We start from the raw sequence: 288,358 nt of genomic DNA, 5'->3' as shown, positions 1-288,358 counted from the left end.
TCCGAAATTAACTTTTTGACTCACCTGCCAAAGGGACTGATGAAAAACTCCACCGGTCAAGCATATTTTTTATTGGCCAAAATAATAAATTGACTTTTTGTGTCACATATACATTTGCTTCAGTTACATTTCAGTGAGATAATAAGGTATTATGCTGCATACTGCAACAAGCAGCAGACCGGCGGCAAGTGACAGTTTAGTGGAGTAGCTGATGTGCTGCAAAACAAGGAGCACTCGAGACAGTCTGTGGCTGGTGCCGAATGCCGAATTTTCACCGAACGGAAAATCTTCCCCATAATTGGCACTTAGTGGGTGTTAATTTTGGACCCTGCATAGAAACTAATTACATGTCTGAGCACAGTTGACTACTTTTCATAAAGAAACAAAATATAAGCAAAATGTTCAATGAGGAGAAACAGACTGCACACTGAAAGTAAGAAATTAGATTAAATATTATGTGCTGATCTCAAGGACCAATAAATCATATCCTTGATTTATTGGCCTTCATATCATCAAATCATTGAGGCATAAAACCAACAGAAGATGGTTTTGTAGAAAACAGAAAGAAGAAAAGGGTAATTTGTTTTAATTTGGGAACATATAGAGTTGTAACTTCTTTAAAAGATTTTTTTTTTTAATTAATCCACCCTAGACCGCCACCTGATGGCCTCCTGTAGAAAAATCTGTATCCTCCTGGATTCTGTGTCGTGTGACTTCTGCAGATTAATGAGCGGTTGTGTTGTCGGTATATTATTCCTCAACTGGCAGACCAGCTGGCATCCAGAGGAGAATGTCAATATTTGCTGACGTTGAGCTTGTACCAGTGTGTGTGTGTGTGTGTGTGTATGATCATGCAAACATGCAAGTGTTCTTCCAGAAACGCAGTGCTGCATGGGAACAAGGGATAAATGGTGCAGAAGTCAAACAAAAAAAAAAAAAGACAGACCCAGTTTGAGCAACAAACATACAACCTAACAGCTGTCTTGGTGCAACGAGATGTGAAATTAGGTGACACAATTGAGGTTGGATGTAGGACACCGGTGTTGTTGATGCTGAGTTTCACCTGTGTTGGTCCTTGGTTAGCAATATTAGCTGCTAAAAAAGTAGCTTCTGTTGCACATGGACTCTCAATTCCTCCTACAAAACAGTACACACAACAAAATCATCTTTGTAGTTTGTTTCAAAGTTAGCTTGTATCCATGTGGTCAAAGTGTAATGGCGGTCTTTATCTTCCATAATATGACACAATTCAAAGTGAAATGGAAAACAGGCTAGTTATAGTTAAAGAAATCACCACCTTCTTCACTCACATTGTTAAGAAAAGAACAACTTAGACCACATTCTTTGGAAATGTGATCTAAGTTTTTGCCAACAAAAATAGTTTTGGAGATCCAAACACAACCTTTTTTACTCTGGTATCATTTTGCTAGTTAGTACAACCCACAAGCTCAGACAGTCAAAAACGTGGTTTTGTTTTATAAGACTGGTGAGGTTAGCTGGTTGCCCCAAATCACATTTAATTGGAAACATTTATGTAAACTGCCCCCAAGTTCAAGATGAGTCATCTAAGATATTTTAACTTTTTACAGGAAGAGAAAGTATTGATTTTGACTGGATTTAACTGAACATTTCCACAGGGACACAGGATTAGAATTTGGAAAAAGTATTTTCTATTTCACTGTGACATGGGTCAAATCCTGTTCTTAGTCACTTTTTGAGTATATTTTGGTACCAAAAGGACGTGGTTTGCTGCACGGGATACTACAAAAAAGTTTAGACAATTTCAGGAAAGAATTTAAGTAAACTTTCCATCCCATTAGCATTGTGCCAACACAGGATAACCCTGTTACAACATGTGACACAAAGAATTCATTATACAATGTTTGGTCAAAGACTTTGGAGTGATTTTTACATCCTATTGACAAATTCCTCTTTCTTTTTAAGAGATATGCTATAGGCCACATTAGAGGTGGTGAGTAGTCTACACAGATGTCACATTTGTGGGAAATGCCCCTAAAAATCCCTCTGTGTGTGCCTCTCTGTGTGTTGGGAGGGTGGGGTGTGTGTACATGCAGTCTTGTGAAATGTTGCAGTTCCATGTTTGACATTCGACAACAGACAGGTATTTGTCCTGGAAGCTATTCCAAACCCATTCTTCCTGTAGCCTATGTATGAAAGACGCCCCGAGGCCCTGCTGTTTGTAGTGACTCCTGAATGAAGGAGGCGTGTGTGTACATGTGAATGCCAAAAGCGGAACACACAGCTATTCTGTTCTTCCGCAACACCGTGTTTCATGCCCACTTGAAAGCCGCACTGCATGTCCTATGCCAAAGAGATTACATATTTCCTCACCTTGTGCAACGGGGTTAAGAAGCTTTGCTCTTGTGTGGATGACTGCTGTTGTGAGTTGGAGGGTTCAGAAACATTAACACACACATTTAACTTTTTCTACGTAATTTAGGACAGAAATAATCTGCAGGAACTTCCTTTTTAAGGAGTTATTTGGAAAATTACCCAACTCAATGTTTCAAAATTTGCAGAACTTGATAAAAACCACATCTGTGTCTGAAATAATCCACTTATTCAAAGTTCCTTCTTGACCTTGGCAACAGTGTTTTGACAAAAAAAAATCTAAACTCAAGGCACACTTACTAACTTTTTCTGTTGCTTTCAACTGCATATTACTTCCATACTTATGTCACGTGATGACAATAGCTATCTCCATGACATGCTAAGGAAAACCATAATGTGTGAGAAAGATCTGGGAAAAAACAACTAGTGAGAAATTAACTATACAGGGAAGATGGCAAGATGGCAAAATGGTTTGGGGCTGTATATGAAACTAATTTGACTTGAAAATCAAAAATAATTTCTGCCATGACTCACATCCATGCAAGTCATCTGGCAATTTCAATCGTTTTTGTTGTGCAATGCATGATGGTAATCAGTCCTTGGTTTTCAACCATAGTGCACTATGACAGTCATAAATTACCTTTTCTTTATCATTGTGTCAGTCCATGATCAAAGCTCAAAGACAAAATCATCTCGTCATGGAAAAAAATAGCAAGTTCCTGTATGTGGCTTGACAAGGCTGATGCACTGACACTTGATAAACGATGGTGTATGATTAGATCATATTCAGTGAGGATGTTGGGCTATATTTATTCATTCGCACAGCATGTGTAAACCAACAAATTATCAGACAGAATTTATGGAAATGAGTTTGGTGTGCCTGTAAATACATTGTTTCTGTTATTAATATACTGTTATGATGTTGGATATATGTGTTAAACGTTTGCGATGGTTTTTTCTACCATGCCCACAAATGGCCATCCATTCCATAGCATTAGTTGTTAAAGTTGTTGCTAAGGTTTTTCCATGCATTGTTCACGTTGTCCACACTCATATTTCAGATCGGATTCTGGCTCGAACATGTACGGATGTACTTCAGAAGTTAACATTTCAAGTAAAGAACAAGAAAAAGTAGTGAAATCCTACTACTATAGTTTGTTTCATGGTTTGTTGACGTGGCCACAGCCGGTACATGTCTGCCGAGGGGCAGCGTCACAGAGCTGGCCAATCAGAACAGAGTGGGCTCATCAGGGGGGACTTAAAGAGACAGGAGCTGTAACAGCCTGTTTCAGAAAGAGTCTGAACTGAGGGGCTGCATTAAGGGCTAGTATAAGATAAATAAAGAGGTTTTTGAACTGTAAATCATACAAAGATATTCCAGTAGATCCCCAGATTAAAAATATAGACCTGAAAATGTGCATGACATGTCCCCTTTAATGTGATTGATCACTGTATTATTAGCACCCTGGTAAAATACCAGCTAAAACATCATGTTTTTTGGCTCAGGCAAGCTGTTGGCTATCAGTAGAGGCACCCACACACCAGAAAGCTGCTGGGTGAGCACAGTGAAGTAGACACACACTTCACAGGTTGGTCTGAAGCGCACACACACTCTCAGCTGTAGCCAGGCAGCCGAGGCCCTCAGATATACTGTTGACAGAGATTGTCAGCACAGTTCTCTGGCTGCCTTTCTCTCTCTGCATACGACAGTTTACTTTGAGCTGGGGACTAGGCCCTGACCAGCCTCCACCTGGTCAGAACGAGGGCGAGAAACTTGCATATAGAGAAACGGAGAGCGAGAAAGGATGAGGAGAATGAGTTCAGAGGGAGGAGAGGGCCTCATAAAGGGAAACATTTGCAAACCGGAAGGGAGTTATGTAAATGGGTTAGTCATTAAGGCCTTCTAAAAGAGAGGAGGCCAGATTGGGGCCAGGGGCAGGCGGGTAGGCAAGTAGGGAACATAAACCCATTATGTGAATAGGCCTCTCTGTTTAACATAAGCTCCCCTTTCTTTTTCCTTTTTTTTTTTTTCTAAGTTCAGATTTGTTTTCGAGAGGATACAGTCCTTACTGAAAGGCTAATATCAGCAATTGGTGTACACTTTCCAGAATATCTAAGGAAAGGTTCAAGCAGTCATTATTCAGCAATGAGGCTTTTACTGGACTCATCCTTTCATTGTAACTTCCCCCGGTGGATGCTGATTGTTATTCACAGTGTGCTCCTGTGATACTGAGGTTTTCAGCTGTATCAACACCGCAGGCCTTTACAGTTAATTCAGAATATTTACTCAGAGATTTTTTTTAAATGATAATTCACATATATTCCATGAAGCCACCATTTGAACTAACAATGTCAAATATTTCTGTTTCTGTAGTTTTGACTGAATTGAGGCACTATTTCCACACATCAAATCAGGTTTTTGGCTTTCTTCTTCCAATCCTAGATTGCTAAAGACATCTGTCTAAGGCTTATAAGATTTTACTTATTGTACTATTTTTTACCAAATATCCACATCCAAACTGGAAATGAATGGAATTTTTGTCATTTTACATTGACTGAAAGATCATCCAATCTGATTTATGTGGGAAGAAAAAAATTCTACACAGCAACAGAGATGCATCTTCCTAAAAGAAATGTTTGGTTTCTATTATGATGAAACGAATAATCTGTGACGTACTTCAGCCAAGTTTCAACCTTTAGGTAGGCAGATGTTGAACACTTTGACATTTGCTGTTTTGCAATGAGAGTCAAAAACACATGATCTCTAGGAAGTGCAGTGTTAAAGTCTGAATCACATAGTAACATGTGGTTATAGAACTACTGGTTTCTGTTAGTTTTGACAGTCTGGTCATTTGCTTTCCTCACAAACAGACCCATGGAAAAGAGTCAGCTAACACTAGCTCGACCCCTTCCTTTGTATAATGTGGGACAAAAACAACACTGAGTGTGCAGGAACTGGCAAATATTTAGAAAGTGTTGAAATAACATTGTCATATATTGTGTTATACTACTGGAGTTGCCAATAGGTGGTGCTGTAACATTGCCTATACTGTTCTGTATATACTGCAGCAGCTCAGTCTGCTACAAGCCGTCTCTTCCTTTGGTACCATACAGTACAAACATGAGCAAAAAGTAACATCTAGTGGGAATCAGTGCTATGTTAGCAAGCAAAATAGCTTAAACTTTCTGAGTGGGAGCTAGGTAGCTTAGCTTGCTAACTCCATCTTCTGAGTGAAATACAAACTTCACAGCACAATCCTTCCAAATGTTGAATATTAATATTCACTAAAAAGTGGGAAAATGTCTTGTATTAACACTTGGAAGCTGTACGGGTTATGACATGCTCCAGTCAGTAGTGTACTATGGAAGTTGACAGCATGTCCCCTAGCAATGCCATCTCTCAAACATCAGTCAACTGCTGTCATAGAAAACACCCTCCTAGACGCTTGAAGCTTTGATGCTGTTTCCACTAATGTCCAAAAAAATGTTATACTCTTTCAAAAAATGGAAAATGGTTCAGTATCACTATAGTTTATATTTCCTTACACAAAGAGTGAGGATAATTAAAACTTCAGTTTAACTGAATGAGACAATAAAGACATGTCAGGAGGTGGCTATGATGGCAGATTTGAGTGTGGTCATTTGGAATAAAAGCTTTTGCCTTTGTTGTGTTACAATATGTTGTACAAACTAGTTCATTTCAAGCATATCGAACCCTTTAAAATTCACAGTACAACAGGAGACAGAATACCAAATAAAACAGGTTTTATAAATTGCTACTTGCAGATGTTAAAAGTCATGTTAAATCACTACAAAATACATGGCTTTTTGCATTCAAACATTGCAAGCTGCTGTAATAGTGCCAGTTCTGGCAGTTGGAGCTCACATACCTGTTGTGAGCGACACAAAAAAGACAGAAGAGACAGACAGAGAGGGAACGACATCCTGTGTTTAATGTGACACCTATCAAAACCTGATGTGTAATTTTCACAGGAAGGGGAAGAGCAACACCTGAGCCCCATCTGTCAGGAGGCAGGAGACAGATTGTAGCTTCAAGGATGTCACAGTGAGGAGGTAAATGTGGTCTGGCATACATGAGCTCAGGCTCTTCTCAAGTCTAGTCTTGGCTTTGAGTAAGGTAATGAGGCCAGATTCCTACACTGGGTTTGATGTAATTTTTCAAACTGAATTTCAACTTTTTATCAGTCTTTTTTTTTCCTGATACAGAAAAAGCGTATGTTTTACTGGCTAAAAATTATTGGGCTCCACTTAAATGAAACTGCCAGAAGATGTCAGTGTCATCCATTACTCTCAGGTTCAGAGGGCAATGGGGTGAAACAATTCAGGATCCCATTCTTCCCATCCCATTCTACTATAAAGATTGGATGCTGCAGGAGCATGAAGATCACAGGAACCTCATGTTACTCATACTGCAAGGCACTTAACCTGGAACTGCTCCAGTGGAGCCAAACATCAATATAAAATCTGCAGGTTTTACTTACCAGCTTCAATAAGCGAGGAGAATGTGTGAAGCCAGTGCCTCCTTGTGGCAGAATAAGGTATTACAGCATTCCAACCCTGAAGATTTTTAACATTACCTACTCATCACAACCAACATGACTTCATGAGGCTTTCTAGGTTTGGGAACAGGATGTATGTTTATTAAACATCATATTTCATTTGTATTTATTGACAAGTTTTATCTCTAGAAAGCAGAAAGGATCTTTTTTTTCAAATTCTTTAATAATTTTGTAAATAAATGCATTTTACTAGGTTTTTTTAATTGAAATGGTAGATAAAATACAATAGCATGAATCCACCCACAAACATCTTTACTTTGCAGCTTTGGGAGAATAAATTAGGCTGCACATAGTTTCAATTTTGAGCTGATGAAAGACACTCTGAAGGCCAAGTTTCGGTCTTGCAACCTTCATCAGACACTTGTTTGATGCTTTACCACCAGACCTTTGATGAAAGACCAAAAGCTCACGTCTTTTAGTTTCAAAGAAAGTTTCTACTTTCGGCCTTGAGAGCATGTCTTTCTATCAGATCATCTGTTTTATATTTTGGGCTGCAAACCAAATGTTATTTCGAGTCCTGTTTTTTAAGGTTTTATTCAATTTTGAACTGACAGTGAGCCACATAATGACATACTGATTTTTCTGCCTCTTGACCAGTGGTGTCTTTTCACATAAAACCGAGCTTTAAGATCTTAACACGGGCAGCTGTGTAAGGAGAGAGGGGCTAGTTAATAGCCTGAGGCACTGGGGTGTGAGGACACATTGATCTAGCAGGGAGCAAAAAGCACTCCCAGAGCAGTGCTAAAGAGCCTCTGGCTTATATTTATCAAGCCTCTCCGTGCGGGGCCACTGCGCTCGGATCAGTGGTTGGGTCACACCACTATTTAAACTTCAATATAGCAACAAGAGTAAAATGGGTCACAAATCACCACTGTGACTTCTAGAGAAACGAAACCATAAAAACAAGATATCAGATCATCAGTGAAACAGGAGTCATTTAATAAAATGGGCAAAGACATGTTAAATCAATATTTTAGGACACTTTGACTTTTAGATTTTATAGATAATAAAGATGTCTGCTCATCAGAGACGCAAGAGCCATTCAACTTTAATGGTCCCACTCTGATCCCGCCCTCGCATAGCAACATTAATGCTGCCTCATGCACACAGCTGAGAAGTCTCTTTGCCTCCAAACTCATGAAACTTAAACTTAAAGAACTTCATTTTTCAGATGACAAAAGTAAATTAACCTTTTATATCTGCTACAAAATCTGGATCTTTAATGAGAGAGAGGCTGAAGATGGCCTTCGAGTGTCTGTAACTGTTGTAAGTATTGTCAAAGATTGTGAAAAATGGATTAGCAGCGAAGCTCACAGGAACCCAAATACACACATACACATACCTCCTATAGTAAAGAAGGACATGTTTGGGTTGTGGTGAGCGTTTTGACACTGATTAGAGCTTTGACCCATATAAGGAGAGTGCACCTGATGACACTATTATGGCAGATTCTTAGAGGCAATAATTGGCTCCATCTAGTGGACTTAATGAACACAAACAGCAGCAATGTAGCCACAACTAACCTCACTTTCAATCTTGCTGCCAATGCCATCAGCTGTTGAGATGGTATATGAGAAATAAAATCAATTTTTCAAAGCAAATTTACTATAGAAAGTACAGTACAGCAAGTATAAAAGTTGACAAAAAGCTGATAAGGAACAAAATAAACAAAACGGAAGCGAAATGTTATGCTGAGAACGGTTTTTTTTTTAGGTTTTGTCCAATCTTGAACTGACAGAGTTATCAGTTGAGTCTGTACATTCAAGAGACTTCTTTCTAAGGAAACACGAAGGCTCATAATGGCTAAAAAGCTCTGACGTATGAGGAGCCAAGAAGTGCTCCAAAGGTTAATGCTAAAAAATGCCTAAAAAAATAAAGCTGCTCTTCTAAATATATTAACAACGGATCAAATTGGTATGTGTGATGTGAAAGGGGTCACTCATAGTGATGAACCCACACAGAATTATAATCTAACTCTGGAACGATTTAACGTCTTTCAGCTTGTTTTGGTTGTATTGCTTTGGTTTTATGGGGCACAACTTTACTGTTTTAGTTCAGTCTAACTGCTTTCATCAGTGTCATTTCCAGCAGCAGCAGGCAACTGTTTTTTTAAAAGACACTGTACACTCCTTAATAACTGTACAGCACTGAACAGCAAAAAGACAAAGTTAGCCGCTAGCCAAATTAGATAAAGCTATTTCCTCAATTACTTTTTTAGTGGCGTTGAAGCAATCCTGACACATGGTATTTACAGCTTCTCCGTTTCCGTGGGTGAGGTTTTCTTTGTCCTTTGTGGCGCCGGTCTCATAAATGTGTACCCAAGTGCTCTAGAGATTATGTGCCAAGTAATAGCTGGATTTTTGACACATTTGTTACTTCAAGTATCCTTTAAAACATTATATTTCCAGTTCATTTATTCTTTATTGAACCACAAAATGAAGGTCAGGAAGATAATACAACTAAGAATGGCAAGCACAGCTGGTTGAAGGACAGCTCCAGTATGAGAGCATTCAGGAATGAGCCTGATGACTGACTGGATGACAGTAAGTGTTCAGTCGTCAGACTTAAATATGGGCACTGATAATTTAACACTGCAGGAGCTGCCAGAAATACAAGCTTGCCTGAGAGTTATAAAACAAGGAAAGTCTTTATCGTACTTTTTGATGTTTATCAAACTAATAAATTACTTGTGGCCAGCAGATAAAACTGTCATATTTAAAGAGATCATTCCAATTGGACCACAAGTCTTATCTTATCTTGGAGGACGAAAGTAAATTCCAGTGTTTATAAGGAAGTCAAGCAGGACATAATAATCGGTGCAATTTCGAAGAAACACAGACCTCTTTCATTCCCCAATTGCCTTGTTTGGATGATATTTGCTGACAAAGAGCAAACTAGACAACTTTTTCTGCTCTAAAGGATCAGTTTTATCACCCGATCCTTTAGAGCAGTGGTTCCCAACCTTTCTGCCTCCCTCAAAGTCTACATATTTCTTTTAGTTGTGAACTTTATAGTGTTTTTTTAATCTAGATTGTTTAATAAATATTAAAATTAAAGATTAAAACTATCCCAAAAAGTAAACCAATTTTACTGAGATGAGAAATGTTCTTTCCAAACTTGCAGATCTGTTGACCCCTAAGTCAGTCGAGAGTTGTCACCCCCTCAGAGTTGGGAACCGCTGCTTTAGGCAGTTAATTTCCTGAAATCATACTGTCACTGAGTCCAACTGTGCAAAAGTCAATCTTTCTGATTTTGAAACACTGACTTCCAGCAGAAGAAGAAGAAGAAAAACTGAATCAAGCAAATCTTTACTGGCAGGCTTTTGAACTTTATTGGCATTTTTTGCAAGACATCATCTGTCAATTTAATTCCAGTTACAATAAATGCATAACAACTGTTCAAGAGGATGTTACAAGGATTATCTCGGACAAAAATAGTTTTGGCTGCCATCTCCTTTTTTTTTTCTTCATTTATTTACAAACAAAGAAATGTATTTGTACTCGTTTAATCCTAATATTACCCCACTTATTCAAGGTGGATAAATCATGCAGCAGAGCTTTAATTTATTGAGATCTTGATATTGCTGAAAGAGGCTTTAGTGGGATATGACCACAGTCCAAAAAAAAAAAAAAAAAAAAAAAGAATTAAAAAAAAAAAAGAAGAGTTTGGCAATACTTAAGCTGTCACAGTTTAGGCTAAACGCAATGAAAGAAGACACACAATAACAATATCATCAATTTGAAAAGTAAAAAGTGCAAAAAAGGCAAATTATCCATTTGGGATGATTAAGAATTCCAGTTGAAAAACTTGGATGGCTAAGATAACTTTTTTTTTTTTTTTTTTTTTTTTTTTGTATCTACCCACCACATCAAGTTAAGCAGATTCACAAATCATACTGTACAGAAGTTCTTCAAAGTGCAAATATTATGAATTGGCATAAGCTGGTATTTACATTTCATTTTCTGGATGACAAAAATGATCAAAAAAGCATGTTTTCTTTGTCCAGTCAGGCTCCGTTTCCATGGTGCGCGCGATTCCATAGTCGTGCTCCGTTCCCACCGGACGATATCCCCTGACGTCTTTTTTTTTTTTTTTTCCTGTTACGCTCACGAGAAAAAAAACGACAATATCAGCTGATATTGTCCTGAGTTCGTTACATAATAAAAACGTGTGTTTAATCGCACGCAAAAATGTAGCCCTCACTGTGCCGCCACCTTCCTGAGGGGAGCTATGTAAATGTTACGCCGCTGCGACCGAAAGCTTCCACGAAAAAAGGAAAAAAAAAAAAAAAAAAAAAAAAGGAAGTCAATTTAAATCTAATCTAATAATAAAATCCCAGAGAGAGATCCGCGTGTCGGGTTTCTCTAAATCATGCAGAACATGCAGAACCAGTCACATTTTAATTGGTTGTATTGCTAAACTTAAACTGCAGTTACCTCGGATTTACCGGTAACTTTAAAGAATTTTGTTGGCATGTGTGTACCGTACTTTATCCTCAGCTTTTATCTAAAAAATGTACAACCTCTTCACTCTGGACCGAACCTGATGTCTCAATCTCTAAAACTATTCAACTACAGCTATTTTTTTATTATTACAGGACTTTACATCCACAATTATTGTAATTACAAGTAACTAAATTGCATAAGACTCTAAGAGTTTTTTACTCACGCCTGGCACGTAACAGTTACTGCACTGTATGTTTTAAAATGCTTCATTCCACTTCCACAGCACCGAAGCAGGAGATGCATACAAGGCCGACACAGTCCTGCCTTTAGGCCACTTTTCCGCTGATCCTACTGGAGCAGGGCCGTGTGACCGAAAAAAAAATAAACAAAACAAAAAAACACTGTTTCATCCAATGAGGCTCCGCCGATTAGCTGTGGTAGCTTACAGATACTGTTTTAGCCAGACATATTTGGCAATCAGTGCGGAGCTGGAGAGGAGAAAAAAAAAAAAAAAAACCTCATAGATCATGTTTTACAGCTGAATGTTGTAATGAAGTGACCCCCAGAAACGTGGCATGGGAGTTTTCTACCATACGCTGTAAAAATATGGTCGGAACAGATGATTAAGTTTTGGTTTTTCGGGAGCCATATTGGAAACATTCTTTTCATTTTTCTTTGATTCAAACCAAGAGAATGCCAACGGAGAGAACGGTGCTGGTAAATGGATATAAAATTGCTACTGCATAGGTCAGGTCAGCATGAAATTTATCTTTAAAAGGCAAGGAATGAAGAAAAAAAAAAAAAAAGCTATTTCTGGGACTCCTTTTGTTTTTTCACTGTCTAAGAATTTCCTGCATCTAATGTTATTTTCTGGTTTGCTCATTTGTTCAACGGCTCAGAGATGATTAAAAATGTTGTATTGGTGAAAACACTACAAGCATCAGGGTCTATGATATGTAAACTGATGGATGCATATCTCTGGTTTTCCTCACACATGCACATTTGAGCACCCTTAACATCAAGATCTTCCATCTTGCCTTTCTGCTTCTACAGCGGGGTTAATTTGAGCTGAGCCACACGTGTTAATGAGGGTGTAAAAATGCTACATCATGGTTAAAAGTAAGACTTGTTAAAAACACCCTGAATGTAAAAAAAAAAAAAAGCTGGAATGGCAAAACCGTCGAATGTGGAGAGAGAAATATGTGGAACTACAAACAGGCCGCACTCGAGTTTAGAAATCTTTGCTTGATCTTTTTTGTCGCCGGAGTCGGAGACAAAAAGAGGCAAAGTTTGGAGGGGAGATTTGAATATCAAACGCTCAGAATAGATTTCCACTTCCTACACAGTTTCTATTTTAAAATTCCAAACGCTACTTCATAGACAGAGAAGCTTTCTCATTCAGTCATACGCTAATAAAACTGCTGTCACTGTGTTTTTTTTGTTTTTTTTACATTACACGGGGCGCGTGATGTCATAGAAAATTAGTTTCTTTATAAATTTTATAATTGTCAAAATGATTGAGTTTATACTATTGGTATTTTTGTTTCATTGTGCTTTAATTGAATGTGTGAATATTGGTAACTGAGGTCATGTATCTCAACACAGCTCCTCTGCTCTTGAGGAGACAAGACATGTTTCTCACGATCCGAGAGCAGATTGTGTAAAGATATTTAATCGAAAAAAGAAGAAAAAAAAAAAAAGATCTTTTTGAATCAAAGGAAAATGAAAAAAAAAAAACAACAAAAGCCAGGAAGAGATCTGATCATCGGAGACTTGTTTTCGGCTGGGTTCAGAAGTAGAGACTTGAGTCATGTTATGCTTGCAATGAGACCGGTAACACTTTCTCCCTACTTCTTTCCTTCATTCCTTCCCCGTCTCCTCTCTTCACTGCAAGGCTCTCTCAGGTCATTCGAGGGGGGAAGGGAAGGAACTTCACATTGGAAAGGAATGGTGATTGGTGTGGAAACCTGCGGGGGAGATTAAATAAACTCATGAGGGCCGAGTGAAAATATCCTCTTTTTGCAGATTTTTTTTTTTTTTTTTTAACGGATTTGTCTTTTACCTTTTTTTTAATAGAGGAAGAAGAGGCGTGTTCTATGAGAGGTGGCCATGTTTTCTGACATGTTGCGGACTTTTAGGTAGTTGACGAAACCCCTGAAGAAGAGCAGGAGACCTGGGGAGGACGAGGGTGGTTATTTTTTTTACCTCCGCTTGAGCGTACACATGAACTGTGAGTCAGCAAAATAGTGTTTGCCGTTGATCATGTACTCACCAAGCAACAGGAAGATCCACCAGAGCCAGTACTGACCGTTGAAGTAGCCAGTGAAGTAATCAGAAAACTGGAGACAGAAATAAAGACATTTAGCACTTGGGCTAGAAACTGCTGGTGAAAACTCACTTTTAGTGCAGCGAAAATACAAGAAAACATACCCTGACGATGAGAATCCACTTGATGAGGGAGAGGCCGAAGCCGCAGATGGCGCCGTAGCGTCCTGCGATGGTATTGGTCAGACAGAAGGACAGGCAGAACCCGATCCAGTTGAACAGGAAGGCCACTAGAGAGACAAATGTTAAGATGTTTTATGCGTATGTACACATGTTTTCTGCATAACTATAAAGTTGGTCAGCTGGTAAACACAAGTAGCTTTCAATAAGTGTCCCCGTCGTAATTACTGCATCTTAAATGTTGAAAAAAAATGATTTGACAAACAGTTTTCCAATCTTTCTTTCTTTTATTATGTTTCTATTTTTTCTTTATGTACAGTAATTAATTTGATATTTGTTTATTTATTTCTGATTAGTATATCCATCATATTTTATTGTAAGTATTTAAAGGCCCAGCGTGACGGACTTGGCAGAAATGATACATTCACGACAACACTGGGAGATATATGTAGAATGTGATGAGCTTCAGAGACGGAAAAAGAAGATGTGAATTAAAGTAGATGTGTCATGAATTAACTTGATACTGAAACTAAATGTCACATGTCGATAGATTCGAGGTTATGACTTCAGTTATCAAAGACCGACATGTCAGGAAATGATGATTATGATCCAGCCCCGCTGTGTTCTGAATATTACGTACTGAAAAAGGCCAACATGAAGATTCCATCGTTCCCAACTCGCAGCTGATCGGCATCACTGAAATCATCTCTGGGAGGGAATTCATCATCCTAATGATAAAAAATGAAAAAAAACGTGAACATTACACTGAGTAACAAACACACCTGCTTCACAAAGTCAACGGATGAGCTGCAAAACATGTTTGACCTCCCTCCTCCTGACAGACAGCTAGTGGATTCTCAGGCGTTGCCATTGATCAACACTCTGTCTAATCTAATTACTCACACAAACAAAGAGAGAAAACATCCCCAAGAAAAAGCCTTCAGCAAATAATGTTGTTGTCTTCTCATTGAAATAATAAAAAAATACAACTTCTTCGTATCATGAAGCCCTTTTTAACCCCTCTTGGACTAATTGCTACCATTTGTTTTGGTCATGTCAAGACGTAAAAGAATGTTAAATAATGGAAGGACTTTTGTGATCGTGTCTCCTTACCCGTGGCATCACCTCCACAGTGGATGCAGCCATGGCGGCAGCTTTGGCCTTTTCCGCTTCATCGTACGTGGGCAGCGAGGTGGCGACGCTGTAGGGCGGAGGCACCGGGAAGTCTCCTCGGAAACTGGTCTCTGCGGGAGAAGACTCGGTTAACAAAGGGGATAGAGAGGAAACCGCGTACAGTATCTAGCTGAGTAGAGACTTTTTTTTAGCTGCCAGTAATGTGGTGATGCAGTCATGGAAATCGACGGTGACTCATGAGGAAGGACGATCCGCAGAGATGTAATCCGTTTGCCATTTTTGGAAGCATGAAACCACACTTTGGAAAAATAAAGTTGCTGCTAAGACTGTAAGAAAAAGGATAAGTCTGAGCTAGAGTGAGGAACTTCCTTGTTATACAGACCAGGTGCAGCTGCGGTCGCTCCCAGGTCGATGGAGGCGTACGGAGGAGGAGGTGCCTCCGCCTCCCCCTGAGTCCTTGATCCCGAAGCTTCTCCTGACGTGGAGGCAGCAGCGGGCGCCGCCACCGCCGCGCTGGCCTGACACTGGCTCTGGTCCTGAGACGTGCTGGCCTGGGCTGTGGCGGAGGTGGATGGCTGCTGCTCGCTGGCGGAGGCCTCGGAAGAGTCGTCCTCATTGTGCAGCTGGAGGAGAGGAGGAGGAGGAGACGAGGGGGGGGGGTTAGAGGAATCAGCGCGAGCCGATCAGCTGATCGCGACGGCAGCTCAAGGGAACATTCACGCTGTTCCAAATTTATAAAAGTGGCATCAATTGAGTATTTTCTTCCGAGGCAGAATGGATCACTTTCTAAAGCTGACAAGTACTGACTGAGAGTGTTTTACAGTAGCACAGGATCAGTACTGTTTTATGATAGCAGCTGCACACAATCTGTTTTTGTTTGTTGGCCAAAAACGTGGTTATAGACTATTTCCACATTTTGCAATTTAATTATATTGACATGAGACAAAACAGAGAATTCAGGGTGTTTTAATGACATACAGTATGTAATAGGTTACATCTCATAGGCACATTTTACACATTATTCATAATGTAGTGTTGGGATGAAGGTCAGTTTATAAAATATGCTAGATTTATCATATCTGTAACGATTAATCAGTCTTAGAACATGCATGTAACTGCTGTTTTATTGGTCTATACTGGAGGGGAAACTGCTGGTAGTAGCAGAACTGTTTGCCCTCAACAGAATGTTGTAAACTGCGGGCACAGAGACAAGAGGCTACATCAGTATGTCAACACAGGAAGGTCTCTGGAAAAGTGATACACATGTAATCAGTTAATAAGCGGCTCCCGCTACAGCTGACAGAGTCGATTACAGACTTAAGTATGTTCGTTTTCATCAGACCGGAGAGCCTTCTGAAATTACAGAGGGGGGGGGCAACGGGGACGTGAAGGTTACGGAGCGGCTGGCGGGAAATCCGGGTTGGGCCTCCGACTTCCATCTGGGTGCCCTTGAGAAAGCGAACTTGAACCCTTTCGCAGATTGGATGACACTTGTTGCCGCTGCGGATATATCAGTGTGCTGGATGGAGATGATGTGTGGGTGCAACTGGCAGTTGAGTAAAATCATGTGGCTAATAAACAAGATAAAGTTATATGTGGCATTCGGGGACTAAACCCAATATACTCCTCAACAAGGGCAGAGGCGCTTTTCTTTATTATTAGTCCTGTATGGTTATCCCCAACCACTCACAGCATCTCCGTATCAGTTTAATAGAGAGAGAAGTGTTTTGACAGTATTGAAAATCACAACTTCAGGATTTCTAAACACCCTGGTACATCGAAGCACCCTGATACCACCCAAGTCTAGCCACAACAACAATTCAATGTGCAATCTTGAGTTCCAAAAAGATAATAAAGCTGACACTGACCTTGACAGAATAGTTTTATCTTTTAATGCTATAATGTCAGGTCGAAATAAGCAACACCCTCACATTTAAAGTTGTCGTTTTACTCCATGGCATTTGAACAATTCCCTCCTGACAACAACCATACTACATAACAACCACAGACAGTCAGATTAAGATTAAGATTAACCAAAGCTGTCTCTGAACAACGTCGCACAGCGAGTTCAACTCGTTCCCCAAGTTTCTGAGCGACCTAGAAGCGACCGACAGCTGTGAGAACTGATGTCTGTAACAATGGAACAAAGGGAAGGAAACAAAGATGGCAACCGCTAATGTTTGGTTGAAAAAAAAAAAAAAAACCTTCATCAAAGTTGCAGTTTGCAAGATAAGAACTAAAAGGATGTATCTGAGAAAGGAAGGTGTGGTAGGCGATTTTTTTCTCAAGATATTTCTGAATTATTTCTGAATAATCAGCGTGATCATTTTTATTCGAGGGAAATTCATCTATTGAGACATTTTCCATGAAGTAATGGCAAGTTTCTTGCTGTGGCGCAACCTCCGCAGATTGGGAAACACCCTCTGTAATAACGTCAGACTGATAACTAATATGCAGCAGGTGACTAATAGCAGGAGAGCTAACCATTTCTTAGAGAAATGCTGTTTTATCGTTAAAATGGAGATAAACTTCTCAAAATCCTGAGATATCAAAAGCACCCATTGAACCTACACCAGCGCGGGGTCGATGTGCAAGTGAATGAGTGGCTGGCGACTGGCTCGGAATCAAGGACAAAGCATAGCGCACCCCCGCGCACAGGGGATTACATAAGATCTTAACAACATAGCCACAAGCCTCCTCGTGTGTCCAAATATACCCAAAACTCATGCAGGCCTGCTCAGATCCTTGCAAGAAATCTGAGTATTATTCAGAGAAGAAACGGAGAGATGGAGAGCAAAATTGTGGGAAGGAATGAAAAGAGTGTGATTGTGATTGTGTTTAGTGGTGCATTTTTTTCCCCGAGGGTTTTTTTTTTTTCGAGAGACTTCAAACACTACTCGAGAATCGTGACTTCACTTAACCGACTAACACAATAAGTGAAAATTCAGAGGATGTGCTGACGTGAAACTATTCAGTCACTTGCATCTGCAACAAGTAGGAAGATAAAGTGTTACTCACCTAATTTGATGCTGTGAAAAATGAAGTTGAGGCTGACTAAAAACCACAACATCTTTATCAGTCTGACCTGAATGTGTTTAACTGTTCAGTGACTGAATAACACTTGAAATAATCCAGAAGCACCGTGTTGAATATTACTTCACAAATTAAAAAGGGATTGTTGTTGAAATGTTACGCTTTATTCGTGGTTAAAGAGTCGAAGCAAAACTTTGCTTTGGCTCGTTCTGACTCCTGTGGGATTATCACTCATGCAACCAGAACCACAGGCATCTGAGCACAAAGCAGACTTTATTTCAAAGTGGCCTGAACATCCACATCCACAATGCTATGACTAGGACTGAGAACACCGATGTTACAGCCATAACTCTTCATTTCGCTTTTAAATTTTCAAATATGTTTGGGTACTATTTTGTGTTTTATATGACGTCAACTCTGTCATTAAGAAGTCACCTCCGTTAGATGGATTTTTTCTGTTATATTCATTAAAAGTATGTTCATAATGATTTATGAAATTAGTTTATGTCAATAAAAAGTTTCTATGGTACACTAATGTGTGTTCTTTGTATTATAAATGATATATTGTTTATTACAAAGACAAACTACATTCAATAGAAATTGTGCAACATTATAATGGTAATAATTACTTTAACAAGAAGATATCAAACTTTATGGTTATATGTGTGCCTGACAGAGTTGACTAAATTTAAGCCCTCAGCTGCAAAAACTGCTATTTAAGAAATAATTAAATCACTGGGGAAAACCCAAAATAAGGTTCTGCCCCAATTCTCAAGAATGAGTGATTTCTAAATAACAACTGCTGCCTAGAGATACATCCGTAGTTATACATGTGGTTAAGTTATTAGTAACTTTGTTATTAATGTCAATCCCCTCAAAGGACTCCTGGTAGTCCTTTGTGTTGGAATTCTTAACCTGGTGTTATAATTTACTGATTTTAAAAAATGTCCCTAAATGCAACATTAGCTATATACTAAAATAATAAATTCCCCTGCAAACACTAACTGACAGCTAAGCTTGTCAACAGCCATGTAACTTCACATACGTTTAATGTTTGGTAAATATAATTGATAGCAGGTAATTTAAGAGGCTCACACAGTTTAATAGGAAGCTAACTTTCAAGGCCTACAAGACTAATCTTGGCTGGCTAACGTTAGCTTAGTCGATGCGGAAGTGCTTGACGAAAGGCTCAAAACAAAACAATTCCCGAAGGAAAATGAAGCCAAAATAAAATATATTTTTTCCATCTTTTACAGGAGACATTTAACAGGTTTGACTGTCATTACTACGTAATAAGAATGCTTGTGAATTAATGATATAATTTTAGTAAGGCCTTGTTTCCTGTGACAGGCCAGCCGAGCTATCAAACGGCTGTTTTGATCGCATCTGTCACACTCACCACTTGATATCTGCTTGCTGGGTCCATCCCGACGAGATTCAGCTGGCGAGCGAGCCAGCCGAGAAAACCGGAGGAAAATGTAACTTCTCTGTGTTCCCAAGTTTGTGTGACGGACGAAGAGAGACTCCTCTCAAACAACGCTGAAAGCAGGACACGGTGCGATCAAAGAAATGGCTGCACTCCTCTATGCACTCGCTTAGAAAAATACCGTTGTTGGTAAAACGTTGAGCAACGGTCAAGTTGGTCTCAACATTTGATACTTCCGGTTTCATGGTTCCAAATAAAATACATAACACTGTAATGCGTCTCATTTTCGTTTGGAATAACACAAATACAATAATACCAAAGTCATAACTAATTAAGTACTAATACATTAATCATTAATAATATTATTGGTAGCCTAGTAGTAGTAGTAGTAGTAGTAGCAGTAGTACAAGTGGTGGTGTTAGTAATGGTAGTAGTAGTAGTGTCTACTTATTATTAGTAGTAACTGGTATCTACTTTAAATGGGCCTACCAAATAAATTGATGCACTTTCAAACTGTGGTGGAAGTTTTTATTATTACTGATTTGTTAAGCATTTACTGTTGTCAATATAGAGTCAGTTATAACAAATTTATATTCTCTCTGTTTAATCTTTAACATTGCATTATATTTAATGAGCTGGTCATATGTTTTGTATGTAAAATCTAAATTTGCAAAGCAAACATTCCCTCAAAACGTAGTAAATTAAGAAAAAAAAAGTGAGTTATTAAAGCTTGAGTACCTTAAACCTATGGTCTCAATCGCTAGTTTCAAGTCTTCTCAATAAAACACAATAAACATTTTCATTTTGTAATTATGGTCCCATTTAATTTAAATTTGATGATAAAGCAGCGTATGCTTTAGGGCGTGGCTACATTGAGATTGACAAATTGCTACCACCGTGACAACGTTCGTTAGGTAATGTAAACATGGCGTAACCCCAGATTCAGAGAGCACAGGCGTAGCGTAACCTCGCTATATCAGTGTGTTTTCAGTTCATGAAATTTAATTGTAATATTTTGGTCACTTAAAAAAGTCTTCAGCGTTTGGTTGTACTAAAAGACCCTCTAAGGAGTTGCATGTTCAGTTTCTCTGTTAAATTCATTTTGTTTTAATGGTTTTAAACTGTTTGCTAGCAATAATTACCATTAGCATTAGCATTATCACTGTTAACCATAAACTACAAATGCACCGAGCTAACCAAGCTAGCAGCTAGCGTTATGGTCAGCTTCACCCTTTCATTCAAATATGGTTACTTCTCATCAGTTCTGGCTCCAAAAATCGAAAATGTCACTGTCAAAATGCCAAACTCGAGGCTTCAAAACGCGAGTCCACAAACCAATGAGTGACGTCACGGTGGCTCTGTCCATTATTTTATTAAGTCTATGATTCTGCTAAAATCATTTTTGACGCTTGTGAATGTTTTATTTTGAAAGCAGAATCCCTCATTTCCGGTCTTAGTCTGCCTACCTTGACGCAGGGGATTGAACACGGATTTCCACGGGTTGAGTAAACGTGATGACGCACATGCACACCAAAATGGTGAATAAATAAACCACTAGGTCGCGCCAAAGCCCACTTATATCACTGAACCAGCACAACCACCTCTCCATGATGTTTGAAATCTTGAAAAGGATGTCTCAGTGCCCCAGTTTTTCAAAGACACATGGGTTGCATTTCACTAAAATGTAAATAATCCCATAATTACTGAAAGTGAATTACATGTTAAAGCAGTCCTTTTTCTTTAATTGTTAATTATTAAAGGTAACAATAGAAATAGGCCAAGGAGAAGAGTTTGGCAGTCGGCATCTTTTGCAAGCTTTCCAAACTCATGGCCATAACTCATGTTGTAGCACAGAGAAAAACTGGCCTTGAGTGAAAGATTAATGCCCCTTGGACACATCTCTGCACTCTACAGGCTATATGACATGTATAATGTTATTGTTAGCCTCACTGATGATGATTGGAAGTCTCTAATTTAATTAATCAAATAAATCCTTTTGTATTTAACAGTAATTCTAATTATGCTGGCCAACGTTCAAAACTGTTCATCTCCAAATAAACTTCTATTTAGTGCTTTCTGGGTATAATATCACCTTTGGAGCAGATTATATATGTTTGACACAACAATCCCCACTCAAGGTCCACTTGCTAGCATCCTCTGGAGTTTTCAGCCATATCAGAAGGTTTTCATCACTGTTAACTTGATAAAAACACGGACAAGAAGTGTTAAAAGTGCTGTGGATAAAATAATAACAGCTATTGAGCTTGCATTTCAACATTTCTATGACAACTGAACAAACTCCATCACTGATGAAGACTCTGGTGGGGGGGGGCATTGAGTAGGGATTGTTTTGTCTCCTGACAAAAATCACTCTTTCTTCCTTATATCTATGCTTTTGAAAAACTGTTTCATGCAACATCATTTAGAAATCGAACATGTTTTAGGCTACTAGTTGTAGTTTTCCATTTTCAATTTTGTGCACATTAGTTCAGGACTTTATAAGATCTAATAGACCAGCAATGTAACTCTACTTCATACCATAGCAAGTGTACAAATTCAAGTTTTCCTGTGCTTTTGCTCACTGTCTTTCAATTTTAGGTCTTCTTAGGAGAAACAATACAGTAAGGCTTTTGGCGATGCCTCCTTTAGCTACCAAGAGATTTGTCCTTTTGCATGTGTAACACTCATCAAGAAAATAAGCAGGGCCTGGACCTCCTGAGCTCATAAAAACACCCCCCTGCTGCAGAGAATAACCTGAGATGGATTTCATGCTCTTTGCTTGGCTGTGAGTTGATCTTGCCTGTGTGTGTGTGTGTGTGTGTGTGTTTCTAAGTGCCAAAGCATTCATGTCCTTGAGCAACAGGCTGACCCACACACAGAAAAAAAGTTTTTACTAAGTTGCAGCACACTCTGAGGACTTTGCTTCATCATTCTGCACTGATTTGATAAACTGCTTATGCATGTGATATTTACTTTCCTCCTTGGCCCATACTGCTGACAGTATGCATAATACACCATGCGTGCATTTGTTCATTACTTTTTATATTACCCTTTGTGACCACGCAGCCATGATTATTCAGGGGAATCTCACATCAGCAGAGTTGAAGCAGGTTTGTGTCTTTACCTCATTCTGAAGTTTACTCTGTCATGTGTTCCTGCCTTTGGGCTAATCCTGGATCAGCATTGCAGTGGATCAGTGCATAATGGGCTCTTGGTACCTTTTTATGAATGCAAGTACTAGAGTTTCAAGGACGACTCAGAAACCATTACGAATTGGCTTTAAAGGGATAGTTTGAGTTTTTTATGTGACGTCTAAAAAAAACCTAAAGATACTTTTTGGATGGATTTGAAAGAACTCCACGGTGTTCTTACGTTCCTATCTGCCAAATCTATCGCATTAATGCACTTACCATTCCTTCAATTTGCAAAAAAAAGCTGGGTAAAGCCACCCTAAACAGAGTGAACAATGAATGCACGGCGAAGTATTGATAAAAGGCTCTTCTTGAATTAAATATTAATCCCGTTCGCTAAGAAGGGATTACTGTAGTACATGTATCAGTTAAGCAGCTCATACTGAGAGGGAGAGGGAAGGAGAGAGGTTAGAAAAAGACATGAGGTGTGGTGCAAAAAGAAAAAAAATATCCTGCATCACTGCATCATGAAGTGTTTTGCCCTTTGCGAGGCAGCGGGCATTAGCAGCATTAAGGATTAATGTGTAGTAGTGATACATGAGTTCCTGTCTGCACCTTTCTAAACAGCAGACCTGTATGAGAGTAAAGAGGACCTGAAGTGCCCAGCTGCTGTTACAAACCCACTTCTAAAGCCTATAATGGCACTTTAGAACATCCATCACTGACACACACACACCTGCAAGCACACGGCCACCCACTCATGCACACCTAACACCCACACACACACATATACACAATCAGGATGTTGTTACTTGGCAACATCATTTCAAGGTAAATAGGCGCTATAAAAAAAAAGAAAAGGTGTTATATAAAGAAACGGTGGGTGTCTCTGTCAGATGCTGCAGCTTTTCAGCCAGGTTGACTCATTTTTATGCTGTGAAAGCGTCGCTATTTGACTGGAGGTGAGTGTTTTGTTAGAGGCTGATGGAATCGTGTATTACAGGGAGACATCTGTTAGTTTTGCAAGGATACAAGCTGCAATTTAATTGCCTATCTGCAGAGTATTTTTGGGTGAAATTGCATTTCATGTGAGGGCATGAGAGGAAAATTGCATTAGAGGGAGGCTATGTAATATATTTTCCCCCATACATGTTTGTACAAATAGGATCACGATTCAGTCTAAACAATGAAATGTTGTGTGTAAGTAAATGTTAGCGGTTAGCGGTGAAGGAACAAGCACGAATTTGACAGTATATGAATATCAGCACAACATACAATAGTTTTTAGCTCCTGGATAGCAAAACTTGTTGAGAGTGAAGTTTGTTTTTATCGATTAATGTAACAGTCTCCCTAAATGTTAATTCCACGTGAATGAATTTGTTGAAAAAAGTAGGCGCTCTCTACTTCACTCTCTGTGCTCTAATGCACAAAACCAATGAATGAATTACTGAAGGGAGTTATGATATAAGATATTTGGCTGCAGACAACAATTTAGCCACATTCTTTTCTTTAAATTTAGACACATTTTCACTGATTATACAGTTGATAAAGTTTCAGTGTAATTCAAAGCAATGACAAAAGTTTCTCTACTAATTTGTTGATGTTTTGTCTCACTGACTTAATGATAATAACATGAATTGGTAGCTAATGGTGAATATGAGCTTCATGTTCAAACAAGTTTTAAAAAATAACTCTCTTCTTAGTTAGTATTTGTAACAGTTTCATTCATCATGTTTTCAATAAAAAGTAGTCTGGTGACCTCACATAATTCCAACATAGCTCCGCCAAACATCAACTTGAGCAGAATTAGCCAGACGCAGTGAAAAAAACTGGGAGTTTTAGGGTTGAGCAATATTTCATGAGCTTTTCCCCTCCTTTAATCTTAGTCACAGAGCAGAAAAGTGACACAGTAAAGAAGCAGAACTCAAGAAATGACCTTTTGTTTTTATTTTAATTTGACAAAAAAGCCTGATTGAACCTTATCATTCTAATGTCATACAACCTTGTAACTTGTTCGTTGCTCTGCATGTAAACAGACCTGCTGCAGTACACTTGTGTTGTTGTGACCTCTGCTCAACTGGTTCCAAAGTGCAATTCTCAGGAGCTTTTGGATGACAATCAGATCAACAGATACACATTTCATACTTATAAATACATCTTTGCTACTAAATTGAAAATTGAAAAGCACAGTTTAAACACAAATTCATTCATTAGTCATTTATAATTGGAAACCTAATTTTCCTTATGTTCTTAATTGTGTACTTGCCTGATACATTTCACACTTTTGCATGTTCAGCTGATCTACTGTGGACTAACGGTTCCATATTAATAGTACCAAATTACATTGTGTTATGTGTTTACTTTTAATAAATTCTGCCATGAATACAATTGCCTTTCATGGGTTTGCTGTAAATGTAATACTCTTTGTGTATGAGAGGGTTTTTAAAGGAAAAGACTGGTCATGGAGTGTTAAGAATGACAAATTACTTTTTTATGAAATGGTATGACTTGAATTATCAGTGTATTACATTCGGAGGTTGAGGTTGAGTAGCACTACAGAGAAGTAGTTATCTGAAAAGATATACTGTAAGTATTGAGTTTATGTTGGTACATTACTCTCTGAAGAAGACCACAACACATCCAAAAGCTTTTTTCTTTCTTTTTAAGTAGTTTTCTGATATTTAAATGTATTAAATTTGAATAATTAAAATCATAGAATAAGACTTTGATATGGTGAGAATTCACAGTTTTGTCCATTATAGCAAAATAACGTAAGACAATCAAAAGGCAATATTGATAAATGCATACACTTGTCTCATTATGATATACACAGCGCCAGCAAATATTAAAAATTAAAGAACATCGAATACACCACAGATCTGAGTTCACGTTCAATGAGCCACAAACACTGACTGCATTGTATATGAGAGCTGTAATTGAAAAGTGTAAATAAACAGAAACTCTGTCCATGAAATTGGCCCCTGTACAGTACAAACTACAAACATGGGGTAATTAAACGTGTAATTATGGTGTATCTCTATCGACACAGGCTAAATAAAATGTCTTCTAAATAACTGTCAGTATGAGCTACAAGCAGCTGCTAATTAGCAAGAAATGTGAAAATGGAGAACATTAATCACACATACACGCCTCTCTCTGTGTCTGCAGATGAGTGTGTGGGCATTTGAATGTGTGTTTGGTTGGGGGTGGGGGTGGGGGGGACTGGGGTAGCATGCATGTGTACTGTATGTACTTGAAGCATCCAGCAGAGGGCAGAAAACACAAGGTTATTCTTTAAGGCAGCACTTTTTTTTTAATATCACCATCCTGTAAAAGGACATTGAATGTCACTTCTCCTTTAAAATAATGCTAATTTTATTTTTCACTTACACTTATGAAATCCAAATATGCAAATTCTTTTTGGTGTGATGGTTAAAATTGTGTTTAATTTGAGCAAATTGAGTGCTCAGTCAAAAATGTGCATTGAATTAATCAGAAAAATCAAATCTTTGTCAAAAAATGCTTGTATTCTCTGTTGTGATAATGGATAATATTATTAATCTTTGCACCCACATTGTTCTCAATAAAAGACCATGTTGACACCGTGCAAAATGGAGTTTAATAAATCTGATTCAACTCCTTTGTCTCGTGCAGAGACACTGCAACAAAACCAGAATGATAAAAACAGACTTGTTAACCTTTTTGGAGATATATGGTGACATTTAAAACAAAGATACTTTTGTGTCCACGTTCACCCTCTCCCTGGCAGCCACCGCTCACTTTGTTCTGATCATAATGAGCCCAGGGAACAGGAGTGCTCCTGTCGTGGGGAGAACAAAATGGGAGGACAGGCTGACCATGTCTGAACACACGCTCCAAAAACTGGCTGTGTAACAGAGTCATTTCATCTTGTATTCTGTCTCAAAAAATGAAGCTCAGTGGAGTCATCCATTCAAAATATTTCATGAAACATGTAACATTATTTTGGCACAAGAGGGTTTAACAACTAGTTTGAAGATTTAAATTACTCCACAGCATCTGGCGGAGCTGAATATAAGAGTGAATGACTTTTTAGACGGTCATTTTTGGCAGCGCGAGGTTCGTATAATGACTGAGTGTGAGTCTGAAACTCAAGAAACTGTGGTAAAGTGCACTAATTAAGTTTAGTGCTGAAGAACTTGAGTTGGTTCAAAGTTACACTTTAATATTTGGAATAAATGAAGCTGCCTGGATCATAAGATCAAGTGTTTTTAATCTGAAACAGAAGGGAATTTCACCAGGCCATCATGCAGCACGCATTTGTCATAATGTCTGACAACACCCTCATTTTCTCTGGGGATGATCTTAATTGGACAGGCTTCAACAATTAATAAGTCGCAGGCTATTTATCATTAGGTGTCAGATTTAATTGCCTTATTGAAACAGACAACAGTGTCTTCACGTTGTTTGCGTGAAAAAGTCATGTGCATCTGCTCCATTTATGTACTGCGGCACCATGTTCTCATATTAGGTTTCAATTTAAACTCCTGTCAACTCAGAATCTGCTATTCCTCACCTGCTCTCAGTGTGTTTCCCGCCCAAACCATCACCTGACCAGTCACATGGCTGCACAGCTGCTCCTCATCAGTCATCAGCCCCAGTATATACTGACCTCTCAGGCAGCTTTCATCCTTTTGCCAGATTGTCTGTGTCACCTCAATATGCTAGTCCTCTGATTGTTGTGTGCGTGTGTGTGTGTGCGCGCATGCATCTTTAACCTTTTTTGAAACCTATCTCATCAGCCTTTTGGTTTTGTCTGCCTATATCTTCCTAACAATAAAGTTAAGACTGTTTTTGCCCTAATCCCTGCCTCATGAGTGTGTCACCTTTTGATCAAGTCCAGTCTTAATTCATGACAACTGTGAAACATTTTTTTATAAACCAATTTTGATTCTCTCACACTATGTAACAAACTCTATAGACACTTCATCTCAAGAAATTATGAAACAATCATTAATATCTGAGAAGTATTGAAGATTTTAAAAATACACTCTGCATCACAGTTAAACTTTAAACCTGCTTTTTTTTGCCACTTTGGCGGCAGTGCACCAAGCTGAACAAAACATTAGCATGCTTCTACCTTGTGAAGTTGATATGGCAAATGTACTAACATTGGTTTATTTACACGTAAAGTAGATACGGAGCAACATTAGCATTCATTTGGAGTCATGTGCCACCAGTTGCAAGTCCAATGCTAACGACTCTGTCAGGCTGTACATAGGCACAGTGGTGCTTTGAGCTAAATGCTAACATAAGCATGCTAACGTGCTCACAATGACAATACTAACATGCAGGTATCATGTTGACCAAGTTCACCATTTTATGTTAGCGCATTATCATGCTAACATTTGCAAATTAGCACAAAACACAAAGCACAGATGAGACTGTATTTGGTCGTAAACTGAAGTATTGGCCACGGATATTTGACCTGATGATGCGTTAGATGAACAGTCAGAGAATCATCAAAGTTATAATAATTAATTCCGAGGGGGGCTTGAATGTGTGTCCATCCAATAGTTGTCAAGTTGTTTCACTAAAAGCAAAAAAGCTGCTTGTGGCACTAGAGGTAAAGTAAGAGAGTCACCAAAGTCGATAGTATTCATCCTCTGGGGACCATGAATGACTGTACATAATTTCATGGTAATCCATCCACTAGCTGGATAAGGTGGGCCGACTGAAAGACCAACATTGCCAGCCCTAGAACCAAAGCCATGGTTAAATACAATATGGTGTACTTAACCTAAGCTTATAAGAAATCTAAAAGTAGAAATGGTTAATACTTTGAAATGCAAACCAAAATACAAACATGGTGATAAAAAAACGCGTCTTTCAGATAGGTATCTATGAGACGTGGATTATTGTGCAGCCTCATGACAATAATAATTTGCCAGTTTAACACATTCATATGAATCTTCCCTGACAGACAGCTGTTGTAGTGCTTGTACGTGTTATTTTACACGCTATGTTGGTTCATTTTCATCTGTTGATGTCGTCCAAAGAGACGATGACAGCTGAACATCTACAGACATAGAGATGTGATCATGTTCAAAAACATACCATTAATCAAGTTTATATGTTGCTGCTGATGTGTTACTCTACAAAACCTTCCAATTTGACAAAGCAAAAGAGTGGTCAGTATTCTCTTTTATGTCTCTCCAAAGAGTCTGTTTTTTTTTCTTAATAATTATTGCAGTGAGCAGATGTGACTTGAGATATGAGTGAGTTTTTTCTGGGTCATACATAATAGGCCATGTTATTCTCTGTAGTATTGAATGCTTGGGGAATAGCCCTTTAAATGTTTAATGATTTAGGGATGTGCAGTCACTTCTTCTTCAAGAAAAGTTTATTATCTAGGGACTCGCAAGGATTCATTGATGGAAGGAACCATTAGATGAGCCATCAAATTATTGTCTCGTACAGGAGTCTATGACCGTGCCCGTCAGCTGATGACAGGAAGTATGTCTTACAAAATAAAAGACTTAATAATGAGACATGAGAGGAAGGTGTATGCGAGAGAGGGAATAATGAGTGTATTAAGATGATGGAAAGAGACAGAGAGCAAGCAAGACAGAGGGTGTGAACAGTAAAGGAAGAAGTAGGCTAATACACTGCTGCGGCTGTTGTGTATCATTGAGTTCATAAAACAGAAAGGCATCATCAAAAAGCACATCGAAGAGTCAGTGTATTCCCCCTAGTCTCCAAGACAGTCTTTTGATGCTGAAACAGACTTTTCTTTCTCTCTCCATCCTTCCCTTCTCCCTCCTACTCTCTCCCACGCTCCCTCCATTGCTCGCCATGCTGCTGATGAATTAAAAGAAAGTATGTCAGCTGGCAGGCAGGGAGGGGAGAAAGAAAGAAAAGAAAGACATCAGAAAGAATTCATTCAGTGAGTTTCTCAACAAGAAATACAGACTGTATCTTCACCGCCTCGTGTTTTTTTTTTTTTTTCAGGGCTTGAAGGCGGTTATTTGGGTCAGTCGTTAGGGTTGAGCGGCTTTGTCCACTCAGCACTTTCAACTTAGGTCAACAGAAACACAACAAAAATGGAACAAACGTATTGATAAGCCAGCCGCTTCATATTCCCATCAGGACAACTTGGCGTTAGCGTCCATGGAGTGCCTCGTTTTTAACAAGCAGCTCTAAACACTTCTACTGTATGTAGGAAGCCCAAGCTGTGGAAGCTGCTGTTGCTATGCGACTGTTGAAGGCTTGTTTTGAGCATAATGTAGCACCGCCATGCTAAAAGTTGAAATGTGTTCTTATCTGGCAGCAATTGGTTCTCTGAGTGCTACAACACCACAAGCTCTCAGCACGGCACAATGAGAGCAAGTGTTATGTTTCAATTGAAAAAGGAGGAGAAAAGAAGTGGATGGTGTGAACTAGGTTAATGTTCCCAGCACGGATGGATTGTGTGTCAAGAATCTTGATAAAACATCTGCTAAAACTTTATCAGAATAATTTTGTTTAAAAGTGAGACAATGTAACTTTCACTGAACAGGAAAACAGTTACAGGATAATGCTAAAATGCTAAAATGTAATGTAACAGTAGCACGAGTAAAGAGTCTGTAAGTCACTAAATCAGCATTAGCTAACCTTAGCTGCCATAAGCTACTGGTCATAACAGACCAAGTAATACAGCTGTATTTTATTGAACTGAGTAAGGGTGCATTTTATTGCATATGAAACCAACTTTTTAAGAGGAAAAATATGTTTCTTTTTGTCAATAGTCTCATTTTAAATGACCAAAAATCATTTTGGCAAATTTCAATCTCTTCTGTCTCCAACAGAAGGATGATATTGTTTTGTTGGGAGTGAAATGTCTCGATAAGGATAGCCAATTCAATGATTCAGTCTCATAAATGATTCGCATCATGAATTTTGGCATCATAATTGATAATGAAAATGATTCAAACAGAGGGGGAGATTTAGTTAAATGATTAGTGCCTAAATCCAGTTATAACCTTGTTACAACTAGGTTTGAAATAACAATACACTGAAGGCAATTGGGATTACTTTGTATGGCAGAGGATGGCTTCAAGAAATATCCAGGCAAAAACCACCAATGATGACTTCTTGTCATAATATAACAGGGTTTATTGCACTTAACAGCAGTAACTATACAGTCCATACTATTTAAATATAACAAAGACATAAATTGTAAAATGTTTATAATTGTAAATGTCTAGAGGTGTAACTATATATCTGTGTGTGTATTTTTGTATGTGTGATAAAGGGGGACAAAAGGAAAATGGTGGGCTTAGAACCAAAATGGGAGCTTGGACCCAAGATGGCAGGGGTGACACTGCATGTGTGTGTGGAAGTGAGGAGACAAAAGGAAATGGCAACAAGGCAGGAGAATTTGAAATTGGCCTGAGTCTAAAATGAAACCTTTTGTGCTACTCACTCCCTCCTCCCTTCTGTGATCCCGTTGTCCTGGCTGGTCAGCTGGGTCTGGATCACATCTCTGTCTGAGTCCAACGTGTGCAGTGATGAAAGAGGTCCAGAGAGTTGTCCATGTCAGAATAAAAGGAAATTGATCCTGTGTGTCTTGTGGTAAAAATGAACTGGTTGCAAACTAGTAATAACTCAAATACTGAACAAAGCTAAGTTAATCTTACACTACAGCGTGGCCAATGGTAAGGCAAGAAAAACATAGTCCATTTTTGTTCTTTTGTTCTGATCAGAAGCTTATCTCCTTTAGCCGAGGCATAGCACAGCAGCAGAAAGCTAACCCTACAGAGCACAGCAACAAAGAGAGGGAAAGCAGTGAGGTCACGGCATTTATTAATAAGATGACATTATGGGTCATAGGCCACAATGACCACTGATGACCATAGGCGGAGGGTCCATGGGCAGAGTCCAAGTATAGGTGTGAAAGCTGCAGAGGCCCTACAAAAGTGTAATGGTTTTGTTGTTCCCCGGACATTTTAGCTAACGCCCATCATCAGGTCAAAATGTCAAATTATTCAATATTTTGTTTTATGACCAAATGCCAGCAAAACTGACATCATCACCAGCCTCAGCAAAAGCCTACTTTGTGGTAATGGTAATTGGCAATTGCTGGCGTGGTAATACGTTAAACTAAGATGGCAAACATGGTAAACATTATAGCTGCTAAACATTAGCATGCTAACATTGTCATTGTGAGCATGTTAGCTGGCTGACATTAACTTTCAAAGCACCACTGTGCTTTGCCAAAGACTAATGTCAGAATCACAGAACTACTAAGTACAGCCTCACAGAGCTGCTATCTGGCTGCAGACTTGTTTAATGGCTATTCAAAGCCTATACTAAAATAATTCTCATAATAAAAATATTTCTGTCCTGTATTTCTTTGTCATTTTTCTTTGTTGTATTCTTTCTTTGTAGCTGTTGTTGTAACCCCATTTCCTTATTAATAGCAATAAAAATTGTATCTAATCCCTATCTAATTCTTGACAGGAAATAAAAAAATAATTATTCATTTTCTTTTCACTGCTCTTTTATGAAAGCACTAAGTCACTCACCAAAATGCTTCAGAGCAGCTCATGGAGCTCCACTCTCCTTCAGGTCATGTCTAACAATATAACCATTATTGTCTAAATGAAGGACTATGTCTCCCGTATAGTTTTGACAGTATTCAACAACACATCCCCTGAGTATCTTCATTATAATTCTTTGAGCAATTATTCAGACCCAGAGCCGTTGCATTGCCTGTTAATGATGTCAAACCCAGAGGCTATCCCTTTGTCCATCTAGTAATCACTTGTCATATTCTTTTAGTTTTCTATATGTGAACAGCTTTTAAAGCTTCAGCATCAGACAAAGTGAGGTTAATAAAATCTAAATGAATGATATCAAGGCAGAGCAAGAGGACGCTGGTTGTGAAAAAACTGGGTTTTTTTTTGTTCCAATAACCTTTGGATGACTTTTGTTTTATGGCTCCCAGGAGTGCTTTTTATTAGTGACTTGGCATCTTGTTTGTCCGCAGTCATCTATCACAATATCTCTGTCATCCCCTCAACGACCACCTTTTTCCTGAAAAACACCAGACATGACTGTAAGCTCTGCTATGAACTGAAATCTTTTTATTTATATCTTTCTAAAATAAGGACTGGGGGACAGTTGTTTCATACACAGAAAAAGAAACTGACAAAGTTGAAGAGTAGGAGTATGTGTGGGGTTTTTTCCCTCTCAAAAGTGAGTGCAGAGATGATCTGGGGACCTGATGTGCTAGAAACAGTTTGACAGCAGAAGTAGTCTCTCACAAATCTGTACTTTGGTTTCTTTGAATGTGATGATACAGAGGCAAGATCTGTGTGTACTGTGAGTAGGATGTTAGGCAGGTAGGTACTGCTAGATAAACAAACATATTGACTGGATATGCTATATTAAACCTTATTCAAAGCTGCTAACACCTTACTGCAACACATAGTGAGAAGCTCTTCCCTTTTTTGTGCCTAGAATGTCTGAGCCATCGTCATGATCTAACCCTCCAACTAGCCTCATTTTCAATCTTTGGCCTTATGTTCCCCTTTAACCCTAATGATTGGCAAGGGCTCATTATGGGATATTCTAACTGCCATAAGGGTTGCTTCTCTTATGTGTCCTGGAGACAAAATATGTGCCTTATTATCAACAACAGCTCCACGCACATGCCTCCCTCAAACTGCTGAACAATGATATTCTTTAATGATTAGTTTAATGATAAACTGTGCAATATACCTTGGGGTTAGAACCCCTATATAAATTATAAAGGTTCAGAAGGAAAGGGAGATTAAAAATCTATCACTTATACCCCAAGGGACTCGCATAGTATGAAGAAGCAGGGGAGAACTGGAAAGCCAAGCTCAGCATTTTCTTAAGTCATTATGCATAAATAGTGTGTGATAGAGCCTATATATATATATATTCTCTCTACCTGAGATGGAGGGAAGGTGATCATACTCCTAAAGGGATTCCATTAGGCGGTTTCCTGCAGGGAGGCGGTGCTGAAGACTTCTCATATTAATGCCTCAAGTGTATTTTACTGAATTACATCCATTCCTTCCCTGAAACTGACAAAATGTTTTGAAATATGATATTGTACCTATGTCAAATGGGATTTGAAATTTGTTACATCCTGTTATAAAGGAAACAGACATTTCTTCCAAAAAAACACACAAAAAAAACCAGGGAACCCTACTCTTCCCGTAATGCAACTTCTGAACATTTTTCATTAGAGCCTCCACAACTGGTGAAATGCCCATGTCTTTCAAAATGCATGTGCCTAGTTTATAAGGTAGGTTAATGTCATGATCACGTCATCAATATGGTTGTGCGATTACAGGTTGGAATCTCTTAATTACAATAACTTCGATGCATAGAACAATGCAGAGCTGTTCAGTTGGTGTTGAATTAGTTTAATTACTTGGTTGAAGATTTTTAAAGATGCTTCGCCACTCATTCAAGGGGCTTCTTCAGAAATTTCAACATGTTTCATTACTATAACCTACATTTAAGGCAAAACCCACCACAGTTGTTCCCAGTTGTTCTGTACGACCGGACCCATAAAGACTACATTTATGAGAGACAAAATCATCATTAATGAATTGCATTGCTTGGATAACCTATACCCAGCTAGCACTCAAAGTTTATTAAATGCTATGTATTATTAACAGTTATGAGTTAACCTAGGTATGTGGTGTCTGTATAGTCATGCTGTATCAGCAAGGTTGGCTGCACCATTAGCGTGTTATAGAAGGACTTATGATTGATCTGCGCTGTGATGGAGTGGGTTCAGAAAAAGGCCAATAATCTATCTTGGACAGATTATTGGCAGGAGGTTCAAACATTTTTCCTCCCTTTTTAATTAAAGACACAGCTGATCAAAAATGTGGCAGATGTAACACTTTGCTTTTGAGCATCCTGCAAGACTTGTGGTGCCCAAACATCAAAGTAAGCTGAAGCACAGCCATCCCAAATGACATTAGAACACCTTATTTTTTTCCACATTCTGTGCAAATGTACTGTTGTGTGTTGAAGATTTCAGAAATAGTTCTGTGTAGGTCCCCTTGGTGACTCTGACCTCCTTCTAATGGCCTAATTACAATCATTAGCTGTTAAGCAGGAAACTCTCTTTGTAAACATGCATTACACTCTACAATAGTAGGGTCCTAGCATGGTTTCCTCTCATTGATCCACCTCATGAAAAAGTGGGTTTCTTTGGTGATCTTTCAAGGGTTCTTACAGTAGGAATGTCCAAACTTTCTGCTTTAGCCAGGGAGGAAGAATTTCATGAAACCGCATGCTACATTGATCGGTTTGAATAGCACATGATTGTACTCGACTGATTAAGAGGTTCATCAGTTGAACTTTCTCATCCAGATGAAGGTTGCTGGGAAGTGATACCTTTTATGAGGTATACTGTAGAGCTCTTTTGAGAGCCTTTTCAAGTACTATATCTGTATCTATTGTAGTTTCCTTTGCACAAAGTGAATACAGTGAAGCATAGGAGCTAAATTGATTTTTTTTTTTTTTTTTTTTTTTTACCTCATAGCTGCCAGAAACATGAACATTTATATAAAGCCTACAAACTGGGCAAAGGCTATGGGCTGAATCGATTGGGTTATCAGTCGAAACAACCATCTCATCTCAACCAAACTACCGCCAACCAAGTGAAATCAATACCAAAGCAGAAAAAAATCAAGATTGAGTATGTTTCACCAAACATACTTCTATTACTCTCTGAAACCACTGAGGGGTAAAAACCTTCAGGGAACTGATGGAGGACACCAAGACAGTTAAAAATAGGAATGGACACAGTTAACATTGCTATTATTTTAATATGATCCACACCACAGACTAAAACTGTAACCTTTTATAACAGAATTCTAAGACAAAATGTATTGCATTTTGTATTGCAGTGATGCTGCCCCAAAAAATGATCTCTTCTTCAGAAGTAGATTTAGCTGCTTTACTAGCTATAGTAATAAGCAGTATCTCACATTTCAGTAATGTTATGTCTCTAACAATGATGTTAGCTAATGATACGTGTTCTTGGAAGGAAAATAGTAACAGATTTATGGATTAAATGCATCTTCAATCACAGTGAAAATCAGACAAGAAGTAGCAACTAAACAGCTGGGACAAATGATGAAAACAGGCAGGCTAGCACACCAACATTTATGAAAATGTAAGCCAATTGATGTACCATTAGCCATAGAGTCTGTGGGTCTTGTGTTACTTTCAGTTGGCAGTTTTTACTGGCAGGAATATAGGCACAGTGTGTGAACTATTGTCTGCCATAAAAAGGTAAATGGCGCCTTTCCTGCTAACATTGTGATAGATGTAATGACACCTGTAACTGTGGTCCATGTAAACATCAAAGATGGTGACTGCAGAATGCAAAACACAACTGACAAAAATCCCTTCAGTTTATGTTGGCTAAAACTTGACAAAAACTAACAGTCAAATAACAGTCAAATGTGACGATGTATTTTTGTCAAAACACTAACACAAAATCAGGTGCCCAAATCAACACTGATACAGCAATATCTCAAATATGGCTAATAATCAGGTTGAATGTAACTTGAATGGAGTCAAAGAGCCTCAAGACAAAAATAACACATTTTTTTCTCAAAAAACTTTAATAATATTTTTTTTTCTTACCACATATATAAAGACAAATTGCTAAGGGAGTCATGAACTTTGTGGCAATTGAGTAGGCTGGAAAATTGACAGGTTATGGCGCCCAATAATAACCTCCACCTCCAGTGTCCTTTTTTTCCAGTCTTTATTTATCCAGGGAACTAACTGTACTCTTATTCACCAATACTCTGGCACACATTCATAAAGTTCACTTCATACACATAAGATACTGTATCCAACTGGGAGTTGCCAAGTGAAATAAAGTCTTCTACTGTCAGCTACTGAGTAGCTACACTGGAACAGATAGATTAAGTGCCTTGCTCAAGGGCACATGGGTTTTTTAACATGAGAGAAAAAAATGTGTTTTCAGGATATATTAAACTTTGTCTAGTCATTGTATTATTTTGCCATAAATGTACATATGCAGATTGTATGGAGTGTCATGCGTGCTCACAATACCAAATACACAGGTACAATGTATATCATTTATTTGATGGTTTAACATGATAATCTATTGAAAAAGGAAGAGAAACATACAGAGATATACAGTATAAATCTAAGCCTAAATACATTTTGTGGCAGCACAGAACATTTCACATTCCATTATGGGACCAAGGCCATACAACACCTGAAAGTCTTTGATGACTTTTTTTTTTTTGTTACTTTTTTCTTTTTAATGTAGGCTCACATGGCATAGTGTTGTCTCTAAAATGAGCAGTTGGCAGCTCTCATAAGTGAGTTTGCAAAATATCTTCTTTTTAAAAATCTTCCCAAGTTACGAATTGTAGTTGCATGCATGATAAACAAGTATCTAGAGTTTGTAACAGTTGCCTTTTCTTTGACGTTTCAGTTTGGTAATAAATAAAAAAAAGACTCACAGTACAATACCGCAGTACAATGACCGCAAAACTGCAAAAACTTGTTTTAAATCTCACCACATGACCCCAAAGTAATTGTTTAAATCCAAGTGAACCAGTAAGCCAGGAAGATCTATTTTTGACTTGCACTGTAAAACAGTTATTTTCTAGCTTCAGTGTTCCAGAGATCTGTCTTATAATATCTTATTTACACAACACAGAAGCTACATCAACTGTTTCAGCATTTCATAGGTACGAATTTGATCCCCCAAAACTACACAAAGCAACTTGACACATCTTTGGACAAAGTGGTTCTTTGTCCACGACTTTTAACTCTCTACCTTTTTAAATGCATTAGATCATGAAACATTGCTTTGTGCCCAAGAACAAAGACAAGACATCCCCTCCTAGCAAGATGTTTTGGCTTATTAGTTATAGGTATTATTTCATCTGTAACTGTCAGCTTTCTTATATCTTGGACCCAGGTCACATGTCCATTTAGCCCCGTCTACACAGTAGAAAACAGGACAAGAAACCAGCAAAGGACTTGGGGTCACTTGAATCAACTAGAGCCCTATGTAAATCAGGGTTGAGGTCAATTCTGAAAGTAAATTGCAGCTGTGCAGCAACAATCCAAGTACAATACATTCAGTTCTTAGTCTTATATCAGACTGTACACATAAAACTTTACAATTTTTACTTCAAAGTTCAATTGATCCCAACTCTGAGTATCAGTGACTCTCAATCACAACAGAACTCCCTGTTATAGTTTTTCCTACATGTATTCTTGTACATGCACAAACAGTGGGTGAATCTCATGTATCCATGGTTGAACAGAAGAATGCTTCAAATTTACATCATCGTCCGTGAGCTGTATCTGGTTGATTGCTCTGCGACCTTAGGTGGAATGGCACAGTTTATCATAAGAGTCGAACGGGAGAGCTATTTTTATCCACAAAACTATTATATGTTGAGATTTGTCCGTAGTCGAGCAAGCAGCATGGAAAATAAATGGTCTACCCACGCCCTTTCTCTCTCAAGCTCTCCCTATCCATTTCCCATCTCTCTCACATACACACATGCACATGCACACACTCTTTTAACGCCACCCCCTTCCCTTTCTTTTATCGTCACTCGCAACGTAAGAATGGGCGTGTTACATTCTGATGGAGAAATGATGACCATGGCTCATTATCCTCTCCCTGAAAGAATGGATCTGATACATTCAATGCTAGTATGTGCTTATTAGTCGACAGACCAGTTATCATGGTCTGCCTGCGGAATCAATGAAATCCATTTGCATCACCGGCTGCTGTTTGGCATACAGTAGCTCTAAAATGCAGACGTACAGTGTCTAGAGTGGAACTTCAAGATGGTCACATGTTTGAGAAGAAATGTATTCAGTGTGCCTCACAAATGCTCAAAAACTAAACTGATGCTTGAACTGACCCGTTAATTTGTTTAATCCGTGTCTTTCTTTCTTCTTTTTTTTGCTCTAAATAGTCTGACATTTAACAGACAGCATGACAATCACAAAATGCTCAATATTTGATCATTTTCATTTTGGGTTGTACACACAGTAGATATATATACATTTATGTATATACACACAAAAAAATGGGTTTCATTACTCCAGTGTACCACTCTATCACCAGACAGAGTTCGTGTTGAGCAAAAGAAAATGTTTCAACAAGACGAGTAAGGAAATCAAATGAATACCTGAAGACATAGAGTACAAAAATATTATAATATTTCGTGGGTTGAGTAACTGTAACGCCCAAAAAGGCCCTTGGCAGTTGTTTGAAACTAAAGTTGTTTTTTTAAGAGGAAGTTTGATCAATTTAAGTGCAATTCTGTCATGCTATCACTTGAAGCGTTGTTGCTAGAAGGTAGAAGTGAAAAAAATGGCAGTTTTATTCATATTTGTGCTTGTTAACGTTTTTTTTTCACTATCAAATGACCTAAAAGGATATTCCCGTGACACTAGCAAAAATTCAGAACCTGAGTCACAATCATCCTGAACAGAGGACAAAATCCTCAACTTTAAATTATTGTGTTTGGGTAAAAGTTTACCAGATCAATGCATCATATAGTTAATAGCAAGTATACTGTATATTATCAACGCTATAAACAAATACACATCAACAGAGTCTTTGTTTCTGTAAAGTTGTGATATAACCCAAGGCAAAAAGGAGTCATTATTTTTCCACTATGGCTGATCATTACATGCATTAGTAGTGCATAGGGTACCAGTCAAACATACATATGTTTGTTTAATGGATTTTTAGGAATTGCCTGCACTTATCTGATCACCTGTGTAGTATAAAGTTTTCTTAATGATTTTTTTGGATTAGAAAAATCTTTGCGTTAACTGCTTTCATGTTTGTTTGTTTTTTTGCAAATACTGTATTATTTATTCAATTGCTGGCTTTATATCTCTCTATTTACACATTACTGAGAGGGCAAATGTTGGGAAATGACTGTCACATGTCCCAATTACAGTACATACTTTAGAAAATAAAAAGACCTTGGTACTAAGGACTCAAAGACTGCAAATATAAAAACAATTTTGAGGAGAACTTGGTCCAAAACTCAGTAGTCTTTCTCAGTCTTTTTTTTTTTATCATGTATTGTTGCAGTCTTTAACTCGACAGATTCCATCATGTATAAAAGCAACAGAAAAAAAGGAAAGAAAAAGAAACAAAATGAAAAAAAAATCAACAAACAACAACAAACACCTCAACAAAACAGTCCATTCAGACATAGTAGAGCCAGTAGACGAGGTTGAACAGTGAGAAAACGGAGGGGAAGATGATCCGTGACCAGCGGTCGATGGCGTTCACATCCGTCAGGTCGGGGATTTTGATTTTGAGCTGCGAGGACCGCCTCCGCAGGCGGCTGCGTTTCATCTGGGCAGCCCGGTCCAGGGAGTGGCGGCTGGAGGAGCGCGGGCCGATCCCGCCGCTCTGCTTGCGGTACTGGATGTGCGATGAGGCCGTGCTGTCCAACTGCACCATGGACTGAGAGTTCCTAATGTCCGCCACGCTGGTGGTGATCTCACCTCCCGCCACCTCGTTATGGATCTCCAGTGTGGTTAGCAGAATGTTCCCGTGGCCATGTGGTTCTGCCTGAATGGACAAAGAAATGGGAAAAGTAATTAATGACATTATGTGCACACAAGTGGAACAGCTAGAGAGGACACTAGCTGAAGTTTTAAGGCACTCTCCCTCAGTGCACTCAAGACCATGAAATGTGGATGTCAGGTCATGCTTTTGCCATGGCAACAAGTCAGAAGTGAACATTCCTACAATGCAATGAAAAGTGCTGTCTCCATGACACATACTCATTTTTCTAAAAGAGTCCTAAATGCTGTGCTTTGCTTTGAGTAAGTTACTGTAAGTTATAGTAATGTGAAACTTCACCTGTCTGTAGTGAACAGTCCCTTGCCAATTATCATTTTGTGTCACTACAGAGAAACCTTTTTTGAGCAAAAGTAATTGAGTGGACGAGGGAGCAGTTTCAGGCATAGCTTAAGTCTCCTGTCACTCAGTTCCATAACAGCAATATGTCAATGGCATTTTTTAAATGGCAGCCATTCTTGGCACACCATCTGAACAACCGTTCAAGATGGGCTACGATTTAAAATGACTAAGCACAACCACTGGAGCCACTGCTAGTAAAACAGTAAAACATTTTCAATTGATTCCATTGAAGGATCAATGACATATCAAAGAAATTATTTTTTACTTGCTTATGAGGTCCACAGGATATAACAGAAGGCATGGCACCGCAGTCCAGTCTATAGATATTTTGATTTCCCTGGCTCTCATTTTTTACTTGCTAAAGCAATATAAGGACACATCATCAGTCAACCATTTTATTAAAATCATAGGAGATACAACACACTCCATGCCTATGATTTATGTGCCATAAAACAAATCCACAGTAATGGACAATGGAGATTGTTCATGCAAATGTAGCAACTGGGGAAGTCCCACATTTCGCTTTTTCAATTGGCGGTGTTTGCACAGGTCACAAGATTTTTAACCTTGAAGAACACTTACAGCGTGTTCAGACAGAAAGCAAAACAAACTGTCACCTTAGTTTTTCATGCAAATTTGACTGCTGGACCATTCCTACAATCTGTGTTTATTTGCCCCATATAGCCAATGTACCAATGGTAAGGACTAGAGCTGCATTGATTGATTAGATAATCAAATAATCATTTTAGTCTTTCTTTTAAGCAAAAATGCCAAATATTCAATGGTTGCAGCTTTTCAAATATAAAAATTTGAAGCTTTTCTGTGTCATACATGATAAACTGAATATCTTTTGGATTTGGGACTGTTCTGATCTGACAAAAGTTATTTGAAGGCATCGCCTCGAGCTTTAAGAAATTACAACAAGCATTTCTCTTTATTTTCTGACATTTTATAGACAAAACGATTAATCTATAAAATAATTGTCAAATTAATCAATAATGAAAATAATTGTTAGTTGCAGCTCTAGTACGGGCATTAGCTGTGAGCTAGTTAGCATACTGACTGTGTGCGTCTATAGCATATTCTACAATTCATATCTTATGTATTCTAAGTATTTTCAGATTACACTTTCCAAGTGAAATCTTTCATTTCAGTATAGATGCATGATGGGGGACCTCTGCAGTGGCTAACCACTTAAAGATACATAGATTTGCTGCATCCTGACATGCGTTATGTCACTTTATGAAAACTGTGTGGCTTTTAATGATGATTTCTATGACAAAACTGTAAAAAAAAGATACACAGACAGCATGCATTCAGAATGAGCTCTGAAGGGAGAAACAGGTTCGTATCTGAAACACAAATTTTACAAAGTAAGACCGAGCATGAGCATCATTTCAATGTAGAAAAAACTGCAATGAAAAAGTCAAAATGAATACTCATGTCATGATGAAAATGTCTGTTGTCACTTAATTCATTCCATGGATGGAGAAATATTTTGTATTAAGGCAAAAAAAAAAGCATCCATGTCAGCTGATGGCGATGGCGGAGTTGACTCGAGGAACAAACAACTCACCGAGCGTGAGTGGCGAAGACCTTTAACCTGATTGGACCGTTTTAGGGATGCGGTTCTACTACCTGCCTCCTGAGAAGATGAAAATATTCAGCCACATGTGGGAAAGAAAATACCTGAAAATTGAGGGTTTTTATTTTTTTAACTAACACATTTCTACAACAGAAGCCTCCACGAGGAATACAGATACCTATGAATAATGTGATGTGATAATGTAAGTTTAATTAGGCAAAACGCTGCTTCTGCTGTCAAGAGCTGACCAAAAAAGTTCATTTTAGAGGAAGTGCAATGCCTAGGTTGATTTATCATTCATATCCTGTTGGTGGGAGAAAAAATTAAAGAAAATTAGACTTTGTCCAGTCAGACTGCTGTCCTGCTTTCCTGTGGAAACAACACCAAATATTAATACTAGATTCATACAAACTTCTATCCCACTGGCATCTTTCAGTCAAAAAAAATGAATGACAAATGTTTCAGCAACAAGAAATATAACATCTTAAACCCACATAATTACTTATTTATCATAATTTGAGTCAGTTGCATACCGAAGTCAAAGTCTTAACATTTACGTCAAACATCCCATCAGCCAATTCCAACCTACCCTTGCAGCGTCATACTTGGCTGCCCTCTCGTTGTTGGCTTTCTCTGCCTTCTCCGCTAGCTTCTTTTGCATCTGAGGGCCCCTCCCGAAAAAGATGTAGTTGACGAAGGCGTACTCCAGCAGGGCCAGGAAGACCATGACGAAGCAGCCCATCAGGTACATGTCAATAGCCTTGACGTAGGGGATCTTGGGCAGCGTCTCTCGCAAGTGGGTGTTGATAGTGGTCATGGTCAGCACAGTGGTGATCCCTATGAGGAGGATAGAGAAATCATGGTGTTTTTAATCAATATAAGTATCATTATTACTAAAGCGCACAAAATAACCACAGAGCCTAGAACTGTCATGAGACAAAAGGCAGTTCGTAAAAGAGGATTTAATTTTAAAAAATATTAATGGAATCATCAGTAGCAGAAGTAAGTAATACTACTGTTGGTGTCAGTATTGATCTTGGTAGTCCTGAAATGCTTGGACAATAAATCAGTTAATCCATCAACAGGAAATGAATCAATGATTACTGTGATAATAGGTTATATCATTTGTTTAAAGCTGCACCAATCAATATTTTTTTAGTAACAATGAAAACAATTACACCTTTTTACTACAATTACTACTAACAAATACTACTATGAAAATAATTACTACTGAAAGAGGTCAGGAACCCACAGAGAATAATCATCAACTCTGCAGTTCCCCTCAGCTCTGCAGAGCATTTGTAGCGTCTTTCAGCTCATTGTTTTGGTTTTACAGCCCACAACTGTACTGTTTTGATTCATTCTCATGGCTCTCATCAACAGTTTCCAGCGGCAGGTAGCTGTTTCAAGCAAACAGTATTGATAAACCCACTGTACGTTACAACGTGCAAATGCAGTGGTGATTGTGTTTGAAGCTTGTTATGGGCACTCAAGTGGCCTAAAAAAATATAATATGTTTGGGTTTATGACTGGTAGTCAGATACATTAAGGCTTTGGTAACTTCTGTTGGACATTTGCTATTATTTTACAACTTATCAATAACACCAAAAATAGTTGAATTGTTAGAGTAACTGACAATAAAAATAATAATTAGTTCATACTTAGACATTAGGCTCAGGATCAATATGCTATCCTGGTATCCATCACAGCACTAGAATTAGAATCAGGATTAGGTAAATATGCAACGCATATATGCCTTGCAATATGCAAAAGTTTAAGTTTGACAAAAAATATCCTTAAGTATTATTAAAGAGTTTATTGGTCAAACACTCAGCAGCTCCATCAGGACTGTGTGGGTGCGGTTTGATCAGATTTGATTGACAGTAGCCTGGCAACAAACTAACAACCCCCAACTGCTATTGCTAAATCCTGATTGGTGCTCTCTCTTTGAATAGTTTTGTTTATTTCAAACTTTGACATACAATTTTGAATTCATGTAGAAATAAATAGCTGATTGAGAAAATAGGTTTTCTTGACCTTTTGAAGTTAAATTACTATAAGCATCTGCACAAGTAATAAGATAAATATAGTCTATATAGTATATTCTTACTAATTAGTTGTTGCGTTCATGTTTTGCTTGGGCAAATATGTTATGGTTAATACATATCATCATATCTCAGACTCTTCCATCCTCTGTCTGATATTTCCTGTCTTTCAACAGAGGCTGAAACCTCAAATCCTACCTTATTTAGATCTTTCAGCATTCATTTAAAGGATAAAATGTGAAACTCACTTTACTTTTTTTTCAATTCTCCAAGGCTTCCTTATTACCAGTCTTGTTAAATTTGATGCTTAATTAGTCCGAACCTGTCATAGCATAAGCCTGTCTTAAAGGAGCCTCGCGCCGTTCTAAGCAGGTGCTGCTATCTCGTCAGTAACCTTAAGGTCACGTTGGAGAAAACTCCAACAGATGTCTTAGGTGTTACTATAGAAACAAGGATATTTTTATACAAAACGTGTTTGTTCTGTGGCTATTTCCTCTCCTACTTAAAAGGAGGATTGATCCAGTGGAAAAATACAAATAATTACATTGCTTGTGGATTGCCTTGTTGAAGTAGAGTGTGTCAAAAGAAACAGTGAGAGAAGGGATGCGGGTGGGGGGCAAAACATGTATTTCGCTTGAGCACTCTTATAAAACAATTACAGACGCCTTTCTTGTTTGTGATCTTATTTTACTTGCATGAACACACACGGACTGGTAGGTGAGCACATACTGTAACCTCTGCTTCATTGAAATTCAAAGGTCTGCCTTCAAACCTCCAACTGCCCCTTGGTCATCAAGCAGAAATAACTCATTAGAATAGTGCCGCATGTATCTAGCCCCCCAGCTCTTAGTAACCTTAACCACGAGGGGTAACGAATGGCGTGATTGCTTGCTATCTCCCAGTAAAGGCACCTTGTGTGTTCCAGTGTGACAGAGAGAGATAGAGGGACTCTGATGACGTTGCAAATAAATAGATGAGGGGTAATTGAACTGGCAGAGGGTTTGATACATTTCACATGTCAGCTTACAGCAAATAAACACACGCCTCACCTATTTTCATGCAAACCTTGACCTCCTGCAATACAATAACGCTATATCTTATCTCATTACATATATATGGCAGATATAGCTCCCCTACTTTATCTATCTGTGCTCGAAATAAATGGAGCCTATAAGTAGCCAGGCCACTCATATAACACACACAGGCTTGAGGAGGATTGAGGAGTGTGCGTGCGTGCGTGTGTGTGTGTGTGTGTGTGTGTGTGTGTGTGTGTGTGTATAAAGTACAGTGAGGAGACATGGAACAGTCATGGGGTTGGGAGGAGGGAGTGGGATAGCTAAGGTCAATCTAGCCCTTAGTGTGATTTATTGGCACATTACAAGGCTAACGCCGCTCATGTGTGTGCATGTGTGTGGTGCCGTCAGACAGTGTGAGAAGCGGGTGTGAACGTGCGCAGGCTTGCCTTCACGTGCACACGCTCCGTGTCATTGCACCTTTGGCTTGCTATTGGACGGTGCAATCTCTGGGTTTTTTCTTTTTTTTTTTTTTTTGCTTAACGACAGCCTTGTTCTTTATAGGTGTTCTCTCAGCTGTGCCATTACTCTCTGTCCTTCACTCCCTCCATTCCCTCCATTCCCTCCTGGCCCCCCACCCCCCCCAGCTCCTCACTCCCTGTTTGGACAATTTAATCAAGGGGCCATGCGCCCATGGGCCTCCCTCCTTTTTCATCATGCTGTTACACTCTCTGGGGAGAAATATAGTTTTATAGGGTTTCTCTCACTCTCTGTCTCTTCCCGTCTCTCCCATCCCCTTTCTCTGTCTCGTCCCACTGTTCTCCCCCCTCCTTATCTCTCCCTCTGCCTCTGGCCCCCCCACCCAGATCTCACCATCATTTACTGGTGGTTTCCCTCTTTGCTCACACTGCACCTCTCTTTGTCCCCTCCCCCCGCTTTCTCTTGTTACATGTCCCCGAGTCTCTTTTCCACCTTAACAGCTGGAACAAAGGCACACGGCAATCAAATCTCTTCTAATCACGAGCCAATGGGCCATTAGCAACACAGCTCCACATTATAAAAAGGAAAAGGTACCATGTAGGATGCAATAAAACACTGTACAACAGCGATGAATGTTAACTGTGAGAATAGAGGCATGGGCGGTAAATCAAAGCAGTGCTAATTGAACATTTCCATTCATCACTTGCAGACAGCATAAATTGTCAGCTGTCTAGGAGTTGTCATTTTGGGAGTCTGCGGTTCAGAAAAAAAGAGGTTTTAAAGTACCTGGAGGACCATGGAAGCTGCTGAACAGTGAGTTCAAACTTGTGTCTACCATTACACTAAAAGTGCTCCCATACCAATTACAGCTAATGCCAACACCTTGACTGTTCATATAACATGATTATGAACAGAGGGTATGACTGCGGGAAATGGGTTTCAACCAGATTAGGGTGCGAGCAGGTCATTTGTAACTTTGCAATCCTTCGAAATTGCTCAAGAAAATGAGATTCTCCTTCAAACAATTCAATTGTTTGCCTGCTGCTTTCTTGAATTGATTTCTCCCTGCTCATTATGCTGCTCTTACCGGCAGGTTTGCACACACGAAAGGAGCAGACACTTTTCCACCATCACAGGACCTGCTGAAAGCTCGTAACGATCCATCAGGAGTAGTGAGTGGACCTCCAGTTGCCTCTCAGCTGAGGAGGCACACACCGGATATTGCAGCTAGCAGGATTTCACACGTACACATCCCCTCACAAACACACACACACAAACAGACGCACACTCAGTGGCACAAGGTAATGACCGGATATTGCACACGTGCCTTAACGAAACAAAGCCAACCAGTTCAAGCAGGCATAAACAAATAAAAGTGTGTTTGCATGTGCGTGATGGTGCTCTCCAGGTATCCATTCCAGTCTCTAACAAGCTGTGTGGATAACAGGGGAAGAGATGGGTGTTGGATCAAAGCACGTTTGCCAAAAAGCATTATGATGTGTTAAGGTCATTACTGTTCCATTATCTCATATAAAGATGATATAAAGCAGCAATCAATTGGCAGGGCCAGATTAAACTGTTAGGGGGGCCCGTGGCAAATATTTGCTGCTTGGCCCCTTCTGACCCACCCACCTCCGAGCCTCTGTGTATTGTGTATGTGCCCCGCTGCCTACAAGTTTCCATTAGTGTAGCCCACACACTGCACCCTACATGGTAGTAGAGCTACACCGATTAGTTGATCAGTTTATTGACTAATGCCTAACAAAAATGCAAAACATGGTTCCAGCTTCTCACATGTGAAAATGTACTGCTTTACCTTGTCTTAGAAATATACTGAATTTCTTTGGTTTTTGGGCAGTTGGTCAAACAACAAAAGCAATTTGAAGATATCAACTTAGTCTCTATGGAACTGTGTTGGGTATTTTTCACTATTTCATTTTAATTTTTCTAATATTTTATAGACCAAATGGCCACTTAACCACGTGAGAAAAGACAAGGTACATTTGTTACATGCCAGCCTTTTAAATTACCACAAACCAACTGACACACAGTGATTCTGGGGCCTGTAAGGCTCTTGGGGGTCCTGGTCCCCTTGGGCAATTTGCCTGGTTGGTAATTCAACCTTGTCAACTGGTGAGCCACTTTTGCTTTGACAGTCAAACTCTCTAAGGAAATCTGGGCATATAGAGAGACCAACTTTGATTTTTCCTCAGACACTGGGGATAACATTTACCACTGGGTTTTTCAAGATTGATGTCTCCACATTCGAGACTAATTTTGAAATCATAGTTTGGTATGCAAAGCTGTTTCAAGTATCCATTTCTGTGCCATCGCTAATTAAGGGGAATCTGGTGTTTTTGGAAAAGTTTGCCAACTGTGGGGGCTTTGCTGCATGAATGATTGGATTGTTGCCAGTTCAGAAAGAGCCTTCTCTTTTCAGTGCAAAACTACTCTGAATTAGTGCCTGAAAGAAATCTGATCATGTTAGTATGAACGAAACTCCTACGGACAAATATTACTGAAGCAAAGCTCACTTTAGGCACAGGAATCTCAACATGTTGTCTGGCTTGATTTCTAATATTGCCAAAACGTCTGAGTGGACGGCTACTTCCCCACTGTGAGGAAATACTGCTTGGTGGATTTACTAGTCATGAATGGCGCTTTTTTTTAGCTAGGTATTTAATGAGATGCCTCTTGGCTGTGGAAGTGACGCTTGGTTCCAACTATAGGTAGTAAGCTAGTTAGCTGGCAGTTAGCTTACATTAAAGCAGATAAACACTTTTGCTCATGCGTTTGTGTTTTGGAAACTCTAAGAAATGCTATATATTGCTCTAACTACGGGAGAACAAGTTACATTTGCTACATATCCCATGTATATTTTCCCCTGCCTGATCCCTCATATGCCATTCAGAACTACCAGCTTCAATATTAAACAAAGACAAAACTGTGCTTCAGCCTCCTGTGAGGAATCACAATAATTACAAACCAGTGACCTGCTGCTTCCATCTCTGCCTTGTTTACTGCTTGCAGGAGCCCCACAGTGAGTGGGCCTTTTGCACCCACACTAGCACTCCTCAATAACAAGTGAAATTTTTCTCATTAGAGACATGATGTATTTATAGCTCCTGAAGGCCTGTTGGTGACCACAGCAACTACAGACCCAAGGTATGACCTAGTTTGGTCCATGTCAAGGTCATGTATTCATGCTTTTGCCCAACGGAAAGACAAATCAAAGTCAAACACAGCCGTAAAAATATACAAAAATAGAGAGTACTGTATGTTTACATGCACACCAGGACACCTAATGATTTCAAACAGATACTGTGAGTCATAAGATATACTGAAACCACAATATTCACACATTTGAAGTACCATTGATTAGCCTATTTTCATTGAAGACAGAGACCTAATTTATTTTTTCCCCTTCAAAAAACAGCAGATATAATAGAAATGTTCATCAGATCCATTTCCATGTTGGCCACCAATTTCTGAGCCATTCCCTGAAGCTACTGCTAATCCCATGACAGAGAAGGTCAGTTTCATGAAAAACACATATCGCTTTTGGGAATCCATCAGGAGGGAAAGGAGGCTGTGGCTCGTCCTGGTGCCTGACCTCATCTGAGAAAGCCAAATAGCTGTTCTTTAACAGCTACTGCTCCTTACCTAGAGCCACTCTGGCTGCCGATGCATCGTAGTTTATCCAGAAGGAGACCCAGGAGAGGATGGTAATCAGGATCGATGGCATGTACGTCTGCAGGATGAAGTAGCCAATGTTCCTCTTCAGCTTGAAGCTCAGAGACAGTCGAGGGTAGGCACCTAAGCGAAAGAGGAGACAGAGATGCAAGCAGTGCAGAAATTTATATCTAATAGAAAATTTTAAAGTGGTATTAAGGGTCACGGTGCATAAAATAAAACGTCAGGTTCAGCTAATTTTTAAAAAAATCACTTAAAATATCAAACGTGCCTGTAAAAACACCTAACTTATATTATTCCAAGGAGCATGCAGGGACACCTTGTGTTTTTGTTTCAGTTTCCATGACAACCCAGACAGCATGGGCTGGATTTATTGCCATGGTAACAAGTATCCCCTTCACCAGCTCAAAAACACACACCAACTCTTTCACACACACGCACACACAAAACTGTAACCCTATTTCGTGATGATGTGACACAATATTCAGGATGGTGATAAAAATTTTAGCACATTTTGATTGATCAATTCTCCACATCTCATCCACCTCCATAATTCATGATGATTCTGTGGGATTCAGTATTACTGCAAGAATAGTTTTATAAATGCATGTAGCAGCGCCTCTGATGCTTCATAAGTAAGGAATTAAAAATCATATTCCTCACTAGGATGTGAGCGTTTCTGTCATTACTATTCCCATGACCTGGAATGTAAACAGTATGTGTGCCTGTGTGCACATGAGACTCTGACACGACGAGCGATGCACGATTTCTCATCAATCTCCCAGCATATGTCTCTATATGGACTGAATCTGTGGCTTGTTACTCCCGCTATTCTTAGCTATTTTCCATTTTCGTCTTATATTGGAGGAGAAGTGAGGGCCATTACGCTGATATTTCCAATCCGTGGGTTTCAGCCAAAGCTACTTGTGGTGAGCGTGGGTCCAATCAAGTTGGATAGAGAGTCACGCTGAAAAAACACTCATAAAGATTCAGTGCCTACTGTGTGTCTGATTGCAATAAAAATCATGTTATTTTAAAGCTGGGCTGGGCAATTTTGTTCATTAAATGTTATTTCCCACTATATAACTGACAGACTGCTATAATTGACATTGGGTGACCCAATGGATGCAGTTTATAACCTGAGCTTATATGTGGTTCTACAGTATATGGGAATCATGTTAAAGAAATGCTGTTGCAAAGGTGAAACATTTGTCAGACAAGAACATGTAAGGATGCAACTAATGATTATTTTCATTATTGATTCAACTGCTGATTATTTTCTTGAGTATTCCATTAATCAGACCATCCAACCATCATCCAACCAGAAAAAGTCATTAGAAATGAAAGACATTTCTCTAAAAGTGTAGATCTTAAAAAATAATTTAATTAGTAATTACACATGAAATGGAGCTCAGTCTCACCTGAATCACATTACAAACAGATTATCTTAAGGGAGATAATTAAACCTACCTGTTTCTATAGATAATGGTATAGAAACAGGCACACACAAATGTTTGACTTTGTTTAAATTCTGTTTTTACATAAAGCATATCCAGCAGCAGCATGGGTTTGTTTGGAATAAAAAGAGCCGAGTATGAGCAGCAAATACAAAGTAGCACTCAAAATACTCAAAAATAAAACAAAATAAAACAAAACACTCAAAACAAATTAATGACTCAGAGAAAGACATGAGTGGTAGAAAGCAAAGAGAGACAGTGTCTGGCCTTCAGGAATAAAATGACGAAGGATGATGACAACAGATGCAGCTCTTTTTTCAGGGATTATTGGAAATTTCTGGCAGATGATTGCTTTTGGTTTCCGTGAAGGCTGCAACTAAGAGCTATTTTCATATTTGGTGAAGATGTTGATTATTGTTTTTGAGTAAATTTTAAATTATCTTTTTAAATTGACCAAATAACATGAAAGCTATCCCTTAATTTATGCAATTTAAAGACATTAATTTCTCAACCAAGGTAACAATTTAGAGATGGCTTTGAAGCTATTTGGTCAATTTTAAGGGGTTTAAGGAATCCCTTAATGTATTATAATCCATTAAATTTGGAGTTTTCCCTGCTTCTGTGCCTTAATTTTTCAATTAAGTTCATTTTCAAGGTACAAATTAAGCATTCTTTTTTTTTTTTTTTACCTCCTTTAGTTTTGTCCAACCAACAGCCTGAACCCCAAATTGATTCAATTGACAATGACATAAACAGAGAAAATCAATATCTCCTCACATTTGAAAAGCTGGAGCTTGCAAATGCTTTGCATTTTTGCTTCATATATAAAAATCAAGACACCTCAAATGTATAAAACCAGAGTAAAAAGATGAGCTCATTGTTAACCATATTATAAAGCTGGTTGGTGGTAAAACACAGACTATGCTGTATTTATCACATTGGATGATCCTCCTATATTTGGCTCATGGTTAACAGTTCTGGCAGTGAACAAACCAAACACAGGCTGAACATACACTCCATTACAGTGAGAATATGGGAACAGACTGTCACAGGTCTTAAAATATCCCATTCACTTCTTTTAATACATCCTGAAAGGCTGCTCCTCCAGCCTGAATCGGAACCGAGCATCTTTGCAGCAGCAGATGTAGAAGTGGTTTAAGAGAAGGTGGGAGGCTGAGGTTCTGTTGCGTGTGGGTGTAAAACTGTACTGGCTGTAACTGCTACAACAAACAACATCAGCGAGTGGGAAGAACACCATGTGTGAGGCCAAGGAGGAGACGGCGAAAGAAGAGTCGACAGGATGCAGGGATGATTATAAAAGTTGAGTTGGGGATGACGGTACAACAATAGCGTCTGGGAGGGTGGCTGGGGAGAGGAGGAGGTCTGCTGTCTGTCCTTTTTGTCTCTTTTGTCACCCTCGTAGCAGGGGTGTTGCAGTCAAGTTTAACATGCAGTGAGAGACTGTTGTCAGCACTCTGGTTCAGTAAGGTTTTTCGATAGCGGCGAGGCTCTAGGGAGGTCAATGTCTATCTGTCTATGTCAGTCAGTCCACCACTTTAGTCCAAAAACTACACTATCTCAAAATATAAAAATATCTCAACAACTATTGGATGGATTCCCATGACATTTTTTTTCATGGTTCCCAGACAATGTATCCTAAAAATGTTGGTAATTCCACTACTCAGCCTCTTTTTTTTTTGTTTTTTCTCTTTCTTTTCCTCTTTTTGTTTTGTTTTATTTGTATTTACTTCTTTTGTTTTTAATATTTCTTTGAGGTTAGTTCTCATTAGCAAATGTTAGTAACCTGCTAACACGTTAATGTTAATATGCTACAACAAAAACAGTGAACCTGGTAGGTATCGCACCAGCTAAACGTCAGCATGTTTACTTTGTCACTGCAAGCACATTACCATGCTGACATTAGCATTAAATAGTACTCCACCAACCAGAGATATCATCTTTTTAATTTCACAAGTTTTTCTTTCTTGTCAAAACTAGGCACATACGTTGAAGCTCGACTAAATTCATAGTATTCAACTGATTCAACTATACAGATTCCTGCATGTTATGCTAGTAGTGGCTAATGTGGTCTGGAGCTGCTAGCCTAAAGCAAAAATGAGGAGTGAGCTACAGAGGTCTGGTCAGATTTTTTTCATTTTCAAACTTGTAGTCTTCGCACAGCTCCCTCTGGAGCCACAAAAGGCTTAATACAACTTATTCCACACATGCAGTAGTACTCCCCAAGACCTGTAAACAGCCCTTGATGTGTAAAATCGGTGGAGTGCCCCCTTTAAGTCAAAGACCTTGAGCACAGCCTCACAGAGCTGCTAGCTGCTAGACTCTTTTTCAAGGTCTTGTTTGGTGGAAGTGATGAATAAAATAGCGTTTTGCTTTGTAACACATTACTTCAGATTGTAGAACTTCTTCAGAAAAAACACATTTGCTGTAGCACTTTCAAAAAACAATTGCTTTCTCCGACTTCAACCATGATACCACGTGTTTATCGGTATACAGCTGTGACAGGCTTTCCCTGGTGTTCATTGTTCCTTTAGCAAGATCATTTTTAAAGTCATACTGATAACCATGAGGTCAAGAAGTCCTGGCGAAATTGCTCTTTTTAATGCTGTTGCTGTTTTACCGCCATTTAAATATCACTGGGATTTCCTTTAGAAAGTCAAGTATTCATTCTTGTGTGCAGAGGGGACAGGAGTGCTAAGGCATATTGATGAATTTCAGTACTATTTTCATTAAAAAATGTCCACTTTCAAGGCCATTTTTTAAAAAATTAATGAAGCACTTTGAAACCAACCTCAAACTTGAAGGAATATTCAAGGCCTTTAGTGTCAGATTACAGCAAAAACATAAAATATAGATGTTACTGAATATTTCAAGCTGTTGTTATGACAGGTCTCTTGACAGAACAAAGATGACAGAGCGAATGAAGACAGTAAAGGTGATGATAGCTTTGACATTGATGAATGCGCTCTATGTGACAACGACACACACTTAAATGTCACACAGCAACGTTGACTGGTCACGCGTACATTTGCATACTGTACGTACACACACAAACAGGCAGTGTTTGTCTGTGTGCTTAGAGGAGAATAATTGATGCTGCGGGCCTCATTCCACATGAATATATGATGCTCTGAATCCTGGGCTGTTTTTCTATCAGAAAGCAGAGTAATTGGCACCCAACCACACCTCTTACAAGTGAGAGGAAAAGATATACTAAAGGGAGGGAGAAGAGAAATGTGGGATAAGCTCCAAAAAGATAGGAAGAAAGTTGAAAAAAAAAAGAAACGACATAGGCTGAGAAAGATACCAAGACTGGACTGAAAAGAGGGATAGGAAAAGAAAAAAAAGAAGGGAATTAAAGGCTGGCTAGTGGCACGTGTAATGGAGGAAACCTGGTCATTAGCCAGCTTGGTGGGGAGCCTTTGATGTGCTTCACACATCCTGCCAAGAGCATGGGAGCAGACCACTGGACACTAAACTTTAATAGTCGCCACCCACAGGGGACATGCCGCTTCTCGCAAACAAGCGCACTATGCTGTGCTCGCCTCAACACATTCACACATGAAGGCTGAGACACACATGTACTGTACGCAGTCAGGAATGATGGTGAACGCAATGCAGCACGTGTGCAACACTGTTAGGCACAGAGATAAATATATACACACACAGAGAGAAAATGAGGGTGAAAGGAAAGGAGAGCGAGTCAGAGTGAAGCACTTGTGTGTAAAACAGCAAACAAAAGAATGATTTACTGTCCATGTCCTTTAACAGACTGGGTGTGACTCTTCCTCATGAGTCAAACCTCGGTGAGAAATTATGTTAATACTTTGTCACATAGCTTTTATTTCCCCCCCATGGCTGTGGAGAAGCTTTCTGACTGTGTCTCCGCTGACAAGATTATATGGCAGTTGGTTAGGGAGCGTCAATAAAGTTCTGTATCTAGGCCTAAATGTCCATATAAAAATCTGATTAATTTGGGACACCAGACACATAAAAAACAAAGTTCACAGAATATATCAGAATACCCCTGCAGGCAGTGAGTGTTGCTGAGTTACCCCTCCCTGAGTTAGCAACACAAACTAATTACAACATGAGATACAATACTGCAAATGTTTTTCATGTAACTTGACAAATTGCCTTGAAGTGTCACCCTGTCTTCTAATTAATTGCCCTGAGAGATGAAATGCTCTAAAGAAAATGGCCATTGTGAACCTATAAATAACACTTGATTGATGTGTTTCACAACACCAGTTAATGACGGCACGACGTCCTGAGATTTACAAGCCGTGCACACCTCTTGTGTCTGCATTTATTTTTTCCTGAGCAACCATGCTTCATGTTTAATCAATAAATATTCATTAGAGGTTTGGAGGATAATTTGAGCTAGCTGCAGGCCATTGAAAGTCTTTTACATTACTGATGGCTTTGTATTCAAGAACTTTATGACATTTCATTTATTTCTTTTACTGTGTGTCTGAGTTTTTTATACAACATACCTTTTTTCATTTTGAGGCTGTAAAGGCTTTTCCTGCATTGCCTTTGTAAAAGTAAATAAAGATGTGAAATTTAATAGAAATGATTGAAAAAACAGATTTTCCATTTAAGAATCAAACTCTTTAAATAATACATGTGAATGCAAACTTAAGATTAAATTGCTTCTGACACACTGATAGATTTTATTGACAGACTGAATTGATTGGGGTCTTCAGCCACATTTTATTAATGTCAGAATGATGAGTGCCAGAGAACCCAAACCATTAATTCCAACGTTGCCTCTCAGGGTCAAGAACCACCTGACACGGACATCATTTGCTCTGTAAATCACAGCGTTTACGGCATGTTTTGGTTAAGTACCATTCCAGCATCCTTGCATCAGCCACTGTTACTTGAGGGATACTTCAAAGGCAGCACATTTCCTCACTTCAACCCAATTAGAAGCACTGACAAATACAGCTTCGGCTCTGAGGATTTAAGATCAACAGATCAAGCTTTGGCATGGATTTGTTTGCTACAGAAATTGATTAAATAATCAGCTTGAAAATAGGCCAACGCTTGATATGAACAATATCATCTAAAATGTAACACTCACTTGTCAGGCTTGTCATGTATTATTCCCAAAGGACAGTCTGTTGGGAAGGCCCAAGCCTGCTGTAGAACACACATACAGTACAGATCACATTGCACTATAGAGTTAACATATTTACCTGTGGAAAAGACTACATTTCTGGAAACCAGCTTGTAATCGACAATGGAGAACTGAGGCAACTCGATCCGTGTCACCCCCGTTACAGCCGTCTCGCCTCCTTTCCAGTAGAACTCAATGTCATCTGTGGTGTAGCCATCTGCACAAGAAGACACACACATATACGCCAAGGTGTAACCATCTGTCTAAGCATCACTGGAGACCAAGATATGCAGTGTTGCTGATCGTCCAACTGGGCTGTCATTTGGTAAGGAAAAAAAAATGTTTGAAGTTGTTTCCAAGAACCAGACGTTGATTTGAGGAGAAGTCAGTCAGTTAATAGGTTCACTTGAGTTCACAAAAATCTTGACATTTCTTCTGTCCTTGATAGCACTTTTTGGATCTCTCACTTTTCTATATATAATTAATAGTCTGCTCTGGAGGTGTCTTGAGAACCAGCTCTGACTTTCACTTCAGTAATTTGAGAGATATTAGGGCATTAGAATCACCCAAAGTTAGCTCAGTAACATCAATGCTAAACTGGAAATCTCATAAATTTAAAGATGAAATTTTTTTTAATATAATGGATGGATCAAATCACATTGTGTATTGTGCAGGCATTGCCTGTACTGGCAAATTAACAGAGAATTATCACCCAACTCTTCAGTTTCCCACAGTTCTACAGGGCATCTTAGTATCTTTTTTGGTTTTATGGCCTGCAATTTTAATCTACTGGTTCCCCATCACCATTATTGTCCACCTCATTACCAGTCACAGCATGCAGCTGTTTTCAGCAAAAAAAAGCTCTCATCCTGTAAAACCACTGTACGCAACCTGCACTGCACCAAACAACGGACAAAGTTAGCATAAAACTTGTGAACATGGTGGATAATTCAGCAGCTAAACAGCTAAATATTGGACTTACATTTGTCAGGTGGCCACAAACATGACTGCAAATGAATGCTAATGTTGCTCCATATCTGCTGGATGTGTAAATAGACAGCTGTATGCTAACAAGTTCGCTAGGCTATATATCAACTTTACAAGGTGATACAGTATATCAATGTCTACTGTTGGTGCAGCCACTGTTTATTTTCTGACTGATAAATATGGAGTTGTTGCACTGAAATAGTTCTAAAAAATAAATAAAAAATAAATTTTGCATTATTCTGTGTAAGTTTTACCTACAAAATATTTGGATGTGGGCCAGTAACATTAACGCCTACTTATCATTTTGCTTTAGCACTGCACTGTTCTCCTGCTATTGCTCAAGACAGTATATGCTACATGGTTGGCATTGAAAACCAGAATCACAGATTTACCAGGGACATATAGAGGATCACTTGTAAATTTATGAATGGGCCAATCTACTATAAACTTGCTCAGAATACAGTTGTACAATGTCTTCAGGTTTTGTTTATTTCTTGGAGCCCACAAATTTATGGCAGAAAAACTGTTATAAACTGGACTCCTTTAAAAGATGTGGACATTTATTATAACCTGATGCACCAGATGGTTTGTTACACAGAACCATCTGAGAAGTCGTCCTTGGAAACTGTTTGGAAAAGTGCAGGCACTTTCAAAAAATACTTGGCACGTGATTGGATAAACCATCTGTCTATCACTGTCTATCAAAGTCTATCTTGTGAGGCAGTTGGATTTGCGAGATCATGAGAGAATCCTCATAGGACGCTGATTGGTCTAAACCACGGGTGGTTCAGACACAAGCACATAACTTGAAGCCTAACAAGATGGATTCTTGAGTGATCTCATGATGTTGTGATCTTGCGAATCAAGCTGCCCTACAAGGTAACATTTATTAGGCAGAGAGGGTCTACAAAAGATTCTATTGAGTTATGTGAAGTGTAGTATCCAGCATTTTTTAGCTTAACCAATACTAAAAACTAAAAGTCAGAATACCTCCTTTGACTATTCTTTCAGTAGTCGTATAGGCTATGTATTGTACAGTATTGTCATATAAGGTAAACCCCATTCTTCTACAGATCTAAAACAAATGCTACAGACCTCAAAAAAACTCAGATTGATATTGTTTCACTCAAACTAATATATTCTACACATGAGACTGTGCTGGTTTTCTTCTAAGCCTGTGCAGTGTGCTGAATGTCGGCCCGAAAGGCATTTTGGCCTCTCTACTCACAGCTCTCTATCTCCAGAGTGCAGTTCTGTTCATCCAGGGGATACCTCCTGAGATCCATCATACACGCAGCTGTCGTAGTTATCCTGCAATAGAAGACACAGATGGGGGAAGGAGAAGAATATATTTTAGATACTGTATGTGATTTACACAGACTGCATGAAAGGAAGATGGATAGGAAGCAAGTAAGAAGGATGACTATCATTTTTCTGGCCTATTTGATTGTTATTATAAAAACAGCAATGCGAGTAAGTGTAATTACTGAAGAAGGAAGCATACGAGAGTGTGGGATTACAGTTAGATTAAAGCATAAAGGTGATAGAACTTGACTTTGTCAAGTGTTCGTTTGTTTTTACACTAAATTCCTCGGTTGGCATCATATCACTGAAGACTATTGGCATTGTCATCGTAAAATTAGATTATGACACCACCTCCGGGGTAAAATGCTGACTGGGTAACTGTATACATAATTATACTATAGATCCCAGGCAGACAAGCAGCCCTCACTTATTTGTTTCAGTCCATGTCCCATTCAATAAAACTGGCAAACCTCCATCTAGTGATTAAGTGAAAATTTGTGAAAATAAAATTCATATCACGGCAACACAGCTTGGCAGAGTTTAGTGCCTGCTCATCTATACTGGGTCATGAGGAGGTATCCCTTTGTGTATCAGATGTATGAGCTCAAACGGCTGATGATCAGACAGTTAAAATAAGCAGCAAAGTGAAATGCAAATTCAAAATGATTTAGGCTAAGTCTGCCCTGATTAAAAGCCGGCTGCTTGGCAGGGAGCCACTGGATGTCTTCATTCAGTTAAGACTCAGATGAGACTATGGAAACCCATTAGGTGATAATATTATACAGCTAAAATTACAATAACATAACATCAGGTCTGCAAGATATAGACATGTTGTCATTACTCTGACATACTACCCTTTACATATAGATTTCTAACTTGACATAACTTGTCATATAAGATAAATTATCTATGAACTTGAAAGCCTGTCTGCTTCCTCACTTTTTCATTCTGAGTATATGAGTATACAAATAAGATTAAAACTGTACATATTTCAGACTTGAAATAATAAAAGTAGAGCTGAAACATATTCACACATTCATTGATCAGTAGATTGACAGAAAATTAAGCAACAATTTTTTTTAAGGCAAAAATCCAACTTTCCAAATATGAATATCTGCTTTTCTTAATCTTGTGTGACAGTAAATAGAATATCTTTGGGTTATGGAGTCCCGAAGTGGTCAATATTAGTTAAATAACTAAATAAGACATTTGTGTAAAATTTATAAATGAACCTATAAATTCAGAATTCAGAAATTATTTATTATGGAATGTTGTTTTTATTTCATAATGGCATTTTCCCAACGACACATTTATTTAATGTCAATCTTCATAATGTCACTTTTTATTTCATAATGTCACTTTTTATGACAGTGGTGTCCGCCCCCTCGCCTTTCAGCCCATCAGCCCACCTGCTTCTCTTAAGCATGCAAGCTCAACCACTGCTACAAAATCTAGCCAGCTAGCTCATGTTAACTAGAGCAACAACAATGTCAAAGTAATTCTGAATCAAACAACTGGAGGCTACTATTGTAAATAAACACAATACATGCAGTACAGTGACATTATACAATAAAACAGGGCTCCATAGTGGGTTGGATAAAACCTGCAAATATAGAGTGTCTTTAATACCATGATAGGAATCTGTATTCAGCATGTTACTCAGCCCTACCTGACATACATTTATGTAACGGCTCATATCACAAACACCACGTCACACATCTCCCTCTCGCTTTGATCTCTTGAAAGCATTGAGAGGTCTATAAGTAGCCCACAAGCCTAAGTGCTATGAACTCCACTTGCATAATCAAGCATGGCTGTATGACTGTAAAGTATGAACACTGACAGACACAAACATACACACAAACATGCAAGTATGCATGCAAATACACACGCACGCACTTTTCCTTTTGCACTCTAATAATTCAAAGCATGCATCCATATTCATAGGTCACACCAACTCTTCTGAACCTGCCTGTCGAAAAGATCAATGGAAATTCAAAACAAGGGCTTTATGAAACAAATATCAAACAGCAGCTGCAAGCTTAACATTGCATTAATGCACCTTCTAACCTGTTCACAGTTCTTTTCATGGATGATCTCTGACTGTGCACTCTTTTCCTAAAAAAAAATCAAATGCCAGGGTGCCCTTGAGCATGACACATAATCCTGTGGTTGCACAGCGGCCAGCAGCAGAGAACTGCTAAGTTCTCAGTTTGGGACACTGTGGTGCCGTAATAGGGTTTTTAACACATAGAGTTAACTTGACACTGGGAAACATCTGAGAACATTTTTGACCGAGATTCAGTTTTTTGCACATTGTGGGGAGTGTTAGTCATTTGGATGTCCCAGAACTTGCACATTATCACTCTCACAGCATAAATAACCTCACTTTTTACACTGTGGTATGAAACACAGTGAATAATTACACCTGGAATTAATTTAGAGGGCATTTAAAACTGAAATTCTCTGTATCTTTCTTATTAACAAACATGTTGCGTTATGCTGGCATCGTGGATGAAAGCAAGGACAGAGAAGCTACAGACATATGACAATATGTTTTCAGTGCAAGGCAGAACCTACCTGAGGCCGTAGAGAACGGTTCCATCTGGATGCAGTCGGATCATTCGGTTTTTGACGGTGACTCCGTGGACAAAAGACTTCTTGTCGTTGAGGAAGTACGTGTCTGGGACCCAGAGCTGGTCAGCAACCCTGTTATCCAGGGTTAAGTTGAGGGGGATTCCTACGTAGGCTAGACGCTTGTCCCTCCAGTACTGTTGGAAATACATGGTCAACGTGTAGTCCTACAAAGACAGACAGAGGAAAAGAGACTTTTTATTACCTACTCTATTTCAACAGTTAAGTAGATTCTTAAATTACAGATACATACATGTATACTGCACAAATACACACAATTTAAATCTCAAATTTAGCAAGTTTTACACCAGCTTTACTGCACAGATGAAGCAAGCTGCTGCAGACCTCAAAAGCAAACATTAACAGCTTTGAAATATTTGCTCTGCCCATTCCCCTACTGTTGATGCTCCTAATATTTATGTGACATGACACAGCATCCTACAAGCTGGAAGGAGTGTGAGCCAACTGGTTCACACGCTGCAGCCAAAATTCTCAGATGTGCCTTTGCCCTCCCTTCTGGAATACAGTAACGGATACAGCAATGTGCCATTGTAAAACAGCGAGTGGGCAGGCTGACTCATGTAGCTGCAGCTTTAGTGGAAAAGTTCATAGAAAATTTTCGCCTAATATGTCAACATTTTTCTCTCCCTTAGTAGTGTAAGCACAGTGAGGCTCAGAGTTGAACTTTAATGGCACCCAAAAGCTTTTTAAACATATGTTTCCTTTCATTTAATTCAAGTAGGCTGACTCTTGAGCATTAGAGGACATTATTTTTCCTCTAAAATAGAGTAAATTAATGGCTGCTTTTTTTATGCTGTTTCATTGTATGCCAAACTACTTTTATTTTGTCTCCATCGAGGACCAAAAATGGAAATATGTGCCTTAAGCAACACTTTATTGTACTATCCTCTGAGATCTTATGTATTTTGATAGTCTAATATGTATTTTCCCATTTCACAAATGCGATCAAAATCAAAGACTGTATCTCTAAGGAGCCATTGCTGTATGCAAGAGATTTAGCACTTCCTGTATGTAGTCTAAGCTCCGTAAACTGCTGAAGCTGGTTGTTAAAGCGGGAATATAACTTTTGAAAGAAGAAATAAAACATTCTTCATCTTGCAAATGGAATACTGAATAGATAAGCATTAAAACACACTCGTGCCCAATCAAATAGACTCTCAGGTTTTGTCATTACAGATTTACTTGGCATGACCAGTAGCTTTTGCCAAGTCAATTCTCTGACTTAATGAATCTTTTTTACTTGTGTTGCTGTGACCCCATGTTTTAGCATTTACCAATATCCCACAACAGCGACTTGCTGCCAAAGACGACTCTGCTCAAAAGACAGTTACACAAGCTCACTTTAAACTGAACTGGTGGATCCTTTGCTATTTGGGTATTGCTGACCACGACTGAACCTTAGTGTTTATTTTCATTTTATGTTTGATTTATTTTTCATGCCAATTTCTGATTTGTTGTGGTAACCTAATGTTGTGGGTTTTGAGTAATGATCATTGATTAATCTATCTATAGATTTTTAGCCAAGCTAGTGGCATGGCTCTAGGGATGCAAATGTCTATCTGTCCATCCTGGAAAACTAATGACATTCCCATCAACCTCAGCTGTGTTGTGTTTGGTGATAAGCAGCAAATGTTAGCTATGCTAACAGACTAAACTAAGATAGAGAACCTGGTAAATATTACCTGCTAAGCACCAGCATGTTAGCATTTAGCTCAAAGTGTCACTGTACAACCTCAGAGAGCCACAAGCATGGCTCTTAGTCTTGCTTGGATGAGCTCATGTTGTTTATTTGGTAAAACTGAAATGTCGAAAAAAATGATTGAACTTAATGTGCAAGAATAAAGAACAAGCTTATAGACTGTCATTATCAAAAGGTTCAACCATGTAGAGCACAAACATCTGTTTTAGTTATCAGTTTTACCACAGATAGAGCAAAAAGGTTCAAACACTAATTCTGCTTATGCTATTTGTGTTTCTTGACAGTAGCCTGATATCAGACAGCTGGCTAGCTAATGTTAGCTACACAGCTAATTAGAATCCCCACATTCTCAGGGCTTCTCTTGCTAACAGTTAATCCCTCGACAGCAGGAAACCCACAGTGCATTAAGTGTGCAGTCTTTTTTCAGTCTGTCTCTCTTGTACATTAGATGTGACCATTAAATTCACTACGAGGTAGCCAGAGCCAGCTAATCTCCAGGAGTCGGAGACGCCTGGAGTCAAAGTTTACAGTCATGACTTAAGACGGCTAATGTAGCTTGATTTTGACTATGTAGACATTTGACACACTGTGGAAAGACAAAAAAATCATCAAATTAATTCAATATATCACCCAACAAGAATTGCTTAAAGATCCCCTCCAGACATGTATTAAGATATAGGCTGTATGAATACTCTGCTTGGGACAATAATATTTCTGATAGGCTATACTTTTCTGTGGAAAAACCATAATTACTACTTTAAATTCCTTATAATTGCCTCTATTCCTTCTCCATTAACAATCCAGAATCTATCAATATGTAAGTATTTTTCATTTCAGAGGTTTAACTGCTGAACACAAAATATCTCCTACTTCACTGTAAAGTCCATTCTCAGTGTTTGTGCATTGGAGGCTTCAAGTTTCCACGTCACACTTGTGTAAGTTGAATATTGGCTCCAAACTAGTTGTGATGTCATAAATCCTGCTCATAGGCCCACCCCCAAAAATCTGATTTTCAGTGAGCACAGAGAAAATGTCCACTTTTGGCAGATTAATGTGAAAACAGCCTTCTAGTGTCAAACACTGCACATACATCATCCTGTACAGTGAAGCTCAAACATTCAACCGTAGGAACAAGAACAAAAACATATTTTTGAGTGGAGGAGGACTTTGAAGTCCAGCCATAAGGATACTATTAGTCTTGAGGAATAAAACATTTTTAGGACAGTTGTGTAAGAAAATAGGACGCTAAGCAAGTAAATCTTTTTGTTTTGTCTTTATTCAAGTAGTATTTGACCAGAGCAGAGCTGGCTGCGGCGATAGAGGACAGAGCCCCTCCCTCCTTCCATCCACATCACATAACCCACTTACCCAAGCTAACATCTCTCCCTCTCTCTCCTCTGTTTCTGTTTTTCTCTCAGTCTGCCTGCACCCCTCTCTTTCTCTCTCTCTCTCTCTCTCTCGCTCTCTCTCCGGGCAATGCCATGATCTCCCCTCTGCCCGCTGTGGCGTTGAAATGAAACCAGCCCGCACCAAGCTGGCACTGGCAAAGCACACATGTCTTTTTGGTGCCGCAGTTTTCCGGTTCACAACGAACGGATATAAAAATGTATTTCAGCAATACTGTAATGACTCTCTATAACCTTCATGTGTGTTACAGTTGTTACATAACCAAAATAGTTATTTGTCTTTTTGCCCCTCATGCACAATCTCAAGACTGTGTTACTAAATGCTTACAAAACACTCTGAGGTTTTGAATTTTCATGAGAGGACTTAAAAATAGAATGAAATGAAATTATGCGAGGCTCATAATAGAGTCATGGGTATAGGTCTGATCCTGTGCCGCTGTATGGTAATTATTCATTCCTTTCTTTTTTTACTGATACTTCATATTAAACGAATGTGTTTTCCAGGTTTGGTTAGGACACAGAGATATGAACAGGGAAGATCTTAGTCAGCACAGGATACAGATTGGTCACACAGCATGAGGAGGAAAGCTCATTGGCACTGAGCCATAAATGTATAGTGGTGGAACCATGGCCCGTTTGGTAGCCTGCAGCCGCCAAACGAGGAAGCAAGTCTGGTTGTGGGGCTCGATATTACTACCAATGATGTGAAAGGAAAGGAAATTATATCTAAAATAGTAACAATAATGTCTAAGCAGTCTTTAAACCATGACATAGCAGGGGACTACTTTCTCTGACTCCACAGGATACACAGCTATGGTGGAAGAATACACTGTAGCTCATAAAAAAACACTAAGAATGTATTGCCAAGCTTAATCCTCTTGTCTATAACAGAGCATTGCATCTGATAATCCAGTGATAGCATGAGGTTGACTACTCTTCTGCTCCTGTAAGTGATAGCAAAATAAATCCTTGTCAGTTTCTAGGGTTTTGTGACATACAGGGTGATAAGCGTTATCAGTCATAGTTCTATTAAAGTGGTCAATGTGGATTGATCACAGCATGTGGTGGGAATTAAATTTCGCTGTATGAATAAGTACCGTAGACTTGCCTTCCCCCTCTCCTCCATTATCACTGTAACTTTACCCTCCATCAAACCCGACGAATGACTAATGTCTCTTTCACACTGCCTTGTTTTGACCCTTATCACATCACTTCTCCTCCTCCCGCTCTCTGCTGGAGCTCTACCCCCCCCCCCACCAACCACCCCTCCCTCCTTCCTTCTTCCGTCTCTCCCCGAGTGGTATCGCACTTTAGGTATGTATTTCCATCTCCCGCCAGAGAGTCAGCAGGTGGGCAGCCCAGCGTGTGCGCACACGCCTCGTAACACATAAATGATTTAAATTAACCATACAGCCTGTACAAACACACGGCCAAGGAATCCTCATCAATGTTTCATACAGACAATCAAAATGAATTTCAGATGAGTGAGGAGCTTTCTAGCTTTGCATTACCTGCCCTGAAACTTTTTTTTTTTTTTTTTAAGAGAGAGGTGGGCTCAGATTTTCTATGAACTAGGACTGTATGGATTATGAATTATTGACAACTCCCCCATTCCCCACCACACATCAATTCCCAATTCACACAGCTTTATCACTGCTGTTTGGTTATTAGCATATGTTTTCAGCAGAGATAATGACAGTGACCAGTGGAAATGATTTCAAGCAAGCCTCAATTATTCAATAAACTCGACTGGATAATCACTTTCATTCAGGGTGTGTGAGAATTCAGATAAGCAGAGTTTTGGCTGTGAACTGACCCATATTCAATTTAATCTCTCTCTCTCTCTCTCTCTCTCTCTCTCTCTCTCTCTCTCTCTCCCTCTCTCTCTCTCTCTGCAGCACTACCACACTGACTGCTATGTCGTGATACCACTAGTATCTAGGAAATATCCTGCTAACATTGTTTGTCACATGGCATATGTTCTCTGTCCCCGGCATATGCTGCTGTTTTATCAACAACTAGCTCTGCCTCGTTATCATCATCATCATCATCATACACTACAGCGCAACAGAACAGAAGAGGAAATGTGTTAATAAACCGAAGAAGAAAAAAAAAAATTACATCTGACACGTATCAAAGGCGCTCTGCTCAACAGCAACATGAAAAATAAATGATCGCAGCTCTGCAAGTTTCCCCCGACTTAACTTCCCCATTTTTGCGCGGGAGAGAAAAACGGTGATATGATATGTAATCACCGTGTACTCCATATGAACCCCTGTTCACTAAAGCAATTTGAGTCACTTCAATGTAATTTCAGAACGTTCCCTCGGGATGGCCCTGAGGCGGTATACCACCGCAGTGCGGGGGAATCCCTAACCGAGTGCCTGTCCCCCTCCCCTTCTGCTGCTATAGAATGGTAAAAATAGCACTGTCCCTTATTGAGAGCAAACAACAGGGAGGTGATTGAATTGGGCTTTTCCTCCTAAATGACAGCAATTGCCTTCAATATATAGGATAATTTCCTCACTGTCTAATATTTCATGATGTATTGCCTCATAACAAGGGAAGAGAAGGCGAGAAAAAAAGAGACACAAGGAGCCAACACTTGTAAATGTACACCATTTTTCTCTTAAATGAACAAAGCTACAGTGACAAACCGTACACAATCTTTACTTTTTTTTTATAGGCGTATATCATATTCTTTTTCCTCAAAGTCATCCTCCACTCAAAAATGTATTTTGCTTTTTGTCTCTTGAATGCTTGACCTTCACTGTGCAGAATGATGTATGTGCAGAGTTTGACACTAGAAGGCTGTTTTCACATTCATCTGCTGAAAGTGGAAAGTTTCTCTTTGCTCACTGAAGAGCTCAGTTTAAGGTGAGTACCTACGAGCACCATTTGTGTTCATCACAGCTAGTCTGGAGCCAATCGTGGGCCAGTATTCGACTTAAACGATGTGGAAACTTGAAGCCTCCAGTGCACATACACTGAGAATGGACTTTTCAGTTAAGTAGGAAACATCTTACAACAAAGAGTTTAACTTCTGAAATGAAAAATATGTGAATGAGGTCCCAAAAGTTTGTCATATGCTTAAATAATAGATGCACTTAAAGAAGACAGAGCTCGAGATTTCACAGATCTTTTGTTTAGGGAGAAATATCCAAAATCGGGCCTCAAAGGAAGAAGCAGTAGATGATTATCTGCTGCTCCAATCAGTGACTCACGGTGTCTACCCAAACCAAAGAAACAGACCTTAGGCCTTAAGAACCACTCATACAAACAGATTTGCTCTTAAGAGGCACTTACAAGTGATTTAAGAGAACTTTTTCTCACATTTAGAATTTTCTTTCAGGTTCGAACGAAATTGACAAGTGCCCCAGTCCTGTTGTAGGAGTCATGTATAGATAGTCTGACTTTATCTAAAGAGGGGAAAAAATGTTTGACTTCAGAATAATGAGGCTTTAGTCTGAATGGGTTTGGAGTTTTTATATGTTATAAAAATTAAATGACATTAAAGTTCTGGCACAGAAACTTCTACAGTTCAGTAGCTGTCAGAGAAAGTTCTCTCAGTCTGACAGCAGTCTCAGGGTCTTTACGCAAGTGGCTGTCAGGGGGAAGATGCTCTGTTTTAACACCGCAGTTAGCCTAATGTTCTTCCTTATAGTATCTGCATGATTTTGTCAGCACTTCCTCTCAGCACGGACCAATTTGCCTTCTAAAGATGACTTTTAGCATCCTTCTTTATTCTTGTCAGAGTACGATGCTGCTCTGATGACACGTCGTTGGCCGCCATATTGAAATTTTCTAATTTTCTAATTCATTATGTTTTCTTTTGCTGATTTCGGCAGTGTGAAGTTCCTCATTTTACTCATGCGTAATGTTTTTTGTGAATGATACTTTCCCACAAACGGAACAAAACAGGTCACCTTAGAATAATACAAAAATATTCTTGCACGAAACCCAGCGTGGATCTCACTTATATGATGCTCCTGACTATGAATCTCACTATTCCAATCATTCTGATTATCTTATAATACAACAATCAACAATAATCAAGAGTGGCTTTTCTTTCATTTCATTCCAGCGGGGCTCTTTATTCTCCTTCTTAAACCTCATATATCTGCTGTCTCCATTACAGTAAGTGGAATCAGACTTATGACCTTTTCAGTAACACCCATCATAAATCAAGTTCATAGTTTACCTGCCCCTTTTTATTTGCTACAACATAACGGCTGCTTGAGTGGCACCGAGAAAGGAAAGGAGGCCGGCGCCTGTCAATTTTAGATCCCCCCAGGCCAACACATGCAGTGTCTTAAAGGTGTATGCAGCTCGGAGCGAGGCTATTATCATGCAGACGTGAAGAGCAATAAGATCGCTGTAGAGTTAGGATCAGTAGAACGGGGTAAAAATCATGAGTCCTTTCATTGGGTTGACACTGCAAACCAGGAAGTGCCCGCTCTGCTCATTCTAAATCTTAGTGATCATCACTTCATCCTACAGCGCGCTCTCTCCTGAGGCCAATTACATTCCATCAGGCAGGAAGCCGGATGCCGGATAAAAGACATGCGGGTATATTAAGCCACACTCAGAGCACAAAGAAAAGACATGCTCTTTTTGCATTGCTGGAAGACCTATATAAGATAATTAGGGTGACATAGTTAGTGCATTGGCAATGTCTGATTCCAAGATGTATTTTATGCAGGAGGGCATGTGGTTACCAGGTTGTGTACTTGAAACCGAATGAACCTTAACGTCTAATAAAATCATCCTGATGTCATTCAGCAGAAATCCACATGCATACATGTATCTCAGTTACACTCATCAAGGCGAACGAATCAAAGAGAAGCTAGTTCATGAGCTTGTTGTGCTGTCTTTTGGGAGCCACTGCAAAAAAATCTAAAAAAAAAAACAAAAAAAAAAACAAACAAACCCAGCAGCAGGAACATTTGGAGAAAGAGAGCGATCTTTTCACCTCTCCATAATGACAGATTTTTTTTTTTCCTCTTTGACACCCACACACAGCCGTGGGTGTATGGATGACTAGCTTGTTCAGCCTGTTACTGCAACTATATCCACAGTGCAAACTCTGACCATTTTCCCCTGTGTGAGGAGCTCTACCTTCATTGTGCTGTAATTTAATTTCCCCAAATTATGATGACTTTCACGTGGCACAGATAATGGACTGGAAGGCCTCGATAGCTCTTACGGCAGCAGAGAATCACGCCTGTTTGTCCATTTCGGCAAGAGACGCTCACGGTAATGAAAACACACCTACACAAAGTGCCCTTATTTTGCACTTAAACTTTCTTAATAATAGTATTTTTCAAAACACATTACAGTGCAGACAACACTATGCTGTGATGCTTTCATTTCCACCTCCAAACCTTCCATTAAACCAATTGTCCAATATCAAAAAAAACCTTTTAAAAACCCTGATAGGACTGCAAAACAGCACTAACAAGTGACACCTTCTCAGGTGATCCATTCTTAAGTGTACAGCTAGTTTCCAAGTAAGCACTGCCTCAGCACACACATAATCTATTTTGCCTTGCTCTGATCTTGTCCTAGTATGTGTTTCTCATCAGCAGAGGCCCCCGGCACACCACAAACAAACCTCAGAGGTAATTAGTGCCTTTCTCAGACGCTTTAGCATCTGCTAGTGCAGGAGCTCTCGCACCACGAAGACGTCGGGAGTAGCAGAAGCTGACTTTGTCGACCTGCCCCGCCAGGTGGATTCTTGGACGAGCCAGATGCTTTATTCACTTGCTAGGGTATTTCGATCAGCTACCACCTCCTCTCTCTCTCTCTCTGCGTCTCTCGTTTCACTGGATTTCTCAGATCTTTGATCCTTTGCTTTCTCTGCTCTTTTCTGTATCACTCGGTCACTCAATAAATCTTTAGATCTAATAGTTCTCCACTTCTCTTTATTCCTCACTCTCTTGATCTACTGATTGCACTAGTGCAATGTCCAGTAAAATTCCCAGGGCTCATAGTGCTGCAAGAACCACCTTCTACTGGCTTGGGTTGATGAAATGAACTCCCACTACACATCAAATAAATCCAGAGTATAGATGTGTATAGGAGTCAGGGGAATATATAATGTGAGGCAGCAAACAGAGATCCACTTAGGAATTAATCATCAATAGTGAGTATGAAGGGACTGTACACAAATTATTGGGGTGAGGAAGGGGGTGAAGACACACCCCAGTGTTATTAATATTTTCTTTGGACTTCCCTCTCAATATTAGAAAACTAAAATACTGATTGCTACAACTAGTTTCACCATTCATTATTTAATAATTATAATACAGACAAACTTAATATAGCACATTTAAGTTATTATACTGTCTCATGATGCAGACTAAAGTGAAGGAGAATACGACTGTTGGTAGAGAGAACATTTAATCAGTAATATCCATGAAGATTTACATGTTGGTCCTGTTAGGTGGTTGAAACGGAGACAGGATTGTGCACACTAAAGCCATCACTGGTAACTATTTTGTTTAAATTTTATTAATCCTGCATGGGAAGGCTAAAATATAAATTTGGGGTGAGAAAAAACTTCAAGGATGCTTTTCTACTTTCAAAAAAGTCAACCATTCCTTCAGCAAAAAGAAAAGAACATAATCTTCCCCATTTTCTCACCTCCTCTCCTCACTAATAATTTTTGTACAGTCCCTAATAAAGCACTTAACCCATTACAAGAACCAATCAGTCTTTTACATTCCCTTCAATACAGACTGCACATTCATATGCATGCACATATATTACCTTGTAATACCTGTGATTATTGACTCACACTCATTTGCTACACCTCAACCTTAAACCCCACATTCGATGCCTAACCTTTACCCTTTGTACTGATTTATCTGTCACTTTGTTAACCTAATGCTCTTTGACTTAACCTTAACCTCACCCCAGCTCCCAAAATTAACCACCCTTCTCTTAACAAGGTCATCAGGTGCTTCAATTTTGTCTTGGTTTTCTACAACAGTGAGAAGATTTTGGATTTCTCACACCTTTTACTCACAAATTACACTTTATATGCTTGTGTTGTGTTGCATTCTTTCTTTTTCTCTTTGTATAATAGAGAGCGTCACATCAAGCCTGGAATTTAGCGGCATTGTTTCTTCATCTGCAAATCTGTGTTCCTTGTAGAAAAAAAAAACATTGAGCAGGATTTCATCATAGCAAGCAGTACTTGTCTCAACAAACCCTCAACTTTTAAAACTGGTTTGCAGATTATGCCCGTGGGTCGCTCCGCTAGACTGATGAAGTGGGTTTAGTAGCTGAAGTTTTATTGAAATGAATGCATGATGGAGCCTATAGCAACTTATTTATGAAAGAAATGGAGAGAGCAGCGTTTGTCGAGGCTCTGCTGTTTAGTGCTGCTCGGTGGATAAAGCATGGCACTGTCATTGTCGGGACAAAAGCACTCATTATCCATTTCCCTCCGGTAACCTCCCCCCCCCCAAAACTGCAGACAGCCGCAGCATTGTAGCTTGCACAAGATGAAAAGCATCCACCAAATGTCAAACACTGGTGCAAAAATAACAAACAGCTTGACCGGTCTTGTTTTGGCTTCAACACTGGATAACAGCCAGAAATTGTTCGTTTAATGAGCGCAGATGCACATGTGCAGTCCCTCGGTGCTTTGGTGGCAATGAGAAATAGACCTAATTAATCATCACTTTAAGTGTGATCTCAGCTGTCTGGCTCCCTGGTTGATCAGCTGCCTTCATACGCTCTGTGGAGAATAGCCTTGTTGGCTTGCTGGTTAATATTAGCAACTGAACTCTTGGCAAACAAAGCTTTTAGCATGGATCATGAAGGCTTGGCTAAAACAATATGCTACAATATGTTACATCACTGCATGATAGCATCCCATGCAACCAAGGGTATATATACTACAAATTCACAACAGCAAATACATTTTGAGAGATGTAATGCCACTTGGAATATGTTTTTATCAACACGATGAGGAAATATTTTATAATGAATGATGAGTGGCTGACAAATGAATGTTTTGGTTAAGTTTAGGGAAAGATTGTGGTCTTGGTTTAATACTGAAAAATTAAAAAGCAGGGCTACAACTAAGAATTATTTTCTTTGTCAATTAAACTGCTGATTATGTGTTATGGTATATTATTCAACCTGGAAGGTGCCTCATTGAGATTAAAAATCTTTTTTTACGGGCCAAGATAGCAACATAGAATAAAACAGAGGTTACAAAACAGGATAAAATATGATGAGAATCATCGAAGGATTACAAAATGCATAAGTTCAAAAAGATTCAGCAAGATGGTGAAACAAAAGCAATATGTATACCATTAAATATACCATAGTAACATCAGAAAACAGTGAAAAAAAAGTCCAAATAGCTTGCTTTGCCCATTCAACAGTTCAAAACCCCCAAAAGTATCACTTTACTAGACAAAGAAAAGACAAATCCTCACAAGTGAGAAGCTGGAAGCTCGACTACTCTAAATGTTTCAGCTCTAATTAAAAGTGATCTGAAGCAGGAGACAGTTTACTTTACTAATATCTGACCGAAACTTCAACCTTTCCCCAAAGCCAAAGTTTGTGCATCCAACACTTTGTGCACCCACCATCCACCCTGACCACCTCCTTGTGACTTGTGTGTGGCATAACACTTCCTTAATGTGAAAAATCATTGCCACTAAACATAAACCGGGCAATAACCCAGCAATTACTTGTACATTACCCTTAAACCATCTTTGTCAAAAGAAATTAGTGGTATAAAAGAATTTGTAGGAGGCAGAGGGCAAAGTACAGGGGTGCTTCAACCCAGAGCACTAGCTGGAAAATCAAAGCTAGAAATCACCTGGTGAAGTAATCGTTGAGTCATTAGCATTGATCAACACCCGCCCACACACACACACACATCCCACCAGACACATAATGATGATTTTCTAATATGGCGCAGGAAAAATCTAGCCTTTTTCCTCTTTTAGTAGATCTGGTCAATAAGGATCAGACATTACATGTGTGGAAAGATTTTCTGTACATTTTTATGTCATGATGCTTGAGTTGATAGTGTATATATAGGAGAGGTTGAGGAGTAAACTTCTGCATCCCTGACTGATCTAAATTTGACTCCTCATGACTGCAGTGCTTTAGTGACTGTATTGTCGTAAAAGCGCACAAGCTCACCAGCCATCATCTCTAATAAAAGTCATAATGGTTACACCTACACAGGCACACGAAACGTGTCAGCATAGAGGTGTTGATCTGGAATCGGTGTTTGCTGCTTGTGGGTTTTAAAAGCCTGGATCCAAAACCAATTACAACGTCTGCACCTGAGCAGGTCATTCAATCTGCTGCTGGGAGACTTAAAACATCATATTTTCCTGCAAAAAGAAAGGAAATCCAGCTAATGGGGTGAGGCGGTGTCACTCGTTTCCGATGCAATTTGGGTCATCGTCAGCTGATATTTTAAGAACAGCCTGAAAAACAATAGCCTGAAGTTACTTCACTGCATGTGGGTACACGTGTCAACACAGCGTCCGGCTCGCAAATTAGCAAATCCAATCAGAGTTCCCTGATAGCTGTCTGCTCTGTGGGCCTCCTGGGAGGACACTCCTGCACTCCTGAACACTGTTAACTGTGGCTCAAGAGGTTAACAAGCACAGCAAAGTGAGGCTTCCTCCGGCTGTCGGTTATGAAGGTTAAAAAGATTTAAATGTTCTTCAGTGCATGACTTGGAGAGTCTACTATGCGCTCAGTGCATATTTTCCACGCTCTGTGCTTTGCATATGCATCGTATTGATTGTGAAAACACAGTTACAGCTTTCCATCCCTTCTCTCAGTCAGTCGATGCAACTGTCTGAGGATCAGCACTGTTGGAAGCAGGACCAGGAAGCTGCAGTATTATCTTTTATTTTTACACCCAGGCTGAGCTCTCTGTGTATGTAAGGTAACACTGTGCTGCCAGTCTGTGAGATAAATATGTTTTATTGCTTACAGGAAACCCAACCCATCCATCTCACCATCACATAATGGTCTGAAAGGAAAAAAAAAAAAAAAGAAAAACTGGATTCACGTCAGCACTTCCTACTACAGTCAGCCAGCCAGCATACTGTACAGCTAAGGAATCATGTTGTGTGAGTGCCAATACATTTCTGTATCAGCTCAGACAGACATGGGGAGAGGGGCTGCGTGCATTATGCGCTTGAGTAAACACAGAAAAACAGCAATTGTGTGATGGAGATTCACTCACCATGTTGACTTCTGACACCATGTCTATGCTCGCCACGTCTATGCTCATCCCGACTGCAACAGGGGCCCCTGGAAGAGGTTAAACAGCAGAATATGTATATAGGCCTACACCTCTACACCTGACCACAACACTGTGAATGGCGCCAAAAATAAAGCTGCCTACGGCGTGAAGGAGGATTAACGGGGAGGGGGGTAAACACAGCACATACCTCCAAAGTCCGGTCTCAGTCGGATATCATATCCCTTCAGCAGTTTATCCACCGTCTCCTTGACGAAAGACATGTTGCCCGGTTCATTGACGCTGGAATGACATCAAAAACAAGAGCAAAACATCACCTTGACTCCTGTATCAATCAGCCAGGGCAATAACCTTGACTTCACTAAATGACAAAAGCACTCACCTTTTCGCGCAACACACAATCGAACCGACAACCAGCGCGGAAAAGACGCGAAATTGACGAACCCTGTGCAAAGCCAACATCACCTCTTTCTTTTTCTTTTCTTTTCTTTCTTTTTTTTTTTCTTAATTTGTTTCCTTGTTTACAACCACAACAAGAGCGAAGAGCCCTCCCGCCTCAATCAACAGTCGAGACGGTTCCGGACGCTCTTCAAAAATCAGAGTAAATCCATTGATTGCCCAAGAGGAGAAAGTCGGGCTGAGAGGAGGAGGGGGGTGAAAAGTCAGCGGCTTGCTATGGATGGAGTCAGATATGAAATATGGGCTGACATCGCCTCCCTGTCATAAATACTGGCTCTGCTTTTTCCTTTGCCGTCTCTGCCTGTGCAAGAGCATTCAGGAGCTGAAGCGCATATTGATGAGGAGGGTGCGCAGGGATGCTGCTGCTGGTGGCGGTGAAGGCACTCGGCTTGTTCAAATGAGAGATGAAGCCCAACACTTATACACTGTAAAAAATGCCCTCCAGTAGCTGCAGTACGGTCTGTGAAGTGAGATTTTTTTTTTTAGCTTATTTTGGAGTGTGTGTTGCCAACAGGGAAAGTAACACACTTTCAATCAACTACTATCAACTTTTCCCATGGTGGTCTTAAATTATAAATATATGTATTTTTCTTAAACTGTCCATTTACAGTGTCAAAAACTGTTTAAAAGGACATTTTCAGGAGTTGCAGGATCCTACAATTCCCATAATGCAGCTCAGTAGCATCTTTTCATTAGACCCTCCATGGCTGGTAAATGTCTTTCAAACTGCACATCCCAAATTATTAATTAAGATTTTCTGTTAAAAGAATGGAAGTCTAATTAATCAAAATAATCCTGATGACATCATCAGGGTTATTTCTCATGACATCATTATAAAAGCTCCCTTCAGAGCCACAGAGGACATTATACAAATGTATGTGTGAAAACAGTGAAGTTCTTCTTCCAATTCTTCTTCTTTTCTTTTCTTTCTTTTTTTTTTTTAGATGAACTCATTACTCCATGTTGCTTGATAATTGGACTTTTTTTAGGCTATAAATCTGAAACTGGCAAAAATTAATTGGAATCTAGTCTAATCAAATCACTTTCCCTCCACTAACATTCAACATTTTAGTTCTCACTCCTAGACCAAATTGGCTTGTTAAAATGGACATTTTTTACAGTGCTCCTCACGCCATCTGCGCCAATCCCCTTCCCCTGTGTTTCCTGTAAAAATGGCGGGACCCGAAATATCGAAGAGGGACAGGCTGCATTTATCAACCCATTAATCGATGGTTGTGATTGATCAGCCTGTTAATCGTCTATAATGGCTCCTTTTCCTTATCTAAAATGTGGGGCTCTGCCATCAATTATTTAGGTTGAGAAATATGGGAGTCGATGTTGGAAATTCCGTGGATAATTGGGACCGTGCGTGCACGCGCGCGCACGAGCGAAGGCGCTCGTTAATAAGTAATGTGTGTGTGTGTGTGTGTGTGTGTGTGTGTGTGTGTGTGTGTGTGTGTGTGTGTGTGTGTTGTGACATTTCCTACCTGGTGTCATAGATGGCGAACAACTTCTTGTTTCCGTCAACAGCATTCCTGAAAGAAAAGGGCGATAACATCATTAATTATTAAAAAAGAAAAAAACTGGAAACACTGATCAATTAAAAGGCAGGTGAGCGGGCTTATGAACTGCAGTTTTGTTAGGTTTAGTTAATTGATCTGTGTGGTCTGTATAGCTTCTGTTTCTACCCAGTTTTGTAGCCTGCGGTAAACCAGAAATCTGAAACAGTGAGATGCCTGCAGGGCAAATATTGAAAGTCAATTTCCTCTGGGAGACCCCCCCACTAATCCCCCCCATCCTCTCATCATCACCACACACACGCACACAGACACACACTTGTGCAGCTTTTTTTTCTGTCTTTCCTTTTCTCACACACTTGTCCAACCGGTCTGCAGGAGCTGTCCGCACCAGGCGTGGTGCTGAAATCAAGCTCCCGAGGGGACATTACATTTCCCGCAGCTTCCATCCACACACACACACACACACTGCATCTCCAGACTGTTTCAAGAAAGTAGAGGGAGGTTAAAAATCAGACACTAATTACCGTCTACGAAACATGGAACTCGGCTACCCTCTTATGGCAACCGTCAGGACGATAACGAGACTTTATTGAAGAGGACTTGTTTACTGGGAACTTTTGCAGACACTCATATTCAAACACTGAACTGGCTAAACCAAATAAATGCAGCTTCTCGTTATTTTTTGTATTATTTCACACACTAACCCTTCGGAGTAAAAGATCTCCATGGGGAGCGGACCACTAACCCCCGTCCACACACACACACACACACACACACACACACACACACACACACACACACACACACACACAGTTATCTCTTTAACAGAAAAAACAACCAGCAGCTCGGCATTATTGTATCTGATTTTTTTATTGTATCTAAGTTTTTTTTCGGCGCCAGGCTGTTAAAGCTCACATTTTATTGTTATATGTATTGTATGCCAGTGATTCCCAACCGGGGTTTGGCAGGTGCCAGGGAATACATGGAAAATTGCAGAGTAGCTCCAAAACTAACACCTGAAAGTGAGGTAGTAAGGGAATAACAAGTGAAATTATGATGTAAACGTAATGTATAAATGGTTGAAATGGCTATGTCTTATAATATATATAATATGAACACATTTGGAACAAACAAGTGGTGTTAATACTTGAATTCATCTGACAGGGACGTGGGGGTACGTCAGGCAAACAAGGTTGGGGGCCACTGGTGGCCTCACTTACAGAAAAAAACGTCATCTTTGCTGTTGGATTCAGCAATAGGGTTTAAAAAACCCACACCTGATTTTGTTAACATCTGCCTTCCCCCCTAGTTGCACCGCCAGTGCGCCTCCTCCTCCCAACCCACCAATGGGGAGCACCTATAATAAAATGATTAACCTCCATTGCAGCACTTCATTCTCTCGCACCGGCAGTAGGCGGTATACTGTAGCAAAAGAGACCGAAAAAATGTGGAGTGACTCCAGTCTCCTCCGAGGCTGGCGGACAAGACCGCGGAAGCAGCCCGTGTGATGCTGCTGCAACACCTCTGGAGGCGATGCAGGAGACGCGGTGCAGCAGGCAGTAAAGAAGGGAGGCGGTGTAGCCAGACAGACTACTACAACACCGCCTGATGGGGATCCGCTGATTGAGAAAGAGAGAGAGAGAGAGAGAGAAAGAGAGAGAGAGAGAGAAACAGCCCATGGTGGAGAGGCTAAAGAGAAGAAGGAGGGGAGACAACCGACACGAACGGGGATTAGGTGATTGAACCCAGTTTCTACACCGCCGACGGAGACCCCCAGCCTCCAGTCGCTGCTGCTTGGGGGGGAAAAAAGCCAAAAAAAAATAAACCCTGGTGGTGAGGTGATGGATCTGCATTCAGGTACCCCCCTTTTTTTTTTTATCCCCTTGGCTAATTAAACACAGCATGGCAAAATGGCCATAATAGGAAAGAGATTCAATTTCATGTTTTTGGTTGGTGATGGAGAGAGTGGAAAAAGGTGATGGTGGAAGAGAGGGGAGAAGAGGGGAGAGGAGGGGAGGGGGGCTTAGGGGTTGGGGGGGGGTTGGCCCGTGTGAATTGTAATGCGTTGGATGCGAATTGAAACGCAGTAGAAGCTTTACACAATAGGGACATACTGCAGGAAACAATTGAAGTCTTGTCTTTATGTTTGCCTTTAAAGTGTGTGTGAAGACTGTGAGTTGGAGATTTGTAAGAGTTGCAGATTGCAGCCTCATTGAGCAGAGATTGTCCCGCCGCTTGATTTACTGATTCCTATAATGGTCTGCCTCTGTATGCAGCGGGGTGAAGAGTTTCTTTGTGTGAGTTGGGGTGCCTTTCTAGGATGTTTTCTAGTTTATTTTGTTTAAAACAGAAGGTTAGTTCAACATCAATATTTTTCTGCATGATGGTGATGATTTTAGTGATGCAGTTTTGTTCTTTGTTTGTTTCTCTCTGTATGTGGATGTGTGTTACAGCTCTAAACAACAAAGTGAGCAGGATTTCAGCCATGGCACGGCTCGTCCTCTCCCTCCTGTTCCTGTGTGGATGCCAAAATAGGTAAACTAAAAGCTAAACATACAGTATGTGAAGATGTTTTTGAACATATAGGAAAGAAATGTCAAGCTTTAAAGTGGTTCTTTCATTTAAACATGCAACATACCCGCTAAATAAACAACTTAAAGACGCAGCTTTGCATTTTTTTAAAAGCAAAATGTATTAAAGTTGCTATTTGTGAAAACCTATTCAGTCATAAGTGTAAGTTGCAATCAGTGATCTGCACTATTGTAAATGAAATGCTTGGATATTCTTATACTTTTTTTGCTGAGGATTCCTGCCAGCTCTGCCTCCTCTTTGTGATTGATCGCATATCCGAGCTGCACTCTGCTCCACCACTGCTTAAGTGGCTGTCCTGCACTCAGGAAAAGCAAAGAGATCTTTGGCAATGCTGTCAGTAAATCATAGGAATAGTCCACTCTCATCTGAGTAAATCAATGTCTTTTAGGATCACACACTATGTTCTAATCCAGCTCTTAACCTGTTTTGGATGTATATCTTTAATACCTGAGCATGAGCACAGTGTTTTGTGCCATAGAGGCTGTGTTCATCCTCAAGACATAATGCTTCTTGCCATATTTGGTGGAGAAGCTCATTTATTTAGATCACATGTCAAAGCCTTAATTATCTCTACTGGTGGTTGTAAGCTGTATTTATGTTCAATAATTAATTGCAACAAGTCTGTCCTTAATGCAGTAAGCTAATTAATCACAGCAACCATGTCATGTTTGATGTCCTGCAGAGAATGGTCTACTGTTGTTTCTCCTCATAGTCTCTTTACTCTTGTTTCCTTTCTTTGTCTCCTCTCCTGTCCTCTCCTAGTCTCTGTCAGTCCACCTCAGAGGCTCAGAAGGAGGCAGCCGCCAACGACAACAGCACCGTTTTCACCAGGATCCTGGACGGGCTGCTTGACGGTTATGACAACAGGCTCCGGCCGGGTCTTGGAGGTTTGCTGGGGACAATTTCTTTCCCCTTATTTTACCATTTTAGCATTGCAGATGCAACATTCAGAGCGCTCTACTACAGGAGGCCCATATTCCCGTTGCGATTTCATGCACTGATTCATGGGAAATGCTGGGCGACCGTGCGAGCAGATGTGGAATTTGCTCCCGTGTCAGCTAAGGTGAACACACACACATGTTGATCACGTCCGATGTCGTGTTTCCTTCTGAGGATCATGAATTTCGGTCTGTGCTTTGTACGCCACCATGCCAGAGAGAGTAAAATCAATCAAGCCATCTTCTGCACAGCCTGATTTCAGTGTGCTGTGTGTGTTTTATACATGCTCTTCACCCTGGCAACAGGAGATAACCTTGAGAGCTGAGAAATTGCCATTCAAAGATGGAGATTTCTTTTTCTGAGAGGCTATTGAAATGAAAGCTTTTCATTTTTTCCTTTTTCGCTATCCCTGACTCCATCCCTACCTCGATCGCTAATGGTGTGACTCTTACAGCATTCATTCCCCTGATTTCTAACCAGCTCTTTATTTTGGCTTAATAACATTGGTCCTCATTCCACTTTGTTTCCTACATTCGTACAGAGCAGTACTTGTCCCGTAATAGGAGGAACTGAGGCTTTTTTCATACCAAATGCCTGATGTGTCATGGCAAAAGCCTGCTCTCACATCCTGGTAACGGTTGCTATCCTTGACAAGAGGGGCCTATAAATACATACCAGAAAAACATTCAGGCCTTCATTCAGCATTCAACAAGCTGCTCTCCACAGCACGGCCAATTCTGGTTTGCCAGGACTAAATTTATATGCATGGCGGAGATTTTGTCGGCTTTGTTGGTACAAATGACAGAAATAACGTCCTACCTTTTTCACATCATGCTCTCAAGAAATGCATTGTGAAGAAATGATGCAAGTACATGGATTCGTGTGAATATTGAGTTTAGTCTTTGCTGGAAACACGATGTGGGGTTTTGAATGCCAATATTGATGCTGAACACTGATTTCATTGATCAGTATCTTTAAACTTGACCATTTGCATGCTGTCAAGTTATAAGCAACCAGTATTTCCTTCCTAATTTTACATTGCCAAAGTGTAAAAGCCTCTGCAACTACAAGTAGTCGATTAATAGATTAGTGGATTAACAGAAAATGAATCTGCAACTATTCTGATAATTAATTGTCATTCTTTATGCAAAAAACTCTAAACATTCTCTAGTTCCAGCTTCTCCAATGTAAAGATTTCTTGCTTTTCTCTCTTTTGATGGTTGTAAATTGAATATCTTCTAAACAAGACATTTGAAGACATTATTGGACTCTGGGAAACTGAGGGGGATATTTTTCACTATTTTACAGACTAATCAATGAATCAATTAATCTAGAAAATAAGATTAATCAATAATACATCAAATTTATACAGAAATTTCGTGGCTGTTGTGGGGGAAGAATGTCCGCAATATTGATTTAAGGAAAAAAAAAAACTGTCCTATACTGGCCCTGTTAAAATTCATTTATGTTACAAAGCTTTTCATTGCCTTTCTTTGACCTCCAACTGTGCTCTCCCAACAGAGAACGTCACAGAGATCAAGACGAATATTTTTGTCACAAGCTTCGGCCCGGTGTCTGACACGGAGATGGTGAGTTCATCTGGAGCAAACACCATAGATACACAAAGACAGACAAACACACGTGTCTCCAAAAGCCATCCAGACTACTGTAGGTATTTTTAGATCGAAACATATATTTACATTTCATGAGACTGGCACCGTTGCTCCTGCTGTTCCTTGGAAGTACAGCCATGTCCTAGTTTGAAAATTGGCTCTTTTTTTGTCCACTTGTAAATGAGACGAAATTAATGCGGATGACTTAAAGCTTGAAGATTTAATGCAATGTGGCTGGCCCATTCCATCTTGTTCCAAATGATTCATCCCCTTATTAAACCATTCTCTTATGAACTTTAAGGTTCCACCTGGATAAGAAAAGGCATTAAATCTCCTCTTTCATTACGTCTTCTGTTCCACCGTGCCGTATCCCTGGCACATTTTGACACAGCAGTGATCAAACTTTCCACTTTCCTATAATTGACTTGAAAAAGGTATTGACAAGGGCACGTGATTGATTAATGAAATGTGGAAAGAGACTTGAATGGTTTTGCGGTCCATAAAAGCTTATATGTCAGTCTGCTAACAGCGTTATTATTCTGTGGGATGGAGTATTGTATTTGTTTCTTGTTCATTTGTTCTTTTTTAGCTTGAAGCTAATCGATATTTCACACACGAGTAGAGTAATGATGGATTTACGCACCGCAGTGTTTGATCACCGTATCCGTAAATCTTAGTGGATTTATGAAGGCATAAAGACTGTAATAGTAAGCACACTGTTTGACCATTTTATGCTGATTGGCAATTGAGTGTAAAGAAACAAGTTAAATTAGCTTTTCTTCCTCAGTGTACTTTCCTTGTAACACTAAATAAACCTCGAAATGTGAAAAAAACATTTAAAGCTCCGTTAGGGAATAATTTTGTGTGAAAGCACAACAATCCTATCAGTCTAAATCAGAAAATTAGGCTGCAACAGTGTTGGGAACCATGAACTGTAACCCAATATAACTTTAGATTCTTGCGTTGGGTAAACACACACCAAAAAAATAGATGATCTGAAATTTATGAGTGAAATAGACGCTCCATCCAAAGGAAGATCTTTTGCCTTTGGCGACCCTTCAGCATCTTTTGGGATAAAATGATAACAGAGCAGACAGACTGGTGGATATGATTGCAGTCATCACGTGGCTTCTGAGTCCTAACAGTTACCTCAGATGACTTTAGGGGTAAATGTGCAAAGCTGAAACTTGTGTTTTTCACCTTTTCTAGTAGAACTGTCTAAAATAGACACCTTTCTTTTTTCTGTTTGTCTCAGGAATATACCATAGACGTGTTCTTCCGTCAGAGCTGGAAGGACGAGCGTCTGTGTTTCAAAGGGCCCATGGAGATGCTGCCGTTGAATAACCTGCTGGCCAGCAACATCTGGACCCCCGATACTTTCTTCCTTAATGGCAAGAAGTCCATCGCTCACAACATGACCACACCCAACAAGCTGCTTAGGCTGAAAGATGATGGCACTTTGCTTTACACTATGAGGTAGGTTATAATACAGACGTCATCACAGAAACAGGTGTATTCTTTTGTAGGTTTGGTTTCACAACAACCCTCATTATAAACCTCTTCTGTACCCAAGGTTGGTTGCACCTGTTGGATTTGGATATCTTTATTAATTTCAAATATCATGCAAGTCATGGAAAAGTACATCTCTCTGCACTGTAATGATGTTCAAGGCGCTGTATTTTTACACCAGTATTATGACTCAAAATTCTCAAGTGAAACGAGGACCTCTCGTCCCTACAACATTTATTGGAGGAGAGAGAAAGAAAGGTTTAAGAGTAGCTACATCAAAATAAGGAAAATAGCCAGCAAGGCCAACAGAAAAAAACAATATTACAGCCTTGTGCTTGAAGATAAATACAGTGAGTAGAAATCCTCAGTGTGTGACTCAGACTGCAGGAGAACAGTGTCACCCAGTGGCCGCTCACAGTCATTTGATTTGTCCACATTGCAGTAGGACAAAGAGAAATAGTAAGTGTTTCATGCATTTCTTTAAAATCTTTTAATTTCTTCTATTGTTTTTATTTTGTTTACTCATATTGAGAGATTATGGAATATAAATCCCAGAATGAAGTGTCTCTTTAAATGTAGGGTTTTGATTAAAAACTGCAGAGGGAGATCATTCATTATGAAAAGCAGCCTCATTGTGAACTATAGTTTTTGGCAGTAATGTTGCAGTATATCAGAAAAAAAGAGGAGAAAGAAATAGGCCAACTCTGAACTCCAGATGGCGATCACTATAAAGTCAAACCACCAGCATTTACACACAAACAAAACAAGGTTAAAATGTGGGGAGAGAATGACATGAAATGAGCCCCTAAAGTAACTCTCGGACATAAAAAAAATTATTGTTTTTGTTTTGTGGAACACCAGCGTAAGCACGAGGACTTGCTTTGACCTTTGGACCAGAGAATTAGAATAATTCTACGCTTAGTGTTTATCCTCAGGAGTTACTGTAGCTGCAGGACTTAAGAGTGACTGTATCACGGATGAGAGCACTCTATCTGATACCAGTGCCACCCACAGGGAGAATAATGCTGGATGGAAGACAGATTATCCATATGCATCCATCCTGACATATATACATATACAAAGAAGAGTGCGTATTTATAGTCGCCTCTTTGTCGCACGCAACAACACTGTAGGTATACAGAAATACACACATCAAGCAGGGTGTCAAACATGTTTTCTGCACCAATCAGTTATAGTGACACTGAACTTTGACCTTTAAGCTTTACAAGTAAGGGATTGCATGAATGTGAGTGTGAGTGCAGCGTTCATTTCCATATGTGTAATTTTATGGAAATCTATGCATACATACAGAAATGCATATATATATATATATATGTATATATGACTATGTATGTGTGTGAGAGAGAGAGCTTGTGCTTCCATGATCTAAAAATGGCATCAGATTCCCTGCCACAGTAGAAATGAAGCAGCAGTAGGTTGCTTTTAATCGTCTGATTGTTACAGTACTGTGCTCGTCATTACCAGCAGAGCTTAACCACAGGCAGCACTGATTTTATTTCCTGCATAAACACACACGGACATATACACACACACATACACACACAGGCCATCTGGGTACTTGCAGGTTACAGCTAACTCAGCAGCAGCGGTTTTCTGTTTCTCTTTATGCCCGTTTGCTCTATGTGTTATTACATTTTACAGTTAGTTGTCTTAGAATAAGGATAAAAATGTGCACTGGTGGCAATTAGTGTTTTGTATTCAGCCTTCTGTCTATTTATACCCTATTATAGTACTTTTATAGAAAAGTATTGAAGTGGTAACTCTTCCCTTTGCCACAAACTGGGTTTGCACATTTAATGAAGGTGACAAAATATGCAAAATACCATAAAGACGTTACTTATTTTGGGGGTAAAATAGATGCCAGAAAGGTCTAACTCTCTGTTACACCTCTCATGAAGAAACTGTTATAGAAATAAACTCATTTAGGATTTTGGATTGGTAATGATGCATATAAAGTACTGTACTGTTTTACAGCTGGGGTCTCTGAGAGCCCAAAAAGTTTTCTGTATAAGACATTTGAAACATGTCAACAGTTCAGAATCAGTTCTGTGAGGTATTTTTTCATAAAATTAGGATGTATCAAGGTGATAAAACAATGTTACATATGTTTTTGAGCTGTTAAAGATGGCCCAGAGTCTGCAGGACCCCAACCAGAACATCAGGTTTAAATAAAAAGATGGCTAAACTATTGTATATCCTGCCACCAGCGATCATCATGAGCCAAAACCTCTCCAATATGAACAAAAAGTTGAATATTTAAAGAAAAAAATGCCCCAATTTCCTAATATAACTGTAGTTATATCAGCTTTACATGATTTACTATGAGAAACAATAAAGATTAAATTTAGCCTATAAATTGTTTCATAGCGTTCATGTAAAGTGTATGTAGTTAAAGCACGACAGATCCCCATAGGATCCACCCAGACAACACACAAGTGCACTCTGAATGTGTTAAACATGTAGCACCACACACACACATACAAACACACTCAGCAAAGATACAGCTGTACTCTTAAAACATGTACACACTAGTAAACAATGTATGAAACACCTCGCACAACTGTCCCCACACTCGCTCACACTCCTCTTTTTTCTATCCCCTATCCAAACGCGATTGTGCCGTCGCCTCATTCGAAAAACCATTACTCCGAGAACGAGTGGTTGGTTTTATAGAGCAAATTTCTATGCGTTTGTCTCCATGGATAATTCATAAAATGCCCCTTTTCACCGCACTCTGTGAGCTTAATGCATACTGGCTTGATGGCAGCCCATTATAGCCGGATACCAGATAGGCAGCAACATCTTTATCAGCTGGTTGAAGCCTCTATTTTACCACAGAGTGAGTGCATTACACACCATTATCATTAGGTACAGTTGAGTGGCCGTTCATGCTGCCTTTAGACTGGTGGCCTTCTATCTAATGATTTGAAAATGCTACCATACTGACAATTATTATATGTATGAATTATAATGACAGTTGATTTTTAACCTTTTTTAACAGTTTTATATTTTGTTTTTTATACCTTGGATAGATTATAAAACCCCAAATCCCATGAAAGCTACTGTATGAAATACAAGTTGAGAGAGTTTAAAAATGTGCTTGTTAGTGTGAAAAAACTGATGGTGCTGCATGGTGGCTCAAGTTAATACAGCATAAAGCTTTGTGATTCAAAACTCAGCCCTCTACGATTGTTGTGGCATCGAAGTTCATGACTTTTCTGCAAGGTCAGGTGTATTGGAAACTTTAGATTTCCATTTGGTGTGAAGTGAAGGTCAGTATGTTGCTCTGGGGATGTACTGGAGAAATGCTTTCCACTCCACAGTGCCTATAGGCTAACAGGATCATGGAAGAAAAATCATAACTATGTGACACATAGATTCTAACTTTAAAATGGACTGATTTAGATTTCTAGCACGAAACACAAATCAGAATACACCCAAAGTGAAAAGCAACTATCTTTACAGGCATCCCTGCTAATGGAGCAAGGCCACATGAATAATTAGAACAGGGTATAATAGCCAACAGTCATGTTCTAATTTATTTATCCCAAAGACACTCTTTCTCCTCCGTACAAAATCCTTCAGCTGTTTTAGACACAATAATGCAATTGGGTAATCCTGCAGTGATGTGGAAAGCAAGCTGAGCCCCAAAACAGTCGTCTCTGAGGGGACCAGAGGTGCCCTCTTATCCCACTTTGTTATGCTTCATGCGCTTTAACGATAGGGGGAAAGTCCTGCAGTAGATACGTGCAGGAGGTTTTGGAGCATAAGAAAACATGACCCAAGAGGATTTTGCCACATCTTGGAGACACAGTTGTCGTTAAGATTATAAAATAGCTCAGAACTGGAGAAAAAAATGAATCATTTACCTTATTCTGTAATTAATGTTGAGGTTGTTCGTATGCCTGGATGGTTCAAGCAGAAAACAAACGCCAGAGAAACTTTTAATGTAATAAATGTATGTTTTGTGCACTGATTTCCACACCACTTCATTTTTCTTCATCCAGCCCATTAAGTTCAGTGAACCCACGTCATCATATCACTGTATTACTATTTATTATCTTGTAAGGAGCAGGAATACCCAGAGGGATTTGATTCAATCTAGGGCAGCTAGCTTTAAAAAAAAAAAAAAAAAAAAAAAAACGAAAAGGAATAATTATGATGTTTGTATGCTTGATTTACTTAATCTTGTGGTTCTTTTAGCAGACTGAGAGGTACCATCACAGCATCGTAACCATGGCAGCTAAAATCTTTTGAAATGTGTTGCAAATGAAAAGCTATTGTTGTGTCTGTGAGGGATTTAGGTAGACTAATTGAATACATTTAAATGAAGCAGAAAATAAGTTCCACCTCACGTCCTTAGTGATTCAGATTTTGTTCATTAGGAGGTTAAAGATCTGGATAGACCAATAACATTTAAAAAAAAAAAAAAAAAAAAAAAAGACATGCATGAGAGTGTGAACCAGAATTCATTAAGAAAAACAATGAAATGTACAGAGAGACTGAACTCTCATGTAAAAGACAGAAACCAAATAACAGAGACGCTCTGTGGCCACCAGGTGGTGGTATTGTCACTGCAATACTGCAGTGTTGCTGTGAGAGGGATGTGCTGCACTTACAAGTGCTGTGCATGAAACTGATGAGAGAAAAACATCATCAGTGACACACTTTCTGAGTAATTTTACTTGCTGATGGTGACACTTCGGAATAATCTTCAAATTCCCTTCCACGTCTCTCTATCTTTATTTTACTGTTTAAGCAGATTCTTTAATAGTTACTATTGTAAATGCGGTAAAGCCACAACCGACCCACAAATAGCTTTTAGTACCCTGTAATTTTAGTGATCTAGCAATTGTAGCTATTCCTGTAATTACATGTTACTCTGTAAGCAGTTAAGTATTTAAAGGTTAGGTGAAAAGGGATCAACAGTAAGATACTAACTAAACAGAAAATGTGCATTTTCCCAAATTTCTTGCCGTTTGTTAAGGCTATGTTAGATGGTTAATTGATATATTGTATGTCTTTTGCCTTAGATTGACCATATCAGCAGAATGCCCCATGCAGCTGGAGGATTTCCCCATGGATGCACACGCCTGCCCTCTCAAGTTTGGCAGCTGTGAGTAAAATCATGTCTAAGTTATATTTATTTCTTAATTGCAGTACAGTTAACACTAATCCCAGCTATTATGATACACAATGGTGATATTCACTCCAGTGTGGTAAGTTTTACAAAAGTTTAATCTAAATATAGAAAACAATAAGACATCATTCTGGGTAATTAATGCATTGCATCTCTGACAGATTAGAAACATCATTATCTAGATTGCTGAGTTTGCTTTCCTTACTTTAAATTCATCATTGCCAACTTAAACACTTAAAAACGAGACTGTGTGAGTTTCAGTGAAAAGAGGCCACTGCAGCTACAAGTGATAATTATGGTACAAAGTTTGGCTAAAAAGCAAAGGTATTGTAACTGTAGCACAAGTGCAGAAGAATCATGAAGTCAGTATAGTGACTCTAGAGCAATATTTATTTAAACTAGCTAACATTAGCTAACATTAGCCACCATAAGCTACAGGTCATACCAGACCAAGTAAGGCTTTAACAGCAAAACCTCTCAGTGCAGTGTATTAAACTGAGCAAGGCTGCATTTTATCGCTTATGAATTAAACTTTTCATTTGTAAGAGCAAGAATGTATTATTTCTTCTCTCAAAAGTTACATAGTCTCACTTTAACTTTGTACTATTTTAAAATTTCAAACATTCAGAGAGGCAACATCATGCATGGGTAATTGTAAATAACTATATAATAATAATAAATGTAACTTGTTCCATATATTCATAACTCAAAGCCAAAACATTGTGAGTTCAAGAAGATATACTGTACATGCAGCTGCACTGACTGAAGTCTCACTGGCAGCAGTAAGATAAAGACGTTAGCCAGAGAATTTTTCTCAGGGACGACCTAGAGAGGATCATGAACTGGCAGTAAATCATCATCGGTGTGTTTTGCAGTATCAGTTGCAGTCACTTTAAAGTGATTTTATCCAAACTGTATGTTCCTGGATAACAGTAACGTGTCATCAACTGGTTTTCCTAATGGACCTCTGAACCGGCTGATTTGAGCGGTTTCCTTGATAAATATTTATAGCCCTCTCTTGCAACAAATATTAACAAAACTTAAGAAGAGAAGAGAAGATCACTGCATGTTCTGCAACACTTACTAAAGCCAGTAGACGGAAGGGTTTTCCTTAATGCCTTCTTAACGGGACAGTATGTCTGTGTGTCCTACCAGTGAAGACATGGATGGACACCTGAGTGGCCCTGGGGGGTATTTAAAGAAAGATCTGGCTAAATGCCACACCTTGGGAGCCTCTTGGCCTAAAAGGATGAGGCTCTTATCCCCAGATTTCAGTGAGACACAGTCCACCCACACTCACTATGTAAAAAGAAGCACATTTGACTGCAATCCAATTACAGCGTAAGGAGCTGCTGGGCCTTCCCGTGACAAACTCTAACCTAATCGCCCCTGTGCAATGCCCTGTAGGTGAGAGGTGTGAGTGTATAATAGGAATAATGTGTTGGTGGCAACACGGTGTGATAGTTTTACAAGGTGAAGTCGGGCTGTAGTGTGTAGGAGATCTATCCTTTCATCATTTCTGTTTGTATCTAACTGTGCCCTCTCTGTTTGACCTGAGCATCTCCTCATTTAGCCTTTGTCCTCAGGTGTCACAACACTGTACATATTTAAACCTCCATATTACACCTGCGAATGTGCAGGATATGATAATATAGTTCCAACTGAAAAAAATAATACAATCCCTTTTCATGAAGTAAACAAAATGGCTGAAGTGACTAGTCCAGTAATCTGTGACACAAGACTAGACAGTATTCTGACTGGATCAGCTGTTTACTATTGTCATCAGTGGGGGATGAAAGTAGACACTATATGGTGTAATGAAAAATGGGCAAAATTAATCTCCCGTGTTAAAAAAAAAAAAGCTACCAAATCTCTCCATCCACTCCTCCTCTTTCAGAATGATGATTTCATAATTCAGTACTGACGTAGAAAGCTACAGAGCAGTAACTACAGAAGCAGTGAAGTTGAGAAAAAAGGGTTTCAGGTTTTTAGGCTGTGCTGAAAAAATGCATAACACAAAGAAAGTGTTATTGTCTTCATTTTATTATTCTGATTATTTTACCCCAGGAGTCGTCACCATAGAACCAGTGCAGATTAGATCATGTACAGGGAAACGCAAAGAGAAAAAGCAGAATCATCAAAGTATGATTTTTAATAGTTTTCATGTTCATTTAATTTCCATTTTTATTTTATTATAAATGTATATATGTTTTGCTGTGTGCCTCTGTTCATCCACTATTGATATTTATATTGAAATCAATATTGTAAATTAATTTCCAATGTACTACATTCAGATATGTAATTTAAAGGAAGCTTAATCTCTCTAGATTGAATGAATTCATAGAGCTGAGATGGCAGCACTGCTGACCAAGATGTTAGTTCATAAAAATGGATATTTTCAGTTACAGCTACTGGAAATATGAATAGCTTTAGCTAAGGTTAGCTGAAGCTAGCTCACCAGCCAGCTTTAAGTTGATGTACTGTTGTTCTCTTGCGTTAGCTGTCTCTCTGTTATTTAGTTACTGCAAATTTCACCCACTGTTCACAGAAAATATGATTTAAACGCTGTATTCATAAAATAAAATTCATAAGTTGCTGATATTTCAATCAATATTTTGTTTTTTAAATGCATGTTGCACAGAATAAGCATCCTTTTATGAAGATCTAACTTTAAGTATGCATTCATGCACCCATTTTCCACAGTAGTGATTTATTGTACAATTAAAGCATGAAGGCCTGCTCTAAAGTAGATCCAGGTAAATGCCAACTAATCCCTTATTCTGGACTACAGTACCTGTATCCTAATTTAGCTGCTGGCCTTCAGCCATACAGTTCTAAACTATACACCGAGGAGTTACAGTAATACTCTATGGTGAGCCCAGTGATATGAAGCATTTCATTTAGGAGGCACACATAATGGCAGCTAAAAGTGCTGCATTTTTTTATTTGACTACACATCAGTGGGAGTTGAGATAGTTGAACTGGTGTCACACATTATAGATTAACACACTGAGTAAAAGACATTAGAGACTGGTTGCGTTTATGGCTTCATATTCCTCAAATTAAGTCATTTCCTTCATTTCCTTTAAGGACAGGAATCAGTTTTAAGACTTGAAATTATTGCTGACACTAGTCTGTTTTTTGGTCTGTTTAATCAAAACATATATTGAAGAATAATTATGTTAAAGGTGATTTGTGATACACAGGGAATATACTAAACAGAAACAACTTAAAGAGACTAAATCACTCTAAAGGCAGCTAGACAACAGTGAGTAAAATTGTTGGCACATTACACACAAAAGCTGGAAAAACCCTGTGATGAGCAGTTTGGAAAACCATGACAACCATACAGCAATCACATAAAATCTGCATCAGCAGAAGGTCACAGGCTGAAGGCAACATATAGACAAAAGAAGAGTCACTAAAGAAAACTACTTTCTCCGAAATTACCACTTGATTACCATAATCGACAGCTCTGTGACAAAAAAGACAAATCATTTGGAACTTTACAAAGCTGGTGTTTATGGTGAGGTGGATGTTTAGAAACACTTTGTTCCCCATAAAGATACAGATGATAGTGTAAGTTGCACAAATCCTGCCTCCTTGAGCAGTGGGAAAACAATAAAATATGCTCAAATGAGTCATCTTTCAGCCTCAGTCTTTCTATCAACCCACACTGCTGTAGTGAACATAGTAGTGAATCAGTAGTTCATGATCACTCTCCTCCTTGGAGCCTTTCCATATTCTAAGACATGAATGTCTGAATTACTCATAAACAAACGCAGTGGTTTCATGAACAGCAGAATCCAAGTCATCAGATCTAAACATCAATGAATCTTCAGGATAAGGACATATCCTCTTTAATGACCGTCCAACACAACTTTGAGGATCAAAAGGAGGACTGAAGCTGCACCTGCAGATAAATGATGGCTTTCTCAAGACTGTCCACACAAGAAAAATGGCAGCAGCTGTGATTTTCTCAAACACTTAAAACAACCCATGAATATACTTTTCTGTAACGACAGATGTAGCGTTATGTTTCATCTTGTGTCAATGGCCAACATTGGTCTCTTCAACTATCACAGCAATATCTTCCAGATCTTAAAGTGACTATGATCCATATTTTTATATTAACAATGCATCACATGTGAAAGATATCGCTCATAGTGATGAAACATCACCCTACCATGCAGCTCTATGGAGCAGTTTAGTGTCTTTCAGCTCATTGTTTTTGTTTTTACAGCTCACAACTTAACTGTTTCAATTCAGTCTCACCGCTCTTGCTAGTGCTATTCACAAGTGCAGCAAGCGGATGTTTTCAATGAGAAATATTAAATATTAGCTTTGGAAGAAACAGACAAGCAACCGGTTTTGTTGTTTGGGTATGAAGACAGTTTTTAGGAACCAGCACAATCTTTTTCAGCAGATTCAGTTTTTGGTTGATTTTCAATGTTATCCTTCACATTTGATTGTAAAGCTTTCACCACATACAGTGCTGATAATAATATTCTGTATAATCTGGTTAGGAAGTAACTCTGCGGTAATACGTTGTGGTTCGCTCTGCTTTTGTTTCCTTTAATATTTCAGACAGCCTCACTCAGAGTGTGTAGCGCTATAGTAAGTGATGGATTTGGCTGAGTCGTAGCTCTCTTCACCTCACACACAAGGCGGGAGCAGCAAAGCATTAAGCGTGAACTGTTGAAATTTTGGCACAGGTGTAGCGTCTTGCCTGCCAAATTCTTTAGCTCTTCCTCTGCTTAATGAAATTCACCAATAATCCCTTATTCCAATCTAACTACCCTCCAATTAAGGTCTTGGCCTTTGGCAGCGCACAAATTTAAACGCCAGTATCCAGCTGCCAAGTGAGCACCCAGAATGGAAATGCTCAAGTTAAGATGCTATCCACTGGCCAGACATAAACAATACCATGTCGGTCAAATAAGGCCAAGTCAATTAGTGTTTGTAACAATCAGCAAAACAAGTTGTAAACATTTAAATATTAAGCATGTTTTGTTGCAGTTTTGGCTTCTTTTGTGTTGGTACAGGGTTTATCCATAAATATGTAATGTGCATAATTGTCTACAACACACCTCCTGAAATTTTCAGCTGAGAAGAATACACTTGGCTGCACAAATTTCCCTGCCCTCATTTAAACTCTTGTCACGGCAGGAGGAATCGTAGCTACCTAGTATTAAACTGTAGCCTTTAGAGAACATCAAAAATAAAAAAATAAATCTCAAATGTCTGATATGTTTTTAACAACTTCATCAATATTTTTTCCATAACTTACGTAAGTGTCTTCTTCCTTGCTGTTCTCATCCTTGACAGTTTGCTTGCTTGTGCCAATTTAACTTGAAAATACATCAAAACACCTTGATGTAAGGCTGCTTTTTACATAAATTATCATCTTTTCCTCACTGATGAACAGTCTTAGAATCTCAACTACAAAAGATGAAAACAACAAACGTGCTGTTTCAGATCCATAGAAATACAGAAAGATGGTTCCTTCCTTCATTGTGACTTATAATTTTTAATCTTTCGAAATTTCAGCCGTCACAAGGGAGCAAATGATAGATCAGTGTCCAGTGTTTGTGCAAGATTCGACAATAATAAAGGAAATAACAGGAGTGGCTCCAGAGTTTGTGCTCTGTTTTTCATCACAAGTGTGATGCAACACATTACAGTTAATCTGACTCGGTCTGGTTCCTGCTGACAGGGAAGCTCACCTCTGACCCAGAAGTGTGGTTTAAACAAAAATACACTCAAACATCCACACACACACACACAAACACATACACGGGCGAGCAAGCAAGCAAAATTCAGTTTTTGGCCTTAAGCCTGTGGTCTAATCAAAAAGTGCTAAAAAGACTCTGCATTAGCACTCGCTCAAAAACACACAAGCACATGGTGGCTGCACATAATATTGATGATGACAGGGCATATGAAGTGAGCATTATGGTGCAAATGATGCTTACTGAACATACTGTGGTCAAAACAATAGTTTTAACACCTTTAACTTGCATTTTGGATGTTCACACATTAAAAATTAGCACATTTGCAAACTAATTTCCATCAATCTTTGTCTTTGTGTCTCTCAGATGCCTATCCGGTATCAGAAGTTGTCTACACTTGGACACAGGGAGCTGCTAAGTCTGTGGTGGTGGCAGAGGACGGGTCCAGACTCAACCAGTACCATCTTATTGGGCAAACTGCTGGCACAGAGGATATACACACAAGCAGAGGTACGTGTGTATAGTTCGGTAAAGGACATAGCTGAATGTACAAATAAGGAAATAGAAATGCAGAACTGTCATTAAATCAAGCAAAGACAGGCAATGGAAATGCTGTTTCAATGATGGTATTAGAATAGTAGTAGTAGTAGTAGTAGTAGTAGTAGAAGTAGTAGAAGTAGTAGAAGTAGAGTAATAATAGTACAAAGTTTCATAATATAAGTTGTAGCAGGAGTGGTAGAACTGTATCCCAAAGGATGGAAATCTTTTGATGAATGCAAAAGTACAAGTGATGCAATAAAAATAAAGAAAAGGTAACATGTGCCAGAGAAAGATCTAGAGCACCAACAGACAGCTGTATCACATGAACTGCAGCGTGCACAGTACAACAGAATGGGAAAACCATGTTTGTATTAAATTCTACCAATGTAAAACAAAAAATGGACAGTTTAAAGTAGAGGGAAGTAACAGTAGAGTACAATCTAAGTGTAAGGGCGTTGAGTCTAGAGAACATTCCTAAAATGAAGGGAGAAAGCCAGAATGGTCTCACCCAAACACTAGCAGCTGTCAGATAGCTGGTACAACACAATGCACATTGCAATCATTCATCATTAGAAGTCAGTGTAGTTTGAAATTTTAAAAAAGATGTAGAATATTTGTGTATGTAGTGAGATAATTTGATATTTTTCCACACATCCCAGTCTCTTATTCCCATTTTTTACATTTTTTCTAGTTTTAAACTGCAAATTTACTAAATCAGGTTGCAGCATTAAAACTTAAGAAATGTATAGCTAGCGAAGACTTCCAATCAAAATTAGTCCTCATGCAGTTTTGAATGAGTTGAAAATATTCAATTATTTTAACCCAACCAACATTGAATGGTCATTTAGTCTAACATTATTGGCATGTTTTGAAATTCGAGGTATATTGTTTTATTTCTGTGAAAAATAATGTAAAATTTTCAGTTTCCATTATTATTAAACTGTTTTTTTTTTTTTTTTTTTTTTTATCAAGTGTCAGATGTGTCATCCACCTTCCATATTAGCTCAGTTAAGCTCGCTAGTTCAGTTAGCGATGCAGCAGTAACACGTGGCAGCTACTGGCTGTAATTTAGTAGTAACAACTAATCTGTAAGTAATCTAGTTTGTGTGGTGCACCCTGTTTGGTTTGGGTCCGTGGTCTAATTTGTGTTAGTTTATGTGAAAAAGTTTGAGAACCACTGCCATAGACCTCCACTATTGTCCAAAAACTATTAAAACCACATCAACGAGTCACACCATTGCGCTACCACATACACCATCCTGGTGCCGTAAATACTCAGTGGCATATATTAATCCACAGCTGAAAATAATCCCAACAAATGCACTATTTACTCTTGTTTGAGTAACATTTGCTAAAACCTACAGTGGCCAGCTGTTTTAGGAAATGACTAAGCCTTTTTTAAATATGAAACTATATATTTGTGATCCTTTTTGAGAGTCAATTTTCATGTTTCAGAGTTGTTTTTACAACTTAACCAGGGACTAATGTGCATGTAGCAAAGCAGGAAAGTAATGAGATAAACAGCATTCTTAGTTTTGGTCTTTTATGGTGTTTGTTATTAATATGAAATATATTAAATATGTAATGTGTAAAAAAAAAAAGTATTTGGATCGCACTGCATTTTAAAACATTTCTATACACTGATTTGGGGGTGTTTACATCATTGAGTTCATCAGATCACTGTGAGTGTATCTGCCACAACATCCTCCGCTCATCTCACTAACAACATTTTCAGATAGTTTCTTCCCAGCACATAATGGGATTACAAGGCAAAGATGGAGCCACAACAGGTCCCTGTTAATTTAAAAAAGGCTGACTCAGCTGCTGTGCACAAGAGCCCTATTTGTTGTTTTATCATTTTTTAATTAGATAAAGAAACCTCAAGCAGAAAGATTCAGACCCAATGCCGAAAAGGATCTTCTACCACCTCCGCAATGCAACAACAGTTATCTTAACTTTACTCTTACTCTCCTTTCTTGCACACCTTTTCACGAGTGAATTCATACTGTACGAGGTACATCACAAGTGTAATACCAAATAATATGATGTAACTAATTCTAGATTAGAAAAAGATAAACGCTGTGAGGAGAGATAGGCGTGCGAGTCCAAGAGTAAATGTGGGAAACATTATCAGGAGATCAGAGTCAATGAGTGGAGGCTAGTGGAGGAGAGTAGCCTATCCCTCACACAACCAGCTGTCTACAGGCCTGGACAGCCCTGTCAAACAACACTTATCCCTGCATGAGCCCATGCGCGCACAGACACACACACACACCAACACACACACACACACACATAGAGCTAGAGAGAGACCTGAGACCTAGGGTTAATCCCCCATCCAACCAACCCATCAGCTTTTGCATAAGAAGATGACATCACAGATCAGTGAGGGATTGGTTGGTTGGCTGTCCCTGAGTGTATCTGGTGTATCTGTGTGTTTGTGCTCTTGTAGATGAATAACAACTGTCCTCACAATGAGGGTAAAAAACCTACAAAATGAGGACATTGTGGTAGTCTGCACAGTGACGTGGTTAATTCAGGGTTATATGTAGACGACGGGTTAGGTTTAGCGCTAGTATTAAGGTGAAACATTAAATAAGGTTGATTTTACAAGGTGTGATTGGAGGGGATTTAATTCTCCACATTTAGATAATTGCAGTTTGATTTAAAGTGCAAGTTAAGTCCTCACAAAGATAGAAAAAGAAATGAGTGTGAGTCTGTTTGTATGTTGGGATTGGACAGTCCTGCTGTGACACGTGGGGGGGGCAGTGGGGGTTGGGGCGTTGAAAGGCATCTGCTTAATACTCTTATGTAAAACGGAACTGTAATACACTTCCCTCCAGTTTCTAGTAGAATCATTATTAAAAGTGTGGATTTCCCCTGTTTTTTTATTCGTGCACCATGGCTGAAACCTTGCCTTTGCTGGCTGACTCAGTGGTTTAAGCAAAGGGTTAAAGGGTTCATTGGTTGAGGGACTGCATGGGTGCCAGGCTGGAGGGCTAAATTGCTGGTTCACAGGGGTGCATGGGTAAATGTATGGTTTATTGGTTGGCTTGTTTGAAAGTTAATTGACAAAAGATAGGCTGAGTGGCTGGCAGGCAAATGTCCTCTTGAGTATTAACTACTTTAAACTACTGATACTGAAACTACTGCTTGATAGTTTAATCAAGCAGTAGTTTTCCAATTTAAACATGGTCAAGTGATGTCCACAATGTACAGTGCAGTGCAAACATCTTAGGGCACTCCAAAAGCTTTTAAAGAAAACCATTTATATGAGCAGTGAATGTTGATTAGTTGAAAATGTGACCTTAGAACTGAATAAAACACAAATAATCACTAAGGGTTTTGTCCTCCTCATGTAGACTGGCTCCAGCCAAACCAAAAAACGTATCTGCCTACCAGCAACCTCATGGTGATGACAAGGCTCCAGTAAATCACTGCTCCTGACCAAGAAATAGTCCAACAATTGTAATAATGATATTGATGACAGGCCAGGCACAAATAGGTTTCAAAATGAAAAACTAATGAAATCTGGTCAAATTTATCTGCCCAAACATGCCACACTTTAAGCATCAAAACACCAGTTTTGGCCTTGCTTAATGACACTTACTAGTCCTTCCTACTCAGATGTGTGATCAGGCAAAGATCAGGCATAAACAATACTTGATCCTGTAACAAGTACCATTTCTGCACAGAAATCCATCATTTACTGTGATTAGTTTCAACATTTAATCCATTGTCAAGGTCATGTTTTATGTAATTATATGTCTGACACTTTACCTGACATCACCTTGTTCGCCCTAAAATATCAAACCACCATCTGGTGTTCGATGTTACAACAAAATGCTAAACATTATCTGTGAATTCCATCTAGCCGTAGGACTAAAGGCGGTAAATTATCATTCATGCAGCTCAAAGCTTCTGTCTGGAAACCATCCAAATCAGTTGTGGAGATCACTGATGAGTTTGAGCTCAGGGGTCACATTCAGTCCAGTAGGTTAATTTACTTTCTGTATGTGTTTGACTCTCTTGCTAACTTGCTAACTTTCACAGACCAAATATGACACTTTTAGATGTGCCAGAGTACTGCTTTGCATTTCGATCTGACATTCTTACAATTGACAATCATTGACGTGATAACAGATTCCACATTTGTCTTTTTCTTTGCCTACTTGTTATTCACCTGGAGCCATTTTTACAACTTTAGCAACAACATCTGACAGTTTTTTTATATTGCATGTTCCTACAACATAATTATATTTCATATTAGAGAATGTACAAATCTGAAGAGCCTGTTGAGAGTTTTGTCATTTGGGTAACCTTTCAAGACGATCTGACAATTAGAAGATATGTCACCCCATGAGTCAACCATGGTTGGTCAAACGCACACAAATAGTTTTAGCATTTGCAGTAAAGCTGGTAGATTTCGCTTTGCTCCAGTAAAAGATGATAACAGGGACAAGCTGTCACCTGGGGTTAACTATTATTTCCCTGCTTGATTAAAAAAAACATCTGACAGTTGCCTGCTGTTTTACTGAGTCTAGACAAAGTAATAAAACACTTGTAAACCTGAGATTCAAAACAGCAGTCAATTGATTGTCTGGCCTTTACGCTAAGCAGTAACAAATGGGCTCCTGGGCGTAACTGCATGGCTTCAATGAAAAAACAAAATTGAAACTTCTTATTTCTAAAGTCAGTCAGTCTGAAGAGTTTGAGGTACTGTACATACAGCAAGGGAAACCTGAATGGTGACAACCAACATCCTTGACTCTTTCCATGGATCAAACTTGGCCTTGTCAAGTCCTGATTTTCTATAGGTTGGTCAAAGTAGCCTTTAGCTATGATGATATTAAGAACATTGCAGCAACATAATTTACTAAACTTTGTGATTATTTTTTGTACTTTTCCTTTATCCTTCCTTGATTTGGGTTACGAGTTCAGCCATAATGCTTAATCAATGATTAAAATTCTTAAAATACCAGAAAAACACAATGTTAGCTTAAAAGTTATCTTTAGCATTTGATAGTGGTTGATAATCAACATAGATCTTAAAACCTCATGCATGGAGGTCCATTGCTCAAAACATTGGATGGATGTGATGTCTTTAATTAGCACTTCTAATCTTAGACAACATTCCCATTTGAGCACATGAAGGAGGAGATTATTCCATAAGTTTCTCTTGACAGACCTGACATCTTTAAGGACACGACTTATTCCGTCTCAGACGGCAATGTCTTCCCTAAAATAACTCCCTGGCTCTAAAAGTAGACAAGATGTACAGTTCTATATACAGTTTGTTTGTGTATATATATACATTAGGACTTTACAGACTTTTGGTTTTATTTAACCAGGTAAAGGTTTCAATGAAATTAAAATCTCTTTTCAGAGAGAGAGCGACCTGGCCAAGACAGCTGCATAAGGGACAGGGACAGGGCTTGTAAATAATATCATTAGAGATACCTGAATACATTTCCAGAGGATTATCGCTTGTTTGGACTTCTTTGTTTACCCTTCAGCCCAATAGGTGAGACAGTTAGAGGCAAAAACTGTTCTTTTACTACTCACCAGTTGACCAGCATGGCAGCATTGTTCCCCGACATAAAAGGAAGTTCCCCTTGGACGTTGCGAAATACAAATCCGTGGGAGAAAAGCAGTAAGATCCACCAGAGGAACATGTTCCTCCTCATTCCTCTGCCCCCAGTCCTGTCGGTATCCATGCATCAAGGGCAAAGGTGATCCTGGGGTGTCCCAGGTCGGCAGCGCCTGGTGTCTGGATGTTTGCGACAGCAGTAGACGGGGTAGATGTGAACCAGGCGGCCTGGAGTCATGAGGGCGTCAGAAGGCCCAGGTGATGGGGTCGAAGTAAGAATTAATGGTGTTGGGGATCTCTGGATCGAGGCATGGCAGTGGTGGTGATGTTGCTAGGTGTGGTATTCAGTGGATGATTGCCCTCAGCACAGAGCACCTGCGAAATAAACAAATTTAACTCACTTTCAGGCTGCTGTCAGTTGATGCAGGGGTGCTCACAGTGCATTTTCTGAATTGCTTCTTCTTCCCTTCACAAGCCAGAACAGTCCCATCAAGAGTATTTGATCATTATTCCACAAAACAGCTGCCAAATAACAACAGCAACAACAACAAAAAAAACATAAAAAGGAAAGGAATGAAGCAACAAAATGTCCACACGGTTAACCCCCCTCCATCCCACCAGTGATTAGCAGCAGTGAGTGTCCCTGTCCGTGGCTTAGAGTGTGTGCTGAGGTATGTGTGTAGCTGTCAGCAGTTAGAAATCATGCTTCGTGTGTGTTTCAGAGTGTGTATGTGTGCGTGTCGGTGACTGGATTGGCAGGGCGGAGTGGGCGGGGTCTAGAGCTGTGTGAGGAACCCAGGACAGGAAGCCTAACCACCCTCCCCCTCATGCCTCCCTCCCCTTCACTCCCTCTCTTCCTCGCACTGATGGCAGGATGCAGATTGTAACCAGGGATTAGGGAGGTTCAAAAATCCGATTTTGCCCGGAGAAAGCCTTGCGTATTACTCTGTGTGTGTGTGTGTGTGTGTGTGTGTGTGTGTGTGTGTGTGTGTGTGTGTGTGTGTGTGTGAGTGAGAGAGAGAGAGAGAGAAAGAGAGATAGAGAGAGCTGCTTGTGTACATGTGCCTTAGTGTGTGGAATATAGTCATTGGATTTTTCATAGTTTACCACCGCCTGCAGTCGGAAACTGTTGCTGGCGAGAGGATTTTTTAAAGCCTCAAATGCAATCTTCAGTTGTTTAACTGAATATTGTGTCCCCCACTCGCTGTCTCTCTCTCTCTCTCGCTACACTCTGTCTCTGAATTTACCTCAAACTGTTGTCGCCCATTGTTGAACACCAGACATTAACTACATAATAATCTATTGTCATTTTCTCGTAATAATTAACGCCACTTGCTCTCATTTCTCAGTTTAATAATGGATTTGAAGTCAGGTTCATTTCGCCGTTATGTTCAACTGAATATGAAATGTTCCCTTTATTCCGGCTTCATTTTTAACTGTTCCACTTCCGCCGCTTTCAATTTTGCACCTCCACCAACTCTGATTATTTCATTACTGAAATAGCAGGAAAGAGGAGAGATACATTAGTTGGAGCATGAGAAGAGTTTACGACCACTTTTCAAATTACACTTTGCACCTGTTTTATCCAATAATTGAGGGTCATTTTAGATACTGTCTGATAAGTGTTTGGTCATAAAATGTAATGATTGTGAGCACAACACCTTTGATGCTGTAAGCAGGTCAAATCACACATTAATAAATCCTCTATGCGTGTAAACAATATTTACCCCCAGTGTAGTTTTACAGGATTAACTTGGAAGTTGTATCATTAAGAGGCATCTGTCCACTGCTTATTGTCCCTATCTACCTTTATATCCGTTTTGTTTGTTTCCCCTCAGGACAGTACACAGTGATGATGGCCCACTTCTACCTGAAGAGGAAGATTGGATATTTTGTCATCCAGACATATATGCCCTGTTTCATGACTGTGATCCTGTCCCAGGTGTCATTTTGGCTAAACAGAGAATCAGTTCCTGCAAGGACCGTCTTTGGTGAGAGTGGCCACTTATTTACTCATTTACTTGTCTTTTATTTCTTACCTGGCTAATATTCCTGTCATGCACATTCACACCAGGGAGAATAATAACAGTTGCCCACTGAGCTGCAGCAAGTGAGTAGCTGGCAGTTATTAGTTATTAAAGCGTCCACCTTTGCTGAGTGAGGGGAGACTGTTACTTATTTCCAGCCAGCTTGTAAAAACTCAATTTAAACTTGTCACGGCCTTTGTTTGCACCCAGGGGTGACCACTGTGCTGACCATGACCACCCTCAGCATCAGCGCCAGGAACTCCCTCCCTAAAGTGGCCTATGCGACAGCGATGGACTGGTTCATTGCTGTCTGCTATGCGTTCGTCTTCTCTGCCCTCATCGAGTTCGCCACAGTGAACTACTTCACCAAGAGGAGCTGGGCGTGGGATGGGAAGAAAGCTCTGGAAGCACAGCACCCTAAGGTACAAGCTTGTGGTCACTAAGTTATACATTTGGTTGGCACAAAGCACCAAGTGTAGTGTTTGTGCAATGCTGAGTCTACTTTAAAAGGACTATACAGCTGATTCCACATGATTTAGCCCATAAACTACAAATCACAAATACTTTCCATCACTGTCAACCATTTTCCAAAGCATGCTGTAACTTTTCAGACTGATTTGGATACATTCCCGACCACCTATGGTATCAGAAAGTCAAACCTAGAAGAAAAACGCTTCTAAAGTACAAGATACTATGACTTAAGTAATTTATTGCATAACATGGTGTAGAAAATTGGTTAAATCATGTGAAAGCATCAGTATGTTCCTTAAAAGACCTTGAGGGAATAGTTTGAGTTCTTGCCAAGAGTCATGTCCTTACACTGAAAAGTTTTGTACCTCTCACATAAAGACAGATTTCTATTCAATGGGAACAAAACTGAGAAGATGGCGAGCAAAAGACTTTTATATGGAATCTGAACTTGGTTTGTGAACTCACGTTAAATATTTTTGCAAACAGTGCTTTCTGTGTGATAGCTGTATGGAAAGAAAAGATAAGTGTATTAAAAGAACCAGAAATCATTTTCAATCAACAGTTAAGTAAATGCAGTTGTGATCACTGCTGCAGCCTTAGAACTAGAGCTGCAACGATTAGTCGATCGACAGAAAACTAATTTGATAATTGAATAATAATTTTAGTAGCTTTTTAAGCAAATATGCCAAAATTTGCTGGATTATCTGCAGGTTAATCGATAATGAAAATAATTGTTAGTTGCAGCCCTGCTTGTGTCAAATCAAGTCAGCTGTTGATTGTGTTACGTTTTAGACGTGTTAATTGCACTGAAAATGATCATCAGGGTATTGATTGACAACATTGATACACGCTGCTTGCTTAGATATTACCAGGAAAATTGACATAAGTCTGTTAGCAGCTGCACCAAAACATATAATGTTGCAGTCATCATGACTATAAATGAAACCAGACCACCAGTTGGAATCATGCTGTAGCCTGAGTGGAATTCAATTACATAGCATCCCACATTACCAGATTTCTTTTACCAGAAATGTTTCACCTCTGTAAAATCACTTATTATTCCAGACAGAATGAAACTTATTGATTTTCTCAGGCCCCAAACACTGGTGACAGCAGAGTAAATGGCATCTGTAGAGGGCTTAGACCTAATTCACTGCTCAATGTAATCTGTCCCGCTGCTGTAGAAACGAGACCCCATGGTGCTGTCGAAAAAGCCGAACAACGTTTGCTCGGCGGGCGTCAACTACACCCCCAACCTCACCAAGGACGTCTCCATCTCCACCATCTCCAACACGACGTCGGTGCAGCTCCGTGCCTCCGAGACCAAGATGGTGGACCCCAAGAAGACCTACAACAGCGTTAGCAAGATCGACAAGATGTCCCGGATAGTGTTTCCTGTCCTCTTTGGAACCTTCAACCTCGTCTACTGGGCCACATACCTTAACAGAGAACCGGTGGTCAAAGGAGTTGTTACCTCAACGTAATCTTTCTCTTTTTTTCCAAACTCTTTTTTTTTTTGTATGATGGTGGAAGTGCAAGCCTAATTCAAGAGTGAGTGGACTAAAAGGAAAGGGGCTGTTGTAATGTCTCTGCCCTTGACAAAAAAAAAAAAAGAAAAACAAATATCTGCGCTTGAAGAACAAAAACTAACTTAACTGTATAATTCAAGCACTTTGAATGAATGCGTGGTTGCAACAGAATCCCTTTCCTGTTTTTTCATGGCCTAAAAAGCTGCTTGATCATGAGGAAACTGCTTCTAAGATGACTGTGTTGACGAGAGAGAGGGTGCTTTTGCTTCTTTCTCATCTATCCTGCTGCAGCTTGCATGACGCTCCCCTCAAAAGGAAACCGTGGACTCCTCTTTGTCTCGACTGTGTATATGTCAATCACTGCTTACAGTATGGGAGCACGCTCCATCGCTATGACTTGACAAAGGGTTTTAAATTAAACTAACGTAGGTATTTTGAACGACTTTGCTTAAATTGAAGCGCTTCATATTCTTATCATGGAGACAATGGCTTGAAATGCACTGAACTTATGCTACTGAAAAAAGAAACTGCAATATACATGCATTTGAATTTGAAAAATTGATTTAAAAAATGTACCTAATTCCACACAGTGTGGAAGAAACATCTCTGAGATTAATGCTGCAAGTGCATTAATAATTTAGTTTTATGTCTCTTTTTTAAAAACCTTTGCCATTTTTTCTCTTATTGCAGTGAGTGCTTGTGTGTCTCTTTGTACATCTTTACTTGAAGATTCAAAGCCTACTGCTGTGGGCCTGGTTTCCCAAAAGTGTTAGCAGTCGCGGTCTCAATGAAGAGCGCTGAAAAAAACATGGAATGCAACTTAAAGGTGAAAGAAAACTGTATTTGGACAATTGTCATCGCAAGGGTTTCTGAATTTTTAAATAATCTTCAAGGAAAATGAAGAGACTCTTCTTCATTCATGAAAAATTAAAACGGCTTCATTTAGGGCAGCATGCCAACAAGAATATTAGAAAAACTTCTTTGGCCCACTTACACTGGGTGACTGGACAGCTGTGGATGGTGTGTTCAGGACAAATTTAGGATTGGGTTTATGTACTTTAAATGAATTTTGAGCTTGGGTCACTCAGCTAGGAAACGAATATTCACAGTTGAGAGACCAGTGCTCAAAACGCAGAGTCACATACAAATCAGCAGACTGATGCCAAGAGTTTCAAGAGTGTCATTCAGTGGAATGACCTGGGTTTCAGTCCCTATTTAGGCAAGCATCCATCCTGCTGATGTGTTCTCAGGCAAAACACTGACAGCTCCAGAGATGCCAATCCTGACCTTTGACCTCCCTACATGAGAAAGAAAGAGAGAAAAGAGAACAGAGATCAATGAAGTATCATTATCACAATATTTTTCTGCTGTGCTTTCCCTCCCTTTTAACAATCTAGTACAACCGTTTCAAATAAATCAGCAACAGTATACAAAAATTTGCCAAAAGAGAGGTGAACACAGGACATAAAACTGACTGTAAAAAAAAACAAACTGACCTGCTCACACCAGAAAGTGACACAGCTGAATTCATTTGCCTGCGTTTTCAAAGTATTTGCCTGTCAGTTAGCAAGCTTGTTAGCTTGGTTGCTAACAGAGCAATGAGCTCACAAAGTTTATTCAAAAGATAAATTTGTACCTTTGACTTCTGTCTCATAGCTTTCTACACACTATTCCTCTTTTGTGGAGCAGTTTATACTCTAACAGAAAAGGTTAAATAAAAGTGGATGGTGCATCACAGCTAACAAGCTAGCTTCCTCCATTTTGGACTCTCTGGCTCCATTCTCTCTAAGGTCAGCATTGTCTAGATGGCTTGCTGTTGGTCAATGGCGGAAATTTGCTGGTCAAAGTTCACCAAGTTGAACATGGAAAGAATCAATTTTGCTGCAAAATGTTGCTGCTTTAAATGATGGTGTTATAGGCTACAAATATTTTGGGAAATTGGGCCGAGTCTCATTTGAGAATGTAAATAGACCTCTTCTTTTCAACTTGACAATTCAACTCTTTGCTTTAATGCAAAAAAGACGATATTTAGATTCTTACTTTTGATTTTTAAGCCCTTAGAAGAAAAAAAAAAAAGCCAAAGTCTGATGTTGACTTTCAAGTTTTGAAGCATATGTTTTCGTGTCAGATATGTTTTTCTCAATGTTTGTGCACATGTGAAAGATTCTCTTCTTCTTGTTGCTTGTAGAGGAGCTTACATCTGAGCAGCTTTTAATGATTGAGTCGAATCTGAGTTTTGTTTATATATTTCTACATTGACTTAAACTGGAAGCAATGAGCACATGTTATGGCATTTTGATTGGAGCCCACCACAGCACAGCATGTGCTGGACTATGGTGAGACATACTCAGGAACAAAACGAACCATGCTCCCAGCAAAAGAGTCACTGCTTTAATCTCATGGATTTGAAACAGTGTGGTTCACTCTGTCACCTGCTGCTGGGAGCATTGTCCCCGATAACTTTTTGGCGCTGAATAGACGTTGCTGCAACGGCTTGCACCACGGTGAAAAACCATGTAAATAAAGATGACATCAGCTGCTACTGTACTTGCTTTGCTTTGTGAAATTGGGACCTGCGGTGGATATCTTCAAGATATCAGTTTAAAATTCTTTCCAAAGCTCTTTTATTCAGATTTTTTGTGCCATAATATCCTGTAGTGCTTTTGTGCTGGCTTGGTTTGATGTTGAATCTGCATTTTATGTAAATCTAAGGTGTTGCTACCTGTCAAATGCTCAGTGGGTGTCTATCAGCAACGCTAAGGCTATGTTTTAGTGCTTGTTAAAGCACAGCAGCAGTGTAAAAGGAAGTCCAAAGAAGCGCAGTTGAAAGGCATCCTGTACATCTGTCCGTCTAAGGTCGCCATGGCAGCAAGTCCAGACATCCCTTTCCCCGTTAACAACCTCCGATCTGCGCATCTGTTCCTCCATTCTCTGTTTGTTTCTGACTGCGCTGCTACATGTTATAAAGTGAGAAACACAGTTCTTTTTATCTCTGATTATGCTAAGTCCTTTACAAAGTTCAGGATCATTTTGTTTGTCACATCAGAGCCGAACTGCTCCAGCGTTGCTTAGAACAAAACCCTTTATTTGAGCTTGCCGAGCCTTACTTTGAGTTATGTTACCAAAGGGAATTAAAGTGTAATAAACATTTTGGCCCCTGATCATCTGAGTCTCATCTTTAACTTTCATTTTTCTACAATTTCATTTAAAATACTTACAATTCTTCAAAATCAATGAAAATAGATTAAAAACATCTGGAATCAGATGGTGAAGGCTGGAGTTAAATTTTTCACTTGTGTGGACCAAATGTTCCTAACCTCAGACAAGAAAAGAATGTTGACCTCCATTGTGCTTTAAAACAACATTCTGCCCACATGTGGCCATACATATGTAAGTCTTTCTTCCCAATCTGAGAAACAAGTGCCCCTATCTATTATTCCATCCATCTATTTAACTGTTCCTCTTTTCTCTGTTGCTGGCCAAGAAACGATTGCCGGCCCCTCCCTCCTTCCTTCAGCCACTGTGACAGACTCATCTGCCATACATCTGTTAGAAAAGGGATTTAGTTCCGCTTAAGTTGCTTTCGCCCATTCAGGGGGGCCCCTACAGCAAAGCGTTTCACTCCAATTTAAGCCCCGACTGGCTAGCGGATGACAAACGCTTGTTTTTCTATGTACTGTCTGGACAGCTGTGGCTGATGCGTGTTAGGGACAAATTTAGGATTGATTATATGTACTTTATCCAACACTAGCTCATAGGCAGTGAAGCAGACTGAAGTTTGAACTTGGGTCTCACAACTGGGGAATCTAATACACATCCAGCAGCCAGCTTAAGGAGACTTACACAGGGCCATGATAGCAACAGTTGTCTATCAGAGAAACGCTATAAACAACCATCACACGTGCATGTTTTCTCTCTTGTTTTTAACCATCAGTATGATTTGATTAAGAACTTACTTTATGGAGAGAAAACAAAGTGAGACCTTTGCTTAAATTTTTGCAAAAATGCAGCAAAGCCATTGTAGCTGTAGCTGGGCTTAACAAAGTATTTGTGTTATTCATTCTTTGTTTTATGTACTGTATTTGTTTTATGTATTATATTTAAAATGATCAAATAAAAACGATGGACAAAGATGGTATTGAATTAATTGGTGCACAGCTGCTCTATTATGGCTGTTATAGCTTACATGTGGCTTCAGTAAATCATGATTATACAAATGCAGTTCTTAGTAGCACTGATTTGATTCCATATTAATATTTAACTGCTTTATGAGTGTATAGATTACATCGTTGTGACAAATATAGCGCCTGCAGGCTCCATTTCCAGAGATTACACATCTTTTTCTATCTGTCTGCTTTTATAAACACAGAACTGTCACCACTTTTGCACAAAAAAAAGAATAATGTAACAAATTTCAACTCCCTCTTCTATCTCTGAGCCCCCTGAATATCATTTAGAGTGGAATTATCCAAATTAATGATTATCTTCAACACTCTATTTGATGAACAGTGCAACACTGCATTGCTCCACATAAAAAAAGTGCTTTCACTTTTTAGATTTTATTGAGCAAACAGAGAGCAAGAACATTAGACATCATATCATTCACAAGAGAGGGGAACTCATTAATACGCTCATTTTTGAAGGGAGAAGTCATCAATTTTATGGGGCGATAAAGAGTGCATAAATAAATAATATAAGTAGCAGTGTAACAAATGACAGCTCCATGTGTTAGCTGAGTATCAGCATTAGTAATCCTTCTGTTATTGATGGAGGTCCTGCTGGTCAAGAGGTTAATCCGCTGGTTGCAGCACTGCAGTCAAACTCTTAATATTGATACACAGGACTATTTTACTTGTGCATTTGTGGCCACCAGAGGGCAGCGCAGCCTCTTAACATGCAAACACATTGCTGCTTTGTGCATGTAAACCTCACAGGTTTGCGGGCTGAACTCCTATTGAGTTGTGCGCCTCTTCAGAAATGACTTATTTTGAGTGTTGTGGGGTGAGGGGGGTCTCGCTGTGCCTGAATATGACTTCCAGTGGTGATCATCATCTGGCAAACAGCAAACAACAATATAAACAAAAATCAAGTGCACATTTAGTTAAACTGATATCCTGCTGTTTTTATGACTTTCTGCTCACATTTGATCTTTTTTTTTAATGATCTGCATGGTGAAAATTGAAAATGTGGACTCAGGAAATTCAAGATTGACTTTCCTCTCTAAGCAAATAAGATCTACCTCCTGTTTCTGCACAGCTGAACCAAAACAAAAACCTTGTTAGATGTAGATGTTTAAGTGCAGCAGTGGTAATGAAATAAATAAATGTTGTTGCCCATGACGTAGCCTGTACAGCAAGTAAAAAAATAGGTGGATGTTTTGCATTTGTTTTAATGTGATGCAGTTGTGGTCCAGGTACTGTGTGTGTAGCCTGTGCACGGCGTATGAGTCACGCAAGATGCTCATCTTCTAAGGTTCACCACCATCACCAGTAGCAGCATCACCACCAGCAGCATCACCACCACCACCAGCAGCAGCAGCGGCAGACAGCGTCACCCAACCACTCTGTTGCCCACACAGGCGTTAGAGAGAGGAGGGCGCTGCTGGATCCCGTCGATTTTTTTTCCCCCTCCTCTCCACTGACTGATCACACTGATTGATCGTTTCGGGTGCGCCCCAGAGGAACCCCCCCACCCCCACCCCTCTACCCCTCCACTCCACTCCACTCCACTCCACACACACACACACCCCCTCCACCCAAGCTGCAGGAGCTCGGAGCACCGAGGGACCGCTGTGCTCGACCGCAGATGACACGCAGAAGAAAGTGTGTGGGCGGATGAGGAAGTTCAGAGCGCGGATTGATGGTCACACACCTACTGTACTGGCACTTTATCGCGGCAGCAGCGGCAGAAGAAGAAGAAGAAGAAGAAGATCACCGACGGTGTTCTCAATCCTCCAAAACACAGAAAAGCCCTTTATGTGATCAGGGGGTGATCCGCGTATGGGAAAATGACAATCAAGTTTGTGGTCATCCTCTTGTTACTTCTGCTCGTTCAAGGTGTTCGGTGAGTCTAATTTTTTTATTGGCATGATCAACAGCTGAGAGGTGTATTTTTAAAGCTTTAAAAGTTGAGCATAAAGGTGTATAATATGTGAATAAGGCTGCCTGTTAATGCATGTAGGGGGCTTTATTTTTCTAGGGGCTTTCCCCGCACACACACACACACACAAACACACACAGAAAAAATGACAGCAACCATTTATCGTCTAACCATCATTTGGGGGTCTAACAATCATTTATAAGATTCAAACCCAGAGCATTAAAATACAATCATCATCAATGCTGCATGTTTTGCTGCTGCGACAAAGTTTTTCATGACAATGGTGTTTATTAAAGGGAGCCCATCAACATGATTAACGACCCCCTCCCTCCCTCCTCTTCTTTCCTCTCCTCTTCCATCGCCCCCTCCTCAAGTCCTGATCAGCTGGAATATGGCGACGACGATGAAGATCACCATGACACGACTGTCAATCAAATGCTGGTCCCCAGGTCGCACCAGGAGGATGCCACACTCATACTGAACAATTTGCTAAAGGAATATGACAAGACGCTTCGGCCAGACATTGGAGGTAAGAAGTTTTTTTGTTTTTTTTTTTTTTTTTCTTGTCATTGCATCAGAACAAAGTTGGGGGTGATGCTGTCCATGGTGCTGATGTGGAGGGGTGCTGTCCATGGTGCTGGTGTGGAGTGGTGCTGTCCAGGGTGCTGAAACTAGTGACGCTGCAACACTGGATGTTGATTGATGCTTGTGGCATTGTAGGGGTGACATACTTAGTAAAATGGTTTTTGTGTGTGTGTGATGGTGTGGGTGGGTGGGAGCTGGAGTTCCGAATCATACTCTGATTGCATCCACATTATTTCTGCCGTGCAATCAAAACTGGGGGGTTCTCAAAAGAGAATATTCCTCTTCTCAGAGGCAGAGAGGCTGGCCACTAATCATCAGATTGTGACTGGTTTGATCCCTGGAGTGGTCTCACTGAAGTGTGTGGTCATTACCAGAGTCCGGTTTATTGTGACTGCTGCCTTTCAATAGTCATTTGGAGAAATCAAGCCAGATGTAGAGTGGAATGATGGTCACCTGGGTGTTGTGTGAGCTGAGTGGAATTGAGTAAAGCTCTGAAAGTTGATGACTGGCTTTGACCTCTGACTTCTTTGTGCATCTCAAAGGGAAAACGCAGTGTTTAAAACTTTTAATTGTGTTTAAAATGTGTTACTTTTTCTGTCGTTCAATAAATCGGCCAATCGTTGCAGCTTTAATTTACACTGTCAGATCATATTCTCTGGTTAATTTGTGGCTTCAGGTTTTAAAGTTGTGAGACTAAAAAACAAACAACACAACAAAACCAAAGTACATTCTCAGAAATGACCATATAATACACAAGCAACTAAAGCAGGAGTTGCAACAAAAAGTCAATTTATTCATAAGTAAGCTAACTGGTATTTATTGCAGTGCCATTTGCATCACATTATATTATATTATATTTTCATGCCCTACTCTCTTTATACTAACTGTTTAGTGTTAAAAAAAAAAAAAAAACAACACACCATTAAAAGCTGATTAAAACAGGCTTTAATGGTGTTAGGGGAAGGTCAATATGAATTTTCATCATAACAACTTCAAGACTGATTAAAGTAATGTAATATCAACTCTGTAAGCTTATGAGAAGAGAAGAGCAAATTGGCCCTGATGGTAGATTTGTGGTATATGACGTCTTTTTTATTTTAGAGACATAGAGAGAAAAAAGGGCTGTGAAAGACACTGCGAAGATCCAAAAAGCCTGTGGTGAAGTTGTGGTGTCTCCTTTGGCAGAACCAATTTCCTTCTTCTGTTGTTAACATTTTTCCAGTATTCCTTTTTCCCCCTAGATTCAGATTTTGCATCTACATCATCATGCTGGCAAAAATCTGAAGAATAGTTGATCATCTGCTGATATGTGGAAGTCATTTGGGAATCGCTCCTCTCTCAGTTTGGGGGTAAACACAGTGTTTCTTAGCACTTTAGATGCTATTTTGTTTCCTACTGCTTACTGTGGCATTTCATTCCCCTCTGTCTCTGCCTAAGACTCGCATGTACATCAAAATATGCTGAAATAGACTTCGACTATTCCAGGCAAGGTCCTTACACAAAGGTAATTTCCCTCAAAAGATATCTATATTTTCTCATAAGTTGGGCCTCCAAAGTATCTACAGGAGGGGGGAAGATATTGGACACCAACATAACAACACCAAAGAGGTATCAGCTTGAAAAATTACTGACATCTTGCTGACACAGTTTTGAAATAATTGGTGGTGGAAGAAGTAGTCAGATTCTTTATTTACGTAAAAGTACCAATTCAACCATGGAAAAATACTCTATTACAAGTAAAAAACCCTTCAACAGATTATTAGATTGTTAATACTGATGCAACAATATGTAAAGTAGCATTTTACTGTTGAGGTTTAGCCCAACCTATGGGTCAGGCCCCTCTAAAGGGTCACAAGATAAATCTGAGGGGTCATGAGATGATTAATTCTGTATGAAAGAAGAAGAAAACAATGTTCTGCTACACAAATTTGTATTCATATTTTCAGCTTTTCTCTAATATTTGTATTTTTTGTGATTTTTGGACATTGAACAGTTATTTAAGTGAAAAAGTGGACTGGAAAACTGGAAAGTTTTGAGGGAAGATGTCATGACAAAGGTCTCCAACTAGACACTGCTATTTTGCAGTTGGTCACGATCCAAAAAGATTGTTCTATAAAATGTGAGAAAATGGTGAAAAACCAGAGACCAAGATGCAACCTCAAATGTTCCAACCAACAGTCCACAGCCCAAAGATGTTCAGTTGAACCAGAAAATATTCACATTTAAGAAACTGGAACAAGATAATTTTAGTATTTTGTCTTTAAATATGACACAAAAAGATTAATCGACCATCAAAATAGTTGGCAATTAATCAACTAATCGTTGTAGCTCTACAATATTCCCTCTGAAATGTAATGGAGTACAAGTTGTATGTAGAATAAGATGGCTTTTACTTAATTACAGCACTTGAGTAAATGTATTTAGTTACTTTCCACCAATGAAAATAATATTATAAAAGTATACGTTTAATATATGTTTAAAGCAGATGGACACGATCCAATTCCACTCCTTACTCTTCTAATTAGCATGTTTTGCTACAAATATCTGTCTCTCAGATGCAGAACTCGTGAGTTTGAAGTCAATTATTAAAATTCAATGTGAGATCATCCTCTGTACCTTAAAGTTGCCTCCGCCAAACCTGAGAGACTTTCATTTCAGAGTTTCAAGTTTCAAAAGACTTTGTGGAAAAACTCTGTTGAAAACACTTATCTACAGATCATTAAGAGTGTTTATTTGTGCTCTTGGGTCATTTAAAATGACCAAGCACCCAGTTTTCACAGTAATAACCTGGTGGGAACTGATTTTTTTCTTTTGCCTCCACCGATGGCTCTCTCAGCCAAGTTGAATCTGCTAGCTCGCCTCGCGGAGGGGGAATCTCCCTCCAGCTCTGCTTCCATAATTAAGGATGAAATTTTGATGAGATCCAGTTGACAAACCTCGACGTCGTCCATGAAATGTTAATGCCTTCGCAGGATAATGTGAGGCAGTCGGAAACACACGGGCATGTCTACATGGGAAGAAAACACACACACACGTCGAAATTCACACATAAGCGAACACACTCGAAGATGACGCTGAGTCAAAGACAGATCTGGGACATTTAAGTCATTGTAAAAAAAAAAAGAGTGGGTTCAGTTGAGAACTACTGCAATGAATCTCTGAGACACACACACACACACACACACATACACACACACACTCCCACATAGCAAGTACACTCACATAGACAGCCAGCTACTGAAGTCGGAACAGTGTGGCTTGTTTCCGAGGTACATCTGGATTTTGTCTAAATCAAAGTCATCCTCTTTACACACACAAACACACACACACACACACACACACACACACACACACACACACACACACACACACACACACAGTATCAAACAATGCTTTTTCCTTTGCCTGTTTTAAATGAGAGCAGTAGTTATGCTTGTTTGTATGCTGCTGCTGCTGCTGCTGCTGCTGCTGGAAGTGGAGCCAGAATACATACCGTTGTTTTAAGTGTTTAGGTAGATTTCTGTATTAATTGGCCGTCAATTTAGATCTCAGAAGTGTGTTTGTGTCTCACAGTGGAGCTCACTTCTTAGTGGAAACAATCTCTTTAAGCCAAAATGAAGCAGGGGAGGCTGGGGGGTATTACACACACACAGGGAAACCATAAACTGTATCATGTTGTTTGTAATAAAAAAAGTGTGAGAGTTTAAGAGACAGACTGGCAATAAAAAATACAAAAAAACAGCTCCCTACCTTTTGACCAAAACCCACCTGGAGATACTTCACCATCCATAAAGAATAAGGCTTTGATTGTAATTTCTAGAGCAATACATGAAATAAAACCTCCTGTAAGTATATGATTAATATTAGAAGTTGCATTCTAAACTCGTTAATATTTGTTAGATTTGTTGTTTACACTAAGGCTGCAACTAACGATTATTTTCATTATCGATTTAACTGTCAATTATTTAGTTGTTTACTATCATAGAAGATTAAATAAACCAGAAAATATTGAGATTTGAGAAGCTAAAACCAGAAATTTTTGACATTTTTTCTTTAAAAAATTACTCGAAACGATTAATAGATTATCAATATAGTTGTCGATTTTCTGTCAGCTGTCTGTTGGCTTTAGGTTTGAAAGTTGTTAGTTTGACAAAAAAATAAACTACAACACAACAAAACCAAAGTACAGTCAACAAACAATACAAAGCAGGAGTAGCAACACAAAATAAAGTTTAACAAGTAAATAAGTTAATTGCAGTGCCATTTGTATTGCATTATATTGCACAGATTTTGTTTTTTTCATGTGCTACTCGCTCTATACTAACTAAAATTATTAGTAGAAGGTCAGAATTCAAACTAGACAAAAGCTAAGATTAGCAACTTTTTTCTTTTCTTGTCCTTGTCACCAGCAGCATTCGATTAGTAGACAGATAGACAGAAAGATGCTAGATAGATTAAAATAGTTATTTTAAAGCATTTAGATGCTTCTATTTCTGGGAATTTTCCATGTAATGCCAGTCAGCAAAAAAACACTTCTACCTGAGTCAGTGTAATGAAGTTAAATGATGCTTAGATTGTGCAAAGTTAAGCTTAGTGTAATTAAGAAACATGACCTACATCAATTTTTTTGTGTTTGTGCTAAATGGATTTAAAATGTCCTGTTGGCTACAAATATCCTCAAACCTAGTAGCTAAAAACTGGATTTTGTATCTTGATAATGTCATATTAGCATAAGCAAACCATGATATTTACCTACAAAATCTGCGAAATTGAACATACATATAAAAATTCAAACAGTAACACAAAACAATACATTTGATCACAAAATTATTGAAAAAGTTAAATTTGCAGTGCAATTCTCACTCTCCATTCTCTTTGAGGATAAGTGATCTCACAGCTGTCTATGTCTGGAGTGTTGTTGTCTATCCCTTAATTCTGGCAAGAAAAGGCATCAGTGCCGCCTCTCTGTTAAGACATTACCTTTCTTATTGATTTATTTCAGTGAGAAAAACCATCAAAAGTACAATACAACTCCACAGCAGTGAAGCAAAATTGAGAAAATAACAGTTGAAATCCGAGATAGAACCTAACAGGGTTATTATCTTTGTTCCCTTGTTTGTTTTCCTGCGGTCTCTTCCAGTCTTGTGAAGTCAGCAGAAGCCTAATCTTCATATAAAGTGGGTGACTGGTTCACTTGCGAAAAAAGCGACCCACATTTCCCCGAGCAGAACAAGTGTTGAGCCTCACCTTAACCGATAAGAAGCAGTTCGCCTCAGATGAGGATGAGATTCTTTTGTGTCCCTATTGTGTCACTTTCCTTTTGGGTTCAGAGTGTGATCACTGTGTGTGATCTGTGCGATCCTTGTGTGTGTGTGTGTGTGTGTGTGTGTGTGTGTTTGCAAAGACCTTGGAGCATTTGCGAGTGTGTCAGTGGCAGCGTGTGTGCTCACCAGGGAATGGAGGACAAAGCGGGCTGGAGTGCAGGGTTTTGTTTGCTGTGAGGGCTCTGCAGCCTTGAACATTTAGAGTTTCAGGAGCCAGCATGATTCAAGGAGTTTCGATTAAAGTTAGATCTAGAAATACACTAGCAGAGGTGTGCAAAGGTTATCTTTGTGAGTCCATTGACAACCATCTTAGGAAGGCTTTCAAGGCAGAGTGAGCTCTCATCAAAACAGCAACAAACATATCAAAACAGAGGAAGTAAAAAAATGTATTCAAATCACTGTATTAAAAATGTTTAATATGCAGTAACACCTCAGCTAATGACAGCTCACGGTTGCTGGTTGTCATAGTAACGCAACGTGCTTTGTGACTTGCAAGTTTTTCAAGCACTCAGCAGTAGGGATGGGTCTTAAAAAGAGCACCAATGCACTGAAAATAGTCCCTGATAAATACAATTACACATTTACATAAATACATATTTCCTGTCTGAGTAACATTTGCTAAAAAAAAACTACAGTGTCCAGCTGTTACATGGAATTACTGAGCCTTTCTCAAAGTTGAAACTATATATTAGTGACCTGAATTTAAAGTTTTATGTCTTCAGTAGAAACTAGGCTACTGAAGACTGAGGCTTAGGGCTGGGAGACACTGACAGGGTAGGCAAGTCAGAAAGTACTGAGAGAAAGACTAACACATTGTTGGTTTTGGTCTTTTCATGGGATTTGTTGACAATAGCAAAACTTCAGAATATCTGCACTGGCTGAGGCCATGGCTGACAGTCTGTGACAACTTATAGGCATCTATGAAGTCACAAAAGTGCCTTTTAGATAACAGGTAAAAAATAAGAATTTCATTTCATTTCATTTTTCCACTAAGTTTTTGTCAGGAAGCCTGGAGTGGCAGTAAGTCTTGAAAACCAAACAATGTTAGCTTCATTTGTCTCAAGGTACGATTACACTTCCATTCTACAAATATTTGACTAATTTCTTTATTTAATTCTATTGAAGCCTGCAATATGGACAAATTCAAGCGTACATTTCCTGTTTCGGTGCCGGATCCGGCTAGAGATCGCACCTTTCAACTTTTATTGTTTGAATATGGTCAAACGGTCAATAGAAACATTGCTGCATTGTGGAGATGCAAAAGTCATTATTCAACCTTGTTTAGTACATTATCATACCACCAGACTACAAACTGCAGCATCGCTCTCACAGACTGTTTACAGTTCACGATCATTCTGAACATTTATTAATTACCCACATGAAAGCTGTGACATCACATCCTTTTTCAGGACCTCGGACTGGGAAACTTCAGTTGACTAAAAACAGAGGACTAATGTGACCCTACCTTGTGGCTACTACTGCTAGTTAGCCTATTAGCTTGATCAGAGGTGTCAAATATTTGAGATTGGATGGCTTTAGAAATTGTTACATTTTGTTTTCATAATTACACAATTTTGACTTAGCCTTTATAATATAGTATATAAACAAAAGTCGATTATCTGTAGGTTTTTTGTTTTTAACTTGCTGCAAGACTGTGGAAGTCAGGTAGCGTTGTTACAGATTGCGGTTGGGCTAATGGCAGTTTGAGGTAGGAATAACCAATCTCAACTCAGGCCATTAAACAGTATGACTTCAATGAATTCGTAAATCACTTTGAGCTTTGGACTTTCCCTGTTTAAAGTGACTTTAGCATCAGTGTTTTTAACTATAACCCATAAATAATTAACATTAGCGTTAGCTTGTTGTTCTTTGCTCAAGTATTGTTTTTGTCAAAACAAAACTGCAGTACAAAAATGCATTTTACAAAACAGGGAATGGACCTAGAGTCAAGAGCTAAATAGTGTCAGTAAAAACAGCAGTTTAATGTTTGTGAGCTTTCTTTACTTAACGTTAAGTAATCAGCAGTGCTGCTAGCTGACCAGCTAACATTAGCTCTGAGTTTAAAGCCTTTTCAATAACATTTTCTTGTTCAATATTACTATTAAATGCACTATAGTGTTAATCAATCATAGTTGTAGATAATTATAGGCAGACAGTTTGTTCATAAACATAGATATATTTTCGGGAAAAAAGCCTTCACAAGAAAAGGTGCACTTTAACCATGTTGTTTTGCAGTAGATGAAAGAAAAACTGGGAAACAAGCAGCAATAGCCACTATGGCTGAAAAGACTTGGAAGACTCACAACAGTATCAGGCAAACTGTTGGACAGACAGCTTATCTCAAGAGAAATTACTGCTTAGCAGCACAGAGTGTGGAGACAAGACATCTGATTAAGCTATTACCACTTTAAGAAACTGCCCTTATTTTAAATCCCTTGACTTCTTAGAGAAAACAAAGTGAAATAACTCAGCCTTATCAGATTTAAACTCAAGACAAATCCGGATTCTCTAACAAAAACTCCAAAAAGTTAATCCTAATCAAGCCATTCAGTCGCTTTTTTTCACTCTGATTAGGCATCGTTTCAGCCTGCATGCAAATACAGTTGATCTGACAGCTCTTCAATATGGACAGGTATCAAATCCGGTTGGAACGTGTGTGTGTGATCGCAGCCTGTGAATGTGACTGAAGGCTGTAATTGCCCATAGCTAACAAGGTATTGATCTACACTGACTGACCAGGTCGCTGTAATCATATTCACCATTATTGCCTCCCTGAATATGTCTGGCGCTTACAATTAGTCTGTGGGCGGGACTGGAAAGAGAGAGTATGCATGCAAGTCAATAGGAGGTGTGTGTGTGTGTGTGTGTGTGTGTTACCAACAAGCAGCTTCTGTTTGAAGTTTTCTCTATCTATATTTATTGATTTTCTTTTTAGAATTATTTTTAAGATTTGCGGTCACTGATTTGGCTTTTGCACACTTTGTCCATGATTTTGATTTAAATGTGTGTGTGTGTGTGTATGTGTGTGTGTGTAAACAGAGGGACTTTGATTCAGATAAAAGCCAGGTGCAAATCATAAATAGAAACCAGAGCTGCTCATTGGTTTGCAGCTGCTTCCTGTCTTCCTGTCCTTCTCTCTCCATCTGTTTCTCACTTGATCACCTCCCTTTACTCCCCCTTTAAACCTCCCTCTATGTACTATCAGTTAGTGTACATTCCTACATAATTTATCTCAATATTTGCGGTCCAGATTTGGGAGTTTTTCAAATCCAAATGAAAGTTTGACCCACTTTGCATTCTATATTAAAATCTCGCAAATCTAATTCAGATGTCATGTCAGATCCAATCACAGTGCAACATTTGGTCACATCGCTCATCGCTTCTACTCATATCCTTGTACATTATACGTCAGCAGCCCTGCATTCATCCTTTGTTTGATAAAAGATTTAAAAGTATCCTTTGTTTTATTAAAGCATAAACCAGTGGAAGTCAGATTTTAAGGAATCTTACCACTATTTACTAAGTGAGTTCAGGCTGAGTTTATATTCTTTTCTGGCTCCCAGAGCGCTGAAATAACAAGGAAGTGTTTGCCTTGTACTCAAAAAGCTGTGATTTCAGCTTTAACTGAAAATGAATAGGAGAAGATAGAAGGATGAAAGGGAGACTTTTCAGTTCAGAAATGGTAGACCTTGATTTCCCCCCTGTTATATCTACAGTATAACTCTTCAAACTCATGTATCTGTTACTCAAACTGGTTGTTTTAATGCAGGAATGTTTTCAGTCTGAACGCCCACTAAAGCCTGCACTTCTCCTACTGGCACAAGTCAAAATGTCTGCTGTGAAAAAGATTTTTTAAATTTTTTTATTTATTTGTTTGCACATAAAAATAGTATATATATTGAAACGTAAACATTTTAGGGAAAAAAAAAAGATTTCATTTGTAGTCAAGGACATCTGTAAATTATAAAAGCACACTTTTACCTCCATATACTCAGCTGTACATGAGTTCAAAGAGAACAAACACTCACCTAAAAGCTCAAGACTTGATAAACAAAATGACCTTAAATAAGAATAATGAGGGGTGGAAAGGCTACCACAAGAAGAGGAAGAGGAGAAAAATATGAATATGCTGTATATCACAAATACATTGTTTACAATTGTCGCAGAGTCAACACTGTACTGTAATTCAGTGTTTGTTTAAGATGTTTTTTTGAGTAAACAAAGACGATGAGTGATGGACAATATGCAACAATATGAATTCCACAAAATAGAGAATCTGTGTGAAAATGAAAATGCAGCCACATTACTGGAACATAAAAGAAGAGAAAGAAGGATTCCTGAAAGATGAAAGAAGAATTCGTATTCTGCTAAACATACAAATCTACTATTACCATGAAAAGGGTTAGGCTGGCTTTGCCTCCAGCACAGGTCAAAATTGTGCTTTTTTCCCTTCATATTTTTAGGAAGCCAGCGGAGCGCAATGATCTCCCTGTAAGATGTACATTCTTTTCAGAAGAAAACAAAATCTTAAATTAAGACTCTGTTAATTCCCTAAATAGCTGTTCTCTCTCTCTCTGCTGTATATATCACAGGAAGACATGCTGGACTGATTTGCATCACCACATTGGTGAAGCCTGTTGGGGGTTTGCTTATGATTTTCATGTAGCTGACCAAACCACAATGCTCAAGCTGCATCCCTTCTTCCTGTTAACAGTTGTCTTACAGAAAAGCCCATAAATACACCACAAGACAGGTGACTCTGTTAGTTATGTAATTAGGGCACACCTCCAATAGAAGGTGAAAATTCTAAAATTTTATACTATCAATCTAGAAAGCCTCTTTCTTTCTTCTTAGGAAGTTAATATCACACCTTCTTGGTCCAAGATCAACCCTATCAATGCAATTAGAAAGACATTTGTTGTTATGCAAGTGAGTTCTGGATAATTAAAGCCGTTTTTATGTTGTTAACTTATCTTGAAATGTTTGTGTTGGAGGTGTGGCATCCTGTAGAGGCGGGTCTTCTCCTGATTGGATAAATGAGAAAGACTCAACGGCCTCTGTAACACACGCTGATGATCATGTGCTGAAACATGTGGTTGAATGATGAGTAGATTTCCCTGTAAGACAGTTAGTATGAGTTGTTTTTTCCCACATTAAACTATGATGCTTCTCCAAGCGTTAGGTCAGTATGACTTCCCATTAGTCTTGGCACTCAACAAACATCCTCAGTGGATATTTTTGTGACTGTAACTGCATGGAGAGAGTCAACAACCACAACCGTGTGCAGAAGTAAGTTCTATTTTCATAGGAAAGCCATGAATCTTTTTTTTTTTTTTTCTGGAGACTCAAGTAACTTCTATCAGTTGAGGCTGCTTTGATGCTGTTTGATCTCTGAATTTAAAGAAGTGTGTCTGCCTGAAAAGGTGGTAAACTCTATCACAAACAGAGGTGGATATTTTAAATAGAGTCGCCCTCGCTAATGAATAGAAGTGAATGCAGCTTCTTTACAAGATCACAAGACTGTTGGATGTAGAACGTGCGAGCCTCCCTCTTCATTTCAAAATCGGTGAGCTTTTATTCGTTTTTTTATTAGTTTATTAGTTGTTGTTTTTTTTATTTTGCATGTAGATTTTTTTATCAACAACTTGGCAAAGAAAGGATATAACCACAAGTAGCCTCAACCTTATTTAAAATATAAATTAATGCCTGCAGGCTCATTCCGAAAATGAAAATTAATGAAAGATTTGCAGATTGCAATGTATTTAAACTGCATTCAAATTATTAGATACAGTTGATAAATTGGATTAATATTTAAAGGGAATGATTTTCATAATTGCAACTAGACCAAAATTAGGAAATATGAGTAGGAAGTTAAATAAAATATAATCTTTAATAATTGAATTTAAATACATTTTGCTTTTGACTAGAAGGATGTAAATTTTAAATAGCATTGAGTGGATGGAAAATGATGGGAACTGAGCTCATAATGCATCCAACTCAGCAGCCATTAGAGTCACCCTCCACTCAAATATATGTTTTTCTTCTTGTTCCTTCAGTTGGATGTTTTGAGCTTCAAGCCCTGATTAGACAGAGCGCTTTTTGCAGGTTGCAAATTTATTAAATTGTGGGCTTAAATGATACAAAGAAATGAAACAAAAGAATTACCTTTAAAAACTCCGTCATAAATATCCATCCATCCATCCATTTTTACATCCAGCTTATCCTCTAGAGGGTTGCAGGGGAACTGGAGACAGTATCAGCTGACATTGAGGCGAGAGGCGGGTACTTCCTGAACAGGTCACCAATCAATCACAGGGCTCACCATAGCCTGAACGGGATGCCACCTGAAAAGGTCTGGTTCTATTCATTTTTAGGGGGTCTAGCATACTTAAGCACAATTAATAACTCTTTCAGGGATACATGTGAAGAATATGGACTCAAAAACCTTTTTTTTATTTTATCATGAAATTGCCTGTTTTTTACTTAAAAGTTGCAATATGCACATTTGCACCTTAGCTAAAAACTGCAGTGACACCCTAAAATCCTGTCGGGTGACGGTAACTTGCACACAGGCACACCTGGTCTGTGGCTTTGTAGGCCACTGAGGCCTAATTTTACCTCACATTTTGTCCTGCGCTTCTTTAGGAAATACGCACCGAGCAAAATAACAGTATTTCCGCTGGAGTAAAATAGTTGCTCTCTGCACCTCTGGCTCAGATCTCGATGGCTTTGAGGCTGACTCGGCCCTGGCAGGCCTTCTTCTCCTTGATCCTCGCAGAGCTGACATTTGGCACAGCGGTGACACCTCACCAGCTGAAAGGACAATTCTCAGATGAGCCTCCTCAATATTTCAAGTCCAGTGACATTTCATTAGATGAAAAGGAGTTTAGAGTCCTGGCAAATGCTTCTCCTCACATCTCAGGTAGCCAGGTTAGCCAAGTTGACAATCACCTGCGGGAGGGAACACACACGCACACACACATACACACATACACACAGAGAGAAGGTGTACATGCATCGGTGCAGCAGATGTGAATGGATACACACTTGCAGAGCACACACACAAGCTGGTGGATGGAGTAACCTTTTATGAGCTCTATGATGCAAATGTCTCTTCCGCTTTGTGTGTGTGTGTGTGTGTGTGTGTGTGTGTGTGTGTGTGTGTGTGTGTGTGTGTTGGCGGGACTTAATGTCTCAGGATTATTAATGACTTTTAGACTCCAGTTTGTTTAGAATAAGACTTACAAAAACTGTATTTTTTAAAAAAAATCTCTCAAACACACCAGTTTTTGTCTCAAAGAGATGAGAACATTTGCTCTATAAGTGTCAACCACATCCTCTTTTCAGCCAATCAAACGCCATGTGATGCTCCGTCTTTTTCAACTCCTCGGCCAATGACTGCGCTCTATTTTTCAGCGAGCTGCAAATGAGTCAGCTGATACATTTTTCCTGCTGATAGTCACACCATGGTTTGTGTTGTCATCCGGTGCATTGCATGTGGGACATTACATCGCCATGGTGATGTCTGCTTGTATGTTGACAGCCATTGTGATATTAATAACTTGTACTCACAGATAAGATGATCTCATTATATTTTGGAGCACCTCACTGCATAAATTAGCAAATTAATGAGGGCTTTTTTTTTCCTACCCCAAACTTCTATACCGCCTTAATGCCGCCTTCCTGTGCTTTTATTCCGTTAATAAACACACTGTCTGAAGAGGCAAACAGCAGTCCCCGGCCAGAAATTTTTAGCTTTTCAGCTCCTCTTAAATGTTTAATTCATCTCTGAAGAGAGGTTGCGCAGCTTCGTAAAACCTCGCCTTTCATTCATACAGCGTTCCCGACTTAATGAGAAACCACAAAGGAATGGCCCAAGCAATCATGTCGAGCTGTAAAGTGAGGGCTGATACCAAAGTGGAGTGCATTAGGTGGTAATAAGACCAAGCTTGGTCTGGATCATGGCTGATACATTTCCCATCCCTGTGAGCTCTAACCATTTAATCGATTTCTATCTGTGTCTCCCATGTCCGCTCCACTCCAGCCAAAGCACCGGTGGTTAGCCCAGGATCTGGGAGGGGCTGGATAGACTTTCGAAATGCAGGGAAGGGACAGGGGAGAGTGCTGCACCTGTGCTGTTTGTATTTCCAGTTGGTCATTTGCTGCTGTGGAGCGCAAATGAGAATGTTAGGTTTTATTTGTGTCTTCTGCTTCTCTGGTGATATTTTTCTTGCTGATTGCACCACTTGAGTTAAAGGACGGGTTCACAATTTTTCAAGTCTGTTTTTCTTTCCTCCTGTTCATATTGGCCTTTAGAAGATCACTTCATAATGCGATTACAATGTAAGTGATGGGGGCCTTCTTATCCACCCAAATGAGTCAAATCAAATAGATATCTTTTAATGTTACAGTCTTTTTAGTGCCAAAGTCCCTCTACTATACTTCCACTGCAGCTCAACGGGGAAACACTGTCCAAGGAAAGAGGGAATTTGATGCTAAAAAGACTGTAAATGTGGCAGATATCCACTTGATATGATTAACTCAAGCTTCAGATAAACTTTTAAATGCATTTTTACACAAAATCACTGTGGACATACTGAATTTTGGCCCCCAACAATTACACTGAAAGCGCATTTGGGGATCTTTTAATAGCCAGTATGAACAGGAGGAATGATTACAGTGAGGAAAAGCTCTTTGTTCATATCGACACCTGGCTGTTGTTTTAAGACTCACATGAAATATTGTGAACCTATTCTTTAACCTTGCAATCAGAAAAACAGGGGTAAAAACGTCTCTACTTTGCCTGCAACTCTGGGGACTCCTGACTTCACCGTGGGAGAGAGATGTGGTGTCTTTTTAGAAAAACCTCATTCCCCACATTAGTTTGTTTGGTATCAAGCTGCTTCCATTGTTTTGATTGCACCAGGGACCAAATGATGCATAATTCATTGTTTACCTGGTGGACACAAAGTCTAATTAAATCTCCAGGATGTCTTCAGCTGCGATGAGTGTCTCTGATTTTTGTCTGCTTGTGTTAAAAGTGACAAGGTTGCTTGTAGAAAAGTCCTAATTCTAATCACAAAGGACTTCTACCAATCTAACGTCAGTCAAAAAATATGATTGTGTGACTAAAGCACCTAATATTCTGCCCCCCCCCCCCCCCCCCCCACCCCCTCTATCAAAGAGATTATAGCATTAACCTCCGTGGTGGCAGGCGTCCAAGGCCTATTAGCATTATTATGAATTCATTCCATCGTAATTCTTAACACACAGTATTCTGGGATTAGCCTAAGCCGCGCCAAAAAAGCAGCCATTTTTTTTTTACACCGTAATCTTCAACAGTGTGTGAACAAAGTCTTAAAGTCAGTTTAACATCCCCTTAGTATCTTATGAGTGACAATCCAGTCAATTCACGATGCAATTAATGCAATAAATTGATGGTATGCTTTCAGATAGAAGAGCTTGTTGTGATTATTTAATTATTCTTTAACAGAAAATGAATTGAGAGTGAATTTATAAAACGCCCTCCTCATTTTGTGCATAAATGTGTGTGTTTGTGTGTAACAACCAACCCCCCCCCCCCCCCCCCACCCCCACCCCCCTCCTCTCTACGCCCCACATATTTTGCTGAGTGATTGCTTCATGTTGCCTGTGTGATTGCCTGGTGGTGATTCATAAGCAGCGAGACCTTTCCTTTGCCTGGTTCTCATTAAACCTCCGAGGGAAAAGAAATACCTTCCCTTTCCCAGATCTATTATATTTGATTCAGGGAGCTGAATACAATCTGGCACATTACAGTATGTGCTTGCTCTGTCACCCACACACCCACGGCACATGCACAAACACACACACGCGCTGTACACATCCAGTCAATATCTGTCTGAAGGGAAAGTCTTTTCATTGAGACTCACATTTTTTTTTTTTTTTTTATGCGTTCATAAAGGCGATATATGAGTTTTTACTAAATCCTCGACACACCCGATGTCATCTTTTATCTCACTCCGATGAAATGAACTAGACTTGTGTTTCTATAACGTTTGCTGGCTCGGTCTAATAAAACACACTCTGGAGGGTCACCCGGTGAAGCTGCACTCTTCAGTTTAAATAATATTTGTTTATACAGGGAAGATTTGCTGAGCAAACGTGCCTCAGTAACATCCTGCTTTAAATTCATCCAAGTAGATAAAATATACAGCTAGCAGCACAGCTCATTTTTCCTGGCTGTTAAAGGGGACATATTATGTTTTTGTGATATTCTGTTATTTATATGTTCTGATGTCAGATGTTAAACATAGTCAAAGTTCCAAAACTTGAGGTGAACATATGTAAAAATGTTCCCCTGCAAGTCAAAATTCAGGGTTCGTAGCTGTCTGTTCCGTAGCTTTTGTTGCTAAGGTTGATGCTAAGGTTGTTCCATGAGTTGTTAGTGTTGTCCACTCTCATATTTCGGATCGGATTCAGGCTTGATCATCGTCTCGATCAAAACAGCCTGCTTCAGACAGAAGGCTGAACTCTTGAGTCCACCTTTCTAGCGTTTTACCACCTCAATATGATTTTTTTTTTGTACTGCAAGTTCTCCAGTAACATTTACAACTATTTTCTTTTCACACAGTGCAGTGACGATAGAGTAAAAAAAAAAAAAGTGGAAAAACTGAAAGCATTGAAAGGTTTCAGTTTGAAATGATTTCATTTCAAAGAGGATTTTGCAATGGTTTTTCAAGCTTTGTGTGCACTTCATTTAAAAAAATGACTATACCTGAATAAAAGTGTTATGGCACTTGAATCGACTTACAGGTTAAGGTGCAGACAATAGCACCTCAGTTCCTCTGTGTTCCAAATGTTCCAAATAAGCTGAAATATATCAAAACCTCTCCTGGTTTCTCTTTGCTGTGGAGTATCAAATATGTCAAATTAGATAGTACTCATGTCATTTTGTGTTTTTTTAGAACTTTATACAAAGAATTATCTACCCTCAATCCTATACTATGGTATCTGCCAGAGATAAGGCTGGCAAACAACAAAGCATTTTTGGTCAAGAGAGTTCAGCAGTAAACATCACCTGTGTGTGAAGAAGTACAGCTTCCCAGTAGTTGGGTGATTGCAACTGATGTCCCTCTCAGCGGTGCAGATGGCTCACTGCAGCTTGTCCTTGGAGTGAGTTGCTGCTGAAAATGTACAGATGTAGGTCATATAGCAAATCATTTTTAGCCTTTGCGTCTGCCCGCTTTGGAGAACCAGATGGCTGCTGTTCACCACATGCAGGATGCAGTTTTAGTCATTTCATTAACATTTCTTGGAGACAGAGCTGCTCGGGACGAGGAAACAGTCTTATTGGTCGAGTTAAACTTCAGTGGGAGGAACCAGAGATTTTTTTTTTTCTGGCAAAGTATCATTAGATTGAAGCCAAGTGTAAATGAGAGAGTCATCACTATTTATATTTATTTCATGCTACTTTAGTTTTAATGTTAACTGACACATAAAATCAGTGAATCTTTGGCTCTTTTTAAGATTTAAATCAAACTATGAGATGCCTGATGAAAATGTACAAATGCATTGCTTGGACAGTAAAACAAAACCTTGAGACCAGCTGTTTTCTACCTCTGTATCCCTAATTAATAGTCTAGTTTCCACTAGTGTGAGAAAACCGAGGTGTACCCTGACATTTTGTCATGTTTTCTCAAATGTTAAGTAAATAAATCCATTATCTAACAAATTAATGTGATTGATTTCATTAAAACTTTGTTTAGAGAGCTTCCTATCGAAATTGGCCAAGTCCTTAAGCTCCACTTGTGTTTTCTGGCAGTCCTGAGCAGCTTTGACATTTTTCCGTAATCAGCTATTTGTGTGTGTCAAGGAAATGTGTTGTTTTGCCAATGTGTGGCAGCGCAGCAGCGTTCAGGCTGAGAACTACTTGGAGAGACAGTAGAGAGAGAGGTTTCCCAAGCTGGTGGAGCTGGTGCAGTCACATACATAAAGATTCGGAGCTGCTGTGCAACCCAATTCATTTATACTTATGACACTTATAACTCAGCTTTAGTACTGTGTGCTGATTACATGTTACTTAATGCCATATTAGAAGAAATGAAATATTGTCGCTACTCGGAAGCATCCATGAATGCCCACATCAAACAGTCAGTTACTGGGATCTTCTCCTTATTGTGTAGTGTTTTGAAAGGGAGAAAATAATACTCTTTGATTAAAAATACTTTGAGAAGAAAAGGAAGATAACATCCATCTGCCAAGTTTGCACTTGTGTTGACACGCTTCAATCAATCTGTAATGCCAAAAAGGAGAAATTGGAGCCTACAAAGACGGGCTGTATGGCCTACTTGTGATTACCACTAGGGGGGCGACACCAGAGGGCTGACACAAATATTCCTGTTGTCAGCTCATATTTACATGAGTTCTGTTATGACGAACGTGGTTATAAATTACAAGACTAACTAACTGATGAGTGCAGGCCTGCAGCAGCTACACATTTTGGCGTGTATGACCAAATACCTTTGAAACTTCCCATCAGCCTCAGCTGTACTTCGGGTTTAGTGCTCTTTAGCAAATGTTATGAATGATAACACACTGAATTTAGACAGTGAATGTGGTAAACATTACACTTGCTAAGCATTAGCATGTTAGCATTGTCGTTGTGAGCATGCTGACGCTGGCATTTAGCTCAAAGGTCCACTGTGCCTAAATACAGTCATAGTATTGTTTGAACTGAAAATGACATTTTTCACAGGTTTACCTATTTACCTGTTGACAATAGTTGTTGACAATAGATATGCATTTTAAGTTAGTCAGTTAAGGTAGAACAGTAAAATTCCTGAGAAGCCCATGTCTAGGTTCAATCCCTGTCTGAGGGGATCCACTGGTGGGATGCCAGTGAGGGATCAGAGGCAAAGTACAAACAACTCCCAATGGCTGGTACAACTCTGCTTCACAGTGTTGCCCAAGGATTGCACCATTGTTTAAATATATTTGTCCAAACTTTCTGACTTGGAAATAATCAAGAAAATATTGTTACTGTTACAGAGTAACAGTTTACAATCTCAATCATTCACTGTCAATCTATTCAATGCAGTTACAGTTCACGTCTTTTCAGTTATATAAAACTGTAATGACTGACTGACTGTATGGTCGCCTCTGGCGGACTGTGTTGGTAGCAGTAACAGCTTTTTCATGCAAACCAAAGGCAATGTGGACTGGAGGGCTTCTACACATACCAACAAGGGAACAGGAGAGGTCATGCATGACATGATGTGTGATTACTATGGATGACATTGGCTGTACCAGTGCAGCAGAGTATGGAGTGATAGATTAGTGTGTGCAGACTAACCTCTTGTGGACCCATAGCCCACTTGAACTATATGGCCCATAACTATACTAAAGAACAGAGGCTGTAGTTAATTGCAGATTGTATTTGTTCCACTGGAATAATCCAAATGAACTGTTTACAGGACACAAAGTGATCTGATAAGGTTTCATTTGCATGCAACAAAGAATGAAACTAAAAAAAAAAAGCTTTATATTTTCCAAAGAACTTGCTTGCCCTAAATTCACAAACATCTGCATACAGTATATTAGAATGGTATATAGAAGTTTAAGCATGCACAGTATACAGCATATTAGGTGTCTATTACCGTACTGCTCTACAAGTTAGAGAGTAGTACAGAAGCAGTGAAGCACGTAAAAAAAAAAAACCTTTTAGACTAGCCAGCAAACTGTGTAACAGAGAGGTTGTAATGCCTTTTGGTTATTTTACCCCCAAAAATCACTGAAATAGAAATGAAAAAAACCCACTGTCCACAAACAAAATGTGCTCTTCCAGCCTTCTTGTCAATTTAAACATTTAAACTAATTATTATATTATTATACAATAATTATATACAGTGGGGTCCAAAAGTCTGAGACCACTTTCCCATTCAGTTGAATGGGAAAGACATTTGGACCCCACTGTATACAAAGTATATATATACATACTTGGATTATTTATAGCCCACAGTTTATATGTATATTAATCTACTATTTGATACATTTAAATGTAATTCAAAGGAAGCTTTACCAAACCAAATCCAAATCGCATGATTTGCACTAGAGTCAAGGAGATGGAGGTAGCTACTATGCTAAGCTAGTCTACTCCTTAGCAGGAGTTTATCAACTACTGTTTCATGTAGTTATGTGGATTAACAAACTGATTTACCAAGATTGTTCAAGAGCTAAGAAAATATCTTTAAGAAATTTTGCCAGCTTTACCTTGTTAATTAGCTGTCTAGTTGGTTGTTTCTCTGTAACAGAGTGCAGTAAGTGTGACCAGTAGCATAGGCAGAATCCACGGTGTGGGTGGGCACAGAGAAAATCAGGTGGGCCTAGCCCATCAAAGACCAATTATACTCAATAGGTTCTGAAACGCATACTGTATGTTAACCAAACTAGGCCATTACAACTATACTTGTCTGAATGCACCACAGTTTAATCAAACAAGCCTTATACATCATCAGAGGTAATGTTACAGGCACCAAGACAAACATTAACAGCATCTCACAGCCTGGCAGCCACATATTCACACACATACACAGCTGACAGACGCAACAGCGCAGCGTATGGATAGAGGTACACCAGCACCAACATGCTCAGTAAGGTTAACATTAGCTTACTTTTGATGATTACAGCAGGAGGTGACGGGGCTTGGTGTTGAACACTGAAATTATTTCATTATAGTCCAATGATTGAGTCAGTTCTCTTTCAAAGGATAGCAGGGACAAAGAGTTCAGTCTTTATGTCATCATCGATGCCCTGATGCCAGTTTTTATCCGACTGACAGTTGAAAAGAGTCTTTCGACAGTACAGTGTGTTGCTGCTGCTGACAGGGAAAGGGCTGTATTAGCAGCCATGTACGTGTCGTTACTACTTGGCACATGTCGAGGAGAAACTGGTGCAGGAGTAGGTATCTGGGTTTAGAATGACTGCTGAACTCGAGCTGAATTCTCTTCCTCTTGCTCCTCACAACATCTTTTAATGACTACTTTGTTTTGCCATGGTTTTTATCTTAACTTACATTAAAAGCAACTAGCTAGCAGAAAGTAGGCCTCTGTGCCTCTGTGCAATGTGTGAACTGTACACTGAGTGAAAGAGGAGGGGCTGCTCGCAATCTCATATGCGAAAATAGACTGTCACTCAAAAAAATCTGACCTTTCGACATCATATGGTGAACCAGAGGCAAGAAACAAGAATTTCTATTCATTGGATGATCCAGCAAAAAAGGAAGCCTTCTGATTGTTCTGACAGTTGTGAAGTTTGAGGAGATAGAAGCCCCATGCATTTTTCCACAGACAAATTTTAAGTGACTTACAGATGAAGCATTTCTACAGCTTGGAACTCTTCCAGTTGAATCATTATTACAAAAGATTCAACAGCTCTCTTAGAAAATTGGTTCTTGGATAAATAGTCAAAGGTACAAGCCGGTGTACATGAACATTGAAGTTAAGTACAATATTTAGGCAAGAAACATTTAATCAACAAGCTTAATTAAGCACTTAATTCTGTTATGTGCGCTACTAACAGCAGGGGAAAGCTAAAGATTATGATATTGATAAAAACAAGCTACACAATCTGTTGCTTGAATCAATTTACTTTTAAATTTTGGATCAGTTTTGGATTAAGTAACTATGGCACAGTGTTTTATTAACAAATGTAACAACCAAGCCTTTTAAATTCACTACCACTCTGATTCTTCCCCTGACTTTTCCATAAACAAAGCTGAGATCATTAAAACTGTTGGTAATAACTTAAACCTAAATGATTGATACATTATTTAAGATAAGATGTACCTTTATTGACCCCCCCGTAGGGGAAATTCAATTTGATTTGTATTGTGTTGTATTATGTCGAAAAGTCAGATTCTGGTCTTAAATCAATTTTGACGTGTGACGTGTGTTTTGGATTTGTACGACAGAGTAGATTACTGCATATTTCAAATACAGTGCACTTGTAATTATAAGCCTTTATTAAACAAGGTTTTCCTGATGGAATCACCTGAGGCAAATAGCTTGGAGGCATTAAGTCCTGTAGATGGCTCTTAGTAAATATGACGTGATGAATTATTTTACAGCACATTTATTTCAAAAGTGAGACTGAAGATGTGAGGCAAACCCTCAGGATACCTTCTGACAGCTCACTGAGGCCTACAATACTCCCAGTACAGTGCTTCTTGGACACTGAACATATGGGAGTTGAATGGTCATCTGGGATATGTGCGTCTGCATGTACATGTGTGTGTATTTGCCGGAGCTGATAATGCGTAATGCATTTGTCATGCCAGCCAGGCCAAGCAGGCATAAAAGGCCTTTCTTCTTAATCGAGTCCCACAGGGTAATTCAGTAATACAGATGGGGCCTGTCATGCTTTTCTGAAAAGCAAGACGAGGAGGAGGATGAGCAACATGAAGAGGAGGAAGAAGAACTCATCTGGCCTCTGTGGATCACAGTGTCTCCATTAGAAGTGGAAAATTGGGTTGATGGGTAGATACATAGGTGGATAGTTAGGTTGATGTTTTAATTTTTTGCCATATTGATAAGAAGTCGGCTTCTTTTCAACTTTATTTTTCTCTTTGAGAGATGAAAGAAGAGAAACAAGCTCTCAAAGTAGACTGCAAAGTATAAAAAAAGAAATACAAAAGACAGGAAAACATGTCCTGAATATTCAGTTTTAGAGCGTTGTCATCGTTACCTAAGCACCATAACACAAAAATCTGCTGTGCGTTATTTGGACATATGTCAGGTCGGCTCAGCTTTTATGAAGGCTTGTTCAAAGACTCACCCTCATTTCCAAAGGGGGAACAAATAATGGATTGAAGAAAGGCCAAAAACAATGGACTGTTGTTTTTTCCTTGTGTACTGCATTGGTAAAGAAATTGTGTGAACAGAAAAGGTGATTACTGTAGACCATGCTGACTCATGTCTAGGTAAAACATATCTTATGGAGATTCAGAGTCATCATCTACCTTTATCATCCAGTGTGGTGTAAATTAAGAACAATTCCCTTCAGGTTGTCCCAGTTTCCAAATGCTGCAGCCCTGCTTAGCTGTAACAGATCAGCTTTACACCAAATGTTTCCATTTCTGTGGTCTTTCAGTTGTCTTCATTTCCACTGTAAATAGGTCTTACAGGAGGGACAGTGTTTTTTATTGTCACTTAGATTTCTTCCAGTTGCGTTTCTGCCTCATAGTCCAAAGACATGCAAATTAGTTGGTCTGCATAATACATTGTCCAAAACATGTGACTATTGTTCAGTCAATCAGTGACTGGAAGTGTGTCCTGGGGTTTCCCCGTTTTTTTCCCCTCTCTATGCTGGAATATGCTCCAGCCTCTGAGTACCCTGAATGGACAATGAATGCATCTTAGTATTTCCCAATAATTTGTACATTATTATGTATTGTCCCTTAAGCCTTCAATGCCAAATTTCCCCAAATGGACAATCACGATTTGATTATGAGTCTGAACTTGGGCTTGATGCCCAGAAATGGTGCCAAACAGTGCTCAATAGAAGGTTAGAGATGTTAGCCAGTGGCCAGAAGGAAGCCAGCAGGAAACCCTGCAGTGACTTGAAAATGGTGAAAAGCAGCAATCAACAGAAATACAAGGAGGGTGTGGGGTCAAAATATTTGTCTTCCACCACAGATACCTTGATTCAATTACCAATAGTGTTGCTTCCAACTCAGCCATGCATTGAAATGAACTCAACTCACAGTATTTGCAGGTGGGAAACTCGTGAGGTATTATGTCTTGTTGCTGCACTAGTGACTCCTACTGACTGTAGTACTGCGGACACACACACACGGCTGTCTATGCCCTCCCCAGGACAGTGACAATGACCAGCAACTGGCAATAACAAATAGCATAAAGGAAGGCTAAGAGGCTACAGTCATGCTAGCAGCTCTGTGAGGCGGTACTTAAGTGCTTTGAGCTAAATATCAACACGCAAACATGCTTACAATGACAATATTAACACACAGATGTTTAGCAGGTGTAATGTTCACCATGTTCACCATCTTAGTTTAGACAATTGCTAATTAGCACTAAAGACAAAGTATAACTGACACTGATGGGAATGTTGTCAGTTTTAGAGATATTTAGGTCATAAACTAAGTTTAAATTTGGATTTGATGATGCCGCGACATGAAAAATTAGTGGATCATCAAAGTTATTAAGATTCATCTTGAGGGGGACATGATGTCTTCATTAAATTTCTTGCAAACTATCCAATAATTGTCTAGACATTTCACTCAAAACCACAAATGTCAACCTGCTGGTGGCACTAGACCAAAAGTCAGTGGACCACCAAAGTCATTAGGATTGATCTACTGGGCACCTTGAATGTCAGTACCAAATTTAATGGCAATCCATCAAATAGTTGTTTTTTAGTCTAGACCAAAGTTGTGAGCCAAACAACTGACAATGCCATCCCTAGAGCCACACCACAAACTGTTGGTGACCATCAACTTCTTCACTGTAATGGCTACAATCTCAATAAGCAACATTTAAAAGTATTGTTGAAACTAGATGCTGTATTTTTGAATTAATACAAATTTTCACCTGAAGATCACAGAGAACACATTTATAGGCATTGTACAAGCTGAATTGCGGACAAAAAAACCCAAACTAATTTCAAATGTGCAAGGGCATTGTTATCCCTCATTGTACACTTGGTGGAGCATAACATGTTGCTGGAATTGAATCAACACCTCCCAGCAGGCCTTCACCAACCAAAACTGTCTGCATCAGTGGCCCAGCACAGTAGGTCCCTGGGGACATAACATGCAGATATGCACACATGAACACACCCGCGTGCACTTGAATTCTGTTATTCATATCAACATCCCAGAGCACACAAATTACAGGATTTGTGAAGATGAAGATAATTTAACAATATAGACAGTCTTCAATGTCAATGAACCATAAAGAACAATTGAAATGAACGAAATGTGGGTCATGGATTCATTAAGTGTCTCTTTCATGTGACAACTCACATTATTAGATTACATGCAAACTACCATCTGTTCAGTGTTCTTAATTTATAACGCTGCTGTCTGTAGATATCCTAATAAGAACCTTAATAGCTACCAATTACAGTCTATTTCTGTTATTGTTAGCTATCTTCACCTTTTTTATCAACCCATATTTGTGCCTGGAAGATTTATCTGAAAACTTTGTCAACATCAACCTACTTCATATTCAGTCTGCCGCCTGTTCTTTTCACACCTGGAAGCCACTCTGTAAAACAACAGACTCTCCTTGTTGGATAGCGAGCAGCTCGACTGATCAATGTCGGGGGTTAAGCACGCTTTTTCTTCAGGGAAGGAAGGGTATAAACGGGCGAAGTTGAACATAATTTTGCGGGTTTTGAAGTTAATGCGATCTGTGCTACATCGAGGCTGTACTGACATCTAATAAAAACAAGGCAGCAACAACGCTTCAGTGTAATGCTTAATAATTTAATTGTACAGTGCAGATAAAAGAGGCAAAGGCAGTCACTCATGACAATGTGCTGAAGCCTCGTTCCCAGTCTTTAAAAATTCACAACGGTGCTGCGAGTGGATCTGTAAAATATCTTATGTACTGTATATCACACAACACCCTTGAGGTATTTTTGGCCATTGTCAAAAAGAATCCACTTATACTTCCCGCAGAGAGTTTTGACAACAAACCACTCGGAACAATTTCTAACCTTTGGCACAGAAAATGACAGTAAATGGCAACTTGCCCTCCTCACTTCATTCCAGACACGTCTGATCTGCTGGTCACAGTCCTTCACATTCAAACCAGCTATTATACCATATTGTGAAGCATAAAAGCTCTCACACATGCACTGTGCTTAACCTCATAATGTGTGTTGTAACCAAAACAATTCAACATACATTTACACTGTTGTCTGAAAAAGGCTCTGTACTTGTTGTATTCAATAGCACTCAAAAGGGAGAAAATTGTGTTTGTGTGTGAGGGAGAGAGAAAGGTCTATGTGTGTCCGGTCTTTGTACCATCGCACAAGTGATTAGCTGTAGTTAGTGTCCTGTGACGTAAAGAGTGAGAGCATCAGAGAGAAGAATGGGGAAATATTTTCAAGCTTGTTTCACTGGACTGAATGAAATCATGAAAGCTTGTTCAGTATTCACTTTTTGGAACATTTAATGGCTAATTGACCAGGGAAGTCATTTAGGCATTTCTCATCAATGCAGAAATGATTGATAAATTAAAATGTACATTTTCTGGAACGGTACATGTTATCTGCTTGGTTGTACCCTATAAAGAGCCCTCTTTTCTGGAGCTGCTAGTGGTGCCATCCAGATGCCAGAAGCATTGTGTGCTAAAAGATTCAGCATGTTGTTAAAGACTAGATGTAGCTGTTATAAGGTTTTCCTTTGGCAGCTTTAGCAGGATTGCTGCTTATAATTATTCTACATCTCCCTTTGTGCCCATATGAAGACTTACAGTGCTTACATATGCTTACAGTATATGTGTATTCAGAGAAAATATATACTTTTTTACAGACAACAGGGCAGTGGTAACAGGGCATGGAGTTGCAGTTTGGAGTTTTTAGTCGAATTTTAAACACATGCAGCCAGAGTGATACATGAAACCTGTGATATAAATTTTTAATGAAATGTTTGTTCAATAACATCAATCATTCTCTGGCACTTCCTACAAGCACCTTCAAATCGGCTATGTTGTCTGATGCAGGTTCTGTCTCTCTTTTTTTTTTCTTTAAATGAAACTATACTTAATGAAATTATATTTTGTTAGAGCATTTAGGTCTGGTACTGTTCCATATTTCTGATGCCTCAGTTTTTGCTCCCTAGAACCAAACTGAATGTTGTTGCCAAGCAAAGTTAGCTAAGATCCTACATGCTGACTGGAAATACTATTAATTGCCATGGTAACAAGGTAACTGCTCCAGGAAGCACGGTGAAGCTTTTCTGATCTCTAAAGTGTAAATCTTTCTTCTCTGGATGGATAAATGGATGGCTCTGCCTTCATCAAAGAGGAAATAGATTATTTTAATCGTCAAGGTGACACTGTGAGTGATGATCACCATTGTTTTAAACTTGATTTGATTTTTGGCTATGGACACCTGCTCAGGATCAGTCACATGTAACTGCTGGCTGAAAACACTGACAAATGACAGATAAAACAGAATGATTGCATGTATAAATCTCACACATGTACCACCTACAATATATGCAGCTGTCATCACTCACTCTTCTACCTTCTGGCTCTTGCAGTGAAACCAACAGTCATTGATGTGGGCATATATGTCAACAGCATTGGGCCTGTGTCATCCATCGATATGGTGAGTTAAAAGATTTCTCCTCTTCTTTGTCTTCCACTCTCTCCCTGTTTATATGTCTCTCTCTGCTCCCCTCCCTCTCCTCCTCCATACACACATTGTCCGGTGTCTGACATTAGTATCATCATACATGAATGCTGCCATTTCTCACATTGTATTTAGAGGTCATGTGGGCTGCCTGAGATCAACCACAGCTGTTTCTGTGGCAGAGGAAGCCAGGAAAGATAGGTGTAGATGCTTTGTTCATGTCCTGTGGATCAGCTCGGATTAAGCAAATGAGTGAGTTTAAAAACCCAGAAGAGCCATAGAGATTCTGCTGTGAAAGCTCTCTGCTATCGAGTTAGACAGCAGTTTGTCTGTCTGTGGAGAGGAGAGCACCTCCTCTCTGGCTCCAGCTTACTTTAAAATGTTACATTCTGCCAGTTTTCTTCCTGCTTTGTGTTTTTTGCTTTATTTAGTAAGTGGATCTTTTGCACCGCCATGGAAGTGCCTATTAGTTCTTACTAATAGGCAAGAAGGCAAAAATGGTTTTGGAAAAAGACCAGCGCATTGATAGATGCATGTTTCATTAAGAAGGCCCTGATCAGATGCCATAAAACATCTGAAATGTTGAAACCGAAAGTTTGATGAGCGGTAATGAGAAAAATAGCTACTTCTCAGACAAATAAAAGCATAAACAGTCTGTTGTTTGGCCTTGAATGAAGTGTGGTAGATTAAGTGGATACAGCCTTTCATTATGTTCAAATCAAAGGCCCTGTTCAATTGCTGTCAATACATTCAAATATTATATTTATTTTTCAGCTTGAAATTTTTCTCTCAAACTCTCTACGGCAGAACAAAATGCACATCATACACATTATAATAAAGCATTTCATCTTGGAACTTACCAGATGTTGAGTTGTGGCTGTTGCCAGGCAACATTAAATATTTCCAGACATAAAAGCAATTTAGCACTAGCCTGCAACGTATATTATTTAAGATTAGATCTGCCTATTCAGAATTAGATTACACAGAACCTAAATTGTTTCAGTGACCACAATGTTATTCCTGTACATTATGTTGTGCATGTCTTTACTGCTTTTTTCCTAGAACAAATTAACTTAGTCTATAAAAATGATGCAGGATAAGTTCACAAGTTTTCAAGTAAAACAATAGTCAGGTGCCCAAATTAACAGTGACACATTTTCCTCACTGTAATTATTCCTCCTGTTCATACTGATCATTAAAAGATCCCTTCATAATGCCCTTTCAATGTAAGTGATGCGGGACAAAATCCACAGTCCTCCTTCTGTGCAAAAATGTATTTAAAAGTTTAATTGAAGCTAATATGAAGCCTCAGCTGTCCAAATTAGTCAAATCAAGTCAATATCTTTCAAAGTTACTGTCCCTTTAGTGCCAAATTCCCTCTTTTCATTATGATCTTATTACAAGGTACAATATTTTACTAATAAGACTGTAACTGTTGAAGATATCCACTTGATTTGACTAACTCAGACGGCTGACACCTCATATTATCTTCAGATCAACATTTAAATACATTTTGAGCTCAAAATGAAGGCTGTGGATTTTGTCCCTCATCACTTAGATTGTTAGAGCATTTGGAGGGGATCCTCTAATGGTCAGTATGAACGGGAGGAATGATTACAGCAAGAAAAACCTATTTTAATGATCATTTTTAAGACTTGAAAAACTGTGAACCTATTCTTTTACATCTACAGGCAAGTGAGAAAGCAAGCTTGTTTACAGTGGCATAGTCATATTGTATATCTGAATTCAGATAAAGGTTTGGCGTGGTGCACTACATTTTAAATGAGTGCAACTGTACACAGTACTGTTGTCCTAAATTGACCCTATTCATTTTGTGCCAGAGCATTACTATGCAGCCATTTTGCAGAAGCCATTTAGGAAGTGCAATTAGGTAGTTGAACTCATAGTTCATTAAGTTGTTTTTGTACTCTGGACTCTGGGGAGCCAGCAGGAGATGCACAGTCACTTTAGTAAATACTTTGAACCCTATGGTCACATCCTTTTACATGAGGCATGGATTCACACACTACAAAAGAAAATTGAAGTGTAACAAAGGTTTATTCTGTTGCAGAGCTATTGCATTTGATTGCATTACATTGCACAGGTGTTGCTTATGTATGTTGTGATTTGCACAATAAAAGAATAATGTGTAGCCAACTGGTCATTATTACAAATGAAGCCCCTGCAGGGTGATTCAGCAATTAAATGGAAGGCTCTTGATAACACTGCTTATTTTACTATGATGACTTCCTTCCTGCTGAATCCTGCTTATTACATGGCTGCTTACAAAGGACATCAATCAATTGACACTAAAGATAAAACCACTAAAATGCTTTCATTACTAACTAAAACCACTGAGCTTGCATGGAAAAGCAGGCCTGCCTGCACCGGTGAACAACATTTTATCTGGTGAGGTAATTTGAAGAGAAATCAACAAAACAGACCAAATGCTTGTGGCTAAATGTGAAAGAAAAGTCTGAACAAATAGATCAGATTACCTTTTACTGGCCAATTAGAATTGAGTGCTCAACAAAGCTTTGTAATAATTAAGCAAATGGGCCATAGTGCTTCTTTATATATTGTACTTAGCATTGGTGCTCCGCAATAACAAGCATGCAAATTAAGAGTGAGTTTCAGGAACAGCAATTGCATTTTTTTTTAAAAAGCACAATCTCAAGTATGTTATTGCTTTTACATAAGGCTGATTTTCATTAGCATCAACAAATGATAAACCAATTTGTAATTTGGGTTGATGTGCTATCAGGGATTTTTACCAGGGACTTCTGACATACTGGAATCCATCCAGGGCTTTATTGGGCAGCCCAATTACTCCATTACAGTAATCCAGGTAAAATGTGTCAAAAGTATGGATGCGGGTCTCTGCTACAGAGACATAGATGCAGTTTGGGGATGTTCATCAGGCAGAAGAAAGCAGATTTGGTGAAGCATTTTAGCTTAAGAAATTTCAGAAGCTTTAGAAGTAGCTCTGATAGAGCAGTCTTCTTGGATACCACAACATGGACTGTTTTGTTCGTGTAAAGGTTGAGCATAGGCTGTTGATTGGTGACAGAGGAGGAAGGTGGGTGGTACAGTTGTGTATCATTGGTGTAAAAATGACAAGTACAACCATGACATCTGATTATGTGACCCAAAGGATGCATGTAGATGATGAAAAGTAGGGGTCCCTGCACTGAGCCTTGGGGTGCACCTTTATTGACAGTTAATGGTTGGAGTTACAGTACCCAGTTTTAACAAATTGCCCCCTATCGGCAAAAGAACACTGCAACCAGAAAAGGGAGTATCAGTGAGGTCAAGGAACTCAAGGTCATGTGGTGCGGAAGATGCAAAATTTTCTGAATGATTTTATGTTCTCTGGTCATCAACCTACAAAACATTTTTCCTCATTGCTAAACCATACAAATCCTTGCTGTAACACTGAATTAAAACGAGGCACAATAGCTACTACTCTACTACTCACCTACTACCCTATCTACTACTCACAAAAAAGAAAAATATATAGAGCAGGTGCAAGTACTTATATAACATAACTCTTGCAATTACATGCATCTTTTGCATCTTAGCCACAAATGTGAACCTGCTGATGGTGTTCATGGCAGTACATCTAATAGTTGTTGAGATGTTTCAGTCTCAACCAAAGTGGTGGATCGATAGACCAACATTGCCAGCCCTAGAGCCCCACTGCTAGCATGGCTAACAAATCTAGCACTTAAATTTGTCCCCTCATCTAAATTCAAACCCTTTGAAACTGCTGACAGAGTCTTGCTGTTCCAGGATGTCCTTATTTCTATTTATAACTGCTACTAGCTATGCAAATTATGTTTATTCTAGCATCTACTAAATGAGAAAATCTCATAATTTTACTTTGTACTCTGTAATACTGCAAATGTCCATCTTTACAAATCATGTAGACTCTTTGTCAGTGTTAAAATATAATTTTTTAAAGACTGACACACACACACACACACACACACACACAATCAAGAGTAATATAGTTGTTGTTGTTGTGAATTAAAAACTCCTGCAGCTTGTAGTGGGTCAGTGGGTCATGGTTGGACTGGTCTCACCATGGGAACCCAAACTTTGTTTCAGTAGAGAGCAGAATCCCGCTGTGACATTCCAGTGATTTTTCTCTGTGTAAGCGCTGATTGGCCTGACCCTGTCAGGGCCGATGGACGCTGGTCACTGGAATGTGAATCTCCGTCTGCCCCTAGGGTTGACTGGACAGGAATTAATGCAAAGTCGCAACTCTTTTATGTCCGTTTCTGCCCCTCTCTCTCCACCTCGCCGTTTCTTCCCCCTTTTATCCATTACTCTCTGGAAATGTTACACAGTCAGAGACAGAACAAAGAGACACACAAAACAACTGATTTCCTCAGTGTAGCCTGGACTTGTTTTTTTTTCTATTCACACCACACTGCACACGCTGGACCTGCACTCTTCCTCTTGCTTGAGTCCAATTCATCATGTATCCTGAGACGTCCATTTAGCACGCTTGCTCTTTTTGAACTTCATGTGTGTGTATCTCTGAGTGTGTGTGTGCATGTGTGTGTGACTTCCACGTAAAAATCAGGTCAAATCCCTAGGGTGTGTTAGATGTATGATCTATATTGATCTCACACACACTCACAACAACTGTCTCTAGTGCTATACGACATGGTCAGTGACCAAACTCCAGGAAGCTTCTCATCTGCATTTGAACAAAACACATTATCTTTCCTCATTTGCGCCAATGGTAATGGGCACTGGCTGGGATGATGCAATGCCAAATGAAGCTGATAGTAATTTAGGGCATACTGTGATGAATGGTTGAGTGATTAAACAGCATTAGCGGCATTAAAGTTGAGTGAAAGTGCTGGGCTTTTATAGCTGGTGCTGGGAGAGTCGGATAACACCGCCAGTAAATTAACTGACAAAGATGGACGCACTTTGACATCGACACTGTGTTCTTGTCGTCTATGCCTGAGCCAGTGAGTGGGTGGCGTCCTGAATTTGCTGCTTGATTATTGTCCATGCCAATGTGTATCCACCAAGCGTAGAAATTATGAGGACCACCTGCTCTGTCCATGAAATAGACTGAGTATGTGAAACCAAGCAGAAGTGATGAATCCCTATTGATATCACCAATACTGAACCCACTTGAGAAATGAAATGGAGGAGACACATTAAAGATGGTCAAGCCTTGAGACAAGCATGACAAAGAAAAGAATGTGTGCTGCTGCAAAGCCCTCTCCATACTTTCTTGCCCAAATACTTTCAACATATTGAGTCTAAGAAAATATCAGAATCAGTCTTAAAACCACCATGTGTGATTTCTGAAGTCGCATCTAACAATTATTTTTGTTATTGATGAATCTATTGATTACTTTTTTGATCATTTCTTAGACTGTAACATTAGAAAATAGTGAAAAATGTCCTACATCACAGTTTCACAATCCCCAAGATGACATCTTCAAATGTCTTATTTTGTTCCAACCAACAAAGTCCAAAATCCCAAAGATATTCAGCTTATAATCATATCAAAGACAGAAATGGAGAAAATACTTGCTTTATACATGGGTTAAAAAATTAATTATCTTTTTTTTTTTTTTTTTTGACGATCAATTAACTGACTGGTAGTTTCAGTTCTAGCAATTTGTGTGTAGAATGTTAACTTCTGCTCAAGTCTTGAAATCTACATATCGTCCCACAGTCCACACATACCTTTATATACTACTCATTTGCTTTACCAAATGTGTTTTGAGGGAAATGTTATTGCATTCATAGGCAAGGTTTTGTTTAAATTTTTGCATTTTTTTGATAGTAGTCCACCAAATACACTATTTCCTCCCATTTGAGTAACACTTGCTAAAACATTTGCTGGCTCCAAAAAACCCCTCGCTCCAGTTGACCCCCATTCAACTTCTTTAGATTACTAAATCAATCATTTTTTTGGATAACAAATAATTATGGTCTCAATCACTACATTTGTGTGCTGATGGTCATTTTGGAAAGTATTGCTTTGTTAATGAGATGAACACTTATAGTAGCTTTGATGTCTGCTGTGTGGGCATTGATTGACAGCTGTGACTGACAGTTGGCTCACCTGCTCGACTCTGGGATTTTCACTGAGTTGGACTATTGTTGCAATATATTGGCAAGTTGAATGTTACTTGATTACATACCTTCAGTGTTAGAACAATTTAGCTCAATGACCTAATGTGGCAACACCCTGCACTCCCTATTTGGAAGGTCCTGGCTCCAAACGGAAAAGATGGCGCCAACCATGAACTGCAACTCTGAGCTTCAAACTTGCTTCAATGCAAACGATGGGTGATGTTACACCTCGCTGCATCCAACTTTATATTCAGTCTATGTAAAAAACTACAGTAACTGGCTGTTTTAGAAAATTGCTGAGTGTTTTTTTTTTAAGATTAAAGTGTATGTACATGAACTGCTTTTAAAATTTTACATCATTAGTAGGAGGCAATTGACTTTGGGCTGAGTTCCACAGACAGGCTAGTGAAGTTGAAAATTATTGACATGCAGACTCATATATTGTTGGTTATTTCATGGGATTTGTTGCAAGAGAAATATAGATTATTGCCAGCCTTGTCCTTTAAATATGGAAAATGCCAACATGTACCCTCTTGTGCTTTAACTCATCATTGCCTGCTGAGTTGCCATAAAAATGTCATTTATGCTTTAATTGCCAGTAGCGAGTGTCAAAAACACATGGAATACTGTAGTAGTGAATGTTTTGCAGAGACCAGGTTAGATTGGAACAGACATCTATTAGCTCCACTGCCACACTGGACATTTGCCATCAGCCAAAGACGAAAATAATACTTCCTTTAAACATCAGTGAAGGCTCTTCACTGCTAACATCTGACTGAAGTGTCAAAGCAGATCATTATCACCTACAAGGAAGTGTCGGCCTGCTATTTGCGGCCGTGTGGCAGTTGTATCAGAAATCAGCTTTTTTATCACATTCACAGCGTACTATATCTATTTATATAGATACACTTTTACTGAAAATCGCTTGAGGCTTGATTGGTCATCATCTTACTATCTAGATCCCATGTCAATGCTTTATTTAGTACTCCACTCCAGTAGCAAATTAGGGGTGTAATGATGTACGGATGTGCTATGACCCTCTTCTCAAAGGTGAAACAACTGGCCATTGAAGGCCACAGCTGATGACGTAAATGAAGAGCAGTGTTGGAAAAAAAACAGACTATATGCGGGGACACACACCTGACACAAAACTCATCTAAATGCAAGTAGACGACCAGACTTATTAAGCAGAATGTGGTGCCCTAATTTTGATTGTAAATGAGTGTAATGAAGGCTTATGAAAGACTTGATGGACAGTTTGAAGTTCACTTGGCAGTTCATTTAAGTGTAGCTTGGTTCAGTACAATGTCTTTACAATCCATGCTGTATGCACATACGAAAAAAAATAATGAATCTAAATATATTTGGGAATAGAAATAAATGAAAATATAATAGTTAAGCTTAGATACTTAAACTTTTTTCAATTGTAGGAATCAATTTTTTAATCCTCATGAAATAGCTCAAAGGTTTAAAATCATTTTTGTAAATACTGATACTACTTTAGCCTCCAATATTTCTCTCTCAAATGGAGATCCCCTTCAAATTTTTGGTGATTACTCTTCACTAGAGTATTAGATCTGCCAAGTCAGTGCCACTTTTTAAAAAGCTTTTAAAAAGCCACTTGTATTGTCTGACATTTTTATAACATCTGTATAATTTCTACTCCAGTGGTTGTACTTTTAAATGTTTTATTTCTACATGTTTGACCACTCCTTGAAAGTCCTTCTGTATTCTATATTCTGTATTTATTCTATATATAAATTCCAACTCTGTTCTTTATACATCAGTATGGTTTCTTGTAAAGATAACAAACATAACAAGTTTATTCGTACATATATTTCAATCACAATGTTTTATTACGTAAACTGCAGAAATATGGTTTCCATGACACAGCATTTGTATGCCAAAAACTTAGATTTAGAACGATTTGTTAGTGTTATTTGTCATTTGTTTGATTTTAACCTGTGCAAATGAGCAAAACTCAAACTCAAGCCAGAAATGAACCAAAAAAAAAAAAAAAAAGCATCATGCGTGTTTCTTCTGTCTTCCTACTAACATGTCAGTCCGAATGCATCTCTGGTGAGTGGAAAGGGATTGATCCATTCGGTGCAGACAGCGATCTACATTAGTCCGCATAAATGTGTTTACATGAATAATCTTTGAAGAGACGTCATCCTGAGCCAACCGAAAACGTCCCTGTCTGACAGATGCAATATTTCAAAGCAGCTATGTGTTTGTGTGTGTGTGTGTGTGTGTGTGTCTGTCTGGGTTGTGTGATTTTACAGTCCAAGACAAAAAAAGCTGTCTCTACACACACGCTCTGTCAGTGTGTATATATGCATTTGTGTGAGTGTGAACAGCTTTCCTTTGTGCTTTTTATTGTCTGGACCGATAAACCCACTGAAGTACAAGTTCTGTGTGAGTGATTCCAAGCCCTTTTTTTCCCTGCTTCTCTTCAACCTTCTCTGATCACTTCTGCTTATCGAGATCTTTTTTTTTGTTTTGTTTTGTTTTGTTTTGTTCTACTTTTAACATTTTGTAGGTGGAAGCTCTGCTGATGGAGGCAAAAAGTAATTTATTGAATCCTGACTCATCCTGAGATCAAGGTCGTCCTTCGCAAAGAGGAGCCAACCAAATTAGCCGACACTTGAGTCTCTGACATATCGACAATGAACACATTTATCATTCCATAATTAAAAGAAAAGGAAAGACAAAAGACAGCGACAGTGATTCAGGGATAGAGATTATTATTCTGATTGGCACGCCATCAATTGAGCGCAGCCTTCAGTCTTCTTGGCACAGAACATCTATTAGTCAGTGTGCACATTTTGAAGATGTCATTACTGACCCAAAACACGAGCAGGTCACGGCAATACAGCACAGCCGTGGCTTTAATTTGCTGCCATCGAGTGCTGTCAGCTCACGCCGCATTTTTATTTTGTTTACACTTTTTTTCTGCAAACGGTGACAAGCAATCAACACTGTAATTATTTTTAATTGCCTCTATTGTGGGACAACAGCGGTACGAAAACAGGTCTTTTCTATTAATTGTTGTCATTTCATTCTTTCTTAATGTTGCAAAATGTAGTTTTTTTTCTTGGAAAAAAAGCCTTTTTGAAATATGAAATCCCTGCTAGATAAAAAGTGTTATCTATCTACTATATTTCAGAGGAAAATATCATACTTTCTACTCTACTGCATTTATTTGACAGCTTTAATTACTTAATCTGAATGTAGCATTTTCTGATTAAGACATGTGGGATATGCCAGTATTTGGACATATGCCAGTATTTGGACGTATACAGCACATTCGGAATATGCGTCTCAATTGGGGTTTTACCGCAGTTTGCCTGTTTACCCCTGCACAGGCAAAATGACATATGCCGGAGGAGGAAGGCAGACCGAGGAGAGGAGTGAAAGGAGAGTGAAGAGCTGTTCAGGGTGGGCTGGAAAAATAGAGCGAGTCTTCTTCTCAACGGGGATGGAGGGGATTGGTTATTATCCTGACATGCAGCCGTGGACTGGCGGTGACAACTTGGTGTGATGCACCAAAAACACTCAGCAGTGAAGCAAATATCATGGGACAACATCAATACTGGATGTACCTGTAACTATAAATTAATAATATCAGTCATATCAATATCACTTATAAATATCAGGCAGCAGCTCACTAATGTTTTCTACCTCACTGGTTTTCTTCACTGCCTGCGGAGATCTTGTGATTCCCGTTCCCACTGGAGCAGAGGGAAACCCTAAAGACCCTCTGCATGTAAACGGGAATATTAGTGGAATATTCATTTTCATTAGCCATGTAAACAGCTTAGTGGGAATATTGTCTTTTTCAGAATAAGGGCAAAAACTTCAAACATAGTCATTGTTAAAGATGAAACCAGTGGTTTCCAACCTTTTTGGCTTTTGATGTCTTACAAAAAGCAGTGTGTAGTCGGGGTCACATTTCAGCAAATAGTGATTTTTCCCTCTAAACTTCTCACACATTTCAATAAATGTTCAAATGATCGATTTTTCACCAAAAATCAACAGTTGCTGAGAACAGATTTGTGTATCAGAACTTTGTTTTTTCTTCTTTCCTCTCCCATTAATCATCTCACGACTCCTCGGATTTATCTGCTGACCCTCTGGAGGGGCTGACCCCTAGGTTGGGCACCACTTGACTAAACTGTATATAAAGTAGTTGAAACTAGCTCCACTTCTAGCAGCTACAACAGTTACATGCTGCTCTATCACTGATGCTTATGATGTCATATATAATATGATAATAATATATCACCACTACTTTTACTGAAATACTTTAACTCCATCAAGCTCATAATACTTATGTACTTTTACTGTAGCAGGATTTTTCATGCAGGACTTGGAGTATTTTTAAATTATTGTATTGTTACTTTTACTTAAGTAATATCTGAATACTTCTTCCACATCTGCTCTTAAGTTTTCACTTCCTCCAGAAGCGGAGAAGTTTCTTGGATCTAATTTTGGAAGATAGTTTGAATTCCTGGCATCCCAATCAGAGTTGATAGGACGTTCTACAGTACAGTATCCTGCAGCTCCACTTATGTGATTAAGGCTGATAAAAACAGGTGTGCTTTTTTGCATAAAAGCTTGCTTTAATGCTGCTTTGGAATACATTTCACAGACTGCCAAAGAATGCTAATCATAAACCAGCTGAAAAACTTTCCATGGGTGTAAATAAGAATAGGAGAGTCTGAGAACAGCTAGGGGAAAAAAAAAATAAACAAGTACACGCTGGACTCTTGAGTCAGGGATTCTGGTGTTTATTCTTGTTTTATTCATCCCCGCTAATTTAGGTTTCCAGACAAACAGACTCAATCTGTAGTATATGCACTTAAACCAGAATGAAAGAAAGGGTGCACCCTTGGTACAACCTCAAACAAGGGACAGACTCACTGAATAATTGAGTCCATAAAAATTGAAGGACATCCTGACCCTCCACTCTGAACAGAAGTGGAAGCTATTTTTGTAGCAAGAACATTTAACTTACAAGGAACACAAACACACACACACAGCAGACGCAGATATACACACACACACACTTCCATCCAAACATCTATCAATCTATCTATTTTGTCTATCTATCTATCTATTATGTGTAAACGCGCACACACATGTGGGAAACGTACATCAAAGGCGCCGACCCTCTTCAGAAGAGATTCTTTAAAAAGGGACATTGTGTTTCCCTCCGTCTGCTGCTCCTTTCATTTCTGTTCAATATTCTGTGCTCATTTTTGCTTTATGCACTGCTGATAATGTTTATAAATCTGTTATGGGCTATTTAGCAGTGTTAAAGACTGTTTTATTTCATGGTACAGATATTTTTAATATCAGGGTTATTTGATTTATTCAGGAAATCCCTATAAGATTTATGTTGTTTTTTTCCTCAGAAAATAACAGCAATGACAAAATTAGATGTAACAGATTACAAAAATGTAAGCAGAACAGTTCGAGGGTAGTAAAGTGAAGTGTCTAGCCATCCGAGTTGACTGATAAGATTGTTAATTAGCCTAATATCAGTGGCTCTTGTTGGCAGGATATAGAGATCCGTGGCTTTCAAAACTAACTTTTGTGCCAGTGTTTTGGGAATTTCAAGACACTCCAATGGCTCCAAAAGCCTACTAATAGGCATATTTTATCATGAAACTGTGAAAAACATACATCAGAATTTGTTAATGTTCACACTTTGTCTGGTTGGATTTCTTCTGGGAATGAGAAGCAGCAACTGATAAAGCAGCTTTGATTTATAGTGTCAACAGACGCATATTTATAGTAATATTTTAGTAGATGTCTTGCATACTTGTCCCCTTCACATCTTTATTTTTACATTGCACATATTTGATGATTAAGGTACTTTTCTGAATCCAGTAGATAGTTTGTATAGGAAAAATTGTAGTGTTTGACCTCTTTTTCAGATAGTTTTGTTAGATTTCTCCTACCAGGCTGCATAAGCAATGGTGGGGCTGGATGAGGTTCCACCAAGAATTACAACAGCCCCACTTTGACATACAAAATCCTGTCTGAATTCCTCCAGTAACACTCCCATTTACCATAGCAACCTTATGTGCAGTGTGACATCATGACTGTCACGTCTCGGAAGATGTAATTATTGAGTTAGGTTTGGTAGCAGAGTGATAAAAATGCATCATAAAACAATTTCGAGTAGTGAAAATGAGAAAGTTGAGGCAAGCATAGAACAGGTGGAACAGCAGGGGAAGACCACTTGTGACAGTACTGTAGCTCAACGGGTGCCGCTCCCCGCTGGCACTGCTGTTAGCGGTGATAGCCAGCCGGCAACCAGGGGAAGGAGCTCCACACTCAGTGCTGAAAAAGTTTCCAAAAAACTCCAAAATCAGCATGGGAGCTTGATTCAGAGGTTGTATGAGCAGGACTCCTGATGCAATGTTCACATATTTACTAATGATGCAACTTTTTGTAGGCTTTTCCTGCACAGTCTCCTTCTTTTGTGCTTGTTTGTCGAGATGTGAGATGTAGTTTTTTGTTAAACTGCCAATGATTTTTCAGTCAGTTTTCAAAGTTGACAAAGGGGAAAAAAGAAGAACACAGAAGTGTTTCTATATGATATGTGAAGTTAATGTTTGTCTGCACTTCACTTCACTAAAACAAGGAGAAATCCCATTTAGGATTATAAATTTTAAAAAAAATGCATCTGTTTGATATGTTTTTTCCACAAAAAAGGGCAATTACCTCATTAGAAATTCTTAAAATGTCAGTGACTCCTTCTGTCTCATAGAAAAATCCAAAATCTGTAAATATGCAAATATTTTTAGTTTTAAAAGTTTAACTGTTGGACACAAGATGTCTCCTACTTCATTAAAATAGTCAATTCTCAGTGTTTGTGTACTGGAGGCTTCAAGTTTCCACATCACACTTGTGCATGTTGAATAATGGAATACGAAATATTAAATCACAAAAAGTTGGTAAGAAGTTTTTGCACATATTAGAGGATTATCCTCCTCTTTCTTTGTTCCTTTTTGATTGTTTTTTTTGTAGATTTCTGTGAACTTTATGATAAATGTGGTCTGGCTGTGTAAGATAGATTCATGTACTATTGGTTTATCTGTGTTGTTGCACTTCTCTCTGAGCACAGAGAGAAGTTGATTCAGGTCTGCATTGATTACTGAAAGCAATTTTTTTTGTGTGCGTGTACATTCATTATGTTACAATAAAAGCTACATGCCAAATGAGAAACATCAGCGGGACCTGCCCTGAATAAGCTAAACAAAGCGCAGACAGCTTCTTAATCAGTCTGCCTCAAGATCCCCGACACTGTAATCATTTTAACATCACTCAGATTGTAAATCAATTCAAGAGACAATGACAAGGAGTTTCAAGATGAGTAAGATGTCTGTGTATTTGTCTGATGATACTCAACACCCACAAGAACTATAATATGGTACACTCACTTGGAGCCCACTTGTTCATTGAATATATAGTAGTTCCTGTTAGGGTCCTTAAATTATTTTGCTCTGTAACAATTCAGAATCTGATTTTGTCGCTTTTTGTGGGAAATAGAAAGTTTTTACATTAATTTAGGATCATCCATTGTAGATATTGCTTTGATTTCCACCAGGCCAACCAGAGAAGACAGTGCCTGCCATCTCCGCTCAGTTTTGACTGGATTTAACAGGGTAGAAGGTGACAGCTTGAACAGTGCTCAACGTGCATTTGATATGATTCACAGGAACTGCTCAGGCTGAGAATTCTTTATCTTCTTGTATAGCAGAGAATTTGTGCTTTTTCCAGATGTCAAACATCACTTTAAAGTGCCTTTTAATGTAGTCTCAGCGTGTGGGTGTGCATGTGAAAGTGTACGTGTGCCGGTTTGTGTTTTTATGGCTTTTTCCATGCTTGACCTTCAGTGATGTGACTCATTTAGGTGCTGGGAGAGTGAGCCTGAAAATTCATGAGAAAAGGTTATCTGATTGCGGTGCAGCAGGTCGGTGTTCTTCGCCTTTTGCACCAAGACAGCATTAAGACAGCCTCGCCAGTTAATTCAGAAAAAACCAAATGGCATTCACTGTGCTTAATTACGTCCTCTGAGGTGGATGAAACACCGCTGTGGCCTGACAACACTAGCAATAAAATTAAAGATGTATTTTTTTTTATTACATAACTGTGATCTTTTGAAAGGGTGACACCTGTTGAGGGCACTAAGTGGGCTCCACCAACAGTGCTTCATCTGTTATTTCTTGAGTTTTCTATGCTTGTTTCTTAGTTTTTACAAAAACAGTGTCTAATAGTGGAAAGCTATGAACCAAAACCTGATCTAAAATAAACATCCAAACTATAATATTCATGCTTTACATGTTTTTTAAGTATGTCATTTACATCAGAGCCTGTAAGAGCGTTTACTGTGTAATCTTCCCCTAACCTCAAGCACTTTAGAGTACTCTCACACCTAACCTGTGATGGAAGATATGTGATTTTAGCATGAATTCACAAGCTAAACTATGGCTGCAACTGATGATTATTTTCATAGTTCCCAGAGTTTGTGGTTACTTGTCCAACCAATCGCCCCAAACCAAGAGATTTTTTTATTAACATAGAGGAGTATGAAAAACAGAAAATATTCACATTTAAGAAGCTAGAACCACTGAACATCTGCCATTTTTGCTTTAAAAATGCTTGAATGATTATGAACTGAGTAATCAAAATTGTCACTTATTAATTTTCTGTTGATGGACTAATTGATTGCAGCTCTGTGTATATTTATGCAACACTTTCCTTGATCAATCAGGAAGAGAAGAGGAGTTAAAACAGAGGCGTGTTGTAATTGTGTCCTTGTCCATGTATTTTAGCACTTCCCCTTTAGCTAATTTGCATATCAATCATAACCAATCAAATCCAATTAAGAAAACAAGAATGCATTTAAATACCAGGCATAAATGCAAAGACCCATAGACCAGATATCATTATCCACATAATGTATCCAGATACAGATTGCATGTTAAAACCAGGTGTAAATGGGGCTTTTGTTACACAAACACATCAGGTTCAGTAAAGTGCTGCATGACTTACTGTCAGTCACCAGATTTTGATTTCTCCTGGTGAGTCCATGTGTGTACCGATGATGCAGGATGATATCACCAACACTGTCCAGTCAATGAGTCACCCATCAGTCCATATGACTTCATGTTTACAGCCAGTGTGAACATAAACCACAACCAGAGATAAAGGCAACAATGTACTATTTTTTTCCTTAGTTCAGAGCAAATGACCTGAGCTACAGGTGTGAGCAGATATCATAGAAAGTGAGATTTTTTTCACATGTTGGCGCCGGAAAAGAAAAAAAAAGTCACTGAATGCAATCCAAGGTGCAGAATCGTCTAATATTGACGTTCTTATCTGGTGATAGGACTGTGGAGTAGATGTACTCTTGAGGATGCTCCCAATTAAAGTTGGAGCGAGCAGTGAAAGCGATAAAACCCTCCAGGGCTGTACAGTACAGAACAGAACAGATACACAAAATGCAGCAAGGCAAGCAATGCCATCAGTGAGTATGGTAATAAGGAAATAGAACAGGTGGAGCTGGGTGTTGGAAGTAGATATCAATAATCAGACAGACGATATACAGCATGTAGCAGGTGGAACAAAGAACAACCAGCAGCTGCAGCAGCATGTGAGATTATAAAGACTGACTGGTGGTTTGGAAAGTTGTCTGATATTGATTAATAACTACAGGATCACTAAATCGTTTTTTTGTTACTTTCCTCTTCCTCCTCCAGGATGTCCTTCCCTCATTATTGCCCCCCATCACTTTCCATTACCTTCAGCTGTTTCCTCTTAAATCTAATTCCTATACTTTTAACATCTTTTCTTTGGCTTTTTTTCCCTCTCAAAATCAATGTGTGTAGGAATTTAGTGTTTGAAGTGAAACTCTTTTTATTGGTATATAAATTAATTATGAGCAGATTGTGTGTGATGGACTATTCCTAAAGCCTGGGAAAACATCACCTGTTCAAAGAGACTGAAAACAATCTTGATGGTATCAGATTAGCTTTAAGGGCATTTGGCTAGAAGAAGACAAACAAGTAAAGGCGTTTGTTGCTGCTGAAATGTATTACTGCTTAGTAGACTGTTACCTCTATAACAGAAGCTGCAAGTCATTTTCTAACTCCACCTGAGATTGTGTAGCTCCGTCTGTTCAAGTCTGTTTCGTCTTGATTTGAGCTACGCAAACTCAAGAGAATAAAATGGTGCATTCATCACGACAAGAGCCACAGCAAACAAACATTAACAAACCAATAAATCATCTCAAAAACTCCCACTTGCATTTATAAATAATGCATATATTATATTAACTCAAGCAATAATAACTCCACTCACAATCCACTTATGAGAAAGGAGAGGGAGGAGTGATGGTGGTACTTTACTAAACATTAAGGGCGCACATGTTGCAGACGTCAAAGATTATACTTGTTTGCTAAAGTACTACGCACATATCAGTCCCATATAAGTCCTAATTTTAAGAGTCCTTAGTTTTTGATTTAAGAGTAATTCACAAAGCCTTTTAGTGCTAAAACTACCTCCTAAATCTCAGAAGAAGAAGTGGTAGTCAAGAGGACTCCTAAGTCACTAAGACCTGCTTACAGTCAGCTGCTGCTTAGAAAATACAACAGTAATTCTTGCTTGCATATTGAGATAGCAGGTGAGCTACTATGGATCAAATCAGCTCACCAACAAATAGAAACAATCCAATAACAGTGGAGATGACGGTTTGCACAATGCAGTTTGCAGTGCTGATGAACTCTGAATATCTCAGCTGTCTGCAAGAATTACTCATCAAACCAAAAGTGCACTCTAGCTGACAATTTAAGTGTAGATTAAATAATGACCAACAGCCATCACTAAATTGCCCAGTACAAAGGTAGTGTTCACTGATATGTGAAATATTTGTAAATTAAATATATCTATGACACATGATGTCAACCATAGCAACAGGGTTAATGCCCATATCTTCTCATTGCTTAGGTGTTCTCTCAGTTCCTTAGTGAAAGCTGCTTTCAATACCTAACATAAAAGTCTCATTAACTTTTAGCACCATTTAGGCTCCTCGTCCTCCTCCATCTTTAACTCTCTGGAGACATTTTCACCCACAATAATAAAAGTTGGTTTATGTTCAAATGTTTCAGCAATGAACACAAATATGCCACCAGCTGAGATTTAAATGTAAAATGGAATGACTGATGTTGGCTAGCAATTAAAAAAAAAATCTGTGAGGTTTGAAAAACCATCCGCTTCAAATCACAACGGCTGAAAAAGTGTAGTTCAGCCTGAGAGTTTCTAGATCATCAGGTCAAGTGTCCCTCCCCAAAACTTCCTCATAACTGTTCATCAAAATAACTCACTTTTTGCAGAAAACACAGATATCTGGCTTCACCGGTTAAAGGTAGTTATGTCATAGTTTAACTTATATAACTCATGTAGTTAGAGAAATATTTGTAGGGACAAATACTGGTAGTTACGTGTCACTAGCCATACCCAAATCTATGCTTCTTGCTTCTACTAATAGTACTACTTGTCTTGCTGCTTCATTAGTGGCGGCATTACTCACAAATAAATCCCAACTATTGCTGCCTCTACTACATCTAGTACTCCACTACTGCTACTATTACCAATATAAACAAAAATAAATCATTTGTCTTAGAGACAAAGACACACAGGTGCCGATTGTACCTCAGGCCAGATGCCCAGTGAAGCACAGCCAACAGTTTTTCATTTTCTGTTTCTTCCTCCCTCACAAACAGACTACAATTAAACAGCCAGGTATGCAAATGATCTTCTTTTGTTTCTTTCAAAGGTCTTTCTGTTTGATTCGTGGGAATGAACAAGACAAAAGCATGTTTATGAAATTTGCTCCATACACACACAAGTACACACACACACCAAAGCAATCTTTAAAATGCCACTCATATCTTCAGGTACTGCACAGTTTTGTTTATTACCCAAGTGACAGAAGTTCATCATTCCCCCTAAGCGGTGTTTGAATGGTCGTGTTTCTGCCCGTCACATACAGGGAGCAGTGCTGTGAGGCTGCCTGCAGGACACAGCAACAGCAATACATTCTGCTGGCGGTATGGATGTGAGTTCTCTGAGAATAAAACTGAATATTCAAATATCACTCACGATGATGAAGTAACACCAGACCCACCCCGGCCGTATACAAGACACGACTTATATAAATCCAACGCTCGTCATCTTCTTGAGGGATTGAAAATGTAGTCCAGCGACCAATTTTCCAAGGTCTGAGAGATATAAATATTTCACTTATAAATATTTATACCAACTATGCAGCATCAGTTTTGCCTCTAGAAATGCATTAGTCAGTGATCTGTGCTTAAGTTTGAGATTCTCTTCACTGCAAAGCATATTAAAGTAAGAGTAGAGTCCATTATGAGTGAGTTGTAATTGTGAAATATTTATGGCAAGCTAAACTGGCTGTATCACTAGTGGTGAGATAAGTAGGCTACTCAAATCTTTAAGTAAAAGTAGTGATAGCACAACTTAAAAATACTCCATTACCAACAAAAGTCATTAAAAATTATTATAAAAGTATTATCAACAAAATGTATTTAAAGTATCCAAAGTAAAACTTCTTTATGCAGTCTATAAATGGATACTTACTACTGATGCAGAAGGCGAGAATTTAAAAAAGCACATTGGCATTCATCATTGGATGGGATGATGCGATTAAAATGCCATGATCAACTGTATTGAATGCAGCACTCAAATCTAACAAAAAGAGGACACATTGTTTGAATCGAAATTCGCAGGTAATTTACTACCTTTAATAAAGTGGTTTCAGTGCTATGGTTGGTCCGAGCCAGTATAATATAGTATTCAGATGATCATGTAGTTGGTCATATACAATCTTCTCAAGAAGTTTACTAAGAAACGGAAGATTTGAGATTGGCCTGTAATTAGCAAGGTTACTAATGCCCAGATTAGGCTTCTTAAGCAGAGGTTTTACCAAAGCTGTTTTAAAAGCAGAGGGAATGTACCTGATTGCAGAGATGTGCTGATTATTCTTGTTGTTTCGTGAGAGAGGCACTGGAAGCTGGATTTAAACAGTTTGGTAGGAATGGGGTCAAGTGTACATGTGGATGACTTCATTTTGTTGGTAGTGACACCAGTTTCATCATCTGTTGTCATAATAAAAGATGTCATAGGTGGAGGTTCATCCACTGGTAGGTCCAAAATGGTTAATGAATCTGTATTTATAATACTGGATATAGTGGTGTCAATTGTTGCTTTAAAAAATGATGCAAATTCCTGACACTTAAGAACTGAGGATTGATCATTTAAACTGACAGCCGGAGATGGATTCAAAAGAGTGATGATCATGGAGAAGAGGACTTTGGGGTTGTTGTGTTTGTCTTCAAGAATGATCTTTGAGAAATGGGCTTGTCTTTCTATTCTGGCAGCATTATTTTTTTCTTTTTAGCTGACAAATAGCAGCAGTTTTCCAAGGTAATTTGTGGGCTACTTGTCTTTTTTTAATTCTTGGAGGAGCAACAGTGTCAAAAGAAGACCTCAATTTATTATTAAAACCATCACTAGATCATTAACTGAGCAAACATTGGATGCAGGAAAAGTATTCATTTAAAAATCTAATCGTAAAATTTTCATCAAGGATTTGCTTTGCAACAACAGCCTCATTACACTGTTTTGATGCAGACATAGTAGCATTAAATTATCAGAAATGGGAACGTTGGTGATATGGGAGATATCTATTTTGATATCCCTTTTAATGACCAAATCTAATGTATTCCTGTGGTTGTCGGTGGTCCTCTATACATGTTGAACAAGACCAAAACAGGCCATAACATCTAAAAATTCCATAGCCTTTGAATTAGCATTGTCATGTGACATGAAAGTTAAAATCGCCAAGTAAAATAATCCCCTCATAACTGTTAATGATTGACATGAAATCAGAAAACTCTGATAAAAAGTTGGTGTTGTGCTTAGGGGGTTAATAGATAGCCAATTAGTACAGTAGACTGTTGAGCTTTAATAACCAAAGCTAAGTATTCAAAGCTTAAAAAGTCTCCAAAACAACACTTTATTAGAGAATTTAGTTATTAGAGAAGATACCAGCAACTCCTCCTCCTCTTTTATCTACATTACAAGAGTACAAGAAGCCATAAATTTGGAGGAGATGATTATGGAATGGAAGCTATTGGAAATAATTACTGAATGAAAAATATATTCATTTAAATTCTTTAGGGGGTCAAGAAAGACCTGTGTCTTGTCTTGTGTTTTGTATGTAAAAAAAAATAAACAGAAACAGTTGTAAAATATTTGTAGTGGGGTAAAATACCTCAACATTGTACTTAAGTACATTACTTAGAGTAAATGTATGTAATTACATTCACTAACACAAACCCACAGGAGGGTTTTTTTTTTCTCTTTTTGTTTGTTTTTTCTTTCATTTTCATTTGGTTATTTTACTCTCTACATGACCCCAAATCAGGTAATTAAGGGAGGAATTAGCAGTGCGCAATGAATGACTCACTTAATTACAGATTTGAAGATGTTGATACCTGGAAACCCTTCCATTACCAATCAAGGCACATTTTGTTTATTGAAAGTTTGCAATCTGAAACTTTCAGGCGAGAACAACATTTCCGGCTCAGTGAGCGTAAAGATGTCAATCAAGCTCCCATTAAATACAAACTTATAAAGATAGTATATCTGCCCTCTTGGGAAACATGTTTTGGTACATGGATGTGAAAAATCTGAGCTGAGCGACGTCTGTAATTGGTGAGGAGCGATCTGCCTCCATGCAAAAATTATGAGGCTGGATAAGGGGGAGGCTATTTGTTCTGATGCTGTTCAAGTCAAGCTAATTAATTTCAGTCAGGCGTGCTTTGCTGTCAACATCCTTTGGCTTTAATAATGGATTTCATTTTTATCAGATTCTGTCTGGTACTTGCATTCTCAAAGAGGGCAGGGCCAAATTTATTGATTTTTCCCTCTCCTTAGAAATAGCAAGGATATGTACAATGCTACAGTTTTTTCATCATATGCATGGAAATTTGTCACCTGCACCGTCACCTTTTTTCCAAGGTAGTGAATTGGATTCACAACACACAGGAGAAATTATTAATTTTTGATCATGTAAGGGTTTCCATAGCATTTCCCCTATCTAACTTGAACTTAGTCAGGGACAGGAGGGAAATATAATCCTAAATAATGAACTTATTACTTTCAGTCGCTGGCTTTACGTTTAATTTCCCAGCAGAGAATATACAATACAAGTCACCTTTTATTCTCACCTACAGGTCTTTACTTCATTGTTTTTTCGTCAATAGCTGTGAGTAATGGACTCCCTTAACACCTTTTGTTTTCTGACTTTGAAATGGATCCCCAGGGGAATTATGCAAGCATCTGTAGTTAATTTCAGTCAGATATCTCCCAACACTCTGCTTCATTGTTTTGCATAATGTCCATGAATAATGGACCTGCCTCAGTGCCTTGTCTTGTAGGTGTAGTCCCCAACAGGACCTTGTGGAAGCAGAAAATCCCATTTGGGGATTGCTGTGGGAGTTCATTTGCGCCAGGCGTAACATGTAGCACTGTGTGGTTTGCTGTGACTGTCTGAATTATAGGCACCCTCAGTGCGTGTCTCCTTATCATTATCCTTCAAAGGTCATGCAGGTCGACAGTAACAATGGTGAGTCTTGTGACAGATGTATCAGGAAGGTCAGGCCTCGTCTGTCTGTATTTGGAAAAGGTTAGAAAAGTCAGAAAGTGAGTTCCACTGTGTGTGAAACTGAGATATTTGTTGTGAGTTTGTGCGTGTGTACTTACAGTATGTCTTATCTGTAGGCAGTGTTGTTAAAGCCACAGGACATTAAAATCTGTGATGTATCATTTGTTGGGTCACCTTAGTATCTTTTGATGAGAATAAATCTGACAAAAGTTTAAAAATGAAACTATGTCCTCTGGAGTAAATCCTCCTGTAATTGCACACTTTTCTCTTAAATCCAGACCAGCTTTTTACCACTCTGAGACTTTCTCACTTAATAGACTCTGGAATGCCAATATTTTGGATTGTGAATGACTTCTTATGATTTCACGCTGTCTGGCCTTATCATTGAAGTATCAGTCCGCCGTGTTTTCATTCTATAGAGGACTTCCAGCTGATGTACTGACCTTCTGCAGGCCATGTTGGAAGTCCTCAGCTTCATAGCAATGGGGAGCAGTGAGTGGTTTCTAAACTTTCTAACTTTTTCTCTGGTATTAAAATATATTTAATCTCTAGGCTTTTTCAGATTGATCATACAATTGATCTTATCTTCAGATATTATCTTTATCTTCAAATAACAAATGACATCCTGTAAAAGGTTTTCTTTTTAATCATGTATTTATATTATTTGTATGTACTCTGGTGACCCTTGAAAATGAGATTTCAACTTCAATGAGATTTGGGACCTGATTAAGTAAAGGTTATATAATGTCAGCATTTGTTGCAGTTGACAATCAGTTCAATCCAAAATATTTAATTCGTGCAATGCATTCGTGCATTTTGCAAACATAAAAACATAAAATAACAAATAATCCACTCACGTACGATATTATGTGAATGTAGACAATGTTCAGTATTGATGTCTGACATCAAAGCTCTGACCTTGTCACTCTCTTTCACCAGGGAGTGGGGAGTGACAATAATAACTTCAACCCCTATTGGGAGGTAGCCTATAGGTGGATGCTGGGTGGAGATGGGGCCTTTAAAACACTATATGAACACCAGAGATGCTGGCAGTCACTTACATGAGTGGTGGAGCAGCAGACATGGCAGCAAATGAGTGAGCAGAGCACTAGCAGATTAAGTACACCACCATCATGACAGGCGTCTTCTTCATTTGCTTTGCCAAATTAACTAGAAAGCTTGCTGGTATTTTCTTGAATATTTTGAGAGACTAGTGACAAAAATGTTGATTGTGCCACAGAAGCTAATTGGGACAAAGTTGTTAATCAGTCTATTCCTTGATAATCGTCAGATTTGGGGGAAATGCTAGACTGCTAAAACTAGCAGCTCAATCAGACACTAATTAGAGAAGCATGTTCAAAAATGCTACAGTCCTAGCTTGACCTAAAGTCTGGGTAGTGGGTGTCAAGTTTGGCAGCATTTCACACACCATATTGAAGATGGAGAGAAAAAAAACGGCTCACTCATAATTACTGATTAAAAATGACGAAAGAATACTTCGGAGGTTTCCAGCCAAGTGCTCTACAATAATGGATTTCTGTTCAGGTGATCAGTGCCACTACAAACTCTGTGTTAAGCAGTGTCGAATTAGTGTCAACACTAGAGTATGTCACACTTCAAATAATGGTTATTTAGCCATCAAACTGAATCAAATAAGTGGGAGCAGCATTACAGGCATCCTAAACAGGTTAGTGGAGACCATGAGGCTTACTACAACGAATCAGGCTTTAATGGAGTGTCTGTTTGTCAGGATTAAGTTGTTTTTTTTAAGAAACAATGGTTTAATTGTCAGTTCAAAGTTTTTTTTATCAGTTTGGAGTGTCAAATGTAGAGTTGTTAAGTTGTTTGTGGACTTAACTCTACTTTTACGACTAAAAAACAGATGCAGCGACTGCAGCCATAATGCCTGTATTATAAATACAAAATTTCACTTCACTAATGTAGCAGCAATATTTTGTTATCAAGTTTATTTGCAGTCTGGCGGCTGAGAGGCACAGCTGTGTAGCCTGCTGTCAGCAGAACCTACATCTATCCAAAGTGAAGGCAAATGTTATTACTTAAAGGCTCAAAGATAGCAAAAATCAATGACTGGCACTCTTTGTCAGCTATATTTTGCCTGCTGTTATTTGGATGCAAGTTCTCTAGAGGAGTGTGCAGGCTGCAGCCCTGACATTTGCGCTTAATGCTCATTGTCTAGACTGAAAAAGGAGTTTTTCTATTTTATACTTTTCATTGCAACACTTTAAGCTCTGGTCAAGCAGCAGCTGCAGTACAACAAGTTAAACCTACAAGCAAACAAAGCTTCCTCTCAACAACATTTTTCAGACATGTCTAATTACTTTAAATGTTTATCTACCTAGGTTGGCGGATAAAGAGAATGTATTCAACTTTGACAAGAATTTAACATAAAAAGAAAGAAAGAGAAAAAATAAATTGTTTGCCACTACACACAGAGATCCTTATAAAAATGCCAGCCAGACAAGTGCTTTGACTTTCATTTTACCTGCTTAAGTAAGGAAATTCAGATTCAATATCCTTACCCTGAAACTTCTCACAATTAGAAGAGGGGTCATTGCTGAGGTGAAAAAAAGTGCTGAAGTAAACAATTTATGAGATGGTGTAATTTAATTTCCATATCAAAAGCATAATGTGTATTTGAGTGTTTCCAGTGAGTGCTGTGCTGCTTTAGTATTTTCTTTGATGTGGACACATTTGTGTTCAAACAAACACATTATCAGCTCCTCCAGAAGGACTAGACCAAGACTGCTTAGCAGCACACAGGATTCATCCAGCACATTTTATCTGTCTCTACACGACTATAAAAAGATCTGTATATTGACTCTACTTTTCTCTCCCCAGGAGTACCAGATCGATATTATCTTCGCCCAGACCTGGGTGGACACCCGTCTGCGTTATAACAGCAGCAGCATGCGGATTCTAACCCTCAACAGGTATAGTGGATTTATTGAGGATATACCAAAAATACACATACAGTATCATTTTAAATTCCCGAATATGTCAGAAGCATCAATATTTGTTGTAACTGCCGTAAGTCTTTCTCCGCTTCCACTGCAGTAACTATTGTGTCTAAACATTTCATACTGTGCATATCTCATTTGAGAACAATATTCTACTCTCTCTTGGGAAGACGCCTTTAATTAATGGAACAAATTGATTGATGTGCTTTGTTTTCCCCATGTCGCCCGGCTATTTTATTATCCTCTTATTGGGAAGTGGAGCTGCTTCATGCATTTCAGAGAAATCTGAAGGAATTCAAATAGCAATCATCTCATACCTTCTGGCCTCCTCTCTCTCCCTCTCTCTCTCCCTCTCTCTCCTCTCTCTCCGTCTTTGTTTGCCTCTCATTCAACCAGCAATATGGTCGGCTTAATCTGGCTGCCCGACACCATCTTTAGGAATTCCAAGAACGCCGACTCTCACTGGATAACAACGCCCAATCAGCTGCTCAGGATCTGGAACAATGGAAAAATACTCTACACACTGAGGTAAAAAGCTTGAGTGAGAAAAAAAAAATCTGGTGATCCATTTTCTAAGTCTGATCTAAATTGTTTTCTCTCCTGTGTTTATGATTTAAGAACAGGTGAAAAGAAAAGGTTTTATTTGGATAATCTTCATAAATTCCTTAATTTTTTGTTTCATCTGCGAAAACAGGTGGAAAAAAGTTTTGGCAGGTGAATTTTTTGTTGCTGTTGTTCTTGTAGTACTTATTTTGGCCACACAAGGCTGAAGTGCACCACTATCCCTTGTTCTAAATAGGACTTAAATCATTCATGTTTTCTTCCAGGTGAGTTTTAATTTCTTCATTCACTCTAAACGCAAGGTACATGTATTGTGTGTTAGCAAGTTATGTAAAATTACTGTCATGTCTTTCTTTTGGCTCAAAGTGTATTTCAATCAGCGCTAGTCTGCTGTTAGAGTTAGCTATACTGACATTAGCTGTTAGCCTGCTAGCTAGTGAGTGAAAAACATATTGTTCATGGCTAACCAGCAGCTACAACCTAGCTTAAGTTGACTGCGTTGCTAACGTTAGTTCACTGTTATATTAGTCATGGTAATGGGGACACTTCACCCCTTATGAGTGGAATGTTTTACCAATAAAGATTTTTTTTTAAAAAAACCTTATGAGTAGAACATTTGGACACTTACTAAAGGAATAGGATAACTTTGTACATTTAATGATAGCTATACACAACAGAATAAGCACTTTGGAAACATTTGGATTTTGGCAATTTAAATTGATATGGTTATTATTCATATTTATGATATAGAATCGGATGCTGTTTATTAAATATTGCAATTATAGTGTGACTCTTATTGTTAAACAGTTCTTCAGTTGACAGTTGTGCCATTGATTCTTAGACAATTGATTCTCAAACCTTTTCATGTTTAGGAACCCCAGATTGATATCTAACAAGCTGTGGACCCCCATTTGATGAAATTTTTGTCCCAGGGACCCTTATTGAGGAGGTAATATTAAATATGATTAAGTAGAGAATTCCATAACTGTCGATACTGTAGGTGAGGATTGAAACCTCTGATCAGAATAGTCATTCTTATACATTGTGTTAACTTCTAGTGAATAGGATATTAGTAAAAGTGAACTACTCCACTTTTTTACAGGGACCCTCTTGAACCCCCTCAAGGACTCCTGGGTGTCTCCGGACCCCACTTTGAGAACTAAAGACTTAGACCAATCTAAATCACCTTTGAGGCCAGTCAGCTCATTTTTTCTTGTTTAATATTCCAGAGGGAGGTTCAACATTTGACTTGTGGTTCCAACAAATCCCTCCTAGAGGTGTAATCCACATCAGTGAAGGAGGAGGCCATGTAAGGTTAATAAGCTTTGTTTATTTATTTAATGAATAAAATACTTAAGAAACAGCATTTATGACTCTGAATGATGCTTTCTTGTTTCACAGGGGGCAGAATGCTGTGCACAGGTAAGGTGTTATAAAGTATGACCCAAGCTGTCCAAGCATATTGGAGCAGTGAGCTAAACTTAATTTTGTTGGCAGATGAAAGTGCTCAGAGAGAAAATATGAATGTGTTGTTAGTCTTACCTCATGAATACTTTCATGCGAAACACAGTAATGATTGTACAACGTGCAGTGCATTAAAAAGATCCAATTTTAGCTCACTCTCTCCATACATTATAATTATGCTTCTCACTTTAAGAAGTGGATTTTCCCCTTCCCTTTCGTTTTTTACTTTTAGACCCTTCCCTTTTGGCATTATATACAACAGAAGGGTATTGTTGACTGGAGAAGAGTCATATAATTTAAATGAATCATTCTTTCTCTTGATAAAATCTATAGGAAAAATACAGTGTGCACAATTCAAGGGTCCAAGCACATGCCTCCATTGTTGGCCAAGTATCTGAACCTGATCAGATGAGGACATGACAAGTTTCCAGCTTTTTAGTATTGTGTCAGAACCTCTATTTTTGGATGATATAATCAGACATTTACACAACCTGATTAATTTCACTGTATGCAATCTCCACTCAGTTCGGCTTTTACACCTGCACCATCCAGGGCACCGAAGTACACCCCCATTCATTAATATGGGGGGTGTGGTTCAGTAGACAATAATTCCTACATGAAACTGCTCACAACAAGGCCTGTAGCTTATCTTGAATAACTAGGTCATGATTTTTGTGAAGAGATAATGCTTTTGACGTTTTCAAATGTATTTCTTTGAGCACCATTCAGCTCCATTGTATTGGAGTGAATGCAGATATCTCTACGACAGATATCTCTACGACAGATATCTCCAAAACTAAGCAAATCACACCGAAATGATGTGGATGGATAGATAGCACTCTGGGTAAGGAGAAAAATATACTCTTTTGACCTTTGGGTGAACTGCCCCTTTAAGGTGAAATGAAAAGGCCTGCACGATGGATCAAGTAAAGGACTATGGTTTATGCTCAAATGATTGGTAAAGTGTTATTATAAAGTATACTTCTCTGATATTTTACTTGCCATGAATAATACAATAAAGCAAAGGCAAAACAAAAATTAGTGTGTGTGTGTGTGAGTTTGTGTGTATTAGGTGTGCATACAAATACATTATTTGGCAAAGCACACATAGTGTTTTTTTTTACAAAGTTCCTCCCTACACGTTACACAGTGTGTTGTCTCTGTGTTATGGGTGTATAAGTAGGTAGAGGTCTGGCTGCAATGAGGCGATAAGTAAAGTTTTAGCTCAGTAGTCAGCGCAGTCATCTGTGATCTGGGAGACTCCAGTTTGAGACCCAGTGTGGGGGCCTCCTTCTTAAGGTACTTTATTCATGAACACTTATTGTAACACTTTAATTTTCAAAAATTAAAAGCGTTATAAAAACAAAAACAGGATTTTTAAGCCTTGTTCCACTTTTATTTGAATACAAATACAAATAATTTTACTGCCTCAACAAATATAGTCCCTAGTGTGTATGTGTCGGTGTGTGTGTGTGTGTGTGTGTGTGTTTGTGTGTGTGTGTGAGTACAATGTGTCATGGGTGTGTGTCTCCAAGTTGTTGTGTGTGTTGCAAGATGATATGTTGTGTGTGTGTGTGGGAATGTGCGTGGCATTAACCCAGCCCCAACAAGGACAAGAATGGGGACCACCTTTCATTAAATGTGATGCTGTCATTGTAAGCACTGTTTTTTCTGCATAAATATGTATTCTGAAAGGAGGTTGGTCCAATGGTTAATATTTATTGATTTGTTTTATTTCCAGTTTTAGAGAATTGTTTTCTTGGCGACAGCTAGAGAAACGAGCAAGCTGTTCTTGTATTTGTTTGGTATGTTGATTTCTGAAATGTCTCCTAGCAGACAGAGCTGTGGGGATGAAGGCATTCTGCAGTCCAAGATGGTGGAGAGTTTTTGTGTTATAGAGTCCCAAAAAGAGTGAACCAGTTTGCAGGCCAAGAGTTCATGAAAATAATTATCTATTGTGCATTGTGAGCAACTGTCTGTGTTTGCCAGTCCCATTTTGTACATTTCATACATACATATCCAAATGTCGGTTGAGGGAGAGATATTTAGTGTTCCAGCTGACTGCTGGGACTGTTACAGAATTATCTGAGGTTAATAAAAGTCCGTAGAGTTTTGAGGTCAGTTTATTTAAATTTGTAAATCAAATTATATCATTAATTACTTTGGAAGGTTCACAGTGGGTTATAAATTATGTTAATTTTTGTTTTGATTATGGATTTAAGTTTTAGGTATTCTAGAAACTGGTAAAAGGATTGTTGTGGAAAAGAGTGCATACTAACTTCCACACCAGGTGCTCAAGCTGTAAAGACTGATAATTACACCTTGAGGTGGACGGGCAGTCCATGCCTTTACTTGAAGACTTTACCAACTTTTATGTAAACAGTGTCACAGCTCTTGTCAATCAGATGTATTTGATTGACTTTTTGTGCCCATGTGTGGTAGTGAAGAGGGGAATTGTGGAGTTAGAAGTCGGGTTGTGCCAAATAGCAATGTATTTACACAGTGTTGGAGTAGAATTAAAAATCTTAATGACTTTCCACCAGGCTGTCAGAGTTGTGGCGATTGCAGTATTTTTATAGCAGAGATGTTGTTTGATCTTTGTGTTGAGGAAAGGTAAATCTGAGAGTGAGATGTTTTTGCAATGTAGTTGTTCCAAATCTATCCATGGAACATTATGGTTGGTTTGATGGATTCATATATTAGGTATTATATTTGATTTGCCAGGTAGTAGAAGAAAAAGTCTGGAGCCTCTAGCCCACCTTGAGATTTGCTTTTTTGTAGCGTGGATAGTTTAATTTTTGCTTTTTTATTTTTCCAATAGAAATATGTAATGAGAGAGTCAATAGATTTGAACTGTTTGTGTGACAGCCAGAATTGAAAAGAAGTATTTTATGTGGGGGAGTATTTTCATTTTGACAGCTGCAGTTCATCCTATGAGGGAGGCATCTTCTGAAAGTGGGAGTATAGTGGATTTATTCCAGTTTATTGTATAATTAGAGATTTTAGAGAGGTGTTATTGAGATTAAATGTTTCTTTCAGCAAAAGCAAGGGGTCCTGAAAGTACAATAAAATATCATCTGCATAGAGTGCATAGTGGCTCTCTGAGGATAGCAAATAATGAAGGAGAGAGTGGGAAGCCTGGTACCTCGGTGAAGTGTGAAAGTGTGATTCCATTTGTGCTGACTGTAGTTTTGGGTGAGGTGTATAGTGTTCTTATCCAATGGGTAAACGACTCCCCAAAGCCAAATTTGTGTAGTCTGTTTAATAAGAAAGTCCAGTTAACTTGGTCAAATGCTTTTTCTGTGTCTAATGATACAACAATTGTCTTTGTTTGAGTTTGTTGTGAGAGGTTAAGGAGATGAAATAGTATTCGTACATTATCTGAAGCATGTCTTTTCATGATTGGGGTGTAATAAGGTGGAAATTACTTTCTAATCTGATGGCTATGGTTTTCGTAATGATTTTTTAAAGTCAGTGTTTATTAGTAACAGAGAGCAGTAGCTGGTAGGTCCGGATGATTTATTATTTGGCATGTGCAGTAGGGCTTTGTAGAGTTCATCTAATGTCAATGGCTCATCTACGGTGTTTGCTTAGATAATATGGGTAGGGACAGGTTGTTAAGGAAAGACTCTATCTCTGATGGGTCAGGGTCTGTGTTCGAAGAATATAAATTATTGTAAAATATCTGAAAATTTTTCTTTATTTCTTGTGAGTTTTGGGTGGTTTCACCTGTAGAATTCTTTATGGCTGGAATTATTGCTCTTTCTTTTTTGAGTTGTAACTGATTGACTAAATATTGCTGTTTTTGAAATGATCATATTTAAGTTGTATCAGAAATTGTGTTTTTTTGTTTGTAATTTTGTCTAACTGAAATTTGACTTTTTGAAGCTCATTTTGTTTTGTTCATTGGTTGTTTGAGCACATGTCTGTTAATTGCTTAATCTTCTTTTCCAGATTTTATTCAGGTTCCTTTTCCTTTTTTTGAGTATGATATTATTTGCTGCCTTGCCATGTTACTGCCTTGCCTGTTGCCCATAGTACTGATGATGAGATTCCTGGGGAGTTGTTCAACTCCATAAAGGATGCCCACTCTCTCTGTATAAAGGCAGTAAAATCAGAGTCTTTAGGTAGTGAGGTAATAAAGTGCCAGCAGGGAGAGTGTTTGGTGGTTGATTCTTGGTTTTAAGGTGAGGGACACTAGTGCAGGGTTTCAAATACCTTGATTAAGAGTGTATTAGTGATCAAAAAGAAGTCTAATTGGGCGAATGATTGGTGTAGTGGGGGGGGGGGGGGGGGGGGAATATTCTCTAGATGATGGGTTACTCATTCACCAACTGTCGCCAAGACCAAAATCTCTCATGTATTGTTTTAATAATTCGGTGGAGTGCCGGTTTCTGAAATTGCCATCTGTTCTTGACCAATCAATTGCAGGATTAATTACTGTCTTAAGTCTTCGCCAGTTATGATATTTGTTGGTTCTTGTAATGTAGAGAAAAATGTGTCAAAGAAAGATGGATTGTCGCTGTTGGGATCTTAGATGTGAGCAATTGTGAATTCTTTATCATAGATGGATGCAGTAATTATAATATATCGTACTTTGGAGTCAGCAGTGTTGAAGTGGTGAATTAGAGGGATTCTTTTGTTTATTAAAATAGAGACACCTCTTTGTCTACTGTTGTAAGTTGCTGAGAACACTTAAATTGATGAGATTTGAGGTTATATAATTCTGAATGTGATGAATGAGTCTCTTGCAGCAAACATATGTCTGCCATTAGTTTAATAAGGTGGTTTGAAATTCTTGTTCTCTTAGTCTGAGTACAAGTGTCTTTGTTATGTTAATGTGAGTGAGCCTCTGTTAGGGTTTGATCTGTGTCTGCACAGACATAATGCAAAGGTGAATTGGTGTGAGGACATAAGGATGAATGAGTGAGCAAAACAAGAAAAATTGAAGAGAGGAAAAAGAGCAAGAGGGAGGGAAGAGATGTAAGGAATGGAGGTAAGATAGAGATGTGAAGGTTGGAGTGTGTGTGTTTGTATTTATCTGTATGTGGAGCGACAGTCTGAGTGTGTTGCTTGTGTAAGTGAGTGTATGCATGTATGCAATGAGCGGAGCCAGTGCGCACATTGGCGTGGAGTAAGAAGAGAGGGACAAGAATCAAATAAATTAATAAAAATAATGGAAAACCAGACAAAAGCAAAGAACCGGCCAGAGGTTTAAAGGTGCATTATGTTGATCGTTATGTCTATGGTGTGTTAACAAGAGCCATGGAGTTAACTTTGTGTTTCTGAGGAGTTGGCCGTTAATGTAAAGTTCGTCCACCACCAGGTACGTTCGCTTGTTGTTTTTCCAGCTCTCCTTCAGGATCGGGTACAGTACTTTGTGGCATTCGTTTATTACACGTGGAAATTGGTTTTTAGTTCCGAATTTAGTTCCTTTTAGTTCTTTCCCTTTGCTTTTGATCACTTCTTTCTATTGAAAATGTTCAAATTTTGAGAAGATTGGTCTGGGTACTGTGCTTGATGGTATACCGATGCAGTGTACTCCATGAAAGGTTATGTTGTTTACTCTATCCGGTGAGAATTTAAAAGGAAAAATGTAGTCTTGTAGTTTTAGTCTTATTTAATCTGATTTTCTTTAGTTTCTGGGCTGATGTTGTTGCCTACAGCTGGAGACAGGGCACCACCATGTCCAATCTCACCTCCGTTGTCCGGTTCTCACGATACTCATGCTGCCATTCATACCATCCAACACCTTCTTCTGCTTGCTTGCCTTACGTAAATCTCTGATTATGTCCTCCATAAATTTAAGTACAACTCTGACACAATACTGACAAGCTGGAAACTTGTCATGTCATCATCTGATCAGGTTCAGGTACTTGGCCAACAATGGAACCTTCAGGTGTGCTTGGACCCTTGAGTTGTACACACTGTATTATAGACTTTATCAAGAGAAAGAATTCATTTAAATGATATGACTCTACTCCAGTCAGCAATAATCTTAAATCATATATCATGCCAAAAGGGAAGGGTCTAAAAGTAAAAAACGGAAGGGAAGGGGAAAATCCACTTCTTAAAGTGAGAAGCATAATTATAATGTATGGAGAGAGTGAGCTAAAATTGGATCTTTTTAATGCACTGCATGTTGTACAATCATTACTGTGTTTCGCATAAAAGTATTCATGAGGTAAGACTAACAACGCATTCGTATTTTCTCTCTGAGCTCTTTCATCTGCCAACAAAATTAAGTTTAGCTCACTGCTCCAATATGCTTGGACAGCTTGGGTCATGCTTTATAACACCTTGCCCACGCACAGCTGATCAGGTTTGAATTTCTCCCCGACAGTGTGTAGGTCTCATTCTCTCTGCCCTCTGTGAAACAAGAAAGCATCATTCAGAGTCATAGATGTTGTTTCTTCAGTATTTTATTCATTAAATAAATAAACAAAGCTTATTAACCTTACATGGCCTCTTCCTTCACTGATGTGGATTACACCGCTAGGAGGGATTTGTTGGAACCACAAGTCAAATGTTGAACTTCCCTCTGGAATATTAGCCAAACAGAAATGAGCTGACTGGCCTGAAGGGGAATTTAGATTGGTCTAAGTCATTGGTTTTCAAACTGGGGTCTGGGGACACCTAGGGGTCCTTGAGGGGGTTCCAGGGGGTTACCATAAAAAAGGAGAGTAGTTAATTTTTATTAATATTCTATTCACTAGAAGTTAGCACAATGTATAAGAATGACTATTCTGATCAGCGGTTCCCGCCTTTCATGGTTATCTCCCCACCTACAGTATAGACAGTTATGGAATTCTCTACTAAATCATATTTAACATTATATCCTCAGATAAGGGTCCCTGGGACAAAAATCTCATCAAACGGGGGTCTACAGCTTGTTACATATCAATTTGGGGGTCCTCGACATGAAAAGGTTTGAGAATCAATTGTCTAAGAACCAATGGCTCAACTGTCAACTGAACGACTGATTAAGAATAAGCACCACACTGTAATTGCAATATTCAATAAACAGCATCCAATTCTATATCATAAATATGAATATTAAATATTAATTTAAATTTAAGTGTATCCAAAGTGCTTATTCTGTTGTGTATAGCTATCATTGAATATACAAAATTATCCTATTACTTTAGTAAGTGTCTAAATGTTCCACTCATAAGGTTATGTTTTAAATTCTTTTTGGTAAAACATACCACTCATAAGGGGTGAAGTGACTAACATTACAGTAAACTAACGTTAGCTATGCAGTTGACTTAAGCTAGGTTGTAGCTATTGGTTAGCCATGCACAATGTGTTTTTCACTTGCTAGCTAGCGGGCTAATGGTTAATGTCCATATGGCAGCAGATTAGCGCTGATTAAAATACATTTCCAGCCAGAAGAAAAACATCACAGTAATGTTACATAACTTGCAAACACACCATATATGTACCTCGTGTTTAGAGGTCATGGAGAAATTAAAACTCACCTGGAAGAAAACATAAGTGCTTTCAGTTCCATTTAAAACAAGGGGTAGTGGTGCACTTCAGCCTTTTGCAGCCAAAATGAGTATTACAACAACAACCACTCCTACCAAAATCAAAACTTTTTTTCCCATCAGTTTCACAGATGAAAAAAAATAAGGAATACGAAATATTATCCTGGCAAAACCTTTTTTTCACCTGTTCTAAAGTCATAAACACCAGAGAGAAAACAATTTAGGTCAGACTTAGAAAATGGATCACCAGAATTTCTTTATAGTATGATAAAGAAACAAAAGACTGTAGAAAAGAGCATACAAAGTGAAGATATATAATCAGAGTATTGATTGGACATAACATCTGTTACATCAAACATAGCTTTTTGAACAATGTAAAGCTTTGATTTCACTTTATAGCTTGTTGTCTCATCAAGTTATTGAAAACATACTATCCAAATCTGGGCAAAAGGGAGGAGGCCTGAGTGATGCAAGCAGCAATGCATGAGCCTGTTGGGCTTGTTAATAGACGGGTATCTGTGCATTTCATAGATGAATTCAAGCTGCAGTCGACCTAATTTCAGTCATTTACAGTGATTTCCAATAGTGACTAGTTTTTATGGTGGAAAATAAACATCAAAACACGTGGTCAGTGTTGCTGTAATAATTCATCCTTTCCATCAGGGCTGACTTGTGAAAGTGATAATGTATCTCAAGAGACTTCCTGGTCAAATAAAGGTTAAAGCAGCTATAATTGCTATAATAATGAGTTGAAGCAGGCAGCTGTTTTCAGTGAAAAAGCTCCAAAAACCCACTGTACACTACCTGCTCAGCACCACACAGCAAACAGAAACAGTTAGCTGTAGACTAGCTGGTGAACATAGTGGAGCATATAGCATTTAAAGAGCCAGATATTTCCTTACATTCATCAGGTGGACAGAAACACGACTCCAAATGAAAGATAATGTTGCTCTGTAACTGCTGAACAAGCGACTGCTTGCTAATGAGTTCGCCTTAAAAGGTTATGATATGACAGTGTTGTGTTCACGACTTGTTTCCGCTGCCCCTTAGTGGCCCAAAAAATCAGTTAATGCAGGTACACCTTAAGAAATGGGGGACAAAACTCACCACCCTTGTTTGTGTAAAAATGCCTAACATACCGCTAAAGCTAATATGAGGCTTTAGCAGTCTGAGCTAGCTAGAATAACCCTAAGTGCAACTACCAGGACGAAGATAAGAACTTTATTTGGCTAATTCAGACTCTTGTTAGCTTTAGCTGCTACAGTGTTTTTGTGCTATGAAAGAAACTCTTAATGTCGAGTATTGACAGGAGGAATGATGGCAGCGACCCATAATTCTCTCAGCTTACGTATGGCATGTGAGTGTTAGCCTATATTAAGATGGATTGGAGAAAATCCAAAGCTATCCTTTAAATTGTTGAGAACCATTCTCACCAATATGGCTCACTGGCTAGCCTTGAGCTTGTGTCCTTCTCTGTCAATGATTGCCATAAAACAGTACTGACCTTACACTTAAGCCAGCATAAGACTGTTTTCACCAGAAAAACAACATATGGCGTCTGTTCAAATGCCTACAACAACCCATGTTTACATTTACCTGACAGGAACCTCTTGTGGCTGTGAAAATTCTCACAGTTGTCATCACTTGTAAGCAAAGTAGAATGACATTACTATCGCGCCTGCAAAGCCCATGAGGGAGGAGTGGATGTTAGGGCCAACAATGCATGCGACTTTAACGCAATATGAATCGTCTGGTGGCTTGTTTTAGCTGTACCTCAGTGCAATCAGTTGCTTTTTCAGTTTTAAAATTATATCTATGCTTTACCTTCAGCACAGAAAGATAGAAACTTCTCTTCCAACATGTCAACATGTCAACATGTCATGTGTTTCAGTTCATTTTGTTCTGTTCTTTCTGACAGCTTCTCAGTGGTAGAGAGATGACACAAAATAACTCTGTGTGTCTCTGTCTACAGAAAAAAAAGACACTCAGGATTCAAGTGGACAGGTTCTTTCAGATTCGAGTGGCATCTGGCTCTGGCACATGCTTTCCTGTCTTGAGGATCCAATTTCACCTGTGTATCAAGGATTTCAAATTACACTTTGGCCAAATAGCAAATATCACCATGAGTGTTTGTTTTTCGGCCCCCTTGGAGGACAGGTGCACAGCTCAGGATAGTTCAGATCCTGTCATGAAGAGGCAAATCAATAGAAGTGACTATAAGGTTCTTCTCTGGGAATTAAGCATTCATTGTATTTATCCAGACTGACAAATACCAGTTCTCTGAGTAAATTGCGTGAAAATACTGCTTCACAGAGGTGTGATTTTTATTTAGAAGACAGCGATGTGACTCTCCAGAAAGCCAGCTTCTATTTCTACGCACAGGCAAAACAAAAAGACCATATTTAGAATTATTCTGATAACCTAAACTCTTTAACTCTAAATTCAAAATTCAAATCATCTCCTCTAATTACACTGCCAAGTTTAAAGCTGCACTAATCAATGCTCTTATTTTAACAATGGATCAAATAATTATGTGCAATGTGAAAGGGGTCACTTAGAGTGACAAAACCCACAGAGAATTATTACCTGACTCTGTGGGTTCCCTCAGTAACTGAGCATTTTAGTGTCAATTGCGATGATTGTTTTGGTTTTCTGGCCCGCAGACTCAGCAACCTCGTTTCCAGCCGCAGCAGGAAGCTGTTCAGTGAACTCTTTGCCCAGCAACACATGACAGACTGATGTGATGAATCATAGTGGAGCATTTAGCAAGCTTAAGAACTAAAAGGAGAGTGAACTGACTTATATTTGTCAGGTGGCTAGAAACACGACTCTAAATGAATGCTAATGTGGCTCAATGTCTGCTGAATGTGATGACATGTCAGTGTGGTGTTTTCAGCTGCTTCGTCTGTTTTCTACAGAGGAGATTTTGAAGCATGTGTATATTTCCCAATATAAACATATTTTAGTTTACTTTTTATGACATCAAACAAACAGGGGCTTATGTCACAAAAGCGAAATTTCATGAATGATTGTCATTCGCAAATTGCGGATACATTTGCATGTCCTACAAGGCTTTCACATGCTTCTGCAAGTATGGCATTGAAACAGGTCCTTAATTTGATGGTTTGATGATCACATTCACATAAAATGGGCTCTTTAAGTAGCGAGGCAGAAAGTAAGAGGATGGAGTTCGGCAGCCCATTGAACTTCACCCAGGAGACCACTTTTTCCCCAACACAGTACCCTAACCATACCTTAAAGTGGACATAACAAACTCTTTGTGATTTTCTGTCATTAATATACTGTTATAATGTCAAATGTCTATCAGCCTGCCCTGAATGCTCAGTTTTCAAAGTTATATCTACTTACCCATCGAACTGACATCAGATGATTGTTCACACATGCCCACAAACGGCCATCTGTTCCCATAGCCTTTGTTGCTAAGGTTGCTCCATGGTTGTTCATGTTTTCCACTTGCATATTTTAGATCGGATTAGTCCAGTAGAGGGCGGAGCCAGTGTGAGATAGAACGGCCTGTTTCAGACAGAGTGAGTTAAATAAGGAGTTTTTTAAAAATGTAAATCATGCAAAGATACCAGTAGCCCATAATAGAAATATAGACCCATGCATGAAAAATATAGAAATATGCATGACATGTCCTCATTAAGCATTAATTCATGTGCAGATATTGTAGAAAGTGAGAATGTTCATTGGCAGTAGCGGGCCTTTGTAACCGTGACAACAATACTTTTGCCAGCAGCTTTCTTTTGTTTAAGCCAATCAGAATCCACAGCTGAGTGTCGGTGCTAATAAAGATGTTGCCTCTTTAAAAAAACTGACTCTGCAGTCTCAAATGGAACAAAGTATTCTCTCAAGAAATTCCTCTCCACATTCACAAACTTGCTCCAAAATGTTGGAGCTTTTAATAGCTAATTTCACTTCTGCTAATGCGCGTCTCGCTGATGAATTTGAAAATTATTGTTTCATTAAAAGGATATTAAGTCTTTAAGAGGCGTATGTTTGGGGGCGTTGACTGACACACTCACAAGTAAACACACACTCACATCTTTTGCTGTGTTTGTCGCTGCTTGCTCTCCCCACATCAGCTCCACACTCTTGCCCAAATTTGGATTTCCTCCTGACAAGGATGAAAAGCGAGCGTGTACAGCATCTGCGCTTTGTTCACCTACAAACCAGACAAGTGAGACAGTCCCCTTCATGCTTTGATTGTGCTGTAAGTCAGTGAAAAATGTTAGAGCACTAAAATGAGAAATTTTACCAGGGACACATACACAACAGCACAGAATAAGTCAAAGAAAAAGCTGATTTTCATCATGGTCTCACTTTTACAGACATTATCTCATGCATGGAAAATTAATTTTAGGATGATATGTTGATGTAAGAATATAAATTGAGTCATTCAGTTTCATATTTTACAAGCAAAATATGAAACTGTGTCATGAAGTGGCTGACTTGTGATCATTGTTGCTATCTCAAAACATCTGCTGTATTGACTTGTCCAGTGATCAGCGCTAAGTATTCCTGTTTTTAGAATCCTTTGGACCCTGACCTATAAGTTAATGCCGTCTTCGAGAAAAACATGTCCTACGCTGATGATTAAACAGTTCTGTCATTTTGAGGGATTTCACACATCAACCAAGCAACCAAGTGTGATCCTGCACCATCTGGTTTGAAGCCAGCGTTTCATATTCTCTAGTGCAAAAGTGCATTATGTGATATAAGCTATGATGAGTACCGTGCATTCACACCATGTGCTTCATGGACCGGAAAATGAAGGATCCGAAGCATATTTAGTGCCTTGAATGTCTTTATTTGAAAGTGTTTCTTTCTCCTTCTGTCTCTCCATCTTCCTCTCCAGGATGACCATCAACGCAGAATGCCAGCTGCAACTCCATAATTTCCCAATGGACGAACACTCCTGTCCTCTCGTCTTCTCCAGCTGTGAATATTGGCAATAGCATAAACACACACACACACACACACAGATAAATATGCACATATTAATGCATTGTGATGCCTATACTTGTAACACCTGCTATACAGAACCTTTTCAAGCTGAGGTAGAGCTTCATGAACGCAAAAAAGAAACCAAATAGAGACTAAATGAGTATTGACAGATACAGATAAAAACACAATGTTTAAAGTTTTAAGGTGACATTTAAAGCTACTGGAAATCACAACAGGGAGGTTCTGAGTAACAGATAAAGTCATGAGAATTGCTGTTTTAGAGAAGAGGGGGTCTGAGCAGGTGGAAATAAAAGCACAATTTTATGCCAAAATGAGTACCGAAATTGCACTGTGCCACCTGAACACAACCTCAAGTACCATAGTCATGTGACTTCCCCACACTGGGCATGTAGAGTGAAAATGTTGAGAGGTTTACAATGGAAAATGTTGTTTTTCAGACCAGTATGTATGTTAATTCAGAATAATATTTATATAGTGTACTGTAATTTGACTTAAGTCACCCATGCGGGAGTTAAAAAACAAGGATTCTCAGCATTATTTTTATTTTTATTCTATTATTATTTTTATTTTTATTGTATTCTTTTACAGTCAGGAAACGAATAGAACCTTAAGTTGAAGGATTGCTTTACTTATGAATTTACTCCTAAATTATAAATTATATTGGCATTTTTTAAAATGTAAAATCAATTACAAATACTTTAACAGTAGCTTTTCAACGCTTGAGTCTTTTCTGAGAATTTCTGTCAACATCTTCTCTATGGGAGGAGGCAGATAGTACTTTTGCCTCCCAAAGGCTCATCAGAATCAGATGAGGCATCAAAGATGGAGAGGATAAACTTGCATTGGTAATGATAAGACAGAAGAGGAAGCACCCCAAAACAGTATATTTAGGTATAAATAGGAAGGATAAAAAAAATATGGAAGATTTAAAATGCCTAAATTAAAACAATTTAAACAAGGAAATTAAGTGAAATACAATACACAGTTATATGCATTTCCATTTTATAAATGCATTCACTGTGTCATAATGAAATGAAAACATGTTAAAAGAACAATTATTTAGCTGCTCGTCTAAAAAAAATTAATTGTTTTTCATTGTGACATGAATCTCTGCCTATAGTCACGTCACAATGAAAAACAATGAATTCAATTATTAAAGATAAAAAGCTAAATTATTGTCCTTTCAAAAAATGTTTTTCATTTCATTATGACTCAGTAAATGCACACATAAAAAGGAAAGACATAATAATAATATTAATAATACATTTGCAACGCACTTTTTATTCGTAGTGAATCTCAAAGTGCTACAGCGTTAAAAGCATACAACACACAAGATAATGAAAATAATGAGAATTAAGATGAAATGAATAGAAAGGTTTCTAGGCCTTTTTTTAAAGAGTCTAGGGTCTGTGCTGCCCTCAGATGGTTTGGAAGGCTGTTCCACAAGCACGATGCAGCAGAGCAGAAGCCTCGATCCCCCATGGTGCGGAGCTTAATACCGGGGGCCCCATGGTGTGGAGCTGAGGGTGCAAGTGGAGGTTTGTGGTGTGATCAGTTCCTGTAGGATTTATATGCGAGTATCAGGACTTTGTAGTCAACTGTGAAGGAGACAGGGAGCCAGTGCAATGAAAACTGAATTGGTGTTATATGTTCGTGTTTTCACACTCTCATCAGGATCCTGGCAGCGCTGTTCTGAATGAGCTTCTGGATGCTCTGCCAGGGATCCCTGGGCAGAGTGAATTGCAGTAGTCCAGTCTTGAGGGTATTAAGGCATGGACAAGTTTCTCTGCATCTGATAGGGTTAGAGAGGGGCGGAGTTTAGAGATATTTTTGAGATGGTAGAAAGAGGTTCTCCATAGATGTCTAATGTGTACTGTATTTCATTATATTTCTTTGTTTAAATTTAGGCATTTTATATCTTCCATGTGTAGTATCTGCATGTATAGTATTTTTATGCATTTCAGAGAAAACTCGATGCAGGATATACTTCAATGGAAAGACCTCCATTATGTTGAAATGCATAAATATAAAGTGAGGCATGGTCTTGTTCATTAACAAAATACGCAGAAGTTTTCCCTTTGGATAGAGTAAGGCTAAATGTTTCCAGCTTTTATGCTAATCTAAGCTAACTCACTGGTGGCTATAGTCTTATGTTTAATAATAAGAATAAGTGTATTTCCCAAATGTCATACTATTCCTTTAAGGGTCAGAAACTCCAAAACAGATGTTTAAAAAAAAAAAAAAGTGGACAAAAATGGCATAATGGCTGCCTGAAAATTAGCCCTCAAACGTTAATTGTTCCATTAACCTGTCCCTTATTAAATTAACCACCACCTAAAAAGCGTCACAAATCTAATTTGATTTTGTATGACAGGCCATTCTGTTGGAGCAGACATCTTTCACTGGTAGATATGATTGAATTTTGGTAATAACCATTACCTGATGCGACTACAGATGGCAGTATTTGTCACTGGCCATTATTAAACCTCCTCTCAGCATTGAATACAGATAATCAATTGAGTATTTTTGAGCATATACAATTTGTTCACAGTGTGATGAGACCAGATGTTACAGTACTATAGGTAGTGAAAGAGCTATTGACCGCAAATGGGCTTCCATTATGTTTCTGCTCTCAGTGAAAGGATTTGCAATAATGACCCTTTTTCCAGGCTCAGTACATGACCATGTGCATGGACATTTTCTTGTCTGTGGCTGCAATGGATGAGCAGCAAGTGTCTTCAAAAGCACTGAATTAAAGCCTTGAAGTTTAAATGATTATATTCGCTACAGCTGAATGTTGGGCTGAATGCTGTCATCACCCCAACATGTTGAGAGCTAATCATAACTGCTCAAACATATTTTTTTTTCAAGATTATGTTTTAGATTTGGCTTCACAGCAAAAATGATGATATTATTCATTTGTAATGAATACAAATGCAAGCTTAGCTAGCAGCAAATTTCTGTTTTTGCAAAATGAAGCTGTCTTCAGAATACATTTTAAAGTGAAAACTCTAAATCTCCCCATTTACAACACATATAACTGTGCTTTATTCAGGATTTTCTGATTAGTGCAAGATTTCTTGATAATTAAGGAACAACGGAAATTACATTCGGAGACGTTACTAGAAGCAAGTCCAAAAGATAAGATAAGATAAGATAACTTTATTGTCACTGTACAAGTTCAATGAAATGTCATTTGGAGCAAGCCTATAAATGCCTATATAAGAATAAATAATTATAAAAAAAATAAAGACACTATACAGTATAAGATACAAAAATACAAAATAGATAAGAACCAATCAAGACAGAATAATAAAAGTAAGATGTCTGGTACTGGGAGCAAGTGGAGCTAGTGCAGCAGTTTGGAGAAATATTAAATAGAGCATATTATTGCATTTGAAGATATATTGCACAGAACAGATTATTGTTAAGGGAAGAGGTGAAATAAATAAAGGAACAGTCACAGTGGTTGATAAATAATTCTATTACTGCTCTTGAGGCCAGCGTGCTTGAGTTTAAGAGGTTTAATTACCTCTCTAGGCTTCTTGATAACAAAAACAACTTTTATAACATCTGGTCTTTGTCTGGTTTAAAATGTCCAAAACTTTCATGTGAACATGATCCGTGGAGTCCTATTAGGGGTAGGAGACATAGCTGCACATATGTCAACTCTTATGGAAAATATAAAGCTGCTCTCCAGGGCTTCTCATACGAATCTGATAAGGAAACCATTTCCATCAATCTTAATGTTACAACAGAACATGAGACGCTTTTCAGACGCCAGAGAAAGCACATAAACTAAGTGAGCAGCAAGTGTTTTTCGCTCAGGTCTGCTCCGTCTGTTTTGCATAAACACGTTGTCGGCCTACAAATTACACATTGCATGGCAGATGGTTTGTAAAATGAAGATCTGCTGCAGAGGAGGAGGGCGACGAAGCAGACCAGAGGTGACTTATAGTCTCTCTCAGTTGTTGTACATCAGGATGACACCTGATAATGATGCTGAATTTGGCCCTCGCTTTTATCCAATATCTAAACGCGTAATCTTTCAGTGTAACTTCCACTGCCATCAACCTCTTCAAATCCCACTCAGAAGAAAATTTACCACTCAAGGCACGTGGCTGTTAATGTGTTATGATATTGTAGAAGCCTAATGTACAAGGCTTTTCAAATGTTCTCTCTTCTTCCTGAAGCAAGTTCTCCCCATTATGGCTGCAATCAATTTCGTTTATTGAGATAGAACATTATAAACATGATGAATGTGTTGATGGCCTCACTAATCTTTCTTATTAATTCAGAATATTTTTTTAATACCAGTTGTATTCCTGAAAAGACATTATGCACCTTATAGACACGTTTTGATGGCTTGGTTTTTGTGACACAGAAGCTTTTAAGCTTTCTTCTGAGTGTATTCACAGTATAATACGTTTTAGAAAAACTTTTTTGATGACTGCCGAAGCCATAAAAAGCCCGGAAAGGTGTTCTTAACTATGATTACAATCACTTTGTAATCAGCCATGCCTCATGCAGTTATCACCATTACAGGCATGGCCGCAATCACGCCTTAAAGAACACGCTCTGTGGTGCTATGTTGGTCACATACATAGGTAGGTAATTTGCTATGTGGCAGAAATGGCAAAATATGACTATTTCATTACATTTCAGTACTTAAACCTATGTTTTGTCAATCAGCTGACAGCCACCAGAAGAAGTGAAAGTCATTAAATAATTCCTCAAAACTGTAATCTTACAAAAGCCATGTGTTGGCATGTCTTTGTTCACCAGAGATAAGTTAATTTCAGGACTTGCTATTACAAAATAACTTTGCTGTACATTAAAAAGAATCTTCAAATGTAAGTAACACAAGTGGGAGAATATAAGACTTTACTGCAAATGGTGTATGGGTGATAAATTAGATGTATTGATTAGACTTTCTAGCAGACTAGATACCATTCTTTACTATTTAAATACAAATGTCCCAGTTACACCAGTTGCAGTAAAAAAAAGCAGCATTAACTACATCTCAGTGCTGCTGAAACAGGCAAGTCATACATTTATAGATGTAATCAGCAGTTCTCAGTCGGGCTCAAAAAAGCTGCAGACCTCCATGATAACTGCCGCAGCCCCTGTTGCATTATTTGAAACCCCTCGGCAAGGGCTCATGAATGGTTAATCATCAGAAGTTGTCACTCCGATTTTGTGTTGTTCACAACTTATATATAATACATTATATAATATGTTTTTTCAGAAACCAATATATATAATTTTATTGTTTGTTTTGACCGTATTTATTTGGTCAAAGTAGCCAAAAAGAAGAAATAGAAGTTTTTTATGTATTTTTCTGCAGTGATAGTGTCCTTCGCATTAATATTCTCCAGGCAGCAAGGATTTCAGGTTCCAAGAAAGAGAGACACCTAACACTAGCTAGACCCTCTCCTTTGGGACAAACACAACACTGATAGGCTAACTAGCGTCCACTTTCAGTGTGGGAGCTAGTTAGCCTAGCTTGCTAGTTTCCACTTTCCAAGTGGAATACAAACTCTATCTTGGACATTTTGCCAACTCTGTCTCCTTGTTTTTACAATCACATTGCATTGGCAAACGTAATCAATGGCTGGATTAATTTGACAGTGGCACTAGGGGTTTAGGCAAAAGCACTATGGCTAAGGTTAGTGTAAGATTGTGGTGTAGCTTAAATGTCACTATGGACTTTTTTTCTGTATTAAACCAAGACCATTTTATTTCCCTAACCTTAAACAAGTGCTGCCAGTGACTAAACATAACCATAACAGCTTTAGCAATAGCAAAATTAGCTATAGCAAAAGTTTAATATTATTGTTACAACCAGCAGACATTGTATTGCCAGATTTGATGTCTTGATGGGAAAAAAGGAACTATATTGTCTCTGAATATTATATGTTCATTATCAATATTTTCTCATTATATTGAGAGAAAATGAAATGCAGCCAGCATTACTTGTCCTGTAAAATGTATTTGCTGGTTTAATTTAGTTATATAGTATATAAATATAATTTCTAGAATTTCTGCTGTGGGAAACACCCACCCAGAGGCTTTAAGCTTATTAAAAGCCACAATATCATTATGTTTCCTTTCATATAAAGCAAGTAGAATTAAAGATTCAATTTTAGATTCCCCATATTGCTATACTCACATGATATTGTTTCCACTGGCAGAGATCCTCACATATAATTGAACTTGTTTACAGAGATATGGCAGAAGTGGACATTCCTCGTCTTCTTCACTTGGGGAATAGACACAGACAATATTAAAGCCAAGGCCACAGAAGACTGTAATTTATAACACTGCGTGAGAACATGTTGCTTCAGGGGCTTTTCGGGGTATGAAATATGACAGACATTTTGTAGCTATGAAGATACACTAGTAACCCAATGGTAATACTGTTTGCAGTTAAGATAATTGTACAAACACACCAAGAGAAATATGTTGGCAATAATGTTTGCCATCAATATTAGTGATTAAAAAAACACCCCTCTTGCATCACGGTGATTGCTCTTCTTGGTTATAGATGACTATCCTCTAAATGAGACCATTTACATAATTAGTCTAGTTTCCACTACAGGGTACAACAAGGCTTGCCACTTGCTCATTATTGCTGTCAATCATTTGTCTGTGCAAAATTGCCTCAACTTGTGAAATGAGCTCAGCTTTATTTTTACATGCAGAAGTCGTTAGAAATGAACTAACTTCTTGTGCACTTTCGGTGCTCGAGTTTATGAACTGCTCCACCCAGCAAGGATCTGTATGTGAAATCCTGCAATTTAATGCTAAACATGTGAGAGACACTTTAAAGCATTTTCAAGCAGGTCATTTTCCTGGTAAGCACCACTTGGCTCCTATATGGAAAAGTACTTTCACACGTCACTGAAGTGTAACAATAGGCTTGTCGTCACAGAAGTATATGGAAGATACATGGCCTGTAATCTTACACTACAAAGAAAAATTCCATTTATGAAAAAGCCAAGCAATTTCATATTACTTTTCTCTGAAGTAGCCCTAGCTTTTTCCCTCCAAGATGACAGTGTCTTGCAATAAAGCACACTGCTCCATTTTTACCATTGAAATATAATTGTATTCAAGAGCATTCTTGAGAACTATTGACTTTTAACTGTAGAAACCTGTGAAATGTTTCCATTGAAATTAAGATTTTAGCACTAAATAATACATCGCATAACACGGTAGAGTGGATATTTGTTCGACTTGAATGCACTACAGTAAATTCCAAGCAAACAAGTTCAAAGTAATTTCTCAGTTGGTCTGCAGTCCACTGATTTGCCCATGAAAACTTTCTGTATAAATTTGTATGAATCATGCATACAATAAAAACTGCACTGCTGCATTTATCTTTCCTGTATTCTTTGCCTTCAACTTTTTCTCTCTGTCTTTTGTGTTCCCTCATTCTTTCACACACCTTACTGTGTGGTTTCTAGATGGCTACCCACGAGACGAAATTGTGTACAAGTGGAGGCGGAACTCAGTGGAGACGTCGGACCAGAAATACTGGAGGCTTTACCAGTTTGATTTCATGGGGCTCAGAAACACCACAGATGTGCTCGCGACGACAGCAGGTAAGAGAGGCGCCAACAAAGACTAAGAAAAAGTCACAAAAAAACAAGCTGAACAGTTGTATTTAATACCATTATAACTAATGATTTCATAAAACCTTATTGATCCATGCAGGAAAAAAATCATTGTCATTTGCACCCTGCCCTCTGAGGTCAGTTTTGGCTTCGGACTAGCAGCTGGAGCTGGCAAGAGCTCAAAATAAAACCCAGCCTCTCGAGCCGCTCGACTACCTTGGTGCCCCGAGCTTTGCACAGGTTAACATTAGCACCATGCCCATAAATGTAATCATATAACTACAAGTTGAAAGCTCATAAGTATTCCCCTCGGGTGTAAGGGCAAATAGGTTTTTCCACTGACATTAATCACCAAGATTAAAGATTAAAAAGGAAGTTTAATTATTCACTCCTTTCCTTTTCTCTTCCCATGCTTTCAGTGCGGTTATTAGGCTTTGTGTTCTTTGATGATTTAATTTAAGTGTGTTGTTTGGCGGCAGTGGCAGCTGTAGAAATATTGTTGCTCCAACAGGTGCCAGTAATTATATCCACAACTGGCATGAGGTGGGCCAAGTTCTTAATACATTTTTAATGCCTGCACGTGACCCTTGCAGATAAAACCCGATTTGAATGGCTTAATAAGCAAAGCATTATGAATGAGGGAGATAGAGACAGAGCATGACAGTGATTGTTAACCTCTCTTAACCTTGTTTATGAATTGCATATATTCCTTCTAGTTTGTGCCATACGGTCTTTTGTCTTTGGAGAGATCTGCATAATGTGACCTGATTCAGCTTTCTAAGAGCTGAACCTCCGTTCATGAATATTCGAGGAACAGGAGTACTTGGCATAATTAGGAGAGAGATAACAGGGAGTGGCATCAAATTATTAAGGAGCTCAGTGGAAATTGGTTGCACAGCTCCATTTTGTTGTGCAAACTGTGTTGTGGCATGTTTTTGTCCCAATACTCAAACATGATATCAAGTATTGTTACCAACTTCTGCAGGAAATCATTTCTTTTTGTCTGTTTATCACCCATTGGGAGAAACTGATCAAGCATCCTGTTTATCTAATGAGAAACTGCCATTGCAGTTTCTCATTGTGTTCCTGATCACAGAAAAAAAAAGGTGACTGATGAGCGTTCTCATCCCGAGACACATTGATGGCCTTATAAATTATATGTTTTCCTGGACTCCCGCTGTATCGTCAACACACAGCCAAACTAATTTTCTGCTGAGATGCTCAAAAGCGACGGCAAACCTACACATCTACCTCATGCTGTTCAAGAAAATTAGCCGTTTTCTCATTTATTACCTCGTTTCTTTTTCCTGTTTCACTTGCTGGAGCTCCATCTCCACACGCATGATGATGAGATCCCCGGCTAAAAATACCTATCATTAATTTACATCATGACAAACTTCGAAAGTGCTGCGTTTCTTTTCCTCTCCCTTATTTCTCTCTCCCTCTGTCTCGCTCTCCTCGCTTTATCCTTCATCCCTCATAAACACATGAGGTATGGGGCTGTTTTAATGAGAACAGAGTGGACAGATCCCCGGCCACAGCGCCACTGGGGACCCCCGCCGCAAATCCACCGTCGTTATCAATTCAGCAGCGTCCTCTTCAAAAGGCCCCAATGCGGAATCCCAAACACTTCGGCGCTTTGTTCTATGATCCCATCGCAAATTCCCCAAAAGCTTCCATTATGCCCTTTTCTGTGGTTATATTGCAGAAATGCTGATGTTCTTCCTTTTCTTTCTTTACATGTCCACTGTGGAAATTTTTCAAATGCCTTTTCTTTTAGAATCCTGCAGTGATATCGCTGACAGTCTCATAGCCCTGTTCTGAGATTTCATCATGGATCACAATACTGATATTCCATTTGATGTTCCCCCTCTTCTTTATGTGAGAGATCTCTGATACATCCTTTGACTGCGCTTCCTAACCTACAGCTGACCACATATCATATTCAAATCACAGCTGGAAATCATCAAACTATGATGAAAGTATTAGTGCACAAGGAAGAGACATGAGCAGGCAGGCAGACGACTCCTTGGAACAGCGATTGTCCAATCTTAGCTTGGCAACTAGGCACAGCGGGCCATGGCAAGCTTTAGATTTCTTCACACATTGAAGCAGAGTGCATGGGGTTGTAGTAAGAGTGATACTGAGGTGCCCCTTGAGCAACCTCCGACCTGCTACATTGGAGCTGCTTAGTAGCCAATAGATCAACCTTTGGTTGTATTGGGCAAATTCCAGTGGTGAATATGTTTAACTACATATGTGAGTGGACAGGACCACCAAAAAGGGTATTGGTCTCTGTGAGACGTCCTGAATAAATAAAGGTTAAAAAATAAAATGTTGTCCTAACCATACCCAGCTCATTACCAAACCTCAATCAAAGTTTCAGTCACTCAAAGTCAACCTAATGCATCATTAATATTGCTTAAACTCACTTTTTGCGAAACAAACACTTGAAAATTGTGTTTGACTGCACTGCTGATACATCATGGTTTACTGAGGCAAATGAGGACTTAGTGAGTGTAGAAAGATTTCAAAACTTACTATATTAAGAGAAATGCATTCAAATATATGCTGTTTTCTTTAAATCACTGCATAAATTGTGTCAGTTTAGTGAGGGAGGAAGCAAGCACAATAACATTTCAGTTCTTTTGAGCTAATTAATGAAAGACTCTTCCCAAGAATTTTCCTTGGAAGTTCCAAACAGAAAGTAGACCTGACTGCACAGTAAGACAGTCTGTAGACAAGTGTAGAGCAGGTAACTCAGACTAATAAGTATTCTGCAGCAGTCTGTAAACAGAGGGGTTGTTAATGTCCTAACAGAGTGTAAACAGAGGGTTGCTTGCTACGATGCACGGTTAGAGCACAGAAGTCACCACACGTCTGTGTGTATGGGCACAGTTATAGATAGTCCATCTGGGGATGTACTACGTTTTTACAGCCTCCATACAGTCATCTATGGAAGTTAAACAGTATTATCCTGCAACATTTGCAAGAATGTGCCAAATGTTATTGTGCCATTTGCAAGAATAATTTACATTAATCTTCCATGCATTAAACTGTCAAACTGAAACACTGTTTAGCTTGTTCTGCAGTTGCTGAGAGGGAAGAAATGGAGAATAAGTCAGGAAACAACAAATTGATGTTTTGTTGTTTTTTTTTTTTATTTACCCGTTGGCATATAAAACTGTGTGCAGTTGTTTGTATTTTTATTTAACATGCATTATCTTCCATTTCTAACTAGCTTTGGTCCATCTCAGACATAAATGGGGACATAATTTGTAAGTAGACAGTTATACTTCGGTGAAATAGCAAAATATACTGATTTTATGTTGTGCCCACTGTGTTGTGATTAAGCTTTGTTGTCCACATTGCAACAGAGAAAATTAACCAGATAATTTGCAGTAGTCTTTGTGATAAACCATCAACTAAGGCTTTTTTATTACAGGATCTGATTACATGTATCCTTCCTTAATGGGCCATAGTTATAAAATTCCCTTTTTTGTATTGCCAACCATGGGATTTACTGAATTGACCATCAGGGATCTCTATATTGTATGAATAAAAAGTGATTAAATGCACCATTATCTTGTATCCATTTTTATTACGCCCCTTGCTCTAGCAGTCACATATTTCTTCTAAATGAGTCCATTCTAAAGATCTGTTTACTAGGGATGGAAAGGAATACTAATGCAGGTAGACAGCATCAGATTTTTTTAGTAATACTCATCCTTTTCCCCACTCCGTCATGATTTATACAATTTGCAACAAACATAACGCCACTTATCTCGACATAGCGCTCACTACAGTGGTGATAGGCTCTCTTACTGAGCACAAACATCATACAAGTGTACCATATACTGCTTTTAACGTCAGTCATGCCACTGAAAGATATAATATGTATCTGCGGTACGTATAAAAACAACTAGACCTATGGTACATTTTTGTTTAGTTGTGTACTTACATTATCCCAAATGTTTCCAGCAACGTGAAAACTGCAGTGATGGGTGTTTAACGATGAAGACAACAACTCCCATGATCCCAAGCTACTTCACGACGTCATCAAACTTCGTCTTTTGTTATTGTTTTGATATAGAGACCCCTGGCGGCGGAAAATTACACTCTGCGTTGAAGCCTTCAAAATCGGTAAAACCCGTGTATTTTTATTTCACCTCATGAGGAGGGAGGAGTCCAAGTTAAAAAGAAAAAGTGTTCAGAGCAACAACTATCAGATCAACCAAGCCCTAAACGATCCGGCTGTGGATAATGATTAGGAAGAAGAAGATGACTAAAGGCTAAATTGAAAAGAAAAAGGGCAGATGCTTTTTTGAAAAATGCTTTACTTTCCACTATTTTATTGTATTTCTATGTTTACGCAGTTGGCCATGAAATGTAAATGCAAGTTAGCAAAATAAGTTTGATTTAAACACAGTTTTAACTAATAGAAAAATAAGCCTATGCTATTTGCCCGACCGCTCCTATTAAAAGTAATAGAGACCTTTCATCTGGAGAAAGCTGCTCAACGAGCAGTGTAATGTTTAAAAGTTTACCATCTTTACTTAAAATTTGAAAGAAATAAAAAGAATATAGCTTTAAAACATGTGATAGACGACTTCTGCTCACATTGTTGAGCGGCAGCAGCCCCTCCATATTGTGAAGCAGCAGATATTTTATTTTTACCTCATGATCTGACATTGACCAAGACAGCCTGCCTGGAGGCCTCTTTGGCAGTGATTTTATATATATTAAATAAATCTGTCAACAGTAACTTTAGTATCATATTTTATTTTCCATTTTAAATGTACCAGTGTATATTGATTTATTCTGCCAACATAAAGTGACTGACTGCAAATATAGAGGTACAGTATTGATTCAATATCTCAACTCAATAATGCACTGCTGATTTGTTGTATCAATGTATAACATAATGATTAACTGCGAATTTAGCGATATATATTGATTTAACAAATGCAGTTTATTGCTTGAATCCCCCCCATAAGCACTTTGATATATTTCTTGCCATGCTTGTCACTTGTTTGTTTAGCCAATACATCTTTATCTGCAGCATTGCTTTCACATATTTTATCAGGTTTGATTTGTTCAAGCGGCAACCTCCGGGGCTGAAAAGTGAAGCCAGTGCAGAAGTGCCAAAAACCTGCATTCTATCCAAGGGCCATCAGGGGGCGACTCCACTGGCTGCAAAAAGAAGTCCGATTGTATCAAGTCTGAGAAAATGACCCTACTTCTCTCTTGATTTATTACCTCAGTAAACTGTTTCCTAATGAGTTTATGATCTCAATTGCTAGTTTCACGTCTTCTCAATACAGCATGATGTTCATTTTGTAAATTATGGTCCCATTTAATTTAAATTTGACGGCAAAGCAGGGTATGCTTTAGGGCGTGGCTACGTTGTGATTGACAAGGCACTACCACGGCGACGACGTTGCGTACGTGACCTAACATAACCATTGCGTATAGGCCTAGCTGTTGCTATTTATTATTGTTTTCAGTTCACTGAAGTGAGTTGAACTTTGTGATCGCCTAAAAAAAAGTCTTGTTCAGCGTTTGGTTTTAATAAAAGACCCATCAGTGAGTCGGATGATCAGTTTTTCCGGTGAGTACATTTTGTTTTAACGGTTTTAGGCCTGTTTTTCGCTAGCGAAAATTAGCATTAGCATTAGCATGATCACTGTTAACCATAGATTCTAAATGCACCGTACTAACCAAGCTAGCAGCTAGCGCTATGGTCAGCTCATCCCTCTCGTCCAAATATGCTCACTTCTGGCTCCAAAAATCAAACATGGCGATGGTCAAATTGCTACACTCGAGGCTTCAAAACGGCAGTTTCCAAACCAATGTGTAACGTCACGGTGACTACGTCTATATTTATATACAGTCCATGGTTTTGTCACAGTTACATCAACATCTTCTGCTTAAATGAAGACAGACATGTATGATTTCAGTTCAGTTACCGTTTATTGATTGAATCTTAAGTTGTCTTGAGTTAAATGTCCCAACTCGCCATACTCACCATGCTTTCCCCGGAGTCAAAAGGGGTGGCACTTCTCTACCCCCTGCATTTATTTTCTTGCTGACATCATCAGTGATGTTATGGGTTAAACCAAGTGTGGGGTATCGTGTGGGGGTGTTGTGTTGAGTTGAATGGTTTTGATTAGTGTTTCATTTAGTATTTGTTTGGTATATGGTGAGAACTGGTTAAAGTATTGTGTGGATAATGATTGAAAGGGTAATGCTGACTGCTACAAGTGACATTGTCATATACTGGTTGTTAGTATAAGATGAAAATCACCACAGAGAGAAATGTGGTTTTACCTAAAGTGATTGTTGTAGATTGGAGGGTCTATTTAATATTTCTAAGAGTAAATCCCAGCCTCTTTAATATCACTCTTGTCACTGTCTCTTTCACACAGCCTGGTTTATATTGCATCATGATGACATCATGTCATATGTGTTGGACTGTCCGTTATGGGGTTCATACCAAGCTGCCTGGGTCTTGCTCTGCTGGAAATACATGTCAGCAGCAGCAACAAATGAAGTTAGATGATCAAATTTAAGTAGCAACAAAACCTTTTATAAGTAAGTTAGATTTTTAATGATAAAGAACAAATGCTTGAATCTGTAGCAAGCAATTTTTAACAGACATGTTGTAGGGCAGCTAAAAAATGAGAGTAGATTTAGGAAAACACCTAATAGTTCCTCAGCAGATAGCTACCACTAACCTAAAATCAAAATACACAGTACATTTTGTGGAGCTGTCAGTGACATGAAAGGATGCAATAGAAATGGTATATGAGAGGAAAAAAATTAGAAATGGCATATAATATAATTGGCAGCAGAGGCAGAGGGGTGTGGTTGGAAACCTAAGCCCTGCCCAGAGGAGGCGGGGTGTAGGGTTTTGTTGGCAAATCAGCTTCGTCCTGTTAAGTCAGCTGGATATAAAATGGCGGCGCCTAACGCAGGCGGTGTAAAGCGTGGTTGACACTGCAATGAGAGGCTATGCTTAGAGGAAAGAGAGATTGAGACAACGTTTGGTAAGTGAAGAACTTAGTGTTGACTTGTGATGCTATAGACAGAAGTGTATGATGTGTTTCTTGCTAGGATGAGGTAGCTGAGGAGGCTTGGTTGGTTTGTTTGGTGAATTGAGCAGCATGTTGGTAATGACTAGATAGCTGCATATTTGATAGCCTGACATGCTAGTTGGCTGTTGTTAGTGACCATATTGTTGGCTAATGGTGTTAGACAGGTGTATGCGTTGTTAATTGCCAAGGTTTGGTAGCTGTAGCAAAATATTTGGTTACATGGTGGTTCAGGCAGCATGCTGGATAGCATAGCATGCTATTAGCAGGGCTGGTTAACTTAGCATGCTAGTTGGTTAAGTATGCTTTCTTGTTTGTTGTAGCTGGTGGATCAGGCAGTATGATGGTTAGCTTATCATATTGTTTGCATGCTAGTTAGCTTAGAGGGCTGATTAGGTCGTTTGGTTTAGTTAGTGGCAGCAGAGGCAGAGGGGTGTGGTTGGAAGCCTAAGCCCTGCCCAGAGGAGGCTGGATGTATGGTTTTGTCGACCAATCAGCTTCGTCCTTGTTAAGCAGCTGGGTATAAAATGGCAGCGCCGAACGCAGGCAGTGTAAAGCGTGGTTGGCACTGCAGTGAGAGGTTGTTGTTGTTTAGAGGGAAGAGACTGAGACAACGTTTGGTAAGTGAAGAACTTAGTGTTGACTTGTGATGCTATAGACAGAAGTGTATGATGTGTTTCTTGCTAGGATGAGGTAGCTGAGGAGGCTTGGTTGGTTTGTTTGGTGAATTGAGCAGCATGTTGGTAATGACTAGATAGCTGCATATTTGATAGCCTGACATGCTAGTTGGCTGTTGTTAGTGACCATATTGTTGGCTAATGGTGTTAGTCAGGTGTATGCTTTAACTGCCAAGGTTTGGTAACTGTAGCAAAAATGTTTGGTGGTTCAGGCAGCATGCTGGATAGCATGGCATGCTACTAGCAAGGCTAGTTAGCATAGCATGCTAGCTGGCTCAGGCAGTATGATTAGCTTATCATATTGTTAGCATGCTAGTTAGTATAGTGGGCTAGTAGTTCAACAGTTTTGTTGAAGGCTCAGAGCATGTTGGTTAGCTTAGCATGCTGTTAGCATAGCACACTATTAGCTAGTTAGCTTAGTGGGCTAGTTAGAGTTACAGCTTGTTTAGTGCAGTTGGTGGCTCAGAAAGCATACTAGTTGGCCTCATAGTGTGATAGACAGGAGTGTCTGCCTTGTGTGCTAAGATGAGGTAGCTAAGGGTGATTTAGCGGTTGCTTGGTAGGTTGAGCAGAATGACCATGTTGACGGCAACAAGCTGGCTAGATTGACAAGGTGGTGGTTGGTTGGCTTGTTAGTGTTGGCTGGGGTCATGCAACGGGCATAGTCAGACATGTTGGATACCACAGCTACTGCTAGCAAGCTGCTATTAGCAGGCTTGTTAGCTAAATATGCAGTTTGTGTTTTAGTGTAGCTGTTGCATCGGAAGGCATGCTGGCTAGCATACCACCCTATTAGCATGCTAGTTAGCTTAGCAGGCTACTTAGTTTAACGCGTTTGGTTCAGAAAGCATGATAGTTAGCCTAATGTGATGTGGTTGTATATGCTTTGGTGGTCTTCATTCACTGTTTAGGTAGCTGAGGGTGGTGGTATGGTTTAGCTGTTACTTGGTAGGATGAGTGGAATGATGCTGGTGATGGCAACATACTGGCTAGTTTGGCAAAGTGGTGGTAGTAGCTGGCTGGCTTGCTAGTGTTAGCTAGGGTAGTGTGACTGGCATAGTCAGGCAACATGTTGGATACCATGGCTACTACTAGCAAGCTGCTATTAGCAGGGAAGTTGGCTAAATATGCTGTTTGTGTTTTAATGCAGTTGGTGGATCACAAAGCATGCTGGCTAGCATAGCGAGCTAGTTAGCTTAGCCAGTTTTAACATGTTTGGTTCAGAAAGCATGATAGTTGGCCTAATGTGATGTGGTTGTATAAGCTTTATTTTTTGCTAAGGTGAGGTAGCTCAGGTTGATTTAGCTGTTTGGTGGGAGGAGCAGAATGATGATGGTGATAGCAACATGCTGGCTAGTTTGGCAAGGTGGTAGCTGGTGGCTTGCTAGTGTTAGCTGGGGTAGAGGGACTGGCATAGTCGGGCAACATGTTGGATACATGGCTGCTATTAGCAGGCTAGTTGGCTAAAAGTGTAGTTTGTCTTTTAATTGACTGTGGCTCAGTGGGCATGCTCCATAGCATGACATGCTATAACAGGCTAGTTGCCTAAATATGCTGTTTGTGTTGGTGTAGTTGGTGGATCAGAAACCATGCCAGCATGGTTTCTTAGCATAGCACACTATTAGCATGCTGGTTAGCTTAGCATGGTAGTTAAGTTAATGTTTGGTTTAGAAAAAATGATGGTTAGCCTAACATGATGTAGTTGTATATGCTTTGAATTTATTCTTACTCTGAAGTGAGGGTGATTCAGCTGTTGCTTGGTAGGTAGAGCAGCATGCTGGCTAGTTTGACATGGTGTTGGCTGGTTGTAGTGTGTTAAAGATTTGGTAAGACAGGTAAAGGAACATAATTCAAGAGAAGTTTAATGCCTGTGTGGTTGCTAATTAGAGGCTGTCGATAAGTTGTAACAGTTGAGTGATGGTGGTTGGACAACTGAGTGTCATGGCATTCAAAGTATCTGCTCTTGGCTTGGGTGAGGATAGGATGAAAGGATGCTTTTAAAGGTAGAGTAGGCCAGAGAGAGACTAGTGGTGCTAGATGAGGTAGTTGTGATAACAGCTGACAACTGAGTGGGCCATGCATCAAAGGATAGGTTCACCTTCTTCAAGTGTCTTTAAACAGTCAGTTGCTCGTTTGTACTAAAACAGGTTTTGTTTGCTGTAATTCCTCCTCTTACTGACAAATAGACTCCTTCCTGATGTGCTTTCAGTTTAAGTGGTGGGGGTACAAAATCTAGTCCTATGCAAAATGTATACCCATGCTTATTTGAAGTTGAGTCTTTGGCAGTCTGAGTCAGTCAGACCAGGTGATTAGTTTCCAGCACATCTCTTCAGTTTGAAATTCCATGTTGACCTGTGGTGGCAGGGTAACAGGGAATTTTAAACTGAAGACTTGTTGGAACGAGTTACCTGGTTTGACTGACTCAGACTGCCAAAGACTCAACTTCAAATAAGCATGGGTATAACTTTTGCATAGGACTAGATTTTGTCCCACCACTTAAACTGAAAGCACATTAGGAAGGAGTCTATTTGTCAGTAAGAAAAGGAGGAATTACAGCAAACAAAACCTGTTAGTGCATATAGCATCTGACTGTTTAAAGACACTTGAAGAATGTGAACCTATCCTTTTTTAAGATGACACTGCCCATCAAAGCCAGTTCAACCAGCCACAGCATTTTAGCCTTAGCAAATGTAATGTAGATATAAGGTTGGGTCAAACTGCCAAGTATCTGCTTTTTGCTTTGTTAGGAGTAGAATTTTAAAGGACAAGTTCACAATTTTCAAGTCTTAACAGTCAGTTGCCCATATGATTGAAACAGGTTTTGCTCTCTGTAATACCTCTTGTTTATGCTGACAATTAGAAGACTCCTCAGTGCTGGGGAAAATTCAGACCTCGTTTCACACAAAATGTTTTGCCAAGTTTATGAAGCTTCAGCCATCTGAGTCAAATCGACTGGATATCTTCCACAGTTAGTCCTTGCACAAAATTAGTTTCTCAGTGTTTCCTTGGTCAGCTGCAGTGGAAGGATTATGACAAAGGAAAATTTGTACAAGGTTACAGCCTTTAGTACAGATTTTCCTTTGTCATAATCCTTCCAATGCAGCTGACCAAGGAAACACTGAAACTAATTTTGGACTAACTGTGGAAGATATCCAGTCGATTTGACTCAGATGGCTGAAGCTTCATAAACTTGGCAAAACATTTTGTGTGAAACGAGGTCTGAATTTTCCCCAGCACTGAGGAGTCTTCTAATTGTCAGCATAAACAGGAGGTATTACAGAGAGCAAAACCTGTTTCAATCATATGGGCAACTGACTTGAGACAGACTTTAAAATTGTGAACTTGTCCTTTTTTTAAATTCTACTCCTAACAAAGCAAAGAGCAGACTCATGGCAGCATGACCTGGTCTTCTGTCTGCATTATATCTGCTCAGGTTAAAATACAGTGACTGGCCTAACTGGTTTATAATGGCACAGTCAGATACGCACTGCTGGGCCATTAATCATGTGACACACTGAAATACACGACAATAAATAAAACCACATTGCCTCTTCATTTTGTGTCCAAACAATTCAATGAGTCTTTATTGTCATGGTCATATCGAAACACAGTATTGCCAAAGCATATTGTACAAGTTTTAACATACAAACAGTAAAACATTGTTAATCTTATAGTTTGAGAACAAACATGAAGGAAGAAAGCTGAACTTAATTGCAATAATGGAAATAGCTTTGATTTGAAAAATACATGTGCACATAAAACATACACTGACAATACTTTATGGCCATAGTAAAACTACAAACCACATTCCACATACAGTAGTGGCTCATTTTATTGACTTTATTTTACATTGTTATTCACAGTATGCCAAATATACACTTCCATCTGTAATCTCCAGGACTTCACTTGGTCGCTCGTCACTCATCCCTCATGGACTACCAGGTCAAATCCACAATGGTTGCAAAGATGTGTAGGGTTTTCTTCACCCGTTCTGCAGCAGCATAACACCTCAGCCTCCTATGGAAAAGACAAAGAAACTGCAAGAGCAGAACTGTACAAAATGATGTACTGTATATTTTACAAGTAGCTTGTTCCACTTTGAATAATAGCTAAATGATAATGTGAGACAAATTACACAGGTTCACAATTTTATTTGAACTATGCAGAACATTTAAAATAGGTTATATTGTCTTTTTTCGAAGACAGAAGATGAACTACATCCTTGAGGGGACGACTCATTTGAAAGAGACATGAGGACAGCAGCAAAAGTGTTAAGTTTAATTTCTCAGTTCTCTGACTTAAAAAGGACAGGTTCACAATTTTTCAAGTCTGTCTTAAAACAACAGTCAGGTGCCCATATGAACACAGAGGTTTTCTTTGCTGTAATCATTCTTCCTGTTCATACTGGTCAATCAAAAGATCCCTTTCAGATGCACTTTCAATGTAAGTGATGGCGGCCAAAAGAGTCATTTTGTGTAAAAATGTATTAAAGTTGATCTGAAGCTTATAGTCTTTTAAGATTATAATCTGAGTTAGTTGTATCAAGTGGATATCTGACACATTTAGTCTTTAGCATCAAATTCCCTCTTTGTGTTTCCTCGGATAGTGTTTCCCTGTGGTGTAAGTATAAAAGAGGAACATTGGCACTAAAAAGACTGTAATGTTGAAAGATATCTACTTGATTTGACTCATTTGGACAACTGAAGCTAATATGAAACTTCAGTTGTTCAAATGAGTCAAATCAAGTTGATATCTCTCAACATTACAGTCTTTTTAGTGCCAAAGTTCCTTTTTTGTTACTATACTTCCACCACAGCTCAACAGGGAAACATTGTCTGAGGAAACACAAAGAGGGAATTTGATGCTAAAGACTGTAAATGTGTCAGATATCCACTTGATACAACTAACTCAGATTATAATCTTAAAAGACTATATAAGCTTCAGATCAACTTTAATACATTTTTACACAAAATGACTCTTTTGGCCGCCATCACTTATGTTGAAAGTGCATCTGACAGGGATCTTTTGATTGATCAGTATGAACAGGAGGAATGCTTACAGCAAAGAAAACCTCTGTGTTCATATGGACACCTGACTGTTGTTTTAAGACAGACTTGAAAAATTGTGAACCTATCCTTTAAGTCAGAACTGAGAAATTAAACTCACCACCTCTGATGTCCTCACGTCTTTTTCAAATGTTTGAGTCGCCCCCTTTAAGGCTGCAGTTCATCTTCTGTCTTAAAAAGAAAACAAAGAAAAAAACACTTAATTTATTTTAAATAGTTAAAACATGAGCAACATCAGACAGGGACAGCTCTTCAACTAATTCACTGACAAGACAATTTGATTATTTTCCATTTAACACCTGTAGAGTATTCATTTGTTGTTCTTACATTATCTAGGAAGGCAGCACAGTCTGGTTATAATTAAAGGCAACATGAGGTGAGCTTTGGATCAGTACTTCTGAAAGGCGACATGACTGTGACTGCACAGAGGGAGTAAACTTAATCAAATTTATAGACTGTTTGAATAATGGCTAGATTTTAAAGCCTCATGTTGAAGTGCCAATCAGATTAATTCATATACAGACATGAGGCCAAAGAACTTGAAGTGAAAATAGTTCTTGCTTTTGATACTGACACTTACTACTGAGAATGAATCAAATATACAGTAAATATTGCCAAAGTAAAAGAAGAAATGGTGGAAAAACTACAGGAACTCAATCATTAGTTTAATAGAAACACACAGATTAAAATTCTTACCTCAGAAATGTCGTCAAGCTTTCATCTCGGCATCAGGAACACTAGTTGCACTTCACCTGGCAGGAGGACTCTTGATGCATCTGTCTCGTGGGCAAACAATGAAAACGTAGATGTAATATGTCTAACATAGACACATTGCTGAGTAAATGTTGTTATTGAGGGATTTTGAGCTTACTTTAAATTAGCAGGACAACTTACAATAATGAAATCATAGCATCAAGTGTGGTGTGCTATAGATACAGACATTTGTTAATATCTTTGAAAGAACACAGAGAATTTGTTTAAAACTAGATCAACATGAAGATGCTACAGTGAATTATAACCAATTATGGTTATATGTTAATGTCAAGTATACAAACTGAATGCTATTACCTCTATGTCAAAACCAGGACTGATTGACTGGACAAGTTTTCTAAAATTGTGAAGAAAGTGTGATCATATTAAGGGTTAAATATTTATCTGTGGGGTCATGTTAGAACAACATACAGATCAACCACAAAAATGCTCTTCTCCTGTGAAATATACAGGAACTACGAGCCCACACAAAGAAAGGTATATTTCTGGGTATATAGCAGCCGTAATTACACACTTCATCAATCGTCAACCAAACCATTCATCAACTGTTACTAACGGTTCATTCCATTTCATTATTCAAGGTCCAAAAGTCAGCATGTGTCAGGTATGCCTGTAACTCTGTCACTGGCTTCTCGATATCCAAGGTCTAGTTGAGTTGATGAATGGAGAAAAAAAAATCTGAATAAAAGTAATTTCAAACTAAATATAAGGTCTCTCAAAAGCCTTACAGAGGAAATTAATGGCTAGTGGCTAGGTGTCAAGCTCTTGGGTAAGATGCATTTGCAGGACAAAAATAAGCCATGTAAAAAAACAAAAATGTCCTACCTTTGTCTGTGTCAGTGTGAAGCTCTGACACAGAGGTTTGGCAGTGTACAGTTGTTCCTAGTTATGGGGGTCCTGGCAATTGAAGAGATATAAAAATATGCATTATATGAAAAGGAATATTTTTCAGTCCACACGAACATCATATTTCACATTACAACTGTAAAACAAACCATGTTACCTGAACTTGATACCTACCTAACACTGCTTTGACCCAAATCATTAAGTCGCTGTTACAAAAGCTTTCTGTTTGCGTCATTGTTTCTGAGCTGTACCATCTTTCTCATTAGTGTTAATGGTGTCATGTTATCAAGGAGATAGATGTTTGTCTGCTCACCTGGCTATTCAGTGAGTGAAGTTCAGTGCCCAGGTTGATCCCTCTGATGCTGGCCTCGTGGACATTTGGCAGGTGTTTCCAGGACAGAAGATGAACAGCAAAACCTCTTCCACACTCTGCTATCAGGTTGAACTTGCATGAAACAGTAAAGTGAGAAATATGCAAGTGGACAATCTCAAACAGTCTATGACTTGTAATGATCACATGTGACCCTTACCAGATATGGCCTCAGATTTTCTAGAATATCTTGTGTCTATGTGTCTTGTCTTCATCTCCTCCTGGAGTCTCATTATTAGATCCATCTGTGATCCCTTCAGGTCTACATTGCAGGCCTTGCACATCTTGCCCACAGAAAAACCTGAGATAGAAAAAAATAGGGAAGATATGTCTGCAAAATATAGCAATACATACTCTACATCACATGCTTTTTGGAAGGCCCTGGTAAATTCTGCTTAATGAGCTCATCCACAAGACAGTCCTCCGACAACACGCTGACTTCAGCGGAGAAACTTTGTCAAACTGTGATTAACACTGCATCCTTCCCAATTCATGGGGCCCAGTGATCAAAGCTGGGATTTACAGACAAGCTGTTCGAAAGGTATTAATCATACGGTAATTACACCATAGCATTCAATAAAGGTAATTGCTAATTTAGAAGAAATTTGAGAGCATGCAATCACTTTGGACAAAGCCACAAGAAATCATTTCCAGCTGAACAGAACCCCAGAAATCTTCAATTTTAACTTCACCACTGAAGTCTCTTTCACGTCGCTCACTGAGAGAAAAACTAGTCATTTATTGGCTCCTCTACTCAATGCACATGAGACAGTGACATACCGGGAAAGGTCAATAATCCTTTTTTGTGCAGGTCGATCAAAACTACTGGAGGTTAGTAACTGCAGCAAGCGAGAATATGAATGATCATGACTTGTCAATATCTCAAAGTGGCGACATGAATGGAGGATGGTGTCTCTGGCAGGAAATTTTAGTCTCCTCAGGCTTTCCTGTGAATTGACCACCTCTCACACAGAAACATGATTCTAAAAATGAAGGCAAAATTCAAAAATCTGCTATGTATACTTTGGAAGTGAGTTCTAAGCAACAGGACAAACTTTTGAGCATTTTTCTCACCACCACTATTGCATTTATACCTACTTTTATGGCAGATATGAGCATAGTTCAAAGTTCAATGTAATGGTTGTCAAAATTGTGGAGACCTTCTAGCCATTCCTGCAGATCATATTTAAGAGCAAGAAATAAAAACTACGGATGCACTATTTTTCTCGGCACGTCATCGGTATCGGCCTATTAAAGCTCTAAAATGAAATATCGGTATCTATAACAGACAAAAACTGTTACAAACTACAGAAGTATATACGAAAGTAAAAAACACCCCTCATAAGTACATTACTTTCAATTCAAATTAGAGTACCTCCACACAGCCAATTAAGTATCAAATCACCATTTATGTATGATAACGATGTGCATCCACACCAAATCAGGAGGAAAGCCCAACTCCAACTTTACCCATTACCACTGGCTGTGACCACCAGCCATTTCTGCTGCTGTGGCTGTAGCTATTACTGTATCTAATGGCTGTTGCTGTAGCTATATGGATATCACTATGGCTCTAATTGTCACTGACTGAACAAGACATCGGCCAGCATTGAAAGCATTGAAAGCCAGACACTCCCGCCAGGACTTGAACCTGGTTCTTCTATCACATATGATAGATGTGTTACCCATACACCACGAGAGTTCAGGAGTAGCTTCACCACAACACTCAGCCAACACAAACATGACAGTTTATACTGGGGCTAGTTGTAAGTTAGTTAATGTTACGCATTAAAAATCTGTATCACACCAGCCACAGCAATAGCTATAATCATAATCACAGCCATGTCCATAGTTATTCATTTATATTGCCATATTACTGTACAGCTTTACATACAGTAAACATAAAATACATTTACCATTGATGACATGACTGCAGTGCTAAATTGTCACAAAATCTTTACCTGATACATACCAACTGCTATGAATCCAGCTAAGTTTTGTTTCAGCAGTCAACCTGCATCCATCACCACGATCGGAGCTCAGCTCTGGTCTCAGGTCATTTTAGTATAAATCTCCGTCCACACTGAAGTGCCTGAACAAGAGAAAACATTTCAATCTCCCATTTCTCCTCTTTCAGGAAGCAAACAACCAAACTGTGCATCAGTCAACATCTTGCCAGCTGTGAATTATAGTTTTACAAATTGTTTTACTTATAGAGTACTTTAAGCAATAAGAAAAGTTCTTTCCAAAGTTAAGAAATTATTCACAGGACATAAGAAGCATTGAGGACAACTGCAAAAGATAGAAAACAAGTATTGCATTTCATATATAAAAAAAGTGACCTCTTGATAAAAGAAATAAAACAAACAGCTCACAATAAAGGAAGGACAGTATATCAATTGTTCAGAAAGGCCAGTAAAGCCAGACAGTCCTCTGGTGGGTCTCAGCTGGTTAAATCTCTGCTCTGCCTCCTGCTAACATTAATCTCTCCACCTGGGCTGCAGTAAGGATCATTTAAGTCGAGTCCCAGACAAGTCCAAGTAGCTAAAGGGTCCAAGTCAAGATGAGACAAAAAAAAAAGGAAAAAAAAACAAAAACTGTCAATTTTGTCTGAGGGAAGTAATCATATTGATGTTGCAAGCTAACCATGATCTCTTTCCACTAGTTTGTATTCAGGGCCATAGCTACCACTGACAACAGGAAGCTCATGTAAACTCAACATATTAAACTTTTTACTTGTCTTATGCAAAAAAACACATATGAAATTTCAAAATTTAAGTATTTTGCACAACCAGAACTACACTCACCAAGCACTTTTAGGAGCACCTGTGAAATCTAATGCAATCCAAGACAACAGCTCTGCCATAAATTCTACTTTTACGAAGCTAATGCATTTTCAGGTTTTGTTGACATTATCAGAAAGGTGATAATTCACCTTTAAAAAAGTGAATATAATGCACTGCAGTACACCACCACCCACTACAACCTCAATGATAAACATAAAGTAGAATCATCACCTTTCTGGCAATGTCAACAAAACCTGAAAATGCATTAGCTTCATAAAAGTATAATTTATGGCAGAGCTGTTGTATTGGATTGAATTAGATTGCACAGGTGTTCCTAACAGACTGCTTGGTGAGTGTGTATTCCTGGCAGTGAGGCCTGGAAACCATCATATATTGAATGAATAAATGAATAAATGAACATGGAGAAAATAAAATGGAAAATTGTACACCATTTTTTTGGTGTGTAGTAAAAACTTGGGAAGCAGGTGGCGCTGGGAGAATTTGAACATCAGTAAATCCTGATTACAGCCCTGTGTGTATCCTCAGATGATTTAATATCCTCATACATGGTACATGATCTGACAGAAAAACAATATATTTTTTATTATACAATACACTACAACTTAAAGCTGATTCTATATGATTTGATTCAACTAAGATTTGATAATGTACCTCGTTAATTTAAGTCCATTCACAGCATTTATATTTGCTTCTAACTTATATTTTGTTTGCTTTATGGGCAAACCAGGAGAAGTTTGGGGTCAGCGTGCTTTGTCATTAGTTAGCACAACACTGAAGTTAGCTACTGATTCTGGGTTAAGAGAAAAGTTAAAGGGGACACATATAGATATTTAATGGCCAATTCTGTTTTCTCACCACTTTCACTTGTGAAAGTGTTAGACATCATAGCAAAAGCCTTAGCGCTGCTTAAACACAGTTTCAGATTTGTGAAACCTTTATATTGTTTATGAAAACAGAAAAAAAGGGCGATTTCACTGATATTTCTCCATCCAGCCCACATGAGGCCAGAGGCCTGTACTATGAAGCAGGGGTACATCACCATGGCAACTGATGCTGAACAGCTAACCTGCCTCAGAGAATCGGATCACTGGAAATCAGATCTCTGGAAAAAAAAGGAGTAATCATTCCTACAGGATCCTGACATGGACAAAAGTCCTGAGTTTACACTAAAGTGACAAGTGAAAAAGAGCACTATTAATTTTTATAGGTCAGCAGAAACATGTTATTGTTCCAGGCTGTGTCCATTCGGGTTTTACAACAGAGCTTCTAACAAACAGAGAGATTGTTTATGACACTAATCACATAATGATGATTTTAGCTGCATTTTAATTATGCAAAGTTGATTTTATCCCTGGAGTGATAGTTGACAGCATGGATGATTTTACACCTGATCCCATCACTGCAGCTCAGAATAACATGAGACAAATGTGTGATGATAACTGGAAATAAAAACAAAAGCTTCTTTTATTAGAAATATAATCCTCACGCTGTTAATTGGCTCCCATGATTATAAATGCAACATCTGGGTCAGACAGACCTCATCAGTCACTACTACTTTTCCACTCTTTGCTTTGGTAACAGAAGTAGTCTAACAATACTTTTAAGATTTTTTTATGTGACATATTCTGTGACATATTCCCACTAAATAGCAGAAATACTCACTCTACAGTAAAGTCATTTATAATGATTCCTACATGTATTTTAAGCCTTAGCCTACTTTTAATATGTGGAAGTTATTTCTATTGGCTTTACATCTTATTCAGTTGTATGATTACAGGCTCATTTACACTTCACTTCATTGAAAATGACTTTTAGCTGTCGCAAGTTTTCTGCAGGTCCTTGGTATCACAGTCTCATCTCATGTCATGTGAAGTACTTCATTCGTAGTTCTGATGATGTTCTTAATTAACAACCTTGCCTTTTACACATGAATGCACTCGTACCTGGATAGGAAAACTCAGGGTTGAGTTAGCTAGTTGATAGTCAGCTTCGTGGTGTTGTTATCCAGGACGGCCAATGTTAGGTTCAGTGAAGCCAGCTCAACCAAAGAAAGCCAGACTTGGTTGAACTTGCTTCGTAGTACAGGCCCCAGGTCTAACGTGGTCTGAAAAGAGAAATATCAGTGAAATCGCACCTTTTTCTGTTTTCATAAGCAAAGTAAAGATTTTACAAATCTGAAATTGGGTTTAAACAGCGTTAAGACTTTTTGCTACGATGTCTAACACTTGTTCACAAATGTAAGTGGTGAAAAAACGGAGAACCGGTCGCTAAATATCACCATTTGTTTCCCCTTAACCCCGAATCAGAAGCTAACTTTAACGTCATCGATAAATTGCGACATAAATTAGCCGAAAGTTGCTCAAACTTTCCAAGAAAATGTGTTTCAGTCATGTACTGCAGGCTCCCAGTGCTCCAGTGTTAAACACAGGTAACTATTAACAGATAACTAGTTAGCTGTGAAGAGACAAAGGGTAAAAGTTTGTGCGCTGACAACGCGGACGCTAACAACAGCTAGCTTACCGTCCGCGTGTCGTCCGGTAACTTAACGTTAGTGACGTTGATTTAAATTTACACACACTGATAACGCGACAGACTTTAACAACACAACCAGGGACTAGCAATAAATCCAAGCTGTGTTCAGGATAATGAAAATCTGCCACATACCTGTTTTACCACATGCAGTAAAGTTAGTTTGTCACGCTGGTCTGCAACGCCGCAGGTGCACCTTTCTCACCTGAACGAGCCTCGCGTCTTCTTCTGCGGTTTGTTTTTATGCTGCAAACGGTAATTTCCTGTTTCCGGTTTGTTTCGGACTCAAAAAAGATTGAACTGAAAAAAACACACAAACATCTTTATTTAACAGTTCCAATGAACTCACGAATATATCGAGGAATACATACAAGAATTGGGAAAAATAATTAAAAATTAAAAAATAATCACAATCCGTTTTATGTTTGCATTGTTCTTCTTAATACATTAGTGATTTGCACACATAATGAATTTGCCCAAATTATAATTATTAAGCAACACGTCTTTATTATTCCAAATAAAACACTTGTGTGGATTAAAGTTTAAATGTTTATAAATCATTGACTGTGCTAACCGGGCTTGTTTGTGAAATGCAGACAGTTTAACAGGTTACCTGTCAATATTAAAATTGCACATCATTGGAAAAGAAAGGCCATCTTTATTATAAGTAATCAAATTCAAATTCAAACGACAATAACGTCAACATGCATGAGTAAAAAAAGTGGAAACAAAGTGCCAGGAAATTAAATTTTAATATTACACAAAAAAATATTTGGTAAAAGGATAAAGCAGGAAGCTCTTTATATTCAATTGAAATCAAATAATGTATATAGAATTGAAAAAAAAGTTTAGTTTGGGTGTTTGCTGTTTTTTACTATGAGCTTAATTAAAGAGTTGTAATATAGCTGAATATCACTAATAAAGAGAGTGAATTTGGGTTTTCTCTTTGTCCATTGCATGGCATTTATATGGAGTTTGTTTGGAACAGTTGAATTGAAGCGATAACATTCTTGTCCATTTAATTATTTTCAGAATACATTGAAATATCAAAACCATACAGCGTGACCATTTGACCAGTTTTACTAGATAGAAAGTTTTACACATCATTCCAAAATAATTTGGTATGAAAAAAATAAGTGAAATGTGTTTCTTTGTTTTGACCACAGAAGTCATAAAAATAATTAATATTCACTTAAAACCTTTCTAGAACGTGCATACAATTTTAAATGAAACCTCTTTCATTTTATTGTTAATATTTATCTGATATTCCCCTTGCCTTTTTCCAAGTAAGGCCGCCCAAAATGAAGACCAGACAATTTGTATTGGGGAAATATTGTTCCTTACAAGGATATTCATAATTTGCACCCAAATCTACAGTTGAGATATTCCTTCGCCAATCAGATGACTGAGTTGTATCATCAAGAGAATTTGTCAGAACCTGTGAAGCAGCTCTTTTTTTTTCATGTCATATTTGTTGCACTTATAGACCAAGGTCCACACTAATAGTGGTTGATTGTGAAAACTAGTTAGTTTAATAGGTCATTTGTCTACAGAAAGTAAAAATTCCCACCAACTTCACTTAATAAGTATATAATCATTTTGTATATTTGTGAGCAGCTAAACTTATTCACATATGTTTGAGGTGCATAAATAACAACAAAATAATCTAACAACTTTCAGCTAACAGCTATTTTGGTGACAGTTTTTGTAGCTTTGTGTTACACTCTTACTACTATTTACATATTTTAGTATGGTTGTAACAAAGTCTTATGACTGGACAGCAGACAAGAAAAACACCTATAAATCTGGTAATTGTAGTGCAGCATTTGTGAAAACTCAACACAAATTGGAAAGAAAAAAAAACCTGGAGGGACTGTGCAGATCACCTTTTCTTCAAGTCTTTCAGTTACATCCAGTAACGTGTGCATGCTACATATACGCTTTGCAACTGTGTAAGCTATAAACACTCGTCTGCACCTGTGCCACCATGATACAGTGCTCTTCATTCATTGCACCTGGCAAAAAAATAAATAATTATTTAAATTCTATATAAAATGGAAGTGAGATTCAGCTGCAGGTTGAGGACACAAGGTCTCTCTTGTACAGATGTTTTATTCAACCTGACATCCTTTTCAAATGCCTGAGTGGCAGCAGATTATCAAACAGCATTCTTCAGTAATATTTAAAGTGATGCTCCTCTGATGTGCAGAACTTTATCAAGGTTACAGAACAATGACTTTTATTCGCCAAGTGTTGTAGGGCAAAAGGTTCATCTCAAGTCTCTTAATTGCATCCACATTTCCCTCACTTTTCCTTCCGTCTTAGTCCATCCCACTGAAGATGCATGGAGAGACACAAGGAAACCATACGAGGAGAGAGGAAAGAAAATATGTTTTTAGATAAATGAGATGTCGAGGGATGCATGATATTGGATTTTTTGTGATATCCAAGTCATTGTGGCCGATTGCTGATGCCGACACCGATATATGCACATATTTTTTTCCAGCTGGCTGAGGAGACTATTATGCATGCAGGCATAGATTGTACTAATTATGATCAAGAAAGACAATATATGAAGGAAGAACTTAGGAAGACTTCAGGAGTTCAGAAGAGTTCAGGAGCTCAGTGTTAAAACTTTAATGAACCTGCCAAGTGGGTTTTCTTTGAGTTCATTAGACGGACAGGATTAATGTGTAGGATTTAATCTCTGGTTCACACTCCGGAGCAGAAGGTGGCGGTAATGCACCTAATACGCTGGTTGCCAACCGCCGTTATAAACAAAAAAGAAGTTTGTTTGTTTTTTTCAAACAGAGTGATACATCGTGTCAGCCGAAGTATTTCCTATCTGTGCAGCCGAACACAGGAGCTCCTCCATGGACTGTTTCTCCCTGACGGTTCCGGTGTTTCTTCCGCAGGCTCCACTTCACTCAAGCTGCCCGTCAGACCCGCTGCTTCTTCCCACTTTAACCTGAATAACAAACCGGGGCTCGGTGCTCCGGTGGGATCCACATGGAGAGCCGGGGCTAACGATAGCTGAGAGGCTAGCGGAGCGTTAGCCACAGCATGACCGGAGGGAAGTACAGCCAGCTAGCCTCCCAGCTAACGTTAGCCCCGGCTCTCCATGTGGATCCCACCGGAGCACCGAGCCCCGGTGGTCTGACGGGCAGCTTGAGTGAAGTGGAGCCCGCGGAGGAAGCACCGGGATCGTCAGGGTGACACGGTCCGTCGAGGGAAGCAGTCAGGTGGTGGAGGTGACGGCGACATATCGGCTTCTCATAATTTGCAGAATTCGCCGATGCTGATGACGTGCCGATAATATCGTGCATCCCTAGTTTTTATTTCTTGACTTGCTCTAACCCCCCCGACACCCAGTATCCAAACCGAGCACCACCTATCCAGTCATCGCGATGTCCACTGGGTGGCAGCACGCGCCACCCAGCTCATAGCGCTGATTAGACAGAAATGCAATCGTCTCTTAAATCAGAAGTAAGAAGAAACTTTGGAAATAAGTGAAGATCTAAAGCGGGGGAAATTGGTATTATTAATATTAATGTGTGCCCTCTAGTCTGTTGGTCAGTTGTACATCATGGATAATCCTAGAACCTGAAGTCATACTGAATAATAACAAAAGATAGAAATCAGGAGATATAGTCAAGGAAGATCAAAGGATCCAGAGAATGGGAAAGTGGCATTTGGATTAACCATTCCTTGAATTAAGAATTAAAAACGGACGTATCAGATCTCAGTATTCACAGCAGGGATGTTGGCAATATTAATGTGCACTTTGGTAGATAGAGGACAATAAACCAGACAACTCAGTCATATGCAATGATTCAGCCGCAGCTTTGACTACAATAAGAGAAATCAAATCCGAGTTCAGACCTGATATATTGGCCGAGATTTATCAAACATTATACAAAAAAAAACCAAAACAAAACTGTAACAGAACATATGCTATAGTTTATGTCATTTCAATGTAGACACACGTGGGGTCGCTATTCTGTCTGGTTCGTGGAGGAAGCCCTGCATTGTCTGGTAGAAGAGAAGAGAAAAAATTGTATAATAATAAATCTACTCAAGTAGCCCTTTGGTATAACTCTAATTTAGCCTGCTCTCGTAAATGGTCACATAGTGCAGTAATTGATTTTACACAACGGCGTTTGCATTGCAACATGTCTCAAGAATAAAACATGAGACGCTACTTTTGCTGAAAAGAAAGTTGCAAAAGAGGCTGATGAGCCCTGCTAACCCAACGTGTCATTCGTAAAAAGGTAGAACATTGAGTTATAACCGACCAGTCTGGTGTGTGTGGTTATTCTGCAGAAGCCTGGGGCCAGATGCATAAAACTAAACTGTGTGTACGCACAAAGCCAGAAATATGCATACACATTCCTTCAGTCAGATATATAAAGTCGTGCTACGCATGGTTGTGTTTTATACATCTCAGTCATTGTGAAACTGGGCGCGTGTGCAAGAGCCTCATTTCCACTCCTACAATGAGCCATAGGTGGGTGAAGACACTCCCTGAACCAGCTATTTTCTGTCAACATGATGCCTGCTCCACCAGTCTGTACAACTGTCAATGAAACTAAACGGAAATAAAAAGTGTCTTTACACCGATTGTGTTGCACCAGCGAGGTTCTCCAACAGCGGAACAGCTGTCATTACGCACGAATGTGCGGCTCTTTATAGCGTCCATATCGTTAATTGATCACATGGACCTGTAAACCATCGTCAGCAGTGATATTTCAGAAATGTAATCATAGTTTGCAGCGCTCATAACTAAACCGACTTCACAAGGTTTGTCACAATTAAGGATAAAATAAAAAGAATATTAACAGCTAAGTAAAATGTTGACTCCTGTGTAAATTAAGAGAATGATAAAATTAATCACACAAAGTAATACATCTATGCTACCTTAATAAAAGCGCCTTTGATTGACATTTTGCAGATCTCTGTGTAAATGCAAAAAACAATCACACAATCAGTGCAGCTGATTATCAACATGAACAATGTTTTACTAAAAGATTCCGTCTTTCACCTCATATTTCATTTCCACCTCACCACATCACCGCCAGATCGTTTTAGAAAAACGTGTGTACGCCTGGTCTGGAGGATGCGTGAGGTGCGCACATTCTCACCGCACATTATTTTTATAAATACCATTTCATATGCGGTAAACGGCGTATACGTGGTTTTTGTAAGTATGCATCTTCATGCACCTGGCCTCAGGTGTCGTTTTCAGGCGATTTAATGATAGTACACACAGTGCACGGCCGCGCGCTCTGACGTAGCATCTTAGAGGTTGCACATTTATCAACATATCAGCCCTGCTGCCTACTGCAAGAGAGAAGCGTTTCATACAGTATAAAGCAGAACCACCCACATTCATTTGCAGATCAATAGCCTACAGATGCTCTAACCACATTAATGTTATTTTCCGTACCAATTTAATTTAAATACATTTTTTATACTTCAAGCATTAATCCGTTATTGCAGCACATTTACAGAAAGTATTTTAAATTTAGTTTGCACTTGTTGATAAAATCACAAAGTGGAATGTTCTGCCTGTCCTGAGACTTCCCCATCATTTAATGCACCTTAGATCATAATATTACACCCGTTTCCCCATTTTAGTCCAGTGCAGCATCTGGACTGTTAACCACCTGAAGTTTTCTTCATAGATCATTACATCAGTGTACTTTATAGGACAGGAATTACATCACATGACTTGTCTCCCTCGTCTCTCTTCTACCAGACAATGCAGGGCTTCCTCCACGAACCAGACAGAATAGCGACCCCACGTGTGTCTACATTGAAACGACAAAAACTATAGCATATGTTCTGTTACAGTTTGGGGTTGTTGGTTTTTTGTGTATAATGTTGTATAATGAATCACTGCATATGACTGAGTTGGCTGGTTTATTGTCCTGTATTCACCATCTGATTTAAGAGAGACGATTGAATTTCTGTGCGTTGTCGAAGCGGTCATCGCGCGCTGTCGACAGGGTCGCGCGCGATGTCCACTGGGCGGCAGTGCAGGATGACTGGATAGGTGGTGCACGGTTTGGGTAGGGTTTTGAATGAAAGGGCGCTCCATAAGCCCTGGCTCTCCATGTGGATCCAACGGGAGCACCGAGCACCGGTTTGTTTTTCAGGTTAAAGTGGGAAGAAGCAGCGGGTCTGATGGTACTTGAGTGAAGTGGAGCCTGCGAAGGAAACACGGGACCGTCAGGGTGAAACAGCACGCGGAGAGAAGCACAGTCAGGCGGCGGAGAAGGCGACAAATCGGTCTCTCATAATCGGCAGAAATGGCCGATACCGATATTTCATTTTAGAGCTTTTATAGGCCGATACCGATGACGTGCCGATAATATCGTGCACGTCACGTGAAGTGATGTCCGTTTCTGATGATGGCGGCAGCTGATCAGCCGTCAGTCGGCTTTAACAGCTGTAGAGACTTCAGATGGAGTTTGTGCCTGCATACATGTGCACTGTGCTGACACTAATAAAGACACAGTTATCACAGCCAGAGCAGCAGTGTTTTCTCTCTGCAGCCTGCTACCAGTTTAATAAACACCTGCACATGAACAGAAATCTGCGTTCAGTATTTCTACTGCATACTGTGTCCTGCTTAGAGGCACAGGGACCATTTCTACTGGCGTTTCTATTATTTATTCATTATTTGCATCTGTATTTATTGATATTCTGATTGAAAATTTTATTATTTGATGACTCAGAATATGATCAGGGTGTCTTTTGAACACTGGAAATTATTTATTAAGCAAAATCTTTCAGGGAAAATGGAAATTATGTTATTCGTATCAAACCCGACGCTCAGGGATTTTCAGCCTCACATGTGACTGAATGGAAATGATAAATGATGTAAAATATAGATGTCTTTAAAATGTGTTTCTTGCTGACAGACAGACTCTCCCTGACTTTAATTTTGTCCATGATAACAGTTAATGGGTGAAATAAAAGATCATGAAAAGAAAAATCTTTCTAATAAATGAAGAAAGTCGTTTATGGTTCTTTTGTTGTTCAGACCAACTAATTAGAGATTTTAAACTACATGGTGAATCAAAACAAATAAAATATCAAACTTGGGAGTTAAACACTTGAGTTGAATCTGTAATCTGTCTCCACTCAGTGATGTTGATAACATATCAGTCCAATCAGCTGCAGCGTCCAATCAATAACTGCTTTCCGGCTGCTCTAATGTATCTTCACTTATGGCTCCTCAGAGATCCTTCCTTGCCCCTCGCTCCTCAGATCAGAAATAAGAGCTTTGAGACAGCCTTCAAAATGGCAGACCGGAAAGACTTCCGGTTCAAGTGAGGAGCGAGGAGCGAGGAAAGATCAAATAAGAGACTTGAGATGTACCCAGTATCTCCCAGCTGCTGTCAATTAATGCTGCCAATAACAAGCATCCTGCTGTAGTTGGACCATTAAAGAGGCAGCAGAATAAATTCTGTCACTCTCCTCATTTTTCTTCCTTTCACACTGTCAGTGCTGTTGTATAGTTGCTCAAGTTAGAGAGGTTTTTTCCTGTTTTCTGGGCTCCATTAAGGTTTATCTCTCTTTCTGTCCTTGTCTTCTGCTCTCTGGCTGTCTGCCTTCCCATTCGATCCAGATTATCTTACTTTTAGCAATTATAGACCTCATTCCAAGCTATCAGAGAAGGAACTGAACATTTTCTGATGTCTTGTGAGACCAATAATCACTGCACAGAAATGATCTTCATTGAAGTTACAGAAGAGCTTAGATCTTGGCACAGCTGTAGACACTTCTGTCGTTGGAAAGCTGGACTGTCAACACTGAAATGTTTCAGTTAAACTCCACTGACAGATAATGCCTCGCTTTTTTTGTGCGGCGTACCGCTGGGGTCATTCCTTGGGCTCCGACTGTAATTGCTTCACCTAGATTCTATTAGTCCCGAAAATAATAAACCAATTCTAAAATCTACTGACTAATCTACTGACTAATCTGACTATCATAGCTCTTCTGATAATGTACATACTCAAGTAAGCCTGTTGCTAACAATCTCTCAGTATAATTTGGCTCTGGACTCTGGACCTTACAAAATAATGCAACTGTAAGAGTAATAATACCGCTGAAAGGGAAATTTTTCAAAACTAGGCTGTCTATGTAGTGGAAAGTTGGAGAAATTTTGTATTTGGTGCCCTATGATCTGAGAAAGCTAAGCAAAAGACTGGTTTTCCCTGTTGCTCCAAAGGAGAAAATACTACAATACCCAGAAGGCACTGCACATAGTGCCTTCTAAAGGCCGCTCCCTTGCTTCTCCTTATGCGTACTTTCCACAAGGGGCTCCACTTGGGTTGTGTTTACAGAAGGCAAGAGTTAAATTCATTTCTTCAGAATAGCTATCCATAGCAGAGACGAGTTAGCATTGACTAGCATTATATTCATTTTTTGAGTTTTTGTTGATTCTCAAAAAATTTTTTTACTCTTATTATGATATCCAGTTGTGTCATTCTAGTGTGTAAGAACAAAAAAAACGAGCTGGAGTGAATTATTATCTATTCAGTGAAGTGCATGGTTATCTGCCAGATCATAGACATTTCAATCACAGATCCACTCAAACATTTTATTATGGGAAGAATGTTTAAAATACAAATTCTTTGAATGGTAGGAACTCTTCTTAGCGACCTTATCTTCTTTCCCTCCTCAGTGAAATTAGTGACTTCAACCAAAAGAAACTGTCTCCATTGATTCGCAATTGGCAACACAACATTAGTTTTGTGCCTGTGTGTTGGCCGTTAGCTAACTGGCTGTTGGCCCCAGAAGCCTCTTCCTCCTCCACACATTGTTGGTCTTAATTTCACAACATTATATTTGACTTCATAAAAGTAGCTCCTAAATTTCAGGTTCAAATATGATAACATGAAACTAGTTTTAATCTTAATACACTGGTATTCCAATATTAGCTTTTCTGTGTCGCTAGCGAGAAAATAATATTGATGCCTAAGGTTGCATGCACCTGTCTGCCATTCCTTGGACGCTGAAGGATATTTCTTATTTCATTAGAATGATACCAATGAAAATTGGTGAAGTTGGCCTTTAATATTACCATACTGCAAGCTAAAACAGACTTCTTAGTGTCATATGTTTAAAAAAAAATGGCAGTATTTGTTGTTGGGTTGTTACTTTCTTGCATTTAAGTTTCTGTTATTAAGTTTTGGTGAAGTGACAGTCCTGTTTTTCTCTCCCTCAACAGGTGACTATGTGTTGATGACGGTGTACTTTGACCTCAGCAGAAGGATGGGCTACTTCACCATTCAGACCTACATCCCCTGTATCCTGACCGTGGTCCTCTCCTGGGTCTCCTTTTGGATAAAGAGCGACGCCACGCCTGCAAGGACGGCCCTAGGTATACCACAACACTGCCCGTGTAGCTCTGTAGAGAAAAGTGCTGAGCTTGTTAATCAAAAAAGTTAAATTCAGAAGGGCTTGTATAACTTAATCCTCCTTGGGAGCAGTAATTTGCAATACTTTTTTTCCTTTATGTTGCTTTTCTGTTACGCCCACCATATTGGCAGATAACTCCTTTCTTGCTTTTGAAGGATGAGCAGCAGGGAATAGTGTTGATGTCCAACATTTTGTCATGCTTTATTGAAGTGATGAGAATACTTCCACCAGAGAATATAAAACTTGCTGCTACTGCTCGTTCAAGCTGTAGCTGTGTGAGTCTAATATGAGGAAAATGAATTGGAAGTTTGTGGCAGGATTTAAAGCTTTTTTGATAATTCCTGTTCAATCTGAGATTTAGACAGCTTGATAGCGAAAGCAATAATCTCTTTTTTGATTGGTAACTGCAATGTTATAACTCAGTCTTTGTCGCAGTAGTTATTACCAGCGAAAGCAATCATATTACTGGAGTATTTACAGTACATCACTCAACACGGCTGTGGAGTGAGAGAGGACGCCAAATGAAGAAAAAGCTGTTGTGTATCTCTGTGTGTTCATGTGTGCCATTCACAAATGAATATGCATGTTTCACTGTAACTTTAGTTATGCATTAATCCATTATGAAAATGTATGCCCCATCAGTGTTGCTTGTTTCTCTTTCATCCTTGATTATAGCACTAATCTTATTTATCTTTGCATGAGTTGACAATTGTTTTGAATTATTTTCCTCCTCCACTGCATGCCTACCATTAGTTCATTTGCTTTCCTGTGGATCTTTGTGCAAGGTGCTTGGTTTCCTGGTTGATGTGGAATTGGAGGTAAGTGCCTGACAAGTTCATGTCCAAATAAATAGATATATATATTTTGCCACCAAAGATTTAAGTTACACAGTATTCACCTACAGTATAGTTTCACAATTTATTTAATATAACTATTCTTTAAATTGTAAGAGGACACCTTTGAGTTTAGAATTTCATTTCCCTTTCATTCCCGCTACCTTAAACCTCAGTGACCCACTGGTGAGGTCAGCCATTACAAACTCATGCTGTGCAGCCAAACATTGTTCAAACTCTGAACTTTAATTAAATTCTAGTCACGGATACTACACCTGTCAGACTTGGGCAAATGTAAATTTGGAGAAATGTGTGACTCATCTAAACATAGACAACTAAAATATTACAGTTTTGGAATGGTGCAGCCATTGGGTTTGAATATCTCACTCAGTTTCAACATTATATAGCTTCAACGAAGAGTAGGAACTAGCAGGTATGTGATAGTGACATATGACGCTGTCAGAGTGTGATTTTTTTTCAGACTCTGAAGCTTCTTAAGGGGAAAAATGATGAAAACGAGGTTAAACTGTTGAGGTTCATATAGGATATTAGGGAAGTAAACCTGGGAGGGAGTTTAACAATGCAGAGTGGCCCACCACAATCTGGAAAAGGTTGCTCTGGAGGCAAAAAAACATGTTCCAATTTAATGCTGCAAACTAACAAAAACACTTAGGAAAATCAACTAAAACCACTGATGTTCCTCGGAAAAAAATACAAATTTTAAATCCTATAGTGGACTCTTCTTAACTGTGTAACCTAAAGAAAATCTTGACCAATATACTTTCATTTGTCTTCCTGCTTCTTCTGCCTTGTCTCATCATCACTGGGCTGACTGCTGTTTAACAACATTAAAAATAGATAGAAACAGAACTAAAATAAAAGCTTGCAAATTTGACAGTGGATTATAGAAGCACACAGTTTTTCACAACTTGACCTCCATACGATTGTTCATTTTATTTTCTGATAAATCTACCTCCATGTTCCATGACTTGGCTGCCCTGTACACCATTTGGTCATTTGTTATAGTGCAAATTACATTTCCTGGCTAATTTTGCCATAGCTGTTTAAACTAAGTTTAATTTAATCAATTGATTTGATACAGTTTAATGGCTAAGATGGGCTGATAATGGTTAAATTAAAGTCTGAGACAGCCAAGCCTATTTAAAATGTAACAATTGAACTATATCCAATAATTTAGCACACTGACTACTTAACATTGGCACTGCCCGCCTACACGGATATATTCCCGTTATTTTGGTAGACTTCCCACCAGGCCCATCAGGATTTTTCATGGTTCTCTCTGACACTTCCCCACAGATGCCAAAGTCTCCACCTCATTTATTCATTTGATCAATTGCAAATTAAAGACTTTACCCAGGGTTCACATTCATACACTTAGCCCAAGGAGCCACCAAATACTTCAGTAGTAGTGCTAGCTCCACCAGAGCAGCTGGGGATTAGTGCCTTGCTCTCTGGCATTCTGGTATTATTTGTTATAGAAAGTAAGACTCTTGACGACTTAACCTCCACCACCCAGATTTTCTCACTTGACCCAAGAATTCAACCCGAGCCAACTTCTGCAACCTCCCAACAAGTGCCACGTGTACCCCGGATGTCACTTGCGTCGAGACAGTATTCACAACTCTGAAGTACTTTAATTCCACTCAGCCCCTGCCGCCCTTCATATGCCTGCCACTCAGCCAATATCACAGAAGGTCATCTGGAACGTCTCTGCGGTAATAAAGAAGTTATATTGGAGTTCCGTCCGTCCCCATTCGTTATAAAGCCCAAAGAAAATACTTCGCTGATAGCTGAGTCACCTCATATTGTATCGAATTCAATAAGCTAGCATTACAGTATTACACAAGCATGCGCTGGGCCAAATGGAGCCTTTCCTCTTGTGCTGTTAATGAAAGTTGATCATAATAAGAGATTGTGTTCAGCTCCGCTCAGCTTACTCCACTCAGCTGTTAACTTGATGAAAGTTGATGATGATGACAGTTGAACGTCAAAACAGTTTGAACCAGATGAGCTCAAGAGAGACAACAACACAAAGGTTTATTTCAGAGTGTGTTAAGAAATGCTCATAGGAGTATAGACGTGTCCTGAAATGCCACTGCTCTCTTGCTCTTAACCAAAAGACAATTAATTATATTTTTTTTATCTGCTAAACGTCTCATTACTAGTAGATTAATATACAATAAAGAGGTTTTACTTCATATTAATTTGGCTTGACAGTAACAGCTTTTTACCAGTGTAGCAAAGATTCAGTATCATTTTATTACTGCTGTACGCATGTATGTATGTGTGGTTTTATTCAACATATTCAGTTCTCCCAGCTTTCACCTTGGTACTGCAGCTGTTATTTAATGTGCTCAAGATATGTGTGTGCCTACCTGCCTGTCTGTCTGTCCATCAGTCTGTCTGTCTGCCTGCTTCTCAACAACAACCAAAGGCAGTGAAGGCTCACAGTATGTGGGTGGTGGTGTGATACATGAGCAAAGGCAGTGAAAGGCTTGTGATCTCCCTCCGACAACAGGTATCGCAGAGAAGCAAGCTGTCCCAGTCCTGATAAACATCCACATTCAGCTCAACAACAGAAAGTCATTTAGCCTTTCTCCTCTAGTACATCGCCCCCGTTTTTAGGTCGGCCTGAGACCTGATCCCAAGGCTGAAAGGGGAGAAGAGAGATAAGAGGAAGAAAGGCTAGGCGCAAGAGAGGGACAAAACAAGAGTGTAAAGCAAAGTGAAGGCCTCTGACACGTAGTGGCGGGGAGAAATGTCAGAACGAGGGAGGAGGATCATTTGAAAGGCGGAGAGGTTGAAATCCAAGGAAAAGGCAGGTGATGCCGCTGACCCAGCATCCCCCCCTCCGCAACCCCGCCCCCTCAAGGCAGTGTGCCTTGACAAGCTGTTAACATGTTCCAGGTGGTATTTCCAAAGAGCTGTCACTCACCTGCTACACCTTCGGCTAGAAGCAGCGGGCTGGAAGTAAGAGAGCTGAGCTCAGGTTGATTCCCATTAGACCTCAATCTCTGCAGCTCAGATGGATCTTGACAGAGATACGGGGGATTGTTGATGGGGAATAAATTCACCCAAAGGCACAAGTTGAGAATGCAGAGCTGTAGAAGGGAAAAGAGAACTGTGGCACTGGAGTTAATTGAACTCGGTGGTAAAATCCATCATCATGCTACACAGAGTAATACAGAATATCACATCCTTTAGGTTCATTAAAATGGAGGTGTATGGAATTTAGCTGCTGAAAGCATCAGAAATGACAGAACCATTTAGAAATGTCTTAAGATAATTAATCTGCCGGTTACGGTTCCATCATGCCTGAAAGCGGCAGCACAAAACTCTCACAAAATAGGTGGTACTGGAAGCTTGGTGACGAAGTGGCTACTCGCAGGTCGTACAGGGTGTACCTTTGGTTGTGGATAGTTTGTTTGTAGAAGGATAGCTACAAGGAGGAAAATTCTTTGGTCTTGCATCTTATTTGGCAGAATAGGTTTATATAAATATGATCAGCCCTTTCTAGACAGTTTTCACCTGATCAGGAGTTGTTGAAATCTGTGTTGAACTCTCTACGAATGCTACGCAGAAATTTAACAAAACTGCACATTACGGTGATTACATTGAAACTGATTGATTTTGGCCCATATTTTGGCTGTTATGAACGCTGGTGTGGTCCTTACTCTGCGTTATTAAGTCCTCCTAATAAAATAATAAAATATGTTATCTGTAATTGTCTTACAGAATAACATATATAAGCGTTTTCTGACACCCTATATCGGCAGGATGATATCTTTTGTCAGTGCCTTTCAAAACCGTTACAAATCAAACTATGTGGTACAGACATAGGTTTACAGAGAGATCATGTATTGGGTTAAAATAACTACTTCATTAAGGTTAGGGGACAATGGACATCATGGTTGAAAGAAACTAAATGGGAAGCAAATAGCAGTCTCCCATGTCATAGTCTGATGTTTAGTTGACCCCTCCAACCACTCAGACTGTCTGGCTATGCAGACTTTGAGGCTCAATGACAACATCACACTATTTCCTCTTTTGCTACGAGTCCTAATTCCTATAACCACTTTAAGGGGCTTTGTGACTTACACATAAATATATAATTTTTAGGCATTTATCCACAGGCTCCACTGTTGACAGTTTTCATTGTTTATTTTCTATTTTCTACCAAAGAAATAGCCCCAATACCCAAACAACACTTTGTTTGGAAGTATTTATTCATCTCAAACATTGGGGCCCGGCAGTTACCAAAAGAAGCTTATTTCTCATGATATTGGTGTGGTGGGAATAAAAAGAAGTAACGTTTAAAAACCCAAGGTTTCCCTGTGAGAGTTGTCATTCTCACAAACGCTTGTCAACGGTGATATGTCAGCTTGGGTGTAAGAGCTGACAATGGTCCTCGAGGGAACCCTACCACCAAGGCAGCGAGTTAAAGATGGGTGGTTGTACAGAGACATCAGTCGCTCAAACTGCACGGTGAAAGAGATAGGGGAATCTAAAATTGGGTGTTATGTTCACCACCGGGACAAACCTGCTCTATGATCAGCTATGTTTTTCCCCCTGAGCGGTTTCTTTCTGGGACACATGATTGGCTTTAATGGTAATGGTCACCACTTCCAATAAATGGAGTTAGCCACAAGTTTTCAGATGCCTCACACAAAGAGGAAGTTCATATACTGTAATTACCAAATCAATGCAAGAAGATTCCCTGCCCTTAAAGTTGCCTTGTTTATCATGGTCTATAGATATCAAGCCGACCATCAGAAAATGCACAGCTGAGTCAATAAATTATAGAGGAGAGTAGACTTGCTGCAGGCTGTTGAGTCTCAAGTGTCTCCTTGGTCAGAGGGGACTCATGTTGGTCCATTTGACTGATTACATGCATGGGAGATGTGGCTTTAAGTCAAGGCCTCTACAGTACGCATCAAACACCTTTAATCAGATTAGATTGAAGTTGCCATGTGTAGCATTTTAACCTCAATCACTAGCACATTAATTTGAAAACATCAGCATAATTGCCATAAACAAACAAGGCTCTCGCCGAGGAGACTGTCAGCTCCTATGTACGCTGCATTTTACTTTGTGTTGATGAGGTGGAAAAATCTGCTGGAGTGCTTCGCAGCTCAAAACAGGCACACCTTTACTTTTGCAAATAATACACATTTTTACTTCCACTTCAAATATTCTGACTGAGCAATTTCAATTTCACATTAACCTACTTTGTCAGAACATATATTCACTGATATTTGGGGCCGCTGTGATCTTTAATCTTTTTCCTTGCTCTTCAAAACAAACACACAGATAGTGATATCCTCTGTATGAGCCAACAATTCGTAATGTTTTCATGTTTTATTTAACAATCACAGAAATATGCCATTTTAGGAGGCGTTGTTTTAAGTAAGTCAACTTAAAATGACATGTAAATCGATTTCATGCATATATTTTTGTGGCCACTTTTCTGTCATTGTTTATCATACCTAGAAGTTGACATATTAGTATCTTCTCTTGACTGACCAACAGTCCAATGATAACCCATACTCAAATATATCATAGATGACTTTTTAAAGAAAGCAGCTAAAAAAGAGCAAATATTCACATTTGAGAGCTAAATTGTTTTGCAAATTTTCTTAAAACATGATTCAAAATAGTTGTAGTTTAATTTTGTTTCGATTAAACATTTTCTCAATTGACTCATCATTTTCGCTCTAGCAAGGTAGTTAGATTATGTCCCCATTCCCAAAGGGGACATATCATACTTTTTGTGATTTTTATGTTATTTTTATACTAGGATGATGTTGGATGTCATTGTCAAACATGGTGAGAGTATGTAAAAATCCTCCCTAACAGTCAAAAACCAGGGCTTCAGCCTTCTCTAAACGCTTCGTTTGCAACCTCTAGTTCCTCCTCGTGATGACATCAGATTGTTCGTGCATGCTCTTAAACGACCATCCGTTCTGTAGTCTTTGTTGGTTGTTACCAGGGCTGTTGTTGTCAACTTGCATATTTTGGATCCAAACTGGGCTTGAACATGTACGTTAGCAGTTTCCATTTTGAGTAAGGAATGACAAAAAGTAGTATAATCCTACTACTATATGTTGTTTCATAGTTTGTTGACATAGCCTTGCAAACTGCCTGGATATCTGCTGAGGGGCAGCTTCTGGAAGCTAACCAATCAGAGCACAATGGGATCATTGGGAGGGGGCCTTACAGAGACAGAAGCTGAAACGACCTGTTTCAGACAGAATCTGAAATTAGGAGCTGCATTAAGAGCCAGTATAAGATAAAAAAGGAGTTTTTAACTGTAAATCATGCAAAGATATTCCAGAAGATATTCCAGAATATAAATATAGACCTGGAGATGTGCATGATGCGTCCCCTTTAATCCCGCCTCCAAAACTCTGATTGGTTGCCTGTTTCTCCAACTGGGGGAAACAGCCATCTATACCAGATCAATATGAATAGCTTAACAAATCAGAGATGTGAGGAAATTCAGAGAACTGAATCAGGCACAGTCATAAACACAACACTGGATGCTTTGCCAATTTTGCAGTATTTGAACGTGTGGCGAGTTATAAATTGAAGCTTTAATATCAGCAACCTCCGCCATTCAGTTAGAAAAAACACTAAATAGAAAAACCACCAGTCTTGGAGCAAATTAAGTCTGTAGTCATAATGAAATCCATGCAGTCTTGTGACCTGGCCACTGATCCCTAACTGGTACTCCTCAGTACTATTTATAGACACCTCCATGCACACAAGCTGTGGTCTGTTCCACCTGATTTACTCCTGGACACATAACAAAGGTCAGCATCTGATATTTGTTACCATATTGTGGCAACACCCCATCACCACTAGACATGTATGACATTGTTTAATGCCAACTGCCAAGTCATTAAACTCCCATTTTGTATATTATCTTGTATTTAAAAAACAGAAAATATGTTCTTTCTTGTTGCTATGATAACACCGTCAGGATGATTTTGTTCTCTGGGGGTGTGTGCAGAATTTTTGCTATTACAGGCATATGCACTGGAGCTTTCCTCACTTCTATGTGACGGCCCTAGTTTTCTGTCGGTAGATGTGAGACTTTGTGTTGTACAGATCGCCTGCACAGACAGGAATCACCCGGTTGCTATGGCATCATGTAGCGACAATTCCCACAGAATGAATTAAACTGTGCAAAGAAAACCCGTGACCTTGATTTGAAAGAGCATCCAAACTGTGAGCAGTCAGTGGGTAGCTTGAGATTAAAAAACACACCCTCACCCAAAAAAAAAACAAAAAACAGTTGTGTCAATGTACTTGCTGTTTTATTGAGATAATACTGTTTACAGTACATTGGGATCAGAACAGATAGTACGATTTAAGGTATTGGAAGCAGGGAGTTGTTCATTTACCTAGTCTGGCACTTAAATCTAATGAGCGAGGAAAAAGAGAAAGTCTAGACGAGCACTACCAGAGGAGGTAGCTTGAAATAGATGGGAGCAACTCGTCTCTATGGAAACCGCAGGCGAAAACAGTGGCACACACTGCCATGAAAGACATGTAGGAGATGAGGATGAAAGAGACAGAGAGAGGGAGGGAGAAAGGGACGGAGAGGGAGAGGAAGGGTGAGACGCGGCATGAAGAGAAAGAGGAGAGGATGAGAGGGAATGAAGGCGAGTTGCAGCGCTTACGAGGATGATGTGTGTGTGTCACAGCAGTAGATATCGATGCCCCCAGTGGGCATTAATGTCACTGGGTTCATCTCTCTTTGAGAGAATTGATTTTATTTCACCAAGCGAACACAATATTCTCCTTCAAGACACCATGGGGAGTAATTTCTCCAACAATGGCACTGATGACACAATTAAAAGTTATGCCAAATTAAAGTAGTTGTGATCCATTGACCAGTGTGAGAGGTAAATATTGATATTGATAATGGCTGCGGTCACAATTTTACATTTTACTATTATAGAAAAGGTTGTTAGTTACATTCCAAAGCAGCTAACTCACTTACAGTGATCAGGTAAGAGCAGTTGACAGGTGACTGGCAGTTAATCCCCCATCTGGTCATTATACAATTTCAGTTCAAAGTATTCACTATAGAGGTCAATGTGAGTGTTACAGCCATATTTCCATCATGCATCACTGTCAATAACAGACAAGTTGAATGATAAGAGCTTTACCTCTCCAGAGGCTGACTAATGACCGCAGTCTGTACATCAGCATCAACTGTCAGCATAATGTCGCTCTTCATTCAGGAATCCAAAACAAAAATCAATTGTGTCTTTAGCACAATTTTGAATTTGTATCCCGTAATTTAGTTTTTGTGAGTCATAATATCTACTTTGTGTTGATAACCTCAGTCAAATTTTGACTTACTAAACCAAATTTTAAACTTACGGAGTCATAAGTTTGACTTGTCAGAATGTGTATATTCACTGTTATGCTGGTGTAGATTGCCCTCATAATTTTAATTTATTAAATCATACTTTTGACATAGTATCTTGTTATTTTCGTGTAGTAACTCGTAATTCTGAATTCTCATAATTTTGACCTAGTTTAAATTTGTATTTTATCCCTTCATTGAATTACTGAGTGAAAATTTTGAATTACCATGACCAAGATTTCTTTTTTTTTTGGTGGTAATGGGCCTCCATACTTTAGAAACATAATTTTACTAAACTGCCCGTGTCTGTTCAAAATGTGTCTGTTCGGAACAGGCTGATTTCTCAACAACTAGAGAGAACATTGCCCGTCTCCTAAATGCCTCAAATGCAGTAGACGCAACAATTTACCGATGCTCCCTAAATGCCTGACACACAGAATATCTGGAAACTACAATTTTGAGTCGAGCTGAAGTTGATTGGATGAACTGTGGTGCCTGTTCAAAATGTGCCTGAGACATCCTGCACTATGTCTTGAACATACATACAAAGTTCGCTTGAGAAATGGGAGTTGAGCTTAACTCTCTAAACTTCTTGAATTCATTTGCTATGGTAGTTCTTATCACTACAGATGTAATCCCATCTCCGACCACAATGTGGCTTGCAATGGCAGACTGGTACTGTCCATATTTCCCTGCGTTGAGTACACATGCAGAAGAAGAAGCAGAAGCAACGTTGTTTATGAGGTATTTTTATATATTTCCGAATGTGCCTGAGTGTGCCTGTACATGCCAAGTTTTTTTTCACAGTGCACAGTTCAATAGTAGAGCTTAAGTCTCTTAAACTTTTTCAAGTCATTAAAACCACAGATATAATCCCACCTCTGACCATTGTCTGTATTTCCGCTCATTGACTCCACGGGCAGAAGAAGATGCAAATCAACATCATTTATGAGGCATTTTTATATATTTCTCGAGAACCGCTCATCCAAACAACTTCACACATCTACATTGCACTCTCTTGATTTCCCAGCAATCCACCTGCCATGTATGAAGTAGATTGGATGAACGGTTCTCAAGATATGCGAAGGACAAACATACATACAGACAGACAGACAGACAGATTTCTTACTTTATGAAGAGAGATGTAACAAAAATGCTTATTATGAATGATGAAGCATAATAATGCTTATTATTAGTGTTTAATAAAGACTTTTGCTTAAATTGAATAGGCAATCAATGTTTTGATACTGTCATCAAGAGAAATTGCTGATGCTGATTTGGGGTTGCATTAGATTCAAATAAATATAAAAGATAGTTAGCATTAAAACACATACAGCTTGCAACAGCCTAAATCTGGAGTATTTGACATTAACTTGACTGAATCTATCAATAATTTTACTGTAATATGATCTAATTCAATATAGTGATTGATGCAAAATGTGCAAATATCAAAACGAGGCAAAAACTAGGGCTAAATTTGACACTAATGAAGAAATGTCTTATAGATCGTTTAGTTAAAAGCTAATTTTTTTAATGCTGTTATCTATAAGTTGACATTTATGAAAGAAAAAAACACTTGAATGGAATGCACACGTGAAGCATTTTATGACATCACATTCTATGACATCACATTCTATGACATCACATTCTATGAGATCACATTCTATAGATCACATTCTATGACATCACATGATGTGTATGCCTTTGATGTCTATGACATCAGACATTACATCACAGTCTTTGGACGGCCAAGTTATCAAGTTAGTGCAGAATCTTGGTTTCTACACACCAAAACCATATTGTGAAGCCAAGATGGCAACAGCACAAGACCAGAGAGTTGTTCGACCCAAGATCAAGATAGACTACATGGCAAGCAAGCAAAACACAAGGCCGGAGTACGGCACAAGACAAGGCAGGGAGTTTGTGAACACAAGGCCGGAGTACGGCACAAGACAAGGCAGGGAGTTTGTGAACACAAGGCTGGAGTACGGCACAAGACAAGGCAGGGACTTTGCTAACACAAGGCCAGAGTACAACACAAGAGGAAACAGGGACTTTGCTAACACAAGGCCGGAGTACGGCACAAGACAAGGCAGGGACTTTGCTTACACAAGGCCAGAGTATGACACAAGAGGAAACAGGGACTTTGCTTACACAAGGCCGGAGTACGACACAAGACAAGGCAGGGACTTTGCAGGGACTTTGCATTGTCAGTACAAGCCTACACCCAGCATGGGCCAAATCAGACCTAATCTCTGGGATGAAAATGCTGCTCTCAAAGCCCAGCTAAAACAGTCTCAGTTAGAGGAGCAACAGTGTCATCACAAATATGTAGCTGCTGAGAAAAACGCCTCAGATTTGAAGACCCAGCTGGGGGAACTTCACAGGAAGTACTCCAACACTGCTGCAGCAGATGAGAAAACCATTACAGAGCTCAAACACCAGCTTGAACTGGCTTGCAGCTTAGAGACTAAGTCTTTTATGGATGAGATCTTTAAGCTCAAACTTGAGCTTAGCGAGGCTCGCAATGAGCAGATCAATTCTTCCGTCAGGCAGATTCAATGCAACTCTGCTGCAGAGCGGTGTGAGGAGCCACCAGCCTGGAGCACGAAGGCCTCTCAGACAGACCTAGAGGACCAGACAACTGGGGATGAAAGGCTAAGTGCAGAGGAGCTCCAGCAGAAGCTCCAAAAGGCCCAGCAAGAACTAGAAGAGCAGGCCGCTCAACACAGCAAGGAACAAGAGGCTCTCCGCTGTGAGACTGAAGATCTCAGAGGAAAACTCTGCACTGTTGAGACCCTCAAAGAGAAAAACGTTGTGAAGGCTCTGGAACTGGAGATGGAGATACAGTCAATCAAAATATCCTTTGCGGAACAGCTAGAGCAGCAACAAATAGAAAACAAAAAAGTTCTGGCTGCACTGACAAAAGCAGAGGAGGAGAAGGCGTCTCTCCAAAAGACTCTGAAAGTAAAGCAGGAGGAGTGGTCTCAGGCAGAAGCCGACATGGAAACCAGGCTGGTTAAACTCGAGTCCATGATGAGCACACTGTTAGAGGAAAAGGCCAAGACGAAGAAGAAGAGCTGGCTGGTCCGGCTCTTCGGCAGCAGGATAAAGAAAGCGTAAACTGCACTGCAGACACACTTGGTTAAGACTTGTTAACATGTCTGCTGACATGTCTGTTGACTTGATTCTGCATATTACAAATACCAGCAAGACCTAGAAGAGCAGGCCGCTCAACACAGCAAGGAACAAGAGGCTCTCCGCTGTGAGACTTAAGATCACAGAGCAAAACTCTGCACTGTTGAGACCCTCAAAGAGAAAAACGTTGTGAAGGCTCTGGAACTGGAGATGGAGATACAGTCAATCAAAATATCCTTTGCGGAACAGCTAGAGCAGCAACAAATAGAAAACAAAAAAGTTCTGGCTGCACTGACAAAAGCAGAGGAGGAGAAGACGTCTCTCCAAAAGACTCTGAAAGTAAAGCAGGAGGAGTGGTCTCAGGCAGGAGCCGACATGGAAACCAGGCTGGTTAAACTCGAGTCCATGATGAGCACACTGTTAGAGGAAAAGGCCAAGACGAAGAAGAAGAGCTGGCTGGTCCGGCTCTTCGGCAGCAGGATAAAGAAAGCGTAAACTGCACTGCAGACACACTTGGTTAAGACTTGTTAACATGTCTGCTGACATGTCTGTTGACTTGATTCTGCATATTACAAATACATCAAGAACAATCAATACCAAAGTAACACTAAAACAATACTAAAATCATCATCATCACCATCATTATCATCATCATCATCATAATAACAATAATCATAATAGGAAAAAATATTAGGAAAAATATACAAAAAGAATAATGATAATACTAAAATAATCATCATCACCATCATTATCATCATCATCATGATAATAATCATAATAGGAAAAAAATATCAGGAAATATATACAAAAAGAATAATGATAATATTAAAATAATCGTTATCATCATCATCATCACCACCACCACCACCATCATAATCATAATAAAATATGAAATACAAAATACTGCGATGCTATTTCAGTGCTTCAGTTCTGTACAAAATGATAATTTTTCACCTGAGTTGAGTATTTCTTGAAAAAAGAAGATATGCAGTAAAGATGTGTTCATGCTGCTGACAAAATAAAGTCAAATATTTTATTGAATTATTCATTTATTTCTTCTTTTTTTGGTGCAAACACTAATGTATTCCGAGGTGTGAGAAACAAAGCAGGCAACATTCAGTCCATCTGTATCAGTACAATTTTGAGTTAAACTATTCGTATTTTACTTTTTTAATTTAATATTGTATTTTTTTAGTAGTTACTGTAGTTGTGAGTTATTTTTCAGAATAAGATCCAGAATAATAATAGTTTGCAATTTTACATGGTATCACATTGATCCATACAATTACATACATACATTTTTGAAGTTTAAATCCTCTTTTAAAAATCCTGTTTTACATGAAAATAACAGACATTTTTAAAATAACAGGTTTTTAAAATAACACATTTGTATAAAGTTTAACCTGAACAATCTCTAGCACATGATGCTCATCACCAGGGGCAGAGATAGACTCTCAGCACAGAGGGGGCCCTCTTGATAGGGTCATTTTAAAATTCAACTGTAAAATAGCTGATATATCCATAAACACAAATTGTCACTTATTGAGCCAAGCAAGCCTATGTCTAAGAAAACATACAGTGAAGCCACTTATCCAAACATAAAGTAGACAGTCCACAACACAACAGACACAGATAGGTGCTGAGATGCGGTAAACATGAAGTTAAACGACAGATTAATCTAATATTCTTACTTACTTCTTCATAATTTAAGTTAATAAAGACTAATTATTGATGTTTCACTCACCAGTTGTCCCTGCTTAGCCTGAGGTTCAGTGTAGTCCATTTGTGTATTCCACCACGCCCCATATAACAAAATAATCCATACAGGTTAACTTTGTACATATCACACTCTCCTTCATGGTGGCAAACCTGCCAACCACTTTTTGTCATTGTTTATGTCCTGCTCAACACACAGCAAAGTGAGGTTGAAAAGTCTGTCCTCATCCATGCACGAACGCAAATAGCTCTTAATGAGCCTCAGACGGCTGAAACTTCATCTTGCGAGTTTCATTCACCGCAAACATAAAAAGACATTAATATCTCATATTTTGGCTAAATTTTTCAGCAATGTTAGTCACTCTGCCATTGCAATCCACATTGTGGTCGGAGGGGGGATTACATCTGTAGTGATAAGAACTACCAAAGAGAATGTATGGAAGAAGTTGAGAGAGTTAAACTCTACTTTTCCTGCTGCACTGCTCAGTTGGGTTGCACATCTCCAGCAGGACCCCTACTGAGCGTGGACCCTGGGGAAGCCACCCCCTCTTCCCCTGCAGTCGCTCCACTTATTCTCATCAGAGCCTCACATCTACTTGTATTGTAAATAAGAATGTGGAGGTCCAGGCGACACTTTAGCTGAACTACTAGCTAGACACTTTACTTTAAGTAAAATTGCACTTGTTGGAGTTAGTTTCCATGGTAATATGATCTGTATCCAAGACCTAAAACAACAGTTACCATCACTCAGAAGTAAAATTTGCACAGTAATCCCACTTTTACAGATTTCCACATGTTCAATAGTATGAAATGGTATGTTCACTATTTTCAGCTGAAACACAATGCCAAGATAGTGAGAGATGACTGCACTCAATTTGACTCTGAGATAAGAAAATTAAACAGTTAAATACAGTAAATACAACCAGAGTGACTCTTTTTAGTTATAAAGCTACTAAAAAATCCTCAGATGCCATTTTTGGGGGTTCTGCCTCTTGCAGCTTATTGTTTTATATTAGAAAATCTAATTTCTATCCATGCTACGTGAAGAAAGTTTGGCAAACCGTGGCTGAGATTTGAAAACTTTATCGCATTCATTACCATCACAGATATACAGGACCGGCTTTTTGGCTCATGCTTGCTGAATTATGGTTGCATTGCTTGAGCCACTTCAGAGACAAATCATGTTTCAGTCATGAGGAGTTGTCAAGATTTGCCTCATAATTCTGATGCGGCTCCATTGTATAATATAGGTCCTTAACCCACAAATTGATTTCTGACACAACTTCATCACATTTTTGATCGCTGGGAGAAGGGAAAAGAAATTAAATTCTTTGATAATATGAACTACTCTGCTGCACCACATTCAAAACAAATCTGTTAAATATAAGACAGGATTGGTGCAAGAATGGGGACATCTACCCAGAATACCCCATATGCATTATTAATGCTAATTAATAAACCTCTGCCCACATGTTACATAATCACTGACTTCTGCATGGGTCACCCCAGCGCTGACCAGCCATTCATCATGCGGTCATAAAGTATTTCTCCTGCATTCCTCATACATGCATTACCTTCCCAGGTATCACCACGGTGCTGACCATGACCACCTTGAGCACAGTGGCCAGGAACTCGCTACCCCGAGTGTCCTACGTGACGGCCATGGACCTGTTTGTCACCGTCTGCTTCCTGTTCGTCTTTGCTGCCATGATCGAGTATGCCATGCTCAACTACTACTCCTACAGTATACGCAGACCCCCTGCCAAGACACAGAGAATGGTAAGCCTGCAATGACTGTGTAGGTAACAGATTGATACTGTAAATTAGCTCAGAATTTGCCTTTTATATGTTAACATCCACCTCTGCCAAGGCCAGGGTTCTTCTCTGAGCACATGCTGCATAAATGAGCCTGTAAAGTGTGTATCTTTGATTTATTTCTCTCGGTAATGTATAACTGCTGCATTAATAACAATAAGTTAACAACTGACCTGCAAAACATGACAAATCTTGTTATTATAGTGTGGCCATTATCAGAGCTAATCAAATTCAAACCAAATTCAAACCTCTTATTCAGACAAATGTCTCACTGGTTTGAGGACACACAAGGTTCATGGGTGCCATAGCAACCTCAGTGGCCCTCAAGCCCACCGTCACCCATGGGGTCAGTACCTATGGTCCTGATCTAGCTGTCCAGACAAAGAAAAAAAAAACAACCAAAAGGCGTCACAAGCTTGAAAATTTGTGCTTATTCACCATCCTGCCACCTGATGAGCTAATCATGAATGATTGGAAAGTGTGTGTGTATGAGCTGACACAAAGCTGGAGTCTTGGTGTGATACCATGATCTGCTTCAGAAGCTTTTTCAGCCCTGAAACTCCAAAACTGTTGTGATATTTTCAGAGAAAATTAACAGAGAAAAAAGCTATTGAATGGTGTCTTCAGTGTAATATCAGCCTTCAGAAACTCCTACTGATTGTGTCCATAGGGTGTCAAAATATATATCAAGTGCACAATGTCTTCCTAGGTTTCTGACATGTGTCTTTATGAGCACGTGTGCTGTTGAAAACATTTCTTTTCTAGCAATCACTCTTGCGCGAGAGCCTAATGCTCTGCGTGGGCGTTCTCAAGGCTACACCTGCCGCGAACGCTTTAATGGTGACGGCACACATCTACTAAATCTGAGTCAGCCACCGCTGCTGTCATTTCCCTCTCTCTCCAGATCCCCTCCCTCTTCATTATTTCCTCCCAGTGCAGAAGAGTTCTGCTGAATGTGTCTGAGGGCTAAAAAGACTGTCAGCTTGGGCTGAACAATTAAGTTGTGTTACATTCAGTCCCCTCCTCTGTATTTCTGGCTCTCTGCTGTATTTTCGCCTGGTCTGTCTGTGGGGAAACCTCATATTTCCCTCCCCCCCAACTCCATGTGGCCCCTTTGTGCCACCCACTCAGTCAATTCTCTTACTCCACAAGACACATCTAACTCTCCCTCGCTCGCCTCCCACTCTCCCTTTAAGAGCAGAGGACTGCAAAAATGTCTGATTTTACCCCAATTAGTCTGTCCCACACAATTTTATAAACATCAGGGAGAAAGTCACATAATTAATTTTGTCAGGAGGTACTTATTCAGCATTCCGGTCTAAAAATTCAAGCTTTAGCCGCATTATGTGACTATAAAAAGGATGAAAACAAACAACAGTGATTCTTGTTAGCATATATTTGTATGTTCTTAAATCAATAGTTTTACTTTCAATTAAATATGTTTAAACAGAAGTATTGTGGTACATTTTATCAAAAAATCTGTTGCCAAGAGTGAATTTGAACTTTTCATAAACACCCTCAAAGCCGCTATGCTATCACAAAGGCATATCGACTCACAAATGCTTTGCACATTGCTGAACTCATTTTGTTGTTTGGTTGTGGGATTTTTTTGCCATTGAACTGGACGAATGTGGAAAATGGTACATCATTCTGAGATTTATTGAGCACATCAATAGTGGAGTTTGATGGAGTTTTTTAGCAATCTAAAACATCAATAAATAGATGTTATGTTTTGTGTCTTTACAGACTTGCTAGTTTGCACTAATTATCAATCACACACTAATCAACAGCAGCTTCAGTGGACCAGAATATAATGCAGGGAAAAAAAACAAAAATGGTGGATTTTGAGAAAAACATGCAGCCACAATGATGAAGATACTCACATTTTCATGAACGAGTGTTGTGCTTTTACTTCCTTTTAACGACATTCCCAACAAACAACATGTACTTCTGCTTGAGAGTAATATTAAAGTACTCATTACACACCTGAAACAGAATTAACTCTGGCACAACAGCCATTCATAAATTACCGTTAGCTAAGCCACGTTCCCCTTAGTTACTGCTGCCACAGCAATCAAGCTCGCACAACACATACGCAGTTTACAGCGACAGCAGCTGCAGATTTACCACTTGAAATTCTATGGAAATGACAAAATAGTGGGCCCTTGATTTCAGATAAAGCTTGCAAGCTGAAATGACTGCTCCTGGCAGAGCTAAAGCTAGTTAGCTAATTAAGCTAACATTAAAAAATCCAACTGTAATTTGTAATTAATTAATAGATTTCATCTGTGAGACCAAAATTTATTTTCCAAAAGAAATTATATTATATACCAAAATGCTCTGGAGACATTAGAGCCAGTGGTAAATTACCAAAGAGCTGCACAGATCAGTTCATTGGATTTCCCCGGGATGAGAACTGACATTGATTAGCCGATCATCTCTCGTGTAATCGGCTAATCGGTTATATTGGCTGCTAGCGGCAGGCTTCAATCTGCACTTGATGGCTACATACGTGATACTGTGCTAACCCTGGGGCTTTGTCATTCCATACAGGCCTATTCATCTTTCAACATGGGTCGCACCCCTCGGCCCATGATGCCCATGGGCAACTCTCTTTTCTGGCATGACTACGATGACAACTGCCTGTATGAGTGCCTAGACGGTAAAGACTGCAAGAGCTTCTTCTGCTGTTATGAGGAGTGTAAAGAAGGCGGCTGGAAGAAAGGACGGATCCACGTCAACATCCGCGAGTTGGATTCCTACTCCCGGGTTTTCTTCCCCACCTCCTTCTTGCTCTTCAACATCGTCTACTGGGTCAGCTACCTCTACCTCTAGTCACTCTCGGGTTGTTATCCATGGGCCTTCTGAAACAGCCACAGTCCTCGCCACTTTGCACCGCGGCTCGTGATTTGAGGGTAAAACTAAGAGTGGAAAAGGACATGAGGTGGATCTGGGATCTGTGGGAATTGTGAAAGACGTGCTGGAGTGATGTGACTAAAAAATACATGTGTGCTGTGATGCAAAGTGTAAAGGCCATGATACTTTGAGTAGTTCAGGATTGTGGCACTCCAAGGAGAATAAAACGCTCAGCAGTAGAACAACAAGCTGCCAACATTAACTTGAATGGATAGGTCCCGTTTATGACCCTCTCAGACAGCTCTCAGACAACAGACAGCTGTGACTTCAGAGACGTTTGGGGATGGGACTTGTGTTGCTGAATCTTGGTCGATGAGATGGCGAAGCACCCATAGTGCCTTCTTTAGAAAGGGTGCGGCATCGAGAGACGCAGCTTCAGAGTTCCCTCCATTATCTTTATTACCTCATCCATCACACCGCCGCATGCTGAGCTGTTTATTCTTTGATGAAACAAACCCGGAACACACAGTTCTCACCACTGGAGATGTTTAAAACTAACACTCACCATTCATTTTGTAGCACATTAGTTTTAGTTGTACTCTAGAATTAGTTCTACTTTCTAATAATAGTAATGTTTTCTTCTTATACTTATTATTAGAATTAGTTGTACTTTGCAGTAAGTCAACTCGCTCTGACATCAGTCGTTAACTGTTAAATATGAGTTAGTGTCAGGGGCAGTGGTTGTCTGGTAGAGGACTGTTTATTAAGTCAGTGAGCTTTTGTTCATGATGCTTTATGACCAGGCGATGCAGTTTACAGTAGATGCCAAGAAGATTTGGGTGTTTTAAATGAATGCTAGGTTACATTCATACACACCAAATGTAAAAGAACTGCATAAATACATACCAATCCAATATTAAACATGCTAATCTCATCCCCGAGCATATTATGTGCATGAATAGTGAATAAACATACAGACTAGGGTTGGACGATTGGTGGCTTCTTCCCAACAACAGCTATATGAAAAAAGCTGCATATTTTATTTTTCTTCTTATTTCCATTTTGCATTATTATTAATATGACCTGTGGATTACCTATGGTTAAGGAGTTAGTAACCCCAAAGAAATTTCATCACCATTGGTTTCATTGGAGGGTTGTGTGCCGCACATGATGTAATTCTGGGTAAACACAACTCATTGTTCTGGCATGAAATCGATTCAATACAAATATGTTGGATATTGGGGCAGAATGAGCCTACAGAAATATTAGTTGGCCAAAACTTCAAGTCACTTGAACCCTGAAGCACATACAGTACGAACACACATACTGTACATGGCCTATTTATTTTGTATAAGCGTCATTTCATACAGTTTCAGAAGTAGAGCTTGAGTTCATAAAATTGGAGTCTTGTTGAAAGCTTCAATTTTGCTCTTTTTCTTTTTTCCTCATGAAAAATGAAAGGAATTTCTGATGTCCTGCCATATGCAGGACCTAAAGGCGCAATCTCTTGTGCCCAGCTGGCAATGATCACAGGTGCTGTAAAATAGGTTCTCTATATTGTAATACTACACACATACAGTACACAGAGCGGTGTTGAAAAATGGATGATCCAGGATGACTCTTGATGGAGTCCCACACATCCCCTCCTCAAACATGTAAAATTGATGGAAGCATACGGACATACGAGTTCAAACAAAACCACATGAGGTGGACGGGACCGATGGTGTTTGAGACATTTTGGTTTTGTTTACTGTTCTATGGTGTTTTTTGCAGTTGTTTGGCTTTGTAGAACAATCAACCCCCTTTTCCCTCTTCCTCCCCCTCCTCCCCAACACACACATACACTTTTTCCCCCAGTATTTGTATGTTCAGAGAAAAGCTTTTATGTAAGATGTATCTAATTAATGTTTCTATTTTCATACAGTTATATATGGAATGTATGTTAGGCCAGTAGCGAGGCCGGAGTCAATCTGGTTCCACTTCAGTCAGTTCAAGCAGCCTAAATGAGTTTATCTTTAGGGCTCCTACATATTCATAAGGCCTCAAGTCACATTTGTGTTCTGTCCAGAGGTTTGTAATTACAAATCAAATCGCCTCGAGTAATGCTAAAGAAACAGCAGAAGGGCTGTTACCCTGTGGGCCATTACTGTCTCTGCTGATTTAATACATTAGCTGATATCAGACCATGAAATTTCACTGGATCTATCTATCTGAACTGACTGAATTGAACAGAGCTTGGCCCACACCGCAGTAAACTATCCTCACCTCTGATATTTCTACTACACTTTATAAGTGTCTTAGTCCGTTGAGATACTTCAATAAAACAAAATCACTATTTTCTACGTCTTAATGAAAATCACCTATGTGTTTCAACTGACTGGGACCTGTATTTATAAAGTCTCTTTGGAATCTGAGTGCTAACCCAGGATCAGCATTTGTGAGCATAATGAACTCGCTCAAGAGCCTCTTCCGGAGACCTCATCACCCCCATTAAAATTTCTGAGCTCCTCTGAAAAAGGGTTACATGCACGAGTCGCACCAAGGTGTCAGAAATCACGTATTACTCCTACTTTACCCTGCAAACCAATTTCGTTTTGATTGTCGGTGAGGGCTCCGGAAGGGTGGGGCTATAACAAAAAAAAAAGCCATTCTGATCCTGGATCAGCACTCTTGGGTGAAATATTTTATGAAAATGGGATCTAGAGTGAAAATAGGTATCTTTTTTCTAGTGTGTGGTACATTGCTTATATTAATAAATAATGTTTTGGTCAAGTGCTACTGTGAAGTCTTTTTGTGTGAGAATGAAACTCTTCATGAGTGTTAATCCCCTGTTACTCATGCCTACAGGAGATGAGTTGTGTGTTAAGGCGTGAAGACACAGATCTGGAAGGATCTGGGACTCGTTTAGGGAAGGCAACATCATTACTTCATGAGAAATTCCATCACTTGGGGTTTTAGGCTCGTGTCCAAGAGTCTATCTAGTTGATATCCTTGATAATATCCTTTTTTGGACTTCAGTGCCAGCACCATCGTAGCTCTGATCCCTGTAAATCATCACCAATTTAAAAGGGATTTAATACTGAGAATCCTGCAAAAAGTGACCCAACAATCAGCCTTCTCTCAAAGCCACTGTCTAAATGCAAATACTGCTCAATATGTGATTATGATATGATTAAGACAAAATGCAAGACATAAGTGGTAGCTAATTGTAGGATTAGAAGGCCTAGAATTTCATGCTAGTCTGTCAGTTTTTGACACCTCCATTATAAGTCTGCCATAAGTGTTGATACCGAACATCAATGCTGGTTTATTAGCAAAGACACCACTTATCAAAACTTTGGTTCCATTACTGAGGTTGCTGGTGCCATCATTTCACGTCTAAATTCACACATTATCACCGTAATGTATGTACAGGATTCACTTTTAACCACTTTGACCAACTTTTGCTATGAAATGGTGAAGTCAAGTCCATATTATTTGTAAAGCCAGAAATAACAAATTTGCCTCAAAGTGCTTCACAGTCTGTACAATATACGAAAGCCTCTATCCTTAGACCTTCAGTCTTCTTTATCATACTTAGTACTATCTATGCTTGCATGCATTATAATCTCCTCAGCCAGCTGGAAAAAAATATCGATATCGCCAAATATCGATATCGACATCAGCAATCGGCCACAATGAGTTGGAAATATCAGCATATCGGATATCAGATCGATATTGTGCATCCCTAGTTTTTACTATGTTACAGTACGTATTTCATCTAATTACAAAGTAAGAAACTCTTGATCTCAAGTTTGATTATAAGTTAGCAAGTGCTGGCTGGGCTTTACAACACAGAACCTAGACATCTACAATATGCAGTGGTGGTCAGACAAAAGCGATATGTTATTGTCAAAACCAATTTCAGATCAGTGCTTTGAACCTGAATGACTTCCACATTTGTATACACAACCTTAATCTCTTGAAAGGGCCGAGTGCCAACTGTGATCAACCAAAAACAGCCTTTCTTTCACTGTACAGTGTAAATATGTATAGTTTGACTGTGCCACTGCTGTAATGGTAGCAACGCTAGAGGACACAACACATAAATCCACCGGCAGATTAGCTCGAAATCACAAATATGTGCCAAAAATGCCATTTAACAAGAAAAACAAAGGGATAAACCTCAGGAAGGTTCTGTTTTCCAGGACAGAAAGACATGCTACTGGTATCTTATATCCAGAGTAGACAGAAACACTGGTGCCAGTGATTATTATAATGTTTATGGGGACATCTAGGTGTACAAAAATTGGTGCAAAATCAAGTATTTAAATGATCCAGCCCCAGGTGGTATCATTTACAGCCTAGAAATGATTACAAGTTTCAGAATTCACAAGCAAAATATTTGGACATTGTGCATTCATTGCTTTCATTAATCAAAACAAGACCTGATTCAATGTTCTGATGGGCAAGTTGACAAATCAAGCTCTCTACATACAATAGAATGAGTTACAATTGTCCTCAGGCAGTCTGCCTGCCTAATAACAATGATACGACTAATATCCAGTGACAGATGCATGAGCACGTCATTGCTTTACCCTGAGTTTGTTGACCTAGTTTGAAGCAAGCGGCATGAACAGAGTACAAGCGAGAGACAGACAAATAAGTGGAGTCAAAGGGTGGCTGTTACAGCACTGCCGAAACTGGAAGACTCTCCTGCCACCTACACAAGGCAAAAGCAGGATGGCACACTAACACAATGGATATGGAGAGAAAAATTACTTGTGCAGTAGAAAATTGAGCTGTCAATATGTGTGTGTGTGTGCATGTGCATAGATTTAACTCATGAAAATCGCTCATGACTGTAAAGTGACAGCTTTGCTTACAGGAGGAATGGACGACACCCCTTGTGAGAAACCCTTCTGAAGGGAATCAATGCATTTGTGTGTGTGTCTAAGTGTGTGAATACATTCATACAGTATGTGTTCATGCATGACTGCATGCATGCCTCAGCGAGAGGGGACTCTTTGCTAGTGTGTGGGTGCATGCATTGGCTCATGCTAGCAGTGTGTAGGTGTGCTGTTACTGTATGTGTGTAGTATTGTGTGTGTGTGTATGTATGTGTGTGTGGTGTTTCAAGTTATGTGGGGAGAGGGGGGGGTTCTTGGAATTCCCTTTTTCCCACAGTGCAATGACTTTCTCCTGCAAGATCAGGGACACACACACACATTTCACCTTTGTCCTACTTTTCTTTACTTTTAATAGTAACAATGACTCAGACAGCCTTATTTCCTTCGGCAGGTCACTCCAGAGCCTCGGGGCCCTGATGGCAAAGGCTCTGTCCCCTTTAGTTCAGCTTGGACTCTGGAAGAGACAGAAGACTTCTGTCCAAGGATCTCAAACTACACAAAGGTTCATAAGGGATTAAAAGGTCTAAAATATAATCTGGAGCCAGGTCATGAAGACCCTTAAAGGTAATGAATGAGATCTTGAAATCAATCCTTAACAAACAGGGAGCCAATGTAAAGAGGCTAAAACAGGTGTGATGTGATTGTGCCTCTTAGTTCTGGTTACAGGCCCGGCAGCAGAGTTCTGTACAGTCTGTAGTTTTAAAGCTTTTTGATCAAGACAAGAAAAAAAGGCTGTTGCAATAATCAAAGCACAATGAAATAAAAGCATGTACAACTGTTCCTGAATCTCTAAAATTTAGAATAGATCTTATTTTTGCAATATTTCTGAGGTGATAAAAACATGATTGGACAAGCTTTATGATATGTTGCTCAAAACATAAATTGCTATCAAACAGGACAACAAGATTTCATACAACAGGCTTGATATGTTGTAACAGGTAACCAGTAGATTGCAGTACTTGTTTTGTGATGATCAGGCAATCTTGTAGAGCACTCAGTATACTGAGGTCAGTGGGTTTAAAAGGGAGGTACAACTAGGTGTCATCCACATAACAATGAACAAAAATATGTCTACGGATGACATCACCCAAGGGGAGCGTATAGGGAGAACAAAATCGGTACTAGAATTGACCCTTGAGGCACATCATACTTGATATGGGAAAATAACAACAAGAAGTTGTTAACAGGGGCACAAAACTTCCTATTTGACAAATATGATGAGAACCAGTCTAACGCAGTACCAGATATTCCCACCCAGTGAGAATGCCATGATAAATTGTGCTGAAGGCTGCACTTAAGTCAAGCAGCACAAGAATTGAACACATGCATCAGCATTCATTAAAACTTGACTTTGAGAAGGGTTGTCTCAGTGCTGTGACACTGATAGAAACCTGATTGAAACTTTTCAAGGATACTATTGTTTTCCACAGTGGCAAGAAGCTGCTTTGAAACATTTTTTTCACTTTTTCACTTTTAGAAATAAAAGGCAGTTTAGGAATTGGACAATAATTATCAATGAGGGTGTGAGCAAGCCCAGGCTTCTTAGGACTGGTTGGACACAAGCAGTTTTTAAGTAATCTGGGACACAACCGGTAGACAGCAAGCTGTTCAAAATAGAAAGCAAATGGGGCCAAATCATTCTATTACTTCAAATAAGGGCTGGAGTATACTCATATGAGACATGATTTCTAGAAGTTCAGTGAGTAAAAGGGGAAAAAAATAGCTCAAAGTATCCCTGTGTGGGTGGTCAACATCTAAAAAGATAGAATTGGGGGTAATATCAAGTCTCATTGACTCCACCTTTCCAGCAAAGTGCGATAAAAACTTTTCACAGTCAGCATCACAATCAGCTGAGGCACAAGGAGAGGTTGGGTTTACTGTTTGACAGTCTTAAATGGAAATCTGGGGTTGTGCTGATGAGCAGAAATAATTTCAGAAAAATAGCATGTTCTTGCATCTTTCACCATCCTGTTATAAAGGATTAATAACTTTTTCATAGCCACAAAGTGGACCTGGAGACCTGATTTCTTCCATCTCTGTTCTGCTTTTCTGCATTACCTGCATTCCATGTTAAGCCATGACTGCAACTGATTTCTCAGCCTGGAAGGAAATGTGAACTTCTTGATAAATCAATTTCAGTCAATATGTCAAACATATATAAAACTGAGCATTTTATTGTCTGGTATAACCATCTGTGAATTACTGTCTTGAAATTGTCCACACTTTGAGCTGTTTCAGGAATACTTTGATGTGTTTTGTGGCACTTCAGTGCATGTGTTGGCAGAGGTGTCACAGTCACAGTGGTAATAGAGGGCTTTCAGGTGTAGAAAAGCCTCCTCAGGCAACATAATGTCTTGGGAAATAGCGCCCATGAAATGCTTATTGCATTCGCAAATATTCAACTCACACGTCTCAGATGGGCATGGTGAATTTCTAGGCTGCTTTTTGAGTAGAAATTGACAATTTTTTGACATTATATGATCAAATCTGAATTTAAATGATGTTAGACTATTTGGATAGGTGGACCTGTTCAGCCAATCTTATGCTGGTGCATAAAAAGCCACTCGGGAACTATTGGGGAATTTGCTGTGTCACTTCGCATCTGACTGGCTTGGCTGTGGTTTAGAACAGGTTCAGCAAAACTGGAACTTGCCGAGGTTTAAAATACAGCTGCTCTGTCAAAACAAGCACATTGCTCAGCAGAGCTACAGCTAAAGCGTAGTGTTGCATGTTGAAGTGACATTATAAGGTCTGCTCCACATTAGCGCTGTTGGTGTTGACTCAGAAATTAACTTTCTGATTTAGAACAACAGTGTATTTTATCATTTGGTCTAGTTTGCACATTTAATTACATGAGAAACATTTCTTATCAATCTCTTAAAACAAATGTAAATCATATCATAAAATATTTACCCTTAAGGTGTGTTCAGACAGAACACAAAGCAAATTTCTGCCTTGCCTCATTTGCGTATTTTTCATCACTGGACCATTTCTGTTTATTTGCAACAAATAGCCAAACTACCAACTGTACGTTAGCTGTAAGCTAGCTAGCAATGGACACACCAACTGTTGTGGCAAACCAGGGAAAACAGCCAAGCCAATCCAGCACAGAGGCTGGTATGGGGATCATCGGTTCAAGGAAACAGATCTCCAGTACCACTGGGGAAAAGCTGGGTCTTCACAAAGGTGATCAGAAAAGCTCATCGTTCTCTCTCTGCTCTGCCCCCAGGACAGTGGAGCAGCCCTTTGTTGAGAAAAGGCTTCAGTTCAAGTTCGACTCCCTCCCCTTTTCCCTAAATCCTTTATTAAAGACATTTTATGTTTCATGTCATCTGTCTCAGAGTCTCCTATTTTATTGTGAATCTTAACTCCATGTCCCCTGGGTTGCCACACTGTCTATGGCATAAAGCAAGTGAACTAAGAACTCACCAGAAACTCTGAAAATTTTTCCCTCAGGTCAAACATTTTCAACTTGCACAGTTGTGTCTTTGCATCACTGTGCATCTACTCATACAATTATTAATTATGTGTAATTGTGTCACCATATTGTCTCATTGTTCACAATTCACTGCAGTATCAATGAACCGTCAAATGTATTAGCTTACATCACAATTACAGTGGGAATTTGCCTTACTGTACTGCCCTACAAAACCAAAATGCAGTAACTATATCTGTCAATATATAATCAAAACCAGTCTGATAGACTTGGCTAGCTGTGGCTAATGCTAAATTTACTTTTCTCCCTCTAGTAATAGAAATATATCAATTATGATAAACTAACATAGTTTAGTTTGTTATCCCATGTAAAAAAGAGTAGCTAAAACAGCTAAAATACTCATGCCTAGCTTAGCAGAGCAGCAATTGTCATCTCAGCTTTTGACACACTTTGGTGTGGTTAAGCTAATATTGATTTCAAGGTAAGTGAACAAATGGTAGATGGAAAGCTGAAAGGACACATTTTGTTTGCTGATACATATTCTTTGGAATATTTCCAAAAGGCAAAGTGAGGCTGTTGTTTTTGTCGAGAAATAGTCAGTCTACAAAATGAATCCTATCCATCTGTTACACAGTCAGCCTGAAAACTTCTCTCTCAATGTCAGCTTTTATGTAGTTACCACTCACTGACTTTGTAGGGCAAATTTTCATTTCTGTGATTTATTAGCTTCAGGTGAATAAACAGTTCACACACCTGCCAGCATTATCGAAAAACTGAACTCATGTCCTCCTTGCTGGTGCATTAATTAATACATAGCTGCTATAACTGACCTCTGTTGGACAATCAGTAATCACCTTTCTTATGATATTGTGTCCTTCATAACATCACATAAGGTCAAAGATTTTAACTTTCAGAAATTAATACAATTATTTGAGCTGTATAAATCTCCCCTAATACTGAAGTCTAATGACCTTAAACCTCAGATACAGTGACCTACTGTGACCAATACAGTGGTAAAAGTAACACAGGTTTAAAGACTGGTAAAAACCTCTGTTTAAAACATAGACTGTATCTATGGTTTAAACACAGGTTTTAAATCTTCAAGTGCAGTTAAGTCAATGATGATAAGTAACAGTGTAACAGCCTCATTAAATCAATACAAGACAGCAGAGAATATGTAAACAAAGGCAGATATTGTGTGTGGATGATGTATTGTTGTATTGTAACTTGGAAAAAAAAAACATTTATTTTGTCTTGTATCAAAATTAAACTATTGTACATGTACCTGAACTTCAAAAACAGCACAAATCTTGGTTTCTTCAATGTATCCGTGTCTCAGCTTATGTTGTATGCAGTGCGCTCAATTCAAACAACCTCATATCTTACTTTTGTGAATCTCAAGCTTGGTGATCTAATGTTTAATTTAAGATGACTAAACTATTATTTAACCGTGTCTGCTGGCAATATTGATGTTAACCTTTCGTTTCCCTTTTCTCCGCTTTCACAGACTTTACTTTCTGAGAGTTCAGCTGGATTTACAGAGCCAGACACAAGTCATAATAACTTTTCATCATTTTGTAAAGTGATGTCTGCAAAGTTCTGCAGATTTCCTGATTTTCTGTCTGAGGTCGAAGTGATGTTTAGTTTTAAAATCTTCCTCTTGTCTAGAGAGTATGATAATATCATTTTAATGGACTGTGTCTCCTTTTTTATGGTGCACAGTAAGAATGTAAATACTGTGTTCCTTTTCTCAAAACACACTTTGTTTGTTATCAAGAAAATTCCCAAAATTGGCACAAGATTGAGAACTGGGTGACGACCTGGGCCCTGTAGATGTGACTGCTGCATGTCCCTACCAAACTTCTGCTGGCTGCCCAAATTCATGATGGGTTGATATGATCCTTGCTCATGATAATGGAAAAAAATTGGGCAGGGGTCATTATCAATTTTCACTCTCTCTTAAGCATCTGATTTTAATTCCCCTGCAGCAGGAACGGCAAGGAAAAAAAATCTATTTTTCAATGTTAATAAAGATAATGTACCATTAGCTGATTTTAGGGGACAGCGTGTGAAATTCATGTGTGGATCAGTAACACCCTGAATAACAGTCCACTGTTTCCAACAAGAAGAATAGTCTAAATCAGTGTGCTTCAAATCCAGTTGATTCATGATCAAAGGAAAGTGAATAGCAAATCTGTGTTAGCAACCTCCTTTGTCAGTATCTAGAAGGATTAAATGATTACAGTCATGCAACACTGAATTGTGATTGAGTCTTGATCAGTGACAGTATCAAATTAATCCAACAAGATATCCATTCATGAGCTGCAACAAGAAAAAGTCTGTAACAAGACCTGCTCAGCAGAATAGAAATAAGACTTAAATATCTGTACATAAAAGAACAATCTGTACTCTGTATTTGAAAGACTGCTAAACAGTATAAGTTGTAATTGTTAATTCCTGTATCTGCGTATGTTTTGCATCACTATGGGGACTTTCAGATTATTTTGGGAAATAATTTTGGGAATAATTTTTTCTTGCCAAACCTTAGTTTAGCGTACAGACGAGTGGTCGTCTGTATGCTAAATATGAGGCTACAGCTAGCAGTTAGTTAGCTTAGTGATCCGTAATTTTGCAAAAACGGCATGTTGAGGTTTTACAGGAAGCTAAACAAACAACATATAATGTGTTAATTAATGAGCTTTACAGGTGCTGGTAAGCGAATTTTGTTAATATTGGACAGAGCCATGCTAACTGTTTCCAGCCTTTATGCTAAGCTAAGCTAAACTAACTAGCTTCAGATAGCATCCAACTCTCTTTCTGTCCAATACTATTTCCCAAAATGTCAAACTATTCCTTGAAGAGATTTTTCAGCTTTAATCATTTATCAGTAACATTAATGTGGACATTAATATGGAGATTATTGTGTGCGATTTCAACATGTTGCTGCATTTCTCTGGAGTCAGTTTATACTGCAGCAACACAGGTATCAAGTTGCTGGGAGGAAGCAGTATAGTGCACAAAGCCAAACAAAGAGCGAAGCACAGCATTTCAATAGCAACATCAAATGAAACAACCATTTCAACATTTTGGTTACTGAAAAAAGTCTGCTCTTCAATATACTCATCTGTATCCATAATGATGCTGCAAATTGCGTAGTTTGCTGCATGAGCGCTTGTTGTGGCACTCCTTTATGTCTGCCAGTGTTAATGGATACTTCACAGCAATTTTATAACAATATGTGGCCTGACATCTGTCAAAATAGCTTTTAAAAAATGAATCTCAGTGTTTTTAAACGACTTGAAGCACTAGGTTGTTGAGAAGGGTTAATATAAAAAGTATTCAAATGACAGCATCGGGAATATTGTCAGTTATTAAATTGACTTTTTTTGCATGGGCACAGGTACCTGGCCTACTTACTGTGAGTCATCTACACTGTCTGGTGCTAAAAGAGCCCTTAAAAAAACAATCAAGCCTGGATGGTTGAAAGGCAACAGCCTGAGGGCTACAGACTCAGAAAATATTGCTTCAAAGAGTCAGACTAGTTTGAACTGGGCAGATAATATTTAATTGTTAATAGGTGGTAAATGTGAAAGTCAAAGTGAAAGACATCACTTTAAAAATTACCATTAATGTGAATTTGATCAAGGCTCTTACCCCTAGCTGCTCAACACTATCATCATATTGAGCATGTCAAACGCTGCATGTCTAAATACAGCAATCTGATATTCCAAGAAGTTAAAAGTGAAAAGTGCGTATGTCAGTTTCATTACAGTTGCAAATCAGATAGTGGAATGAAGGCATGTGCCGCATCCACAAACATCAAGTCTTATGTTTCGTATCTACAACAACTCGCAAAACATTTGGGTCTCATCTGACGGTTTTTATTAATGGAAACTCAAGGGAAATCTGTTTGTTGGCTAAGTTCGTATTACTTTCAACCATATGCAGAAATGTTTACAACTCAGTGGCAGAGAAAGAGCGAGATTGTTGGGGTTATGTGTATTGGGTATTTCCATCTCACAATGCCGACTATTGACAAATTCATTAAAGATGCATCCTGTTTCTGTCTGGGTGCCTTAAGTAACAAATAGTAGCTCAGGGGAAATCTGACTGAAATAGTTGTATGTGTCGGTTTCATAGAGATATATCTTCCTGTTTCCTCAGGGAAATCTTCTGATCAAAACAGAAATCTGACTGGATCATCTGCTAAGTCGCTGCTGTTATCGGTACGACAGATGTGTCAATAAAGTTTGCGGAAATCTATATATTTGTTTGAGTCTGTCCCGCTGAAACCTACAATATCATTTTTTAGTAAAATTGAAAAATGTGCTAGGTTTAAAGTGGGCATTGGGGGAATGAGCACTTCAAACCTGGCACTTCTAATCCTGGATTTAAAGAATGGGATGAAAGTGGAATTACTTAGATTGTTGATCTATATAATGATGACAAGCTTCTCATATTTGAGGAATTACAACAAAAGAATCAAATTTCTACTTTTTGAAATATCTACAAATACAGAAATATTATAGCTAAAGCACAGAATAATTCTAAAAACTAAAAACAAGTAATGAAAGACCATCTTTATGGTAATCACTAAATATCAATCCTTTATTCACTGTTAATTTCCCACTGCCATGACTGATCAGTACAATAATAGCTTGGACAAAATAGGGCAATTTATAAAAAAATTTTAATACCATGTTCAAATTTTACTGGATAATATGTAACTACATGTTTGTTACAAGATCAGTCCCAACATCTCAGACCAGTGCATGAAATGTAACGAAGATAATATTGTAAAATACACAGTATTATACAATACATATAATACAATAACTACACAACTGCTGTGTTTTGGAAAAACCCACTAAAACCCTCTCATAACTAGTGTTTACAAGGTGTTTTTAGCTGTCTATGGAAAAACTGTCAGTCGATCATTCATTGTTTTCCTCAAAAATAATTCCACTGAGGATTCCTAAACACAAGAAGTCAATTTGCTTTAAAGTACAAAGCAATAACTTAAAGGTACCCTGCGGAGTTTTTGACTCACCAGTGGCACTATGGGACAATGTTTTTACAAATGGGTCCCAGTTGGTTTTTTTCTTGTTTGTTTGTTTGTTTTTATGCACACATACAAGGACGCTCATGCACACGCCCAGATGCATGGTGACATGATTCACATTCCTGCCTGTGGTTTCAGAGTATCCCACTGATCTACAGGTGGTGGTAACGCGCCTGCAACAGCAGGGAAGAAGAAGACTGAGCAAGTAAACATGGATGTAAGAAATGTGTTGGGTTTTTTTTAATTATTATGTGGAAGGAAATGCTTCCAACATGATTGTTAGGCCTCAAGAATTCACACACTGTGTTTTGGTGAGCGACTCTTCTTGTAAACAAAGTTTCTGTTGACATTCAAAGTCCATATGGCAACTTTAAGTAATGTCTTGACAAACTGTAAACCTTTATTCATTTACATATCTATTTTTTTTTTTAATATTTTGTTGCCTTTGTCCTTTTTTTAATGCAAGTTTTCTCTCTTTTGATCATAGATATAAAACAGAATAAATAAAATGGTTTTAAAAAAGTTTGTCTTGTTTATCTCCTGTCACATTAATATTTGGTGCTACCAAAGCGCTGTTGGTTAACAAAGAGCTAAAAGTCAAAGACACTGTAAGCCTACTTGATGGTTAAGCCTCCACAAGTGCCCAGATACTTCATATCACATTGGCTTTTCTCTCAGTTTGATCTCCCATTTCATTCTGTACACAGAACTGCGGCTCAGGGGAAATCCTCTGACCATCACCATCATTACTGGGAAGTGATTAAGAGAAATGAGCAGCCGTCGCCCAAACATCTGTGACAGCTCTGTTAGCCTTTTTGGATCCTGTGAGGGGGAACCTGAGTCAAAGTCATCACATCCACCAGCTGTCACCAGCGGGCACGCACACTCATGAGGGTGGCTATTGTGAGATTTTTGACACCTTTATTGGTGTCTGTACGTCAAGTTCATACAAACAAACTCTAATTTTAGCCTGGTTGTAGCTACTTAGTCGGATTCAATTTTTTTTTCATGATATCATATTTAAAAGCACTGATGCATCTGGCTCCAAATTTAAACACAAGCTGGCAGGACTGCAAGCATCTTGTAGAATAATAACACAATACTATAGGCTTTTACAAAGTCAGGATTTAAAACAAGACGTCCCAATTGGCTGTTCAGAGGCGGATTAAATATCAGCCCAGCCAAAAAACAAGCTATGCTCAGGGTCCTACTTTGTTTTGAAATCCATACATTCAATGTATCTGTTCTTTTATGGCATTGAAATGAAATAATTGAAAGTGCACATGTTGTTTTTGCTTTTATCTGAATCATACAACAGACCTTGAAGCTAGTCCACTGGGTGTCTTAATGGATAAGCAATGTGAGGAAAAAAACAAAAGTGTTTTCAGTCTTTACGCCCAACCTCTGTTACATGTCATCCCTTGTCCCTGCAATGCTTTCACATAAAGGCCTTTAGAAATTTAGAGTACCTAGTCAGGTGGAATGCCAATATACGCTGTGATGCTTCACACCACAATGAGATTTTTATGTGCATTTGAAATAGCAAACTGTAAAAAATAAACTAAGGCAGAATTAACACCAACCTTCTAGCAGCTGTTGCCTTGCAGAGTGCTCTCACCGGATTCAGGAGAGGGCAGATGCCAGAGGAGAAGCCTGAGACATAAACATTGTCAGAGTACTGAGGTACATTGTTCAGAGGAGCCGCAACTGGACCAAAGGTTGACATTTTATAAAATGCACCTGGATTCTCCCCTTTTGACTTGATATTAAGGTGCGTACACTTAAGAACACACTGTATTTAATCAGGTTTTCATCTAATTATGCCAGTCAAGTTGTCAGGAATTCAGAAGAAATATATTTTCAGACTTTGGACTGTGTTCACAGGTTTTGGTTAGACTGAAAGAGGCTTGAGATTGTGAAAGTTAAAATACTTTTAGAGAACCATGGAAATACCTGCTTTATCATTTTCAGGGTCATAGGGGGGGCTGAGAGCTTTTCCCAGCATGCACTGGGAAAGCTTAGGCATTGGAGGATGTGGGGAGTATACAGAACAGGGCAGATATATTGAACTTTTATCACACGCCCAGTGGGACATGATGTTCAGATGACAGGGGCGATGCAAAAGACTGAGCTAGAAATTGAACCAGTGAAAGGGTACGTAGCTATTTATAGCTTAAGCTAAATCAAACTCATCTAATTAAAAACCATATTGATATAGTCTACCACTGTCAGTGTATTTAGAATAATATTAACATGGGTAATTTTTTGAGAGAGAATGTTGACTTTTTGCATGGGACACGTACTTTAACTTTGGGTCAATTGTCCAAACAGAGTATATTAGCTCTGCAAATGGAATGAAGCCCTCTTTATCTGTTTTAGGCGGTTTAACGAATACTCAATTAAAGATGCACCTCAGGTCAGATCAAAATGACAAAAAAGTATTAGAGCCAGGAAGCTCCTAGACCTTTATTAATGTGAGGAGACACCGATCCACCACACCTACCCTGTGCATCCACTGTTCACTGGATAATCGCCAAAATCTCCATTACAAGATGTGTCAGTAAAAGCACCAGTCGGCATGTTTTTTGCTGCATATATCTGTGTAAGCAAACTCTTTTGTAACTTATCTTGGAGACACAGTCCTCCTGCTCAGGGGTTTTGGTCTAAAATGGCCACTGTATTGATTGGAGTGCTCTTTTAAAGCCTTCATTCAAAGCACATGATTGCATAATTGGCCTGACGCCATATAAGATGTGTGAAGGGTGCAATCATGTGAAGTGGAGAACCTTTAGACACACCGGCTCGATTAGAACCTTTTTTTTTTTTTTTGCAAGTTTCCTTTTGAGCTCACTTGAGTCAAATAAAATATTCAGGCTTCATCCCTGCAAGCTGATGACACTCCGGATGGAATTTTTCTGAATGCACACTCTGCCTTTCTCTCTCTCTTTCTCTCTATATATCTCTGTAACACACACACACACACACACAAACACACACACATCCACATGCACTCAACCCCAACCTCCAATGCCACAAACGTACACTGTTTGTCTATGTGCTCTGTGTGCTACAGATAATCTTTACGAGGCAGAGACCCCATTGAGAGTATTTATAACCCAATCAGACGGGTATTCAACCTTTTCTTCTCCTCTTTCCCCTGTTTCTGCCCTTGCAGATGTGTTAAATGTGTTAATGTTAAAGCTACTAAATCAACACATCAACGTGAGATCCACATTAGCCTAGCATGCATATGCGTGCACAGATGTGTGTGCATATCCTGTATGTTTATGTGGCAGCCGGAGGTGATTTGCGGAAGAAAATTTTTAATTAAAAAGTCATTATTGCCTATATCAAAACTAACATGTGACTCAGTTCACTACAACTACACAAACGCATAAGAGATGAAAAAGCCATGTGAGCACATATGTACATGCACGTGCCTCTCTGAGGCTCTTTCAGCCAATAATCACAGTTGTTTAAAAAAAAACAACAACAACAACAATGACAACAATGGAAGAAGTATAGGGCAACTTTGTCTAATGCCTCAGGCTACTGGCAAAAGGAAAAAAATGATAGAAAACAGATTAAAGTATGTTTTAAGACAGGTGATGGATTCAGGAAATAGTGTGCCAGCCCCAAAAATGATGAGTATTTTTAATGTACAAAAATAAAAATGTTATTACAGTACAGAGCTCTGTGAAAATAGTCTGTACCTGCAGAAATGTGTTACTTTATTAGGCACACAAAATTGTTTCTGCGAACCTCTTATGTAATAAATTGTGGTTATTACCAGCCAGGCAACCATCATAAGGATTTAAGTGTCCTGAAAATGTCAAGTTTGATTCTTTTTTGGAGTCTGATCTGTTGACTTTATTTACTGAAAAAGTATTTCAGCAGATGAGCATTTTGAGAGATGGAATTGTGTGAGAGAAAAAAAAAAAAAGTTTTAACAATTTTTATGTGATCAGGAGACAAAAATGACAGCAGGAAAGTAGGAAAACAAGAGCGCTCCGATCAACACGAGCATACGGTAATCAAACCCAAATCCTGAACGATGACTTCCTTTCATGTACTTTATGTGATTCATTCATGCAAATGAGCGTTAGGGTGGCGGGCCATGAGTCACACGAGCCTGCTGTTGGCTAAGTGTGCACCTGCGTCATAAGAAACATCCCTCTTGACTGAAGAGTTGTTCAGATCTGTGATCATTCATAAATTACAAATCACAGTGAAATTGGTGGGCTGCAGATTGGCTTGCCTCTCCCTCAATCTGCTGCATCCCCATTAGATACATCGATAGTATGAGGAAAGAAAAAAAGCTTGTGTGTGTGTGAGAAGGAGGAAATGGGTTTTACATTGTGCAAACCATGCATCAAGGTTGACCACTGTCATCAGCGGTGGCTAATGGCCCTATGATTACATGTTAGTACGCCTGTCACTGGCTGGGAAATTACAGAGACGAAAAGTAGCATGTCATCTCTGAAGAGATTTGAATTTCAGTCGTTTTTTTCCCCCCACTTTTTCTCCAGCTTGATTCTCATCTGAGGTCCCAAATTAAAAAGAATAGATGGTCATTCACTCTTGCCTGAGATGCAGAGCCATCCTTTCTATTTTATGACAACAAAATTCAATGTTGTTGACACACCTCATCAACACCCCGTTGTTTCCTCTTTGGCATGCTACATCTATCAAGTGCTTTAGTTCCTGCACGGGCAGACCACACATCAATCACACACTGATTTGTGAGTTTCGCATGATTCGGATATACCTGTGGGGAATGTGCTGGAACACTGCATGGACGATGGGACGGTGTATACATGTATCTGAGGGTTGGGAGGTGTGTGTAATCCCCATGATTAACAGTCTTGGACACACTTTGTCGTGTGTGAGAGAGAGTTTTCATTTTCTGTCATTAAATCAGTCAAATTACATGACAGAATGTTGTTTATGGCGATGCGTCGTAATTTTGATCCAGTCACAGTGCAGCATCTAAAATGTGGCCGTAAACAAGGTGGTTACGGCTGATCTGTGACACAGAGTCTAGTATAAATCCTGGGAGCTGTAATTAAAATTGAATGAGAGGAATATTGAGGTGAGGACATACAGGAAAACAGAGCACTGGCTGAAATTGGTTGCACTGTACTTGACAAAATAGCAATCTATGAAAACGTGCACTGGTGAATGTAAAAAATAAATTATGAAAATTAAAAACAACGGAGAGGAATCCCCTTACCTTCTTGATATTCAAAACCGATTTCATGATTTCTTGCAGGAGATGCTGGCTTGTTAGAATGTTAAATATTTTAATACTCATTGCATTTCTGATGGTGCAAAACAAGATGGGAGATGAAACAGATGACATATGGCAAAGGTCAAAACTTTCTGCTGGGACCAGCTGAGCTGTTTCCATTCAATCATTAGTGTTTAACTGCTTGCTGCTGTCATGGTTTGCATGAACGTCATGGGGAGCCGTTTGCAAAATATCGTGGAGCAGATGCCCCTCAAAAGGCAGTAAAAATGTTCCATGGTTGAAATGGTTGATCTTTATAAATAACTCATGATGTAATCTGCCATTTTAAAAGTTGTATGTGTTTCAGTAAACAGCTTGATGTTCTTTTTAATGAAATTGTTTCACATTTTTGTCTTAAATAAGTTAAAGCGAGGCTATGTAATTTTTGAGAAAAGGAATAAAACATTCTTCCCCTTACAATTGAAAGGTTGAATTCATAAACATTAAAACACTTCCTTGCTTTATTAGCTTATGGTGGCTAATGTTAGCTAATGTTAGCAAAACATAGGTAAATACTGAGTTCACTGACTTCCTCCACTATTTAGCTTTAGTATTAGCATTTAACATTATGCCATAATTGTCAGGTGTAGCCAGAGTGTCTTTGGTTTAGCAAATATTACATAGTCTCCTTTACATTGATGCTTAAGAAAATAATTAGAAGTTGGATTATTTTCTACAGTGCAGCAATCAAATTGCAAAGTAAATATTATATTGAGGCACAGAGACTACAATTCTTTCTTTTTTTGAAAACTTATGTGAAGTAAACATCAAACAAAGGACATAAAGCAAAATGTAAAGCTATTTCAAGAGCAATCCTGTTCTACAGAGCCCCTCTCTCTTCATGTAGGACTCCTACTGTTAGTAGTTCACTTCTGCAAAACCTGACTGAACCCCCGACAGACGAACATAAAGAACAACATGCTTCCTTGTTTCCAGCAGACTCTTCAATTCATAATTCATATGATATATAGTTCCAGTTTCTGCCTGCCTGCTTTTACAATAATGAAACTGAATACTGTTACAGTATGTGGACCATTATGGTCTAAAGGGCTTTGTAATGTCAGGTGTGTTTGTTATACAGGTTTAGGGTCTGACAGACTCTTCATCTAAATATCAGCTGAATGACATTCACTTCCTTTCAATAATGAATATAACAGGAAATAGGATGCCTTGTGGCCTAGTTGCATTGGTAAAGACGTGTTTTTACATCTAGCTTTGAGGAGGGTGTCTGAAAACTTTTGTTGAATCCGTCTTCGCGTTAATGTTTGACCCTCTAACATTACAAAAGGTGTTTTAGAATGTGGTTTTGCTTCTTTTGGGCAAGCAGAGATCATGGGGATTTTTTTCTTTCTTTTCAACTATCAGAAGTGACAATTCTCTGTTACAGTTTATACATTTGTATATGAAAGGAGAATCTGCAGTCTTTATGCAAGACATGTCCAAAATAAAAGGGTTCCTTATATGTAGACCGCATGCTGCCGGAAACATGCTAGTTAGCTCAGCATGCAATGTCAAAGCCACATGTGCTTGGTCGTCTAAAGCCTGGTCATTTTGATTATAATTTGTAAGACTAGTGGATTTAGATAAGCAGGGATGATGGCTGGACTACAGATCGGGCCATGACATTCAGATGATACTGCCTATCACGTCAGTTGGGCAAGTCATTGTACTGTAGCCTAAGCAGATACAACGAAGGCCTCGTTAAGCCACTGAGTGTCTGCACTTTGCTTGGGTGAGTGGAGGATTGAAGGGCAGCTTAAAGGGTACGTTAGGCCAGGGTTAGATAATGGTGTCACCTGTCACAGGGCCCGGTGGATTTATGATGGCACAGCCTGACACCCGCTGCGGGGCCTTATGATAGGTCAAAGCATCATTTAACATTAGTACTGGGCCTCTATATGTAGGAATGCTCAACTAAACTTTGACAGCCAGCCTGCCCAGTATATATAAAAGGTTGAATAAATAAATAAATTTGACGTGTATTGATTAAATGTGTATAACATTCAGACTAAGTCTAGCTTGTATAGCCCCAACTTTTGCATCAAGGCCTCAGCAGCTTTATTTCTCCAGCAAAGAGCTGTAAAGGTTGAGCCCTTCTGAAGGCTGATTACCCTCAAAAGACTTGCAGTTTAATCTTCAGAGGTGCCCCTCTTTCTCACAATCATCTTATTTTTCATGGTCTATAGAAGAATTGACTACAGCCCATGAATGGTGAAGAGGTAAGAGAACAAGACAAGTAGCCTTTTAGTAAAGATATTTCTTTATGGTTAGATGGAATCTGCCTTGAGGGGTTAGAGCTTTCTTCATTCAAGGTCGACCTGAAAACGCAGCCAATATGACATGAGCCTCTGTCTTCAAAGTAACTGAAGAGAAAATCCAGACTCAGTTATAGTTCCTGTACACCTTGCATGACAAAGTGTCTTGTAACCAGATTGTATCTAGATGTGATTTAACCTGATTTCATTTACACCTGAGATCTGATCGCTCTGTCCAGCTCAAACAACTGAACATCACATCCTACTTTTGTTTGCGCAGGTCCAAAAAACAAAAGCAAACAAACAAAAAAAAGATGGTAGCTATCCGTGAAGCTGCACTATTGTATGGACTTTTGCTTGCCTTTCAAAGCAGTGGAAAAAGCCAGTACTTGGTCTGGTCTTGACTCCATCCACAAGTGTCTTGAACAAGTGAACATCCATAACTTTCTTGCTGCTTTCTTGCTAGTAGCTTAGCTTGCTAACTGGCTAATGGCTGCTACCTCGCTGGTTTGGAACAGTGGCACGCAATTACGTATTTCTGCCCACGTAGTTGTTGTATGTGAACTGACAACGCAATTGCATTTACACTTGTGTTCAATGTGGTCACAATGCGTCGCTGACCGCCTCTGGAGGTGGTTCAGCCGATCGAATCACAATCCATCCTCAATGCATCTTGGGTGCATTTACACATGTCAAGCACTATCCGATTGCAATCTGATCACTTAAAATGCATTTTATTGCAAGATGAAAAGCGGGTCTTACTCTTGATCAATCTGTGATGTTTTGTCTTCCAAATTATTTTTTGATTTCCCAGAATGCCAAACAACAACCTCATAGAGGAGAATGGGCTTTCCCAGTTGACAAAGTTGTGCTTTATTTAAAATGTGAAACAATCTAAGGCTGTATGATCGGTCTTTGACTTTGAGTTGAAGCTGTAAATATGAGCTATACCTGAACAGACAGAGGTGAAAGGGTTAATCCAGTAAACCCTGCAGTGTTTCTTGCACTCAATAATGTGAACCAATGCTCATCAGTGAGGTGTTACTGGATGATCTGGTCTAGTTTGCTCAATACAGACTATACACGTCCTATCCTATCCATGTGTAATAAGTTTTGATTTATTCATTTTCAGTGTAAGCAGTTCAGGGGCCAGATGCATAAATGATGCATATGCACAAAAACCATGCATATGCCATTCCCCACAAATAAACTGGTATTTATAAAAGCATAATGTGCGTTGAGAATGTGCGCACCTCACACATTCTTCAGACCAGGCGTACACATGTTTTTCTAAAGCGATCTGAGGATAATGTGATGAGGTGGAGATGAAATATAAGCTGAGAGACATAATTTTTTAGTAAAACATTTTTTGTTTTGGATGATAATCAGCTGCACTGACCATGTGATTGTTTTTTACGTTTACATGGAGATTTGTAAAATGCTAATCAAAGGCACATTTACATATGTAATATTGATTATTTTTCAGTAATTAATTTGATCATTCTTTTAATTTACGTAGGAGTCACCATTTTTTTTGCTGTTAATATTCTTTTTATTTTATCTTTAGTTTTGACACACCTTGTAAACCCGGTTTAGATATGAGCGTTACAAACTAATCATAGCCGCACAGCCACCTGTAATGACTGTTCAGCTGTTAGAGAACCTCGCTGGTGCAACACAATCATTTGTTTCATTGACAGGTGTAAAGACTGGTGGAGCAGGTGGCGAATTGATATGAAAATGGCTGGTTCAGGGCGTGTCTTCAACCATTTATGGCTCATTGTGGGAGTGGAAATGAGGCTCATGCACGTGTGCCCAGTTTCACAATGACTCACAATGAGATTTATAAAACACAACCATGCATATGTACAGCTTTATAAATCTGATGAAAACAATGCATATGCATATTTCTGGCTTTGTGCCTACACAGTTTTAGTCATGAATCTACAGAGTTTTATGCATCTGGCCCCTTGTTGGGAGGAAAAAAAACAGTGTTTTGTTGAGCACCAGTATAAAATGGGGCAGTAGTAACCCAGAGGTTACAGAGGCAGGGTTGTGCCTGGAAGGACACTTTTTACATCTCCTAAAAAATAGAGAGGGGTGGATGAATAAGTAGTACTATTCTCTCATTTGGCAATATACTGCCACAAGGCCCTGAATTAAGGCACTGAGTTCTCAGCTCAGTGGAGCTGCTGAGTTGCCAAAAAAAAAAAGGCGCCTGTACACTCTAAGCTTGCCGAACAGCGTCTGAAACCCCTTTTCTCCATAACTTTCCCACATCAGAATTGGAAAAGTTTTTGTAACTTTCCGAAACTGACAGTGTGACATTCACACTCACTTCATGCCATTGTCTCCACTACTAGCCTTGCAACCTCATGGTGACAACAAGATAATAGAGGGTCACTGCACCCGGCCCCCCGTAAAAACCACGACTTGTCATTTTTACACCTTGGCTTTTGGTTTTGATTAAAAAAAGCAAGATAAAAAATGATATAGGCAGATTTTGTTACCTTTGGACAAAGTCAGGCTAGCTGTTTCCCCCCATTCCTGGTCTTTCTGCTAAGCTAAGCTAACTAGCTGCTAGCTGTAGCTTCATATTTACCATACAGACACAAGAGTGGTATTAATCTTCTCATCTAAATCTTGGCAAGAAAGCAAATAAGCATATTTCCCAAAATGTTGACCTATTTTGTTACACATAGAAGCACACATCTACAACAGCTTATATGAGCATACTTTAAAGTTATTATTCACATAATTAATGTGCTTTGACAAGTAGAATCTTTTTGGTGTCACAGCAGGCACTATCATCTCTGTAATTTTAAATATTTAGTTCAGAGATCTGCTATCCTGTAGGGCTTAAGGGTTAAACACTGCTGATCTTTGCAGAATTATGGTAAAAGTGTGTCGTTGTGAAATATGAATAAGTGTGTAATGAGCAGAGTTGTTTCTATCATCACAACATCACATTCGTGGTACACAGTAAGGTTGCATGAAAAACACAGTTCTGACTGACAGCCTGTTGACTAAGCCTCTTGTTTACACTTTGTTCATTTTTGATAAATGCTTCCCTTTAAGTCAATAAGTAAATCTTACATCTATGAAGCAATGAATAATAGATTTGTGGCCTGATATTCTATTCCAAACTCCAAATAACGAAACCTTTTTTTTCTCCCTTTGATTGATGGAAACAGCGTGACGTTTCAGTAATTAATTGCTAGTCACAAGTCATTTGCATGAAAAATGAGGATCTTTCATTGTATTTATCAGGAATTATAGGATCCCTACCATATCATTGAAAGATGGATGTCAGAAAGTTTTGCTATGAATGGAGGAGAGCTGGATCAAACATTTCCAGCTGTGAGAGAAATGACAGACACGCGACACAATAGAGGAATACGTGTGCCTGTGTGTTTGCTCAGGTATCCAGAGAAAGTGGTGGGGGTTAAATGAGAGGGTAAATGGGGAGATTGGGGTGAAAGTGAGAAGGAGGAAACAGGAGGGAGCGAGAGGGGGGAGAAGCCGAAATAGAGCGGAAGGGAGTAGCGAGGGAGACAGGAGAGGTGCGAGAGAGAGAGAAAAGGCTTAGCGGGAGATAAGGGAGGGAGAGACAGAGCAAGGGGGAGGTGGAGATGGAGAGAGGAGGAAGGACAGAATGAGAGAGATAAGGACTGGCAGTTAAGAGGGGCAGCCTGCTGATGTGGATAGCTTGGGGAAAGCACATCTAAACACAGCAACTCCCCTGCTCAGGGGAATTATTTCCCCCAAAAAACTCATCTATCCTTCAAAGGTAACCATAACAAAAAGGTACAAAAAATTTGCCAGCACTGGCTTTCTTTGTTTTTTTCCAAAAGAGATTCTTTGCTTTTTACCAAGCCATAAAGGCTTTTTACAGCCATTTTTCTCTTCCATGTGATAGCAAATCTAGTCACTAAAAGATAAAAGATGTTATCCTCCCTGAGCTGTTCATCAAATACGTGACTTAGTTTACAGATAAATGTGATTAAGCCATCTTGATTACCCCTTTAACCCAGCAGGGGCCCATTTGTGAAGCCTTGGCACCAAAAGGGTTTCTGTTTTCATGCTTACTGTGAATTTGCACATAAAGTAGCTTAAATGGAAATGACAGAAATGTGAAAAAAAACATTCCTAATAAGTTTGAAATAGTGTATCAAAACCTGATTCTGGGAATTACAGAGAGAAAAAAGAGAGAAAAATGGCTAATTATTGAAAATAACTACATTTTATGCTTGGCTGAGGTGGAAAAGTTGGCAAAAAAAAGTTAGAGAAAAACAAAAGGGAATAAACAACACCAGACAGCAGAATCACCGAGAGGGAAAGAGGTACTTGTCCTCTAGATGTTTTTAATTGCTTTTTAAACTCAACTGGACTCATTGCCAGTGGGACATGCAAAGGTAGACTAATGCTGTGTCTTGATACTTTTTGCTGTACAGTGGTTGAAGGCTGATTGGGTGACAACTGGAACCAGTAAACATCTTTTTGGTAGTTTTTAAAAAGTAGATATTACAGGCAAAATAGAGAGCTGAATGCATAAATTCTAAGAAAAAAAGAAAAAAAAAGAAAAAAGATTTCTTGGCTACTTGGGGGCAGCAGAAACAAGCTATGAACACAACATTGACATAATATGGCAAACTTGTTAGCAAGCAGCTGCTTATTTACATATCCAGCAAATACGGAGAGACATTAGCATTCATTTTGAGTCGTGTTTCTAGCCACATGGTGAAAGAAAATCCAATATTCACTCTCTTAGCTCTGTTTTTGGTTCACCAGCTACTTGTTAACTTGTCTGCCTGCTGTTAAGTGTTGGGCAAGTATTGTACAATAGGTTTATCAGAGCTTTTTAACCTACAATAGCTGCCTGCTGCAGCTGACAGCTGACAGTATAACAGCAATAAAAGCCAGCCAAACGATTAACAATGATTTGAAAATAATGTCTATGTAAGTTTTGCTTGTTCTCACTGCAGCCTGTGATACTGTCGATCATGACTAATTAAGAATCAGATGGTCTAACAGGTCTTTAACTAAACTTTAGATTTTCTCAGGGGTTCCACAAGGGTCAATTATGGGACCTTTACTGTTTTATTTATGTACGTTCTCCCACCTAACATCATAAAGAAACAGTATTTCCTATCATGCAGATCACACACAGACGTACATTTTTCTGTCTTCTGATGATGTTACACGCAAACTTGTAAACTGTATTAGTAATATCAATTACTGGATGTCAAGAATTTTCCAGCTAAATAAAGACAAGACTGAAATACTTGTTTGGAAACTAGGTTTGAAAAACCAGTCAGGAAATGTATTCACAAAAAGAATCACTGTCTCAGTCAGGAACCTCAGAGTTATTTTGGATTTGATCTTAACTTTGAAAGTCATGCCAGTAACTTGAGCAGGACAGCTTTTCATCACTTGAAAAACTTGCTTCTAAGAAGCTGGTTCTTGCATTCACACAAAAACTAATGTTGAGTTTAGCTGTAATGAAATGTTCTACATATATAAAATTAACTCGTCTATTATAAAAATATTGAGTAAAGCCACTTTAAGGCTAAATACTAGCTTCTAACCACTTAGTGAGGATATTATTTGCAATTTAAGGATAAATAACTTCATCCACAAGCAACAACAAATTCTTTGTTTAAGCCAGTTGATAGAGGAACACAGTTAAGGCAGCAGGAGCAGTTACGTGAGGAATGGTTTAGACAGGAGTGTTTATCATGCAGAGGTGCAATCAGCCTCAGCTTCTAAGTGGCACTGATACAAAAGAAAGGATAATTAGTGGGAAAGCCTGTTGTGTGTGTTTACGTGTATGTCTGTCTGATGTTTGTGGGCATGCTTTAGTGTCTCAACAACTCTGCAAAGCTGGCACATTATATTTCTTGTCATATTTGTTGCTTTCCAGGAATTATTTTGTGCAAGTGTCTGTTTTTTGCTGTCTGTACTTTGCATCAACCTGATTTTTTACACATCATAAATTTTACATGTGGATGGAGAGAGGGATGCTTTAGTAACGTCAATATAAGAGAGTTTTTGATATGGAAAAGTGCAACTCAAGCCCCTTACAGAAAACCCAACACTTAGTTTTGTGCAGTGCATTCTGGTCAATTGAGGCTGACAGTGGACAAATAGCCTCTGCCTGACACCAAAACCTGACACTTGAACTGCAGATGCTTTTAGCTGTGCTGGAAATAACCTACAACACATTAGAACAGAATGGACCAGGAGAAGAAATTACATCACCAACCGTTAACAGTTCTTTAAAAGGGATACTCCAGTGATTTATTATTACATCTCCATAAAGTTGTGGGACTTGCAAGAAACATAGATAAAAATGATAAAAAAGAAGTGTCAAAACTGATGTAGTAGAGGCTGAAATATCCTGACATTTAGTCCCTAGTATGAGCGATGAATAAATAACACTGTATCCTACAATTCTTATAATGCCACTTAATAACATCCACTATACAATCAAGTTCCAGTGTTTCCCACAGGATTTTGTGAGACTGTGGTGGGTGGACCTTGGAAATTTTGTACATTTTAACGTTAAATGCATCAATCTGGTGCACTTTGAGAGTAAAATTAAGAGGCTGGCTCTATGAAGAACTTGTGCTCTTATAAAAAATGTCATCATAAACACATTGGTTGTACAGATATGAATGTGATTACTCAGCAAATATAACCAACTATTATAACTATTTTCTGACATTGTTTTGTGTTCACTACTTACTTCTGCTGAAAACAAGAGGACAAAAAACTAGAGCTGCAATGATTAATTGATTAGTTGATTGACACACAAATAACTATTTCCTATTCAAAACAGCAATTTTGCACCCCTGCAGAAGACATTGTACAGCTATTTTCGCAGACTGAATAATGCCATCCATTATAAGTAAACAGACTTTTAAGTGTAAAATTGGTTGAGTTGCCCTTTAAGCCCTTAATACAGATGGATTTTTCCTTTAATTTTGATAAATATGTAAATTTAAGTACAGTAAACTTTATGAGCAGATGGATTCATGTTTGCCAAGTTTGACGTTGACATCTGCTACAGAGTGCATTAGTTTTTTAATTAGCAAGAAATAAAATCTACACTGGATGATGAGACATTTGAAAATTGTAACATGAGAGTCATCCACAAAAAAAAAAAACCCTGCAGCTGTCTGCAACTTGACAACTATTTGATGCATGTTGGTTTCATCTCCATTGTTTCTTTCTTTTCACCTGTCATGTTTTTTGTGGTTTTCCAATTCATTTTGCATGTTTTTGTGGGTTTGTTTTCATTTTCTTCCCAGCTGGAAGGCCAATTTAATTCCATCATGCACGACAACTGAAAAAGAACTAATTTTCCAGGGAGCAGAGTGACAATACAACAGCAATGCTGGACAGATGTAAAAAAGTAGGGCTTGTACATCTTTATTTTCAGCACAGTTTTTTTTTTTCTTTTTTTTTGGTGGTGGTGGTGGTTGTTGGGGGTGGGGAGGGGTGGGTAATCCCTACTTTAAAAAAAAAAGGAAGAATTAGAAGAGTGGCGTGATGTTGCTCCCTCATGTAAACTGGTTTAAATAAATCATGTCTCCTCTGAAAGGCTTGGCGCTATTACCCAAGCTTCAGCTGGGAAGAGAAAGGCCTCTCTTATTCTCTTTTTGTCTGCCTATCTAATCTAGATCTATCAAGTGTATCAATCTGTCTATCTCCACATCAACTCATCACTGCTGTTAAACAGCAGAGACAAAAGCATGGTACAATTCCCCCCTTTCCTCCTCCCTCCTTTCCTGTCTGTCTTGACTCTTTTTGCCACATCTGCTTACTCTTCCAGCAGAGGAGAATTAAGGGAATTTTTGAATGGCACACCGGCAAACAAGCTGCCCAAAACATCACAGAAACAAAATGAAAAGAATGGGCAGTGAGTACGCTTACTGAAGTCAAAGGCAACTTCATAGCTGAGGCCGACTAGAGGACAGTTTTCATGTTCCTTTTGAAAGTTTCATGCCTGACACTTAAGTCTGCTGTGTTTAAGGATGGTGTTAAATCAACTGCAACAAACCAGCTTTCAGGCCAGTAATCCACAAAAGACTTGCCTGATTTGTGTGAATCTGCCAATGCTGCAAATATGTATTAGTGGAGGTTTTTCCAAAAGGTTAAAGCAGGAGACTTTAGCAAAAAGAAAAACATTAAAAAGAGCAGTTTGATACATTGGGGGAAAAGCTTATTTGCTATTCTTATGCGCTAGTTAAGAACACTACTCTGTCTGTTAAATATGAAGCTAGCTGGCTCTGTCCCAAAGTAACAAAATCCAACTACCAGCACCTCTAAAGCTCACAAATTAGCCTGTTATATCTTGTTTGTTTAATCCATAAAAAAACTGAAGGGTGAAGGTCATACCTCAAAGTGTCTCTGAGAGCTATTGTGACGGAGCTTACTGCTAACACGGTCGCCAGCTACAGTAGTTTACTAATGTCTGACTGAAGATTGTGCTCTTTTATGTATTTCAAGAAAAAAATAACGGGCTAAATTAAGACAGCATTAGTGCGGTAGGGTACATTATATTAAAAGGGCTGTTGGTTACCTTGGTTTCAGTTCAATTTCATTATCCTAATGCACTTTCTGCACAGCATCAAACATGTGCCACATACAACACAATGATACCCCAGACTCTCTATTGTTTCATTCTGTGAACCCTGATTCTACGTCTTCACCAAACTTCTCCCTGAAACAGAGCGAGCGTATACCTTTCTGCCGCTAAGTGTAGTGCATCAGCAAATGCACCATGTTGCTGCTCCGTAATGGAAGGAGCAGGAATAGCTAAGAGGCCTTCCTACATTGTGGTTGGGTGTGTGTGTGTGTGTGTGTGTGTGTGTGTGTGTGTGTGGCTGTTGGAGGGCTGGAGGATTTTTCAGAGTATAAATAAAATACGGGACAGAACATTTAGCTGTAACATGTTCTGTGTTGTTGGCCTGTTAAACTGTGGCGGAACATGAGCAGAAAAGGGTTTTCTTTATATATCCAGTTATATGTGTGTGTATGTGTGTGTGTGTGTGTGTGTGTGTATGTGTATGTGTTTATGTGCAACAAAATGAGGCAGTCAGACAGACAGGCAGAGAAAGCACATATATGCACATGCTTGTATTTTTGGTTTTAATGGGGCAGCAAGAGCTTTGAAAATAATTATTGGCAGCCAGGAGGGTTGAGTGAGGGTAGGAGAGCAGGTGTTAATTGCTGATTTTCTTAGGGTTGAGCCACAGTGTGTGATTTTTGCCAAACACTGTCTGTCTTTCTTGAGTGCAACATGCCTTAATTGGTCATTCTTGTTGGCAGGAGGAAACATGCAAATCAAAATGCCATTTGGAAACCTTTGGAATACGGTGCAATGACTGGGTGCACTCCGTGTTTCTGTCATATGCTGCTTTGGTGCTTGAGGAAACGTAAATGCCAATTAATTTAGTTTCCAGTGTGCTGCTTGACTTGCGAAAGCTTGTTTTTGTATTTTTGCAGGACAGATCCAGAATATTTAAGAACCCCAATACCACTTTGGATTTGAGCAGTTACACCCTTGAGGTCTGATTTGAAAACATTTGTAAAAACCATAGACTGTAAATAAAGATGGATGTAGCGAGGTGTGAAGTTACCCATTGGTTTGCATTGGTTCCAATTTGAAGCCCAGAGTTGCAGCTTATTGTCAGCGCCATCTTTTTCGTTTGGAGTCAGGATCTTTGGAATAAGGAGTGTGGATGTTGTCTTTCACGCTCTGGAAACACGCCCCACTACTTTAACTAAATTGTGTTAACATGTAGGTATCAAGTAACATTGAACGTACGGAAATATTGCGACAATCAGTCCGACTCAGTGCGAGCCTCGTAGCCAGGGAGAGCAGCAGGTGAGCCAACTGTCAATCACAGCTGTCAATCAACGCCCACACTGCAGACATCAAAGCTACTATAAGTCTTCAAGTCTTATTAACGGAGCAATAATTTCCAGAATGACCACCAGCACACTTATTTAAGGGCGCAGATTTAGTGACTGAGACCATAATGTCTCTTTGAAAAGAAATGACTGAACTAAGTATTTCATGAGAGAAGTTGACGCTTTTTGAATGGGAGTCAGTTGCAGCCAGCATGTAGCGACTGTCGGCGGCATTACACTTTGAGGCACTTCCACGCATCAGCCTCAAGCTGTGGTAGTTGCTACTTGGTAAAAACATACTTAAACCTGCTTTATTTATTTTTCAACTTCTTGGAGGGACTGAAATATTATCACCTTATAAAGACGATATGGTGAATGTGTTAAGAAACAGTTACACATCTAAAAGACATGGAGTGACATTATCATTCATTTGGAGATGTGTTGAATGTTAATATGTTAATATTCATCTCCTTTTAACACTGTTTTGGTCTCCACCAACTCCTACGGGAAAAATCTGGCTTCTAGCTGCTAAATTCTTCACTATGTTCACCAGCTAGTTGCTAACTTTCTTTCTTTCTTGTTGTGCAGGTAGTGTTCAGAAGGTTTTTCAGAGGTTTTTTGCTGAGAGTGAACCAAAGCAGTAAATTTGAGGGCCATATACCAAAACAACAGCGGAAATGGACTATAACGCTCTGCAGAACTGAGGGGAAATGCAGCTTGGGGTGACAATGTTCTGTGGATTCATCACTTCCAGCAACCTCTTTCACATTACTTGTAGCCATTTGAGCCATTTTTAATATACAAATATCGATAAGAGCAGCTTTAACTTTTATGAGAAAACCTTTTCATTTTGCTACTCTGTGTCTTTTTCTACCCTCTGATATAAAACAATAATGATTTTGTCTATATCCAGTTCATAAAAGCTTTCGCGGTCAGCGTTTGAAACTCCCTGCCTCTGGTCACTCTTTTCCTGTAAAGAGTCCTCTAGCTTGCAGGAAGTGATGCATTTTACATTTGCAGTTTGTTTGGAATTAATAAAACATGGAATAAAATGAACAGCAACAGCCGCTACTGCATACAAGGAAACAGACAAAAAAAAGGAACCATCTGTTTTAGGTTTACATGCATATCAATGGCAATAATTTTTAAAAGAATATTTGAGATCTGGGATTTCTTGGTATGGAAACTTCAGGTCAGACAGGTTATAGCTGCCTCTGATGCCTTTGCAGATAACATTTGTACAGCATTCCTCGTCTGAGCCATGGAGTCATGCACATGTGCCCACAGGCTGAACTGCTGAGTAAATAACAACTAAATAAAAGAGACTGTTGAGCTGCTGATGATGTGCTTACCCACTTTATGCTGGGATTGCATCATGAAAACATCAGCTGTTGCGTTTCACTCGCCCACCAGATTCCACCAGCCGCCACGAGCTGCTGATCTGTAGCCAGCGAACAACAGTGGAAAGACAGATTGCAGTCATCACTTACATGCGGAGCCGAGCGTCTGCAGGAACGACTCTCTCAAAACTTTGTAATGTGCTATTTTGCCTGGGCTTGCATGACCATGAAAGCCAGCCAAACCATAAATAACAAGTGGCAAAACATCCAAAATGAAAATGAGTCAATGTGGGGGGGAAAAAAAGAAAAAGAAAAAACATTTCAGCTGACGTTCAGGAAACAATTACTTTTGTATAGATGCCAGATTTTGCACAGAACGTGACTAGTTTATAAAATAAATCCCACCGTTTACTCTGCACAGGAACTTCAAATGGATATCGACAGGTGTTAGAATAATCACCTACCCTCCATTCATAATATAAGGAGGCAATAACACAAAATACTGGCCAAACTATAAATATAAATGCTCGCTGTCAAGTCCACTTGAGGATAATTGACTAGGTGCTACTGAATCCTCCAAACAATAATGCATTATTGAAAATACAAGACAGTAAACAGTGGGCGACTGTATTTGTCATGCCTGGAACATCTGCGTGGAAATAAATAAAATGTTCAGAGGGAATGTTGTCTGAGAAAACACTAATCTGAGCTATGAGCTCGTCGGCTCACCCTGTACCAGAACTCATAGTCCGGTTACTCTGTTGTCCTCTCTCTTCCTCCCAGAGAGGCCACGTATTGTCAGTTCTCGTCAAAAATAAGCATAAGGCCTGTTACTCTCTGGCCACCGGAGAACCAACAAGTGGGATGCAGTTTCTCAGCTCATTACGGAGCAACAGTCTGCCTTATTGGTGTCACAAAGCAACACCTTGGAGAGCTCGCACCACAAACAGCATCAACCTCTCAGAGTGAGCAAAGTACACATTCATTTAAACTTCATATTTATCCAGTTAAGGGGTTTGTAAGGACTTACACGCTTATTCCAACAACTTATATAAACAGAAGGCTTCAACAGCTGCTGACTGGTGCTCTGCTCACAGGTTTCTTGATTATGGCATTTGCTGTTTCTTCAAACAGCTTAAAATGACCTATGTTTAAGTTCTGTAGCAAAGCAGAACGTAACATGATGTTCTGACACTGCTGCAAATAGTCCTAAGAAGGAGGGTTCTTGTCACTTTCTTGTCACACGGTTGTGTTTATATTCAGGGTTTCTCACTAAAACCGTTCGGTGATGCTGCTGCGTCACTCAGCATCTATCTAGCTTAGCTGCAGTTTATGGGTTCAGCTGAGTTTACTGAATGTTCTGACCTGAAAGCTCAGTGAAGCTACATGTACAGCAGGTTTAAGTTGAATCACTCACGGGGACTTCTGGTGGCATTCAGCTCATTTCTACAGGACAAACCATTTTAGTCCGAAGTTTAAACAGCAGCTTCTGAGGATACAACAATGGAGTTTAAAGCTTAATATTTTTACATTAAATATGGATCAAATGAAAAATGAAAAAGGGAAAACCCAACTTCAAATGAATGATAATGTTGCTCCATGTCTGCTTAGTGTGTACACAAACTGTTTGCTAACAAGTTGGCTATATCACTTAAAAGGTGATAATATGCGAGGGTTGTGTTTGCTAACTGTTACTGCTGCCCTTCAAGAGGCCAACGCACATTTAAAACACACACATTTATTCCAGAGAGCAAAGTTTTAAACCAGTCTTCAACATTAAACTGCAGCTAAGCTAATGACATAGCAACCACCCATTTTTTTCTTCCCTGCCTTTAACTGAATTCAACATTTCTTGGCACGTCAACCCCACCAAATGTCGATTAGCGGAATACCATGAAACTATTAGAAAAGGGACTGTGCTACCCACTTGCTTGTTTAAGTGCATGTCCTCACGTTTATCCTAATAGAGCACAAGATACAAACATGACACTGTGCCATAATACCACTAGTCAAAAACTCCCCAGGGTAAATTTAACTTAAAATTTGTTATAGTGGAAATAATCGAAGGTCTAATCGCTTCCTGTTACAAAATGCTAAAAAAAAATCTCTTTTTATGCACCTTTGCACCTTTTGAGCAGATGGTGAGAGGTCAGTTACAGAATAGCTCCCCTGGGAGCTGACAGTGTGGCCCTGCAGTGGAAGTGAGGTGTCTCAATGTGTTCTACATGAATCCACGAGGGTGTTCTTCTTCAACAGTAGCTTTCATTCACCTTTTATTTTCCCCACACAAATCGAGAACATTGAGTTTGCAGCTATTAATTTTTGCAGCCGACGTGTGAAACACACACATGTTTTGAACATATAGTACAGAAGATAGACTCCAAGGTCTCAGTGCGGCCTCTAAGGTGCAAGGCAATTTGTGGTGCTTTGACTAGCATAGACAAGCTAAAAAGGTTAATAATGAGGGTAAACAGGTCTGTTTAGTACAGCCTGTTTAGTACAGCCTGTTGTTTTTTTCAATCTGAATACAAGTATGAACTACAGTAGTTGGAATACAGCTGAATGAATCATTTTCACATTAGCAAGACGTGAGCTGTTGGACACAGCATGAGACGGGGGTTGAGAGGTGTCATGTAAGCATCGCGTGGTAAGCAACGTGTATCCATCTTGAGTGTCAATACTGGATATATTTCAGCCATGCATTTAAAAAGGCAATAGTGGAGAAGCTCAATGTGCTGTCACTTTAAGTACTTAATCAATATGTGTGTATCTATTTTATAAATACGATATATATGGGTGCGTCAATGATAGTATTTCTGTCCCTTAAAGATACATATATATACTTGTTAAAACAGTATAGTGGTTCATTCAGGCCAGTGAACTGCTCTGAGAGGAATCTGGATGTCTTGGTGATAATTACAGACTTATTGCACCAGCTTTGGTGTCAGGAGCCAACATATTGGTGAGTTCACACCCAAAATTACCCCATTTTCCACCACAAGCAAGCACCAAAACCCAACTGACTTAGCTTAAAACAGAAAGGACAATGACAGAGAGACACTGGAACATCCAATAGCAGGCAAAAGTCAACAGTGGCCTAAAAGTCCAATAATGCACGATCCATAAATGGTTTTACATCTTGCTTGCCTGTGGTACCAAAAAGAGAGATGGGGAGGGTTTTGTTAAAATGTATTTATGATAATATAGTGCACCCTTTCAGTCCTTTCTAGCATCTTTATTGGATCCTGGTTGCAGTGAAAACAGGCTTAGCAGAGCAGGCTAACCTTCAAAGGTCCAACTTTTTCCACTGTCTCCTTGGGGAGTCCCAAGTTAGCTGAAAGACCCACCAGCATGTCATGGATCAATATTTGAACAAGTACAAAGGTACCGCCACACTCCGGTACTACATCCACATTACTGCAGCTGCTTCCACACATGACCGAGACCCCCGAGATACCTGAACTATTACTACCGTTTTCAGAGCGAGAGTCAGGACTTCAGACCTGGAGGTGCTGATCCACATCACATTAAGCCAAACAAAAGACTGCTCCAGTGCACATCAGTGATCACGGTTCATTGAAGCCAAAAGGACGGTGGCATCGGCACAGAGCAGATACCACCCGAATGTCAGTGAACAGTGAACTCTATCCATACCTAAGCTGCACCTTTGAATGTCACAAGGAGAAAGAGGAAAAGACAAGGTGGCCTTAAATAGGCTTTGCCTTCACACCAAGGACACTCAACTCTTACTCAGAGCTTAGAGAGACCACGTGATGTCCTAAAAGTCCATACTCCCATAGGATATGTTGGGCCGCACAGTCAAAACTTTTTTCCAAATCTACAAAAAAAACACAAAATTAGCAAATTCTTTGAGGCTCTGATTTTGCGTGAGTGGGTTTAAAAGCTAGCCAGGACTGATTCCATATCGTTTTTGGTAAATATACAGAAAAATAATCTTCAAGTACACTTAAACTTGTCAAGTAAAATGCATCTTCAAATGTATCGTTTTCCTGTCTGCTCTATGAGAAATATGGAAACCAGAGATAAACTGATGATGAATTAGCACAATCACCAGCCAGCAAATCATTTTAACTGTGTACTCAACATCTCTAAAGTACACACAAGCTATGATATAGGCTGTGAGGTTAGACGTTTATTAGGTGGGAGGGCACTGTGTATAGGTGTGTGAGAGTGTGAGTGTGGTAGGGAAATCAATATTTCATCTCATCAGGTGTTTATCTGAAGAGCTCTGCAATAATATCACTGATGGATGGTTAGAGGTGGTTTGGGAGAATGCACATTACACTAACAGGTCAAGGTCTTTCACACATAATGCACACACACATGCAGAAAGTGAAAGAACGAGGGAGGGAGGGAGGGAGGGAGGCAAGGACTGGAAAAATTGACAAACTGAATGTTCCTATTCTTGAGAGGACATCTGAGCCTCATAAAGACAGAAACACACTCACACACACTCTCTCACACATACACATGCATACTGTAATGGCAGTGGGTAACCCTTAGTAATCCCCTGTCTTCTCTGTCTCTCCCAAGCAGCTGTGGCACTCATCCCTAGTGCCTTTGAGTGTGCGTACGTGTGTGTGTGTGTGTGTGTGTGTGTGCGTGTGTGATCCCAGAGGGATTCCACAACAGCATAGCTGACAGTGATGATAGCCGACAGATTATTACTAGCTCTGTGCGCTCATGTACACATATATAGGCTAAAGCAACCCACTGTGTGCCTTTACACTTCAGATATGGAGGGATGCAGACTACCTGGGAGCAGTAAAATCAATTTTAAGCGATTTGTCAGCAGATTTGCCAATATTTCTGATGGTTAAATGCTTTTGAGCAGTTTTTAAAAAAAAAATCACCTGATGGATTGAAATGAAACCGACTCCGACTGTGCTATGATGATAAACAACCTGGGAATCTGTGTGTGTGTGTGTGTGTGTGCATGTGTGTGTATGTGTGTAGGAGTGACTGAAGGGATGTGGGTGGAATAAAAAAATGTCAAGCAGTACACACTTGTGTTGACAAGCGCAGTGGGAATGGCAGTGTGTGCAGAATGTGCTTGTGTTCAAGTCTTTGTGCATGTTTGTATGTATGCAGTTCTACATTTCTACATGCATATATACATACTTAACATACTGTACATGTGATAAAACCTAGGCGTTAGTATTGTCATATCCTGCACTGAAGATTACATATAGGGTACAACAACAGCACTATTGTGGCTAAATATATAATTGAGACAATATACATATAATATATACTGAAAATTTGAGAGTGAACCCAAATTTGTATGTTAAAAAAGTCAAGATAATTATGTATTCTCTCTATTACACAACACCAAAACTCCATATAAAAATACAACAAAATAAACATAAATAAAAAACTACACTACCAATGCTGCACAGAAAAATTATATAAAACTACAGCATAACCCACTGAAACATAATGCTAATTAATCACCTATACGGCAGTTAAGGGAATCACTAAACATGTCCTCCAAGTTTTGGCTTAGCAAACAGACCATTAGCTAAGCTTTCTGCCCATGCTATGGGAGCCAGTAGGTCAGCCTGCACTGAAAGCCTGTTGAGTACACTTCCATCCAACCAGCAAATCTGTATAAGTGCTCAGGAAATAGGCCGTGACTTGGGAGCCTGAGGGTTCGAAATGTGGGCTTGTGACAGGACGATTGCTGGTCTGAAGCCCCAGAGTGGCAGGTGAAACCTAAGCAGGTGGACAGAATGAATAACACTCTCTGCGGCTTTAAACGCCTTCTGACACGCCTTTGAGCAAGGCAAAACACTGACTGAACTGCTCAGAAAAACAGAACAGCAGGTACAATATAATATAAGAGCAGCTTGGAAAAGTAAGAGGAATAAATCAAATTGTATACAACAATAACAGCAATCTGGTGCAAACACAATAATGTATATTAATGAAAAGTAGAGTTTTGAAAACTGGTAGATAAAGTGTCAAAATCAGTTCGGGATTTTACAGTCAAGTGGTTGGTAATACAGCGCAGCTCCCAGCTGTGATTGTGTGAATGTGTGAAAATATTCTCCCTAAGGCTGCTGCAAGAGCCTGCTAACAAGAACGTGTTAATAAGGGTTAAATAAGAGCTGAAGTTCGAACTGAAGTTTCACTCCTCTTATTCCACTCCTCTCCTGTCTTTGTCACATCTAGGTGTTTGCTAGTGGGAGTGAAGAAGAAAAGAACATGTAATTCCTTCTATTTCGATTGTTTTCTCAGTTTCACAGTGCACAAGGCCCTTGATCAGACAGGAAAAGCTTGCATATGCATACTCTTAGAATTAGCAAAATTAGGGATTTTAAGGGAAATCTGGTGCACTGTGTTAAAAGAATCCCTATTTTTGTATGCCACATGCATTCTAGACAAATGAAAGGTACGCACGTACAATCCTGAATGCAACAGAGATACAGTATGTGAAAGCTACAGTAGTGAAGCCTTTCGTAGAAAACCCATGTCATAATCTGTATCTGAGATTAAAACTGTGCTATGGGCCTTAATCCTTCCCCGGAGCGCGCACACACACACTGATGAAGCCAGGCACCATAAATCCCACTTAGGCGGCTCTGAAGCACGCTTTAATTGAAAGCATTCCACATATTTAAAAGGTGGCTGTCACACTGCAGACTCGGTAACTGTAAGAGTGTGTGCATGCAGTGGAAGTTTATCTGGGATCAGGAGAATCTGAGAAACAACTGCCTGCTTGTACTGCACTGTGCCAGTACGTGACATGCATGCACGGTTGTGGACTTTTTTTTTTTTTTTCTTTCAGCACTCAAGCTACAGCGCTCATGATTGAAATTTAACACATGAAGGTCTAAAGATATACAGTCATCCTTCACCCACAGCATCTCTCTGTCTTTCCTGCCCTGTATTACACTCTTTTTTGACCTTTCCATGACCTCTCTAACTACTTTCCCTCTCGCTCGAGGTCACACATGTTAGCATGTGTGCCAACAGTGAAATGTACCATTAAGAATGTAGCTTCACAAGATTGAGCCTCCCATCATCACCTGACTCCACAGATTAGATGATAGTGAAATTGAGTGCCAGGGTTAAATCAAGTTGTAGGCTGGTTGGGCTTGTTTGTAGCTGGGTGACATGCACCCGAGGCAACGGAGACAGAGCTTGTGAGTAACACCGCTGTATCTTTAAATAAATCAGAAAACCGCTGAGAGCAGAATGGGATTTAATACACAGCGGGTAGGGAACATAATAGAAGTACAACCTGAAACATCAGGATACGGCATCCGCTCTGTCCACTCTGAAATTACATCATAATTTCGAAGGTAGGTCTGTCACACTGGATGCCAGTTAGCAGCATGTGACATCCTTAATAGAGGTGTGACAACTATGATGGCCAAAGATTTCACAGTTATACAAGCAGCAAAAATTGGAGTGAACTGTGGTTAGCTATTAACCACTTAGGAAATATTTGAAATGATATCTTGCAAAATAGCGAACATGTATCTTGTTTTTAAAAGCAGTAAGATAGTATACATGCAGCAAATTTTGCTTAAATTTAACAAAAGTTTTAAGTTCTCATTTATAAAGTGTGTTGTACAGGTCCTGTTCTTCATTTATCACATTACATAAAAAAATCTTGATTCTATATAGAGCTGCCGTGGTTACTGCATTACCACGGTAACACCATCATGTCATGACCGCCGCAGAGTCAAGCCGATCACCACTTCACCGTTGAGTGAGCAGCTTGAGTGATGGGACATTAGTTATTCTGTCAGACTTGACATAAGGAATGACCTGCCTGCCGAATACCAACCAATATTCCTTCTGCAAAGTCAGCCTCTTAATGAAAACACTTAAATAAAGATAGACATTTAGAGTATAGAGGCCAAAAGAGTAGACTACTACAGGAATAAATGCATTTGAAAAGTTTACCATATTGGTCTGAATATAAGAAGGTTTTTTGTTTTATTTTCTGGAAATACGTCTGAAGAAATGTCTTATATTCAGGGTCTAGACAATTGCGTGTTCACAACATGAGATATTCTTTTTGAATGGATAAAGTGGAGTGTTGCATTATGGGTTGTTTGTAGCCTTAATGTTGCTAGGCTAGTGAATGTCTTAAAGTCTGTTTACAGTAACTGTGTTAGAGTCAGTCAGCACTAAAAGTGTTTTGTTAGTCCAGTTTAACCTGCAGGAGTTTCTGAAGGCTCATGTAACGTGTTTTTCTGTCACGGAGGAAATAAATTCATGACGAGTGAAAACGAGTCCTTAGTGTCTTCAGACGTCTCTACTGCAGAAACGGAATATGTCAAACTGCCAAATACCACTGTGACAGATGATAAGGAGCTGAAAAAGTGGGGGTGGGGGTCATCTTATAATCAGGGTCGCTTACATTTCGCATATTCAGGCCAATATGGCATTAAGGAACCAATTATTTTATAACATCTGAGGTTTAAATTATTTTTTTATGGCAGTCACCACAACAGTTTGAATGGTTTTGCTCATTTGCACAGTAAGGAAAAAATCAATACCACTACAGCTCTAATTCTATTGTCTAATAAGATTCCACAATAATCCCAAAATAAAAAAAATCATCAATCAATACGTCCCTTTAAATGAATTATATGTTGCCAAGAAAGGAATGTAGAGTAGAAAACTTTGACAGATTTAGTGTGATTTCACACATATAACCATCTACTAGCACCACTGACATCGCGCCAGCCAAATTTCTCTTTACAGTTCTGTAAAAATCTATAAACTCTAATTTGCACTCAGTTGTCAACAGTTCTCTGTCTTCTGGCTGTGTTGGTAAGTATTTCACGACTGCCAGTGTTCTGTTTCTTCAAAAAACATGTGGTTCTGATTCTTAATTTCTTAATGCAGCTTCTAAACCATTTCCTGAGAAAGACCGTATACAGAAGTGTTAGAAAGTTACTCCAACAAACGTTTGTGTCATGAAGGCCCCCACCAGTGCTCATTGTTAATGCTCCCTGACTTAAAGGATCAATCCGGTTTATTTCAATGTGACATATTTCTCATAAATATGGCCATTGTGGCTCTATGGGTTATGCTAACTTTGCACCTGTTATAGAAATTCAAGGAAATGAGGACTTGCACAAAACAACGTACATTGGGGCAAGCTGCGTGTGCCTTGTACATCTTTCCAAATAAACCTGATTTCCTACATGAATCATTTCAAATGCCTGTCTTTGAGTCCGACCGAAAGTGTGATCAAGTGTGGTGAACTATTATTCTCAATTTTAATGCACCCCCAAATCACTTATGTAGCATTACTTTTCATTATATGTCGATGATACCCAGCTGTACTTGTCTGTCAAGCTGTATTAAGCTAATAAACTGTCTTCTGTTCAGAACTGTTTCATATACATTGAGGACTGGATGTTCAGAAATCTGAAAAATAAAGTTGTTTAAGGGGAACTCTGCCGATTTAATACATCAAAGTCTCTTTACAGTTCTTAGTCAGTTGGGGCTGAAGACTACAAGTTGGAAAATTTTAAAAATCTGGAGGTGTTGAGTGAGAAAGAAGTGAGCTTCCCAGAGCTCTGCTTGAGACAGAGAGGATTATACATGTTTTTATCTCTACTTGCTCCGTTTACCTAACTAAACCACAAAGACTTAACATGATCCTTGTACTGTGAACGCTGTAGGGATGCTTTAGATTATACATTATACTATATATTTCCAGTGTTTTAGGATGTCTACATTGGTTTCCTGTTTAATAATTGATTCCAAGGTTTTGCTGATTATTCTTGCAACTTTGCAGGGCCTGGCCCCAAGTTATCTTTTCAGATGGATTATGATTCTGCGCACAGCATGAGATCCTGAGGCAGAACCCTGCTGACTATCTTTAGGTCAAAGGTTAAAGGTATACTATGCAGGAATTGTCAGTTGGTGTTTGTAAACACACAACAGTTGGCCCCTCCTCACTGTCTCAACCAGCAAGCTAGAGAAAGAGAGAGAGCAGCGGGAGAGCTGGTAAGAATAAAGCCATGAATCAGATAAATAAAACATTATCTGATTGTTTCATGGTGGTTACATTCTAAAGCACAAATAACCACACACCCAAAGCTCTGCACAACCCTGCAGGAAGGTGCCACATTGATGGATTTGGTGTGAATGCAGAGCTTCATCTTGTCCGATGTGGCCTCTCTGCCCTGCATGTGTGTAGCTCAGCGCCATCCTCGGTCAAACAGACACACAGACCTGCAGCTCTTTATATATCCATGACACAGAGACAGAGAGCAGAGCGGAGCAGAGGAGAGACGGAGACAGTGATGCAACCTGGTCACGACACTATGAGTCCTGACCTCACACCCTGCACACTGTGATTGGCTGGGGGCTACATACCCACTGTCCAAAGGTTGACACCAAGAAACATCCCGAACACAGTAAAATAATATGAAAATACAGGCACAGGGCAGAGCCTCTGTAGATCCATATATGGCCACACAGTCATAAGTGATGATTGAGAGGGATTACTTTTGTATGAGTCTATACATTGTTTTTTAGGAAAATGTAATGTAAAGCCTTTTTTTTTTAACTTTGCTTATTTTTCTTTATTTATATTCATCTTCAATATTGTTGGATTTGCGGTTATTTTATTTTCTTTGGCTAATCTGTGTGTTCGCTGTCTGAATTAATTTGTTGCAAATTGTAACTTTGTTTTGAAAAGTTCTACATTCGTTATTTATATATCATATGGAGACAGCAACGTCACAGAACCAAACAAGATTTAGTGGATACTGGGCAATAGATGATTGTGCTGTTTACCTGCTGTGACGGCATATGTGAAATGTCACAGCACAGGAAGAGGCCAGGCATAATTTAAATAAAAGAAGTTCATACCTGGTTGCCTGTTGATACCTTAGGATGATAATGCACAGATATAATTGCCCTTCAGGATGAAATCAGCAGAGGGACAATCAGCCCTGACATCCATTTCACAAGAAATGGATGTCGACTCAAGCAGGGCACTCTCTGTACATTAAAAAAAATATTCTGAAGTGACACTAAATCTTCAGGGAACACTGCAGTGTTTTATGTGGGTTAAAGATGGTTAAACTTTGTGTGATCATATCTTAATAAGTTGGCTCTTCTTAAGAAATAGAGAATATTTGCAAATTCCAAATTTTTTTTTCCAAAAAGGTCTACAAAAATAGCTTCAGTTGTACAGCTGCAAAGTGAGCGACACATCTAATCTATAGCCCCTTTTACACAGACTGTTCAAGACAATAATGTTGCGCCATTATTCCGCCTCACCATTGTGTGTAAAAGATACAAACACAGAATAGGGGGTCACTGTTGTACCGCCATTAAGCCGGCAACAAAGGCAGTCACATTGTCGGATTGACGTCTGTGTAAAAGGCACAGCCGGTGTTGCAGGACTACAGACACTCGATGCTGTTGTGTTAAATGAGTGAAAAATAGGAATTAATCCTATTTACTGCTTTCAATTTAGGTTTTCTACAAAAATAAAATAGTGCTGCGCTTGCTAAATCTGTGAGGAAACAGTTTGACAGCACTGCATTGCTGTAATGTTTAAACAATAAAACTCAAATTAAACTTCTGCTTCTTACTTTGTACCCTCCTCTGTGCTCAAACTCCTATCGTTCTGTCAAGACAGATGTCTGAACAATCACACAGGAGGGAATTATCAACAATTTGTGCTCTAATTAACTCTGACTTTGGCAGTTTTGATAGTTGGAACATTTTGCTTTTACTGCTGCAACTCAAAATGAGGAAACCAGTCTATTAATTAAATCACTTTACTTATAAAATCAATTATAGAAACACAAGTCAGGAAAAAGAAAAAATACTTTTCAAGGTCAAGTTGAGCATAAACCCGACAATAGAGAGAGCTTAATTGATTTTCTACCATGTGCCTCTGCCTGTACTCTTTGAAAAAAATCACAACCTGTTCTCAGATAAGTAGAGAATAGTTAGAAATGTCTCTGAGGTTCACCAAACCCACTGTGATCTCCGATTACGGCAGAATGCCCAGTGCATAGCAGGATCCACAAATTTGGCACTGGTTAAAGTGAAGCTCCCTTGCTCAAAAAATGTCAGATGGAGAGGAATGGAGCCAGACGAAAAAACAGATAGCAAATAGTCATTTTAGCACCAGGCACGCAACCAAGATGCCTGAGCTGACAAAGGTTTGTTTTTCACATAATTTTAAGGTTCAGTGATTGCAATGACAGTCATTACTGCGAGGAATTCGACCTTGTGCATTCTCGACGATGGTGCATTAAATTAATTTTGGGAACATGACTGTCTGTCTTACATGGGGTGGAAGAATATATTAGCATTATAATATATCAATAAAAATACGGTAAAGTGTGTAATTTTCATCAATAATCTGTGCATTTCTCACATTGTGTATGTGTACTGGAGCGTACCGAATATTTCATATAAGCAGTGGAACAAGCTCACGCATGTTTGTCACAAATTGACTGGAGAAGGTGTGATTGAAAAGAAACAAACAGTTAAACTTAATAACCCGACAAAACGAAGGAAAAAGCTAATAGGCCATAGCAGGGGTACAATTTAAAAGATGACAACTTTATAGTGTTTATTAGTGTGATTGCTGCCACTCGTCTATGGGAGAGTATGAAGGTTTATGATTGTATATAAAGACATCTAAATCTCAAATACTACACACGCTAAGGAAATCATACTGTCCCCTGGTCAGATGCTCAACATGTTCAGACAAGTTACCAAGAGTGCCGCTATGCAACCTTTGGGTTTTGGCTAATAACTCATGAGCTGTAAGGTGTAGAAGAAAAAAAATCTCTGTGTATGAGTTTTCCAGGGTTTCTGTTTGTTTGTTTTTTGCATATTCCTCTACATATTTCAAAGAATTTTCACCCCACTTGGCACATACCATATTTGCATAAGCCAACCATCACTTAAACAACATAAAATGCAATAATCTTTGGATGCACTCTGCAATTGCAATGATTTAATGATTGTAGGGTTAGGGTTAGGGTATTTAGTGATGTTATGATTTCATACTATTTTACCTACCACTTCACCTTGTAATGAATACAGTTTTGTGATCATTACACTGATTTACTTCTGCACATTTCATCATTGTACAACAGTATAATCATCTAACATAATTTCATGTTCATGGCTGTAATCACCCTATCAGCTTTCAGCATTGGTTTGACAAAGTCAAGAATGCTCAAATGTTTTGAGTATTTGTAACAAGAATCAAGGGTCTAAGGGTAGAGGGTATCATATAAAGCCTCTGAAGCAAAGTTGTGATCTGTGACTTTACAATAAAACAGACATGAGATAACTAGAGATCTTGAAATACTCTGTAAAATTTTCAGCCCTTTCAACAGACAAGAACATCAATATTCGATGAGTTTCTACAATATCAGCACATACCAACTATAATATGTGTAAGGTTGGGGAAAGATTGCACTTATGGCAAATAAAATATGGTTGAAGGAAAAGGCTGTTGATTTCCTATAGTTTTCTTATTGTTAACAACCTCATGTGCAGAGCCAAACCAACAATGTTCTGACAATCAGTTCTACTTACAAGACCTCCGTTGTTGTCCAGAAACTATTTAGAACACATCAATGTGTCATGATCACAGCCTAGCCGTGTCTTCCTGGTGTTTTTCCTCTGCCTCCCTGTCTGTCTCTGTGTGTGGGGTGGACATGTCTGTTCTCTGTCTCTCTCTCCCTCCACACCTGCTGCTCATTCTGGCATCAGCTTACCTGCCTGTCATCAAGCCATCACCACTCCACTACAAGGAGACTGCACAGACAGCCAGTCTCTGCCAGATCGTCATACCATTCACGGTTTGTTGCACACTTCTAGTTTTGTTTCAGTTAATTTCTCTGCCTGCAAGATCATTTCATTGCCAGCCTGCCTGACTAGTCTGCTAGTTAGTTAGTTTGTTGGCACACCTGCAGCTTGCCTTACACCTGTTCTCCCTGTCTTCAGGATTACCTGCCTGTTTGCGCGCCTCGTCTGCCTGCCAAGCCCGCCAAGTCAGCTCTCATCCTCAGGATTCCCTCTGCCAAACCTTTTCCCAGATTCCTCCTGCTCACCTCAGCCCTAACACCAGCCAGTCTCCATCTCCCCATCTCTGCCTGCTCAAGCAAACAAAGACTTTCTGGTGTCATGTTCCTTCACCACAAAGAGTTTTGGGGATGTTCATTTGTTTAGAAACGGCTCCAAAGACTAACAGTGATCATGTCAGAAGTTCTCTGAGAAATTTACAATGTAATACAAAGTCAAGAGGTTGTTATGAGTTCCACACGAAGTCACCTTATAAGGAAGCTCTCCAGAGACTGAAAATGTAATCGCTGGTATAGTCTTAGTCTTTAAGCTTCTTCTAAACAAACTAACGTGACCGTAATCTTCATGGTGAAGGAACCTATTGCAGCAGTGCAGCATAGAGGAATAAGATAAAGTAAAGTAAAGTAAAGTAAACTAAAATAAAGCACCTTTTAAAACCAGAGTTACAAGGTGCTGTACAATGCAAACAATTGAGAGAAAAATAAAATAGAATTTAAAAAAATTTAAAAATAGATAAACAAACACATAATGTCAATATAAAAACAATAAAACCATAAAAACAACACAGAAGTCAGATACAACAATAAAAACAGTGAAAGTAACACAGAGAGCAATCACACATTACGAGATGCTTACAAAAAAGGCGAGTTTTTAAGAGCTTCTTAAAACTATTGACTGACTGCATTTTTTATTACTAGGGGAAGACAGTTCCAGAGGGAGGGGGCCACAACCGTGAAAGCACGGTCACCCTTGGTCTTAAGCCTAGATTTTGGGACAGCCAGAAGGCCTTGGTCAGTATACCTCAGTGATCTTGCTGTGGCCAGGGGACACATATATATATAGTGGGGCCAGCCCGTGTAGTGCTTTGTAGGTAATTAAAAGAATTTTAAAATCAATTCTGCATTCTATTGGTAACCAATGTAGGTTGGCCAACACTGGTGTGATGTGTGCCCTACATTGTGTATTAGTTAGCAGTCCGGCAGCCGCATTTTGGACCAACTGGAGCAGAGACACAGAAGAGCATAAAGATAAGTCAGGCTTTGGATACACGCACAGTACTTCATTATTGGTTTAGCTCTGCATATTAGATTTGATGGTAATAAGAAAAATATAGACAATCACCTACATTATCTTTTTAAGGTATGATTAGGTTTATGCAGGTAAAACAGTTTAAACATTGCTTATGGTTGGGGGAAGAAAGTTTGGGAGCAATTGGTCACCAGGAGTACTGTGGTTACACCTTGAATATTCAACTTTTGATGGACTGAAATGTCTTTCTGTTATTTTACCTGTAAATATGCAATCAAGATTTGTCTGCTTATGTTGAGGAGCTTAATCAATCTTGTCAACGTGTAGGGCAGCAGCTGGAAGCAGGAACATCTGGCAGCAATCACATGCATTTTCTCTGGAAAATGCACATTCTGTTGTTACACTTCCACCAATTAAAAAAAAAAAAAAAGCTTAACACAGAACGGTTTAAGGCGGAATCAAATATGGAGCAGCAACACACATACTCTGACAAATTCAAACATCTGCAACAAAAACTACAGTTGTAAAGACTGGACTGTAAGGAGAGTAAATGCAACAACAGTATAAACTCTGGAGTGCATCCAGTTTAATTGATTCCTCAGATCCCATGGTGTCTGTTAAGCAGTAAGATTTAGGTGCACAGTGGAATGTAATTATATACAGTGAGTGTTAAGAAGACCTAGCAGGATAAACAGCCTGGAATAATTGTTGGGTATTCTTTAACTGGAAGGACATCACAAGGCAAGCAGAATGATTTTGAGTTTTATTTAGCTGTTAGGACAACTGATAACAAAACCGAGAAAAAATATTGCAAAATTACTGACTGCTCTCTTCTCTCCCTGTTTTTAATGACTTTTCTGTATATAGCTAAATGAGTTGCTGTGGTCTTGACCAGATCTCCCTTGAAAGCGATCCCAATCTCAAAGGAACTAACCTGCATACACTGAAATCAAATGAGAATGAAGACAGATTTTTAAAAAGTAACAGGGTTGTAGTACTACAAACACTCACTGGGAATACTTTGGCTACAATGGGCTTTTCTAGCTCAGTAATTGGAAAGATTGCTTAGAGCCTGTAAAGCCTACTTCGCTGTGTTTGTGCTGTGGTTACCAAGCTAATTAGCGGTAAATAAGCAGCTAGTAACTACCTTTCTGATTCTGTTATGTTGTTTTGTGTCTTACATAAAAAAAACGCTTTTCCTACAGCACTCATGCATTGGTAACTGTTGTTGAAAGCAATACTTCCCTCTTTGCTCTTCACTGGAGCGATGTGAGGCCTTAAGTGATGGTGACTCTCTGGGGTATTATTGTGAACATGTGTGAGTGCTAAAGTCATATAGCTGAACAGTGTATGGAGTCAAGATCAGTTACTGAGGGTTGGCTTTAATTGAAAGAACTCCACCGATGTTCAGACCACTTAGTGTTTCTAATTATCTTACACTGCAATGGCACTAAAAGAAGTCTTTTCACACAAAGTGTGATGTAAGAGCAGTATGTCTTCTTACTATCCTTCCTGTCTTCTGAAAGGATTAACCCTGCCGGTGTTGCAGGCTTTGTGCCAAGAATGCAGGTTCAAGTCTCTCTAATGACCCTAAGTAAAAGGAACTATCAATGATATTACAGAAACATGACAATGATACTGTGGCATTGGAGAACAAAAACACTGTACATTATAATTAGTGTACTCACTTTCAACAGTGAATACTCTTAAACTCTTATTTATATTCTCCTTCTCCTCAACTGACATTTCAACTCCTTCAATCTCTCTTCAATTGATATTTCAACTCCTTTCATCTTTCTTCAACTGACATTTCAACTGCTTTCATCTCTTTCTCTTCTGCTGACATAAATGACAATACAACTGTTTTCATCTCTTACTGTTCACTTCTTTACCTTTGAATAACAACAAAAAAACATCTTCAGCTCTTCCAACTCTCACCACTTCCACTATTCGTACACAATTTACTTCAACTGCTTTCAATGCCCACACTCCATCCAACACTTTGACATCATTTTTCAGCTTATACACTTGAACTTGCACTAATTTCCACTTCAGCTGACACTTCCACAGGCTGAGACAACGAACATTTGGATCCCATTTAGAAATAAATACCCTACAGGTTTTTATATTGATTTAAATCGATGTCAGATCTCTCAGTTACCTTTAGCTGGCTGTATACTGACTGCCACTTAAGTATCTGCTGACACTATGATGTTTTGAATGCTTTGCAGGTGCAAAGACTTGCAAACTAGATGAATTTTAAGTCAGCTTGCCTGTATGCTGCTTTTATCCTCTATCTCTGCCTTTATTATTTCATTGGTGCTTAACTATTGGTAAAGAGCTTTGTAAACATTTTTTTAATAATACTATATTAAAAAACTTTATTTTTTAAAGTACTTTATGTTAAAAGTATGCATTTCTGTGTGTGATGTGGGTTCACCTTGACTTCATCTCCACTGGATCCCTTCCACTGCTTCCCTGTCGCCCTCTTAACCATCTTAATGAAACATTGAAAAGATAGCATAAGGCCCACTCTGAATCACAATCACTTCATTTGCCACGTAGAGGAAATAGATACCAAATTGTCTCAGGGCAAAAGGTGCAGATATCTTGACAAACCTGAAATTTCACAAGAGTACTGACACATACGATGCGAGGAGAACAGGAAATTCTCTAATAAGGTAGCAGGAACGACTGCACATGCCCACAAGCAGCAGTGATTTGGGTCTTGACCCTGACATCTCGTAAATCTCCAACTTAAATAGAAACTCAGGAAGAAAACACATTCACAGAAAAATAGCTCCAATTTCCTTCTCTGGGAATGGCTTTTTGATAAAGATGCATACATGAGATCAAGAAATGCAGATGGCTTAATAAACATTTTCTTATCTGTGACCATGAGGGACAGAGTGGTGAACATTCAGACATATTAAATAATTTGAATGAGGTACTAAGAAACATTTTCTCCAGCAAGTGATACGGCCTTGAAAGCTACTAGATCTGTAGCCACCCTCGACTCAGACGCTGCTTTTAACCAAGCTCCAGAAATACCCAGTCCAAGGTAAGGCCTGCCCACTCTCCTTGACAAAAAAGGATTTTATTTGCTGTTTGTTTTTTTCCCCATCAAAAATAAACATTTGTATTTCCATCCGCAGGAATGTCAGGGGGATTTATGTGGTCCCCGTTTTGTGTCGGTGGCCTATTTAATGCTACAGTGCACACACCTCACAATGTGAAATGAAAGCATGGCTCTTTATGTAGACAGCCATTTCCACTGCCAATCAAACTGACAAGTATACCGAATTCAGATTCTTGGTTAGTGCATCTTTAGAGATGCATTTCCAGGTATTGATATGAATCATATTTCCGGTCTGTAATACGTCGAATTAGACCCGCTAAAAAGCAACAGAAAATGTGATGTAAAATTTATCAAAAAAATGGGACTCAGGCCTCACCTGTGTGGCAGAGGTAGTTCTGAGGCCTGTAGTGCCACTTGGTGGACAAGTTTGTAAGCATCTACTCACTAAAGTGTCTTCTTTGGCACTGCTTTTTTTATAGTCCTTTACAACAGCTTAAATTCTATAGCACTCAATGTGTACACACAGCATGAGTACTTTTTACTTGGTGTCACTTTGCCACAGCTTTCTAGCTCAAGGACAGTTAAATAGAGACAGATATATGAACTCTTGCAGGGGCAACAGCCATGGCTCTGTTATAAAATCCTTCCCAGATTCCACTTACAGTAGGGTTTTTTTCTAAAAATCCAGAGTATCAGTCCTTCTGTCAAGTGATTGGGTAGTGTGACATCTTTAAAATATAGAAGCCTGCTGGTGTTCCTATTCGGATGCTCTTGTTATTCAGTCATCTCCACTTTAAACTCTTTGATCTGAGTTTCAGGTTTTTTGAGGAGATCTTGTCAGGTAAAGATGGGATTAGAAAGAAACCATCTGACAGTGTTTTCGCTGAAGGTTAACTCATATGCACCAGCTCACCCACACATAGTGCGACGTAGTTTGAATAATTTGACTGAACTAACACCTACAGGTCATCATTTACAATCAGCTAAGCCTATCCCCCCTGGCTCAGCTCTGTTCTGCGCTATTTTGATTAGGCTAATCGGGGCTAAGTATATACCAATCTTTTCAGGAAATTGAATTACACATTTGATGGTCCTTTCTCGGTTTCCACCCCCCAAAGACATCTAGGAGCTTGGCTGAGTAAGGAATCTATTCCATCACATCTCTGGTTCTCTGCCTTAAGGCCATGAAGCCAGGACAACATTTTAATGTAATGGCAGGGGGACATGTTTCCTCGATAAGAGACGGAGAATTGTTAATGTGCCAAATCCATTGTGGAAAGAAGCACAGCGACTGGTTTGAGCTCAGTCCAATCAGCTATGGCTCTAATTTATTCAGGCATCTCAATATCCATGGTAACTCTTTAAACATCCCTTTTGCAATTATTAGTGTGCCGAGATATTTGTAGCTTGTACATATTTGACAGTCCATGATACCATTTCGTAAGGGCTAAAAGTAAGGATTAATCATTTTATTCAGCTAACAGAGACTGATAGCATCACAAGCATTGCAACCACACCATCAGAGATGACTCAGAATACAGCAATTGTGCATTGCTTGAGGCTATGTCAAGGGTTGCAGAACACTGACATTTCAAAATACATATTAACACTGACACATTTTAACACTGCACATACATCAGTGGTAAAGCTTATTTTAAGTGTAATTTCCCTCTTGTTCAGGTAGAATTTGCATTAATCAAGACTGAGATATTGTAGCATAAAGTTTAGAAATTCTGTTTTTTTTTATGTGTATGAGTAGGAAATGTATGTGACATTTAAAGAAAAGGCAATATGCCCACTGACAAGACAGCAGAGCGTCATTCATTTTACTTTTTTCATTCAACACATAATAATTTGAGCTTAAGTGCATCAAAGAAAGAAACCACAGCACCTCCATACTGTATATCTCATTAAAAGGTGACTCATAATTTTCACAAGATTATAAGAAAAGAGCTTCAGGCTATGGAGAGATGACAACTCTGACATTTAAAAGAAGGGTTCTTTGCAACACAATGGTAAGTGTGCAACTGAGAAACACTCTAAATTGTCATTTTCTAAATCACTCAGAACTCTGGGTCTAAATTATAATGCTCAGATTCTGGCCCCTTTTTTCACAAGATCACAAACTGTTTAAGGTTTAGAGAGTGACTCTAGCAATTTTAACATAAGTTACAAGGTACTGAGCAACCACTTAATACTATGAAACTACTGGATTTCTAGAACTTTTGCCACTCACTTTTAGCATGTAAAAAGGTTTATTTCAAGGGTCGATCAATGAAAAAAATCAATCTCTCAATCAAGGTTGAGGGCCCTCAAAAAATGAGCTCAGCACATCTTCCTTTCATTTTATAGTATCTCTCTACTATACAGGAACCTAACAGGAAAAGAACACTTCCTAACCCGATCTCTTCTAAACTTGGCTCTTTTTGAATTTAACTTCTATATTTTGGGGCACAAACTAACCCATGAAACAGCTTCATTGGCCTTATACTTTACACACGTTAAATGCTCTTATCTATGCCCCGACAGATAAGTTGTAATGCTTTCATTTTATGTTTATTTAGCCAAGATATCAGTTTATTTAAAACCCATAGTCAGTGTTTTATAAGTTAATGTACTGGCTAGTACATCCATGATCGCCTCACACAGTGATCAGTTGGTAGTAAACAAGTAAGTAGATTATCTCGCTAGCAGAAGTACTAGCTCGGCTACCTGCATCAGTCATGCATGTCTGTTGAAAGTGTCCCCTGTTGCTTTACATGTTTAGTTGGCTGTATTTCTGTGGCAAAGAATGCAGTAAGTGTGACAGCGGCTTTGAGAGTCCACACATGACCAAACCAGAGTGTAGTCGCTGCATCCTGTTCACCAATACAAAGCCAGATTGCACAGCCTGAGTGCATTTACTTTAGGGCATTTTCAGACCTGTGCTTTTTTGTCCGGTGGAATTGGACTCTAGTTAATTTTCCCCCTTGGTGCAATTAGTTTGGGCAGATATAAACACAGCAACCATACTCTGCTGTGGAACAAACAACTGCACCGAGACCGTTTAGAACAACATGGTCTCGATCCAGTCCCTGGAGCAGTTCATTTGTGGTGAACGTGACCCGACCATGATCCAACCCAACTACAAGGCTTACTCTACAAGTTTGAGCTAAAGAGCTCCCATAGCCAGCTGCATTTTGCATACTAGGATGCAGCTGAGCAAAATCAACAGTTTTCAGCAACTAGCCGGAGACTGAATTGAGGTCCAACCTGCACTAGTGCTACGAAAAACATTGGGAAGATAGGACCTTCTTCAAGACCTTCTTGTGTGTAAGTTTTTGCGCCCATCCCAGACACAACTAACCAATGAGAGGAGTGAACATTCTCACGTGGCTTGTATTGATGTATTTTCATTCACTTGAATTTTTCTCTGTGTGAAACACAACCAAGGGCATAACGCACCAAGTTTACCGACATCCTCAACAGACTTGGACCAGACCAAACGAATTATAGTTTTGAAAAAGCCCTGAGTTTGGCTTATATCTCTGTTTTACAGTAACTGCAAATTTTACAGTATTTCCACATTTCTATGGCTCTTATGTGGTAAAATGGACCTTAAAGTCATATTCAGGTCTTAATTCAATTTAAACCCAATGTGTGGTGACTATATTTTGGCTTTGTAAGGCCTATTGGATTCAATTATATTGGTCATTAGTCAAATATTTATATATATACTCCAAACTCTAATGCACAATGTCATTTAGTATCTGTAATCAGTACCTTGAAAAGATTTTTTGATGGAGCATATTATATGTACAAGAAATCAACAGAACACCTTTGCTCCTCAGATTTGGAATAGGTGTAAAAGCAGCTGTAAATTGCATGACCAACTGATTTGCTCCCATTATAAGCTCGCTTGAAAGGGCAACTCAGACTCATCCATGTTGTGCCGGCTCGGTTGTTCCTCTCACTTAAATGCACTCAATTTTGACAGAAGTAGAGGGGTGCCATCACTTAATTTAGCGAGGCCTTTCAGTGATTTCACTCTGCAAATGGTTCAGGGCACCTTGCCATGGCTTCAACCATTATGCCTCTCTATCATTAAGGACAAGGTGTAGAGCGGTCCCAATTTGCATGACCCTCAACTGAAGTTCAGAAATAGTCAGCGAGGATGTTAAGGCTATTATTTAGAGCAAAGTTGTTTATGGTGGATAAACATCTGACATGATATTAAGGCTGAGTAGAGTTTATGTTCGTTATCTCTGGCCCTACACTTTAATAACCACTCACTCCCTCTTTCATTTCTATCTTTGGTCAAAGACACAGACATGAATGAAACTATTTCAATCCAAAATTATTTTAGCAAATTAGGAAATAAGCTGTATTCCTTTTAATAGCCTGAAGAGCTAGTGCTTTATATTCGAGGCAAAACAAATCTTGCATGCCTCAGGTCTTGAAGCCATTCAAAGCCCTACTTGAAGCCATTCCAACCACAGACTACGCCAAAGACTTTGTTCAAAGTCAAACCTAATTTATTTCAGCTTTTGACAGAAGTTGCTGGGTTTCCAGTCAAAGAATTTCAGGGAGAATGTAATATCTCTGAGGGGCCATTACTCTGCAGCAAAACTGAGCAAAAACCGCAACACAATTTCCCACCCAGGAAGTGTTATGGAGTAATTCAGTGAAATATGTGAAGTGAAAAACCGTCGTGAGGAAAAGCAAGCAGAGGGAGCGAGGCGGACAGAAAAAAGGATGCTGTTAAAGAGTTGCCATTAATGTCAGGTCACTGCAGGTTATTGTTGCTCTGTCCCAGGAGTAGTGGCCGATGAAGTACAAAAAAGCAAGAGAGCAAGATTCTGTCTCACAAATGACCTCTTGTTTTCTGTCTGCTCTGTATTATTTAAGAGTATTGAGGAAAGTCAGGTCATTGTGGCGAACATGTCAACTGGGCAAGGCTATTTTCTTGCCACTGGGTGCCACACAAATTGGGCCGGCTGAAGCAAACCTACTGTTTTCACTGTTGTGTCTGTTGGTATTTCCACCTCATTTTTCAATCGGGGTGGAGGAAAGAATAATAGCACCTATATTCACAAGATGAAAGCTTTTTCAGTGCTGTCTTCTGCATGAAGACACCTGAGTAGATAAACTGTACCATCTTCCAGTGTTAAAGTGAAGCGAACAGTAAAAGGAACCATTGAATATACAGTATTTTTCACTGGATATTGTAGATGCTGACTGCTGCATGAATGAATTATACAAACTGACTGTAACAGGAGTGTGCAGCTGTACTGTATCTCCTCTTTGCATCAGGAGTGTCTCTCTCACACATTTCTGTTACTATTATTACACTGTCTATTACTTA

At 39.0% G+C, this 288,358-nt stretch overlaps 5 protein-coding genes and 6 long non-coding RNA genes across 18 annotated transcripts; 6 read left to right on the top strand and 5 right to left on the bottom strand.

Moving 5' to 3' along the window:
* Positions 1 to 10,239: 10,239 nt before the first annotated feature.
* ndfip2 (Nedd4 family interacting protein 2) lies at positions 10,240 to 19,643 on the bottom strand. The gene is made up of 8 exons (XM_044344973.1): positions 19,389 to 19,643; positions 15,339 to 15,579; positions 14,936 to 15,066; positions 14,463 to 14,550; positions 13,808 to 13,932; positions 13,650 to 13,716; positions 13,441 to 13,550; positions 10,240 to 13,346 (listed from the first exon to the last, which is right to left on the bottom strand). The coding sequence occupies exons 1-7, from the start codon at positions 19,413 to 19,415 to the stop codon at positions 13,447 to 13,449; spliced, it is 783 nt and encodes a 260-aa protein (XP_044200908.1). The 5' UTR covers positions 19,416 to 19,643; the 3' UTR covers positions 10,240 to 13,346; positions 13,441 to 13,446.
* LOC122976471 lies at positions 10,240 to 32,483 on the bottom strand. The gene is made up of 3 exons (XR_006400942.1): positions 32,459 to 32,483; positions 24,779 to 24,787; positions 10,240 to 12,424 (listed from the first exon to the last, which is right to left on the bottom strand). It is a non-coding gene; the product is annotated as an uncharacterized LOC122976471 (long non-coding RNA).
* A 4,181-nt stretch (positions 32,484 to 36,664) lies between these two features.
* LOC122976597 (gamma-aminobutyric acid receptor subunit beta-3-like) lies at positions 36,665 to 100,573 on the bottom strand. 3 transcript variants are annotated; one of them, XM_044345168.1, is made up of 11 exons: positions 99,889 to 100,573; positions 76,205 to 76,252; positions 74,449 to 74,540; positions 74,241 to 74,308; positions 60,821 to 61,041; positions 58,164 to 58,246; positions 56,028 to 56,165; positions 49,319 to 49,471; positions 42,707 to 42,954; positions 42,109 to 42,177; positions 36,665 to 40,178 (listed from the first exon to the last, which is right to left on the bottom strand). In XM_044345168.1, exons 1-11 carry the CDS (start codon positions 100,038 to 100,040, stop codon positions 39,807 to 39,809), a joined length of 1,644 nt encoding a protein of 547 aa, XP_044201103.1. In that variant the 5' UTR covers positions 100,041 to 100,573; the 3' UTR covers positions 36,665 to 39,806. The 3 variants fall into 3 exon arrangements, with proteins under 3 accessions (XP_044201103.1, XP_044201104.1, XP_044201105.1); XM_044345169.1 differs by lacking the exon at positions 42,109 to 42,177; XM_044345170.1 differs by lacking the exons at positions 76,205 to 76,252; positions 99,889 to 100,573 and adding an exon at positions 74,641 to 75,089.
* On the top strand, positions 77,318 to 107,165 carry LOC122976599 (gamma-aminobutyric acid receptor subunit alpha-5-like). Its single transcript, XM_044345171.1, has 10 exons — positions 77,318 to 78,094; positions 78,691 to 78,772; positions 79,592 to 79,716; positions 81,290 to 81,357; positions 82,637 to 82,857; positions 87,945 to 88,027; positions 94,150 to 94,293; positions 101,752 to 101,904; positions 102,151 to 102,362; positions 103,596 to 107,165. The coding sequence occupies exons 1-10, from the start codon at positions 78,079 to 78,081 to the stop codon at positions 103,893 to 103,895; spliced, it is 1,404 nt and encodes a 467-aa protein (XP_044201106.1). The 5' UTR covers positions 77,318 to 78,078; the 3' UTR covers positions 103,896 to 107,165.
* Positions 107,166 to 109,669: 2,504 nt separating this feature from the next.
* On the top strand, positions 109,670 to 235,418 carry LOC122976312 (gamma-aminobutyric acid receptor subunit gamma-3-like). Of its 3 annotated transcripts, none has more exons than XM_044344719.1 (10): positions 109,670 to 110,003; positions 110,414 to 110,568; positions 137,220 to 137,287; positions 162,054 to 162,145; positions 162,569 to 162,700; positions 176,567 to 176,649; positions 184,146 to 184,283; positions 213,697 to 213,849; positions 214,641 to 214,705; positions 229,558 to 229,658. In XM_044344719.1, exons 1-10 carry the CDS (start codon positions 109,948 to 109,950, stop codon positions 229,573 to 229,575), a joined length of 960 nt encoding a protein of 319 aa, XP_044200654.1. In that variant the 5' UTR covers positions 109,670 to 109,947; the 3' UTR covers positions 229,576 to 229,658. The 3 variants fall into 3 exon arrangements, with proteins under 3 accessions (XP_044200654.1, XP_044200655.1, XP_044200652.1); XM_044344720.1 differs by having other exon boundaries at positions 214,673 to 214,705; positions 229,558 to 229,644; XM_044344717.1 differs by lacking the exon at positions 214,641 to 214,705 and adding an exon at positions 232,344 to 235,418 and having other exon boundaries at positions 109,673 to 110,003; positions 229,558 to 229,754.
* On the top strand, positions 162,708 to 165,311 carry LOC122976316. The gene is made up of 3 exons (XR_006400906.1): positions 162,708 to 162,999; positions 163,963 to 164,047; positions 164,135 to 165,311. It is a non-coding gene; the product is annotated as an uncharacterized LOC122976316 (long non-coding RNA).
* On the bottom strand, positions 175,621 to 188,717 carry LOC122976314. Its single transcript, XR_006400904.1, has 4 exons — positions 188,257 to 188,717; positions 182,849 to 182,938; positions 176,444 to 176,647; positions 175,621 to 175,873 (listed from the first exon to the last, which is right to left on the bottom strand). It is a non-coding gene; the product is annotated as an uncharacterized LOC122976314 (long non-coding RNA).
* On the top strand, positions 191,263 to 196,218 carry LOC122976315. The gene is made up of 2 exons (XR_006400905.1): positions 191,263 to 191,344; positions 195,930 to 196,218. It is a non-coding gene; the product is annotated as an uncharacterized LOC122976315 (long non-coding RNA).
* On the bottom strand, positions 195,997 to 205,448 carry LOC122976313. 4 transcript variants are annotated; one of them, XR_006400901.1, is made up of 6 exons: positions 204,591 to 205,436; positions 203,870 to 204,030; positions 201,092 to 201,211; positions 198,729 to 199,420; positions 197,829 to 197,908; positions 195,997 to 196,083 (listed from the first exon to the last, which is right to left on the bottom strand). It is a non-coding gene; the product is annotated as an uncharacterized LOC122976313 (long non-coding RNA). The 4 variants fall into 4 exon arrangements; XR_006400902.1 differs by having other exon boundaries at positions 201,134 to 201,211; positions 204,591 to 205,435; XR_006400900.1 differs by having other exon boundaries at positions 198,729 to 201,211; positions 204,591 to 205,448.
* LOC122976311 (synaptonemal complex protein 1-like) lies at positions 224,320 to 226,950 on the top strand. The gene has a single exon (XM_044344716.1). It carries the CDS (start codon positions 224,811 to 224,813, stop codon positions 226,242 to 226,244), a length of 1,434 nt encoding a protein of 477 aa, XP_044200651.1. The 5' UTR covers positions 224,320 to 224,810; the 3' UTR covers positions 226,245 to 226,950.
* Positions 235,419 to 278,284: 42,866 nt separating the features above from the next.
* Positions 278,285 to 279,009, top strand: LOC122976685. The gene is made up of 2 exons (XR_006401014.1): positions 278,285 to 278,683; positions 278,829 to 279,009. It is a non-coding gene; the product is annotated as an uncharacterized LOC122976685 (long non-coding RNA).
* Positions 279,010 to 288,358: the final 9,349 nt, after the last annotated feature.

The sequence above is a fragment of the Thunnus albacares genome, chromosome 24, assembly GCF_914725855.1.
Source record: "Thunnus albacares chromosome 24, fThuAlb1.1, whole genome shotgun sequence".
NCBI lineage: Eukaryota > Metazoa > Chordata > Actinopteri > Scombriformes > Scombridae > Thunnus > Thunnus albacares.
The sequence above is the reverse complement of the archived record's forward strand: the minus strand, read 5'-3'. Positions and strand labels throughout refer to the sequence as shown.

Coding starts and splice junctions, on each gene's coding strand:
- LOC122976599 (XM_044345171.1), top strand. Junction 88,028..94,149: donor CCCTCTCAAGTTTGGCAGCT/GTGAGTAAAATC, acceptor TGTGTCTCTCAG/ATGCCTATCCGGTATCAGAA. Junction 94,294..101,751: donor GGATATACACACAAGCAGAG/GTACGTGTGTAT, acceptor GTTTCCCCTCAG/GACAGTACACAGTGATGATG.
- ndfip2 (XM_044344973.1), bottom strand. CDS start 19,415: ATGGACCCAGCAAGCAGATATCAAGTG. Junction 14,551..14,935: donor CTGTGGAGGTGATGCCACGG/GTAAGGAGACAC, acceptor TTTTATCATTAG/GATGATGAATTCCCTCCCAG. Junction 13,551..13,649: donor GTGGATCTTCCTGTTGCTTG/GTGAGTACATGA, acceptor CGTCCTCCCCAG/GTCTCCTGCTCTTCTTCAGG.
- LOC122976312 (XM_044344717.1), top strand. CDS start 109,948: ATGACAATCAAGTTTGTGGTCATCCTCTTGTTACTTCTGCTCGTTCAA. Junction 162,701..176,566: donor AAAATACTCTACACACTGAG/GTAAAAAGCTTG, acceptor CTTCCTCTCCAG/GATGACCATCAACGCAGAAT. Junction 184,284..213,696: donor TGTGCTCGCGACGACAGCAG/GTAAGAGAGGCG, acceptor CTCCCTCAACAG/GTGACTATGTGTTGATGACG.
- LOC122976311 (XM_044344716.1), top strand. CDS start 224,811: ATGATGTGTATGCCTTTGATGTCTATGACATCAGACATTACATCACAG.
- LOC122976597 (XM_044345168.1), bottom strand. CDS start 100,040: ATGGATACCGACAGGACTGGGGGCAGAGGAATGAGGAGGAACATGTTC. Junction 61,042..74,240: donor TGGTGTCAGAAGTCAACATG/GTGAGTGAATCT, acceptor CTGTCTTTGTAG/GACTACACGTTGACCATGTA. Junction 42,955..49,318: donor GGCAGCCAGAGTGGCTCTAG/GTAAGGAGCAGT, acceptor TCCTCCTCATAG/GGATCACCACTGTGCTGACC.